This window comes from Leucopleurus acutus, assembly GCF_964270905.1.
Source record: "Leucopleurus acutus genome assembly, chromosome: 3".
Lineage (NCBI taxonomy): Eukaryota > Metazoa > Chordata > Mammalia > Artiodactyla > Delphinidae > Leucopleurus > Leucopleurus acutus.
The window spans coordinates 71,631,286-71,919,643 of record NC_139145.1 but is presented as its reverse complement, the minus strand read 5'-3'; the positions used below and the strand labels follow the sequence as shown (position 1 = coordinate 71,919,643).

General features: G+C 40.8%; 3 protein-coding genes, 1 long non-coding RNA gene and 1 pseudogene across 7 annotated transcripts; 3 read left to right on the top strand and 2 right to left on the bottom strand.

Moving 5' to 3' along the window:
• The first annotated feature begins 94,758 nt into the window (after positions 1 to 94,758).
• On the top strand, positions 94,759 to 95,169 carry LOC309959027 (large ribosomal subunit protein eL27-like; annotated as a pseudogene). Its single transcript has one exon. The product of its transcript is annotated as a large ribosomal subunit protein eL27-like (transcript).
• A 9,824-nt stretch (positions 95,170 to 104,993) lies between these two features.
• On the top strand, positions 104,994 to 209,519 carry GRAMD2B (GRAM domain containing 2B). Of its 3 annotated transcripts, none has more exons than XM_082836999.1 (14): positions 104,994 to 105,187; positions 185,403 to 185,522; positions 188,408 to 188,519; positions 190,580 to 190,646; positions 191,758 to 191,861; positions 196,134 to 196,229; positions 198,117 to 198,188; positions 198,303 to 198,383; positions 201,092 to 201,203; positions 201,855 to 201,977; positions 202,586 to 202,673; positions 203,577 to 203,681; positions 206,168 to 206,261; positions 209,286 to 209,519. In XM_082836999.1, the coding sequence occupies exons 1-14, from the start codon at positions 105,144 to 105,146 to the stop codon at positions 209,325 to 209,327; spliced, it is 1,260 nt and encodes a 419-aa protein (XP_082693125.1). In that variant the 5' UTR covers positions 104,994 to 105,143; the 3' UTR covers positions 209,328 to 209,519. The 3 variants fall into 3 exon arrangements, with proteins under 3 accessions (XP_082693125.1, XP_082693124.1, XP_082693126.1); XM_082836998.1 differs by having other exon boundaries at positions 104,994 to 105,243; XM_082837000.1 differs by lacking the exon at positions 104,994 to 105,187 and adding an exon at positions 141,839 to 142,535.
• On the bottom strand, positions 113,672 to 131,511 carry LOC309960314. The gene is made up of 3 exons (XR_014326127.1): positions 129,325 to 131,511; positions 119,488 to 129,245; positions 113,672 to 118,372 (listed from the first exon to the last, which is right to left on the bottom strand). It is a non-coding gene; the product is annotated as an uncharacterized lncRNA (long non-coding RNA).
• A 36,339-nt stretch (positions 209,520 to 245,858) lies between the features above and the next one.
• On the bottom strand, positions 245,859 to 285,314 carry ALDH7A1 (aldehyde dehydrogenase 7 family member A1). Its single transcript, XM_082836040.1, has 18 exons — positions 285,108 to 285,314; positions 283,783 to 283,836; positions 283,171 to 283,236; positions 276,620 to 276,700; positions 276,171 to 276,294; positions 273,392 to 273,524; positions 271,646 to 271,690; positions 267,927 to 268,004; positions 265,621 to 265,718; positions 262,436 to 262,477; positions 260,389 to 260,483; positions 258,334 to 258,418; positions 257,096 to 257,202; positions 254,728 to 254,844; positions 253,535 to 253,632; positions 252,839 to 252,912; positions 249,896 to 249,971; positions 245,859 to 248,266 (listed from the first exon to the last, which is right to left on the bottom strand). The coding sequence occupies exons 1-18, from the start codon at positions 285,297 to 285,299 to the stop codon at positions 248,212 to 248,214; spliced, it is 1,620 nt and encodes a 539-aa protein (XP_082692166.1). The 5' UTR covers positions 285,300 to 285,314; the 3' UTR covers positions 245,859 to 248,211.
• Positions 285,315 to 287,023: 1,709 nt separating this feature from the next.
• On the top strand, positions 287,024 to 288,091 carry LOC309958922 (large ribosomal subunit protein uL14-like; the record flags this gene model as incomplete). Its single annotated transcript, XM_082835048.1, has 2 exons — positions 287,024 to 287,036; positions 287,127 to 288,091. 2 exons carry the CDS (start codon positions 287,024 to 287,026, stop codon positions 287,534 to 287,536), a joined length of 423 nt encoding a protein of 140 aa, XP_082691174.1. The 3' UTR covers positions 287,537 to 288,091.
• Positions 288,092 to 288,358: the final 267 nt, after the last annotated feature.

Genomic DNA, 288,358 nt, shown 5'->3' with positions numbered 1-288,358 from the left:
ACACTCCGTGCCCCTCCCTCCTCCCGGGCCTGAGTGAGCCAGAGCCCCCGAGTCAGCGGCTCCTTTAACACCATCCTGTCTGAGCGAAGAACAGACGCCTTACGGCGACCTACACGCAGAGGCGGGGCCAAATCCAAAGCTGAGCCCCTGGGAGCTGTCAGAACAAAGAAGAGAAAGGGAAATCTCTCCCAGCAGCCTCAGAAGCAGGGGATTAAAGCTCCACAATCAACTTGATGTACCCTGCATCTGTGGAATACATGAATAGACAACGAATCATCCCAAATTAAGGAGGTGGACTTTGAGAGCAAGATCTATGATTTTTCCCCCTTTTCCTCTTTTTGTGAGTGCGTATGCTTCTGTGTGAGATTTTGTCTGTATAGCTTTGCTTCCACCATTTGTCCTAGGGTTCTATACTTCCGTTTTTTTCTTTTTTCTTTTTTCTTTTTTTCTCTTAATAATTATTTTATTTTAATAAATTTATTATATTTTATCTTACTTTATTTTATTTTACTTTTTCTCCTTTCTTTTTTTCCTTCCTTCCCTCCTTCCTTCCTTCCACCCTCCTTTCTTTCTTTCTTTCTTTCTTTCTCTCTTTCTACTTCTACTAATTCTTTCTTTCTACTTTTTCTCCCTTTTATTCTGAGCCGTGTGGATGAAAGGCTCTTGGTGCAGCAGCCAGGAGTCAGTGCTGTGCCTCTGAGGAGGGAGAGCCAACTTCAGGACACTGGTGCACAAGAGACCTCCCAGCTCCAAATAATATCAAATGGCAAAAATCTCGCAGAGATCTCCATCTCAACACCAGCACCCAGCTTCACTCAACGACCAGCAAGCTACAGTGCTGGACATTCTATGCCAAACAACTAGCAAGACAGGAACACAACCCCACCCATTAGCAGAGAGGCTGCCTAAAATCATAATAAGTCCACAGACACCCCAAAACACACCACCAGATGTGGACCTGCCCACCAGAAAGACAAGATCCAGCCTCATCCACCAGAACACAGGCACTAGTCCCCTCCACCAGGAAGCCTACACAACCCACTGAACCAACCTTAGCCACTGGGGACAGACACCAAAAATAACGGGAACTACGAACTTGCAGCCTGCAAAAAGGAGACCCCAAACACAGTAAGATAAGCAAAATGAGAAGACAGAAAAACACACCGCACATGAAGGAGCAAATAAAAACCCACCAGACCTAACAAATGAAGAGGAAATAGGCAGTCTACTTGAAAAAGAATTCAGAATAATGATAGTAAAGGTGATCCAAAATCTTGGAAATAGAATAGACAAAATGCAAGAAACATTTAACAAGGACCTAGAAGAACTAAAGATGAAACAAACAACGATGAACAACACAATAAATGAAATTAAAAATACTCTAGATGGGATCAATAGCAGAATAACTGAGGCAGAAGAATGGATAAGTGACCTGGAAGATAAAATAGTGGAAATAACTACTGCAGAGCAGAATAAAGAAAAAAAAAATGAAAAGAACTGAGGACAGTCTCAGAGACTTCTGGGACAACATCAAATGCACCAACATTCGAATTATAGGGGTTCCAGAAGAAGAAGAGAAAAAGAAGGGACTGAGAATATATTTGAAGAGATTATAGTTGAAAACTTCCCTAATATGGGAAAGGAAATAGTTAATCAAGTCCAGGAAGCACAGAGAGTCCCACACAGGATAAATCCAAGGAAAAATATGCCAAGACACATATTAATCAAACTGTCAAAAATTAAATACAAAGAAAACATATTAAAAGCAGCAAGGGAAAAACAACAAATAACACACAAGGGAATCCCCATAAGGTTAACCGCTAATCTTTCGGCAGAAACTCTGCAAGCCAGAAGGGAGTGGCAGGACATATTTAAAGTGATGAAGGAGAAAAACCTGCAACCAAGATTATTCTACCCAGCAAGGATCTCATTCAGATTTGATGGAGAAATTAAAACCTTTACAGACAAGCAAAAGCTGAGAGTTCAGCACCACCAAACCAGCTTTACAACAACTGCTAAAGGAACTTCTCTAGGAAAAAAACACAAGAGAAGGAAAAGACCTACAATAACGAACCAAAACAATTAAGAAAATGGGAATACGAACATACATATCGATAATTACCTTAAATATAAACAGAATAAATGCTCCCACCAAAAGACACAGATTGGCTGAATGGATACAAAAGCAAGACCCATATATTTGCTGTCTACAAGAGACCCACTTCAGACCTAGAGACACATATAGACTGAAAGTGAGGGGATGGAAAAAGATATTTCATGCAAATGGAAACCAAAAGAAAGCTGGAGTAGCAATTCTCATATCAGACAAAATAGACTTTAAAATAAAGACTATTAGAAGAGAAAAAGAAGGACACTACATAATGATCAAGGGATCGATCCAAGAAGAAGATATAACAATTGTAAATATTTATGCACCCAACATAGGAGCACCTCAATACATAAGGCAAATACTAGCAGCCATAAAAGGGGAAATCAACAGTAACACATTCACAGTAGGGGACTTTAACACCCCACTTTCACCAATGGACAGATCATCCAAAATGAAAATAAATAAGGAAACACAAGCTTTAAATGATACATTAAACAAGATGGACTTAATTGATATTTATACTACATGCCATCCAAAAACAACAGAATACACATTTGTCTCAAGTGCTCATGGAACATTCTCCAGGATAGATCATATCTTGGGTCACAAATCAAGCCTTGGTAAATTTAAGAAAATTGAAATTGTATCAAGTATCTTTTCTGACCACAACGCTATGAGACTAGATATCAATTACAGGAAAAGATCTGTAAAAAATACAAACACATGGAGGCTAAATAATACACTACTTGATAACAAAGTGATCACTGAAGAAATCAAAGAGGAAATCAAAAAATACCTAGAAGCAAATGATAATGGAGACACGACAACCCAAAATCTATGGGATGCAGCAGAAGCAGTTCTAAGAGGGAAGTTTATAGCAATACAATCCTACCTTAAGAAACAGGAAACATCTCGAAAAAAACACCGAACCTTGCACCTAAAGCAATTAGAGAAAGAAGAACAAAAAAACCCCAAAGTTAGCAGAAGGAAAGAAATCACAAAGATCAGATCAGAAATAAATGAAAAAGAAATGAAGGAAACGATAGCAAAGATCAATAAAACTAAAAGCTGGTTCTTTGAGAAGATAAACAAAATTGATAAACCATTAGCCAGACTCATCAAGAAAAACAGGGAGAAGACTCAAATCAATAGAATTAGAAATGAAAAAGGAGAAGTAACAACTGACACTGCAGAAATACAAAAGATCATGAGAGATTACTACAAGCAGCTCTATGCCAATAAAATGGACAATCTGGAAGAAATGGACAAATTCTTAGAAATGCACAACCTGCCAAGACTGAATCAGGAAGAAATAGAAAATATAAACAGACCAATCACAGCACTGAAATTGAAACTGTAATTAAAAATCTTCCAACAAACAAAAGCCCAGGACCAGATGGCTTCACAGGCGAATTCTATCAAACATTTAGAGAAGAACTAACACCTGTCTTTCTCAAACTCTTCCAAAATATAGCAGAGGGAGGAACACTCCCAAACTCATTCTACGAGGCCACCAACACCCTGATACCAAAACCAGACAAAGATGTCACAAAGAAAGAAAACTACAGGCCAATATCACTGATGAACATAGATGCAAAAATCCTCAACCTAATACTAGCAAACAGAATCCAACAGCACATTAAACGGATCATACACCATGATCAAGTGGGGTTTATTCCAGGAATGCATGGATTCTTCAATATACGCAAATCAATCAACGTGATACACCACATTAACAAACTGAAGGAGAAAAAAAACATGATCATCTCAATAGATGCAGAGAAAGCTTTCGACAAAATTCAACACCCATTTATGATAAAAACCCTGCAGAAAGTAGGCATAGAGGGAACTTTCCTCAACATAATAAAGGACATATATGACAAACCCACAGCCAACATCGTCCTCAATGGTGAAAAACTGAAAGCATTTCCACTAAGATCAGGAACAAGACAAGGTTGTCCACTCTCACCACTCTTATTCAACATAGTTTTGGAAGTTTTACCCACAGCAGTCAGAGAAGAAAAGTAAATAAAAGGAATCCAAATCGGAAAAGAAGAAGTAAAGCTGTCACTGTTTGCAGATGACATGATACTATACACAGATAATCCTAAAGATGCTACCAGAAAACTACTAGAGCTAATCAATGAATTTGGTAAAGTAGCAGGATACAAAATTAATGCACAGAAATCCCTGGCATTCCTATACACTAAGGATGAAAAATCTGAAAGTGAAATCAAGAAAACACTCCCATTTACGATTGCAACAAAAAGAATAAAATATCTAGGAATAAACCTACCAAAGCAGACAAAAGACCTGTATGCAGAAAATTATAAGACACTGATGAAAGAAATTAAAGGTGATACAAATACATGGAGAGATATACCATGCTCTTGGATTGGAAGAATCAACTTTATGAAAATGACTCTACTACCCAAAGCAATTTACAGATTCAATGCAATCTCTATCAAACTACCACTGGCATTTTTCACAGAACTAGAACAAAAAATTTCACAATTTGTATGGAAACACAAAAGACCCCGAATAGCCAAAGCAATCTTGAGAACGAAAAACGGAGCTGGAGGAATCAGGCTCCCTGACTTCAGACTACTACAAACTACAGTAATCAAGACAGTATGGTACTGGCACAAAAACAGAAAGATAGATCAATGGAACAGGATAGAAAGCCCAGAGATAAACCCACGCACATATGGTCACCTTATCTTTGATAAAGGAGGCAGGAACGTACAGTGGAGAAAGGACAGCCTCTTCAACAAGTGGTGCTGGGAAAACTGGACAGGTACGTGTAAAAGTATGAGATTAGATCACTCCCTAACACCATACACAAAAATAAGCTCAAAATGGATTAAAGACCTAAATGTAAGGCCAGAAACTATCAAACTCTTAGAGGAAAACATAGGCAGAACACTCTATGACATAAATCACAGCAAGATCCTTTCTGACCCACCTCCTAGAGTAATGGAAATAAAAACAAAAATAAACAAATGGGACCTAATGAAACTTCAAAGCTTTTGCACAGCAAAGGAAACCATAAAAAAGACCAAAAGACAACCCTCAGAATGGGAGAAAAGATTTGCAAATGAAGCAACTGACAAAGGATTAATCTCCAAAATTTATAAGCAGTTCATGCAGCTCAATAACAAAAAAACAAACAACCCAATCCAAAAATGGGCAGAAGACCTAAATAGACATTTCTCCAAAGAAGATATACAGACTGCCAACAAACACATGAAAGAATGCTCAACATCATTAATCATTAGAGAAATGGAAATCAAAGCTACAATGAGATATCATCTCACACCAGTCATAATGGCCATCATCAAAAAATCTAGAAACAATAAATGCTGGAGAGGGTGTGGAGAAAAGGGAACCCTCTTGCACTGCTGGTGGAAATGTAAATTGATACAGCCACTGTGGAGAACAGTATGGAGGTTCCTTAAATAGAACAAATAGAACTACCATATGACCCAGCAATCCCACTACTGGGCATATACCCTGAGAAAACCGTAATTCAAAAAGAGTCATGTACCAAAATGTTCATTGCAGCTCTATTTACAATAGCCCGGAGATGGAAACAAGTGTCCATCATCGGATGAATGGATAAAGAAGATGTGCCACATATATACAATGGAATCTTACTCAGCCATAAAAAGAAACGAAATTGAGCTATTTGTAATGAGGTGGATAGACCTAGAGTCTGTCATACAGAGTGAAGTAAGTCAGAGAGAGACAAATACTGTATGCTAACACATATATATGGAATTCAAGAAAAAAAATTTCATGAAGAACCTTGGGGTAAGACAGGAATAAAGACACAGACCTACTAGAGAATGGACTTGAGGATATGGGGAGGGGGAAGGGTAAGCTGTGACAAAGCGAGAGAGAGGCATGGACATATATACACTACCAAACGTAAGGTAGATAGCTAGTGGGAAGCAGCTGCATAGCACAGGGAGATCAGCTCGGTGCTTTGTGACCGCCTGGAGGGGTGGGATAGGGAGGGTGGGAGGGAGGGAGATGCAAGAGGGAAGAGATATGGGAACATATGTATATGTATAACTGATTCACTTTGTTATAAAGCAGAAACTAACACACCATTGTATAGCAATTATACTCCAATAAAGATGTAAATAAAAATAAAAGAAGCTAGTACTTAATGCTTTGGAAATGCTTCTTAGAATTTCAAAAGGAAAAGAAATTTTCTGAAGATTCAACTCTGTACTAAAAACTTTATTCTTTTCTAATGTCCCCAACTCAAAAAATTATAATAGAAAACTAAAGTCAACTTTCACTTAAAGTCAACATGAAAAGCTTACTACATATTTTTCAAACTCCTTTTAAATCTTTCAAAAATTATTGAATTCCATCCTCTCAATAAAAGTTGCTTTCATTGTCTTACCGTAGTTCTCCAAACATCCAAGTCTCATTGATTTGAAACTAAGATTAGACGTACTAGGAGAGAACAATTTTACAACAATTTTAAGATGAACCATCTTATGTGTCTTAATATACGGAAGCAAGACTAATTTATTTCATGAAATCAAATATCCTCAGAATTATTAATGTAGGCAGTGGCATATCTGAACACACAGTAAGGGGCCCTCACCTGGGGTGCCTTGGCTTTCACATGTGACTGCTTCCACAGCGAGAAAATATTCAATTAAATAAGTACCTAAAAGAGTGAGATTTACGTGTGTCAATTCACCAAAAATGTGTTTTTTAAATGAGATAAGTAGTTTGGGCTATTTCCTTTAGAAAACAAGAATGTGGTCCACTCTTTCTGTAAAATTTATTGAGGGGTAGTGTGTGTGTGTGTGTGTGTGTGTGTGTGTGTGTGTGTGTGTGTGTGTAATATGTAGTAAGGGGAGACTAAAACTAAGACTAGAAACAGACAGGAAGAAATAGCAATTCTACCAGAAAAGATAGCCCACTTTTACTGGGTAAGATTCACCCCAAATGAAAGGGATGAATTGTGGGAGTAGGTTGTGTGGTTGGTAGCATCCCACACTGTGCATGTGTATTCTGCAACATGACAATGTATTCATTCCCCACAGACATGGATTCAAATAATCAACCCCCTCTACCTACAGGCATGGATGCTTCTTTCCACAGTCACACCAGGGATCCAGGGCTCACCTGGGGTCCAACAGCTGTTCTCGTTGCATGGCTGGGAAGCGTCTTCATTGGGTGTCTAATGTCAGGTCCCTAAATTACTTCTAGACGGGCTGTAAATGAGATGGGCCGGATCAAGTAACGCAAAGTTCCTGCTCATGTGAAGACTGACCACCAACTAAAACGGGTCTTTTTAGACCCTGCTCAGCTCCTGGGCACTCAAGCAAGCCCACCCCTGACTGTGACCTCTGCCTCAGCCCACTCGGTACCATGTCGTTATCCCAGCCCTAGGTCCCAGGTGTTCAGCTTCCTTCTCCCTTCTTCTCCCGCATCGCCAGCTTCCCATCTGTATGCTCCTTATCCGGTCACGCCAACGTATTCTTCTCTCATTTCCTTTCATAATAGCGTAAATGACTATTCAGGAAGAGCTTCAAACATCCATAAAATAAGATTGTAATCATGGGGTCTTCCCTGGCGGTCCAGCAGTTAAAACTTTGCGCTTCCACTGCAGGGGTACCGGCTTGATCCCTGTTCGGGGGATCCCGCGTGCAGATCATTCATTCATTTATTGGCACGGTGCGGCCAAAAAATTAATAAATAAATAAACGCAACCTCTATATTAAAAAAAAGAGAGATTGCAATCATAGCAACCATGGATGGCGGGGGAGGGACACAGGGAGGGGAGGGGAGGTGATTTGCATGGGTCTGTGGTCAGAAAACATAACTGTGTGATTCTTTTCCTTTAAAGCCCCTCTCCAACTTATAGAAAGAATCGTTCAGAAAGAAAAAAATTACTACTGACATCAAACTACATCCAATATTCACATTCTGCTATAGAAACTAAGATTTTCCAAACATGCGGCCAATTCACAAGCAACAGTTGGATTCACATTTTGTGTGCACAGTGTCAGTACTTTTGCCCTTCACTACAGAGATACAATGACAGAAATTAGTGAGGTGGCAGGAAAATACAGAGAGAAAAATGAAACAAAAGAAAGAGAAAGTTGCCACTTTATTGAACTACAGATGGTGCATCCACACCAAAAGACTCCAAAGATTAAAAATCTACTGATTCGGGAAAGCATCAGAAGAGGACAGGGAGAGGAAGGGAGCAGAGCTCTGTGTGTTAGTGGAAGGAAGCAGCTTTTCTCTTTGAAAAGCAGATGAAGGTTAAGCCCTTGGGGAACTCTGACTGATGATTCTCTTTCATGAACCAGCACATCCTAAACACATTTCCCTTGAGAAGTGGCATCACTATTTCATTTCATGTTCAAGGTCACTAAAATGCTCCAAAAATAAGCTTGAAGCAGAAGCAAGAGGAAGAGAGCCGTAAAAAGCAGCTTTGACCACAAAATGATGATGCAAACAGGTACCTTGTGCAGTGGCTCAAGGCTCTTATCCTGACAGGTCATTTAGCCCCTGTGGATGTGGCCTTTGTGTCTCTTTCTTCTCCTAATGACTCAGCCTATTTTCACTGACTGCACATTCATGAGAAGAAAGATGACAGAGGACATACACAGTAATCAAAGCCATTAGTTTTGGAAGATCACATAATACTGATCCTAATACAAAAGGACACAGTTCGAAGAAAAACAAAGTCTGGTGTTTCTTCAGGGTCACTGTCAGAGGCCCTGGACAAGCAGAGTCACACTCATCCTGAACTGCTTTGGGGAGTGCAGCAGAAATGGCCCCAGTACGTTAAATGCAACAGATCATCCAAGCCAAACTTGGGGATACCTTGGATGTTATTTACCTCTCAGTATTTAATCCAATACTACGTCCTGTTCTTTCTTTTCCTGAGGCCTCATTGATAACTATCTTTACCCCTTTACTCCGTTTCTGTACAAGCCACAGTTCCCTGACATCCTCCCTGCTGCTACAACTCCCCAGACGGTCTGTTGCCCTCTGGTCACTTCCAAACTTCAGTCCAGTCTGCATTCCATTGCCAGATCCATCTCCCTAAACCATCTGTTATAAAACAACTTGTTCCACTGATTCTTCTCCTGGCTGTTTAATTAAACTGCCCCTTTCCTCCAGTTCTTTCCCACTAATAGAAAACATGCCTTTATTCAAATAACAACAATCATAATAACTGTCTATTCTCTTAAGCATATTGTCCTCTGCAGCTACCACTGTACTTACTTCCTTTCCTTCACCATCATATATTTGGAAAGCATGGTTTTCACTCAGCATCTTTAAGTCCTCGACTCCCTTTTACTCTTCAACTCATTGCATACTCACTTCTACTCCCTCACCCCTGCTCCACTGAGGCTCTGCCTACCAAAACCATCCACATCCTTCCACTTGTCCAAACCAGTAGCAGAGATCCTATCCTTCCTCTTTGGGATCTTAGTGCAACTTTTAACACTGATAACCAAGCTTTCCTGGAAACTCCCTCCTGTTAGCTTTTGAGATCATGCTCTTGACTCATCCTTTCCTTAAACCTCTATTTTCTGCTTTCTTTTCCAGCTTCTCTCCTCCTCTCTCTCAAACATTAGTGTTTGCCAGGTTCCATCCTGGGTAATACTTTCATGTTTCTGTCCCCAGTGCTCGACCCAATACCACCCCCTAGCACATAGCATTCCCTTAATAAATGCAAGTTATTGACTTACAGATTTTTCAGATTGATTGTGTCATTTATCTCTTCCAAAGCTACCACATCTTGCAGGGTAAAGTTCAACCTCCTCAGCCTACAATTAAAAGCTTTCCACTATCTGTTCCTTCCTTCCTGTCACACCTCCTCATTTCTCTAACAGAAACCTTTCCCCCAGGAATCCCACCACATCCCCTCACTGTCCAATTCTGGACTCTGAGACTTTGCTCAAGTAGTTTCTTTGTCCTGATGTACCCTTGCCCCTTACCCTGTTATGCCTACACAAATCATGGCCATTCTCTATGATCAGGTTCCAATTCTATCTATTCTCAGAGGCATGCCTGAACACCCAAAAGAACAATATCTTGCCCTCCTCAAAAATTCCATTTATGTCTTCTCTACAACTCACTTGAATGCATAGTTTCATGGTTACTCGTCTATTTGGGGAGGGAACAGGGAGGGGTAGAAGAGTGTACGTGTATACAGTGAGGATGGTGTAGGGGCTGGGAAGGAGTGTAAGTGTGTGCATGCATGTGGGCCTGGGTGAATTTCCCCAGAATGTAGACAGTGTACTCATTACCTGCTTATGGACAACATTTACGGTCAGATATCTACTTGGGGCTCAATAAATACTTGATAGAAACTGATTTTAAACTGCCCATTTTATATGCTCCACCCTAAAGGATCCCATTGTTATGGACTGAATGATTGTGCCTCCCCCTCCCAAATCCATATGTTGAATCCTAACCCCCAATGTTATGGTATTAGGGGGTGGGTCTTTGGGACATAACTAGGTCATGAAGGTGGAGCCACCATGAGTAGGATTAATGCCCTTATAATTCCCTAAAGACACAAGAGGGAATGTAAATTGACACAGCCACCATGGAGAACAGTAGGAGGATCCTCAAAAGACTAAAAATAGAATTACCATATGATCCAGCAATCCCACTCCTGGGCATATACTCAGAGAAAACCATAATTCAAAAAGACACACGCACCCCAATGTTCACTGCAGCACTATTTACAATAGCCAGGTCATGGAAGCAACCTAAATGCCCATTGACAGATGAATGGATAAAGAGGATGTGGTACATATATACAATGGAATATTACTCAGCCATAAAAAGGAATGAAATTGGGTCATTTGTAGAGACATGGGTGGATCTAGAGGCTGTCATACAGAGTGAAGTAAGTCAGAAAGAGAAAAACAAATATAGTATATTAACGCATATATGTGGAATCTAGAAAAATGGTACAGATGAACCAGTCTGCAAGGCAGAAATAGAGATACAGATGTAGAGAACAAACGTATGGACACCAAGAGGGAAAAGAGGGTGGTGGGATGAATTGGGAGATTGGGATTGACACATATACAGTATTATGTATAAAATAGATAACTAATGAGAACCTGCTGTATAGCACAGGGAACTCTACTTCACCTCTCTCTACAGTAGAAACTAACACAACATTGTAAAACAACTATACCCCAATTAAAAAAATAAAAAAAGAGAGACACACAAGAGAGTTGGCTTCCCTCTCTCCTCTCTTCACCAGACGAGGATACAAGAAGTAAGCAGTCTGCAATGCAGAGGAGGGCCCTCCCCAGAACCAGACCATGTGGACACCCTAATCTCAGACTTCTGGTTTCCAGAGCTGTGAGAAATACATTTCTGTTGTTTATACCACCCAGTCGATAGCATTTTCCTATAGCATCCTGAACTGACTAAGATACCAGAAACCACAATCTATTCTCTGAAACAAAACCCTGGTGTGGTTTGTGTGGTATGAGCTTCCCCGAGGCAGGGGGAAAGGAAATCATCCAATGACCTCCTCCCAAAAAATAGCCCAGGGTCCACCAGCAGATGAATGGATAAACAAAATGTGATAGATACATATAATAGAATGTTATTCAGTCATAAAAAAGAATTAAATTTTGATACATGCTAGAATATGGATGGACCTCAAAAACATTACACTTAGTAAGATGAGCCAGAAAGAGAAGGACAAATATTAGATGATTCCACTTATATGAGATACCTAGAATAGGCAAATTCATAGAGTCAGAAAGTAAAATACAAGTTACCAGGGGCTGGAGGGAGGGAGAAAGGGGGAGTTATTTTTTAATGCGTACACATTTTTTTATTGAGGATGATGAACAAGTTTGGGGTATCAGATGGTTACACGACATTGTGAATGTATGTAATGCCATAGAATTATATACTTACAAATGGTTAAAATAACTATTTTGTGTATTTTACAAGTTGAAAAAAAAAAGTAAGCCAGGCCCTCTGAGGAGCAGACTGTGGAGAAGGCGAGAAGTTCCATTGGCCTTGCCTGGCAGCTCACCTCACGTCTCTCCCCAGGACAGCATACTCACAGATGACCCAAGCCAGCTAAGTGACAGAAAGTCTCACCCTATCTCCCAGTGTGTCAGCACTGCCTTTGGCACCTTCATCAATAGGTACTTCCTCCCCAGAACAAAACATACCAACCATTCAAAACGCACTGCAGCATCTTAGCAGCTAAGCTTCTCTGCAGGGAGAAAAGAGGCTTTAGTTGCCAGAAGACTTTCCTTCTCTCTTTAGTGGTATGCAATATTGAGCAAGAATCTTCCCCTCTCTGAGCCTGCCTGTGGTAAAGTGGGAGGAATAACACCTACCTTACAGGGCTGTTGTGCTATTTTCTAGTTCAACAGATGCATGACACATAAAACGCTTGTAATGGTATCTGGCACAAAGCAGACCCTCAACAGTGGTGGCTGTTATTATTATCATTAGTATGATAGCTTTATTTTACTAGCATATCTTATCCTTTTAAACATCATTAAGAAAATTGACACTTGTTCTCACTGTGGAACCCCCAAGAATAAGAAATTATAAATTTATCAGGGATTTGATGGTTGTGTATCAAATAGATCATATTGCAAAGTCCTGACTGGCTTTGGCAGTCCTAGGGAGTGACAAAGGAAAGGACCTAGAGAGAAAAGACTCAGGACTGTTGAGTGATAAACTGACAAATCAGGAAATAACATTTGTTAGGCACTTGAGACTCAGCTGTCAAATGATGATATGAGTCCTTCCTGTAAGAGGGGACTGTCTCGGTCCTTCACACATGTTCCCTGGCCCAGGTGCATGTGTGACACAAATTCAAGCAGAGATAATGATGGAAATTAAAGGTAAGAGAACTATTACATCAACAGGCCCAATGCAATATTCAGGAAAAGGTATGTGGATTTTTTAATGAAAAAGGTAAAGCAGGAATAGCAGTGTCCATGCTGGGCACTCACAGAGGAAAGGAGAGTGAAACACAACAGTATCAAACAAGAAGAGTCAATTATAATGTTCTGGGGGGAAGCCCAGAACATTTTTCACCTTTGGGAGGAAAGGGCTCCTGGACTTTCCCGTACCCCTCTTTGTGCACTTCACCCACTTGGCTGTGTAACCACACCATCAAGACAACTGCTGACTAATAGGAAAATGAGAACCTTAGGGAAACTGTGGTAAACCGCTTGGCCTGTGAAGGAAGGGTGAAAAACAATCATTAATTGAAGTCTCCAAGGAACACTGAAGAAGCAAAAGTCATCAGGTGGAAGAAAAAACACTTTCCCCATAAAAGGAAGGAACAAAGATGTCCCCTTATTGTGTCTTTTGCTCACCCTGATGTCCATATGGAACTGCCACCTGGGAATGTTCACACATCATCAATTATATAAACACATGTGGAAGGTTCTGGATGGATCATTCCAGCAACTTAAATGCTCTCTACACTTACAACATATTTGAAGATATTTGAGGATAAAATGAGCCAGAGGGGGTAATCCAATTTTTTAAACCATTTGGCTACAAATATATTCATTAAATTTTATTACTATATATTTTCATTATGTTTTTCATTATCTTTGATAATATTTTATAAAATATTCAAAACATATTTGGTAATACAGCAACTTTTCATATCCTGTTCATATTAGGAACAGGAATAAGACATACAAAGGGATATTGAATATATTTTAGGTTTATCAATATTATTTCTACAATGTATTACTTATTCACAAATGCATACATATATACATACATGCACATATAATGTGTACATAGACACATACATATTCTATAAATATACATATAAACATATGTAATAGAAGCTAATGCTTACCAGAGATCCCCTATAAACCAAGCATTTCTAAATTCTTTAAATACATTAACTGATTTAATCTTCATAACTTTCGTCCATATTATTGTCCATATTTACACAGACAGGGAAACTGAAACAAAAGAAGTTTAGTAACTGTGCAACATCTCCTGCAGAACCTATTTGGAAGACAAGAAGCAGTTAGACTACAGAATCCATGTTCTTAACCAAAAGGAAAAAGGGATACATAGAAATGCACATTTATCCAACAGGTTTACCACTTCACCCTGAGCATTTTTCTGTCTAAATTAAGCACTGAGCAGGCCTTTTATAATTCACTGAACACATTGAACCAATTGCAATAATTGTTCAAACAACTGAAAAAAAATTGTTCCAAACTGAAACTAGTTTGGAAAATCTGGAGCAAAATAATCCACTGAGGTTTGAACATATTGTGTTAAAGATTTTTTTTCCTCTTGTCTTTAATGCTGTTTGGAGTTTTCATGAGCTGCGAAGACTCAAGGGAACAAGTCAAAGTATCCTAGCAGAAATTCTGAATACCAGTAAAACTAGCTGTCAAGCATATATCAGTGTCTAGCTATTTTCCAGCCTATTTATAAAAGTGTAGCTGTGAAATACATCTCAAATACAAATCTGAGCACATTTATCTGAAGATGGTACTTTTAACAATAACCTTTTCAAACAAACAAATGATGTCTGTCAAAAGCAAAATAATTGCATTGTGTCAAAATGTTGGGGGGTGGAGTATTTAAGCTACCCACATAGCTGATATGATAAATAGTGGAATTTCACCTGATGTCAGTTTCATTGCAGCTACCCTGGGGCTTAACACTAGCACCAGCCCAGATCTGGTTTTTATTGAAAGAAGGAACGTGTCAGGACCAGACACTGTTTCTGGATTTCCAGTGAATACGCTCAGAGGTTCTAACATTTCATGCTCAAGATGAATTCAGTCTCCAAGATTTACCCTAGCATGTGTTCCATGTCATATTGTGAATCAATTTTCTTTTCAGAGGCATTAGCCTATTGTCCTGAAAATTAGACAAATGACACATGTTTCCAATGCCCCTTTACATGTTCATTCTCAACAGCTGCACATTAGTTTTATTAAACAAAATCAACCAGGAAAAATCAATGCAAAAAGAATTTTCAGCCTCTTTGATACTCAAAATTTATAGAAAAGTATGTATATGCCAAAACCATATGAGGTTCTGAGCAAATGCAAATGTCACTTATTGGTATTGTTTCATTTGACAATTGTTTGATCGCCAATTCACTGTCATATATGTTCAGCTGGAAAACTCCAGGCATTTTGTTTAATTATAGCCAACAAAATAATGCATAGAGAAAAGTCTGATCTCTATTACAATTCATAGTTCTTAAATAGAAATTTGGGATAATCTAAAATAAAAATAGATCTCTGAACAGTTTTTAAGGAAAAAAATACCATACTGTATTCTAATTTCTACGTATAAAAAAATTCTGTGAATTCTCTACGAGAAAGAGACCATAGGGAATTCCTTGGCGGTCCAGCGGTTAGGACTCAGCGGCACTATCACTGCCAGAGGCCAGGGTTTGATCCCTGGTCAGGGAACCAACATCCTGCAAGCTGGGTGGCAGGGCCAGAAAAACAAAAGAAACCATAGCATTTAAGAACAGCAGTGTTGCATGTCCTGTTCAATCATGTAAGCTAAACAAATTCTTTCAAGCAATAAAAGATGACCTCATTTCACATATATATAGCATAAGAAATTAAGTGGACAATAGTCTTCTTTTAAAACAGCTATCCACATCAATTGGTAAAGATGACTACTAATTTTAGCATCAAGCTATAGTCCAAAGCTGGAAAAAATCCATGATTTTCTGTTATAAGCAAAACCAAAGAAAGGTCAACAGACTACTGTTGAACACCACTTTATACCATGAGTTATGGACTTATATTTCTGAAAATTTTCAAAACCCCCTTTGTAGAAAGGAGTTAAGTGCAATTCATAAGCTTTTGGGTACTTTGGCTTTATGCAAACTGTGTGCATAAAGTCTGGACAGTTCAGCACAAACCTGTCTGTAATTAGTATTGTCAACTACCAACTACTGAGTTATTCCATCTAGTATATTGGGTACTTTGCACATTGCTTCTAATCTGAACAACGTTTTCAGATTAAGAAACTACAGCAAAGAATTTTAAACACTTCCTCCAGAGCTACATGATGCTAAGGAATGTTGGCAGTCCCCAAACCTAGATCTTTATGGCCATGAATCCGACCTCTTCATTCTAAATCGTATTTCTCCCAAAGGTTCATCAACAGTGGCCATCCTCACACAAGTCACTCAATAGAGCTTACATCTCCACTTTCGAAAGCCACAAAAAGGTGTGATGAAATTATATTACAGCTAATCTAAAATTCCTGGCAAAGGTCATAAAGTCATTAAAACAAACAAATAACTTCAAAGAACTATGGAACAGAAAGCAAAGTATTATCCTAATGACTCTCCCATACCACTATAACTGAGTACCATGTTAAAATTACAACTATTCTTGTAAAAATTTCATTTATTTTAGATTCCTTTCTCTTAGTTTAATCAGGAATTTCCAGGAAGAGGAAAACTGTATGAAAGAGGTGATATATTTTTCTAAAAGTGATGGAAGTTCTCCTCTATTAATATAGTCAGCATACCAATCACTTGACTCAAATGATTTATCATTTAAAAATGCATATGCCTTGGAAGGCAGAAAAATACATTTAGTAGATCTATGCAGCAATGTGAGAGATGTTTTGAGAGATGAGGATAAATAGATATATTCATAAGGTACATGTTTAGAGAGATGAGGATATATAGATACATTCATAAGGTAATTTTATAAAATATATAATTTAAAATTTTAATAATGGAAAGTTTTTAATATTAATGTTCATTTTATTCAATATCTGCTTTCAGGAAAGTGAGTTATTGACCCTTTTTTGTAAAGTATATACATGGTTTATGTGGTGTTACTTTGCAATGTTATGAAATTTTCCCCTAATTATGACAATTTCATTATTTTTCATTGTATCTTCTTCCTGCATGATTTTATTTCAAATGGTTAATGGTTCATCCACAATGTCTTTTCAAGAAAATGTATCAGCAGACCTGAATGAATTACAAAGCTACCTTCTATCGCCTGTTCGTTTCAGAGTATTTTTTTTCAGGACATATAAAGCTCCCTCCTCATCAAAACAGCACACTTTGGATAAATTTAGGATTGTGCTTATAGATGCAGTTCATGAAATCATTCACCAAATGGAGAATGTTTTCAATGACTTGGAAAATGAAAATGAACAATGCATCCCTAAAGATGGTGCTTGTGCTAAAGTCTAGATATTTGAATTGGGTACTGTTCGCGTGAGATGTTTATAGTCTGCTTCTATGATGGACAGGTTATCAAACTTTAAAATAGCAGAAGGAATTTATAAACACCCTGTATGTAACTATAAAACCCCACCAAACACCTCAGAGGATCTCACTCATAGGATGGAAACTAGAGGTTTCAATTTCACAGCTGTGATATTGACCATGAAGCAGGACCTCCTCCAAGTGAGACACAGGGCAGCGGAGTATGACTGACAGGCTTACTATTTAAGAGTGAACAAAGTGCTTAGTAAGTAGAAACTAGTTTTATATTATTATGTTGTCATGGGTTTTATATCAACTTGAACAGTTTCTTATTACCTTTTAAAATAACAACATATTCTTGTTATTTGTGCTAGGGGTTGGCACTATCTGTGTGGACATTTGGGAGGCTATTATAATCTAAAGGGATTCAGAGTGAGAAAAGCTTAGATCTTCACTCTATATAGATCTAACTCTAAGCCTGTTGGGTAGGAAGTCACATAAATTATATAGGAAAATTATAAATATTTTATTAAGAAACATCCTATATAATTAAGTAAAGTTGGTTCAAATTTTCTTGATTATTTTTGTTTCTTTCCTAAATGCATTTAGGGAAATCTCATTTGAATATGGGTTTTGAATAGTGCATTTAGTCCACATAAAAGGGTTAAGATTAGGAAGAGAGAATTATAGCCAGTTATTCTAATTAAATGTATAGAGTTACTCAAAAAAAAAACCTCCAAGTATTATGGACTGTTCTCATCACTTTACACTTAATATTTCATTTAATACTGACATATCCCTGCAAGGTAACATTCTTTTTTTTAAATATCTTTTTATCTATTTCTTTTTTTAAATAAATTTATTATTTTTCGTTTATTTTTGGCTGCGTTGGGTCTTCGTTGCTGCACGCGGGCTTTCTCTAGTTACAGCGAGTAGGGGCTACTCTTTGTTGTGGTGCGCAGGCTTCTCATTGCAGTGGCTTCTCTTGTTGCAGAACATGGGCTCTAAGTGCACAGACTTCAGTAGTTGTGGCACGTGGGCTGAGTAGTTGTGGTTCGTGGACTCTAGAACGCAGGCTCAGTAGTTGGGGCACATGGGCTTAGTTGCTCCCCAGCATGTGGGATCTTCCCGGACCAGGGCTCAAACCCGTGTTCCCTGCATTGGCAGGCGGATTCTTAACCACTGCGCCACCAGGGAAGCCCAAAGTAACATTCTTATCTCCATTTTACTTTTGAAGAAACTGAGTCTTAATGCAATGAAATGACTTTCCTACAAGCAAAGCAGCTCCTTAAGAGCTTCAGAGCTTAATGGCAAAGCCAAAACTCAGACCCAGTTCTCTCTTATTGCAAAGCCTTTACTCTAGGCTCTAAATATCCTAAGATCTCAAAAACATCCTAAGGTATATCTCATCAAGTCCCTAGCCACTTTTTCACCTATATGAGAGGTTTAAATTTGAGAAATCCAGTAGAATTTTACCAAACCTCCAACATTAGCCAGCTTAGGGACTAGAATTTGACAATAGGCTATAAGGAAAAACTGCAATTTAATTTTAAACGATAAAACACCATACAGATATAAAAATCTGCTCATAGCCTAAACTGAAACCTAGATCTTGCTTTCTTGTTTTCCTCCACATTAGCCATGAGTCAACTAATCACATCTTATTTTGAAGTCACTCAGGCAGTCTTAGCCTCAGATACAGTACAGGTTTTGACTCTTGAGAATATGACATGCTGAGGTGAATATGCGAAGAGACACATAAGTCACCTGAAGCCAGCTACCTTTCGCTCAGAGACTTCTCCAGAAGAGGACCATTCCCTGGGCCTGCCGCTCAGGAGCAATTGGCTCCACTGATTATACTAGGAAAGTTGTACCCCAGCTGGAAAATTCAGACAGCGGGGAGCCACAGCATCGACCCAGAAACAGCCCTCTACTCTCCATGCTCCATGATAAAGTCTCTCTCCTCCTTAGAACCAGCTATAAAATATGTAGGGTCCAGTGCAAAGTGAAAATGCAAGGCTCTTTGTTCAAAAATGACTACAAATTTTGAGAGTGACAGCAGAGCATGAAGCTACGCATGGAGCCTTCTAAGAACACATGATGTCTGCTAGGCTTAGGTGATTTTATTCCCATGCAATGCTGCCTTTGAGGTTTCTTTAGTGTTTTTTTAACTGAGTAATACTGTTGGCAAGCATGGGCCTCCTAAGAGCTGGTTTGGTCCTCACTCAGCAGCAGCCCACTTGGGTCCATAGGCTCTCCTTCAATGACCAAGGCCAAGAGCTCATTCTGACAACCCAAGTAATGTGCTACACATTACTCAGAAGTTGATGATCCAATGAAACTCTCTGAACTAGGGGTTTTAAGCTGAGCCCTTCAAGACAACATGGTGTTTCTTAAGGCCCAATCCAACTTAAAACGTAGCTGGTTCACAAGTAACCAAACATGTTTACAACAAAAGGTATCAGTGCATTGTGTCCATTAATTCTCTTACATTCATAAGTTCAAAAAAAAAAAAAATGCCACAGCATGTACTTCAGCTTTTTGTGTTTCAAAACCTCCCCACCAGTAGAACCGCTTGATCATTTGTACCATCTGTGCATGGGAGAGAAATGCATTATTATCCAAGCTGATGCTAAGGGCATTCTCTCAAGAAAGGAACCAACCCATCAGGGAAAGGTTATGCAGAAAAGCTCCTGCCAGAAAAGTCACTGTTTCCTTCTTTTTCTCTCCCTCTCATTTGAAATTCATGAAGATGAAGTGCAGCTTTTATTTCCCATCAGTGAGATGAGGCTTAATACACTCTTGCCAAAAGCAAGCTAACACAGAGTAATTGTTTTTTCATCTAAATTGCAGGGCCAACCTGCTTAGTCTTCAAAGAACATAGATACTACAGCTTTGATATCCGACTGCAGAACGACAAAGAGAGGGCACAAGGCACATGGCCACAAGGAGAATTTTTAATCACCACCTATCCATCAGCAAGCCCTGGAACTCTAGGGCAGTAGGAGAGGAGAAAAGAGAGGAGATTATTCATAAGGTAGGTAAGGTTCCATATTTCTTTCATTTGAGACCAACTCTTTTTTTTTTTTTTTTTGAGGGGGGAAAAAGTGATTTAGAGGGAATTAAGATTCCCCAAGGTGTTTTAAATCTCTTTTCACTCCGGGGCCAGGTGCCTCATGTAGCACTTAAAAGCCTTTCAAAAATGAAAGTAAATGCCTAGAACACAGAAAAGAGATATCCATCTACACAAAGCATCTGCCTTTGTTTAAGAAAAAAGTAGTTTCAGCTTTATGAACTTCACATCCAGACGTTTTATAATTTTGATGCTTTAGGGCTTATAGACTTTTGCTCTGTGTATACATCAGCCAACACCTAAAAAGAGTCAAAGTCATCAATATCTAATATTTTTTTATATTTCAAACCTCCTTTACGTCAATGAGTGAGTTCATTTAATTGCACGTAACTCCAGAGTGTTTGCAAGGAGGTCTATGTGATGAAAATAAAAACCACCCAAAAAAATGGGATGATCACATCTGCTACCAATGCCACCTTTAGCAGGTAGAGATGCCACCAAAAAGCTGTGTGGGCTTTGTCATTGATCCCTGTGCTTCATTGTGTAACCAGGTGCTGAAACAAAAGATTTGATCCTCTTTATTGTGTTTGTTCCAGTTAATTTAATTCTTCTTGCCTGGTTTAAACTTCTATTTTCTAATTACATTCCCTCATCTCCACTGAGACTGGAGTGCTACTACACCTTTGCACTTAGAGAGTGTGGGCATAAACTAAATTACTTCTGAGGCTGTCTTTAAATAGTGCCACGGTCCTATATCATCTAAACATTAGAACTATTTGACCCCAGACAGCCCTGCAATAGAAAGTACCTCCCAGAATGCTGCCAAGTAAGAGAAGGAAGACTATTAAGTCCATTAGACTATGAAAGTCAGAGTGGGAAAAACTGCATGGCTGGAGAAGTGGGTACCAGTGTTACCTCCACAGCTGAATGAGCTCTCCACCTGAGGCCACATCACCTAACCCTCTGAGTCTCAGTGTTACCTGTAAATTGAGAGTCCTGCACCCATCTCTGAGGTTACTCTTTAGAATTATAGTTCTAAATGTCTATCATTTCAATCTCTGTGGTTTTCTTTCTTAATGGAGAATCAATTTCAGTTTGGGAATAAAACAGCCTTTTCTGAAGTGAAAGTTTGGGCAAAAAGCCAACTTTGTTAACTATGGCTTTTACATGAAGGAGATACCCTACAGTCATTAAGATGTTATTAAACACTAGAAAGCAGTGACATTATGTAAGAGCTTTGAAAATAAAATGTCAATCTACAATGCTTACACTGCAGATAAACTGTTTGTCTAGATGCAAACTGAAGAGAGAGAGAGAGAGATCTTGGATATAGATGTTTACTAGAGACTCATCCCCGGCCTTTTATTTTATAACACACTTAGAAATGCTATAAGAATTTACTGTGAAACCATCTTCTGACTTAGAAGCAAGCTTGCCACTACACTAATCAAGGTTCAAGTATTTTTCATATATCCACCTCAGCTTAGATATTTGCCAGGAATTCGAGACTCTTGACTGTGGTTTAAAAAAATCTTAAGCAAATTAATTGATTTATATAAGCTAAATTTTCAGGGATATCACTAGCTTCAGGCATGACTGGATCCAGACACTTCATGTTACCAGGGTTTGGTCTCTCTCTTTCCAACTCTTGACTCTGTTTCCTCAAAGGTTTGCTATATTCTTAGGCAAAGAATATATATGGAGGCAAACATGGCCCCTTGGAACCTCTAAACTTAAATGGAGCCTAGGGAGGAAAAGAACATACATCAACTACAGATTATGATCTCAATATCAAAGCTTTTCTTCTAGTTTTATGTTAAACTAGAATAAGTGAAGCCAGTTGGTACTGTCTAGCTGTTCGAGAGCCAAGCTAAAAATTTCCAAAGGAGGCAGTATCATTGTGTACCTCTTTAGGGATAGTGTCGTCATTTGGTCTGTGCCAAGATCTACTATTTCATTTGAATCCCAAGCTGTCTTTGGCCTGATTCGATGATATTTGTAATGAATATAATCACAAAATTCCTTTACTTTGCCTCACTTTGCAGAAAGACAAATGATATGGTCTAGAGGTCATTAACTACGATGAAGGAGAATATTTGAAAGTCCAGGATTCTAGTTCTGACCCCAGCAGTTTGAAAAGTCATTTAACCTCACGATTAAATCAATAAATAAAAGGAGAGTCCTGAGTAAAGTAATTCTAAAACCCTGAGAAACACTGACCGCTAAGTAGGTCAGAGACATTCTGCAAGAGATGAAAGCATTCAGAAGTTTTGCATGTTGTTGGCCGATAAGCAAATGGCCCATTATCCTGAACACTTTGGCTTCCACGGGAAAACAAGCGAGCACAGAAAGCAGTCAATCCAGCTTCAATACGAGCTGAGTGCCCACATATTGATCTTCTGTCCGACAGGGTCACAGGGGTGCTGATGTACATTAAGAAGGGAAAGGACTGAAAATTACATTAATTCAAATGGCTAAATCAATATTTAACAATGCAGTTAGTGGTAGTTGACCTTAAATGCACCTTTAATAAAACAAAGGTGATTCAGGCCAGCCTCCAGCCTATGCCACTCGGAAATATGAATTAATGCAGAAGAGATGTTAAAGATGGCTACTAAAGCAGACACCTTTGCAGATTCGGCAAAATGCAAGGAGAAGGTTGAAGTCGCTCTCTTAACAAGGGCAACCTGAATTTTTTTTCACGTGATGCTGTGTCTTCATTTATCACCTCTCCCATTTCAAGGATTGGCAAGCCTCGATCTCAGCATATTTAAAAGTAGGAAAAGGATCTCTACAGCTATTTCCCCAGCAAATTATAAATCTTTAGTGACAGCTTTGTAACCTTGAGCACTCTTTTCATGAGCAAACATGGATGTTACCAATTGTTACTCTAGGAACCCTGACTGTCTTACTGTAACACGATTTGCATATAATTGTTTATAAACATATCAGTTTGTACTCCACTTGCATTAAGGCTTACTGAAATAAGTTTGCATATATTAAAGAGGATGCAGAAAAGAAAAGAAATAAGAAAGAAACAGAGGCAATCTCTTCAAGATGTCAGAGAACCATTTCAGATATTATTAGCTATCAGGGTCACAGATGTGAGACTTTTTTAATTGCCTTGCTGCCCGTAAAATATCTTAAGCTATAGGGCATTATAGGTATCACTAATAAGGACTTGGTGATAACTCTAAGGAAAAGGTCAGTCTAAGAATCTATTTCTTTATACCTTAAGGCAGCAGCAGGCTACAGAGAATTCCTAAAGGAGCACAGGAAAGTTTCTGTGATTTTGTGACTTAAAGATGCCAGTGCCGATGGAGCCATTTCCCTTACTCTCTGGTTTGGCTGCAAGGACAAATGTGTGATAATTAGAAATCTCTCCTGAGACACTTCCCTTTGATTTGTTGTTTGGCAATCGCTACAGTTCCTCTGCAGCCTTGCTTCTCTCAGGTTTGTCTGCTGGTTACCATGGCAATGTGGCTCAATGCATCCTATGAGCTAAATCAGTATTCGCCTCTTGCAAGCTGCTGGCAGTGGAACTTCACGGAGAATTGGACAAGTTTTGAGGTTGAATGTAAAACCAATTGCTTGAAAATATGATCATACACTTAAAAGGAGAGAGGGACAGTCCACAGAACAAGATCGTGGTTTCTTTGTCATCAAGGACGTCTAAGAAACATCTGATCTCCCATAGGACCAGCCACAAGCCCTCTGAGAGAGTTGCAGGTGAGGGTGGGAGTGCTAGCAATAAATGTGAGGCTCTCCAGCTAATGCTGAGACAGGAACAGAAGCTGCTTATGACCCCAAGGTAGCGAAGCAGCAACTTAGCTCCTGGGAATTCCCTCAGCCCAGGGCATCCCACATACAAACCACAAGGAACACCCATATTTTCACACAGCCTCAATGTTCACATATTCACTGAATTTAAGAATAAGTGTAGGAAGTTCATAGTGATAAATGCCTACATCAAGAAACAAGAAAGATCTCAAATAAACAACATTACTTTGCACCTAGAACCAGAAAAAGAACAAACAAAGCCCAAAATTAGTAGAAGGAAGGAAATAACAAAGATCAGAGCAGAAATAAATGAAATAGAGACTAAAAAGACCACAGGAAAGATCAATGAAACTAAAGGCTGAGTCTTTGAAAAGATAAACAAAATCGACAAAGCTTTAGCTAGGCTCACCAAGAAAAAAAGGAGAGAGGACTCCAATAAATAAAACCAGAAATGAAAGAGGAGAAATTACAACTGACACCACAGAAATATGAAGGATCATAAGAGACCACTATGAACAATTATATGCCAACAAACTGAACAACCTAGGAAAAATGGATAAATTTCTAGAAACGTACAACCTACTGGGAATGAAGTATGAAGAAACAGAAAATTTGAACAGACTGATTACTAGCAAGGAGACTGAATCAGTAATCAGAAACCTCTCAACAAAGTCCAGGACTACATAGCTTCCCTGGTGACTTCCACCAAACATTTAGAAAAGAATTAATATCAATCTTCTCAAGTCTTCCAAAAAATCGAAGAGGAGGGAACACTTCCGAATTCATTTGACGAGGCCAGCATTACCCTAATACCAAAACCAGAGAAGGATGCTACCAGAAATGTACAAGCCGATATCCCTGACGACAATAGATTTAAAAATCCTCAACAAAATATTAGCAAAGTGAATTCAATAACATATTAAAAGGATAATACATCATGATCAAGTGGGATTTATTCCATGGATACAGGGATGGTTCAACATCTGCAAATCAATCAATGCGATACACCACATTAACAAAATGAAAGATGAAAATCATATGATCATCTCAATGGATGCAAAAAAACACATTTGACAAAATTCAATTAATTACATTCTTAAAAAGGACTAGATGAAAATAAACTGAGTGTTAAAACATGGCCATGATTATTTTTGTAATTTCCCCTGTAGATTAATTTCCAAATAAGCTTATAATTAGAAAAACTAAAACTCAAGAAAATATTGATGATTATATTTCTTATCTCCCTGGCAATGATACCTAAATAGTTACAAATTCATACTTATTAACAGACCTGACTAATACAGCCAGTTAAAGAAGTCCAGAGACAGCAGGGTCATATAAATGATTAACTGCATGTAAATTTTTTCCCTTTATCACACTTATCTCGATAATCCAATAACCTCTACCAGAGGCCTTATAAGGAAGTCCTTGGAACCTAGGAGGATAAGGATAAATGGATTAATACAAGCCATGCAACATCATTAGAAAAACAACTCAAAATTCAGTCCATAGTATCATTTTCATAAGCAAACATACATTTTTAAAAACAAGACCTAACATTTTCCAAACAAGTATCCAGATCTGAAAGTCTGGTTAATGCAACACAAGACATGTACACTGGTAAAAAATCAGCAATGTGGAACACAGAGAAAAATCATTCTCACTTCTAACCAAGAAACACAGTAAGTCTCCTTCAAAGTTTGGAATTTCCTTCCAGGATGCAACAAAATTTTAATAGTATCAAGGGGACTTCTGCTTCTGTTTAATATGTGGAACAAGGGTTGGCCAACTTTTTCTGTAAAAGGCTAGATAGTAAATAATTTTTGCTTTACAGACCATATGGTCTCTGCCACGACTACTCAATGTGTAGCCACAGAAAATATATAAGCAACGTGGTCATGGCTGTGTTCCAATAAAACTGTATTCACAGAAACAGGTGATGGGCAGGATTTGGCCCATGAATCAAAGTTTGTCCACACCTAACGGAGAAAGTCACAAGTGAAAGTTACTCTTACCCAAACAATGAGAACAAGCTGACTAATACACAAATAATAATTTTTTGAACCCATCAAAGAGCTAGGGTTGTTAGGTAAAACTAATAAGCTGAAACCCAAAGTGTAACAAACTCCTCCAAGTAGAGATAAGAACCACTAAATATTTCATTTCTGACAGGGAAGCAAGAAGAGAAGAAATGTACCATAGATAGGGGTAAGGAAAAAAACGCCAAAAATTTAATAAATTCCTGAAAGCAAAGTATGGGTTGGTACAGTTCAGGGTCCCTGGCAGCCCCAGGACACAGAGAGTCTACACCTACTCACCAACTTTTTCACAGGCCTAAACCAAGTGGTCATGAGAAAGACTGGAGTTAAAGGAGGAGAATGGACAGAGAGCTAGCTCCTCTGTGGCACAGATATATAGGGCTTGCCTGAGTCTGAAGGTGAAACAGATGGTCAAGAGAAACCTTCCAGCCCTTGGGATCCTGCCTGAGTACAAGACAGCTGCAGCCTACCACTGGGGGGAGGGACAGAAGTGCTGACAGAGACTCAGCACTGAGGCACAGGCACACTGGGCCTGTTGCGGTCTGAGGGCAGGAGAGTTAAAAGACACCCTCAGAGACTCCAGGCCTCACACTGAGTAGAAAGCAGCAATATTCCACCTCTGGGGGACTTGGAAGCGTGAGGTGCACAGATTGTAATGCAAGTAACAACCAAGCTGAAACCGAGCTCACCAGGGACTAGAGTGGCACAACCTACCACATTAATGGCCTCATAAAAGGTGTGCTCTTTCGAGAAAATGAACATTATTTACCTCAGTCTCTCCTGTTCTTATACACTCAAAATATTAAAATAAATAAAAAGAAAATATGACTCATCATCATGAGATAAAATAATCAATAAAACCAGATGCAGAGATGGCACAGGTGTCTGAATTATGAGTCAGGGACTTTAACACAATTGTCAAAATAATAGAAAATAGAACTTCTTACTTCTGCTTTATCTGAAAAACAAATCATCTTATTTAAAGAAGTAATATAATGGAATGGTATATAGTCTTAACACATTACCGATCACTACAAAGAGTAGATAAGATATGACTGGATGAGGAAGCTGTACTGGGAACAGTAAGCTTTTTAGGGAAAAGCTTAATTAAATGGACAACACCATACACTGTCAAGACTAGGACAATGTTGACTAAAAAGGGTACTAAAAATAATTATATAATTTTTGTAATAGTTCTTTACTGGTCAAAGAAATTGGCTTTATTGTGTTAATGGTCTTATAAAATATTGCTATCAAAAATTATTCTCGAAAATAATTTCTAAAAGTTTTTAATTTACGTATATCTACATACAGGCATACTTATTTTATTGCACTTCACTTTACTGCACTTTGCAGATATTACGATTTTTACAAATTGAAGGATTGTGGCAACCCGAGTCAAGCAAGTCTACTGGTGCCATTTTTCAACAGCATTTGCTCACTTCATGTCTCTGTGTCACATTTTGGTAATTCTAATGATATTTCAAACTTTTTCATTATTATAGTTGTTATGGTGATCTGTGACCAGTGATCTTTGATGTTACCACTATGACTCACTAAAGGCTCAGGTGCTGATTAGCACTTTTTTAACAATAAAGTATTTTTAATTAAGATATCTGCATTGTTTTTATAGCTATAGTGCTATTGGACACTTAATAGACTACAGTGTAGTGTAAGTATGATTTTTCATATGCAATGGGAAACCGAAAAACTTGTGTGACTTCTTTTATTGCGATATTCACTTTATTGCTGTGGTCTGGAACTGAACCCACGATATCTCCAAGCTATGCCTATAGATTTAAGCATTTAGTACATATTCACTTTGTTCAATTTCTTGGCCATATCTGTTTATGATATCATTTTACCTTTTTTCCTAAGCAATGTATTTTTAAAGTAAGCTTATTGTTTTTAATTTTTCATAAAATTGTCTGCAAATCTGTTAAATTTGCATTTATGGCTAATAAACTTGTTGACACCTTAAATTGACTCTTCCATATAGACCATAATATTTTTTAATTGAGACTGTATTCTCTCTAAGGAGGATGCAGGACCTGGTAAGCTCAGAGCAAACTCTGCTGAATGGAAGATAGTCTAAACTCTATTTTTTCCTATTGAAATGTATTGCATAAATATTTGAGCCCAAATATTTTCATAGGTACTGTCTTTTTACCTCCATACAATTATTTCTCTTCCTGTTTCTGATTCTTTTAAATGCAACAAAACCTTAGGCCTTCTCCTTTCATTGCAGTCCCGTATATGAATTTACCCTACTAAAAATAGAGTTCATTCAAAAGATTCTTCCAAGAAATTGAGATACTGCCAATCGCTTTTACAAAATTTCAAAACTAAAATTCAAAGCCACTAGCTTTGATTAAGTTGTTTAGTTACTCTGTTGCTTTTTAGGGACAACTTTCAAAGTCTTTCTGTTTGTAAGTGTTGTTTTCAGTTATTGAAATTTGCTTAAAAGCTGAAGTTTGGGTGTTAAGTTTGTTGAATTTTGGTTGAAGATTTCTAACTGACTTTGAATAATATACAACAAGATTTAGAGTATTTATCTATAAAAATGCCTAATGTCATTGTGAGACATCTAGGTTGATTTAAAAGTAAATGTTCAAAGGCAGTTCCACCATCTGACTGATGATGGGCAGCAAAAAGAGAAACAGCTTTTGACAGCCTGGTGTTCTGTTTTGTTTTGCGTATGTTAGTTTTGTTACAAAAATTTTTGTTATTTTCTAACTCTGTGATAACTACAGTTTTAAAAAATTCATTATTTTATTTAGGAAATTATTCTAGAAATTGTAAATTCAAAAAGATATCAGTTTTTCCCTGCAATTATAAAAATAATAACATTGCCAAATAATTTATTTTTTTAATATCTTTATTGGAGTATAATTGCTTTACAATGTTGTGTTACTTTCTGCTGTACAACAATGTAAATCAGCTATATGTATACATATATCCCTATATCCCCTCCCGCTTGAGCCTCCCTAGCCCATCCCTCCAGGGAGACACAAAGCATCAAGCTGATCTCCCCGTGCTATGCAGCAGCTTCCCACTAGCCATCCATTTTATATTTGATAGTGTATATATGTCAATGCTACTCCCTCACTTCAACCCAGCTTCCCCTTTCCCCACTGTGTCCTCAAGCCCATTCTCTATGTCGGCATCTTTATTCCTGCTCTGCCACTAGGTTCATCAGTACCGTTTTTTTTTTAGATTCCATATATGTACGTTAGCACATGGTATTTGTTTTTCTCTTTCTGACTTACTTCACTCTGTATAACAGACTCTAGGTCCATCCACCTCACTACAAATAATTCAATTTCATTCCTTTTTATGGCTGAGTAATATTCCATTGTATATATGTGCCACATCTTCTTTATCCATTCATCTGTCGATGGACATTTAGGGTGTTTCCATGTCCTGGCTATTGAAAATAGTGCTGCAATGAACATTGTGGTACATGTGTCTTTTTGAATTATGGTTTTCTCAGGGTATATGCCCAGTAGTGGAATTGCTGGGTCATATGGTAATTCTATTTTTAGTTTTTTAAGGAACCTCCATACTGTTCTCCATAGTAGCTGTTATCAATTTACATTCCCACAAACAGTGCAGGAGGGTTCCCTTTTCTCCACACCCTCTCCAGCATTTATTGTTTCTAGGTATTTTAATGATGGTCATTCTGACCGGTGTGAGGTGATACCACATTGTGGTTTTGATTTGCATTTCTCTAATGATTAGTGATGTTGAGCACATTTTCATGTGTTTGTTGAATACTGCCAAATAATTTAAAGCACATTGCCCCATCAGAAGCATTGCTCTAATCTTGAGAAGGGTATATTTTAAAAACTGGAGGTTGATGTCTTCATACACCTGCTAGTTAAGATCTTTTCCTTCATGACATTTGTTCATGGACTCTGTTTCGTGATCACTAAGGTTTTTAAAGTAAACTTTTGTTAAAATATAGCATACACACATAAAAGTGCACATATGGCAAATGCACAGCTCAGTGAATTTTCACAAACTAAACACACTTTTAACCAGCACCTGGATCTAAAAATAGAATGGTACCAGCACCCCAGAAGCTACCACATACACTTTTCCAGTAATTACATTCCTTCTTCCCCTCCCTCCACCCATGACCAGGGTAGCCACTATCCTAACTTTAACCTCTTAGACTAGCTTTACCTGTTTTTGAACTTTCAGTAAGTGGAATCAAACTATATGTACCCTTACACGTCAGTTATCCTTGTAAGACTCCTTATATTGACCTTGTAGTTGTCATTGGCTCATTCTCATTACTGTACAGAATTCCATTGGGTATATATACTAAAGTTTATTCATTCTACCATTGATGTGCATTTGGGTAGTTTCTAGTCTTTGGCTGGAGTAGTGCTGCTATGAACATCCTCCACCAGAGTGTTATATTTGCCAAAATCAATGAACCTCCATTGACACATCATTATCACTGAAAGACCATAGTTTTACATTAGGGTTCACTCTTGGTGTTGTGTATTCTACAGGTTTGGAAAAGTGTATAATGACATATCCACTATTACAGTTTCATACAGAGTACTTTCACTGCCCTAAAAATCCTCTGTGCCCCATTTTTTCATCCTCTCCTACACCCAGTCCTTGGCAACCATGGATCTTTTTACTGTCTTCATAGTTGTACCTTTTCCAGAATGTCATATAGTTAGAATCATACAGTATGTAGCTTTTTAAGATTGGCTTCTTTTACTTAGTAATATGAATTCAACTTTCCTCCACGTCTTTCCATGGCTTGGTAGCTCATTTCTTTTTAGTGCTGGATAATATTCCATTGTCTATACGTACCTCAGCTTATTTACCCCATTCACTTACTGAAGGACATATTGGTTGCTTCCAAGTTTAGGAAATTATGAATAAAGTTGCTGTAAACAGCTAAGTGCAGGGTTTTTTTTGGACATACATTTTCATCTCTTTTAGGTAAATACTAAGGAGTATGATTGTTGGATCACAGAGTGAGAGTATGTTAGTTTTATAAGAACCTGCCAAATTGCCTTCCAAAGTGGCTGTATCATGTTGCATTCCTACCAGCAATGAATGAGAGTTCCTGTTGCTCCACATCCATTCCAGCATTTGGTGTTGTTAATATTCTGGATTTCGGCCTTTCTAATAGGTGTGTAGTGGTATCCCATGGTTGTTTAAATTTGCATTTCCCTGCCTTCTGGTTTTTAGGTGGTCAGTGGTACCACCACAGCCTCCATGGTGGATGGTAAATGTTACCCATTATCAAATTTCTTAGGAAAAATTTTAGTACTTAATTTTTATTATGCATATACTTCCAGTCCTTTGCACTCATTGCTGACTAAAAGGTTTGCTGCAATTTTTCTTAAAGTATTGACAAATTAATAAAATAGTTCCTATAGCAGATATTGTCAGTACCCTGAGACTATCCCTCCAATCTTATCAGTGTCCTCTAACCACCTTCCTATGCGTATCTGCATCTCTGTGCCAAAGGGCTCCTTTCCTCTCCCTCACCCTCAGAATTGGGGACAGCTATGCTCCCTGTCTGTACAGAAATCCGGAAGTGCTGAGCAATTAGTAATCCCCCAGGAGAAATTCCAACTAACAACTCTCCAGGATAGATGCAGAAATACCCCCAACACGGTGCTCCTTCAATGAAATAATTCTGAAATGTGTGTTTTGTACCATTTTCCAGAGCTTCTCCACAGGATTAAGCATGCTGCAGTAAATGGCTTAATTGTGCACCTTTTATTGGCCTCCTTTCTGCCCTAATTTCCTTCCCCACTACCCTACAGATGTCACCTACACTCCACAAATAAAGTACATTTACCCTAGTCCTTGTCTAAGGTCTGCTTCTGAGAGAACCCAAACTAAGGCATTTGTAGATCTATACCATAAAATGAATGATAAAATCACTATGCAAGAACATTCAGACGATTCTCTCTGTGCACTTCTTCTATTTCTGGTACCTGTTTCAGGAAGATCCAACCCATAATTTCCCACTGGCTCCACGGAATGCAGACTAGCAGCTTCATGTGTTTCAGGCTGAAGCACTGGCCACTGCACAGCTGGCTAGTAAACTAAGGGGCTTGGAGGGGCAACAGCCCAAAATATTTCTCCTACCACTACTCAAGACTGGAAGGAGTTAGCCGTCCCTAGTCATTAGTGACCAAGGACACAATTTTTATCACTGAGTACCCTGCATAATGGTCTTGAAAGTGAGATATTGGTTATGTTGCCAACACACTGCTCATAGGTCTCACACACTTCCAGACAAGACCGTGGAAGAATCTAGAAACATAAAATGGACGTCTAGGGCTTCCCTGGTGGCACGGTGGTTGAGAGTCCGCCTGCTGATGCAGGGGATGCGGGTTCGTGCCCCGGTCCGGGAAGATCCCACATGCCGCAGAGTGGCTGGGCCCGTGAGCCATGGCCGCTGAGCCTGCGCGTCCGGAGCCTGTGCTCTGCAACGGGAGAGGCCACAACAGTGAGAGGCCCACATACCGAAAAAAAAAAAAAAAAAAAATGGAGGTCTACTTAACACTTCCCAGCTTATTTTAAGGCAAATAACAATAATAATATCTCCTCTTTTAAATGAAAAAAGTAAAACTGTATAAATGCTAAATTAGATGGGGCACCAAGATGTTAGGAATAAACCAGGTGTGTCTCAGGAAAACAAGTATACGTTCTCTCTAACTTAATGATATTAAAAAGTCAGGAGGGCAGAGATTGAGTGCTGCCTACACAAAAGCCATTCACAGCTCCCTTCTCAACTTCACAATTGGAAAGTTAGAACACCTTCTCTTGCTCCCTGCACCAATGGGTGGCTTGTGACCCAGTTCTCACCAGTGATCTGTAAGCAAATGCTACTGGGTGGGGCTTTGGAGAAAGCTTCTTAAAAGAGGCAAACTGGCATGCCTCTTCAGCCCTTGGCCCTTCAGCCTTCTCCTTTCTACTTTCTTGTATTCAAATATGATGGCTTGAGGTCCAGCGGCTGTCTTTCAACCATGAAGGATGAGAAAAGATGGCAATAAAGATGCCTGAGTGCTTGGTGATATTGTAGATATCATGGCCCTGTCTTCGGACCTCTTTTTATGTACACACACAAAACATGTTTCTCTGTTCATGTGGCTGTAGTAGAGTTTAGTTCTGTTTGCAGTGAAACACTTTCCTAATCGCAATGCATCCAAGTTCTTTCAATAAAAATTCCTAATATTCGTTATACCCATGGAAGGGCTTTGCTCTCTGCTAGTCTTCGTTAACTCTACCCAAAATGGAACTTTGATAACTTATGACTCATATATGTTAGATCTAAGGTGTCATTTGAATTCAATAATTTTAAAAGACACACACTAACAAGCTTTCTTAATACGTTTAACTTCTTTCCCAATCATTGACAACTTTCTGGAGGCTGCCTAATATTTAACTTTTATGCAAATAAGTCATCACAACTTTATTGAAAACTCCTTGAGGACAGATACAGGCTCATATACTTTGGCTGACCCTATGAAATTTATCAATAATTGACTGGAAGCACTTTGGACATTCTCTCACCTTCCTAATATCAGAAACTGCTAGAAATGTTTTCTTAAAGGTTTTTGTTTTAAATGTTTTTAAAAGCTCTAAAAACTTTCCCTGAATCAAATTATTTCAAAAATTAGGTTGAAAGGTAAATTCCCTCTTAGATTAGTTTTAGATATACTGAATTTTATATCCCTGTTTAAATTTTTTTAAGTTGACTGGCAAGAAGCCAGCTTTCAAAACTGTACAAATTAACCACCTGAGTTTGTGATTTTTAAAAAAGCAAATAACTCATTTCAATCCCTCCCGAAAAAGCTATTTTTTACTTAGAGTAGATCTGCCTTTAAATGAGATGATTGTAAATCACTCTGAATTGCTCACAGACTGTGTTATATTGTTTCTCAAGATGAACTTTAAGAGGCATCTTGTGATTTATGTATTTGTGATCAAAAATAAAAACAGCCTGATGTATTTACCCTGGGAGCAATTTGCATTCCGTTATATGTGCTTAGTCAAATGCTAGGTATACAACTGAGGTAGAGGAATGAAGAAAACAGAGTACTAGCAGGCCTTTGTACTGGAATTTACCTGGTTTTGTAAGATCTAAAAGTGAATCACTTGGTTGTTCACACACTGTTCTGCTGGGATCCACTTGATAATTTGTACATGTGGGTCAATCTTTCCTCCCCGACTGGACTAGGTTACTTGTGGGCAGGAAATGTGCCTTTTATACACTGTTCTCTATCTTCACTGCATGATGCGCTGCTGGGCAAATAGCTGAAATGGTGTGAAAACCACTTGAATGATTGACTGACATCTCACAAGTTGATAGCTATTTTAGGAGAGTAAGCCCTTCGAGTGATTACTAAAGAGAGAAGAATAGAGTGTCCTTGATTCCCATATTTGTAAGCACATATTTAACAAGACAGTTTCTCAAGGGCATTGATTTCTACTTTGAAAATCACTTGGAAAATATTTGTCAGCTATTCTTGGGATCAGTATTAACTTGAAGGAAAATGCTTATAAATTCTTTAGAGTTATTCCTTCTGTGTTCTTTTTTTTTCTTTTTCCTTATTGTAGTCTTTTGCCACTAAAACCAAAAACAACAACAACAAACCTTCAACAATTCTCAACTGTGTACTAAAGTAATCAATCCTGCATCCTGGCTTTAAATCTCTCGGTTTATCCTTCTAACCTTATCTGCTACTACCATTATGTGTTCCAGCCAAATCACCTGAATTCTACAGTCCCTTGACACAATTCATGCTCCCCTGCCTCTACCACGTCTCACTGTTCACTATGCCTGAAACACTTTCCTCCGTTCTTTCCCTGTCGTGATTCCACTCATCTCTGAAGACACCTCCCAAATGTTACATCATCCATAACCTTCTTAGAGTGATATCAGCTCCTCCACCCTTAAACCTCCCTTGTGTTTAGTAAGGTTTCCTAGGTCTCTTATTTGACTTTATTATATAAAATGATGAGCTTTGCTTTAAATCGTTTCAGCTGTCCGTTATATGGAACTAGAAAATGCCCTTCATTAAGCGGGAACTGTGCTGGGTTCTAATTGTGCTGTTAGCTCTCTGCATGTTGTCATTTAATCATGGCAGCAACTCATGTTACGACCTCCATTTTACAGTTGAAGAAGTGCTAAGGTGGGACTCATATTTAGGCTTCCCTATGGGGTGAGCAACAGTGCTAATTTGCCTGGCATGAGGGGTTTCATGAGGCATCGAACTTGCAGAGCTAAAACTGGGGCAGTCCTAAGCAGAAAGATGGCTGATCATTCTACCTACCGAACCTGGGCTCTCTCTTGGACACCTTCAGTGCATTCCTCATCCTCAAAGACTTGGAGGTGAGGTGGGGTAGCTGCCTTAGTCCAGCACTCAGGAGCTCCTTGCTCTAGTCACAGACAGAACCGGGTCCGAGTGCGCTGCTGAGAGACAGGGAAGGAAGTCCAGTCTGGGGTATGAGCTGGAGGAAATCTCCCCCACATCTAGCCCTGTTCTGAACTCCAGAATGGGGAGCATCCTCCCGCTAAGCTTAAGCTGGTCTCTCTTGGAGGCCCAGTCACCAAGTTTTGAGGACTTTGATGTGAAAGTGCATACCAGCTAAATACCTCCGCTCTCACTCCCAACAGAAACAAACAAACAGAACAAAATGCAGGTCTTTGCAGGGTTGCAATAAGAAGACGCTACTAGAGAAATATGACATTTTACCCAAGCCCTCGACTGACCAGGTCACCCAATCCCTTCAGACACATCAAGGGAAGGCCTAACCCCTATGGAAACTGACTACTCCAGAGAGACTGACAAACCCAATGCTGACAGTTCTGTACACCCAGACAAGTGCAAGTAACAGCCACCTGGTATAAACTGGTCATCCAAAACTATCTGCTCCAGAGAAACAGACTATCGCCCAGAAGCATCCTAGACAGCCAACTTGTGCAGAAGCAGACAAAGCTGAAATTACATAGAGCTTCAAGTCTAGTGAATAGGTTTCCCTGCATGGTACACTTGGGCCTGATTATGATGTGATCAGGCAGGCTCAGTGGTTCTCAATCTTGTCTACTCATTAAAATCACCTGTGGAGATTTTAAACCTGCTGTGGACCTGACCTTGCCCCAGACCAGTTAAATCAGAATGTCCGGAGCAAGGCACAGGTGAATCTAATGTGCAACCAGGATTAAAAAGCATAGTCCTAACCCAGTGACTCTCAAACTGCTGTCCCTGGGCCAGCATCATTGACAGTTTGTTTTTATGCTAAGGGGTAAAATTATGCTATAGGATAAAAATAATTCTGTGTTGCCTTTGACTTCCATTATACAACAGAGTTGTGTCTTATGCATGGGAGACTGACCCAAGAGGCACCGTTTGGGTAGGAAGTATTTAATATAGTGACTATGTATCTGGAAGACACTTAATTAAAATAGAAATACGACTGTGATATTTAAGCCACAGGATTTCCTCTCTACCTATCTCCATTTTCCTTCACTGAACCCAACTTGATCTTTCCTGGTTTGCTAGCATTTTCCTTAAATTTGGAGGTCTCTTGAATGAGTACTCCCAGGTCTCAAATTTAGCTTACCACCTTTATCTAGAGATAAATAAAGAGCTATACTGTTTCAACACTCTATCCTTAGATGTTTTTATCTCACAATCTAACAAGTGCTAGTTTGAAGATCATACTTACTTGCTGCCCATAGGAGAACCATCCAGTCTTCAGTTAAGTACTGGCCTCCTGCTTACACTTGTTATTTCGGTATAAATTTTAGAATATTGCCTTGTTAATTTCAAATACTTTATAGAAAAAAATTTTATTAGATTGATACTCTGAAAATGTTGTGGTCTGAAATTTCTAACATTTACTTTTTTAAATTCTCTTAATCACAGTAATTATTTTTCTAATGTTACATTAAAAGTAGCAGCATCTTTGGACAGGAAGATGTAATTTAATGAAGGGCATCTTTCTCCACAATGACATGGATGTTAAATCTTTTTTTTAAGATTCTAATGTGGTCTAATTACTTTAACTTAAAATTCTGTGTATGCATGTTTTATTCATGACTTTAGAGATGATTGAGAAAGTTTCTGCAGCTCCTTTGAAGCTCTAACTTTGGAAATGTAACAAATAATGAAGCCATTATATTTTCAAAATGCTCGGATAGAGGAGACTTTTGAAAGACAATGTAATTGTGAATCAAAGCTTAATCAGCTGCTGTGAAATGAGTTTTTAATTATTACATTGCCCCTGATACGCTGGAGTTCACCAAGGTTAAGACAATGACCTCACACACATTTCCTCTGGAAGGGTAGATTTTTTTTTCCCTTTGCAGCGTATCACCTTGAATATTCAGAAACTATGGTGTTCTGCCTCCCGTGAAAATCTCCTCAGAAACAATTTTTCACATACCTTTGGTTAATCTCGCACAAGAAACAGAAAGTGTCACTCATTTTTCTCTCACTAAAATGCATTATTTCTGCAGGGGGCATGATGGGTTCTGAATCAGAATACTCATCTACTCCCACTGAAAAATTCACATTTTACTAAGTTTTTTTTAAGTTTATTAAAGAGAATATCATAAAGAGTGCTCAAGGCATAAATCCTTAGATCTCAGAATTCTGGATCAAAATAACTGGTTTTATTTCAAGTGGCCAAAGATAATACAGATTTTCCATGCAGGGGAAGAGTGTGTTTGCACAAGGAAGCTCTCCGGGCAGTCAGTACCTGATGTCTCTTCATGTAAAGTTCAACTCAAATTTCCATTTTAAGGAGATGGTAATCTGCTTGAGTTGAGAGTAAAACAGACACAATGTAAATAACTTCTCAAACTTCCTGCCTCAAATGTAGACATTTACATCTATATATTCTAATTTCTGCTCATTAAATAAAACAAAGAGATCAGAACTTTTATGTTTTATGGGGGTAGGGATAAATTAGGAGGCTGGGATTAACATATACACACTACTATATATAGAATAGGCAACCAAAAAAGACCTACTGTATAGCACAGGGAACTATAATCAATATTATGTAATAATCTATAGGGGAAACAATCTGAAAAAGAATGCAAATGGAAATCAAAAGAAACCTGGAGTAGCAATTCTCATATCAGACAAAATAGACTTTAAAATAAAAACTATTGCAAGAGACAAAGAAGGACACTACATGATGATCAAGGGATTGATCCAAGAAGAAGATATAACAATTGAAAATATTTATGCATCCAACATAGGAGCACCTCAATACATAAGGTAAATACTAACAGCCATAAAAGGGGAAATCGACAGTAACACATTCATAGTAGGGGACTTTAACACCCCACTTTCACCCATGGACAGATCATCCAAAATGAAAATAAATAAGGAGACACAAGCTTTAAATGATACATTAAACAAGATGGACTTAATTGATATTTATAGTACATTCCATCCAAAAACAACAGAATACACATTTTTCTCAAGTGCTCATGGAACATTCTCCAGGATAGATCATATCTTGGGTCACAAATCAAGCCTTGGTAAATTTAAGAAAATTGAAATTGTATCATGTATCTTTTCCAACCACAATGCTATGAGACTAGATATCAATTACAGGAAAAGATCTGTAAAAAATACAAACACATGGAGGCTAAACAATACACTACTTAATAACGAAATGATCACTGAAGAAATCAAAGAGGAAATTAAAAAATACCTAGAAACAAATGACAATGGAGACATGATGACCCAAAACCTATGGGATGCAGCAAAAGCAGTTCTAAGAGGGAAGTTTATAGCAATACGATCCTACCTTAAGAAACAGGAAACATCTCGAAAAAAACACCGAACCTTGCACCTAAAGCAATTAGAGAAAGAAGAACAAAAAAACCCCAAAGTTAGCAGAAGGAAAGAAATCACAAAGATCAGATCAGAAATAAATGAAAAAGAAATGAAGGAAACGATAGCAAAGATCAATAAAACTAAAAGCTGGTTCTTTGAGAAGATAAACAAAATTGATAAACCATTAGCCAGACTCATCAAGAAAAACAGGGAGAAGACTCAAATCAATAGAATTAGAAATGAAAAAGGAGAAGTAACAACTGACACTGCAGAAATACAAAAGATCATGAGAGATTACTACAAGCAGCTCTATGCCAATAAAATGGACAATCTGGAAGAAATGGACAAATTCTTAGAAATGCACAACCTGCCAAGACTGAATCAGGAAGAAATAGAAAATATAAACAGACCAATCACAAGCACTGAAATTGAAACTGTAATTAAAAATCTTCCAACAAACAAAAGCCCAGGACCAGATGGCTTCACAGGCGAATTCTATCAAACATTTAGAGAAGAACTAACACCTGTCTTTCTCAAACTCTTCCAAAATATAGCAGAGGGAGGAACACTCCCAAACTCATTCTACGAGGCCACCAACACCCTGATACCAAAACCAGACAAAGATGTCACAAAGAAAGAAAACTACAGGCCAATATCACTGATGAACATAGATGCAAAAATCCTCAACAAAATACTAGAAAACAGAATCCAACAGCACATTAAACAGATCATACATCATGATCAAGTGGGGTTTATTCCAGGAATGCAAGGATTCTTCAATATACGAAAATCAATCAACATGATACACCATATTAACAGATTGAAGGAGAAAAACCATATGATCATCTCAATAGATGCAGAGAAATCTTTTGACAAAATTCAACACCCATTTATGATAAAAACCCTGCAGAAAGTAGGCATAGAGGGAACTTTCCTCAACATAATAATGGCCGTATATGACAAATCCACAGCCAACATCATCCTCAATGGTGAAAAACTGAAACCATTTCCACTAAGATCAGGAACAAGACAAGGTAGTCCACTCTCACCACTACTATTCAACATAGTTTTGGAAGTTTTACCCACAGCAGTCAGAGAAGAAAAGTAAATAAAAGGAATCCAAATTGGAAAAGAAGAAGTAAAGCTGTCACTGTTTGCAGATGACATGATACTATACACAGATAATCCTAAAGATGCTACCAGAAAACTACTGGAGCTAATGAATGAATCTGGTAAAGTAGCAGGATACAAAATTAATGCACAGAAACCTCTGGCATTCCTATACACTAATAATGAAAAATCTGAAAGTGAAATTAAGAAAACACTCCCATTTACCATTGCAACAAAAAGAATAAAATATCTAGTAATAAACCTACCTAAGGAGACAAAAGACCTGTATGCAGAAAATTATAAGACACTGATGAAAGAAATTAAAGATGATACAAATAGATGGAGAGATATACCATGTTCTTGGACTGGAAGTATCAACATTGTGAAAATGGCTCTAATACCCAAAGCAATCTACAGATTCAATGCAATCCCTATCAAACTACCACTAGCATTTTTCACAGAACTAGAACAAAAAATTTCACAATTTGTATGGAAACACAAAAGACCTCGAATAGCCAAAGCAATCTTGAGAACGAAAAACGGAGCTGGAGGAATCAGGCTCCCTGACTTCAGACTATACTACAAAGCTACAGTAATCAAGACAGTAGGGTACTGGCACAAAAACAGAAATATAGATCAATGGAACAGGATAGAAAGCCCAGAGATAAACCCACGCACGTATGGTCACCTTATCTTTGATAAAGGAGGCAGGAATGTACAGTGGAGAAAGGACAGCCTCTTCAATAAGTGGTGCTGAGAAACTGGACAGGTACGTGTAAAAGTATGAGATTAGAACACTCCCTAACACCATACACAAAAATAAGCTCGGGGCTTCCCTGGTGGCGCAGTGGTTGAGAGTCCGCCTGCCGATGCAGGGGACACAGGTTCGTGGCCTGGTCCGGGAAGATCCCACATGCCGCGGAGCAGCTAGGCCCGTGAGCCATGGCCGCTGAGCCTGCGCGTCCGGAGGCTGTGCTCCACAACGGGAGAGGCCACAACAGTGAGAGGCCTGCATACCGCAAAAAAAAAAAAAAGAAAAAAAAAGCTCAAAATGGATTAAAGACCTAAATGTAAGGCCAGAACCTATTAAAATCTTAGAGGAAAACACAGGCAGAACACTCTATGACATAAATCACAGCAAGATCCTTTTTGACCCACCTCCTAGAGAAATGGAAATAAAAATAAACAAATGGGACCTAATGAAACCTCAAAGCTTTTGCACAGCAAAGGAAACCACAAAGAAGACCAAAAGACAACCCTCAGAATGGGAGAAAATATTTGTAAATGAAGCAACTGACAAAGGATTAATCTCCAAAATTTATAAGCAGCTCATGCAGCTCAATAACAAAAAAACAAACAACCCAATCCAAAAATGGGCAGAAGACCTAAATAGACATTTCTCCATAAAAGATATACAGACTGCCAACGAACACATGAAAGAACTCTCAACATCATTAATCATTAGAGAAATGTAAATCAAAACTACAATGAGATATCATCTCACACCAGTCAGAATGGCCATCATCAAAAGATCTAGAAACAATAAATGCTGGAGAGGGTGTGGAGAAAAGGGAACACTCTTGCACTGCTGGTGGAAATGTAAATTGATACAGCCACTATGGAGAACAGTATGGAGGTTCCTTAAAAAACTACAAATAGAACTACCATATGACCCAGCAATCCCACTACTGGGCATATACCCTGAGAAAACCGTAATTCAAAAAGAGTCATGTACCAAAATGTTCATTGCAGCTCTATTTACAATAGCCCGGAGATGGAAACAACCTAAGTGTCCATCATCGGATGAATGGATAAAGAAGATGTGCCACATATATACAATGGAATCTTACTCAGCCATAAAAAGAAACGAAATTGAGCTATTTGTAATGAGGTGGATAGACCTAGAGTCTGTCATACAGAGTGAAGTAAGTCAGAGAGAGACAAATACTGTATGCTAACACATATATATGGAATTCAAGAAAAAAAATTTCATGAAGAACCTTGGGGTAAGACAGGAATAAAGACACAGACCTACTAGAGAATGGACTTGAGGATATGGGGAGGGGGAAGGGTAAGCTGTGACAAAGCGAGAGAGAGGCATGGACATATATACACTACCAAACGTAAGGTAGATAGCTAGTGGGAAGCAGCCGCATAGCACAGGGAGATCAGCTCGGTGCTTTGTGACCACCTGGAGGGGTGGGATAGGGAGGGTGGGAGGGAGGGAGACGCAAGAGGGAAGAGATATGGGAACATATGTATATGTATAACTGATTCACTTTGTTATAAAGCAGAAACTAACACACCATTGTAAAGCAATTATATCCCAATAAAGATGTTAAGAAAAAAAAAAGAGTCATGTACCAAAATGTTCATTGCAGCTCTGTTTACAACAGCCAGGAGATGGAAACAACCTAAGTGTCCATCATCGGATGAATGGATAAAGAAGATGTGGCACATATATACAATGGAATATTACTCAGCCATAAAAAGAAACCAAATTGAGTTATTTGTAGTGAGGTGGATGGACCTAGAGTCTGTCATACAGAGTGAAGTAAGTCAGAAAGAGAAAAACAAATACCGTATGCTAACACATATATATATGGAATCTAAGAAAAAAAAAAAAAAGGTCCTGAAGAACCTAGGGGTAAGACAGGAATAAAATAAAGAAACAGACCTAGTAGGGAATGGACTTAGGATATGGGGAGGGGGAAGGGTAAGCTGTGACAAAGTGAGAGAGTGGCATGGACATATATACACTACCAAACCTAAAATAGAAGCTAGTGGGAAGCAACCACATAGCACAGGGAGATCAGCTCAGTGCTTTGTGACCACCTAGAGGGGTGGGATAGGGAGGGTGGAGGGAGGGAGACGCAAGAGGGAAGAGATATGGGAACATATGTATATGTATAACTGTTCCACTTTGTTATAAAGCAGAAACTAACACAGCATTGTAACGCAATTATACTCCAATAATGATGTTAAAAAAAAAGAATATATGTGCATGTATGTATAACTGAATCGCTATGCTGTACACCTGAAACTTACATGATATTGTAAATCCACTATACTTCAATAAATAATTTTTTTAAAAAAAGAACTTTTATGTCTTAATGTTCTCCAAGAATCATAAGAAAATTATTACATCACCACATGTCCAAAGCAAAACCAAAATTTTGATTTCAACTCTCCTGCCATATTTTTCCTTTAGGTTGTAAAAAAGAAAAAAATCCCAAATGAAAATCTGGGTTCTGCATAGAAATCAGCACTAACATCTTGACCTTTTCTAAAGCTCTCTCTACATATGAGTTTGAACTGTGATTCCAATGTGATTTTTAAGGAGGGGCATTTAACTCCAGTATTTGAAAGTCAAAATCTCCTTGGTTCCTTAAATATATATATTCAATCAAATCAAAGAAACAGGTGTAGCTGTAGTATGAAGCCTGACAGAGTTCCTACTGACAGTTTTCCTTTTTGAGGAATGCAGACAACCTTGGACTTATTTAATGAGAACAAGTAGGATCCTGAAATGAGTGTTATTTACAGGAGAGTTGCCATTAGAATGCTACACCAGAGGTTTGATTTGCATAATATCTGATTACATTTAGTAGCGGTTCACGTATCTGTGCTGAATCAGTGTCACTTCATCCACACACAGGTTATCTTTTCTGCTCGCTTCAGAATGGCCTCAAATTCTAATTGAGAAATACAGCTTTGCACACCCCACGTGTTCCTCTGTCACCTCCTTTGTTTGCACTAGTTCTTGACTGAAAAGGGAGATCACTCAAGTCTTATAGAGCATTTCTAAGGTTGAGCGAACCCTGTGTAATTTATCTCTTGAAAATGCTATCTATGAAAGTATCTGACATCTCTGCCATTGGAGATAAATGACCTAAGAGCCAGTAGACTTACTAGAAATAATAATAATAGCTAGCATTTATTGAGCAATTACTAACTGCCAGATGCTAAGCTAAGACCTGCCCACGCATTTAATCTATCATTGGACCCTCGGGCATCTACTATTATTAACCCCATGTTTACAGGTGAGAAAAATCAAGGCTTAGAGAGGTTATTTAACTAGCTCAGTATCACAGACTCAATGATGGAGTCAAGATTTAAATTCTGAAGTCTATGTTCTCAGACATGCATTTCCCTGGAGCTGAAAAATCAATGCTCTAAAATTATGCAGACCCAAGCAAAGTTAAAGCAGAGCTCTGCTTTTAGTAACACTGTTGAAAATCAAAATTTCAGGAGCAAGTCCACCACTTTGGGACAAAAATCATTCAGAGGTGTTATCAAAGTGCACTGACCTCTCAATGACACCAAGCCCAGAACAGGACCTGAGTCCCCAGCCTCAGCCACCACCACCGCATCCTGATTGTTTACATCCCAGGCACTACCTGTTCCAGACCTTAACTGCAGACCACAAGGAAGGAAAATTGGCAGAAAGTCAAAATGGTGCTTTTTGTAATGCACTAAAACTCAGTTTGTGTTTAGAATTTCTACTGTAGACACTGAAAACACAGGAACTGGTGATAATATTGTAAACTAAGAACAATAATAGAACTAAAGAATTCCCAAAATTATTTTTAAGCCATGTTGACTACCTGTGCAAACACAAACATGTCTTACCATACACCCAGATATACATATGTACATTAACACTAAGCTAACGGAGAGCTTCACAGTTAGAAATTAATCAATATGCAAATGGAGGACTTCTGTTGCACGTGGCCATGATCCCAGTTCTGCCCACACTCTGTTGGAACACATGCAAGGCATTTGTGCATATTCTACTTCTCTAAGAAAGATTTTAAAACTCAAATACTGTGAGCCCCGGCCTTTGTCAGAATGCTGAGGCTTCCTTTGCCACAAATACTGAATATGGGAGTAATTTAAATTGCTAGAAACTGTGCCCTACTGAAACACACCTGTTAAGACAACAGGTTTAAAAAGAGCGCTGTTAAACCAACAACAAAAATCCAGATTAAAATGAAAGATTACTTTATGTAATTAAGAGACATTTGTGTGGCTGAATGGGAAACATATTAGCTCATAAATAGCATATTATATCCCACAATTGCTTCTGGATATATTTGCCAAATCCCATCAATCCAATCAATGAATGTTTATTGAGTACCTACTATGAGCAAGGTACAAGGATAGACGCTAGGGAATACAGAATGATTAACACATGTGCCATACCAGCCCCTGCGCTCTATGCCCACCGAAACCATCAGTGTAGATGAGTTGGAATACTGACGGTAGGCAGAGCCTGCAGGCTCCCCTAAGCCTGGACCTGTGCTGGCACCCTGGTCAGGACTCTGCTTTCTCATCTCAGGGTGGTTTAGGGAATTTTACTTTGGAGCCCTCTGTGCGAAGCTGTTTAGTGGTGAGGCGCCCAGGCACTGGTGTGTGCATCATGACGGAGGGATTTTAACCAGTAAGGTGGAAACTACATGGTCTGAACACAGGATGCACAGTGTTGTCAATCCTGGAAACAGTCCTTTTTTGTAAGATATGTGAATGAAGTACTGGTGTCTTCACCAAGAGGCAGCACCTAGAATTCCATGTATATTCAAAGCAAGAGCCTACTGAGCATCAGACGAACCAGGTGGGGTTGAAGTGAAGACCTTCTCCCTTTGCGCTGTTTCTCCTCTGCCCCAGTGCCTCACTCCTCCCCTCTTTCATGCCCCCAAAATACGGAACACATATGGAACACATCCCTTTTGTTCCCCTCACAAATGCTGTAAGATGGATTTGAAGATGTAACCAACCCTCTCTCTCTCCATTCCCATATTCTAATATAACTCCTGGCTTCTGCTTGTGTGAGTGTCTGTAAAACCTTTAACCTGGTGCCCGGCCTCCAGCCTCTATCCCTGAAAGTCACCCTAAAACACCACCTGGTTAATCTTTTCCCAACGATAATTTCAGCCTCCAATTACTCACCGTGGCTGGCACAGTAAAATACAAAACTCTAATATGGCATTTAAGTCCCTCCACTTCAAGGCCCTAGGGGAACTAAATGTCAGTAGTAGCCCCATCCAGGGCACTTCAACAGCTGAAAGCAGGCCCACATGCTTCCAAACACACCTAGGAACACAGTGTCTCCCCAGGGAGACACAGACAAGCCTTGTGCCACCCTGCAGATGCACATGAGGGAGTCTCTTGTTGTCAAAGCCTGGGTCTGTTTCTAACCTTGTCTGTACTTTTCTGGGATGTGTCTCACCTGATGAAAACGCTGAGACTCTAATTCTCAAATATATTTTTTTCCCAAGACACATAAATTAAAGGAAAAGACACGTAAGCATTAAAGAATCTGAAAAATGTCAGGGTGACAGAGGTTTCCCAAAATTTCTAAGAGTTGTGCAGAAAATGATTCTCCTGTGAAATGCGCATTACTAGTCCTATATCCCCTGAAGTCAAACTAGGCATTGTTACTCTATAAAAATGTAAGGAGAGAAAAATACTGGCTCTGCCTTTCCTGCACTTTCCAAATTTGATTAATATTCTTTTCTATTCTACTCATATCTTTACTTTCCAGATTCTACTAAAGCTTGAGGACATTTTAGCTTTTAGCATTTTTGAAAAATAACAACAGTACGTCCTAAGAAGCAACATAATATAATGTACTAAACGGGGAACTCCTTGAGAGTAAACACTATTTTAATGGTATTGGGAGCTTTGTTTTCCAGCCAATTGCCAGGTCATTCTTAGGGTAAGAACAGGACGGGGAAAGCATGCTGTGGAAGGCAGGGATTTCACCCCTAATCTGCCACCTACTGACAACATGATTGAGAGCAAAGTCCATAACCTATGTGAGTCTGAGTTTGCACAACTGCTACAGAGAGGTAATGACACCTACTTCACAGGATATTCATGTTGTGAGGACTAAATGAGATAATGGATTAGAATGTGATTTGTAACTGATAAGCACTGCATGACAGCGGTTATTGTCACTCTCAAGTATGGACTTAAACTCATAAAATGGGTAGAAGATAAGAAAAGAAAGTTGAACAACTGCAAAACAGACATCTTCTCAATCAGGAATGACAAGGCCAAAACCTGGAAAATATCTTATGCACCTGAAAATCTTCCCGTAGTATATGTCTACAACAGAGTGGGGAAAAAAGAAGAAAATTTCCTTTAAATATGGTAAATTGGATTTGGTTTATATTCCACTGATTGAATTGCCCAACTCCAATTTAAAAATTGAAACAAAAGGTTTTGAAACTGTATGGTTTATATGTCAAAGTAATTTGTATCAGACTAACCCTCCAACAGAAAACAAGTATAAAACATGGATAAAACACATAAAACAGGTATGTGGAGTCAGAAGAGATCAACTAAGTCAACAGAACTTGAAGGAATTAATCCCAGAGAGAAAAGGAAATGTGCATGTGCATTGGAAGTTTCTAGACATCAGCCTCCTCTTTTCCCCTCATACCATTTTCTGACTCATTGCACAAAAAAAGAGCCAAACTGAAAGCAGGGCCTGGAACTGGCAGTAGTCTCACTGAAGATGATTAATTGCTTTATTGATTGATAACTGAATTTAAGAACTCCATAGATGAATTTAATAGCATACTAAAATGAGCAAAAGAGATTATTGATAAATGATGTTGGATCACTGGGTAGCCATATGGAAAAAAAGGTCCTGTTGACCCCTACCTTATACCATATACATACACACAAAAATCAGTTCCAGTTAGATCACAGATCTGAATACGAAAGACAAATAATAAACTTTCTAGACGTTAACACAAGAGACTATATTTATGATCTTAGTATAAATAAAGATTTCTTATATAGGGCACATAAAGAGCTAACCTTAAAGGAAAACGTTGAAAAATCGGATTTCATTACACTTAAGAAAGTCTATACATGAAAAGATATCATTATAAGGAAGAGGTAAGTCACCAAATAGAAAAAGATATTTGAATATATATTTCCAACCAATGGCTCATTTCCAGAACATATAAAGAAATATTACAAATCCATAAGTAAAAAAACAAACCAATTTTCAAAAATTGGACAAAAAATCCTGAATATTTTAAAAAATCCAAATTGCCTAATAAGCATATGAAAAGATGTTTAGCATTATTCATCATAAGGAAAATGAGATACCACTACATAATCACATTTTTTAATGACAATACCTAGTGGTAGTAAAAATTTAAATCATCTGGAACACTATCAGTAGGAATACGCGCCAGTAAAATCACTTCAGAAAACATGTCGTTGATATCTGCCATAGCTGAACATACGCATCTTTTTTATCCAACAATTCCACAACAGAAAAAGCATTAAAATATGCACAAAAGACATATAAGGATATTCACAGTGGCCTTAGGCATCATTTCCCAAAGCCAAAAACAACCCAAACACCCATCAACAGTAGAATGGATAAATTGTGGTATAGTCTCTCAATAATACAGCAGGGGTCAGCAAACTACAGCCTGTGGGTCAAATCCAGCTAGGCCCATTTACAGAATAGTCTACAGCTGCATTTGCACTGCAATGGCCAAGTTCAGGAGTTGCAACATAGACCATATGGCGTACAAGGCTAAAAATGTTTACTCTCTGGACCTTTACGGAAAAAGTTTGTCAACCTCTGCTGTACAGCAATGAAAAAGAATGAGCTGCTACTACTACAACTATACAACAGGACGAACCTCAGACACATCATGCTGGTGGGAAAAAGCCAGATGCGAAAGAATGCATGTTATGATTCAAATTATATTGAATATATAAATATAAATCAAAATTAAATATATCTGTTTTGTGCTAGTACCATACTGTCTTGATTAGGGGTGGGATAGGGAGGGTGGGAGGGAGATGCAAGAGGGAGGAGATATGGGCATATATGTATATGTATAGCTGATTCACTTTGTTATAAAGCAGAAACTAACACAACAGTGTAAAGCAATTATACTCCAATAAAGCTGTTAAAAAAATTTATAAAGTTCAAACACAGATGAAATTAACAGAAGTCCAGTAGAAGTGGTGTTAGATGCCTGAATGGTGGTTACATTTGGGGAAACATAATAACTTGGAAGAGCAATGGTGCAGCTGATCCTTCTTCGTAAACTTGACTGTCTCATTTAAGTAAGGAGGAAGCAAGCAGAACTGGAGAGAAGTACCCACACCTGACCTGGTCCTCCCTACCACATCACAGAGGTCACTGGCAAATCTCTCAGAGCAACAGATCACACTATAGCCTGCCTCCTGAGTTGGGAAGACAAAAGGAGATAAAATCAATCGTTCTATAGCTGCTGGGCAGTTTAGATTAAAACCTATCACAAATCTCCTCTGATCCATATAGCTTTTAACATCTTTGTATTGATATTTGAACAGTAGGAAAAAAAAATGAACTACAACAATCTAAACTAGAGTGTTTTAATGTCAACTAAAAGAATATGTCCACCCCACATCCACCTCTTTATTCGGGTGAGTGAATGGAATTGCCTGAAGCTCGTATGAGTATTGATCTTGGAACAATAATTAAAATCTAATGGAGTTAATCAGTTTCACATAGAACTATAAATTTCATCCAAAGACATGATAAATTGCTGAATAAGAATATCTGACTGCTGATCTACTCAATTTTTTAAAATTCAGATCTCATTTTCTGACAATGTTATTCATTTTAACTGAGAGAAATATTCATACCATCTGAAGTGCTGGACATTTTATTCTAAGAAGCGGAGGGAAAAGAGAATCATTTGGTTCTTTATGCGGGTTAAATTATACATCAAATAAAGTATGAAGTTCCTTCACCAGATACATTTCATAAAGTTAAATGGTTCTTTCAAGATTATGCTGACAATAGAGTCTTCAGTCTTTGTTATAATATAGTCTACGACCTCACTAATAAGGATAATAATGTATCATCAAAAAATGCTGTTAATTGAAAACTGTAAGTCTAATTACCAGGGATGTGACCATGCATGACATATTATTAATAGAAAGAAAAGATTGCATTACACCAACTGCTACCCAGAAAAATAAAACTAGAAGGACAGTCGAGCAGTTCAGAGACTCTTCACATCCATTTCGGCAAAAGTTACTGATATATTCCTTTCATTAAACTGTAGCCTTCATAGCAAAATGACTTAAAACCAGAAGAAGACAGTAGAGGCAGATTTAAAAGATGGGTCACAGGGCAGCTGCCTGGGATCCAAACTCTAAAGAGCCCTCAAACACCACTGGAAGACATCAGGAATACAGAGCCAATTAGCTTGGGTTTCCACGTGAAACTCTTTACGTACTGGGTAAAACGTACATTGGTCCCACTCTCAATGAATTAATACCCTCTAATGAAAAATATAAATATTCTGTCCTAGTGCTCTCCCCTTCCCATTGAGTATTATGTGATACACACACACACGTCGGGAAGCTTGGGGGCCACTACAGTTCCTCAAACCAAACCCCAAAACAGCCAGCTAATAGTTACTGGAAGTCAGCAGTTATGGCCAAGTAAAATTTCAACACTAAAAGAACGTGATACAGGACTCTCTCTAGAGACAAATGGATTTATTGTCTAAATTTTAAATTCTATGCCTCCTAAGAAGTTCTCCTATATCAGGGAAAGCCTTTTTATAAATCTAACGAGTAAACTGCACTACAGGAAAATGGAACTCATTTTGCCAATATTAAGAGCAAATATCCAGATCAAGATGGCTTCCTGAGAGCATGTTAAAAATAAAGACAAAGATGTAGAGAATGGACCTGAGGACACAGGGAGGGGGAAGGGTAAGTGGGGACAAAGTGAGAGTGGCATGGACATATATACACTACCAAATGTAAAATAGATAGCTAGTGGGAAGCAGCCGCATAGCACAGGGAGATCAGCTCGGTGCTTTGTGACCACCTAGAGGGGTGGGATTGGGAGGGTGGGAGGGAGGGAGACGCAAGAAGGAAGAGATATGGGGACATATGTATATGTATAACTGATTCACTTTGTTATAAAGCAGAAGCTAACACACCATTGGAAAGCAATTATACTCTAATAAAGATGTTAAAGAAAAAAAAATAACACATCAGATTCAGAAGAGCTCAAAAAACTGGCAATTTACAGACCTTCAGTGGACAGTGCTACTACTGACAAGAAGAAACTTCCAATTAGAAGTGTGAAATAAGTACATGAACAAAGAAACTGATAAAACATTTTGGCAAATTTAAATGTGTTGATTTTAAAAATAACAACAGCAACAATATTGTGTGATTTTTTGAATGCTAGAACTTAAATTCTTTAGAACAATCATATAGCATTGCCATCCAGTGGCCTGTAGAGGGCAGCTAAAGCTTTTCATTTTGCTCAGAAGGGGCTGGAGATATTTACTACTTTTAGAGTTTGTTTAAAAAAATTAGTACTCAAATTTAAAATAATAGTAATTTTTAAAAAAGGAAAAAGTCATGCTGAAAAAAAAGGAATATTCCCACATGTAAGTCAGAAAAAAAGAACTTTCAAATATATATAGACAATCCACCTTAAGTGATTTCTACATGTCCTGAGCATACTATCCAGTTATGAGTAATTTCACAGTCATGATTGAAAAGTAATTCTGAATAAAGTAAAATATTACATTTAGTCCACATACCAAACCTCTTATTTTGAATAGTTGAAAATATTTTACACAATTTTTTGATAAAATATAATTTGTAACATCCATATTAAAGAATATCAAGGTATCCTAGGCCGGCAGTCCCCAACCCTTTTGGCACCAGGGACCGGTTTCGTGGAAAGCAGTTTTTCCACAGACCGGGGGGTTGGGGGGCGGGATGGTTCAGGCGGTAATGCGAGCGATGGGGAGCGATGGAGAGCAGCAGATGAAGCTACTCTAGCTCGCCTGTCGCTCACCTGCTGCTGTGCGGCCCGGTTCCTTGGGGACCCCTGCCCTAGGCACCAAGTGTACTTCTGCTGTCAACATGTTCCACTTAATTTCTTTCGATTGTTGTGATCCACTTAAATATCTCTACTAAGATGCATGAAAAGTACAGTTCTCCACTTTCAATCGTTAATTGAAATGATTCTCTTGATTAGCATCATGAGTCAGGATTGACTTTTGGTACACCCCCCTTTCAAAAACATGTATAATGAATTTCCTTTTAGAAAATACATATCATGAATTTGTATATCAGTTTAGAACCACAGAAAAGAAGAAAAAAAACTTAACTGATACAGTCCAAACTTTCTCAATTAGCAATACCAAGGCTCAATTAGCATTCCTGACTGACCAACTTAAAATGTTAAACCACTGTTTAATCTACCTTGACCAGTGTCCTCACATTCTAGCCTTCTTACTAAACTTACTTTTACTAAGCTTACTAAAGTTCTTAATTTCAAGGTCAGACTACCTGATGATGAAATGCAGAAAATGATAATTACTGTTCCCACATATGCACCATCATACATAAGAAGAATTCAAAGATCTTTCAAGCCATGAATATTACCCTTCTTCCCTGGGATGAATTTTCCCATTTTATAAAACAGATTTGACTGTAAGAGAAATAAAATGGATTTCCACTTCCTACATCACAGGTGCGGTAGCAGTAAGACAAATAGCAAAAGGAAGCTCAAGGCTTTTGCACATTAAGTGTCTTGATATGTTGGACACCATAATAGTACACAGAGATTTCAATGTCCTGTAGAATACACAGGACACATTTTAATTTAAACTAATTTTTTTCAAAAAACAGAAAAATGAAGAGCCCTTCCAATTTCTTGTATAAACCAATGTTAACAGAAGAGCTCAGTAGTTTTCTACCTTGAAGAGAAAGGTTGTACTTACAGTTCTTACTTTTGAAAAAGCTCTTCCACCTGTATTGTATCTGTTCTTCAGTCTAATTGAAAATGAAAAATCTCCAGGTTGAAGAAACTCAGTGACATTCAGAGCCTAAGGCTTGACTCACAAAGCAATTCTACCAGTAATATTTTTATGGTTGCAGAAAGCGGAAAAACACAGATATTTTGGCTTGTAGTATTAAATTTAATTCATAAAGTTTAGTAGCAATACTTCTGAGGACAGAGAAAAGTCAGCTTTCAATATAACTAGTCCAGGAAAAAAAAAAAAAGAAACATTGCTGTTGCAGAAATTGCTTACTCCAAATTTCAAATATAGGCTTCAGGGTTCTGAAACAGCGAAAGATATAAATGGTTTATTATATATCTCAGATTGCAAAAGTATCAAAAAGATTTCCTAGGGTGAATATAGCTACCTAAAAATCGTAGAACAAAATAACAGAACAAAGAACAAAAGGTATTGTTTTATTTTTATTAGTTCTCCTATCATTCATAATAAATTAATAGGAATCAATGTTTTCTAGTTTTCTGAATAGATATTATGAGGACCATAAAAACATCTCAGAAACTAGCCTATTTTCCCCCCAAAATTATATATTTTAAAGAAAATTTTAAAAAGGGAAGGAAAAGCCTTGGTTTGTAAGTATATGCACATTTATATCTCTTGAGGGACTCCCCAAGCGTAAAAGAAACCACTTACAAAGATCAAACCACATTCTTTCATTGTTTTCATTGGCCATATGTCAGGGTACTGACCCATCTGAGACTGTTATGCTCATTGAGTGAGTATAGAAATGAAGAAGATTTCTCCCAAAGAAAATAGTAAAGGCACCATTTTGTTCATTTTAGCATTTTATCCATATTAGGGGAAAAAGTTGGAAACAACCTCAAATGCCCAAGTAGGGACTTAAAGAGAGCTTGCTGTACACAACAGTGTACCACACTTGTAATAAAATAACACATTTTACAGATACATTAAGAGAGAAAATAATTACATTTATAATTTAAATATAATTCTGCAATTCTTAATTTTTAAAGTAGTATAATTTTTCCTGATTTACCTAATTCCAAATCCTATTTCACCTGGAAAAGAAAGAAAAAAAAGGAAGGAAGGAAGGGAGGAAGGGAGGAAGGAAGAAAGAAAGGCTCTTTTTCTTTTATTTAGCTCAAATATTGTTCTACATTTTCAGAAGCCCAGCAAATATTCTACTTTATTCATGGTGTCAAGTTTTCAGTCAATGGAAATACTATTTTTCATTTATCATCTGATAAAGGAGATATTTCCATTAAAAAATGCTAGACCAGAAAATGTGTTGGGGCAATTTATTAAACATTTAGAAGGGAAAAGAAAATTGTAAGCTAGACATGTACCTCACTATTTACTCCAAGTTAATTCCGAATGGATCACACATTGAAATACTTTTTAAAAAAATAGAAGTACCAGACAAATCCAGGGATTCAATACAGTACTGGAATGGAGAAGGCCTCTCCAAACATGTCACAGCTAGAGAAGCCATAAATAAAAGAATAAATAAGCTTGGTCACCTATTTGGTAAAAATAAGTTTATACAGAAAACTAGTTATCACACAGTAATACACACTTAGTTTAAACAAAACTTGAAAAAATGACTTGTAGCACTATAATAAAAAAGTAAATTTTCTGACAACAAAGAGCACTTACAAATCAACAATAAAAAGGATAAGAACCAGAATGATAAATGGGCAAAACATATGATCTACAAATGAGCAAATAATTATATAAATATTCAACTTGCCAATTAAAGAGATGAAAATTAAAACAAATATCAATTGGGCAAAAATTAAAAATACTTAATTCCCAGGTGTTAGCAATGTTGTGCACAAAAGGAGGCATAAATTTATTCACTTTGAGGGAGAAAATGTGTCAAAGTATATCAAAGTGTTTAGGATATAAGCCCCTTGACGCAATAATTCCATATCCAGAAATTTATCCCACAAATATATTCATACGAGAGTGCCAATATGTAAATACACACACACAGATTTCTTTATAGCAATATTTATAACAATAAAAACTAAGAAGCATATTAGGTATCTATTGCTACACAGCAAAGTACCTAAAAAGTTAGCTGGTTAAACCTACAGTAAACATTTATTATCTCACATGGCTTCAGTGGGTCAGGAATTTGAGGAAACTTCAACAGGATGGTTCAGCTCAAGCTTTTTTCATTAGGCTGTGGTTAAGTTATATGGGGGCTGCAGTTATCTGAGGGCTTCACTAGAGCTGAAGGATCCACATCCCAGATGGCTCCCTCACTTGACAGGCGCATTGGCGCTGGATTTTGATGAGAGATTCACTTCCTCACCAGGGCTGATTGTGTGTCCTTGCAACATGGTAGCTGATGTCCTGCACAGAAAGTAATCTGAGAGGGGTGAAGCCACAGTGTCTTGTATGACATAGTCTCAGAAGTCACACACTGCCATTTCCACCTTAGTCTGTTCTTTGGAGGTGAATCACCAAGTCTGGCCCACATTCAAGGGGACCTAAATTAAGCTTCACCTTTCGAAAAAATGAATGTCAAAAAAAAAAGAATTCGCATACATATTTTAAAATCATTACAGGAAAAAAAGTTAAACATCTATTAATGAAAGGCTGGTTCAGTGAACTGTGACTATTATCCCCAAACTTTTTTTTTGTAGCACACCCCCTTCAGTAAAAAAAAAAAAAAAAAAAAAAATTTAATACACACTTCTAATATAAAAATATGAATTACAGTCGACACTTGAACAACATGGGTTTGAAGTGCACAGGTCCACTTATATGCAAATCTTTTTCAATAACTATATTGGAAAATTCTGGGAGATTTGCAACAATTTGAAAAAACTCACAAACCACGTAGTTTAGAAATACTGAAAAAGTTAACAAAAAGGTATGTCATGAATGCATAAAATATACGTAGATAGTAGTCCATCCTCAAATAAGGGGTGATATTTAATATAAATTAATAATGTTAATTTTCTTACTGTTTTATAACTTTGCTTTCAAAGAATTACATTATCATGTAGTAGGACTCTCTTTCTCATAATTGGAGAAATTGTGTATCACCCTATCATCACAGATAAGTGGGGTTTTTTAATGTAACAATGTTTCCAATCCTGTATTAAGAATATTACTGTTGGAGTTCCCTGGTGGTGCAGTGGTTAAGCATATGCCTGCCAATGCAGGGGACACGGGTTCGATCCCCGGTCCGGGAAGATCCCACATGCCGCAGAGCAACTAAGCCCTGTGCCACAACTAAGCTCAGTGCCACAACTACTGAGCCTGCACTGTAGAGCCCACGAGCCACAACTACTGAGCCTGCGTGCCACAATACTGAAACCCGCACGTCTAGAGCCCATGCTCCACAACAAGAGAAGCCACCATAATAAGAAGCCCACCCACCACAACGAAGAGTAGCCCCCACTCAATGCAACTAGAGAAAGCCCATGTGCAGCAACAAAGACCCAATGCAGCCAAAAATAAATAAATTTTTTAAAAAAGCATATTAACGTAATACTGTATGCCGTAACAACTGTCTAACAATTCATTCATTAGTGTATAGGCTAGGCCACCATGAAGCAATTCTATCACACTGGGCTACCATAAAACAATCACATTGCTGCTTCTTCGTCATCAATGTACAAATCATTATACCTGTAAATAAATATGAATTTCTTTTTCATATTACCTTTTCATTTTTGATGCCTAGTGTTAGTAATACACATAACATCTACAGTGTTTTGTATCATATAAGACAATATTGATGTAGGTACAGATAGACGATTCATCTTGTAAACAGATGACATAAACTTATGGTATCAATAAACACAGTACAGTACTCTAAATGTATTTTCTCTTCCTTACAATTTTCTTAATAACATTTTCTTTTCTCTAGCTTACTTTATTGTAAGAATACAGTACATGATACATACAAAATATGTGTTTATTTTTTATGGTATTGGTAAGGCTTCTGGTCATCAGTAGGCTATTCGTAGTAAAGTTTGGGGGGAATCAAAAGTTATACATGGATTTTTGACTGTGCAGGGGTTTGGCATCCCTAACCTTCACATTATTCAAGGGTCAACTGTATATTTTCCAATTATATACATATATGCTTGACTAATATAGTGTTGGTTTTTTTTGGCGGCACCGTGCGGCATGAGGGATCTCAGTTCCCTGACAAGGGACTGAATCCACGACCCCTGCAGTGGAAGCACGGAGTCTTAACCACTGGACCACCAGGGAAGTCCTTACACTTGGTTAATATAGTATGTGCATTACAAACTATACACTAAAAATTTGTATTTTTTTATTTACTTGTTTTTCTTCCATATATATTTTTATACAATTTTTAAAGGTTACACTCCACTTTCGGTTATTACAAAATATTGGCTCTGTTCCCCATGTTGTACAATATATCCTTGATCCTATCTTACACCCAATAGTTTCTACTTCCCACTGCCAACCACTGTATTGCCCCTCCCCCCTTCCTAGTTTGTTCTCTGTATCTGTGAGTCTGCTTCTTTTTGGTTATATTCACTAGTTTGTTGTATTTTTTAGTGTTCCACATATAAGTGATATCATACAGTATTTGTATGTCTCTGTCTGACTTATTTCACTAAGCATAATACCCTCCAGGTCCATCCATGCTGCTACAAACGGCAAAATTTCATTCTTTTTATGGCCGTGTAATATTCCCCCACATCTTCTTTATCCATTTGTCTGTTGATGGACACTTAGGAGGCTTCTGTATCTTGGCCATGTGAATAATGCTGCTATGAACATTGGGGGTGCATCTTTTCAAACTAGTGTTTTTGTTTTCTTCAGATATATACCCCAAAGTGGAATTGCTGGATCATACAGTAGTTTTATTTTTAGTTTTCTGAGGAACCTCCATACTGCTTTCCACAGTGGCTGCACCAACTTATATTCTACCAACAGAGTACAAGTGTTCTCTTGTCTCCACATCCTCTCCAACATTTGCTATTTGTGTTCTTTCTGACGGTAGCCATTCTGACAGGTGTGAAGTGATATCTCATTGTGGTTTTGATTGGCACTTCTGTGATGATTAGTGATGTTGAGCATCTTTTCATATGCCTGTTGGCCATCTGCATTTCCCTTTGGAAGAATGTGTATTCAGTTCTTCTGCCCATTTTTTAATTGGGAAGTTTGCTTGTTTGATGCTGAGTTCTATGAGCTGTTCATGTATGTTGGATATTAATGCCTTATCGGTCATATCATTTGCAAATACATTTTGTAAATAGATATAACCCTTGTGGAGGGCCATTTGGCAAAATCTACCAAAATTTTAAATGCACATACCCTTCAACTCAGTAATTCCACTTCTAGAAATTTATCCTACAGATATATGCAGATAACATACATCCAAGGTTATTTGTTGCAATATAACTAAAAATAGCAAAAGATTGGTATTAACTTAAATGTGCATTAACAGGTGTCAAGTAAAATAAATTATGGTAAGTCCATCCTACATGATACAGCTATTGAAGTGAACAAGAACCTCTTTACATATATGTATATAAGCTCAAAGACATATTAAGTGAGAAAAATAAAAGCAAGGGCAGAACACTGTGTATAGTATGCTACCATTTGGATAAAGAAAGAGGGAAGATATATATTCACATCTGTTTAAGCATACATACAATTACTGGAAAGAGCTATATGAAAATAACTGCCAGTGGGGAGCAAAACTGAACGGCTGACAGAGCACGGGGAGATCAGCTCGGTGCTCTGTGACCGCCTAGAGGGGTGGGATAGGGTGGGAGGGAGGGAGACGCAAGAGGGAAGAGATATGGGGATATATGTATATGTATAGCTGATTCACTTTGTTATACAGCAGAAACTAACACACCACTGTAAAGCAATTATACTCCAATAAAGATGTTAAAAAAAAAAAACCTGGATGGCTGGTGGATAGAGGGGGAGGCAGACTTTTTACTCTTTATACTTTTATACCTTTGGATCTTTGATCCATGTTAATGTATTATTCATTAAAATAAAATAAGATAGTAAAGAATGATATTGGCTAACAATAGCCACTTGCCTTGTGCTTGACACTCTACTGTTTTACATATTACTTTATTTAATCCACGCATTTTTTAAAATGTTCAATCTCACTCATGATAAAAGAAATGTTAAGTCAAAAGAACACAGAGATAACACTTTTCACTTATCAGATAGGCAAATACCCTAGAGTTTGATAACACACTGTCTTGGCAGGGGGAAATGTCACTTTCAGAGGAGGTCACTGAGACCCAGGGAGGCTAAGACCTCTCTGTAGTCAGGGGTGGGGCTGGAGTATTATCCCAGAAGGTCTGGGCCAGATGCCATGCCACCTCTCACCACTAAAGGGTGATCATAGCAACATTGTTTTTTTTAAACAGTTTTTATTTTTTTAGTTTTTTGTTTGTTTGTTTGTTTTGTTTCGTTTTGCGGTACGTGGGCCTCTCACTGTTGTGGCCACTCCCGTTGCGGAGCACAGGCTCCGGATGCGCAGGCTCAGTGGCCATTGCTCACGGGCCCAGACGCTCCGCGGCACGTGGGATCTTCCCGGACCGGGGCACGAACCCGTGTCCCCTGCATCGGCAGGCGGACTCTCAACCACTGTGCCACCAGGGAAGCCCCATAGCAACATTTTTGTTAGAAGACACAGTTGTGATTATTCACTCTTTATAACAGTCAATAATTATCAACATAGATTGATGTTTTCAGTGATATTACTTAAGAGACTTTATAGATGATATTCAAAAGGAGTCACCAAAAATGCACTGGACCAGCCATCAGGAGATACTGTTTCCAGCCTGACTCGGCCATCACTTTAAATTCTCTTGGTCTTCATTTCTACATATAGAAGGTGAACAAGGAAATATCTAAGTTTCCTTTCAAACTCCAAACCCATTATGTGCCCCAAGTCAACTGGATTATCACAAGTCCTCCAGCATTTGGGGGTCACCCCTTTCTGCAAATCCAAGTCAGATGGTTTACGTGCCTGCCCCAAGTCGTAACATGGGCTAGCCTCCTCAACCCTTTCCCTTTCCAGAAGTTGTACTTCCAATGTATTGAAGACCACAAGATTCATTTCGCACCCACCCACATGGAAGTCTGCTTCTCTGCTGTTGCCGTACACCTAACAAGCTGTAGTCAGCTTCTGTCCCTTAGTGACCAGGAGCTCAGGAACTGACACCTCTTCCTGGATCCCACCCCAGCACCACTAACACAATAACAGACATTTTTAGGCATTACCAAAAGAATATAAAACAAGCAGAAACGGCTACAAATCAATAAAGAGGGAATGCCCTACTTCTATACAGTATTCAAATTACTTCGCTGCGTGAGTGGCTGGGGGCAATGCCTCTTCCTAATAAGGAAATAGGAAAATCCTACTGGCTTCCCCCTTCCAAGCCCACCGCTAAAAATAAAAGTCTTCTTATAAAAGGTACAGTAATTTGTAATTATAAGAGGGAGTTTTAAGGCGGAGAACTTTGGTTTTAGTCTAAGGGGTTGTTTTTCTCTAAGCTACAAATAGTGGAATGCCCAAGGAGGTGACTACGGGCAAGGTTCATGAGCTTCCTTATATTTACTCACCCATCCCCTGAAGGTCATAAACTCAAGAAAGAAGGAGAAAGCACAGAAAACAGCTCCCCTGTTTCCCCTAATTAAAACATCATCTCTGTAATAGGTGAAAGCAAAGCTTTCAAGTTTCCATGTGATTTAAAATCCCTTTTATCAATAGTGAGACAGAGAGCAAGAAAATTTACACACCCTTGGGGCAAGACAGTGAAAATATATTACTCTCCTGTGCAGGTAGATGTAAATTGCCACTGGTGATTTTTTTTTACATACAGATGTAGAAATAAATGCACAGGCCAAACCTGTTACTAATATTACAGGGCATACTGGATATCTTTCCCAGGATTGAAACAGTCTCAAGTCCTGTGTTAACAATGGTAGGAACAATTTCATTACATCAGCAGCAATTTAGAGTTAGTCTCTCCAAATCATTTAAAATGACCACAAGGAGAAGTTGAAAAGCAAAAGAGTTGCCTTCATGGCATCTTTCAGATCTTCAGTGATATTACGGGTCTCTCCAATTACCTCCAGTACTCTATATTATTTTGCATGTAGTCTCCAGATACCTGCCTAAATAATGGTGAGCAGTGTAAGTTCTAGTATTGCCACTCACAACTGTTTTAAATTACTTGGGTCCATTCTGACACAGTACCTGCCATTCTCCATGACTTGAACAGTTGAAAAGATAATTATATCAGGAAAACTAATGGCTCTGTTTTTCTCACTTGGGGGATTAAAAGTACCTATTTTCCTGGGCTCATCACCTTACCCTCCAACCTGCCAATAAAAATATTCTATATTTCCTTCAGAATTCGTCAGGCTTTCCTGGCCTTTCCAGGTGCTCCTAAACCTATGTTCAGTAATTTTTCCAAAGGAGAACGTGCTATATCGTCCCACGACCCGTGGATTCAAACATGGGTGTGAGGTCCAGTATTCTAGCAAAGATGGGCAAGGGCCAGATCACCTGGAGTGATCCTGGAGTCAAGCCTGGGGTTAAGGCACTCCCCTTCTCCCACCTCAGGGCCCTGGCAAGACAGCTGTCATCTTGAAGCCCCCGCTTCATCAGTGACAGGAAGCATTAGGCCTCTTGTCAGTTGGGGTCCAACACACAGTGACTGAGCCACCTCTCTGATGCAGACTGTGCAGCTGAGGCAATCAGAATGCTTTTAGCACAACAAGAGGTAGAATGGTGTCCGGGTCAGAAGCTCAGCTGCCTGCCAGCTGTGTAATCTTGATGGAGTCACCATTTTCTCAATTACAGTGGGGACAGGGGCTTCCCTGGTGGCGCAGTGGTTGAAGAGTCCGCCTGCCGATGCAGGGGACACGGGTTCGTGCCCCGGTCCGGGAAGATCCCACATGCCGCGGAGCGGCTGGGCCTGTGAGCTATGGCCGCTGAGCCTGCGCGTCCGGAGCCTGTGCTCCGCAACGGGAGAGGCCACAACAGTGAGAGGCCCGCGTACCACAAAAAAAAAAAAAAACAGGCAGCAGGTATGTAGGTTCAGGGAGTGTAATTATCCACCGTAATAAACTAGGCATGCTACAACAGCCATGGATCTCCTCCTCCGAAACTTCTCTAATTCCATCTGAAATGGTTTTTTAGGAATGGGGAAATTTAACCATTCCTTTAACTCTCTCTTTGTTCCTTATCGAGATCAGCGGTTTGAACGGCTGGGGTAGCTCATGATGTAAATGATGCAAATAGATGATCTCCTTCAGTGAACTCTGATCTTCACTTCCAGAGCCTGACTGGACAGCAGGGTCAAATCCCCTCCTTAATAAATATTAAAAGGGGTGTAGGTCTGATCATTCCCTGTCACCCACTATAGAAGATGAGGCCCCTTCATTGCCAATTGTCCTCAGCTTTGGGCTTTTAAACCAAAATTATGAGATAGTAGGAAATATCTCATTTGACATCCTGTTTTGCCCTGGTGACTTCTGTTTTTTTCATTTTTAATGACATTTATTGTTTTATTTCTAACTTTACAAGCAATACCTGTTCAATGCAGACAACTAGAAATACATAAAAGCATAAAGTAAAAAACAACATTACCGGGCTTCCCTGATGGCGCCGTGGTTGAGAGTCCGCCTGCCAATGCAGGGGACACAGGTTCGTGTCCCAGTCCGGGAAGATCCCACATGCCATGGAGCGGCTGCGCCCGTGAGCCATGGCCGCTGAGCCTGTGCGTCCGGAGCCTGTGCTCCGCAACGGGAGAGGCCACAGCAGTGAGAGGCCCACGTACTGCAAAAAAAAAAAAAAAAAAAAAACAACATTACCCATAATCCCCACCCTCTAGACATAACCATCACTAGCATTTTGATGCACTTCCTCCCAATGTCTACATATTTTTACATTGGAGTATACTTGACCTACAATACTATGTTTGTTCCAGGCACACAACATAGTGATTTGATATTTCTAAACATTACAAAGTGATCACCATGATATGTCTAGTCCTACTGACTTCTTTACCTTCCAATGCATTTGGAAATTCCAGGTCATCAGCAAAATGTCAGTAAAACTATACACAATGAAAGAAGGAACCTTGGAAAGTCCCTTTTGGGGTCAGCCAGCAGGGGAAACAGCATAGCATTGAACGTTAAGAACGGCCACTGATCTAATTTTACCAAAGGCAAGTTGTCTTAACTCAGAACATCCCAGAAAGGGTAAATGAGAAATAAAATTGACTTGATTCATTGTGGCAGCCAACAGATAGATTTTGGTTTATTTTCCTCCTGTCCTACAGGATAATCTTTTTTTAAGGCAAAGAAAAAAATGTAGATGAAAGGAGCAAGGTAAATCCCACGTCAATTTTTAAATAAATTCCCTACTTTGTCCAAAAGGAGTGCTGAGTTCACAACGGCATAAGAAAACTAGAATAAATACTGGACAGTTGAAAATGTAATCAATTAGCAATGCCCTTGGAGGCCACAGCATACTGAGTAACTAACTCTCAGCAGGACTTTGTGAAAAGCAAGTTCAGTCAGGAAGCAAACATCCCCTCATCCTCTCCTCCCATGGGGACAGACCAAGGAGAGATGATGAATTGGCTCTTGACTTGTGACAGGTTTTTTTCTTATTCTGTTATACACGAGGTAATAAGGTAGTGATCAAGGCTGCCTCCAGCCTTTGGGTTTAAAATATACCCACAGTGGGACTTCCCTGGTAGCGCAGTGGTTAAGAATCCACCTGCCAATGCAGGGGACACAGGTTCGAGCCCTGGTCTGGGAAGATCCCACATGCTGAGGAGCAAGTAAGCCCATGAGCCACAACTACTGAGCCCACGCACCTAGAGCCCGTGCTCTGCAACAAGAGAAGCCACCACAATGAGAAGCCCGTGCACCGCAACGCTGCTCACAACAACTACAGAAAGCCCACGCGCAGCAACAAAGACACAATACAGCCAAAAATAAATTTTAAAAACAAATAAATTTATAAAAAAATAAATAAAATATATCTATACCCAAGCTCACACAATACAGTAAGAAGTTGATTATTTGCCATTAGTTTAGAAAACACAATGTCATATGCCTTGGATTTGGGGTTTATACATTTATCATTTCCTACACAAGATATACTGACAACTCTCACTTCTGATAATTTTAAAAAATTATGAACGCCTTCTATGTGTAGCACAATGATCAATTTTACCTTACAAAATACAATTTGCTGCCCACACATTACCATTTTATCTGGCCATTTAACTACAGATAATGATCCTTTATGAATCAAGCCCACAACCTGGAGATTTTCTATCATATGTTCCTTTGGACCCTTGCAAAAACAATATAGAACGCCTGCAGTGTAAAATTAGGCCAAAACTTAATTATCTTGCAGCCTGTTTCCTGAGTTTAATTAACTTTTCTGAGTGGTTTCTACTGCAGTGAGGACTAGGCCCATTTTGTATTATTTAGTATCATAATTTCTCTTCTCTCTCAGTTCCAAGGACACCACAAGCTCCCTCCAGTCCTAATTGCCATGGCAAATGCAGATATGAGAACTGCAAAACAGCTATAACCAAAATTAAGAATGTGCTGCTGTGCATACTAACATAGGGACGGAAATCTATGTGTGTGTTATCTCGAATCCCTTCTAGCCTCTAAATGAACTGACTTTAAATATTTAATTACCTTGTTAAGTAAATTCACATTATGGATTCAAATCCTCGTCATCACGGATCATCAGGCTGTTTCAGAAGAATAAATTGAGGCCAGGCCAACAGCTTTTTATAAACTAGAATATCATGCACGTTTATAGTTTAAGCTGTCCTCCTTCTCCGTGCCTGTGAATACTGCTTCTCTGGACCTTGAGAGGGCTGGAAGTGGCAAGACATTCTGCATCTGGAAAGCATCTGAACCACGCCCCACGAGTAGTGGAGCGAATGTGGCCTTTGGAGCCCAACAGATTAAAATCAATCCAGGTGGTTTCATTATTTGCTCTGTAGCCACTGGCAAGTTACTAAGTCTCTCAGCCTAGACTGTCCTGCTGTTAAATGCAGGTAAAGGTCGGTAAATGCCTCATTGGGGGGTTTGATGATTAAGTGAGATAACCAGTGAGCTACCTCACCTTCCCCTTCCCACGTATAAAGCGTTTTAGGGAAGAAAACCGTTTCCCTCCAGGGAGAGTTGTCAGCTGACTTTTAACATGTCAATATGCTTTGTGAATGCCTGAAAGAAGATATGAACAGGAAGTCGGACTTGAAGGAGGACAGGGCCTCTGTTGAGACAGGTAAGAACAAAAAGACTAGAGGAAAGTTTGCAAAGACCTAAGCATTGTTCGTAACAAAAAATAAACAAACGGGGTTTCCCTGGTGGCGCAGTGGTTGAGAGTCCGCCTGCTGATGCAGGGGACACGGGTTCGTGCCCCGGTCCGGGAAGAGCCCACATGCCGCGGAGCGGTTAGGCCCGTGAGCCATGGCCGCTGAGCCTGCACGTCCGGAGCCTGTGCTCCGCAACGGGAGAGGCCACAACAGTGAGAGGCCCGCGTACCGCAAAAAAATTAAAAAATAAAAATAAACAAACGGAAAATCAGTAGAGGGAGAGAGGAAGAAAAAAAAGAACATAAAACAACCAGAATATTCTGACATAAAGTGCAAGAAAGAGGGAGAGTCTATGACAAAAACCGAGGAGAAACCAGAAAGAAAACAGGAGCACTCCTAGGTCACCTCATAACTGTGCTGCCAATCTGCTCAGAGCCTGTCTTCATTCCACAGGGCTAGGAAGCTACTGAAGGTCGGTACTGGGAGATGCTGTAACTTTTTGATGCCACCAGGCACTTTGTGCCTACCCACCTCTCCACTCATTCACTCATTCCCGCTGCTGGTCCAGTCAGACAGCTGAGATTTTTCCTTGTTTTAAGCGCATGTTACATCCTTAGTTCTGTAATGGGGAAGAGTGGCCTACCACTGTCCTGGGTCAGAGGGACACCTTGACCTGGCTCCATTCAGTCACTCCTTGGTCCCTCCTTAGCTAGACCCGGAGAACTCCCCTTCCACACCAACACCCATCTTTTAACAGTCCAGGACCCTACTCCCCCTCCAGGTAAAACGAGGCATGCTTAAGATTGTTCTGATCCATGGAAAGGGGCATATCCACTCAAGAAGGAGGGGACTCAGATTGATGACAACAGTGACAGGAAGCCACCGGCCAAGTGAGGTCCTCATGTGAGAGAAAACAAAAGGACAACCACTATAGATCTTAGGTTCCAGTGACCAGCGATGCTACAACTTTGGCTGACACAAAGGATAATGGCTGATACTTGCAATGTTCCTTCCTAAGCTTACAAGGACTGTTGTTCAGACTGCAAAATACTAAGTGTCTCGGGAAAGACACTGTTGCCCTGTGCTAAGTGTCCCAGACGTGAGGATGCTGGGGTTGATCTAGGCCAAGACATGACAATAACCAGGGCAATGACGTGCATTGAGGTCCTGGCATTTTTTTGTTACTGCTGCTGTTACTGTTCTCACATCATCTCATAGACCAGGAAGAATTCCTCTCCACGTATTCATCTTCTTGCTCTTTTCATTCAGAATTTTTAAATCTACCTTGTCCAGGGAAACAATCATCAATAATTAGTCTAATATCTGATTTCATTCTTCAAAAACACAAAAGACTCCTGGAAAACAGAGGGCCTATATTTTTCTCATATTTAGTCCATAACCTTGGCCCTCACAGGCCCTCACAATCCATGTACCAGTCCTTATTTTACATTGAAATGTAAAAACTTAGGCTCGAGGTTATTCTGAGCCACAGAGGACTTTGTACCTGAAGGCCTCCCGCCTGCGCCTCGTTCCCCAGCCTCCCACGCGCTCCACTGCACAGGCCTTAAATCATCCCGCACGCCCTGCTCTTGTACCTGCCAACATCATCCACTGTCTAAATGCAGCGAGCAGCTGTTTATTTACAATTAGATCTGCCAGCTGGAAAGCAAACATTCTACGTTACCGAATCAATCAGTGTTACGGGGAGAGAGAAAAAAATCAGGTAGGGCATGAAATGGAGGACAGGAACATTACATTATATTGCAGCTGTCCTTGTCCAATGCCATTAGACGTTCTCAGCACCAAAAATTCATATAACTACAGTCTGTGATCAGCCGTCTTCCAGTCACAGAGTTGACACATAAGAAATACAGCCTACCAGAAGGGAAGAGTTGGGCGTTGGAAGCCCATAGCCTTCATCTGATGACATGAACAACACTGTCCTAAGGGGTGGGTCTCTATCATGGAATCAAGGGCTTCTGCCCTCAATTATGTTTACCATTTTTGTTTCCTCTTTTATTCAAGTAGTGATTACAGCTGAATCACACATATTGATATTGGGCTTTCAGAATAACATATTACCATGTTGATTATTTGCGGGTACTCACTCTCTCATTTTGGAAATCTCAAATAATGATGAGTAATTCCTCCTCTTCTTAAGTGGTCCTGCATAAATAATCCTCCCATTTTTATTGGTTTACATTTTTACTGATGTTCATGACCTTGATTTGAGTTTGGCTGTTAATTCACAAAGCATAAGTTAAAACACATATGACTGGTTTAGACCTCAAAATTAGTAAAGCGTAAGAGAGTAACAATTTAATAGGAATACGGCAACAAAAGCATAGCAATATGGCTTGTTTAAACTGGTGTTCAAATGGTGAGCCTCTTTCTTTATCTGCAGGATTTTTGTTTGGTTTATGTTGTTCCAATTTTTTTTTTTTTTTGCTAGTAATTGATGGGGGGAAAAAAGGCTATGAATTATTAAAGTGGAGGGTCACTAAGCATGAGATTCTAGTACACAACCCAACATTTCTAACCCACAAAAATTCCTTAAGAATGCATTCATACGTGTCAGTGCCCTCTAAAACTCACTGCAGTTTGACTGCACAGCATTTCAAGTAAATGCTGTAAATGTCCTTCTCTGGCCCTGGTGTGCTATGAATTTAAAGGTTTCCCCTCTCTGTGTGCTACTGATAGGAAACTCTATTGCACTTGGTGTAAATGCAGAAACATCTGCTACAGCCACTAACCGCTTATTGGAAATGAACAACCAAGGCTGCTGCAGACCCCCTCTGCCCTCATTAGAAAATATGCTGGCAGTCAACAGAAATACAGTAAAACTTAGAGTGCATAAGGAATCAGGAAAAGACAGTGAAGACCTCCAGGAAGATAAATAAACCACTCTCAGCCACGTAGTAGGAGTGGCCATTAGTAGACCCAGAGCCTTCATTAAGAGCTCCCCATGTTGCATATACGCAGTCCCAGATGCCACACTTTTCATCCAACTACTTCAACCCTAAAGGTAGTAATCTATTTTGTTGCTGTCTGGTTCATTTAATGTTCCAAAGTACCTTCTAACACTGAGCTTCCCAGAGTACACAGAAAAGGACATAGTTTAAAATTATAACCACATGCTAGGAGAGTGACAGGTTGGAGATGTATGTAGATAAACTTACAGAAGGGACAGACTGAAGGGAGGGCAATCAGACCATCACAGGACCCCTCTGGGTATGAGGGTTTACGGTTCTGAACTAAAGTGAGATCCATAAAAATGAAGAGAGAACAGCCCCAGTGGTACGGAGACTATAATAGCCACAGAGTACAAACCATGGGGCAGTTTGTACTCCCCCTGTTTGCCTCCCTGCTCCTGAGACCAAATATGAATGGACTGAGATGAAGCCTCTTTCTCTCTCACAACAGCTCACTAAGCACAAATTCTGTATGACCTACTCAAAGTCATTGTGCTGTTCTGGTTCCCTTCATTCTTTTTTTTTTTGTTTTGCACCTGGAAGAATCCCTCTTTCCCTCCCATGTTACATACTCATTTCCTCCCCCATGACATCCAAGTAACAACATCCTATCGGTTTGGATTATTTGGTTGAATGCAACAAAATGTCTCTGGCTAACTTTAGGAAAGAAAATAATTTTTAACTGTTTTTGAAGGAAATGAGGTCGTACATCAAATGGAAGGGCAAGATGAGCAGCCAGATCTCAGGAAGGATGAAAACCAGGGTAAGGCTGGGAAAATAACGGACGGTCTCCTCAGAATCACCAGAAGGATGAGTCAAATCCAACTATTTTCGGTATTATGTCATTCTGCTCAGATTGAGATTCCCATGGAGACTGCGTGGAGTGGGGGAGGGCAAGGTCCCCAAAGCTGGTACCAAAGGAAGGTAGACTGGAGGCTGGGCAGGCATCCCCAGTGGCCATCCACCACAGCTGTACATAGACGCACTTGTACATGGATGCACTTGTACGTGCAGCAACGGCATGAAGCTTAGAGCAATGACATATCAGGGTCTGCTCCTAAAAGCACAAGGCTTCATTCTGTGGCAAAACACATCCTGCTTCAACACCTGCATTTGGTGCATTTTGCTCCTTCCTTTAACATAGAAATTTCTCACTTCCATATCTAACTTTCAGACTGAATATCCCCTGGCTTTAATTCTCCACTCTCGCCCATTAAGTAGTTCTGATTAATTCTATTTATCATGAACAAAAAGCAATATAAGGCTACAGGAAAGGTCTCAAAGTAGGCATTTTCAACTACATCAATGCTGCCCATAACAACTTTCTATGATGATGGAAGCATTCTATATCCGGGCTGTCCAATATGGAAGCCATTGGCCATATATGGCTATTGACCACTTAAAATGTAACTAGTAAGACTGAGAAACTGAATTGTATTTATTGATAATTTCAATTAATTTAAATCTAAATATCCAAATGTGGATAGTAGCTACAATATTAGACAGTACAGAATAGGTATATCATCTCCAAGAAATTCCTTGTTCTATTTATTTGTAATCTATGTGGCTTTTATGTCCTGCCACACTCATGTGTGCCATGCATGTAGGATGTTAAAAGCCAAATTAAATATTTTTCTGGGAAAGTTAAAAGGAACTCTGAACCCACTGTATAAATATGACAAGTAAGGCACCTGTGGCTAAATGACTTGCATCAGGTCACCCAAAATTGAAACCATTCCCAGGTAAATACACAAAGCTGCAGGAAGTCCTGAACTCTCGCTCTAGGTCTCCCTAAGCATGTGACCTTGGGCAAGCCAGCTTCCTCTTTCACTTGTTGGAAGGAAAGTGGGTAGACTAGATACTTTCACGGCCCTTTCTCAACACTAAAAGCCTTAATTTCAGTTTTTCTCCCATTAAAATCTAGAAGCTGTAGACACAGTCCAGGCTGGTGAGTAAAACTTGCCTGGTGAGACCTGGAGCAAACTGAACAACATACACTGTAGACAGTCATACAGCTGGGAATGTTAGCCCATCATCTGGAGATGCTGATTTCCAAAAAGACCTCAGACATCCTGTTTTATCGTTGGAGTCTAAAGCAATTTTTAACAAAATCTCTGTGAGCTAAACAAATCTCATCTGCGGGCAGGGTGTGGCATAGCTTGCTTCAGATAGGTTACAGCTAAAAACCTGGAGCTCTCAAACTGTCCCTTCAAGTGTCCCCCCCTTCAGAATTTCCTGACGTTCTCCACACCCCCATATTGTTCTCTGTTGAAAGCTCCTATTCTCTATTGCCAAGCTCTTCCTCTGGGTTCCAAACAGGATTTAAGTTAAACTACCGATTGTTAGATCAAGCCATGACACTGCTCTGATTGTGAAGGTGGCTTTGTTTCTAATAACCAGCACAGAGAGAAAAGTTATCATAATGTGTCAATGATAACTGGCAGATGCCCCATCTCTCCTTTATGATTTGTGATGCTATGAAGGGAATTCAAGTCTTTTTTGATTCATTAACTTTGTGTTTTATGGGAAATACATTCAACTCATTCTCAGATAAAATTGCAAATAATTACTGTCTCGAAAAGTTAACCTTTCCCTGAAGCAGTACTTAAGTGTCATCTCCACATATCTTACTGCAGTAAAAGAGCATAAACACCAGGTGGCAGCATTGTATCATTAAAGCTGCTCAGACCTTGAAATTGAGGTATGTTTATAAATCTTGCCTTCTAGATCTCTTCTTAGCTGATAAACTTCTTTAGAATTTATTTTTAATCAATTATTGTTATTTGAAATTTATTGTTATGATGGATTAGCCATTAACCTGAAATAGGCCTTAAATATTTGGAATGTTCAGTTACCAACAACTTTGGGTTTAAATGGTATAAAACTGCCTAAGGAAAATTTTTTTAATGAATTTGTTTTAAGCAGTGCCCTTGCTTATTTTTAACCTTATTTGAGTTATAGGCTCCTGGTAATGATGAATATTGCATTTTGGAAGAGAAATTCTGGATGGTTAAGATTCATGTCTGGAATCCCAGTACTGCATATTAGCTCAGGAAACAGCCTAGATAATAAGCAAAGAATCTCTCTTAAAATCCAGTAGTTGCACTTCCATGTATTCTGGAAATAAAGCCTAAATTCAGATCTCAACTGTAATGCTTAAAAACTGCTCTCCAGCCAACTGAGGATCAGTCTTTTCTTCCATCCCCGCGCCATCACGCACTCATCTTCAACTTTGATTTCAGTCTGCCACAGGAAACCACCTTCTCCTCGCAATTGAAAGAAAATATGTATTTTACCACAATAAAAAAATTGTGTATGTGTGTGTAAATAGAAAGATAGATATCCATTATGCCATTTTCTAGTTAACAAGTAACAATAATTCCTTAATATCATCAAATATCCAGAAGGTATTCTAATTTTCAATTGTTTCATAAATGTCCTCAATTCTTTAAAAAAACAAAACAATTTTGCACACATTTGATGCTTGCTGGCCCTCCCCTTACACAGTTACATCTGGCTGCAGTCTCACATTTCGACTAGGGAATCCCTTGTTAGGAGGAGCAGGGCCAAGGCCAGAAGAAGGTTTTGCCTTGGGCTGTCTGACCCTGAGGGCTAACTCCCAAAGTGACCTCTCCCAAAATGAAGGGCAAATCTCCCCCATCTCCATTCTTAGAGGAGGCGCAGAAGCAAATTCCTGGCAATTGTAGAGTAGCCATTTTTATCCCGGATTCCAACAATCATGAGTTCAAAGATAACTCTCAGAGCACCCTGATACAAATTAGCAATATTTTAATTATAAAGAGAAAACCATCTCTCTCTTTTCTTCTTTTACTCTCTTCTCATTTAATGAGTCAAGAAGCTAATACATTGACTCATTCATTCTTGCCAGTCCTACAAGCCCCTTAGAAAGTTAAGGAAATTATGAACTCTCTCTACACACACAAAAAAAGTTGACGTGCCCTAGAGCAAAGAGTACGTATTTTCAGAGGACTGAGGGATCAAGGACCCACCGCTGGCCCCAGGGTAAGACTCTTCAGCACTTTCAACCTCTGTGGCCCGTGACAGTTTTGCTTTGCACACAGGACAATGAAAGAATGCATTGAGCCAAGCAGACGGACAACCTCTCCTCAAACTAAACACCCTTTCCTAGCAGGTTTGTTTGTTGTTTGCTTGTCATTTTATTTTGTATTGTTCTGTTTTCTCCACACAAGGCCTGCGGGGGATCTGTATCGTGTCTGAGAGCCATACAGAAAACCATATCCAGGAAAGCAAGTCAGAAAGCCAAGGCAAAGTGCCAAGCTCTCAGATGTTGTCGGTGGGTGACAAAATTGGGCCACACATTCCACACGGCAGTTTGGAAATCTACCAAGAGACTTCAAATTCTGCACATGCCTTGACCTGGCAATCCCAATTCTAGAAATTTAGCCTAAGGAGATAATTGTGACTGTGCAGGTGCTGTAGCCAAAAGGGTAGTCCTTAGAAATAAACTGTCTGACCATGTTGAAAACATTAAACTAATTATGCTACATCCATTACACAAAATAATATTCAGCCTTTTATACTGGTTTGATAAAGGTTAGGGATAATATGGAAATGTGTTTGCTATATTAAGTAGGAAAAGCAGATTCTAAAATAGTTTATGCTGTATGGCTCTTTTTGATAACATATCCTGGAATGATATACACAAAATGGCTAATAAGTGATTGATGCCTCCAGATGATAGAATTATGGTTGGTTTTATATTTTCTCCCTGTTTTCCTTTGATTCTTATTTTTTCTCACCTGTAGTTTTCTATCATACATATTGCTGTATAATAAAGAAACGTTAATAAGTATGTTCCAGACATAAGTATAGTCTGAGGATCCTTGCTCATTAAGGTCAGTGGCCCAAAGAAACAGGAAATTTGGAAAGCAAGAGAGGTAGGCACTTGTTAAGCATAAGCAAGGAGATTGAAACCAAGGCAAACCCTATCCCAACACAGCAAGGTTTCAAGGTAGAGGCCAGAAAGGAGACATCCCAAGAGCTGCAGGTCATGTCAGAGACCAGAGATGCTGCAGGTAAACAGATGTGATAATATTGACACCTACCCACCCCCTTATTTTCTCCTTCTCCTGAAGTGATTCTTGATACATAAACTCTCTTTGTGTGAAGCTAATAAGGAAATAAATCTGAGTTTCTAGAGCTTTATAAAAAAGTGGCTCCCAAAGTCTTAGCCTGGGGAAAAGAAAATTTTTATTTTTGCATGCATATCCCTGCCCAAGTCCAGAGAAAATTGCCATGTATAGAGGAGAGAACTCAGCCCTTTCCCAGATAAAGAAGATTAATAGCAGGCTCCAGCTTTTCTGTCAATGGTACTTTTAAAAAGGTACTTTGTTTTATGTAGGAACATTTGAACCTATTCCTTTGTAAGTCTGAGCACTTTTAACTCAGACACGTATTAAATTCTCAGAATAGGTCCCTTAGATTTGTGGGCCTCGTTTGATTTTTCTCCTATAATCCATGTTTCTAGTCTTGTCTGCCTTTTCACAATGGGCTCAGGTGCTCGAAGACTCCATCTTCAAAGCATGGATCTCTGCAGAGACGATCCATAAACCCATCAATGACACTCTCTTTTTAAAAAAAAAAAAAAATCAAGAATTCCTCATTTCCATGAGTTAATGATTATCCCTTGTGAAAACATTAGCTAGGACCAAAAACTCAGCGTCAACATTATGGGTATAGTAATTTGACTTACATTTTGAGCTCCCATTTTGCTAAGATGGTAAAAATTCAGTTGTTATTAATTGGGAATTCCATCCTTTTCATTAGTTGTATCTACGTTTGGAAGAGATTATATAAAGCCAAGGCCTTGAGAGGCGTGCTCCTGGCTCTTGCATCATCCGCCATGAAGGTATCCCCCAGGCTGCTCCCAGCTGCCCCAGGGCTGGCAGGAAGGAACTTCCACAAACTTCGACTCACTTCGTCTGGGTTTCCAGAAAGCATCAACCTGGTGCCAATGGTTGTCCCCTCAAACCAAATATCCAATGGTCTAGCCACGTCTGATGAATTCCATGAAGGAGGGAATCTTTACCCTAGACAGAAAAAGAAAAATATATATATAATTCTGTGGATTCCACAGCGAGTATCTATTGTTTTCTTTACCCACGTGTTTTTCCTAGGTCTTTCTGTACCAGAACGCTAGTTTTAACTCGTCTTTATTCAACTCTCTGAAATCTTCCAATTTTTTTTACATTTTAATGATTCTAAATTACACACTCTGGAGTACGATTAATTTAGACTTAGCCTGTACTTATCTGGCTTTAAGTCACACGGGTATGTATGCCATCTTCCCAAATGGATATATTATCCCAAGCCTAGCACTAGGAACTTTATAGGACATTTTTGTGCCTCTGTTCCCCTGTCAATCCACACTGTAGTAGATGTTCAATAATCACAGGCCATGCTGTGATTCCCTTGTGGCTAAGGCAGCAGCAGAGAGCACCCGTCCAGAGTGTGGCCAGTGAACTATGAGGGTTGGGTTTGAACACCAGCTCTGCCACACTACCTGGGCAATCTTGAGCAAATTACTTGTGTTCTCCCTGCCTTCGTTTCCTCTTCCGAAGAACGAAGTAATAATAGTATCCGTCACGTAGAGTTGTTTAAAGGATTAAATAACATAATGTACATCAAGTACATACAAAAGTGTGCAGCCACAAATATAGGCCATTTTTAACATTTCCATGAAATCAGGTTATAAATCAGACCATTATAAAAGGAATCATGTTTTCTCACTCCACAGAAGTGCTATACACCTGTATACTTTTCTTGGTTTTGGGGGTTGTAAGGGATTGGGTGTGTTTTTTCATTTGTACAAAGACTAGCATCAAATGGACTAACAGCTAGACCAGAAAAATTCTACAGAAACAAAAATGTAAACCTTTGCAATTAATCAAAATAGTAATATGACTCAAATTCCATACTAATACACCAACCAAACCTCTATTTCTGGCGGTAAGTAAAACTTCATCTTAACAAATCTTGCCACCAACACCCCACTCTCACTAGATGGCAATGCCCATATATACCAGGAGTGTCTAAATATAAAAAGACCCATATAAAGGAAAAGGCAATAATTGTGCATGCCTTCACTTAACAGCACACATCCAGAGGGGAAAAACCCATATATCTTATATAGAGTGTACCAGACTGGTGAGGAGGGCTTACCCTTTTGACAAAGACCCTAAGGAATTATAATCTGCAAGATATATTCCTTTGACAATTTGGATACTGACTCTTTCAGGTTTGCAATATACAACGTTGGGGTTTTTGTCTTCTGAACTCTCCTATGAAAAAGTCACCACTCAGAGACAAGCAAGGGCTTCTTAGCCAGGTAACTATGTGTGTGTTGATTTAAAATCCTTCCAAAGATAACTCTCTCTGCTGTGAAGATGCCTTCTTAGCACAGCACAATTCATTCATCATCCTTAGCTTCTGCTGAAAAAAAGTTAGCTGTTCACCTCTCTCTAAAGATCAAATCCACTGTGTTCAGGACAAATTGCTTCCTTCTTAGAACTTCAGAAAAATATAGTTACTTCTAAGTCCTAATGAAGATATATTACTTCAAAAGCTACAAAACAGAACTCCCAGATACAGCTTTTGAGTGAATCCCAAGAAAGGTCAGTTAGGTTGTAGACATAAGAGGTTTCTGCTGCCGCAAATCAATCCCTTAAATTGTTCCTCCAAGATCTCTGCAGTCTGTGCTAACCAGCAGCCTTGGAGGGTCAAGGAAGGGCCATCCGTTGGAAACGACTTGCATCTCTGATATAGCAACAGAACAATGAGATGATTCTTTTCCTTAAAGGAGGACACTTCTACACTCCTTTCATTCAATATGTTCAGAGGGGAGGACCAAAATGGCAGCAGAGAATGCTTTCCACAAAAGATGCAATACCAATTCTCTTTACTCAAGCCCTTAGAGGGGAAGTAGCTAAGAGTTTTCTACCAAACAAGGAGACACTCAGAGACATCAAGGTCCAGAAGAGTTCAAATCTCCTCCACTCAATCAGGTACAAAGATACCACTTTGAAAGACATATACCAGCTCCCTCTTTTCTCCGAGAACTTCAAAGTGGTGTACATCCCAGTCGGAGGTCTTCATAGCACCTTTATGGAAAAGTGAGGGGGAAATAAAGGGCGATCCTGAGCAATTTTCAAAAGGCCATTCAGCAAGACAGTGGCAGATAAGGAAACAGTCTTCCTGATTCTGATAACTCTATTTCATTTTCTCTAACACAAAAACTGACCCTGGGGGCCCAACCACTGGATGACCACAGTAACACAAATTGTTCTTTTTAAGAAACCCAGCTGAAAATGTTATGGGAAAAGCAAAATATCATCTCAACAGGGTCTTTACTGTCCTTAAGATACTCCAGGCCCCAGTAATCTCTCCTGACTCTGGGAAGTACAGAGTCAGGTCAGTGGTTTTCAAACTGGGTTCTGTGGAGCCCCTTTAGAGAGCGCTGGGAGAGTAAGAAGAGCCAGATGGAGCTCTGCCTTTCCACCCCAACTTCAGCCAGAAAATCTCTAAGTTTACCTGCTCAAAGGGTTCCATGATTTTTAAATATCTTTAAACAATCTAGGATTACTCTATTCCTTTAAAAATGAAGGAACAGGGCTCCCCTGGTGGCGCAGTCCCCCCGCCTGCCGATGCAGGGGACGCAGGTTCGTGCCCCGGCCCGGGAAGATCCCACATGCCGTGGAGCGGCTGGTCCCGTGAGCCATGGCCGCTGAGCCTGTGCGTCCGGAGCCTGTGATCTGCAACGGGAGAGGCCACAGCAGTGAGAGGCCCACATATCGCCAAAAAAAAAAAAAAAAAAAAAAAAAAATGAAGGAACAGAAGCAAAAAGAAGTTAAATAACCAGAGAGAAGCACTGTTGAAAGAATGAGTGGTGAAAATCAATATGTAAATCAAGCAACCAATGCCTGGGTGTAAAGAAGAAAAGAAGGTGAGCTTGGATGGTCCTAAGACCCAGGAGGATGAGCACTTTCAAGAGGTGATCCTCACAAGGGCATAGTACAAACCCAAGAGGGACTTTGCTGATTGGCTTAACATTGGTGCCTCTTCCTTTGAACCTCATTTTCTTATAACACTGAAATAGCAAATGGTACCATGACTATTGACCTCTTTCATCATAAATATATTTATCCTCCTGCAAATTAACCTCAATGATTCTTTTCCTTTTCTTCTGTTTCAATTCTAAACTCCTCCTTTTCTTGGCTACCTCTTCAAACCCCAACCTTTCTATGAGGTTTTATTCTGAATTAGTAATGCCAGTTTGGTCCCAAACAATTGCATGTAAATCATATTATCCAAAAGCATCGATTCAATCTTGCATCTGTGGCAAATTCTGTCTTGTGAAAAAGTCAGGAAAGAATACTTACAATCATACTGTTAGTTCCCTTCATACACTGGTACAGTGGAACCAGATGATACAAGGAATCATAGAGCTGGAAGTGTCCCTAAGAAACCATTCAAACCACCACCACCATCTTCAAAGAGCAACATCCTAGACCCTTGACAATAAGAAACAATTTGAAACACATCCAGAGATAAACTTTAACACACACTTTAGATAAAATTGTTCCCATGCCTTCTCTTCTCAGTTCCCATTTCTATATTGTGTCCTCATATTTTTTTTTTTTTTTTTTTTTTGCGGTACGCGGGCCTCTCACTGTTGTGGCCTCTCCCGTTGCGGAGCACAGGCTCCGGATGCGCAGGCTCAGCGGCCATGGCTCACGGGCCCAGCCGCTCCGCGGCACGTGGGATCCTCCCGGACCGGGGCACGAACCCGCGTCCCCTGCATCGGCAGGCGTGCTCTCAACCACTGCGCCACCAGGGAAGCCCAGTCCTCATATTTTTATTTTTTATTTCTGTTTGTTATCTTTTGACCCCTCTTTATACTCCTCTTGGTTCTGCATATCCCCCCCTCCTCTTGAAATGCCAGACCATCCACCAGGTTTCAGTAAATAAGAACATTCTTCTAAGCTTCTACACACTAAATTCTTAACTGGGCATCTGAGTTGCTTTTTCCCAAATTACTTGAAAGCCTACTAGCAACATGGTAACATTTTAGTATATTCTATATAATCTTTCATTTTGTTTTTATGTAGAAGGATGGATGGATACATACATAGATTCAGAATCTTATTGCTCATGTTTTTGTAAACTTTTTTATTCAACAATATCTTTTGGACATCTTTCTATATTAATAAGTCAACACTGTTGTTTTCATGCTTTTATAGTATTCCATCAACTGTGTGCAATGACATTTAAATAGAGGATGAATTCTGCCTCCCAAGAAGTTGCTTCCTTAGTCTAGTTCAGAGTTTTGATTATTCCAACAGTTCCTAACTGACCTCCTTGTCTGCTTTCCCCTCTATAACCCACCACCTGTATCATTGCTGACCTTATCTTCCTAAAACACAGGGAGGATCATGCTTCTCCTCTTCTTACAATCCTGCTGCTGCTCTTTAGGTGAAATCCAAACTCCTTCCCAGGGCATCCAAGCCCCCAAACCTGTCTCTAGCCTAGGTTTCCTGCTCCATTCCCAGCCTCCCATTTCCCCCAGCCCCTAACATAACAGACTTTTCATCATTTACTGCTCACTGCATGGAAATTCAAGCCTCTGTGCTTTTCCTACTACTTATAAAGTCCTCCCCACCTTGTCTACCTGTTAAATTCCCGGTGCTCTTAAGATCTTCCTCTATAGCATCTGTGGCACCAGGATAGTCACTTTTTTCTGTGTGAATGAAGCCATTCCTAAATTTCTATATAATGGCACTTATATTGTGTTATAATTTTTTATGTATATATTTATCTCTCCCACAATTCTGGCTTTATCCCTAATGTTTTATACAGTAACTGCCACTCAATAAAAGTTTATTGAACTAAATTCAATCCCTCAACCTGTGGACCAGGCTCACAAGATAGGATAAAGCATTCGTTTTACCTTAAATTCTGGACCCCAGGGATGAATTATATTTCCACCCATCACTGTTGTATCCCTGATACAACAGCGGCAATTGAAATTGCTAATTTATTTTTCATCCTCCAATTTCCAGCTTGAAAGTAACACCCCAGATATGCAGGGGATAGAGTCTTAAGGACAGTGTCATTGATATTATTTCCACTCTTTCTACTAGTAGGAGGGAACGGTGAATTCAGGCATTATGTCCAACATTCTATTACAATCCACAAATGTCCTGGAAGAGGCAGCAACTGTGGGAGCAGTCAGTACTGTTCTAGAAAACAATAAAAGTCTGACAACAACGTATAAATAATATTTAAATGTGAATTTTGGCAAGTATGAAGTATTTCATTAGTTTTATCAGTATATATGACTTCCTTTTCCCTTTCCCTTTCAACAGAAATCAACCAAGAAATATCAAATGGCATCGTCTTAGATTGTTTTCAGGGGGGGAACAAAAAGAGAAGTTGTCTAGATAACATTGGCTTCCGTGATATCAATGTTTAGTTTTCAGTTTCCTCTTAGGGCTTCTTGGCTTAGTGGAGCGTAGCGATTCTTCTTTCAATAAAATACAGTCCTACGGCACTGCAATACTAATCATGCTGTATTTTGCTTTGCTTTGTATTGTTTTCATTGTTTCTGATTGCCACTGATTTACTGGATGTTTGACCTCCGAAGTGTGGTTTAGATGGAGACCGAAACCCAATAAAATCAAAATCAACACTGCAATAAAGTGGGTCTGAAAAAATAAAGAAATGTTGCCAACTTAACGATTCTTTCCTTGACAAACCACTAGAGATACCCAATCTCAGACTTCCCTTGAGAGTCAATGAGAACCATTTTTCCTTTATTGTTCTATTTTTTAAAGAACGGTAACAAAGAAATAGCAAAGTGCAAAAATCATAAATGCACAGCTCAACAAATTTTCACAAAGCAAGCCCACCAATGTAACCAGTACCTAGCGAGGCACCCCAAAAGCCCCACTCTGTAACCCCTATTCTGCTCAGACTATAGATGAACTTTGCCTGTATTCTCATTTTACGTAAATGGATTCATACAGTGTATACTCTTTTGTGTCCGGTTCCTTTCGCTCCAAGTTACACTGGTGAGATTCGTCTTTGTTTTCACTTGTGGCAACAGTGTGTTCACTGTCACTGCCATAGAAAACTACCCCTTTTTTGTTGTTTCAGGAGCATCTAAACAAACAAGTGCTCTGAGGAAAACACATGGATCCCAGGGTTAGAATACAAGAGCTTTAGTCCAAAGAGGAAACAGTGACTAAGATGACCTTCTGAAACAGCTTGAAGTCAATTGTCAAGAAGCAGCTGTCTGAGCAGAGAAGCAGAATAGTAAAAAAGCACCCCGTGAGATAAGCCAGAAGAGCAGGTTTGGAAAGAAATGCCCAGAACCGAGCCAGGGATCCTGGTTCAAAAGAAAATAAACGTTGGCCTTCTGAAAAGGTTTTGATCTAGGCTGGTTCTGCCTCGTGTCTTCAGCACAGTCTTTCTTTCTCCGCCTGTGGGGTTCTCCCTCCAGAGCCCCGTGGTTGTGAAGGCAGCACCTCTGTAAGGGGTCAGATTTTACCACACCTTTTCACACACTGTTTGATATTTAACCAAAATGTCCTTGCATAAAAAGACATCTGCATGCTATTTCTGCCTCTTTTAAACACAGGTGATCAAAAATTCTCTTTGCAAGTTTTAGATGTTGCCATTACGGTGAACTCTCGCTTTATGAAAGCTTATAAGTTACTAAACCATTGTTACCAGCTAATTCCGATATTTAAGATACTGAAATTTGGGCTTCCCTGGTGGCGCAGTGGTTGAGAGTCCGCCTGCCGCTGCAGGAGTCACGGGTTCGTGCCCCGTTCCGGTACTCCCACATGCCGCGGAGCGGCTGAGCCTGTGTGTCTGGAGCCTGTGCTCCACAACGGGAGAGGCCACAACAGTGGGAGGCCCACGTACCGCAAAAAACAAAAAACAACAACAACAACGAAAAAAAGATACTGAAATTTTTACTAGTGCTTTTTTTAAAAACTTTTTTCTTTTGCATTTTCTTGATATGATAATCTTCCAATTCTCTTATTACTTCTGACAGCTCTTTTTTTAGGCCTCAACAGCTAGTTCCTCCTCGACTTCTTTTTTTTTTTAACATCTTTATTGGAGTATTACTAGTGCTTCTTAAAACTCCCTGCATTTAAAACATTTTCATTCTGTTATGAAGATGTTTATTAGAGCAATTATCAAAACATTCCCATAAATATTGATGCCATATTCTGAAAACAAAATATCCTTTTCTTCCTCCTTAAAAAAAAAACAAACCCAATTCACACACACACACACAAATAGTCTAAAAAACAACTCATTTGAAGTACATTTGCTCTAGTTTTTAAAAGACAGTAATTGATTCCAGTGAATCTGGAAAATATTTATTCTGAGAATCTAAGAATTTTCCCTACATCTTTCACGTTACACAAGTTTACCTAAACCTATGAGAGATTTCAAGGGTCCTGGCTTAAAATATTTATCAGGAACACGAATAGAGGCATTGAGGGCTTCCCTGCTGGTGCAGTGGTTGAGAGTCCGCCTGCCGATTCAGGTGACACAGGTTCGTGCCCCGGTCCGGGAAGATCCCACATGCCACGCGCGGTGCGGCTAGGCCCGTGAGCCATGGCCACTGAGCCTGCGCGTCCGGAGCCTGTGCTCCGTAATGGGAGAGGCCACAACAGTGAGAGGCCCGCGTACCGCCAAAAAAAAAAAAAAAAAAACAATAGAGGCGTTGGAATATTTGCCAAGGTATTAGTAAAAAAGAGTAGAAATGATTTGTGCCAGAACATGACTAATATGAATTCTAGTTTTAAAACCAAATCCACATATAAGAGGATATGACACCCAAAATTCATTTCAATGGCTACTAAAATATGCTAGATTAAATTAAAAGTGGTTTTAAGTTATTTTAGCTGCTTCAGGTGGGAGTCTCGGGCTTCCCTGGTGGCGCAGTGGTTGAGAGTCCGCCTGCCGATGCAGGGGACACGGGTTCGTGGCCCGGTCCGGGAAGATCCCACATGCCGCGGGGCGGCTGGACCCGTGAGCCATGGCCGCTGGGCCTGCGCGTCCGGAGCCTGTGCTCCGCAACGGGAGAGGCCACAGCGGTGAGAGGCCCGCGTATCACCAGAAAAAAAGAAAAAGATGGGGGTCTCTTTCCTCACAATGAGAGACTGAGTCAGCTTGTGACTGCTTTGACCAATAGAAGTAGGCAGAAGTGACACTGTGACTCTGAGCTCAGGCTTCTAGAGGCCTTGTAACATTGCTCTCATTCTCCTGTACCTGCTGATTCCACGGGAGATTCCATTTGAGCCCACCTGCTGGAGGAGGATGTCGTGTGGAGCAAAGACAAGCCCTCTCGTCTGAAGTCCCTGACTGTGATGGGGAAATCCTGGTTGAATGAAATCCATTTCTCCTGTCTTCACTACTCAAGGTCATTTTAAAACTTGCATGTCCTTTAAGTAGCACATAACCTAAGCAGTAAGACGTTTGCTTGCCTCACGCTCCAGGAACGTGCAGCCAGCTGTGTCTAATTCGAGCTGAGCTGGTTAAAACTGGATAGGACCTCCTAACCTCCAACTGAGCCTGCGCCGGTGTCTGCTCCGTGCCCGTTTGAACGTGCAGAAGGGTGGAGCTGACTTAAGGCCTGCGCAGAATGGCAATTACGGCACGTTTTTCCAATCAGCGCTCCCCGCGCCTCAGATCCAGCCCATGAATACCCCGTTACTTTATCACATAAATACCCTCGGGGTGGCATATTTAAGATTTGTTTGGTCTCCTTACTTGGCTGCCTTTTGAATAAACCCAGTCCCTGCTGCAAACCTCACTGTCTCAGCATTTTGGCGTGCTGTGCATCGGGCAAAACAAACCTGCTTCGGTAAGAATGATTAATGTACATGTCAACTCAACTGGCCTAAGAGATGCCCAGAGAGCTGGTAAAACATTATTTCTGGCTGTGTCTATGAGGGCAGTTCTGGAAGAGATTAGCATTTGATTCAGTAGACTGAAGAGATCTGAGCTCACCAACGCGGGCGGGCATCCTCCAACCCGTTGGAACTTAAAGGCAAAGGAAGGGCAAATTCTTTCTCTGTTTGAACTAGGACACCCATCTTCTCCTGCCCTCAGCCTTCAGACTCAGATTGAATTATACCACTGGCTTGCCAGGTTCTTCAGCCTGCGGGTAGCAGATTGTGGGACTTCTCGGCCTCCATGGCTGTAAGCCAATTCCTATGTTAAATCTCCTCCAGTATGTTTATATATATCCTGTTGGTTCTGTTTATCTGGAGAATCCTGACTAACGTACAGTTGATCCTTGAATGATGCGAGGGTTAGGGGTACCGAGGCTCCACGCACTTGAAAATCCACGTATAATTTAAAATCAGTGCTCCACATACACTGTTCCTCTGCAGCCGAGGTTCCTTCACATCCTAGGTTTAACCAACCTCGGACACGTAGTACCATAGAATTTACTACAGAAAATATCCACGTGTTAGTGGACCCCCGTACTTCAAATCCATGTTGTTCATGAGTCATCTGTACTAACAAGCCCTCAGAAGACTTCTTGAGTATACCCCAGGTAAGAGCAGCAAAAGAATTGACTAGCTGAGCCCAGCCCAACTTTTTGAACAAATAAGTTTTTGATTTAAGCCACTAAATTTGAGGAAGTGTTGTTTTGCAGCAAGAGATAACTGAGACTAGTACCCACAGCCCATCTCAGTTACCTCTTGTTTTGTTACGTAACATAACAAATGAGTAAGGAAACTGGCTGGTGTATTTTAGGTTACTATCATGTCTCCAACTTTAAATTTCTACAGCACTTTGCTGCCAAATTTAGGCCCAATTTATTTCTAATCAGGACAACTCTAACTGACTCCTGGTATCTGTGTCTGCCCGCATTTACTTCCTGTACCAATCTAATCTCCGTGTTGCCACCAAAGTATCGAGGATCCAAATTAAAATTCTCCCTGCTATCACGCTTCGTTTAAACACTTCTGTCTGGGGGATAAAATTCTGAGCCTGCCTTTCAAAACCCTTTATAATGAAGCCACTATCCCACCAGCTAGGGTTGCTCCCAAAGGTGTTAGCCTCCCTGTGCTTCCATGCTGGGCACATACCATGGCCTAGAAAGTTCCTCACAACATGTGTAACACCAAAGAAAACCCCGAGGCATTAGGTGAAGCACTTAATGGGAGACAATGTCACCTTAAAATTAGTGGAAGCCTGCATGGAATTGTCCAGTACAGCCACAGGTGAAATCACAGGGCAGCCAACCAAATGTGAATCAATGTGCCACTGTTGCTGCTGTTCCATGTCTAAGGTCATATCTGAAGGTCCATTTCCTTGGGAAGTCTTAGGAAGCCTTATATCAAAGGTCTCCTGGGAAATTCCAGGAGCTCCCAAGGTGGTTGTGCAAATCCCAGATTCTCATGAATCAGTAATGGGATAAATTGACATCATGTATTTCATGATTCAGTGCAGAGAAGAACTCAAACATCACTTCTTGCCAAAAATGGATAACCTGAACTTAGTCAAGAGGAAACAAAAGCAAAAATAAATAAATGGGACCTAATTAAACTTAAAAGCTTTTGCACAGCAAGGGAAACTATTGACAAAATGAAAAGACAACCTACTGAATAGGAGAAAATATCTGCAAATAATAGGATCAATAAGGGGTTAATATCCAAAATATATAAGCAGGTACTTCCCTGGCGGTGCAGTGGTTAATAATCCGCCTGCCAATACAGGGGACACAGGTTCAATCCCTGGTCCGGGAAGACCGCACATGCTGCTGAGCAACTAAGCCTGTGCAACACAACTACTGAGCATGCACTCTAGAGCCCACGAGCCACAACTACTGAAGCCCGTGTGCCTAGAGCCCATGCTCCACAACAAGAGAAGCCACCGCAATGAGAAGCCCACGCACTGCAAGGAAGAGTAGCCCCCACTTGCCACAACTAGAGAAAGCCGGCGCACAGCAACAAAGACACAACGCAGCCATAAATAAAATAAATAAATTTATTTAAAATACATATAAGCAGCTGATACAATTCAATATCAAAAAATGACCCAATTTAAAAATGGGTAGAACACCTGAATAGACATAATTCCAAAAAAGACATGCAGATGACCAACAGGCACGTAAAAAGATGCTCAACATTGTTCATCATCAGAGAAATGCAAATCAAAACCACAATGAGACTTTGCCTCACACTTGTCAGAATGGCTGTCATCAAAGAGACCATAAATAATAATGTTAGAGACAATGTGGAGAAGAGGGAACCCTTCTACACTGTTGGTGGGAATGTAAATTGGTGCAGCCAATGGAGTTTCCTCAAAAAACTAAAAATAGAACTACCATGTGGTCAAGCAATTTCACTCCTGGGCGTATATCTGAAGAAAACAAAAACACTCGAAAAGATGAACCCCAATGTTCATAGCAGCATTATTTATATTTGCCAAGATACGGACGCAACCTAAATGTCCATCAGCACAAATGGATAAAGAAGATGTGGTATATCTTCAAGACCTAGGGGTAGGGGATTAAGAGGTACAAACTGCTATGTATAAATAAGCTACAAGGATATATTGCACAGCACAGGGGATATAGCCAATATTTTATAATAACTAAAAATGGAGTATAATCTATAAAATTTTTGAATCACTATGTTGTACACCTGAAACTAATATTGTAAATCAACTATACCTCAATAAGATAAAATTTTTTAAAAACACAAATTGATATTCTAAAAATAACTGTTCAGTAGTTTTCAAAGGGTCAAATCAAGTTTAATGAAAGACTAAGGGGCATCACAGATTGTAGACTAAGGAGACATTAATTAAATACAACATGAGAATCTGGATTGAATTGCAGACCAAGAAAAGAGCATTAGTGGAACAACTGAAAAATTCAAATGAAGTCTATGTGCCAGGTAATAGTATTGTATCAATGTTAGTTTGCTGATTTTGATCATTGTGGTGTGCTTTTGTAAGGTATTATCACTTGGGGAAACTGGATGAAAGATTATGAAAATTTTTGGTATGTTTGCAAATGTTTTGTAAATCTAAGATGATTTAAACCTTCAAAATGAGAGGGTAAAAAGTTTTAATTATGAAAATCAATAGGACAGAAGATGATGGACAATTGAAGAGGACCCTTGAAAATAGGTTACAAATGACATCTGTCCCATTTAGTTGGCTCTTGGCTGACAAGAGCAATTATTAGCCACGCTGGTTTGGGGCCACCCTACCCCAACCCCTATACACACACAACTTCTCAACTCTGGTTTGATTTGAATATGTCACAAAATCCTCAAAATTTCACAACAGTATTGCTCAAAATTCACTTTGATCTTACCGTGTAAAATATCCTGTATAAATACTTCTTACAAGAGAGAAAGGAAAGGAGAGGGAAAGTCATACAAACAAGCGGCTATTTCCAAAAAGGTAGTTTTAAAACCATCAGCTAAAGTAGAATCACCTGGGTAACTTGTTTTTACAAACTCTCATGCCCAAGACCCACATCGAACCTAGAGAATCAACATCTATAGGAGTGGAGTATTTGCGTGAGTTCACTGTATGATTCTGAGACATACCAGGGAAGTCTGAGAACTACCGTTTAAGGAAATGACTGGTCTCTAAAACGGGATTCATTAACCACTAGATGGTGCCAGGATTCTGAAGATGGAACTTTCCGTGTATATTTCCCTTTGAGTAAACAGTATATTCATTTTCCCTTTTACCTCTCTCCTCCTCATCGCCCCAACTTTTAGAAGAAGGGTATAACACACCAAAATCAATACTCAGCATCAGTGTGACACTTTCTCCTTGAATTTATTTTAGCTGTAATAGTCTTGCTCTGAGTAGATCTTGGGGAAGGCAGATCTAGGGCTTGTTTTTCCCTTAGCATCTTCCTTTCTGAGTGCAAATGTTTTGAAGAAGGAAATCCACTGTGAGTAGTGGCTTCACCAGCAATGAGTGATGGACTAATAAAGAATTATGTGACAAATTCCTGAAAGCTGTATTTAACCATTTGTAGCTCTTATCTCTGCCCTTTCCCAAAAAACCATGACTTCAACAATATACCAGAATCATCAGTTTATTCTGTCCTAACTCCCACTGCCTCTATGCAAAAGTATTTAACTTCTTTAACAGTTTATCCTTTTTTATTTCCAGAGTTTCTTCCCATTAAAAAATCCTGTGTGACGATAATCTCATTTCAGAATTTTTCTGAAGAGTACATTTGTTTGAAATCTGCTCGAGGACATGTACGTAGCCTTACACGTGTTTAAGTATTTTTAAATGTGTACTGAACAGAAAAAAAGCTGGAAAGCTGACCAAGACAACGTATTTCTTCTATTAATCCTGCAAATACCTACTGAGTAATGATATATAGCAGGCACTGTGATACCTACTAACATAGATATACAGGGTTGACCAAAACAGACAAGATAGAAATCTCATGGACTTGCATTCTGCTTGAGAGAAACATGTAAATCAACAAAATAATGAGAGAGTGGCAACTCTTTGAAAAAATAAAGCAGAGTGATGTGACAGTTTCTACACAAGGTAGGATTATTTTTGACAGGGTGGTCAGGGGAGGCATCCCTGAAGAGGTGCCATTTGGACCAGGAGTGAATGATGACAAGAAGAGCTGGAGATCCAGCTGTCTAGGCAGAGGGTAGAGCAAGTGCCAAAGTCCTGGGGTAGGAACATCTGCAGATCAAGAAGAAAGACAGCTGAGGGAAGCGTCAGCCAAATGAGGTCGAAGACGTGAGCAAAGACCCGATCGGGACCATACACTGCAATTTAAAGTTGTTTTGTTTTGTTGGATGTGGACCATTTTTAAAGTCTTTATTGAATTTGTTACAATATTGCTTCTGTTTTATGTTCTGGTGTTTTGGTCACAAGGCATGTGGGATCTTAGCTGACCAGGGGTCAAACCTGCACCTCCTGCATTGGAAGGTGAAGTCTTAACCACTGGACCACCAGGAAAGTCCCTAGATTGCAATATAGATTGCTTTTCTCACATAAAATGGGAAATCATCAGAACATTTTAAGGAGGAAATCAATACTGTTTCTTTTTCTTTCTTTTTTAAGATCATCTTGGTTCCTGTTGGTAGAGGAGCACAGTGGAAGAAGAGAGAACAATTGCAATACTGCTGCAGTCATCTAGATAAGGGATGATGATAGCTGGATTAGAGATAAGAGTGGAATGGAGAGAAGTGGTCAAATTCTAGATGTGCTCTGAAAGTATGGCCAATCAGACTTGCTGGTGGAGTGCTTGTGGGGAGTGAAGGGGTGAGAGAAATCAACAACACCTAAATTGCTGTCTGATCAACCAGATGGGTGCGGAAGCAACTTACTTAGGGTAAAATGGGACAAGCAAGGTTTGGAGGAGAGCTGTGACTTTAAGATTCTGGTTTGCTAACAGTAAGTCTGAGATCATTATTTAATATGGGAAAAGTTAGGAGGAGATTATAAGATTTGATAGTCATCAGCATACAAACAGAATTTAGAGCCATAAGGCTGAATATCACTTAGAGAACAATATTGATAAGCTGAGAATAATAATACTCCTTATGGTTATTGCAAGGAATAAATTGAGGAATATTTAAAATATCTAAGTGCCCAACAGAGTAGACAATCAACAAAATATGATTTTTCTTCCCTATTTCATTCCTTGGTAAAAGTGGACTCTGCAGTAAATTACAACAGAACTAAAATCTTTCCATTAGCTCAGATGTCTTTACAGTCAAAGGAAATCTTAATAATCATCTGTCTCCACATTTCCAAAATGAGGTTCTTCTAAGGTGTTCACAGGTTTCCGGGATCTCTGTGAAGCCTGAGTTAATAAAGTTTAACAAATTTCTTACAACAAGGACCTATTGTATAGCATAGGGAACTATAATCAATATCTTGTAACCTATAATGGAAAATAATCTGAAAAAAGATATAGATATTTATGTATGTATAAATGAATCACTTTGATGCACACCTGAAACACTAAATTGACTATACTTCAATCTTAAAAAATAATAAATAAGGGCTTCCCTGGTGGTGCAGTGGTTGAGAGTCCGCCTGCTGATGCAGGGGACACGGGTTCATGCCCTGGTCCAGGAAGATCCCACGTGCTGCGGAGCGGCTGGGCCTGTGAGCCGTGGCCGCTGAGCCTGTGCGTCCAGAGCCTGTGCTCTGCAACGGGAGAGGCCACAACAGTGAGAGTCCCGCGTACCGCAAAAATAATAATAATAAATAAAATTTAAAAAAATAAAGTTTAACAGATTTCTTAAATGTAGGTCCTCACAAAGCTCTCTAAGGAATGGAACTTGTACCCAGCTTTCCCAACTTTCATACAGGCTGGAGAAAGTGTAACAGGGAAGAACAAAATCTGACACCATGTTGGATCTGTTTCTTTTACTTTAATCTTTGCTCTCAGTTACTTTTGCTACTATAATCACTAAAATGATGTTGTCTATAGCTATTGGCATACATAATGGCCTCCCTTGGGGAACCCTGCCCCTCTACCTAAATGTTAAACTAAAGTGCCTTTGTTCAACTCACAGGGAAATATTTTGACCCTGCCCACCTGTGAATGGCTTCAAGAAAGAAGAAATTAACGTATCCCCTCCCTGAGGCTGGCCAAACCATGAGTTGTTTTGCAAGACTTATGGCCTTTTTACTTTACTTCCTCCCCTCCTCCCCCTCTCTGTTCTATAAAAGAAACTAGCATCCAGACCCTGATAAGATGGTACTCTAGGATATTAGTCCAGCATCTTCATGGATGCCCGGCTTTCTGAATAAAGTCGTATTCCTTGCCTCAACACCTCGTCTCCCGATTTATTGGCCTGTTGTGTGGTGAGCAGAGTGAGCTTGGACTCGGTAAAAAAAGTGTCCATAGGAAAGCACTGATTTACTCCAAGCCCACATTTTACAGATGAGACATCTGAAGATAAGGGGGATAAAGTCTCCTAGCTTGGAACTCGTTATAACAGAATATACCATTGCTAAGATACTGCTATTGTTACTAACATCACCCCAACTTTCCCACCAGCCTTCCCCTCTGCGTAGTCTGTTCCTACCCTTTTCCTAAAAGCTGAGTTTCTGAGGTGTCTATAGTAAGCATTCAGGTTGATGAGATGCCTATAGAAGGCCTCAAGTTCCTTTATATGTCTGAATAGTACCCATGTGGTTTATGAGAAGTTGCCTAAGAATGACTGTGTTTCATATCCATAATACAGAGTGGGAGGTAGATTTTTTTTTTTTAAGTACCAAGTAGATGATCAAATTGTTACTATATTTTATGGCTTCACCTGCAGTCACGTGTGTGACTTTGGATCCTTCACATCATGTAAAATTCCTGAACTTTCATTTATCTGGCTGTTAATAATAAGGGCAGTAAAATGAGGGTTAATATTTGCTAAAGCTTTGGCTCATAACTCAAAGTTTCTAAATCAGTAGAAAGTATCTTTTACCAGTGGCCAAAAGTACATTGAACTAACTTTTTAAAAAGCAAGAGCTTCTGTTTTTCCCTAATTTCTTTCCCTAACTGTAAGGTTAAGCCTCGGAGACAAAGAACAGAGCTTTGACGAGGGCCCTTTCTCATTACAGTTTTGCAGAGAAGAAAACTGGAGCACACAGACATCAAACCTTAGCGTGTCTGAGGGCCCATAACACGGCAGGCATGAGCTGGCTTGGAAGCCAGCTTCGTCTTACACTGAAGAAGGCGTGTTAGACTCAATGCAAGAACCTGGAGAGCGGTCGAGGGAGAGGTGAGAAGCACGTCTGGAACAGACCTGACAAAAGTGAGTAGCCGGCTGGTGCTGCTGTAGGCTTTCCGTGGAGGACTTTCCATAGGAGGACTGAAGGGGAGGCTGGGGAAGAGGGGCACGTGGTGGCAACAGTGTGCAGGTCTACCAAGTACGATTTTAAGATCTTTAAAAGATGTCCTCTACCCACCTTTCCTTGTTTCTGATGACAAGAGGCTTCTGAAACATATTCAGCTGTTATCCCAGGAAGGTTCCACTGCACTACCTAAGTTCCCCCTGCTCACTTACTGAAACCGAAACCTCTCAGAGTGACTTTCGTGTAGCTCAAGCAGTTGACAACAGTTAAAATAAAATTGCTCCTAGGAGGCGCTGTTATCATCTTACCGCGTTAATAATATGAATGTAGAATCTGAAGCGGTTAGCTATTGCTCTATAACAAACCATCTCAAAACATATGGGTTCAAAACAACTACTTATTATTTATGGATCCACAGCTTAGCGGGTAGTTCTAGTGATCTAATCTAACTAATCACTAATCTCGTGATTAGTTCTACTGATCTAGACCAATTAGATTTTGGCTGGGCTCAGTCATGTGTCAGATGGCAAGTCAACTGGGAGCTGAGTGGTCTATGAAAGCTGGAATGACTCATCTCTGCTGTACGTGGTCTCACCTGGAGCATGCCCCTAATTCAGGCATGTTGTCATGGTGACCATAGAGAAGCCAAAGGGGAAGCAGAAACACGCACGGCTTCTTGACTCAGACCTGTCACAATATCACAGTGTACTGGCCAAAGCAAGCCACAAAGGCAGCCCATGTTAGAGGGGCAGGTACTCCAAAGTTATCAGACAAACAGTATGGATACAGAGAAGCCATTAATTTAATTGAGATCATCAATGCCTTCAATCTAACACAGGACAGAAGAGCACATTCTGCTTGAAAGAGTAGGAAAAGGAGGATAGAGAATAAAAGTTATGTGCATTTTTAATAATCTCATGCATAGAAGTCTCTAGTTCTAGTATCTAGTCTTGAACTCAAGCAAATTGCAGTCTTTCTTCTCTATGTAAACCTTCATCTTAGTATTTCCTATACAAATAAATCTTCTCCCCATATACAGTTTGTTTTGCAATGGTCTTAGATTAAAATGAATTAAATATTTAAAAATATTTACATTTGAGTTCAGCCAATTAGACTTTTGTTTGAAATAGAGTAAAAAAAAATGTTCATGTCATTTTATTATTCTCCTGGTTAATGAGCAACTTCAGTGTTTGCATTAGTGTCATGGTGGAACAGCTAAAAAGAAGGAAGAATAAAAAAGATCAACTCCTATGATGAATACAGTATAAAACATGTTCTTTAAAAAAAGTATATTCTGATTATAGAAAGCACAGATGAGACATGGGCGATAAAATATTGATATTTTATCAATATTTTGATAATATCCAATTTGTTATGTTGGGTATGTTTAATCCAAATGAATATGAAAGTTGTTATATTTGGCATGTTTAATTTAAATAATGTACAGTCGTGAACTTTTGGACGTAAACTGAGGACCATTTAGGGAGAATTAGGGTGGAACCTCTGAGGTAGCAGATACTCACTGTCTTCTAAAGTGAGGAAGGACATCAGGATTGTAGTAAGACATAGATCACCGTGAATAAGGGGTCAATGAAAGTAACCCCACAGCAGCCTCAAGATAAGATGAAGCTCCTGAGGTGAGAAGTTATTATCTTAGCAGTCCTATAGAATGTCTCTGTGGTCAATTGCTCACCTTCACATACAGGTTTCAGGTGTGGCTGACCCGTCCCTCTGACCGTACTCTGAAAGCGAAACCTTCTGATACAGCACTTGTGAGGGAAGAACAGGCCACTTGGCTGAAAGGGTTGTTATTGACCAGATCAGGAGTAAACTCAAAGTTCCTTCCTGGCACTCCTCAGAGCTTCTTGAAGATCAGCTGGCCTCTGGAAGATGTGGAAAAGACAACAGGGCCTGCCAGCAAAGAGGAGCACCCAGCAGACATTCCGAGCACAACTCATGCCCTAGGAGAGTAGGCTCCAGGGGAAAGCAGTGAAGCCCATGGATCCAGACGTAGAACTGTAAGTGACAGGTCCCAGACCTGGAAAAGGTAGTTGAGAGTAGAGTGTTGCCTCTTTGCTATGTAAAATGTCTTTTGGGTATGTCAAGGACAGAAAGGCTCCACATGGAGATCTGTGGTTGCCCACTGGGGGCAGTTGTTTTTTTTTTTTTTTTTTTTTTTTGCGGTACGCGCGCCTCTCACTGTTGTGGCCTCTCCCGTTGTGGAGCACAGGCTCCAGACACGCAGGCTCAGTGGCCATGCTCACGGGCCCAGCCTCTCCGCGGCAATGTGGGATCTTCCCGGATCGGAGCACGAACCCGTGTCCCCTGCATCGGCAGGAGAACTCTCAACCACTGCGCCACCAGGGAAGCCCCAAATTTTGGTTTTAAGTTCCTTTTAATCTAGAAAGATAGGTTAGGTTTTAGGTTACCTTCTTTGACTTCCTTGTAAACAGACACTGTAGATTAGGCTTTTGGTTTTTTGGCTTTTACTGTTTTCTAGTTTAAAGTTTGTAAAGCTACTAGCAGCGCACCATGTTTATGGAGAGGTATTGAATTTTTTGAAAATTCCTTTACAATTCCAACTACAATTGCTTAAACATCCCTCAAAGAATCCTATCTGCAAAAGATTCTTTTATGGGAAGGTGCTCCGGCTCAGCTCAGACGTGGGGCAATAAATAAAAGGTCTCCAGAATGACTTTTGAAGGCATCGCGGTAGGTACACACAGATACCGTGAAAGCAAACACTGTATGAGTCATGCAGAAAACATAATATAATATGTAAGTAGGTTGAAGAGACTAGGAACCATGTGTTCTATTTTCCTTTAGCAGAGAATGTGTATAATAGTGAAAAGACATATGGCTTTGGATTCTATACGCTTGCATTTAAATTTCAGCTCTGCTGCTGTTTAACTGGAGGTGTAAGCTAGGAAAAGAAACTGTTTCTCTTCAGGTTGGTTTCCTTATCTCCAAAATGGTGAGAAATTACCTGTTTTCCAGCATTAGAGGAAGATTAAATAAGTTTCTATATATAAAGTGCTTGGCATATAGAAATTACACAACAAATAAGTTCGCTTCCACTCTTTACCCTCCCTCCCTGAAAACCTAGTAATAACCACTGGAACACAGTTTCTCAGTAAAACAGTCTGTTTCTTCAGCCCCCATTATGGCCCAGCCCAATCACCAAACCACACCTTACTCTGCAGAGTTTTCACAGGTGCATAAGGCAGAATGCAAACTCTGGTTTACCAGAAATCTCACAATGACTTCTAACCAGTCTGGGCTAAACTCTCCCTGTGGCTATGGAGGGGTTGGTCAGTAGCTGTACCTAGGTTTGAGTCTCAGCTTGGTGACGTACAAGCTGTGAGACATGAGATGGCTTCATGAAACTTGCTGAGCCTCAGCGTCCTCCTCTGCAAAATGAGGGTGAGAACTCCTTTATGGAATCATTTCCAGCATTGCACACATGCATGTTAAGAAGCCTACCACCGGCTGTAGTCCCAAGTGGTGCTGCTGAAATGGGCAAGTTCATGAAACCCAAGAATGTGGTTCTGATCCTGGCTGGATGCTACTCCAGACGCAAAGAAGTCATTGTGAAGAGCACTGATGATGGTACCTCAGACCGACCCTAGAGCCATGCTCTGGTGGCTGGAATCGACTGCTATCCCTGCAAAGTGACAGCGGCCATGAACAAGATGAAAATCACCAAGGGGTCAAAGATCTAGTCTTTTATGAAAGTTTATAGTTATAATCACCTCGTGCCCACAAGGTAGTCTGTGGATATCCCCTTGGACAAAATTGTTGTCAACAAGGATGTCTTCAGAGACCCTGCTCTCAAACACAAGGCCCAGTGAGAAGCCAAGGTCAAGTTCAAGGAGAGATACGAGACCGGCAAGAACAAATGGTTCTTCCAGAAGCTGCAGTTTTAGGTCTGTCTTGTTTCAGTTATTAAAAATACCAAAACAAAACAAAACAAAAAGCCTACCAACCATCATCACAAATGTGGTGATCTTTATAAAAAACTCTGCCAATTTGTTACCCAATTGGGTCATCGTCTGCATTTTTTTATAACTAGTAGAGAATATTTTCACTTGTTTATTAGCCATGAACATTTCTTCTTCCATAAATTGCATGCTTATATCCTGACTCACATCTTAAAAGATACTATGAAATAAATTTTTAATACTAAACTATCACAGACAGTACCATCACAGTCAGCTGTTGTAAATTCGGCCCAGCCTCACTATTCGTCACTGTTTTTAAAAAAATTACAAGATGAATGCTAAATTGAAGAGAAGTAATCAACAGTAAATAGAAACATTTAGTAAATGAATCTCTTTCTCTTTGCCGGTATTTAAGAGATAGTAGTTCATGCTCTTCTAAATGCCTGAAAATTTTGTAGAGAATCATCATTATTAATATTCTTTGTTATACCACTGTTACAAACAGGTGAAATAAACAACCACCTAAAAAACATGATTTAAGGATTACCAAGAAGGATAAAGGGAAAATACCAAATATCCTGGCCCTGGACTTATGTAGACTATGTGAAAAATATAAAAACACATGTCTTCAAAAGAAACAGTGGTGATCAAATTAACCAATTGTGAATAAGTTTCTAATAATATTGTTAAATAGTTAGCCAGAAATAAACCCTAACATTTATGGTCAATTCATTTTCAACAATAGTGTTAGGGAAACTGGCAAAAGAGTTAAGTGCTAGGACAACATGCAAAAGAATGAAGTTGGACCACTACCTCATAATACACTCAAGAATTAACTCAGGGACTTCCCTGGTGGTCCAGTGGTTAAGAATCTGCCTTCCAATGCATGGGATGCAGTTTTGATCCCTGGTCGGGGAACGAAGATCCCACGTGCCGCAGGGCAACTAAGCCCGCGCACCACAACTACGGAGCCCGAGTGCTCTGGAGCCCACGTGCCACAACTATAGTGAAGCCCACGTGCCACCACGAAGAGCCCACATGCCACAACAAAGATCCCGCATGCCGCAACTAAGACCCAATGCAGACTAATTAATTAATTAACTTAAAAAAATGAATTAACTCAAGGTGGATCAAAGACCTTACACTAATGTAAATGCTAAAACTCTTAGAAGAAACTCTTAGAAGACCTTGGGTTAGGCAATTATTTCTTAAGTATGACACCAAAAGCACAAATGATAAAAGAAGATTGATAAATTGGATGTTATCAAAATTAAAAACTTTTGTGCTTCAAAGGACACCATCAAGAAAGTGAAGAGACAACTACAGAATGGGAGAAAGTATTGCAAATCATATTTTGGAAAAAGAACTCATATCTGGAATATATGAAGCATACAACTCAATAATAAAAAAGACGACCCAACTTGAAAATGGGCAAAGGATTAAATAGATTCTTCTCCAAATAAGAGATATAAATGCACAGAAAAAATGCTCAAAATCATTTGTCATTAGGAACATGCAAATCAAAAGGATAATGATACACCCTTTCAAATCCACTAGAATGTTTATAATCAAAAAAAAAAAATAGTAAGTGTTGTCAGGCATATGGAGGGATTGGAACCCCCATCCATTGCTGGTTGGACTGTTAAAATGGTGCAGCCACTTTGGAAAACAGTTTGGTAGTTATTCAAACAGTCAAACATAGCAATTTTACTCCTGGGTGTACAACCAAGGTAATTGAAAATATATGGCCACACGAAACTTGTACACAAGTTTCCATAGCAGCATTATTCATAAAGCCAAAAAGTGGAAACAACCCAAATACCCTCCACCTGAAGAATAGATAAATACAATGTGGTATATCCATACAATGAAATACCGTTTGGTCATAAAAGGGAATGAATTACTGACGCACGCTACAAGGTGGACAAAACCTGTCAGCATGCTACGTGAAAGAAGCCAGCCACAAAAGATCACATACAGAATGATCCCATTTATATAAAATACCCAGAAGAGGTACTTTCCCTCTCTATAGCTGAGATATGAAATGTCTCATATAGAGCAATTACATTAATAGATTAGCTGTTGCTGAGGGCAGAGGAAGGAGGCGGTGGGGGGATGGAGAGTAACTGCTAATGGGTACAAGGTATCTTTTTGGAGCGTGGACAATGTTCTAAAATTAGATGATGGTGGTGGTTGTGTAACTCGGTAAATAAACTAAAAACCACTAAATTATACACTTTAAACAGGTGGACTTTATATTCCGTACATGGTATCTGAGGCTGTTTTTAAAACCTTCACAAACAGATAATTAGTTACTTTTTATAAGGCCCTATGATTTTATTATAAATGTTGGTAAAAATAATTATAAACGTTGGTAATAATTATAGCAACTTACTGAGTGCTTATTATGTGCCAGACAATATTCAAAGTCTTTGCAAGTATTAACTAATTTACTTTCCCAACAAACCTATTAGGCAAATACTATTATTCCCATTTTACAGATTAGAAAACCGAAGCTACTAAGTTGCATCATAAGAATTCAAACACGGAGAGTCTGTGTTTTAAAATAAAATATTTACTAGCCCTGGAATCCAATAGCAAAATATGGGGAGAAAATCCCTAAAATTCAGAGAATTGGGGACATTTTTAAATATTATGATTAATGACAAAGCCTTAAAAAGTTAATACCTAAGAGTAAAAGAAAAATTGTTACTTCACACAATAGCAGTGGAAATGAAATGCTGTAGATTATGTAATCGTGCTCCTCTCTTGTCCTGTATAAAGACAATAGTAGACACAGATGGGCTGTTGCTGAGACTCCCTCATATGTTTTCATTCTCCCGTGAGTGACAGGAGGAGGAATTCTACAGAGCCACACGGTGGGAACAGGAGCCAGATTACCAGGCCAGGAGTGAAGAGAGAGCCAGGAGGGCAGCCCCAGCTCTGCCACTAATTATTCACGTGACCTTGGGTGGGTCATCTGACCCTTCTGAACACAAATGATACATCTATAACATGAAATATCTTTAGGTCCCTATTTCTTTCAGAATCTCATTATCTACCATTTAGTTTCTAGACTAATCTCAGAAACATTTTGGCCAGTGTTATGTTTACTCCCAAACAAATCTTGCTCAAATCTGTTTCATGGACTTCTCCAAACATGTCTTTTCTGGCCCTATGTCAACTCCTCTGGCCCCTGGTGCTCCAGCTGTGGGGAGGGAACTGAGAAGATTGTCTGTTCCTCACTTTGAATGCAAGGCCCCTTAAAAATAATAAAAATCCATTTAGTAAATGTTGGATGTATTTCCAGGATTACCAAACAATTTGACATTCCTTTAGAGTAAAACATAATTTTGATGATGATGAAATAGTCATTGTGATTATCTCTGGGAACTGAGGATTACTGATGATTTTTAAATTTTCTTCCTTATATTTTGTGTATTTTGTCTTATAAACCAAAACAGTATGTTTTTAAAACCTTATGGTACAACATTATGAACCACATCAACGACATTATTTAACCACACTAAAAATAATACCAAAAAATCCCTTATGGGGGCATTAAAAAATCGTATGATGTTCATAAATATTTCTCTGGAAATTATTACCAATTTGTGTAAAATCAAACAAGACAGAATATACTATAACTCCTATGCAATTTGTCAGATGATAATGCTATTTAAATCAAAGGACACAGTTTTTTAAATATGGTAACTCTAGGGCCATATTCATACATTTACCATGCCCTGAAGTTGAAACATTTAAATGTTTACTGCGGAGTGAGGGAGTCAGCTTGTACTGGCTCACAAGAGCTAGTGGTCAGCACCTCTTCCTAAAGCCATGTTCAGTGGCATCACATTGGTAGCTTAAAATCAGCCATGGTGGGAGTGTTTACACTCTGGAAGTTGGCAGATGCTCCAAGTCAGAGAACTTGGGTTTTCAAATTTCTTTCCCTAATATGACAGAGACCAAATGCATGAAAAGAAAGATTGCCTTAAGTCTGATATGGCCATGTTTCCTGGAACAGCAAGATCACCTTTCTGGAACAGCAAAATCAACTTTCTAATCTTTCTGGGAGCAAAACTTTCTTTAAAATGACCAAACTATTACTATTACTTTCTTTAAAATGACCAAACTATTACTGCAGACAGTAATAGTTTTCCATCATGGGCAACACAGTCAGTCTCTCTATATCCTCTCAGAGAAGGGCTCACAACTTTAGGGGAGGAACTAACCCCTCTCCAATCTTAGAAACCACAGAATAAGGGAGCTTGAAGCAAGAGGAAGGGACTTTAGATATGACATCATCCATTAGTTTGACTGGAGTGTTCTAGGCTGCTTGGTGGGGCCATTAGCACCAATGTCAACACTCCATGGACCCGAATTGTTAACCCTTGCTCTCCTGCTGGGGTTAAGTCTTCCACAAGCCACGTGCAGACACATAGCTGATGTGACATTCTGAAAAGGAAATCATATCTTTCAATTATAATAATCCACTCAGCTTTAGAGAAAATATGACCAGCTCAAATCATAATCTTCCCTCCTCATCATCAGTAGCATTTTCTGAATGCTTGCTATGCACAGGCTTCATGCTCGAAGTTTACATTATCATCAAGTTCTCACAATAGTCTTTTAATGATGCTATTTTCATTACCATTTTTACGGAGGCTTGGAAAGGTTAAGTACGTTTCCAAAGTAACACAGCAAGGAAATAATGGAGCCACCCTTCTGATCCAGGCAACCTGACCCCCAAACCCACACCCTAAACCACAACATTGCACAGCCCACTCCAGGAATGTGAGTAAATTCACATTACACCCAACACTGGTTTGCCATATACGGCTATTCCACGATGAAGTCTGAATCTCCATGTAACTTCGCCAGGCCATATGTTCCTTTGCTCAAATGGCAGCAGTATGTGTGTAGAGTATACAAACTAATTTTTTTAATACTAGCCTGAACAAAGCATAATCCATCAGATAAATCTTAAAGCACAAATATTTATGTTACTTAATTGTAAAGGAAATCTAGTTTATTTATAAATGGAAATTTATATTCCATTCCTTGGAAAGCTGGTTTTCAAGCTCTGTTTATCTGGTAGTTTCAGTTTGGTCTTGTGCCTCAAAATCCAATTCCCACAGCTCTAGGAGGAGGAGAATATACAGGCATGAATCCCCATCTCCTATCTAGCCTGACACCAGTAGGCATATTTGTTCCTTATTTGCAGACTTCAGAATGGTTGGATGTAATAACTGTCGACTGAAAAAAAAAACCACGCGCAACGTAAAAGTCGAGAGTTAAGTTTTATTCAGCAGCAATTTTTAGGACTTCAAGCCCGGAAGGCAGCACCTCAAGTAACCCTGAGAGAACTGTTCCAAGGAGGCAAAGGGAGGAGCTAGGTTATATAGAAGTTTTGCAATAAAAGGCAGGTAGTCTGAACATCAGAAGATTATTGTAAATTAAAGAAAACCAGACATCCCAAGTTAAGGAATTTAGCACTTTTCTGTGTATGGGAAGGTGCTAGAGTCTGGGCACACTGAAATCATTCCTTTGATATGCACCGCAGCTATCTGGGGCCAGTATCCAGTGTTTTCACATCCTGAGTTTCCTCAGGGCTCACCAGCTCACCATCGGTGGTGGCTGCAATCGCTGATGACTGTGACATCCTTTGTTTACTGATATGGCGGGAAATATTCCATTTCTCATAACCAAAGGTTATCATCATTGCACAAGATGAAATCCTTGGAACTATGGGCCTTGTTTCATTGAAGAAAGAAAAAAATCTTACAGGAAAACTTTAATGAGCCAGGTTTAAGGAGAGAAAACTAGAACTAGAGAAGACTTTCAACGTCATCTAGGCTGGGGCTTTCAAACTCAAATGCAGGTTATGAGAGTAAGTGAAGCAAAGCAAGCAGAGTGAGGCCCTGAGGAAGGCTGGAGACTGAGGCGAGCTACAGAGGTCAGCCCCATCACAAGGGGCCTCTACAGCTTAGTACCAGCCAACTATTGCCATACTCTTGTCAGGTCTGATTTTCCAGGCAAGGCCAGAAAACCATGTTTTCTATGAAATGCATAGGAAATTTCTACTTACAAAACATGGTAGAGGCCAAACAGAACATGTCAGCAGGCCAGATCTAGCCTACTATCTCTTCACGTAGTAGAAGAGAAAAAAGTCCAGAGATGTTAACTGAACTCACCACGTGGGAGAGCCCACATTGCTTGTTCTCTTTTCTATGTCAGACTCTTCTACAGTCTCTGTTTATAAAGACATAGCACTGTGACTTATTGGAGAGCATCAGAAACATGAGGTGTTGGGCTTCCCTGGTGGCGCAGTGGTTGAGAGTCCGCCTGCCGATGCAGGGGACACGGGTTAGTGTCCCGGTCCGGGAGGATCCCACATGCCGCAGAGCGGCTGGGCCCGTGAGCCATGGCCGCTGAGCCTGCACGTCCAGAGCCTGTGCTCCGCAACGGGAGAGGCCACAACAGTGAGAGGCCCGTGTACCGCAAAAAAAAAAAGAAAACTGAGGTGTTTCCATCATTGCTGGTCTTACTTAAAACTGCCTGCTAGTTGTCAGTTTTTGTCTTGTTTGGTCTTGCTTATTAATCTCCCTTTCCATGGAAGGCTATAAAAGGTCTCTGCTACCTTTGTTTTCATTCTGGTTGTTATCATAGATTATTCATTCTTTTGCCAGTGTCTCTGCTCCTTTTATAGCTATATTGACAAAAATGTCCTACTCCAGTTATTTCTCTTTGATCACCTGGTCTTTGTTTTAATTTTCACACATAAAACTGAAAGCTGTGGCAAAGGCTCGAAGTGCTTTGATCGGAGGCCACATCTAAATGGTCAAAGGGGTCAAATAATGGCAGCTCTGTGCCTGCAAGTGTAGACTGATGCACAGCAGTCAACTGCCGTCCATTTAAATAAAGCAATCAGTCAGTCACATTTTCTTTTAGTGGCCATGTGCCATCAGAACCTCATTCCTGTTTGAACATAAAGTCCAGATGTTAACTACTAGCAAATTTTTAAAGATTGCTCATGGGCATCTCATATCACGAAGTGAAATTCAGTGGAAAAGCCACACCTGCCTTCAGACCCTCCCATCAGTATCTGTAGTTTAACACTGACAAGCTCTAGGGAAGGCACGAGCGCTCCTCTTTTTCTAGCACTTTCTGCTGACTTCTATGCCTCCCTCCCGCCTCACGGTTTTCCTTACCTTCTGGCTCTTGAAGACATTTGAGTTTGTGACCCATGCTCTAGAGTTTCAGCAAATCTCATCTCTGGCACAATTTCTTATGATAAGGAATGAACTCAACATCTTACATAAGAGCTCAGTCAATACTGTTTCCACTACTTCGAAGCTACCTCCCCTAGACTGCCTTCTTCCCTCTTTTTTTTTTTTGCGGTATGCAGGCCTCTCACTGTTGTGGCCTCTCCCGTTGCGGAGCACAGGCTCCAGACGTGCAGGCTCAGCGGCCATGGATCACGGGCCCAGCCGCTCCGCGGCATGCGGGATCCTCCCAGACCAGGGCACGAACCCATCTCCCCTGCATTGGCAGGTGACCTCTCAACCACTGCGCCACCAGGGAAGCCCTTCCCTCTTTTACTGTTAATTAACTTTTCAATTCCATATATTTTCTCTTCCTAGCTACATTATTGGAGCAAGGACCCATTTCTTTAAATATTTTTGTATCACTCACTGCAGCTAGCATGGAGCCTTACTGGTAAAATATTGTTGAAAAGAAAGCTCCTCTATTGAAAAGTATGTCCAAAGATTGGCTGCTGACCCTGGGATTTCCTCCTTCAGAGACATTTTTTCCTGAGCTAAGCATTGCCCCCAGTTAAAATCCAAACCTGCCTGGGAAACAATAACATGTTTCATTAGTTATAATATCTGTACTGATTAGACTTTTTTGTTTATAAGGAGCAGAAACTACCTTATAGGTTGTTGCTATTATATGAGGTATGGTGATGGGTCTGATTTTTTTTTTGATTGAAGTATAGCTGATTTACAAAGTTGTGTTAGTTTTGAGCATACAGCAAAGTGATTCAGTTTTGTAGATAGATAGATGATAGATAGATAGATAGATATACTCTTCCATTATAGGTTATTACAAGATATTGAATATAGTTCCCTGTGCTATACAGTAGGTCCTGGTTGCTTACCTATTTTATATACAGTAATGTATATCTGTTAATCTCAAATTCTAAATTTATCCTTCCCCCACCTTTTCCCATTGGTAACCATAAGCTTGTCTTCTATGTCTGTCTCTTTGTTTTGTAAATAAATTCATTTGTATCATTTTTTTAGATTCCACATATAAGTGATATCATGTGATATTTGTCTTCTGTCTGACTTCACTTGGTATGATAATCTCTAGGTTGTAATGGGTTCGATTAATACACTTTAGTATAATTTAGCTTATCTAATATCTTTCCAACATAATTACAACACAAAAGGGGAACATAAGGGGAAATATAAGGGGAAAAAGAAAAATACATATACTGCACCATCAGAAAAGGATAAGGAGGGAGGCTGGGTGCAATGCACCATCACAACTGCAGCAAGACAACACCTGGAACCAGGGTGACCACCTGCCTTGATTGGCCCAACCCTAAGAGGTTCCTAGAATGTGGGGCATTCAGGGCTAAAATTAAGAATATCCTGGACAAACTGGGATAAACTGGTCACCTTATTAGGCATCAGTAAAATCCCACTGAAACATACACTTTATCTAATTTCAAAAGTGTGTTAGAGTCAGTACTACACACGGAGCAACACAAACCTGCCCCTGGCTGGTTATCAGCTGCTTAGAGCAAAGTGCTAACAAGAGCAAGGCTAAAGGTTTGATTTCCCAGGAAACTTTGCTCTCTTCCACTATCAGAATCTGTGTACTTCACTTAAGCCCGTCGTTCTCCAATGTCACTGACTCATCACAAAAGGAGGAGAAGAGAGAACACAGCTACATCAGACCAAATCCTTCCCTGCCACCAGTAACACTGGTGAAAAACCGATGTTTTTCTTGTGAATAAACATTAAGTGATTGAAGAAGCTGAAGATCATCACATAGGAAATTTATTTTCCTTCCTGCTTTTAGTAGGGTTATAAATAACAATAATGATAATACATAGACTATTCTGCTATATGATTTCATTCTAATCTAGTGAGAGACACATGGCTGATACCATGCTCAGCAGGGCTGGGATCACCTGTGGTTAGACAGCCAGAAGCAATGGATGGAGCCTGAGCCCTTGCCTCCTAGTGATTTTTTTATTTGTTTGTCTTTGTTGTCATCACCATTTTGGTAGAGGGCTCAGCCTCCTATAACCAGCAAAATACACAACCTGAATGTTGAGACTCCCCGAACTTTGTACATATCACTTCCATAAGAACTCCAGAACTCTTCTGGTCCCAAAGACCAAGCAGCACAGCCTTAAGGCTCCTACGTGTCTTACCAAATGTGGGCTCATTATTTCCTGTATGGTAAAGGCATAAAGCACATCCACATTCCTTGCCCTGTTGATCAGGCTCAGGGGGTTAAAGAAAGCACCCCTACTTTTAATGTTTAGATCCTGCCTGGCTCTGCATCTCGTTGTCTTAAGTTTTTCCTTTTCCATAGACTTTTCTGCCTAAATCCAGAGTTATATGGTGTTCCTATTAGTAAACTGAAAGCTGAGTTTGCCAAACATGTTTATTTCTCCTTCGGAGCAAATGGGTAGGATGAAAACCACTCTTGTCATACTTACATGTTACTCATTAACTGACTGCAAAAAAAAAAATTGCCTCAGCTAGATTAGGAGTCATGTGAAGAAGTAGCTTCCTGCAATGCAGGAACTGAGAGAGGCTGAAACGCAGAGATTTTCACATTATTGGGGAGGTTGAAAAACGAGCCCTTGAGTTTATTTCTTGACTTGGCGATTGACAAGTCCACAATGGTGAAGAAAAGGCTGTCATCATCCGATGACACAGTGTTCCGGTCTGAGATTCCAGGCAGCCCAAGCAAGGTGGGTGCGGAGGCCTGGAACAGCATCCCTGACAGCCCCGGCTCAGTGTTTCTCAGGTGGGTACATCCCGTCTGCCCCCGTGATGGCCTCAGCCACCCGACAGGTGTTGCTTGGAGAGCCCCTTCCTCATCCCCGGAGGGAGGATTCTACCAGGTAGAAAGAGAAGGCACAGCCCAGGCCCCTGTGCTGGTGGATTTTAAGGGGGTACATAGCAAAGGACATGATCTGCTGAGCAAATAGAACTCTTACCACCATTAAGGGACAATAATTGTTAGTGCCTTCTTCAGTACTTTTCAGTACGTACTAGAAAACTGGTCAGCTATGCAGTTACTCAATTCCTGACCCACTCTCAGGGTCATAGGAAGTGAAGCCAAATGGTTAAACCAAAAACCTTACTTTGGTGTCAAAATTACTGTATTATTGTCAAAACAGTAATTATTAAAATATTAAAATAATTTTCTTCTTTGGACCTTTCTAAATTAAATATTAAAATAGTACTGGCTATGCTCTGATCCAACAACTTACTGTACAGTGATTTAAAGCAGCTTTGACTAGGTTCAGAACATATCTTCTTTAGCTGTAAGTATTAATATCTACATGCACACCACTCTGATAATTATATATTTTTAATGAAAATTCATTTATCTACTCTTTTTCATTTTATCTCATAATAATTCTCTAGCAACTTATAAAATGTAGAAATCAAGTGCAAGTGGAATCAATTACAAGAAAAAGTTCCTTATACAACTCTTTTAAAATTGAGGTTTAGTTGATTTACAACATTATATTAGTTTCAGATATACAACATAATGATTCAAATTTTTATAGATTATACCTCATCCAACTTTGGTGTAAACTTTTTTTAATGGAGGTGACATTGGTCTATATCATTACATCGGTTTCATGTTTACAACATTATATTTCTACTTCTATGTACCTTATAGCATGCTTACCACCTAAAATTTACTTTCCGTCTGATGTAAACTTTAATGTAACTTCCATGTAAATTAAGTCAAGGCAGAGGAATAGCCTCCACACCTGAACTTCACTTTTCCATATTATATCCAGAAAGTCAATCATTTGATTTATTTTTTAATCATTTTAAATCATTTACACAAAAAAGCTCAAAATTATAGCCTTTAAAAATTAAATACAAAATAACAAAATCACACTTCATTTAATAGCATTCGCACATCAGACTGGCAAGTGAGGAAAACAAATTCATGAATTTTTAAAAAGAAGTTTTAGAGATCAAGAGTCTGAATTTATGCAAAATATTGCTTAATACATCTATTTAGGTTGGCTTAATTTTTCCATCCATCATTAAAATAAATCTACATAACTTGCATTATGGTCATTTGAGCAAGAGCACAATTCCAGTGATTGAAAATGTAAAACTTTGCATTATTTCCGTGTTTTGCTGAACTTCGAGTGCTTCTTTAATTGCTTCGGCTGCCTAATCCTCCTCTTACATTGACCGTAATGCAAACTCTTCTTGGAACTCAAGCACTAACGAGGAAAAATAAAATCAAATTAAAATGCATAGGACTTTCCTGGGGGCGCAGTGGTTAAGAATCTGCCTGCCAATGCAGGGGACACAGGTTCGAGCCCTGGTCTGGGAAGATCCCACATGCCGCGGAGCAACAAAGCCCATGTGCCACAACTGCCGAGCCTGCTCTCTGGAGCCTGCGACCCAGAACTACGGAAGCCCGCACACCTAGAGCCCATGAAAAAAAAAAAAGAAAGGGAAAAAAAAAAAGACAGAAACCAACAAGGGCCTACTATATAAGCACAGGGAACTACACTCGGTGTCTTGTAATAACCTATAAGGAAAAAGAATCTGAAAAAGAATATATATATACATATGTATACATACACATATAACTGATTCACTTTGCTGTACACCTGAAACTAACACAACATTATAAATCAGCTATACTTCAATTTAAAAAAAACAACAAAAATGATGAACACTTCCCTTTACCTTAACATTAAGAATTTATGTGGCTGTTGTGGCATCCCATTATCCTTCCCATGAACTACAGCAAATCATATGTACCCTCAGATCAGCAAACCACTCAGATAAGCACGGATACAATTTATGCAGTCTTTTTATTCAACCATTCAATTCAACATAGATTTGTTGAATAACTATTATATGCCAGGCTATGTGGAAGGCACAGCAAATATAATCATAAGTGAGATAGATGTAGTCCCTGTGCTTATGGAGGTTATTAGTTCAATGTCAAAGACAGGCAAAAAAATTATGAATGAATGCATATATACATACATAATTCAAAATATTAATGTATATTTTTATAGGAAAAAATTACAGGGCAGATATGGAGAATAAGGTGGGAAAAACTAATTTAGATTGAGTGGCAAGTCAGGGACTCTCCAAGGACGTGATATTTAGGCTGACTTCAAGGATGAAAAAAGAGCCACAAGCATGACATGATTGGGAAGCAGCAAGTCGCCCTGAAGAGGGGAGTGAGCTGAGTCCTGAGGAACCTCAGCGGGGTGGCACCTGATGAAATCAGAGAGACAAGTAGAGGATGAAGGGGTGTAGGATTCTGTTCTAATCTTGGTGGGAAATCACTGGAGGGTTTAGAGTAGGGGAGTATCATGATGTGACGTTCCCTTTAGAAGGGTATTCTGGCCTCTCTGTAGGTTATTCCTAGTTTGTTGCTCATTCAAGCAATGCGCAGTCTTGCCCATGTCTCCAGTGTGCTTGTACAAGAGTGTCTCTAAGATATATATACCTAGGAGAGGAACTGCGGGGCTAGAATATGGACATGATTAACTTTACTCATTATGTCAAACTCTATTCCAAAGTTCTGTGTCATTTATGCTATTACCAGCATTATTCCGCTTCCTCAACATTGCCATTGTTTGACTTTTTAATTCTTTCTAAACTGGAATGTATGAAATGGCATCTCAGTGTAAATGGTTTCAATGTGCATGTCCCTTATTAAGACAAAAGGAGCATCTTTTCAACATGTTTATTAGTCATTCTCATTTCCTCTTCTGTTAAATTCCTGCTCGTGGATTCATGAACCTTTGGGAAAGCAAAGGGGGGGAGAGAGGGTACTATCTTTTCCTTATTTGTAGATAGTTTTTGAAATACTCCAGATACTGATCTTCTGTTAGCTAAGTGTGTTGCAAATGTTTTATTCCAGCATATGACTTGTCTGTTCATGCTCTCCATTATATCTGAGTTCTTACTTTCAATTTATCAGTTTGTTTACTTTTATTTTTCATTGAAGTATAGTTGACTTACAGCATTATATTATTTTCAGGTGTACAACATAGTAATTTGATATTTTTATAGATTGTACTCCATACAAAGTTACTATAAAATATTGACTATATTCCCTGTGCTATACATTATATCCTTGTAACTTATTTTACACCTAGTAATTTGTACTTTTTAATTCCCTTCACCTATTTTTCCCCTGCCCCTACCACTCTCCCCTCTGGTAATCACTAGTTTGTTCTCTGTATCTGTGCATCTGTATCTGTTTTGTTATATTTGTTCATTTGTTTATTTTTTAGATTCTACATATAGGTGAAATCACACAGTGTTTGTCTTTCTCTGATTTATTCGACTTATTTCACTAAGCATAATATCCTCCAGGTCCATCCATGTTGTCAAAAATGACAAAATTTCAATATTTTTATGGTATATGAATAATATTCCATTTTGTGTGTGTATATGTATGTGTGTGTATATATATAGGGTTGGCCAAAAGCTTCATTTATGTTTTTCTGTAAATCTTATGTTAATGTTGTGTATATATATATAAAAAACACCTTCTTTATCCATTTATCTGTTGATGGACATTTAGGTTGCCTCCATATCTTGACTATTGTAAATAATGCTGCTATTGTGGTGCATACATCTTTTCAAATTAGTGTTTTTGTTTTCTTTGTATAAATACCCAAAAGTGGAAATACTGAATCATATGGTAGTTCTATTCTTAAGTTATTTAAGTAACTCCATAGTGTTCTCCATAGTGGCTGTACCAATTTACATTCCCACTAAGAGTGCAAGAGGGTTCCCTTTTCTCCACACCCTCACCAACACTAGTTCTTTGTTGTCTTTTTGATAATAGTCATTCTGACTGGTGTGATGTGATATCTTGTTTTCTTAATGATTTGCGCTTCCTGTGACTTAAGAATTCCTTCCCCACTCTGAGGTTATAAGAATGTTCTTATGTATTTTCTTCTAAAAGTATGTTTTCTTTTAAAACTAGGGTCCGTTGTGTATTTGGAATTTATTTTTGTTTCTGGTGTGAATTAGGTCCTCATCTAATCTTTTATATGGATAAAGAATTCTCCCACATTATTTATTGAATAGTCTTTCCTTTCCCCATTAATCTGCAATGCCAGCTCTGTCATATATCACTGTCTTCATTACTATCACCTTATAATAAAAGTTTTGTTATCTGATGAGACAAGACTTCTTACTCACTTCAGAAGTGATTGTCTACTTTTTTTTTTAATTTTTAAATTTATTTATTTATTTTTGGCTGCATTGGGTCTTCGTTGCTGCACGTGGGCTTGGGCTTTCTCTAGTTGCCGAGAGTAGGGGCTACTCTTTGTTGTGGTGCACAGGATTCTCACTGCGGTGGTTTATCTTGTTGCTGAGCACAGGCTCTAGGCGTGCAGGCTTCAGTAGCTGCAGCTCGCGGGCTGTAGAGCACGGGCTCAGTAGTTGTGGCACACGGGCTTAGTTGCTCCGCGGCATGTGGGATCTTCCTGGACCAGGGCTCGAACCTGTGTCCCCTGCATTGGCAGGCAGATTCTTAACCAGTGCGCCACCTGGGAAGCCCTGATTGTCTACTTTTGACCCTTTGCTCTACCATTTAAATTTTAGAATTTGGCTTGTCACATAAAAACTTTTTTTAAAAGTTGAAATTGCATCAAATCTATTGCTCAATTTGAGGAAATTTGACATTTTATGGTGTTAAATATACCTATTCATACACATGGTGTGGCCTCCATTTATTTAGGTCTTCTTTAATATCCTTTGATAAAGCTTAGATTATTCTACACAAAGATCTTACACATCATTTGTTAGATTTATTCCGAGATACTTTACAACTTTGTTGCTTTTGGAAATATATTTTTAATTTGATTTTGTTGATGTTGTGCAGAAATGTAATTAAATTTCTAAATTGATCTTATATTCCACATTCTTACTAAATCTTCTTATTAATTTTAATAATCTGTAGACTGAGTTTTTTGTAGACAATAATATTATTTGAAATTTAAAACTTTTTTTACCTTTCTGAACTTTGCCCTTTTAAATCTTTTTTATTTTATAATACAAGCAAGGAACTCCATTATAATGTTGACTATAAATAGTAATTCCAGGCATTCTCATCTTGTTCCTAATTTAAAAGGGAATGCTTTTAACATTTCAGGTTTTATCAGCCTTTCTCAGATTAAAAAAGTTTCCTGGGCTTCCCTGGTGGCGCAGTGGTTGGGGGTCCACCTGCTATGCAGGGGACACGGGTTCGTGCCCCGGTCTGGGAGGATCCCGCATGCCACGGAGCGGCTGGGCCCGTGGGCCGTGGCCGCTGGGCCTGCGTGTCCAGAGCCTGTGCTCCGCGGCAGGTGAGGCCGCGGCGGTGGGGGCCCGCGTACCGCAAAAAAAAAAAAAAAAGTTTCCTTCTTATTGAGGTTTTCTAAGAAGTTGTAGAAACTATTAAGTACTTTCCTGGCCTCCACTAAGATGATCCTCATTTGAAAATCTCTGGCACTCATAAAGCGCACGGTACCTCAACATTCAAAGTTTACAACAAGTCATCATTTCCCAAAATACAGAACACTGGACAGCCTTGAAAAACATGAATTGCTTTAAGCTTTATAAACAGACTGGAAAAGGCTCTGGAGAATTAACAGTTCCATAAATTAGTCATTCGGCAAATAAAAATCAGGTATTTTTTAAAATTAGTTTTTGGAGATTTACTATGCAAATTACCATTAGAGCTATTGCTTTTAATAAATTTGTTTCTCCAAAATATTTCTTTTTAGAGTATCAGTCTATTTCAGTTTTTGGTAAAGATGAAAGTTGCCCGGTGGAGCTAATGTGTTGAATGGAGTGCCCTGGGCTTTGGGAGGCACAAACAAGGTCCAAGATGACAACCAAAGAGGGCAAATATGGGGCAGTACCAAGCTGGAATGTGAAACCAGGGTGGGACCAGCCCAGGCCTACTCATACTACCCGTGCTATGGTTTGGGGACCACTCCAGGCTGCTGCAGTGGACAGTGACCTTGGCAGGTCCAAGACAGCCTTGAATCACATTCACTCTGCCTCCTCTTAGTGGCTCCAAAGATTCTGCTTCTACTCCTCTACTCATCCAGTTGTCACCAGTGAGTAGAAGAGGAGATGCTGGCCCTTCCTCCCCTCCACTCTACCCTCCCAAGAGCCTTGCTTTTTCTTAGCCAATTCCACTTCTGATTTTAGGGAAAGGATAGAAGCACTATTTGGTACCTGAAGAACAGGAACACAGTAGACATCATATCTTGACCCATTTTTACTAGGTGAGCCCATGGCCTCAGCTGGTGTTCATCATAGGAATTGTAGGGTTAAGAGTGATATTTAGAAACTGAAGGAAGGCTGAGTTCTAGGAAATGGGCTTCCTCTCCAGGAGCAGGGATGAGGGGGTAGCAATCAAAGAAAGTAAGAGTGTGTTAAGGGGAAAGATAATAGTGTCCTGAGCACAAGGCAGGTATTTCAGTGAATGGACTAAATCTGTTCTTAGTGGGTGAGGTCAGGGTAGCAGGACCGGTGAACTCTGCCAAGCCTTGAGGCTACCAGGGTGTAGTGAAGCAGGGCTGTGGAGGTTAGAATAGGAGGTGACATACAGAGGAATAGGCCTCTTTGATAGGAGAGTTAGAATTTTCCAAGAAGGAGAGCATAGCACACCCCAGTGCTAACACTGCCAGGAGAGAAGGGACCTACAGTCTCCTTCCCAAACTGTGCCAGGCTTTTCTCCACAGTCTACTAATACAGAGCACTCAGTATTCTCTCAATACACATGTTTGATCGTGTCACCGGGCTTTAGTACATGCAGGACGTCTGAAAATTCCTATTCATCTTTCCAGATGCACCTCCTGAAAGGTCTAGTATAACATCAAAGGAGACTCCCCTTTGCCCCCTTACTTCCACCCTCAGAACTAGCAGCCTTTTCTTATTTGTCGGTACCATATTCCATATTAACCACTTACCAGAATGTATTGCCATCAGGGGAATGTTTATTATAAAACCAAAGAAGCTTCAGCTTCTACCCTCATTTATTTGGGCCCCTTCCAAGGCCCTGGGAATGTCCCTAGCAAGATGTTCATGTAGTCGTACATTTCCGTCAACTTTTCAGATAATATTCTAACTACAATTATAATTGCTCTCTCTCTCCATTCCAATTCTCCCTCTGTCACATTCCTCTCCAGTCAGGTAGCCAGGGGCATTTTTGGCACTGTGAGCTAAGGGGAAGTCGTTTAGAGATACATTTAATTTGAGATTAGTGGAATGTATTTATGTGATTTACCATCATTTCTATGTGCATATAAGTTATTGCTGGTTGTCCTGGCTTCCAGGAATACTCCAATAAGCAAATTCACCTTGCTTGGTGACACAGAAGTACAGGGCCGGAGATGGTACCATCGTCTAAACATGTCTGACAAGTGCCATGCATCAGAAGTATGAAGGGAATGGAAGAGAAACAAAGGTGGAAATGTGCAGAGCCAGAAGGTGATCTCTGGCAAATTCTTCCCATCACCACACGTGTAAATTATATGCATTCTGTTCTCACTAATGCCAAGTCACAGCAGAAATTCTCTCCTATTAGGACTTGATACTTGATGATGCAGCTGATAGAAGTATACCAAACTTTATGCTTATTGCACAATTGATCAGAATCCCTTGTTTATGGGGCACAAACCCAAGGTAATACTAAAAGCAGCCATTGTCTCTGTATGCATCACATAGTACATCTTAGCATGACATTATCAAGAATAGGCTTGACTCTGAAAGAAAATGTCTAACCTATCGATAAAACTTAAGCTTTTTCTAGAGAAAAGACTAAATTATCTCTTTATTGAAAATATTACAAAATTCTTGCCATATGAAGAGATCAACAAGTATCAGTTAAAAATAAGAAAATAGCATAGAGTATGGAAGGCAGTTGATTTATGAGTGTTACATTAGTTTTCTGGATTTGGAGGTATTGATGGAATTTGTCAGCTATTTCCAAACTAATAATTTGGTATCTTTTCTCTTTCTAAATAAATACTCCCTTTCATGCCTAATTTTTTATTCATGATTTTTCTTAAAGAAGACCCTAAATTTGCATAAGCTTTAGGCCCACAAAACATTGATCTGGGGCTTCCCTAGTGGTGCAGTGGTTGGGAGTCTGCCTGCCGATGCAGGGGACACAGGTTCGTGCCCCGGTCCGGGAAGATCCCACGTGCCGTGGAGCAGCTGGGCCCGTGAGCCATGGCCACTGAGCCTGCGCATCCAGAGCCTGTGCTCCGCAACGGGAGAGGCCACAACAGTGAGAGGCCCGCGTACCACAAAAAAAAGTCATTGATCTGCTGCTGATTCTGATTGCTTCTATATCTGTGTTCTCCAGCAGATCTGAGTCTTTTGGTTTTAAAACCTCGTGGAAATCTATTGTGGATAAGTTCAGCTTAAAGTCCCATTTTCATTAAAAGCTTTTTATTGTAACAGATTTTTAAAAATCAGCTTCATTTACATGCCTTCCTCTCTCTCTTTCTCCCTCTCTCTCCCTCTCTCTCTCTCTCTCTTGCTCTCTCCTTCTCTTGCTCTCTCCCTCTCTCGCCTCCATGTTTAACAAAACAAAACCAGCCAAGGGTCATTGAAGTGGAAGTTCTAGGCTTTGGCTTCCATGTGTATCTGTATGGGCCTAGATGAGGGCAAATGGAAAGATCTGCCAACAAGTCCACAAGTGATGAATGAGTGTTTCTGTATCAACCAGCAGTAATAGTAATGGTAATAATAGTCTCCGCTATTTGCACAGTGGCTTACTCGTGGGAACTTTTTACAGATGTGACCTTATAAACTTTGGTGGCTTTTCACTGTGGTAGATGGATTATGGCTACTCTCTATGTTGCTTAGGTGAGGAAAGCAAGTAACAGAAAAGGAAGAGAAGTTTTCTGTTGTTGCCATACGGCATAATTGAACCGATGACATTAGTTCAGATAGTGAATGCGCAGCCAGTTACATGACTGAAGTAGCATTAACCAACCTCGTTAACCAATTTCTGCACCTGGCTTGGCTCAAATTATTTGGGCTATTTCCGAAAATCAAATCCATCTTCAAGGGTCATTTCGTTCAGTTTCTTCATTGCACCCAAGGTGATTTTTACAACCCCAGAGGGGACACTTTGTTTCAGAAGTAGGCATAATTCTCTGAAAGACTGAAGACTTTTCTGGGATTCTGATTTCTACACTGAGTCATTATATGATCCTGTGAGTTTCAGTTAAATTTATCTGTAAAAAGACAATGGTATTTGCTCTATGTACTTTTGAGTGGTGATAAAAGAATGACTATGGTGGGTAATTTCTTTTAACAGAAAGTTATGGAATACTTTCTATAATCTCTGTGTGGGGATGCTCTGTCTAGGAAGGACTGCCTGGTGTACATCTGGTTTCATCACTTTCTGAACTGTGCAATCTCTCTGTGCCTCACTTTCCTCAACGGCAAAATGGGGATAATCATAGGACTGTGGAGAGTATTAAGTGAGATGATACAGAAAGCGCTTGGCACACAGCAAATGTTCTGACACTAGCTGTGATTATTATAAGGCAGTGGGGGAGATCCACAGAGGAATAATGGTAATATTCACTTATCACCTAGCGCTCTTAGAGGCTAGGAATACATCCTTGCCTCTGTAGCCCCAGCACCTGGCACAAAGAAGAAACTCTACAATGAGGAGAGACTCTTGTGGAGTAAAGAAATGGCTAAAGACCCAGCTTCTGCTTCCAGGGGCTCCAGTCTCTGTTGGTGACAGACACACACTCGGGCAAACATAGAGGGTAGACAAGGCACATGTACCCTGAAGATTAAATTATTAACCTAACTCTCCACATTATAATTTCCCACAGCATGTTTCCTCTTAATCCCCATGTTGCAATACTTAGATCTGGAAATAAACTGCACATTTCAAATGTTTAGTGGGACAAAATAAACTTTGCCAAATGTGAAAGACTCACAGCTGCCAGGATGATCCTGGAGAAAAAGAAACTTCTAGTTTATTCCATCCAATAAACCCATAGGGGCAGAACAGTGTGCCGTGAACAAGCCTCACTCCAAGCATGCTCCTGCGATAAAGAAAAGAAACCTGACAGCAGGAGTGGTCAGGTCATACAAGTGTGTTCATTTATCTCGGAGCATTGTCCTTTGGACTGTGAGGGAACACTGTGATCTTGTCGGCTTCCCGTCACATCTCTTGCCCTCTTCATGCCCCAGGGAGATCACCCTCCAGCCACAAGTGCTAGTTCTGGACCTTTGAACCTTCTTTTCTGCCTACAACACATGGGCAGAGTCAATTCTGAGCTGTCCTTCAAAGCTGGACCAGGTATCACTGCCTCCAGAAAGCCAACCCCACCCTATCTCCCTTTCTCTGGGCTCACATTGTACCTTTTGTTTATTTCCATTACAGCATTTATCACACACTGAACCTCGCTTGTTTTTATGTCTGTCTTTCTTCCTTACTCTCTGCCTCTTATTCCTAACCAATCACTCAGCACAGTTCCAGGCACAAACTAAACAATGTTAAGTGTTAGATGGATGAATAAATGGTGCTGGATGGGGCTTCCCTGGTGGCGCAGTGGTTGGGGGTCCGCCTGCCGATGCGGGGGGCGCGGGTTCGTGCCCCGGTCCGGGAGGATCCCGCGTGCCGCGGAGCGGCTGGGCCCGTGGGCCATGGCCGCTGAGCCTGCGCGTCCGGAGCCTGTGCTCCGTGGCGGGAGAGGCCGCAGCAGTGAGAGGCCCGCGTACAGTAAAAAAAAAAAAAAAAAAAAAAAATGGTGCTGGGTGATGGATGAATAAAGAGCTTCCCTGAGCTGGCAAGCACGGCTGACCCTTGCTGGGGCGCTGCTGACCTCACCCCAGGAAGGCTGAGGGGCAGCAGACCAGTCAGGGCCATAAGTCGGTAATCTGCTCAGTGCAGGGAGAGCAGCTAATGGCAAAGTCGGGTGACCTCTCAGATCTTGTGACTCCGAGTCCAGGGCCTTTTCACTCTCCCACAGTGATTCATTATCAGACCGCAACTGGTATTTGCCTCACTGTGGTCCCAAGTGTTTCATCCTCGCCATTGGGAAAAGAGAGGGAAAAATTACACAACTGAAAGGCTACAAGGAGCAATATAGGCTGAAACTCCTGTTTCCATAAATTTAAATATAAGTTTAATTTTAGCTTAATTCTACGCTGAATTAAAGTTTAAAAATAAACCTAATTACTATAAAATTGAATTAAATTAGATATAAAAGAAATAATTCCATAAAACATTGGTTTTTAATTTAATAAATAATCCCTCACACATGCCTCACATTTTCATATCTTCATGCCTCTGTGCCTGTTTTCTCTCTGCCTCGGATAACATTTCCCTCAAGCAATACTTAACCAACAAGTATTTTGCATTTTTGCAATATCCCCTCGGTTACACAGGTCAGCCCTGTGTATTCAGTGGGGATGGAGATCATAAAAGGGGGAGAAAATCAAGAGGAGGGGATCACATGGGCCATCTTGGAGGCTGACCACCACAAGAGCTGTGGGTGACAGCAAAACTACCACATATTTCTAATCTGAAAGGTGATACATGATGAAAGGGCAGTAGCCTTGGAGTTACTCAGACCTGTATTTGAATCACAATTCCAGCACTTACTGCGTCACCTTGGTCTAGTTATCTAACCTTTCCAAACCTCAGTTTTCTCATTTGTAAGATGGGGCAAATAACACCTACCTCTTAAGACTGTTGTGAGGATTAGGTATGCGTAATATACAGTGGCTGGCAAGTAGGACACTAAAGAATTGCTGTTATTATTGTTACAAGGTAGGCAAAGTGTTACTATAGAAACACAGTCGGAAGTCATAATCCACTGAGCCCTGTGTCAAACCTTAAGGGTTTTTTTTTTCCTATTTGTTTTATTATCCCCATACATTCCTTTATAACTTACAAACGACTTAGTGAGTGTTAAAACACGGGGCGGGGCGGGGATGAAGCTAAAAAAATACTTTGTTATATATTTGAAACATGGAGAAACTTGAGGACTTTAAGGTCCAAACTTGAAGAGCGAACCAGCAGTCGAGTGATTTCACTTCTCCTGTATGACTGACGTCTGTGTTATGATGATCTCAAAGAAATATGAAAATAAGGTAGGGGGAAAACACCCACCAGTAGCTTCCTCAAAGTAGTTTCCTCAAAATTACAGTTCTTCTAGGAAAAAAAAAAAAATTAATTATCTCTAGAAAGAAAAGACAAGTTCAAACGGTCAAGTTCTGTCTCACATCAAAATGAAACATTTTCCCAACAGTGCTACCGGATTATAAGGTGAAACAATGTTCTATACTCAAGAATTCGAGAATTTGGGCTTTGGCTTTGTCGTAAATTTGTCCGACCTTAGCTTCTTCTCCAGTAAAATAACGATAAAGACACTAAGAGAAGAGGCTTCTTCATTTCTGATGAAAAATATTATCTCTCCAAATTCATCTGCTGAAAGAATAATGGAAAGAGTCCAGGCCTAGCCCTGACAGACTTCCGTGACCAGGAACAAATCACTGAGCCTCTCTTTTTCCTCATCTTACAAAATGGAGAGATCAGGATTTTTCCAGACAACTGAGAAATTAAAAGGAGAAAAAAAATAATAAAATGAGGTGATATATATAAGTTTAAAATTACAAGCTCCTTCTGGGGGAAAAAAGTGAAGAATTCTTTTCAGGTATTATTTTATTTTTGTGGTATTTTTTTAAATTTTATTTTAGTTACTATCTGAAGTGGTGTTTTACCATGAAGCTAATAAATCTGAAACTTTAGGGCCTATCATTTGAACAAAGCTCTCCTAATTCAATACTCACTCTTTGCACCTCATTATGTATTTTTTCTTCTGAAAGAATTCCGCCATATTGTATAGGCTTTAGGCCGTACAAAACTGAGTCTGCCCCAGTTGCTGTTGTTAACATAATGCTTCATTTTTCAACCAACACTAATTTGCTAAATGTTATCATCAATATTTCATACCAGGAAATGGGAAAGTACTTACTAACAGCTTAACAAATCTATGCAAGAAGCTATTGTGATGGTACGAAAAGGTATTTCCAAAATGATTGATTTCTGAAAAATATGGGAATGAAACTTATCCCCTACATAGACATAATTTGGGGGGAACGTTCATATTGTCATTATACAAGCTGACCACATTATATAATCCATACATACTACAGTATGTGACATATTTAATGTAGAATTTAATTTTAGAATAAAACATAAAGGTGGTAGCATCTTTAAAAGAGAGAAAAAAGTTATCAGATCTTTTATTTATATGCATTATTATATATCACATTTGGCGGGGGTTGAAGAAGTAGAGATTCCAGAAATCCAAAAACTACTCTACTACTAATAATTCCTCTTTGAGTTGAGAAGTAGCATAGAAGGGGAGTTAAGAACACCAGCGCCTCAGCCAGATTGCCTAGAGGCCCATCTCCTCTGAGTGGCTTGGCATGTCTGTGCTTCAGTTACCCCTCCTGTTAAAGGTGGGGAGGGTGATAGCTCCTACCTCACAGAGCTGTTGTAAGGATTAAATGAGTAACTGGACTTGAGAAGTGCTTAGAACACTGCCTAGCATATATAAGCACTACATAAATGTTATTTAATACACCTTTGGCTGATTTCTAACTTGGTCTGTCATCCCACAAACTGTTTTATCAACTTTGGTAATGATTGAAAATTTTTCATTGTATCCTACTGTCATTCTCCCATTAATGACAGCATGTTGCTTCTAGATCACCTACTGAATTGCCAAATTTTTAGTAAAAAAGACTATGTATCCCACTAAGGTTATTGGTTAGTCTTCTGTCCTTAGTAAGGACAGAGTAATCCCTAAATGTTTTTTTTTTTTGGATTGCAAGTTAAGATAGGAACAAGTAAAAAAGCAAACTGTGTAGCATAACTTAAATATTTCATGGCATTGGCTTATTATGGGTTTTCTCAAAAGAGTTTTTAATATTTGCTAAATTGTCCCCATTAGGAAATATAATTATGCCAATTACTGACCACGAGTTGAACTTTTGATGATGAATAAAGTAACACAATTTGAGGTTGACCGTTTTCTGTGTTTATCATAATAAAACAGAGTATGTTTTATTGTGGCCCTAAACCACTCTGTTCATGTCAATACCAAATGATTGGGCTATTAATATGAAAGTTCTAAGGTAATGCTGTAAAGTATGATAAATATTTAATGAAGTTATCAAGTGACCTTTCTTAAAGTCCTCTACCTACGTGACAGGGAAGGAATATATAACATGTAGTTATATAAACGGCCCTTAGTTAATGATAAATAATGAGAAACACATATCGTGATGAAACATTCAATTATGCTGACACCACAGTTTTTTGGTCTAGGGCTCTTCCTTGGATCCCAAAGAACAATTGCTTTGTTTATTACTGAATTCAAAAGAAATAAAATTCTCCTACTGTGTGCCTATCGGGCTCTTCCGTAGTGCCAGAAAACCATACAACCACAAGCAAATCTGCAGTTCTATATAATTTTAGCAGCCTTTCCAAAATGCGCAATTAGGAACAGAGTGATAGCTTTACTTCTGTTGGGTAATTCTTGATTAGGTCCAGGCTCGGTTCCACCTTCTCTTAATAAAAATAATAACCTAACATTTATTAGATGCCTCCTGCGTGCCAGGTACAGTGCTAAGCTCTTTTTGCAAATTAGCTCATTCAAATTTTACAATAGCCTTATGAAATAGTAATTACCCCATTTTCCAGATAGAAAACTGAAGTTTGAAAAATCAAGTACTTAAATCCCATGACAGATGAGTTGGACTCAATCTTAAGACTCTAAACCCCATGCTCTTTTCTACCTCACTGTACTGCAAGCCCTCCCACCTTTAATCTCTTTCCATCAGGGAGTAAAGGAATTGGGCTAATGGATGTAGACATCCTAAAATAAGTGGGGTGATTAAAATCCCTACCAAAAGTGGGGAGTGAGATATGACACCAAAAGCCTAAGTTACAAAAAAAATAATAAATTGGACCTCATCAAAAGTAAATACCAAAGACACCATCAAGAAAGTGGAAAACAATCCACAGAATGAAAGAAAATATTTGCAAATCATGTATCTGGTAAAAGTCTAGTATTGGAATATATAAAGAATTTCTTACAACTCAATAATAAAAAGACAACTCATTTTTAAATGGGCAAAAGATTTGACTAGCTTTTTCTCCAAAGAAGATATATAAATGGCCAACAAGATGCAACATGGTGATCAACATTATTAGTCACTAGGAAAATACAAATTAAAACCACAACATGATACCACTTCACATCTAGTAGAACGACTATACTCAAAAAAGAAAATAACAAGTGTTGGTGAGCATGTTTGAGGCATTGGAGCCCTCATACGTTATTGGGAGTGTAAAATGGTACAACCACTTTGGAAAACCGTTTGGCAGTTCCTCTAAAAGTTAAACATAAAATTCATATGATCCAGCAATTCCACTCCTAAGTATATACCCAAGATAACTGAAAACATGTGTCCAGGCCAAAACTTGTACATGGATATTCATAATAGCTAAAAAGGGGAAATAACCCAAATGTCCATCTATTGATGAATAAAATGTGGTATATCCACAGAATGGAATATTATTTGGTCATAAAAAGGGATGAAGTACTGTTACATGCCATGACATGGATGAAAGAAGCTAGTCGCAAAAGGCCACATCATTCCATTTATACAAAATGTCCAGAAGAGGCAAATCTGTGGAGATAGAAAGTAGGTTAGTGGTTCCCAAGGGCTAGGGAGAAGGGAGAATGGGGATTGACTCCTAATGGTTACAGGGTTTCATTTTGTACTGATGAAAATGTTCTGGAATTAGTGGTGACAGTTGCACAACTCTGTTTAGTGATACTAAAACCACTGAATTATATAGACTTCAAAAGAGTGAACTTTATGGTGTATGAATTATATGTCAATTAAGCTGTTATTTTGTAAAATGCTAGTGAGAGATCATAAGAAATCATTTCTTTTTTTGAAAGTTCATATTCTGTAAGTACAAAGTATGTAAATAAGTTTTCCATGACTGATAAATATGGCTTCCTGACTTTCAAAAGGATTGGCATGTTTTTATTGAACCAGATCTTCTAGATCAATATTTTCTTTATTTGCCACTTAACTTTTAAAAAATGCTTCCCTTTTACCCTTTCACTGGAACTGTGTAGGGTTAGGATAGGGATGTAGGAGTACTGTAGGAAAGGGAGTTGCGTCAGAGGTCCCCAAGACCACCCCACACTCGGAGATTCACAGAAAGACTCACGGAACTCAGCGTATGGTTGTACACATGGCTAAGATTTATTACAGTGACATAGTAAGTTGGGCCAAAAGGGAAAAAGATGCAGGTGGAGTCAGGAATCCATGTACAGGCTTCCTCGTGCTCTCTCCCTCACATGGAGGGTCACAGGGAATGCACTTCTCGCCCCAGCAACCAAAATGTAGCAACATGTGTACGATGTGCCCAGAGAAGCCCATTAGAGACTCAGGACCTAAGGTTTTTATTGGCAGCTGGTCATGTAGGCACCCTCTGCCTAGTATCAGTACATACTCCAAATTTAAACTCCCAGAAAAAAAGCAGATGATGGGCATAAATCATATTATTTCCATAGTCTAGGCTCATGGAGCCACTTTTATCAGTTGGGGAACAGTGGGAACACCCCAGAATCCAAATTCCAAAATGCCAGCTAAAAGCCAACCTTGCCAACAGGTCTTTCTTAGAAGACCAGTCTCAGGCCTGCTGTGTTACCTCTTCTGTGCACAGGGGTGGAAAATGAAGATCTCAAAGTCACCATCCAATGAGAACAGATCCTCGAGGGAAAGAGGAAGAGGACTAAGAGACTCTGGAATAGACTCAGCAGGGTTTCAGAGCCAGGGGGACACTGTAAGGTTTGGTTCTCAAGTCAGAAATCTGCTGACACCCACAAACCTGGCAAGAGGACTGATTCAATAGTCTTAGGGCCAATTAGGCCTACTCACTTTGCAGTGGTCCCAAGAGTTTCTATTTCTAGCTTAAGTCCGTCTATTACCACCATTACGGCCTTCCACTCTCCAGCCCTCCAAGTAAACCCTTGTTCCTTTCCTGCCATCAGCATATCTTCTGGAGGAGCAGTAGAAAGAAGGATAGATGAATCACAAATTCTTTGACTCTTACCTTTTGGCCCTGGTATTCAAGGAAGAATCCTCCCAGATGAACAGATGATGAAATTGTTATCACCAAGAACAGAGTTCATGACACACCCTTGAAATATTTATTAGCCCAGCTGTTTCTTTTTTTTTTTTTTTTCTGGAGTGTAGTGGCTTTACACTGCTGTGTCAGTTTCTACTGTACAGCAAAGTGAATCAGCCATACATATATATAACCCCTCTTTTTTGGATTTCCTTCTATTTCGGTCACCACAGAGCACCGAGTAGAGTTCCCTGTGCTATATAGTAGGTTCTCATTAGTTATCTGTTTTATACATAGTAGTGTATATATGTCAATCCCAATCTCCCAATTCATCCCACCACCCCTTTTCCCCCTTGGTATCCATACATTTGTTCTCTATGTCTGTGTCTCTATTTCTGCTTTGCAAATAAGATCATCTATACTATTTTTCTAGATTCCACATATATGCGTTAATATACGATAGTTCTTTTTCTCTTTCTGACTTACTTCACTCTGTATGACACTCTCCAGGTCCATCCACATCTCTTCAAATGATATAATTCATTCCTTTTTATGGCTGAGTAATATTCCACTATGTACACGTGCCACATCTTCTTTATCCATTACTCTGTTGATGAATATTTAGGTTGCTTCTGTGTCCTGTCAGCCCAGCTGTTCTCATTAGCCCAGATGTGATGGCCAAAGATGTAACCTTGAGAAGTAAACCCTCAGCAGGAGGACTCTAATTTAGTCTTTTTCTTTCCTGCAAATACTGAGTAAGAATTATCTTCTATCTCATGGAAGCATGAAAGGATCTGTTGGCTGTCCCAGCTCTTTTTGGAACCAATAACCACCATAAATCAACTAGAATACATTCAAAACAGGAAGTGGAAGGGATTTTTTTCCCCAGAACAATACATTTCTATTACATAAGAATTATTTAACTTTGACCAGTGAGTTACCAAATATATCATAGTGCAAGACTCAAAGTGCACACAAGGAAACAGGTAACGATTCTGTGCCCACTTGGAAATTCTTAAACATTCTGCCTTCTCTGTCCCCTTTCCCTTTTACACCCCCCACTCCTTTCCCCTTCCCTGCCTTCGCCCATCAGCTTCCCCCTCTTTCTTCTCCCACTTTCCATCATCCCTACCTCCCCCCAAATTATAAACTGACTATAATTTCAGAGGATTCAAATAACTTCAAAAAATTTTGTTTTCTTTTACAATTTTCTCTACCCAAATGTAAACATATTATCTCACCAACCAATTATTTCTAGTAAAAATGCTTACATATTTGCATATACATGTACCTGCATCTTCCACATTAATAGTTTGATTTAAAAATTATCTTCAGGCAATACTAAAGTTCATGAAAATCAATAAATTCTTTTTGCTAAATTGTACCTTTAGCCCTATGAGAAAATATATAGTAAATTCTTTTTTAGCAGCAGCCTTTCAAAATCTTCACAGTTCTGCCTTAACTATCAGGCAACCACATGGGGAGACCTTAGTTTCCCAGAATTAGACTTGGCAGTCCCGATGATTGGCTTGGCTGCCATGGAGGGAACATTCCTGGCAGAGATCACCCAGGGAGAGATGCTCCATCTAACTCTCTACGTCTAATCTTCACAAAGAGCCAAATTATCTTGAATCCAAATAAGTCACCTTGGAAACAAGACACAACAGATGAACCATTTAGCAGGCTAAACCTGCCTCCAAGATAATAATTATCTCCCATTTAATTTGCTTGCCTTTTAGGTAGGGTTTGCTAAGACTGAATTAGAAGTTCTCTCTGAAAAGCTGAAAAAATTGATTCCTCCAAAAAATTAAAAGGTTAATTTGATATCAAAAATCATCAATAGACTCTAGAATGCAGAAGGTAACCATCCTATGCAGGTCAGGCCTTCTCTGACCATCCTGCCTACTTCAAGGCGATAATCTAGAGCATGCTCAGAGGGGAGTATCTGAGAACACATGGGGACACTCAGATCTATGTGGCTTGTGAAAGAACTAGGCATATTAGCCTGCAGAAGCAAAGCTCAGAGGCCAGGTGGAGAGAGTGGGGCATGAGGGTCAATTCAGATATAAAGTTTTGGCACGTGGTAGAGCAAGTTTGTGCAGCCTGAAGGGCTAAAATGGAACAAATGTGTGGGAAGAGATGACAGTCCAGTCATTACAAAAGAGAACTCTGAGCAACCAGAATTGCCCAGGCATGAACTGGGCTGCTTTGAACAGTAATGAGTTCCTTGTTCCCAGAGGTTTTCAAGTCTTTGATAGTTTCATTCAACATTCTGCAATTCCTTTTATCAAACAATTACTCTGAAAGCTCAACATAAGCTACACACAGGTGAATGAAATAGCCATGGTTCCTGCTCTCATCCCACTTAGAGTCTGGTGGGGTGACTGGGTCAGACGTATAGAGGGGACTCAAACATACATCTAGACAAGACCTGTGAAGTTTTTCCTAGTCTCAAGAAACTGATTCTATGAAGTAAAACCCATGGGTTTTTTTCTACATTTGAAGAGCCCCAAATATGTTTTTATTCTTACCAAGAATGAGCCAGCCAGATTAATAACCCTTAGCTATGAAACAGCTTAAGGCTAGCATAAAGAATATTTGGGATACTGTTGGGATAAAGCCATTAGAGTTAAAACTGTGGGTCTCCAAAGTACATTAATGAAGGAGCCTCAAGTCCATTTTCCTAAAGTGAGCTATTTGGAATCATCCTTTTGCTCTTGGTTACAGTTCTCATAATAGAGTTATATATCTTTCATGGTTAGAAAATAGTTTTCCTTTGGAAAAATGGAATAACAGTATTTTGTAATTAGGAAAGAAACACAGGCTGGTATATATTGAAGAGAAGGATTTTTTTTTAATGGTTAACATTTAGTCTCAGAATTAAATTCTGTAATAAACAAAGGTGGTTAAGTACAACCTCTTCTTGCCTATTAATTTTAATTATTGAAGTTCATTTCTAATTACTTACCTAATCAGCACATTTCAAGATATGATTACTTTATCTTGATCTGAATTTAACAACTATGATCTTAGAGTTGGATCACATGATGTTCTGGAAAAATGACCTGTGGTAGCTAAAAGGCCCCTTAGAGTTTGCCTAGCTTGACAGGATGCAGAGGAGAGAAGCTCTGGGGAAATTCCAGGTTAGACTCACTGAACCTCCCAGCAAGGCTCCAGGCAACAGAGAACTCACAAACATGCCTTCATGGAAAATACACTGGCATTAACAAAAGCTCAGTTCATTTCATTTCTTTTTTTTTTTTAAGCTTTTTTTTTTGTTGCTAAGACTAATCCCCCAAAAATCTATTAGCAAACCATATATTAATCAATGCTAGAATGCCAGAAGTTTAAAAGAGAAGAAAAAAAAACAAAACAATGTCAGGGACTGAAAAGTCAAAAGCAGCAGGACAGAGCCTGCTATTCAGTTTCTAGAATGAGAGGGAATGTTTTATGGAAACTTCCAGATTCAGACCTTGTTTACTGGTACTTAAACAGGAAAGTTTACTATCAAATAGAGCTATGATACTTTACTATACAGTTTTCTAAGGGCATGTCTTGGGTAGACCATATCTACTCGAAATAGTCCAGATATCTCTGCTGCTGGTTAAGCTCAGAAAACTAAATACTGAGGTAACCCATATGACCCCACTGTCATCTGCCGAGGTCAGACACTCTAATCCCAGCAGATGGCACAAATATGTAAATCGTGGAAGTAAGATAATAAGGACCATTGGGCCAACAGCAAATTGGAAAGTTCCCTGTTCGCTGTTAGGCTTTCAGAATTCTGACAAAACACACTGGTTGGTCATATTTAGCTGAGAGTCACTATTTTGTGACTGCTGAACCAGCCATAGGGACAACCAGAGCTAGGTGGGGATCCCAGGGGAGTCAGGTTTCAGGCCCCACCCTGCCGCAGTATTGGCCCTCCCTCCCAGCACCTTCAGTAGTATCCTCCCCCCCTCCTTTACATGTATCTGTGGGGCTTCTGCCACCATCCCCACTGGGGGCCAGGGCCATCCCTGTGCCTTCCTGTCGCCCTTCCCCAAGTGGAAAGAAGTCTTCTCTCTAAGAGTGACAGTTCTTTCAGCCAACTCAGAAAGCCTGGCTTCATAAGCAATGGGCCTACTAGCAATAAACTATGGTTAATGAGTCCAAGGGTTGGCTGAGCTAGGAGGCATTGGTAAATACCATCCCAGGGGCTATGCCAGCCTTCTCAAAGGAGGTAATTCTCCCAATCTTCCCAGAGTAGGAGCCCTGCTTCTTGAGAACCCAGTCCAGGATTCTGGGATGGGGACAACCTCTTTTTTGAGACATAATTTCTCTGGTATTATAGCTCCACAATCCCCTACCAGCAGTTCTGAGTTAGAAAGAGCTCTGAAAACCAAAAAAACATTTATGACTTTGCTTGCAGAATCTGAATTGAAGTGATGTAAGGCTATAAGCAATATCTATTTATCTCACTTAGTGGGAATATTCACACATTTAGCTGAAGAACTATTATTGTGTTGAATTCCAAGCTGGGGATATTATATAACCTGCAGCTTATGTGTCATATTGCCTTCCTAAAATTCAAAAATCTCTCTGAATTACAAAGTACACCTGTCTTCATGGGTTTTGGATAAAGGCCTGTAGATCTGTAGTGGCTTCAAAATTAGTTCCAGAGTTTTTTATACTATTTTCCTCAGGGGGCTGAAGTAATTATACAGGATGTGTGGCTAAAAGGAGAAGGTCACGTATAGAAATTAGAAGTCCTCATAATTGAGTGGGGAATTTAATGGAAAGAGAGTACCTCTGTAGGGCCAGGGGTTAGGGTAGCGTCTCCCCCAAAGCCCTGGAGAAGACAATGTTTACCCCTTAACAGCCAATTCCTCATCTCTCCAGACACCTTTGACTAATATTCACCCAGGAAGGAAATTACATAGAGGGAAACCTATTCTTGAATTCAGTGCAGAGTTCACTGTAGGATAAGAAGTTCCATCACCACATAAACAAGTTTTAAAATGATGATTTGATTCCTGAGCTAACCCCCAAAAAGTTTGTTCCTAGCATAGCTAAAACAATAGAATTTACAATATGGGATAAGCTCAACTTTAGGAGTGAATCTAGGGACCTAAGTTCTTCCAAATTACTGTTTAATATGAGAAAATATATTCTGCATCCCAAGTAATAAAATGCCATTTAGAACACAATGCATTTCTACATCGGATGTTCCCTGTAATATGTAGTGTTTTTCTAGTTGTCATCATTTATTGTTCAAGAAATAGTTACTGAGCACTAATCATAGGTACTAGGAATACCTAAAGGGCTCAACAAGAGACAGCGAACAAGTCTTCACACAGTTTAGACCCTAGGGGGAGAGACAGCAGGAAAAAATATACAATACGGACTAAAGTAAACTCATCTTTTTTTTTTTTAAATTGAAGTATAGTTGATTTACAATATTGTGCCAATCTCTGCTGTACAGCAAAGTGACTCAGCTATACACATGCATACATTCTTTTTTTTTATATTCTTTTCCATTATGGTTTATCCCAGGAGATTGGATATAGTTCCCTGTGCTATATAGTAGGACCTTGTTGTTTATCCATTCTAAATGTAATAGTTTTCATCTACCAACCCCAGACTCCCAGTCCATCCCTCTCCCTCCCCCCATCCCCCTCTGGCAACCAGAAGTCTGATCTCTATGTCTGTGATTCTGTTTCTGTTTTGTAGATAGGTTCATTTGTGCCATATTTTAAATGCTATATATAAGTAATATCATATGATGTTTGTCTTTCTCTTTTTGACTTACTTCAGTTAGTATGATCATCTCTAGTTGCATCCATGTTGCTGCAAATGGCATTATTTCATTCTTTTTTATGGCTGAGTAGTATTCCATTGTATACATGTACCAAATCTACTTTATCCATTCATCTTTTGATGGACATTTAGGTTTTTTCCATGTTTTGGCTATTGCAAACAGTGCTGCTATGAACAGAGGGGGTGCATGTATCTTTTTGAATTACAGTTTTGTCCGGGTATATGACCAGGAGTGAGATTGCTGGAGCATGTGGTAATTCTATTTTTAGTTTTCTGAGGAACCTCCATACTCTTTTCCACAGTGGCTGCACCAATTTACATTCCTATCAGCAGTGCAAGAGGGTTCCCTTTTCTCCACACCCTCTCCTGCATTTATTGTTTGTAGACTTTTTGAGGATGGCCATCCTGTCTGGTGCGAGGTGGTACCTCACTGTAGTTTTGATTTGCATTTCTCTAATGATTAGTGATGTTGAGCATCTCTTCATGTGCCTACTGACCATCTGTAAGCCTTCTTTGGAGAAATGTCTATTAAGGTCTTCTGCCCATTTTTTGATGGGGTTGTTTTTGTTGTTGTTAAGTTGTATGAGCTGTTGTATATTTTAGAGATTAAGCTCTTGTCAGTTGCATCATTTGCAAATATTTTCTCCCATTCCGTAAGTTGTCTTTTCATTTTTTTTTTTTAAGGTTTCCTTTGCAGTGCAAAAACTTGTAAGTCTGATCAGGTCCCATTTGTTTATTTTTGTTTTTATTTCTATTGCCTTGGGAGACTGACCTAAGAAAACCTTGGTACAATTTACATCAGAGAATGTTTTGCCTATTCTCTCTTCTAGAAGTAAACTCATCTTACTGACCTAAGAAAACCTTGGTACAATTTACATCAGAGAATGTTTTGCCTATTCTCTCTTCTAGAAGTAAACTCATCTTAATGTAAAATTAGTATTCAATAAAGTTACATTTCTCTTGTAATTTTATACATCAGAACATTTGCATGATGAGTTTTATCTTATTTAAAAGCAGCTTCATATTTCCTGATATCGAGTTTGACACACCAAAAGATTCACATTGAATAACTCAAAAGTCTCCAAACCTTCGCAAAGGTCAGGGAGGCTTTCTAAATATATTCATCCCCCTGGTTCTGCTAATAAGGAAGTGGCTATCTGGAAGGGAACAACTTATGAAATTCACAGTGGAATAACAGCATTATTTTTCCAAAACTCAGAGATGCTGAACAATATTTGAATCTTAAAACAATAGCGCTGAATTTGTCATTTAAAAAAAAAAATCCACTACTCTGCCAGAAGAGGATGGAATGCTAATGTCCGATTGTGGCAGTCCACATTTTTAGAAAGCTTGTCACGACGTTCCACATATCATACTTTGGAAAACAATAGTCTCGTGCTACTGAAACGCAGAGGTAAAATTTTCTGACTGTAAATCAAAAAACAATAGTGACCTTCCCTGAAATCGGGACATTTCAGGATTCCACAGTCTCGATACAACTCAAGGAAAGGAAGCCTTGGACTTCTCTGTGGTGGGAATATTTGATAGAGAGCAGAATGTGAAGGGAAGCAAAAAGAGAAAAAGGCCTTACTTTTCCTCCTGGCAGCTCGAAGGGGGAGTTGAAGAAACAGTGCGATGGAAATGGGAAGCTGCCGGTAGAAAGCACGTTAGGATTTACTTGCTTGTTACATTAGCCCAGTTTGCATTAACCACATAATAGCAAGGCTAGAAAGGCAGTCCATGCTTGATGTTAATCCCCTAAAGGAATAATAAAGAAATAACTAATTCCTGAATTGAATCATGGGCATATGCAACTACCCCTGTACTTTTAGATTTCCAAAAGCAATGAAGAATCCCGGGGATAAATGCCAGCTGGGAAATCAATAATCAGGATTGTCAAGTGTAGCAGAATAATGTTTGGGAGGCTTGGATTCTGCACTTGACGGAGTCGCTAACTGGTGAAATTTGGAAAATGTGGAAAATTTGCAAAGTCATCAGCTAGGTAAATGAAATCAATCCAAGGGGCATTTGTTCCATGTCTAGAATTGTTAAACACTGATCTTGGCGCTGAGGGGAGAATTACCAAGATGTGCCAGACACCATCTCAATCCCACTGGAAAGACGAGCCTGTATACATGTAACAATAAATCAAGATAGAAGTATTATGCAGCATAATAACAAAAACTAATCGCTAACATTCATGAGACACTTATTACATGCCACACCCCATTCTAAAGGGCTATCCATGGCTTTTTTGTTTGTTAGTTTGTTTTTCTGATAGAGACTGATTCTGTATCTCCAGGGCCCTTAAATTTCTATAATGTCTATCACTAGTAGTCTTCTAAAGGGAAAGAGAAAGGGAAAGTATGATCTAATGCAATGAATCTTTTAATCACATGTCAATAAATTGTTCCACTTGTAAATCAAGCAGATGAAACATATCATAAATATCAATCTACCTGTTTTTTCCACTGTTAGTGAATGTATGCATGGTCTTGAAGAAAGGTCTTGTATATAGAGCCTGACCAGAGGTATCCTGAAGCATGTGAGCTAGGTTGTACTGTGGCAATGAATAACAACAAAATTTCAATGTCTTATAATAAAATTGCTTGCTCACTGCACATGTCCAACATGGGTTGATAGGGGGAAGGGCTATTCATGTTTTAATTCCTTTAATTATCACACCCACTCTATGAGACAGGCACTATTATTCTCTTCTTTTTCACTATGAGGAAACTGAAGCTCAGAGAGGTTGAGTAACTTACTCAAGGTCACACAGCTCATAAATAGTAGATCAGGGATTTAAATCCAGGCTCCAGAAGCCACTCACCCTTGCATACCACAAAATATATACAAAGGATTTTAATTCTGACTATGGTAGGTTAGTGGGGCAGGATGAGGTGGGGAGGTGAGGAGAGAAGTAAAGGGAGCTTCCAGGAGGAAATTGAGCTGTGTGTTGCCCAGAGGGACACAATATAACCTCCCTAGACCCAGTTTCTTACCTCCCAACAAGTGGGACTGATGAGATTATCTCAAAGGCCCTTGGAATCTTTTAATCACTTCAGAATTCGCCTCTTGTGGCATCACCAGAAATAGCACAAAAAGAGCAATCTTCAGAAATCAACACACCTGAATTATTAGCTGTGCGATCTTTGTAGAGTTGTTTACTTTTTCTGAACCTTAGTTTCTTCATTGATGCAATAAGAAAATCCTCATGGGGTTGTTGTAAAGATTAACTAGTCTATGCTAGGCACAGTGTATGGCACATAGGAGGCACTCGATTAATTGTAGCCTCTCCTTCCCCCTTACTTTTTCTTTAACTGAATATAATCTCAGTCCTTGAACTGACCTAAATCTTAGATCATTGTATGCTGGCTACACATTAGTAGAGTACCATTTGGGGGTAGATAGCAAAACAAAAGAGGATATTTGAGGGTAGCAAATATTTTCTAAAATATCTGTTCTAATTTGCAGAGCATTTATTTTATAGTAAATGCCATTTGCTTCTCTTGATCCTTTTGATTATATAACTCAACTAACTTATTAAACAATCACATGATAAACTGGAAATCAAGAGGTGAAGCTACATACTATTCCTAAGCTGCAACTGGTATTGCTCAGGAAGCTTTTGGTAGCTATTTCATGGTTTATGCAAAAAGTGCATAGTTAAGAGTTTAAAACTTCGTAATGTCACATACTGAAATAAACATGTGACTGGAAGTAGGAAGAAAAAGTCTTATTCAAAAACTCTTTTGCCATAATTTGCAGTTTAATTATCAAAGACAGAGACAATAAGATATATATCCATAGAAAGAAGTAAAGAGACAAAGATCATATTGATATACAAGAGAAAAAAAAGAGATAAAATCTTTAGGTAAGTAGGTGTTTCGTTTCTTCTTTCTGTTATTTTATTAACCAGAATACTTTTTTTTTTTTTAACCAGCTCTGGCTAAAAAGATTTGAGGCTTTTCTTTTTACTTCTTTTAATTGAGGTTTAACTCAAATACATTAAAATGCGTACACTCAAGAACTTTTACGTATGCATACGCCCACATAACCACTACCCAGATCAACATATAGAACATTTCTAGCGCCCTTGAAAGTCGTCTACCCCCTTCTTAGTCCATACCCGCAAGGTAACCACTATCCACATTTTAAATAAAGCAGGTAACAAAAATAGAAAATGATACATGAAAAAGTAAAAGAATCCTAAACCTGATTTTTTTTTTGTTTTCTGGTATGTGCTAGGGTTTTTCTTTACAAAGTTTACTTTGGCGGTTTACTAACCATTAGGTACCCAAGGATCTAAGGAATTACCTCACTAGGTGGTAAACTGAAAACCATAGCCTGCAGCTTAAGAGAAGCAGCAGCCTTCATATTCTTACTGTAGAAGAGTCCTATGACCCATTTCTTTCTTCTAGAGCAAAATGATTAAAGAAAGCATCTGGAGAATTAAATCAGACTGTTTACCATCTCAGTATCAACATAAGTGTTGACTCAGTTAGGTCTAAGCAAAAATTCTGCCTTGTGGTTAGCGAAGCCAAGATAAGTAATAACAGGGAGTCACTTAGACCTAAACTCTTGGTTGGGTCATGAAGCTATCAACTCTGCGCAGGCCCCTGATTTGACACCAATGGAGCATGAGCTTTGAGTTATTTTTCAAGTAACTGTGGTCATTTGACATTCTCGCATACATTGATTTTCACCCCAGCATTCTGTAACTTTCAGGTCATTTAATAAATTTGGGAGTACAGTGAGTGACAGAGGGTACTGTACTGAGCAGCCAATCAGATCCAAGAGTCTGGTTCATTAGATGCCTAGCCCAACAACTGAACTAACATGATATTTCACTTTGGCCAGTACTGTGCACTGGCTATCAATAAATTATCCAAACAGGGACACCTTTGGAGAGTGAAAGGGGCACTATCATAATTATGCCAGAACCGCAGGACTAAATCAGGACTGACCCAAGCGAACCAGGACATACAGTCAGTCACCTTAGCTATCACAAGCCTCCTGTCCATAAGAGTTCATATTGATTAACTCTCAATTCCATTGTCTCCTTTAATGGTTAAGCTAAAGCTTTTACAGTGGCAAAGACATCTGAGAGAGAAAAAAAACCCCAAGGACACATGAGAGACTGTAGCTGAGCTCCAGTAAGTTAAACATATCAGTGCCGCTGATATAAGGTAGTAGCCTCAGCTTCTGACATAAGGAAATCAACCTGAAGAGGGCTGAGGACTCAGAGGAAGAGAAGGTACATCTCTAGCTTTTGTAAATCTGTCTAGCATGTAATATACTACACACACTGTCTTTACATCCTGAGGGCTGATGAACTAAGGGAGGGCAATACCCTCAATTTGTTAAAATATTATCCTGGTCAGTAATAAAGTAATAATGATAATTAGTAGTTTATACGACTTGAGCGCTTACGATGTACCTGCATAGTATACTAATTCCTTTATATATATTTTCTGTTTAAACTCCCCAGGGGTCCTATAAGATAGATACTACTGCTATTCCCATTCTTTTCCCACAGATGGGGAAATTGAGGCTTAGAGGAGATTAAGTCATTCTTCCGAGGTAGTATGATGCATATTAGGACTCCAAGATCAGTCTGAAACCGGACTCCTCTACTCCTCCCAGAGCTCTTTAATTGCCAGATAAACTCACTCAGCTAGCTCAAACAAGGGGATTTGTTTACTGACAGGATACCACGGGAAAGCCCTTGGATGCCAATAGCAGAAAAGCAAATACTGTAGGACCACCTGGTGCAGGGGATGGGGTGGTGGACAACTGAGAAGCTAGGAACCAAGACCATTCCCACCAGCTCTCATCTCCTGTTTCTTTGCAGTGTCTACTACAAATTTATACAATCTTTTTTTGAAATCTGGGAGATTGGGACTCTATAGCACCAAGCATTTCCAATGTCTGAATCTCCCTCTATTATGTGTCTTATTAAAGAACTTATATATTTTTTGATATGGAGGAAGGATGAACTTTTCATTTTGCTGACTACTACTAAAAATAAAAATTAGATTCTGATTTTAATTCGCCTGTGATCCTAACACACAGGGAAACATTCTGTTTTCATCTGGCATGCTTTTAAAAGTAGAAATGAATGCAAAGAAGCACAAAGCCCTACAGGAAGGAGGTCAAGGCCTTAGGTTCCCAAAGGAATAGATTTGCATAATTACTCTCTCCTCATGAAATTTATTTAAAATTGTCGTTTTGCAATTGGTAAATGCAACATTTCTGTGTAAAAGATGTTTTGTTTTGTTTCCCCCCTAGTTCTTACCGTTAGTCTATGTAAGGCAGAAAGTGATGTAGCTATAACCGTGAGGTTTAGGGTCCTTCCCTTGAGGCCAGCGTTCTGTTACTTCAATGCCGTGTTTCATGAATAGATTCATATTCTGGCACCAAGCAAAGTGCTTGGACTGGAGCCCAGTCCTCCTGACTTCCAGTCTAGGGCCTTTTCAATAAGTTGTGCAGATGTCTGGGGGGAGGGGCGGGGGAGGGGGCGGCTCATGTGTGACCCAAAACAGTAGAACCTGAAGAATCAAAGGGCCATCTCCCGCCCCTCCCACCATTTTACAGAATGATGTCACTTGGTCCAAGTGTCTGGTTGTGACATATGAAGGTAGCAGTTTTTGACTAAGGTTCTGTGTATGTATGTTTTGTAAATATCTGTATATTGAACTCTCCCATTGGACTGCAGACTCACTTATAGCAAGCAGGTGCTTATTTATTTTTATATCTCCACCACCCAGAATATAGCCTAGCACATAAAAGGCATCAAAAAAGTGCTGATTGGAGGAAAGGAAGGAAGGGAGGGAAGGAGGGAGGACAGACTGCACAATTTGCCTCAAATGTAGGGTCTATTTATAAGGTTCAGCCACAAAATAAAAGCAAAGTGAATATGTAGCTATTTGAGAGAAATAGAAAAACTTTCTTATTTGCCTGAGGTATGTGTTGGTTCCTTCTCTCATGTTCCTTCTTTGCCAGGTTATTTGTTGGATAAATTTTTGAAATGAATGGTGCTACATCGAGAACAGATTGGAAGATAACAAAATGCTAATAGGAATTGTCAGAAAATATGAAAGTATGTGCAAAAAGAATGAAAAGCAATTAAAAGTGTGCAATATTGGTGACATAAAGAAAAATGTAACTTGCAGAAACTACTCTAACAATAATTAAATATTACCTGCTTCAAAACAATGTGCTGATTGCCCCGCATGGACTGCCTTGTCAAAACATTTCACAGGGAGGAAAACAGAACATGCCAAACCAGGGTGCAAGGAAAGAGGAAGGCCAGTCCTCATATCGACAGCATGGCCATTAGTTCCCAAAACAGGGAAAGGAAGTAGCTGTATGGATGTTTCTCTAAGAAAATATGAGCGATTCCATAACTTTAAAGTGTTGCCTGTGGGTTATAAACAGTAATTCTTGGACTTGCTCCGGAGCTAGACCATCCGGGAGTCATGGGACCTCTCTGACCTGTTTGAAGCACTTGCACTCAACTAGCAGACAAGTGAGAAGTAGCACAGGCCAGAGGTTTTCCTTTCTAAACGGGGAGGGAGGGCTCAGGAGAGATTTAAGTTATATTTCTTTTTCATGCACTCTTTTTTTCCCCGTGATAATTGAAAAAAAAAAAAAAAAGACCAATATTATTCAAATCAACATCTCAGGTCAGCTAGAGTTCCAGATGAGTATGGTTGAGAACCTCTGGTTGGAAACAATCACCCAACGATTCATTCATTCATTCAACACATATTTATTGAGCATCTAACGTGAACCAGGCGCTGTGGATACAGTGGCTAACACAACAGACAAGTCCTTTATTTTTGAGAAGATTCCATTCTTGTAGGAGAGGACAGATAATAAACAAATGGTCAGAGGAGATAGTGTCTCTGAGACCATTCCCCGCAACCTTCTCTTCCCTCCTTATACACCAGGCACGGTGTAGAACAGTGGCCTTCTTGCTGTTCCCTAGCATACGCCAAGCTCAGCCCTGCCTGGAGGTCTTTCACCATGCCCTTCGCTCTGGCTGGCAAGCTTTGCTCCCAGACTTCACATGGCTTCCTCCTTCCCCTCCTTCAAGTCTCAGCTGAGATGTCACCTGTCAAAGAGGCTCCCCTGATCATCCTATGTAAAACAGACCTCCCTCACTCTCCCTGATGTTCTATTTTATTTTCTTTATATCTCTTATCTGTTGAAACTGTGTTATTTATGTGTTACTTTTTTATTTTTGATTAAAAAGTAGCATGTAAGAGCCACCGCAGTATGGGATTTTGCTTGTTTTGTCCATTTCTATATCTCACATGTTTAGAACAATGCTATTAGAAATGCCCATTTACTCACATGCCCAGTGACGAAGTGTCTGGAGTCAGAGGACCTAATCTCTTATCTGCACTGTGGTAGCTGGTCTCCAAAAATGGCCCACGGTGAGCTGCACTCCTGGTATTCACACCTTGGGTAGTTCTTTTGCCTTGAACCTGAGCTGGCCCTGTGGCTCGCCTGTGACCAACAGAATGCAGCAGAGGTGAAGACGCCTGATGTCCTAGGCTATCTCATAGGAAGCCTTGCAGATTCCATCTTGATATCATGGAACATATGCTCTGGAGGAAGCCAATCACCAAGTTAAAAAGTCCAACTATACTGGGACTGCCATGCTGTAAGGAAGCCCAAGCTAGCCATGTGGGGGGCCATGCAGAGAGACTAAAATGCTCAGATAGTCCCCAGCTGTTCCAGCCATCTCAGCTGAAGCATCAGATATGAAGGCGCACATCCAGCTCAGAAGAGCATTCAAATAATTGCCCTTGGGGAAATTGCCCCCCCCCAACCTTGGGGGGCCCTCTGACTGCATCTGCATGAGAGCCCCCAAATGAGAACTATCCAGCTGAGCCCCATCCATCCACTGTACCGTAAGAGAAAATAATACATCATTGTTTTAAGCCACGAAGATTTGAGGTGGTTAGTTTCGCAGCAATAGATAACTGCAAAATGCAGCGGCCAAAAGTAGTTCTAGATTCAAACATTTCTTTCCCACAAATACTACATATGTCTAAGGATCCTTGGGCTTTGCCCCCCTCACACACACTCTCCTCTAAGGCACATGTCTCTGCCATTAATAAGCTTTGTTTTCACTGTTCACTTTCCTACTACCCTTTATAAGCACCCACTGGGAGTCAGAAAAGCTGGGTCTTCATCCTCATGGGACCACTGTAATTTTGGCCAAGTCGCTAAACTCTCTGAAGCTTGGGCTCAGAAAAATGATGGCAGGGATTTGATATTTTAATTCTGTTGGATGTGTGGCAGACAACCCCTTCCCTCAAACTGAAACTAATACAGAACAGAAATAAATGAGAGAGATACAAGGGGAAGAGTTCTGACTGAAGCAGGACAGGCTGTATATTGGAGTAGTGGTTAGAGGTGGGGACTGCAGTCAGAAGACCTAAGCTCAAATGCTGGCCCATCCCCTCACCAGTCACCCCAGAATCTGGTGTGAAAACCACTATCCTGGCTGGTCTCAGAGGCCTCCCCACTTCCCATTGTTGTGATCTGTAACATTTACCACACAGAAAATAGACATCTATTTTAAAACTTCAGTGTAGATTTTAATTTATTGTTTATATGGTGTCATTTATTTTAATTTAAAAACAGAGTATTGACCTGGAAGAGTTTTTTATTGCTTCTGCTTTCTCACAAAATCAGATTTATACTAGTTTTTCCCAACTACCATCTGCCCCTAGAGCAGTAAGCCCTTACGATCTTGCCTCTTCCTCTCAACACAGGTGCTAAACTTAGTTCTTGCTTCATCCCTAGAGAGAGAAATAGAGTATTTCAAATTTCCCCATCTGCAGTATAACTTGGCTTGGGAAACACTGGTTTAAAACCATTCTATTTGATTTTTTAAGATTTTATTTTCAAAGGCCTCTATAGTAGGAGATATAGTAGGAGATAGCCTACTAGAGTTTCCCATTTCAATGTTTAATGGCTGTATTCATTTGGAAATTTTCCCTCATATTTGACAGAAATCACTCAATAAAGTTCCCCTGCATATAATGCTTCTCAACTTTCATTTCTACAACTTTTAAAAAATGTCTTATAATTAAGTTCTTCAGTGTCACTGTACAGCTCTCTTCTTTTTTCAAAATTTTTTATTTTTTAAAATTTATTGATTTATTTATTTATTTTTGGCTGTACTGCATCATCGTCGTTAGGTATTCGTTGCTGCGTGCGGGCTTTCTCTAGTTGCAGCGAGCAGGGACTACTCTTCGTTGCAGTGTGCGGGCTTCTCATTGCAGTGGCTTCTCTTGTTGCTGAGCTTGGGCTCTAGGTGTGTGGGCTTCAGTAGTTGTGGCTTGCAGGCTCTAGAGCTCAGGCTCAGTAGTTGTGGCACATGGGCTTAGTTGCTCTGCAGCATGCAGGATCTTCCTGGACCAGGGCTCGAACCCGTGTCCCCTACACTGGCAGGTGGATTCTTAACCACTGGGTCACCAGGGAAGTTCCATGTATAGCTCTCTTCTGAACTCTCTCACTTTTTCCCCATTTTCTCCTCTGCATAGTAACCCTAAATTGAAAACAGGAATGGTCTGAAGAGTGTTCCTGGATTCTATGACTTATGATGTATATTAAATATTTTGTGTAGTTAACTTATTACAGCACTTCCAGGTTTCATCTTGCTAAGAGCATCAACATTTTCTAAAACATATGTCATCAGACAATATACATAAAATTACAGGCATGTAATGACACTTTACATGTACTTATATTGGCTAATAAACACATACCCCGCCCTGTGTTATAAATTAGGTAACTTCTTGACCATACATTGCAACCAAATAGCCACTCAAATCTCCAAACTCATATTTGAACTCTGCCCCAAAACTATGGACAGATGCACAGTGTTTCTGATCAATGTTAAAAAGAGATCGCAATCTGATCAATATTGTTGACCGAAGAAAAACTACACAACCTAAAAGTTTCAAGTTGAGTTTTATTCGAGGATCTTACTGAGGACTATGGTCCAGGAGACAGTCTCTCAGATAACAATGAGGAACTGCTCCAAAGAGATAACAGAGGAGCCAGGATATATACAAGTTTTTTTGCTGGGAAAAAACCCCCCAAAACAACATGTTGTCGAACATCAAAAGATTACTGCTAATCACAAACATATATCTCAAGTTAATGATTTTAGTGTTTTTCTATGTATGGGGAGTTACAAGATTCGGGGTTTACTGAAATTATTCCTTAGATACACATCTTAACTATCTAGTATCTAGGGCCAGTATCCAAAGCACAGATAGCTTCCTGGTTTTCTCCATCCTGAATTCCCCATAGGGCACACCGTAAGTGGGTACCTGCAGTGGCTAATGGCTTGATCCTTACAGAACAGGGATGGCAGGCAACATACTTTGTTTACTGGAATGTCAGGCAACATTCTCTGTTCACAGTACTCTAAGCTGTTGGATAGAAGCCCCTACCTCCTGAAAGGTTGTGGGTTAGGCATTTTCTACTAGAACTGCTTCGATAACTGGAAGAAGCATTGGCTAGAACTTTGATGTCAGAAACAAGAAATTATGTTCCCAGAGGCTTGGAGGAAGAAAAATAGAGGGTAGGATTTTTTATTGGTGCCAAATCAAAGAGTCCCCCAAAATGTATTTTAGACATAATCTTATGTCTCTATTTTATCACATGACAATGAAGTTTCCCTATCATTTTACTGCTGCTGCATTCCATTTTACTGTAGAATAGCCCAAAGAATAAACAAATTAGGAAGCTGTTTGACAATGTCTTTTAAACTCAAGCAAATGCCACTAAGAAAAACAACGTTGTGTACTAGCTCCTTTCTAGTTCCTCCCCACTAGGAAAGGGCTATTGACTACTTCACAGGCTCCGGACGCGCAGGCCCAGCGGCCATGCTCACGGGCCCAGCCGCTCCACGGCACGCGGGATCCGCCCAGATCGGGGCACGAACCCGTGTCCCCCGCATCGGCAGGCGGACTCTCAACCACTGCGCCACCAGGGAAGCCCTGTAATTATTCTTAAATCTAAAATTAATTTTAGAAGAAAATCCGAAGGCAGCCCTGGAGCGTAATGTTAGTAATTTTATCCCAGCCATAAAGTTAGGCCTCCAACAATAAGGTTTTATATTAGTTATTCTTTAGTCTCAACTACTCTGTAGCAAATTACAAATCTACCAACACATACGTTATTTGCTATTGCAGGGGAGCAAAGCTGGCCACCCCAAAATGCATCCCTTTGGCATGCAGATTATTTCAAGCTAAAAGGAAGCAAGCCCCAAAAGATTGGGGAAGAATCTTTGAACTTTCTCCTAACTGCCTAAAAAAATTTAGATAGAAGACCTGTTCCAGGAAGGGAGCTGTCACCGTAGATTACTACAGTATAATATGAACTAGGTGTGTAGACAGGGAGGAACCTAGCAAAGTCTGCTTGTTGAAATTCCTCTCTGTGTTCCATTGTTTCTGTATGACACAGCAAACAGTTTTTGCCATCCATTTGCTCATTTTCATCTTCCTGTGAATTGCCTTCTTTCCCTCAAACAATGGAGCCATCCACAACTGTGCACCCTGAGGGGATTCAGGATGGAAAAAAGCAGGACACTGGCCCCAGACAGTTAAGGTGCATATCAAAGGAATGATTTCAATAAGCCCAGACTCTTGCATCTCCCCATACATAGAAGAGTGCTAAATTCATTAACTTGAGATGTCTGGTTTTTCTTTAATTAACAGTAATCTTTTGACTACCCGGTTTTTGTTGCCAAAACTCGTATATATCCTGGCTCCTCTCTTACCTCTTCCAGGCAATCCCTCAGAGCTCTCCAAAAGGCTGTCTTCTGGACTTAAGTACTCAGCAAGTCCGCCAAATAAAACATAATTCTCAACTTTTAGGTTGTGCAATTTTGGTTTTTTTTTCAGTCAACGCTATGAAGTGCCAAACCCCTGCCCCATTCTCTTCTCTCAGGTGGCACATACGCCTCGATTGCCTAACTTGTCCTTGGGCCTCATTTTCTTAGGGAGCCCCCTGGACGCAGGTAATTAAATTTGATTTTCTCCTATTAATCTATCTCACGTCAAGTTAACCCTTAGACCAGCCAGAAGAATCTAGAAGGGCAGAGGGAAGTTTCTTCTCCTTCCCCACTCTACTAAATGGGTGTTTAGAATAATGGCTAGAACATGGCAGGTCTCAAAGTTCCTTAAATGAGTCCGTGGATGCTTCAAACACAAAACGTGACAGAACCAGCAAGGCGGGAAGAAGTGGCTTCATTTTATTGGTTGGGCGCGTAGTAAGCAAGTTGCTGGTGAGGTTTTGATGGCTGCTTCTCCACGCTCCCCTCCTCTCCTACCAACCAGGAACTACCTCTTATTGCCTCAGTCACTGAACCGACGTATTGTTTAAGCTCTGACAGGCAGTCCTCAAAGAGACTACACCCTGCTTGAATAATTTAGGCTGGGGCACAGGCCAGACCACAAAGCGCATCTGTGCGAGAGAGAGCCTCACTCAGTCCTGTCGTTTCCAGCATCTACAGCCGGCCGCCCATTTTTCATACCCCATATTTACAGTCGGGGTAGAAAAAAAGCCCAGTTTACCAGGAGGCTACTTATACGGCGCCGGGTTAGGCATATGTTTCACCTGCTTGGCCAATTAGCTTCCTCTGCCCGCAAGACTAGTTCAACAGGTTTCCTTTTTCTCTTCCTCCGCCTCCTGGGTTGGAGAAAGAGGTTGTCACTTCGCTTCGACCCTCCCCTTCCCTCCCTCCCAGCTCTGCCCCGCCAGCTCGGACCAATCGCGCCGGCTCGAACGTGTCCAGGTTGGCGGCCCCCGGCAGGGCCGGCCCGGATGCGCCGAGCGGCCCAGGGCGCAAGGGAGGGCGCGGCGGGTTCGCTGGGCCTGCGCCCCGGACGGTGGGAGTCGGGGAAGCGGGAGGAGGAGACTGTCTGAAGGTGCCCTCCAGACGCGGCCCTGATGACTGAACTACAGCAAGATGTGGACGACACAAAGCCTGCCAAAGTGCTCGGGAAGAGAGAGAGCAAAACTGGCTCAGCCCAGTAAGTACCCTCCGCTGGATCCCAGCCGCGGCGGTAGAACGCGCGCTGCCCGAACTTCTCTGCCAGGGAAGAGTTGGGAATGGGAACGGTTTTCTGGAACTTTTAACGTGGACAGAATTGTGGCTTGAACTCTTCCTGTGGCGCCCGGTCTCTTTTTTGCCCCCGATTCTGTAGTAGAGAAAAGGCACGGCAGCGTTTCAGAAACGCACTGCAGCTTGCCGTCCGGTGGGCATGGGAATTATTTGAGCCGAGAGCACGACCGGTGTTTTATAAATCCCAAGGGAGGTCTGGGGCGACTCTTCAGAGCTCCAAGCCACATTAAGAAGCAGCGCTTAACATTTATTCTAACTGCCTTACATCTTAATGACTTGTGTGAAGATGCAGCTGTCCCGTAGATGTCGTCTGGTCACTAGCTTCACAAAGATGCGTATTTTGTCGTTCGATTCGGAGCGTGAGGGTGTTTTTTTCCCTCCATCCCCTTCACTGTTTCCCCTCACGAGAGAGGAAAAGTAGTGGAAAATATGAAATACGCTTTATCTTTCTCCCTCAAAGACTGCCTGCCTTTGTTGAGTACTTAACACAAACTTGTTATACGCTTTTTTTTTTTTGAGGGAGGGTGTGGGAGTGGGGTGAGGGAGCATAGTGAACATAAAACATCAGATATTGGGTTGTGACTATCCTCCCAAAAGATTCACGTGCGTAATAGGATTTGCACATTGTTTGACCTATAAACTCTTCTGGTTTAAGAAGCTGAAAACTCAAATATTTGATCACAAGGATTAGCTTCCTGTAATGAAATTTATTTATCTTACGTACTTTTTAAAATCCAGAAGCATGGTTATTTATGTGATTGTTATTCCCAAACTTTTCTTTTAAAAAAGAAAAGAATCTTTAAGTGTTTGGTCATTTTCTATATCACTATAACATTAAGTGAGACTAAGGTAAATATCTAAATAAGCCCAATTTTAATTTTTATGGTACCAAGCTGTTGGGTATCTAAAATGCTTTATTGCTACTAGTATAAAAAAGATGACAGACTTTTTTAATAGTAAAGATTCAATCCCCAAAAAAGATTTAAAAAATTCAATCCTCATCATTCATTATTTCAGCATTTACTCATTTTTTTTTTTTTTTTTTTGCGGTACGCGGGCCTCTCACTGCTGTGGCCTCTCCCGTTGCGGAGCCTGTGCTCCGGACGCGCAGGCCCAGCGGCCATGGCCCACGGGCCCAGCCGCTCCGCGGCATGCGGGATCTTCCCAGACCGGGACACGAACCCACGTCCCCTGCATCAGCAGGCGGACTCTCAACCACTGCGCCACCAGGGAAGCCCAGCATTTACTCATTTTTAGGAACACAGCCTGGTTCCACATAAAGACTTGTGTTGGTAAAAGCATATTCCACCCATTTATTGAAGTCTGGGCCGACCTTTTAGAAAAAGAATAGCTTTTATTAGCTGCTTTGAATTGTGGTTTCAAAGGCTTTGGTCATATTCTCTTCAAGTGTCTGCTTTCCTTGGCTACTTCAGCTCATGTTCTTTGCACTTTACTGACTGAAAAGAGATGATTGAGGAAAAATTGCTCTAGGTATAACTCTCACAAAATGTTCTTGTTTCCTTACCCAGAAATAACATCCTTACTTTATACTAATAATTCAAGAAAAAGATGAACCAGCAAATGACATGTATTTCCTTAACCATTCTTTTATAAACTTTACCTCCCTGAAGAAGAGGTGTTGTGGCTAGTCTGGTCACCATTTCATAGATGTTTGAGGTGACAGGAGTGGTAAGTGGCACTGGCAGGACTGGAACCCAGGACTCTAAACTCCTGGATCAGAACTCATCCAGAGGCACTATTTATTATTTTCAGCTACACAAAGCAGAATGATTCAAGCCCACCCAACAGCTGTTAAGTTTTAAATCTTCACATTCCCTCCCAGTCCTCAAGATATTCCGTCAAGGAGAGCATTCTGATTGATTGAAAACATCTGCCATACATTAGACTAATTTTGTTAAATTAAAATTCTTTAGATGTTGAGAACATAATTATGTAGAAGATACACAACCACCTTGAAGCTCAAGGCCCCGAACAGCCAGCCCTTCATTTCGAACGTTCAGTTTCACAAATTCATTTCAGTTCTACAAATGGGAATACATACTATTTGTTCAATAATGGTGGGCAATACAAGAATGAATGTGATTTGGTATCCGTCTTTCTGTAACTCCAAGAGCACTGTTGAGGGGAGCCATGTATGTATATTACAGTACTTCAAGGGACGATGGTGGCCACTGCCACATTAAATACACAAACAAGATATTATAAAAAGTTTGGCCTATAACTGAATCTTCTCCACAGTTAGGATATGTACCCATTTGGCAGTCTTTGGTTTATTGAGTCTTTGGTTTTTTCCCCCGCAAAGTGTTAATTCCCAGGCCTACTAAAGTCACTTCTGATTCAATCTAAGATTTTAGACCCTCTTTTTTTCTGAGCTCTTAAACTCCTGCTCTGGTAACAGAATAAAAGTAATTTAAAGACACAGGTAGATACATTTTCACAGTGATATATTGGTGTGATAATTCCATATTTGAAATCATGTTGAGTAGCAAAATTTTTATGCTTGGAAACCCAGTCTAACTTGTCTGTTTTGATCATGTTGAGTAGCAAAATTTTTATGCTTGGAAACCCAGTCTAACTTGTCTGTTTTGAATTTCATCTTAGATTAATCATCACTAAGCTCAAAGTTGTTGAAGGCTAAGTGTCCCAAGGGACATTTTCTTCACGAGTGTTAGAACGGCTTGCTCCTCCCCATTCTCTGCATCTGTAACTTCACCCACATGGGCCTCATCACCTAGGACCTTAGCCTCTTAATTAATAATGGCTGCCAATTATGGAGAATGCTTGCTATGTGACAGGCTGTATGCTCAACACTTACTCATTGTCATACAGAATCCGGTCGATACTATCGTTATCTCCATTTTACAAGTAAGAACACTGAAATTCTGAGAGGTTAAGTAACTAGCCAGGCAGAGACACAGTTAATAAGAGAACAGCTCAAATTCAAGTCCAGGACTCCTAACTCTAGAGCTTGACCTTGAATCTTTATCCCTCCTCCTATGCTCTAGAATCTATGATGGCCCTCCATGACCTACTCTTAAAAAACAGCCTCCTCTGCCAAGAATCTAAGACCCGTAATGAGCTGGGCACACATAGACCATTTCAACCTCATTTCCTAATCCTGGTCAGCTTGCACAGCCTCTGTAGCCAGCCACGCTAGCAGCACTGTAATTCAGAGGCGATAATGCAGAAGAATAAGGAACATGTGTGCCAAACGTAGTACTGAATCAGGTTCCCTCATTCTTCCCTCCTCAGCTCTCTATTACTTTGCCCAAGCAGTGCCCTCTCGTCTCTCTTAAGATACTTCTGTAAATCAACTCGAGCTTTCCTTCATTTAAAGCCTCTCCTGATCACTGGCCATACTCTCCTCTTTCTTACCAGTGCTCACCCTGTATGTATGTGGTCAGCCCAGAGACGTTCACCGCTACTACTATTACTATATATTAACAGTTAATGTTTATGTAACGTTTAGTGTGTACGAAATACTGCTCTAAGTTATGAACATATACTCACACAGTAGTCCAGTGTACATTAGTTAACTGTCCCCAAATAGATTGCAAACTCCAATCACGTTTTTTCTTATTGAATTTCTCAAAGGACTCAGCAAATAATCACTTTCAATAACTATCTGTTGGTGAGCTGTGGAGGCTGGGATCCCATCCCCCGCTGATTAAGGTATATAATATGCTTACAGCTGACTTTCAGTTTGATGACCTCAGGGGAAGTTATACTCTCAAATCAAATTATCTGTCAGTAGCAGTAGAATTTTTTTTTTATTGTATCACAAGAATCTTTGATGTTTACTTTAAAGTTTACTCATGGTGGTATAAGTAGCAAGCATTTACTTGCCCAAGAACTGTGACTTATTTATTCATCTTTGTGCTGGAAGTGAGACTGCACATTTACTCACCACCAAAATACATATTCATTTAAAAATAACAGCCCCCCCTTTTTTTTAACCAGGAATTGGTAGTTCTAGCTGCATATTTCCTTTCGAGATCCTAGTTTTTCCCTACTTTATCTTTTTCATTCTTAATTTTGTGTTCACGTTGCATAGATATTTCTAACATAGCCTAACTTTTTTGACACACATTTTGTTAGATACACTTTTATTTCTTAAAGTCTCTGGCGGATCTCATTTAGTAATGGCCTCGTTACTTTTAATGAATTTCAAAAAGTATCTAAAACTAATACTGATAATACTTCTGGGCAGTTGATTCATATTTCAAATAATGAATTATATCACATGCCACATACACTTGTAATGCAGTTTGAATTTTAAAAATTTAATAATTTGGGATGTAAGAATTCTAGAAATTTGTTCAATTTCATATGTGTGGAGAAAGAGAGGGTGGATGTATGCAATATAAGCAGTTTACCTTAAAAGGAAGTTCTCTGGGATTATCAAGAAATAATAATGATTTGGGGCACATATTTTGACTTTAAAGAGTGAATTCAAGCAAAAATAAATTACCTTAGTCTTGTGCATATTGTGGGTACTTGACAAACAGAATAAGAGTTGCAGTTGGGGACTGATCTTGCATTGGAAGCAAGAGGAGCAAAGATGAATAATTATTGAGTATAGCTCGACTTCTTAGTGCTTGCTGAAGTCCAAACATTGAAAGTGACTATTTAGCAAGAAAAATCTCTGTAAATTATCTATATATTATATATCTTTCCATATGTGTGTTTGTATATTATTTTTCTTCTTTAATTCTAAATCCAGCTCACCAACTCTGACAGATTACCCAGCATATTTTTTTTTTTTGGCGGTACGCGGGCCTCTCACTGTTGTGGCCTCTCCCGTTGCGGAGCACAGGCTCCGGACGCGCAGGCTCAGCGGCCATGGCTCACGCGCCCAGCCACTCCGCGGCATGTGGGATCTTCCTGGACCGGGGCATGAACCTGTGTCCCCTGCATCGGCAGGCGGACTCTCAACCACTGCGCCACCAGGGAAGCCCCCAACCAGCATACTTTTTAATATAAACTTTGGGATAAGAAGAAAAAATTACAGCATTAGAAAATATTAAAATTATATTAAGGTAAAACAATCGAGGAGTTTGAAAAGGTGGAGAAAAATAGTGTTCTGGTTTTAAATGTTTTGAAAAGAAATTTAATGAACCAAATCAGCTCCATGGCTCAATGTTAATATCATTGGAAATTGCTGATTTGTCAAGGCAGTACAGAAAGAGGTTAAGAATGCAGGCTCTAGGAAACTAGGATCTGAAGTCTGACTTTCCTATCTCCTAGAAGTTTGACCCTGGTGAGTTGCTTAGCACCTCCAAGCTTCATTATCTGTAAAGAAGAATAAAGTCAGCTGTGGGAACTCCCTGGCCATCCAGTGGTTGGGACTCCACGCTTTCTCTACCGAGGGCGCAGGTTCAGTCCCTGGTCGTGGAACTAACATCCTGCAAGCTGTGCAGCGCAGCCAAGAAATAAATAAATAACTAAATTTAATTAAGCCAGATGTTCTGATTAGGCTTGCCTTGAAGTTTCAATGCGAAATGTCAGAAATTCACTTCACCTAGTGCCTGACATGGTCAGCGCTCCATAAGCCATAGCTGTGGCGGTCCTCACTGTTGAAGGTCTGGGACTGTGGTAACCTAAATGGGAGGCAAGTCCAGAAGGGAGGGGATATCTGTATGTGTATGGCTGATTCATTTTGTTGTGCAGTGGAGGCTAACGCAACATTGTAAAGCAACCATACTCGAATAAAAATTAATTTAAAAAACAAAAGAAAGAAAGTATAATTAAACAAAATAGTCAAAATTCAAAAGGCCTAGTAACTCTTAACAGTCACAGGCACCAGTGTCCTATTAAGTGAGCCTCTGTTGCATCAGCTACACCTACAGGGCACTTTGACAGCCACTGAGCATTTCCATGAATTCAACGTGGCATCTTGGTTTCTAGTTTATGCTGAAAGGATCTCATGCCATAACTCTTTAGTGACCTACCAGCTTATTTAAATGTTGCTTACTGATTTGGTGTTCCCACATCTGTTGTCCAGTGCTTTTATCTCTGATCCATTGATTTCTACATCCTACATCCTGGTGCTGAGCTTTTCTTTCATGGCTCCTCAACTTTAAACTGCTGAGTTGTTTCCATTTGCTGAACTTCAGTAGACCTCCCCTTGAACATCTTTCTAGTTCTTTAAGTGCCCAGCTTTAGGCATTTCACACATTTCCAAGTGGCATAAAGCACAGGTCCTGGAGACAGACTCCTCCACAGCCACCTGAATGACTGTTCTTCCTTCTTAAAGAAAAGAGCGTGTTTTTATCCATGCTCTTAAACTTGATCATATACCCTTAGGAGAGAAGCAGAACCAACTTAAACTCCATTCCCTAAGGTAAACTAGTTGATATGTTCTCGTTGGTCATTCCACGTGTGTCAGAGGTTCCCACATTCATGATGGGACATGATGTCCCAAGAGGCAGATTATTTTTAACAGGCTTATTGAGACATATTTTACATATCATAAAATTTACGCATTTCAAGTGTACAATTCAATGACTTTGAGTAACATTACTGAGTGGTGCAGCGTCACCATACCCAGTTTTAGAACATTTTCACATCCTCTCTCCATTACGATCCCTTGGGCCCGTTTATACTAATTCCCATTAGTATGACATAAAATGTACTTAAACAAAAGAGTCAAAATTCACCCCCTACCCCAGCCCCAGGTAGTCACTAATCTGTTTTCTATCTCTGTAAATTTCTCTTTTCTGGGCATGTCATATAAATGGAATCATATATAATATGCAGTCTCTTGTATCTGTCTTCTTTCACTTACCATCATGTTTTCGAGGTGCATCCATGAAGTAGCATATACCAGTGGTTCATTCCTTTTCATTGCTGAATAGTATTCCACTATATGGATAGACCACTTTTTTTATTCCCATAGGTTTATTTTTTATTTATTTTTTTAACATCTTTATTGGCATATAATTCCTTTACGATGGTGTGTTAGTTTCTGCTTTATAACAAAGTGAATCAGTTATACATATACATATATCCCCATATCTCTTCCCTCTTGCGTTTCCCTCCCTCCCACCCTCCCTATCCCACCCCTCTAGGTGCTCACAAAGCACCGAGCTGATCTCCCTATGCTATGCAGCTGCTTCCCACTAGCTAGCTATTTTATGTTTGGTAGTGTATATATGTCCATGCCACTGTCTCACTTTGTCACAGCTTACCCTTCCCCCTCCCCGTGTCCTCAAGTCCATTCTCTAGTAGGTCTGTGTCTTTATTCCCGTCTTGCCCGTAGGTTCTTCATGACCTTTTTTTTTTTTTTTTGAGATTTCGTATATATGTGTTAGCATACGGTATTGGTTTTTCTCTTTCTGACTTACTTCACTCTGTATGACAGACTCTAGGTCCATCCACATCTCTACAAATAACTGAATTTCATTCCTTTTTATGGCTGAGTAATATTCCATTGTATATATGTGCCACATCTTCTTTATCCATTCATCTGTTGATGGACACTTAGGTTGCTTCCATGTCCTGGCTATTGTAAATAGAGCTGCAATGAACATTTTGGTACATGACTCTTTGAATTATGGTTTTCTCAGGGTATATGCCCAGTAGTGGGATTGCTGCGTCGTATGGTAGTTCTATTTGTAGTTTTTTAAGGAACCTGCATACTGTTCTCCATAGTGGCTGTACCAATTCACATTCCCACCAACAGTGCAAGAGGGTTCCCTTTTCTCCACACCCTCTCCAGCATTTATTGTTTGTAGATTTTTTGATGATGGCCATTCTGACCAGTGTGAGATGATATCTCATTGTAGTTTTTTTTTTTTAACATCTTTATTGGGGTACAATTGCTTTACAATGGTGTGTTAGCTTCTGCTTCACAACAAAGTGAATCAGTCATACATAAACATATGTTCCCATATGTCTTCCCTCTTGCGTCTCCCTCCCTCCCACCCCTCATTGTAGTTTTGATTTGCATTTCTCTAATGATTAGTGATGTTGAGCATCCTTTTATGTGTTTGTTGGCAATCTGAATATCTTCTTTGGAGAAATGTCTATTTAGGTCTTCTGCCCATTATTGGATTGGGTTGTTTGTTGTTTTGATATGAAGCTGCATGAGCTGCTTGTAAATTTTGGAGATTAATCCTTTGTCAGTTGCTTCATTTGCAAATATTTTCTCCTATTCTGAGGGTTGTCTTTTTGCGGATAGACCACATTTTGTCTGTCTGTTCACTTGTTCATGAACATTTAGGTTGTCTCCACTTGTTGATTATGATGAATAATGCTGCTATGAATATTTGTGTGCAAGTCTTTGTATGGGCAGATGTTTTCATTTCTCTTGAGCATATACCTAGAAATGGGATTGCTGGGTCATATGGTAATTCTATGTTTAACTTTTTGAGGAACTGGCAAACTTTTCCAAAGCAGCTACACCATTTTACATGCTCACCAGCAATGCATGAGGGCCCGTGGTGTAGATTTAAGAGAAAGTTCTTTCACATAGCAGGGAAATAAGATTGTAAACACCTTAAAGATAGGTCAGTACCTTACACCTTAGAACATAACAGATATCTGTTGAATTGTTGACTGAGTGAAATTCATACTTAGGGTTTTGAAAACTCCCTCAAACTGCAGTGTTAAAGATAACTCAGACTGTCATACTTGGGTACTGTTTTTACAAGCTCTTAAAATTTTGCATGTAACATTTGTTGCTGTTTTTTTTTTTTAATGACAATAATACAAAGAAGAAAATTTTTTTTTTTTTTTAGAAAATTTTAAATGAGACGGTAATCTTCCCCTATCTGTGCTGACATATTTTAAAGGCTAGAAAATTAAAACAACATAGATAGGTACAAAATGAAAAAGGAAGGTCTTCTTCTCATCTCCCACCTGACAGTTCCTTGTCTCAGGGGTAACCACTTGCCAAGGGTTTGGGTTTTGTTCTTACGGTCTTGTCATTTAAGGCCAGAATCAAGTTTTTTGTTGTTTTATTTTTCCTTAGAACCTCCACCTTCCAATATGCCTCTAAGTGTGTTGGACTTGGCACAATGAAGCACCTTGTGAGATCAGGAAGATTAAGTGTGAGCCTACAGTATCTGGACTGCACACTGTAGGAGAGCTCGATAAAGGGCGGACTTTATTCCCATAAACCACTGTTTTCCCAGACTTCTTTGCAGAAGAATTATCTACCAATAAGTTGACCTACACAGTTTTAATATTGATGAATAAATAAATCCATCGGAACAGAGGTTTCTTAAGTGACCTTAGCCAGGTGGACTCAGAGTGTTAGAAAGAAGGGTTGCTGTCTGACTGGCCCATCCTCAAGTTACCCGTTCATCTTCTGATCTCTTCTGTGCCCCTGTCCAACCGGATGATCCTAGACAGGCCCCCAGTCAGATGAGGCAGCAATAAATCTGGGCCACCCTGTGAACAACTAGATAGAAGTCACAGTAGTGATGAGACCTGTTTAAGAAGAGCAGAGACCAAAATGGAGAAAGGGAAATGTGACGTTGGAGACAAGGAGTAAGGAGATGGGGGGAGAATAGAAGAAAGTTAGAAAGAGAGGGGGGAAGATTGAGTCATATTGAAAAGATGAAGAAAAAAATGCTACTTCACCATTAACCTATGTGATCTCCCCCTTCTCTCCTGGCGGATGGTCCTCCTCACCTCTCCCTGTGCTCTTCTGTGTCCTATCACTGAAATCTCAGGCACTGAGCTGGGTGGCTGACGTGCCTCTTCTTCCCCAGTGGAGATGCTGCTGTATATAAACGTTGGTGTTTTCTTTAAGTCCATATATGTCAGGCTTATGATTATATCCATAGTTGTCATCTTCTAGACTTTTCAAATTATGTCTTCCATCCTGTGCAATGAGTTTAAAACTGGGAAGAACCTCAAAAATACTCTAATTTTTGTGTCTTTTACTGTTAAGGATTCTTATCTGAAAACAGTTATCTTGTGATCCTACAAATTATTTTGAAACCCCTAGCGTGTAGTGCTGTAAAAGCTGTATTGTGAGTTGAGTTGCCATATGTCAACGGTGAAGAAAAACTCTTCATCATGACAACTTTTATTATCGCTGTACTGTTTCTATAATTCATTAGAAAATAGTTCCTCATTGGATCCTAACAATGTAAATGTTGTGCTGGATGCTGTGTATAACAAATAATGTAGTCCTCTGAGAGCCCGTACAAACTGTCAAGAATATTTTTTCCCTCCCTCTTTCCCTTCCTCTCTTCTAAAGTTGGACTAGTTTTGATGTAAAGTTGGTAGATTTCTTATACTTGTTCTTGATTTGATCAGAATCTTTTCTGAAATTTTTACAAAGAATCACAACACATTTTCTAAACTCAAATTCTGAAATCACAAAATGTCACACCGTCATCGGAACCTGCGATGAGAGAATAATAAATGGCTTATGAGCTGGGAGAAAGGCAATATTTAACAGTTGATAAGGACCAGAGAGATTGGCTCGTGTGTCAGCTGACACTTACTAAGTAGTTCTCTGTACTGGGCACCATGCTGAGTGTCATGGCAGTCACCAAGGTGAAGAGGAGGCCTTTGCCCGTAAGAAAAACAGAGTAGAGGAAAGGAATATTTTATTTAGAGATTTGATCTTCTTCCAAAGAAGAAACTAGGTAGCTCCAGAAAATATATCAAACCAGGTAGCTTCGGAAAACATATCAAATATAGCAGTTGATATATTTAGATGAGATGAGGTAATATCATTGTTACATGCTCAACCATTGTTCAAAGTTTTAAATATATACATGGAATGAGGTGGTTACAGTTATCGTCACGTTTTGTGCATAACAGACACAGCGACTTGCCCAAGTTTATAACAGCTGTTGAAGTGTTAGAGCCAGAATTCAAATGCAGGCAGTCTAATCTGAACCAGCCTCCTAAAATGATTAATTGTATAACCTCACTTGGGAAGAGCAAAGATGAAGAAGGCAGAGTGGCTCCCATTAGGTGTCTATGCATCCCTGCATAGGTCTCTTAACTTTTATAGGTCTGCTTTCTCAACTATAAAACCGAGACTCGTTTCATTTCTTTCTACAGTTCTTACATTGAAAGGATTTCTAATGATCTATAGAGGACAGAGTAGAGAGAGCACCTTTAGCTACCAGTTGGGCACTGGTGCTTTCTCTGTGTACTGTCAGACACAGGTGCCTTTCTGGATACTTTTGTCTTCATCTGTGCTCAGACCTGACCATAGGGAACTTTGTTTCAATTGCAGCGTTACGTGGTGATTTGCACAGCAGTCACTCATGGATTCCAATTTTTAAAAACCGTGGCTGGGTTCTTCTTTGCACAAGTACAGAGTGTTTCTGTAAAGTAATGTGACCGATTTTGTTTCTAAAAACGAATGTTGTTTTTGTTGTTGTTTTTTAAAGTAGTCACCTAAGGGACCCAAGAACTTTTCCAAAAGTGCTGCAGTTGCACGAAATCTTCTTGAAATTCTTCTTGTGGGGTACTTTCAGAGCCTGGAGCTCATTCTTTTTTTTTTTTTTAAGTCTGGCCAGGATTCATTAGGAAGCTTATTAGTCACAGTGAATAAAAAGCCATGAACAGAAGAACTGAGATCTGCACAAATTCTGCCATTGGGCTTACAACACTAGTTAGAAGCTAATAAACATTAAGGATGTCCCAAGAGGAATCTTATGTAAGTCCCAATCTTACCCCGACCAGGATACCCACAAACACAGAAACGATGCCCATGCTCTCCTCAGACTGCTTACCTGGTTAGCAGGAAAAAAGACCTTCTCCTCAAGCTATTAAGCATCAGCAGGAGATTCCTGCTCTTCTAACTATAACCATGGGACACTAGGGCACGACAGACAACTCCAAGCTGCGCAACTTTTTTTTTTAAAGATGTTGGGGGTAGGAGTTTATTAATTAATTAATTTATTTTGGCTGTGTTGGGTCTTCGTTGCTGCGCGTGGGCTTTCTCCAGTTGCAGCGAGCAGGGGCTACACTTCGTTGCGATGCGTGGGCTTCTCATTGCAGTGGCTTCTCTTGTTGCAGAGCACGGGCTCTAGGTGCACAGGCTTCAGTAGCTGTGGTACTGTTGGCTCAGTAGTTGTGACACACGGGCTTAGTTGCTCCGCGGCATGTGGGATCTTCCCGGATCAGGGCTCAAGCCCGTGTCTCCTGCATTGGCAGATGGATTCTTAACCACTGCACCATCAGGGAAGTCCCAGAAAACAATTTTTGAAAAAAATTTCCATGAGTTTAAGCAGTGAAGTAACTGAAGGTTCAGTTATCACAATCATCTTGTTCTTTGTTCCATTTCATTACACACTATGGGAGTTTGTATACAAATTACATTTCTCTCAGGTCCCCTCCCCATATCCTAGTTTTATACCAGATGGACTTTTCCACGGGTATATGCAAGGCACTACTCCTGACTTTCCCATATGATAGCAATCAATTAGCTATGAAGCTAATGAAGCTTTCCTTTTTTTTTTTTCCCCTATTCTAAGTGTTATCTGATAGTTAATATCTGTGAGCTGATTGGTCTACTACCTGATCAGTCCTGGAGCCTACTTAAAGACAAGCATAGGGCTTCCCTGGTGGCGCAGTGGTTGAGAGTCCGCCTGCCGATGCAGGGGACACGGGTTCGTGCCCCGGTCTGGGAAGATCCCACATGCCGCGGAGCGGCTGGGCCCGTGAGCCATGGCCGCTGAGCCTGCGCATCCGGAGCCTGTGCTCCACAACAGGAGAGGCCACAACAGTGAGAGGCCCGCATACCACACAAAAAAAAAAAAAAAAAAAAAAGACAAGCATATTTTCCTGTTCCCTTTTCTTGACTTTTTGGTCGGAATGCATTCATTAGCATAGCATATCTCATTTCTGATTTTAATCCTGTATTGTTTGGTAACTTCTCTGTGACATATCTCCACTCTTCTCTAATCCAGTGTAATTCAGCAAACGTTTCTTAACCGCTTACTCTATGCTGAGAACACATGGCTGAGTGAGGTGTGGGCGACGCCCTTTAGGAGCTCCCCAACTGGGGAGAGTAGAGTGGGACACACACACACACACACACACACACACACACACACACAAATACTGTGTGATAAAAAATTCCACAATAATTATCAAATGCTAATAGAAATGGTGTAGGGCATGACCTCCAGACAGCTCCCTGGGAGATACTGACGGTCATGTTCCAGATGCAGATTAGTCACTGAATTGGGGGCACCATGGTAAGGAGAGTTCCGGCTCACTTCTTCTCCTGCCTTCTAGGCAGTCTGCGTTTTTTGAGGTGAACTGAGCTAAGTGGTGATATCTGAAGTGAGGTTGATGGGTAAGAAAGAATTTGGCCTCAACTGGAGGGAAAAATTATTCCAGGCGAGGGAGGAACAAGGATAGGGTACTTGAAAGTCCAAATTCGTGTTTTTGGTGAATCCTTAGGGGTCTGTGGCTAAACTGTTGACCGGTTGGGACAGGAGAGCAGAACACAGGAGGACCTGGATCCCCCATTCAGAATTCTCCTTGCTTGGTTCTCTTTGCTTCACTTCCGGCTTTGACTCTACTACTGATTCTTTGAAACTTTAGGGAAGTCGTTCTCTCTGGTCTTCGGTTTCCTCCTCTGTAAAGAGAGAGGGCTGAATGACCTGATTTGTTAGATCCCTTCCAACCTGAAGCGTATGAGTCTTTGAAGAAACTGCCCTATTTCTCTGTGCTCTTCTATAGCCTTTGTGTAAAGAATTCTTTCAGGCTGAACAAACTGAGGAAAGTGTTTTGAATATGAATAGAATCCTTGCTTTCTGACTTGGTTTGGCCTGTTTGATTATTATTATTATTTTTTGCTTTTATTTCTTCCCCTTGGTAAACTTTTACCTGGTTAAGGTGGGACTGCTGCTGGAACATACCTCAACTCTCCTCTTATGTATTTTTAGATACATATCAGCATTGACGTTGCATTTGGACAACTCTGCTTTGCCCTTTGGCTGCAGGTGACAGGGCCACAATGCCTTCTGGACAACTCATAGTAGAAAGGTCTAAGCAAGTAACAATTTTAAACCTATAACACAAATGGGGAGCAAATTCATTACCAATGGAATTGCAGGTTTCTCTGGTATACTTCAGGTATGAAAATAAACATATTCCATTTGAATACAGAATACAGTTTAAAGTTAAAAAGAAAAAAAAAGCATACATGTAACTGATTCACTTTGCTGTACAGCAGAAACTAACACAACATTGTAAAGCAACTATACTCCAATAAAAATTAATTAAAAAAGATAAAAAGCCCTTTTCTTCAAATTTGAAGTTGGGGATACTAGCTTACCACTTCAACTTAATAATTATTATAGCATTTATAAAGCACTTTATATTCTTTAAAATAATTTTATTTATATCAAAGGTTGGAATTTAACACATTTTTTGAGGACCTACTATTAAGCACTATAGTATGTTACAGGGATATTAGGATGTATTAGACGTGGATCTTGCCCTCAAGAACATTACAGCATATTTCACTATAACTTGAGCCATATCTTACCGTGACATTAAATATGAATTTCAGTCTATTGTGATAAATAAGAATATGTACAAGCATTTTAAGAGAATAGTGGAGAAGCATCCAGCCCAGGGTGGGGATTGAGTAAAAGGCTTCTTAGAAGAAATGATGATACCTAAATTTTGAAGGAGGAATAGGAATTAGCCAAAAAAAAAAAGATGTCATTTTATCCAGAAAGAATAGCCTAAATGAAGACACAGTGATGTGAAACAACCTGGTGATGATGGAGAACTAATATTACTAGAACATAAGTTATATATTGAGTAGCAGTACCTGAGCAGGTGCAATGCATTGGAGGAAGGTTACAGAGGACGACCTTTTATGCCATGAGAAGGAGCTTGGTCTTAGCTATAAGACATAGGGAGTCACTGAAGGGATGTGATAAAGTCAAGTTTGAGTTTTTTCAGAAATGAGTCCAGTAGCAAGGTTTAAGATAGATTGGATGGAGAACAAAATAGGAAGCAGGGATTCGCTGTCTGTGAAATAATCCAAATGAGATTGTTTTAGTAGGAAAAATGGGAGAATAGGTTTGAGAAATGTCAAAGGGATAAAATTGGAAGAACCAGGTGATTGATTATCATTGACAGAGAAGAAGGTAGAATGACTCTTAGTTCCTCTCTCCAGGTGAAAGCTGCATGGATTGTGATGCCATTAATTAAGCCGTGGAACATAGGAGGAAAAGGAGACTTAGGGTCTAAAATGATGGGTTCCCTTTTATAAAAATTGAGATTGGGGGCTTCCCTGGTGTCGCAGTGGTTGAGAGTCCGCCTGCCGATGCAGGGGACACGGGTTCGTGCCCCGGTCCGGGAGGATCCCACATGCCGCAGAGCGGCTGGGCCCGTGAGCCATGGCCGCTGAGCCTGCGCGTCCGGAGCCTGTGCTCCACAACGGGAGAGGCCACGGCAGTGAGAGGCCCGTGTACCGCAAAAAAAAAAAAAAAAAAAAATTGAGATTGGGATGGAGGTGTGTACTATAATAAGAAATATATTTGGTCTTTGTCCCCAATTCCTGGCACAGAGTTCCTAGAATTGGAATTTCCTGAGTGCTAAGAAGGACTGTCTCTTGTTATTCATAATGACCCCTTTTGATCACACATGAGTTTATACTAATGAGATGGTTTAGGGCAGAACCCTTAGACAGCCTCAGGATGGGGCTGGTCACCAAAAAGGCCAAGTGATTAGAGCTTGGGAGCTTTTGGCCCCATCCCTAACCACCTGGGAGGGGAGGGCACCAAGAAATTAAGTACTATAAAAACTCTTGAACAGTAAGATTTGATGAGCTTCCAGATTGGTGAACACACCAAGGTGCTAGGAAGGCAGTGCACCCAGAGAGGACATGGAAGCCCTACATGCCTGCATACCCTGCCTATGCAACTCTTCCATCTGCCTGTTCTTGACTTGTCTTTTATAATAAAGAAGTAAATGTAGGTTAAGCATTTCCCTGAGTTCTGTGAGCCTTTCAACAAATTATCGAACCTGATGGGGGATGGGGGGGAGTCATGGGAACCCCTGATTTATAGCCACTTGGCCTGGGACTTACAGCTGACATCTGAAGTGGGGGCAGTCTTGTGGAACTAAGCCCTTAACCTATGAGGTTGGCTCTAACTTTGGGTAGTTAGTGCCAGAATTGAATTGAATTGTTGGATACCCAGTTGGTATCTGGAGAATCAAAGAATTGGTTGTTGGTGTCAGAAAACACCCCAAGGACTTCCCTGGCGGTCCAGTGGTTAAGACTCCACGCTCCCGACGCAGGGGGCCTCGGTTCGATCCCTGGTCAGGGAACTAGATCCCGCATGCCGCAACTAAAAAAAAAAAAAGATCCTGCATGCCACAACGAAGATCCTGTGTGCTGCAACTGAGACCCGGTGCAACCAACCAAATAAATATTTTAATAAAAGAAAAGAAAAGACCTCAGAAGGTCAGAGTTGGGAGACAGATTTGGGAAATGTCAGCATATAGGTGATAGTTAAAATCATGAGACTGGATCGAATTTTCCAGTGGAGAGAAAAGTAGAGGACCAAAGAGAGAACCTAGGAGCGATGCTATGTTGAGATGAAGGTCAAAGAAGATGCTACAAGGTTGATGGAGAATAAATAGCACAGCAAAAAATAAAACAAAAGCAAAATCAAACAAACAAAATGGTATAGAAACAAAAAAAAAAGGGAAGAAAAATCTCAAGAGATAGTCAACAATATGGACTACCAATAGCGGCATTAAGAGAACTCCTGAAATGCCCTTGCCATTTAGCAACATAGAGATCATTGGTGAACTTTGCCAGAGAAATATTAGTGGAGCAGTGGGAATGGAGGCCAGACTATAGTGGACTGGGTTGATGCGAAATGCGGAATCAGAGACATCACGGGTAGACTATGGCTCCGAGAGCCTTGGCTGAGAAGTGAAGGAAACACAGGAAGGTAACTCTAGGAAGTGAAGTCTAAGAAAGGTTTTTGTTTTTGTTTTTGTGGTACGCGGGCCTCTCACTGTTGTGGCCTCTCCCGTTACAGAGCACAGGCTCCGGACGCGCAGGCTCAGCGGCCATGGCTCACGGGCCTAGCGCTCCGCGGCATGTGGGATCTTCCCGGACCGGGGCACGAACCCGCGTCCCCTGCATCGGCAGGCGGACTCTCAACCACTGTGCCACCAGGGAAGCCCAAAGGTTTTGGTTTTTTGATCAGAGAGCTTTGTGAGCCTGTAGATAAACTAGGAGAAAGAACCAGCAAAGAAGGAAAAGATGAAGATGTGGCCCAAAATGGAATAACTGATAGAACAAGCCCAGAGGTATCAGAAAGTGGGCTTGAACATCAATAAGAGAGAGACCTTGTCTTCTGAAACTGGAGGAATGTATGATGCAGTAGATGCAAGGTGATTGTAGGTCAGGTGAAGACGTGCTTGTCTGAATACTTCATTTTTCAGTTGTCTCAGCAAGATAGTGACGTGACCCCTTTCATCAAAAGGGATGAGTAGTGTTTGGTTAGGGGCTTGAGAGCATGGAGTGTGTGTGGCATGCAAGTTGAAGGAATAGGAGAGGATGATGTCCAAAGACTGCTGAAGGCCCTGCTGACAGCAAAGAACCAATCCACCATAGGGCTAATTTTTCCCCCTTTGACGTCACTCAGAATCCAGGGCTTAGAAGTTTAAAAGGCTAATTTTGAGCTGGTCTTGGGGTGTTTATGCTGAATGGCTATGCAGAAGAACAGGCATGTCTGAAAACTGAAGGTGATCAGTCACATACATATATATATATAAGTCCAGGAAATAAGTCCAGAAGGGATTGATTCAACTAGAAGAACGTGGAAATATCAAGGACTGTGGTCTGTGTCTGAGGGCAAAAAGCACATGGTGGGAAACGGAAGGAGAGGTTACAGGCTGACAGTGGGAGATTAAAGATGTCTCACTGACAGAGGATTTCTGGTTGGAGCAGTCTGAGCAATGATGAAAGCCAGGCATTGGCAGTGATTTATGTGAAGTGAAAATAAAGATCCCTGGACTTAATGCCAAGTTGTTGGATGCCATCCTCCTGGACACTGAAGGATCTCGGTGTCAACGTTCTCAAGAAAGGGAACATGATCAGTATGTTAGAGGATGAAGACAACACGGAACATTAAATGCAGCTAGGTCAGTGTAACCCACAGGAGGTTGGACTTTCTGTACGCTGAGTGTAGGTGAAATTTTATTTTTTAAACTTAAGTGAACTATCAAAGTTAGAGACAAGAGTATTCAATAAGTTGACTGATTATCTGAAATACTTTAAAAATTAACAACGGAAACTAATACAACATTTTAAGTCAACTATACTCGAATAAAAAAATTTTAAAAAATCAATTACCGGGACTTCCCTAGTGGTGCAGTGGTTAAGAATTTGCCTGCCAATGCAGGGGACATGGGTTGAGCCCTGGTCTGGGAAGATCCCACATGCCGCGGAGCAACTAAGCCTGTGCACCACAACTACTGAGCCTGCGCTCTAGAGCCCATAAGCCACAACTACTGAAGCCCACACGCCCTAAAGCCCGTGCTCTGCAACAAGAGAAGCCACCGCAGTGAGAAGCCTGCGCACCACAACAGAGTAGTCCCCGCTCGCCGCAACTAGAGAAAGCCTGCATGCAACAACGAAGACCCAACACAGCCAAGAATAAATAAATAAATATTTAAAAATCAATTACCTTTCTTACTAATACTAATTTAAAAAATAAACTGTAGGAAAAGACACTGAAAAGCAACAAAAAATAAAAATTCCCAGAAATAGATTTAAAAGAACTTAAAGTAAAACAATACAACTACTAAAGGAGACAACTTAAATGCAGAGGCTTACCTTCTTTAAAAGGAAAACTTCACATTATAAACATAGCTTCATTCCTTGAATGTATAAGTTCAGTGCAACCAAACAAAATCTCAATGACTCTCTTAAGAAAACATTACAGAATGATTCTAAAATTCCTCTGAAAGAATAAGCCTGTAAGAATATCCAGCCTAAATCTGAATGATAGAAGGTAGACTCATAGCTTGTCATGATGTATTGTCAAGCTATAGGATTTAAATTTAGCATAGTAACCCATTAACTCCTGATCTCATGTTCAACAGCTTTCTTTACCTGAATATTTACATCAGTCATAATTTTGAAACAAGCTCATTCAAAAGCCTATTTAAGATGCATTCCCAAGGTGTATTCAAATGTATGTTATGTCTTCTAGATTTTCTTGTATGCCTACGGCTTAAAAATCCCCGCTAAACGTTTACATGAAATCTACTCTAGTTTAAGATATTGTGCATAAGTAGTGTCTCAGAATCTGATGTCATCCCTTTTCCTTTTTCTCTTTTTAAAAGAACTTTTAAACAAATTAACATCTATGATTATAAGAAGCTCGCTGTGGTAACCTTGAAAGCTGTAGATCGAAGCATAAAAACATGTACTGCATCTTCTTTATCCATTCATCTGTTGATGGACATTTAGGTTGCTTCCATGTCCTGGCTATTGTAAATAGTGCTTCAGTGAACATTGGGGTACATGTGTCCTTTTGAATTATGGTTTATCAGGGTATTTGCCCAGTAGTGGGATTGCTGGGTCGTATGGTAGTTCTATTTTTAGTTTTTTAAGGAACCTCCATACTGTTCTCCATAGTGCCTGTATCAATTTACATTCCCACCAACAGTACAGGAGGGTTCCCTTTTCTCCACAACCTCTCCTCCAGCATTTATTGTTTGTAGATTTTTAAAAATTTTTTAAAATTATTTACTTTTGGCCCCATTGGGTCTTCATTGCTGAGTGTGGGCTTTCTCTAGTTGCAGTGAGCGGGGGCTACTCTTCATTGAAGTGCGCAGGCTTCTCATTGCGGTGGCTTCTCTTGTTGCGGAGCACGGGCACTAGGCGCACAGGCTTCAGTAGTTGTGGCACAGCGGCTCAGTAGTTGTGGCTCAAGGGCTCTAGAGTGCAAGCTCAGTAGTTGTAGCACAAGGGCTTAGTTGCTCCGCGGCATGTGGGATCTTCCCGTACCAGGGCTCGAACCCGTGTCCCCTGCATTGGCAGGCAGATTATTAACCACTGCGCCACCAGGAAGCCCGTTTGTAGATTTTTTGATGATGGCCATTCTGACTGGCCATTGTAGTTTTGATTTGCATTCCTCTAATAATTAGCGTTGTTGAGCATCTTTTCGTGTGACTCTTGGCCATCTGTATGCCTTCTTTGGTGAAGTATCTGTTTAGGTCTTCTGCACATTTTTTAATTGGGTCGTTTGTTTTTTGATATTGAGCTTCAGTAGATAGCTAGTGGGAACCTGCTATATAGCACAGGGAGCTCAGCTCAGTGCTCCGTGATGACCTAGATGGGGGTGGTGGGAGCGGGGGTGTGGAAGGAGGGGAGGGAGGTCCAAGAGGGAGGGGATCTAGGTATACATATAGCTGATTCACTTCATTGTACAGCAGAAACTAACACAACACTGTAAAGCAATTTTACTCCCAATTAAAAAAAAAAAAAGAGGAAAACCACCAGTAATTGTGTCTCCCAAGAAAACTTAACATGGTTTGTATTTTGATTTTGGAGAGTGCATTTAACTAATATAGAAACCTCATTCCTGAAGTAGCATATTGCATATTCGTCATTAAGGGGCAGTATTTTTCCAGAAGTACTGGTTTCTGCTGATAAATTTACCACACTCAGTACTCCTCATACAACGGCTGGGTGAAAGAAACAAAAGTTAATGGACTTGCTTTCCACTTGGCTCAGTAATCTTGGCGTGGTTGACACCCGGTTCAGTGGTTCCAAGACTGTAATGGGTATAAGACTTAAAGTGGTCTGGAGTTGGGCTAATAATGTGCATTTTTACAAGGCCCCTCCCCCAACCCCAGGTGGTTCTGAAATAGAAGGTCCTTAGGTCCCACTTTGAGAACCACTAACTTGTGGGGTTCACAGACTGATCTTACCAGAAACTGTATGGCTCAAACTGTACGCCTAAAAGGACACGTCCTGGAGGTGAGAAAAGTTCTTCAGCCTGATTTGTATTCTCAGTCCTGGTTTCGGTACGTGTTGTTTCAGCCTGTGTATTTGTGTCCTGAGCCAGGGTGCTGTCAGTTAAAAGAAAACAGGGTCCAGGCAAAACCTTGAGGGCACAGAGTTCTCCCACAGCCTCTTTCACATTTCTCTTCCCTTCAGTCTCCAAAGACATCCTTTACCCAGTCACCTACTGCTGTCCCAGTGGTGGTATTGACACAGTGATGACTTTCCTGCACAGTAACCTTGCTCTCTCCCTTCCGTAAAACCGGCTTTCTCTCGGCTGTGATGGAAAGATGCCATTAGTTACTGCATGTATCGGTGTGGTTACATGCATAAAAGTAAAAGCTAGGGCTTCCCTGGTGGCGCAGTGGTTGAGAGTCCGCCTGCCGATGCAGGGGACACAGGTTCGTGCCCTGGTCCGGGAAGATCCCACATGCCGCAGAGCGGCTGGGCCCGTGAGCCATGGCCACTGGCAATGCGCGTCCGGAGCCTGTGCTCCGCAACGGGAGAGGCCACAACAGTGAGAGGCCCGCGTACCGCAAAAAAAAAAAGTAAAAGCTAGAGATGCCTTCCAACATCTTCCCCCTCCTCAGTCCTCGCTTATGTGGGGCACGCGGGGTGGTGGTAAGGGGATTCAGGGACACTACAAAAGGGGAACCCTGCCCGTGATCTCGCACCATTGAGCAAACCATACTACGCAGATAGCTGCCTTAAAGACAAACAGTCTTTCCAGCTTTGAAAAGATGTTTCCTCAGTGTGTTTTCTAAGGTAACCTGCCTGTTTGGTACCTGAAGCCATTCAAGGGAGAGGGTAGGAATCATTGTTCCATAAGAGCTGTTTTTCCTGAACAAAATGCTATAGGTTTTTGTTCTAAGAATTGGCAAGAACCTCTTGGAAAGATATGGAGGCAGGTACCATTTGTGGTGTATATTTATGATTGACAAATTCTGAGAATCTAATACTTTTGAGAGCACTGAGCTTTGCACCTAGAACTCCAGATTTTGTTTCAAACCCACATGCTGCTTGCTTTTTAGATGGGTACAGAATTGACACTCTTCTGTGCTCAGGAGATGTGACCTAACCCTGGAGATTCTCAAAGGCAAACGAGCATGTCTGTGGGAAAGCCCAGACAGTCTCGGATGCCGGCACAGCCTGAGGCTTTGCTGACACCTAGTATTGATGGGCCAGAGGAAATGGGCAGTTTCCCTATCACATCACCACCTGTGTCTGCTCTGCTCAGGTTTCTCTCAAGATTGTTCTTTGGATGTGAGCCGGGAGAGGTTGCAGAGGAGCAGTTGCTGCATGAGACAGGCAGGATACAGGTGTGGCTCCATCATCCCACCTAGAGTTATGGTAGCTCATCCAGTTGGATATGCTCTGCTCATAATTACAACTAGCTTCATGTTGACCCACGTAATTACGAATCTGTTTTCCTTCACCCCCAAGAAAACCTAATCTGGCCCAGGTATCGAGATTAGGGAGTGTCATGTCTGTTTCTGCCTCTCCCCAGAGTAACCAGGGCAGCTAGGCTCCCAAGAGAAAAGGCACCCCCAGCAATTGGAGATACCAAGGTGGGTATCTTCTATTGCCAAGCTGGCAACAGCCATGTGGACTCATACAGGGAGTATGAACTCTCCCAAATCCCATGTTGGATGCTCAAATATTCAGCTCTGTTTCAGAGATGATTTAGTCCGCTGCAGTCCTAAATACTGAACAGCAAGAAAAATAATTTCCCCTCTACCCTTCTGAGTTCTTAGCTGAGGCCCCTGTAATTAATACAAGACAGATTAACAAGAGAAAAGCAAACAGAAGTTTATTAACATGTATATCTCATGTATACATGGGAGATTCCCCGGGGGAAAATGCGTAACTCCAGGTGGCTGTAGAATTTAGGACTAAATACCATCTTAATAAAGAAAGAGGAGAGAAGATACAGGCCTCTCAGGGGAGAGTAAATGATTTTTAGGAAAGGTGAAGGGCACGTAGAATAAAGGGGAGGTATGATAGTTTTGACAGTTTGTGTCTAGGTATGGTTTGAGCTCCTAGTCTCCTCTCTGTGATAAGAGTCCACCCTCCCTGGTTGATGAAACTTGGGGAGGGGATTTATGACAACTGAGTTCCTTCAGGAGGATCTGTCTTTAGGCAGATACGTGACATTGAGAGAAAGCCTCTCCCTGCATTTGCTGTTCTTCAAGTGCCTACAGCTCAAAATCAGTATACCAAGTTGGCATCTCTTAGAATTGCCCCGCTATTCTTCAATAATAATTTGTAATGCTAAAACCTTCCCCAAAGAACAGCTAGATTTCACATGTTTTTTAGTTAATTATAATTGCTAATCCTTTTTGAGTTTGTTACTGGTATTGTGCTTATCTTTTTTTAAAAAGTCCTCATCTTTTAGAGCTATATATTGCAATAATTACAGACGTGAAGGTAATGGGATTTGTTTTAAAGTAATTATGGGGTGGGAGGAGTGTGCAGAGATACAGGTGAAACAGGATGGGCCGTGAGTAGATAATCATTCTTCCTACTCTGTGTCATAATATTTTCATAGTAGGTGGTTGGAAATTTTTGTAATCATTTATGAAAGTAAGTGGGTACCTTTGATTACTCATCTATGATGTGAATTAAGTATTAATCACAAGACATAGACAGTCTGAGTTTTTCTGATGAAATATATGCCTGATCGTCAAACATTGCCACTGTTCCTCTTGTCAACGCCACCTAGCTTCATTGGTCAAATAGAAAATGCATACATGTTTCTAAGTTCCTTTAACCCCAGTTTTTTTAATGAAAAAAAAATGTGTTTTCTAAAATCAAGTTTGATGTGACAGAGAGCAGCTCTGTGCGGTACAGCTCTGTAACACATGCTGTGAGAGCGAGGACCTGGTGTGGAGGAGAGAAAGCCAGGCTCTTACTAAGACACTGAAATATGATAAATATCCCTGATGAAGACGCCACTCCCAGAAACTGTGCATTGGGCTACTCTTAGAAAGCCACAGGTCATGGAATGGATTCTTCTCCCGGAGGCTTATCCAGTTCAGAGGCATAAAATGAAGAAAAGCAATCCTGTTTTCTTCCTGTTTCTCGGAATCTGCAATAACCAAGTGTTGCCCTTTAAACTCTTACAGTAAAGCCAGCTAAGGTGTAATGGCCCCTCCCAGCAATAATGTCAGCTCTTTTGGCCTTCCTAAGGCAGACTCCATTACCTTTCATCCGTTTAGTGAGTGAAATGGTGACGCTTCCTCAGTGGAAGTGTTTCTTCTTTGCCCCCAACATTTGCAGGATCAGTTTGTCAGATCTTTGTCTGGCAGGATTGGAAGGGCAGGCTATTGCCTCACTGAAACTGCCCCTGACTAGTTTAAATTTGCCAAAACATGACCCAACCCCCAGCAGAAAACTTCTCTGGCCTTTCCCATGCCAGTCTTCCTGAGTCCAGGAATTCACAGTGAAGTACATCCCTTCCTGTCGCTATTTATAAGGTCTGGTGCAGTCAGAAAGGACTCTGGGCTAGAAATCAGAATGCCTGGCCTCTGATTCTGGTAGAAGGAACATGAAATACTTAAGGGAAATGAGTAGAGCACCTCCCCCTCCCCCCAACACCCCATACAGAGATAAGACCCGGACCCTGCCCTCCGGGGCTTATGCTCTAAGGAGAGTAAAGATGAGCAAATTGTAGCCCATTCATAATTCTTAAACAAACCCCATATTAAAGCATACAGTTTCCATGGCAATCATACCTTTGAGAGTACTGGGGAGAAACAGTAGATAAAGGAGGGTCAGTCCTCAGGGCACAAAGAGGGTTGGAAAAGGCTTCCTATAGGAGAAGGCCCCAGCCAGAGCTAAATCCTGGAAGATGACCAGTGCTTACCAAGGCCACAAGAGAGGGCTCGGGCAGCCCAAGCACAGGGCTGGGCGAAACATGGCAAGAGGTTAAATGCCACTGAGGAGGTTCCAGACTGCAGAAAGAATCAAATTCAGCTTTATCCTGTAGGTAATGGAGAACCAAAAGGGTTTTAAATGGGGTGGGGTTGGGGAGATGATGTGAATATCATATCATATTTGGGCTTTTCAAAGATCACAGGGCAAAGTGATCTTCCATATAGATGGAAGGAGGTGTGAGATGGACAGAGGAAATGTTGCATATCATTCAGATGAGGTGGGGAGGTTTAGGGGTCCAGGCGGGAGACACTGAGGACCCTAGCTAACGCGACAGAACTGCAAAAGAGCAGGAAGGGGCATAACTGGAAAAATGTTAAGGAGGTAGAAATCCACAGGTCTCGGTGTCTGACTAGGTTTGGTAGGAGACAGATAGTCAAAGTATGAGAGCAGTTAGCTTATTATTCTTTGGTCGCTCAAAGCTCTCAACTTAGTTTCCTTATTTATGAAATATGGATAACACCTGTCTTACATACCTGCCTCATAAGGTTGGCATGAGGGCTAGTATGGTATCGTGGTATGGGTGTGAATGCTCTTTGAGAACAGCAATGCAAGTGTAAAGTCATCTAGAAAATCCAGTAGGAAGGAGTGGCAAGGAAGAGGGAAGGGGCCAAGAATAGATGTCTTCCAAAGATCTATATATATATATTTTAGGACAGGTAGAGAAAATGCATATTTGTAGTGGGAGAAATAAAGGACAGGAAATAAGGATATCAGATGTAAGATTTATTAGACTTACTGCTTACTTCCTTGAAAGAGGTACTAATTATCATGTATAAATTACATTAATTATAATTCTTCTATCCTGTGAAAGTTAGCTGTCATTAAAATACTAGGATAAACATTTCTTTTCAGTAGAGTTCTTCGTTCTACAATTATTCCATATTTTGATATATATAATATCAATTATATATAATGATATATCAATGTATGATTTTATGATATTTTATGATATAAATAATATTATGATATATTATTTATATCATATATGATATGATATAATTATGGAATTAATTCCATATTGAAATAACTAAAAATGTACTGTTTTATTTTCTGCCATAGGGTAGCATGAACTGTTCTTTCCTTAAGTGTATCTAGTTTGGAAGTGTTTTGGTTAAACCAAAGCCTTTTACAGAAAATTGTTTTCTCTAACGTAGAGTTATCCCATTTTAAAAAAGTGATAGTATCTCTCTTCTTTAGAAATTAAGTCCCATTAATTTTTCATTAGAAAGGAAATCCTGAGTTTCAATAATATTACTCTTAGCGTTCAAGCAAAGAGAATTGTCACGTGTGCTAATAACATCCATGAGATTCCATGTCCATTTTGATCACTGGAGATGATGTGGCATAAGGTGTGAAACTGACCTCTGGGAAATTCCTACACAGCACATCCTGAGCTGTCCTCATACACATGCAATGAGATCAGAGTACAGGAGTCAGGAAATGGTACTGCCAAGTTTGTGTGGGGAAAACAAAGGAGACACGGGTTTCTGGATGGCTCCCTGGTGCTATTCTGGACTCTTGTGGAAACTTTTAACTCTGCTGCAGTGCCTACATACCTCGGTCTTTCGGCTCTCTGGCATTTGATCTTTTTGTTTCCCCCCACATGGAACACAAAGACAGAGTTCCAGGACATGAAGGGTATAGAGGAAAGAAAGCACTTAAGTCATCACAGATGGCAGCCAGGGTGGTGGGAGACAGCTCATATCTCCAGTGCGTCAAGTCCAAACGCCTCCTGCAACAGCTAAGGGCCAAAGTAGCGCAGCTCGTCTCCACGGGGACCAGGGCTCCTCAAAACAGAAGCAAACATTTCTCTCTTCCCAAGTCGGCTTTGATGGCCTTGGGTATTTTTACTGTTTTCTTTAACCTTAAACATTACTGTTCTATTAATAGGTAAAATATTCCCTTCTGGCTAAATACATGTATTTCTGACATACATTCTCTCTCTGTCTCCAAGTAATAGTTATTATCATAGGTATGGTAACAAGAGAAAGGAAGTCTAACTCAAGAGGAATTTCTATGAAGACAAACGACTGTTCTGTCCATGAAGTTTACTAGGACTGTCTCCCTTTGGGGTGTCTCTCCCTCGTCCCTTTTCCTTTTGCTGGAAAAGGAAAAGGAAAAGAGTCCTCATTCCTTCTTTTTCCGGGAAGAGTACCTCTAATTTGGGTCCCCCTGACATGACTCTCTTCTAGTACCCCTCCATCAGAAAATACACAACAGACTTCCCTGGTGGCGGAGTGGTTAAGAATCCGCCTGCCAATACAGGGGATACGGGTTCGAGTCCTGGTCTGGGAAGATCCCACCTGCCATGGAGCAACTAAGCCCATGCGCCACAACTACTGAGCCTGCGCTCTAGAACCCGCGAGCCACAACTACTGAAGCCTTCGTGCCACAACTGCTGAAGTCCACGCGCCTATAGCCCATGTTCTGCAACAAGAAGCCACCACAGTGAGAAGCCCATGCACTGCAGCAAAGAGTAGCTCCCGCTCGCCACAGCTAGAGAAAGCCTGCAAGCAGCAAAGACAACCCAATGCAGCCAAAAATTTAAATATCTAAATAAATAAATTTATAAAGAAAAAAAGAAAATACCCAACAGTTTTCTCAGGAGTAGCATTTTCATAAAGCTGAGCCTCATTTCAGGACTCAGTTTCTCTGCTCAGCCTCACCCTCATCCCTCCAGCTGTAAGGACAGCACCTCAGACACTCAGTTCCTTGTATTCCTACTCACTTCCCAGGTTCTTATACTACAAATACCTTCTTATTGGCAATCCTGATATACAAGTGACTTGTTCTTTTTTTTCTCCTTCTTTGCATACTGTAAAGTTTTTGTGAATTTTGCCTGAAATCTTCATCCTCCCAATTTTGTGCTATTCTTGATCCTCCGTTCCTTTAAAAGGGGGCTCCCAATGGATCATTTCTGTGATGGATTCCACTTACTTCTGAAAAACCCAAAATTAGAGATCCTAACATTTTTTTATTCTGGGTTTTAATGGGGTTGTTTTGACAGTGGGTTTTGTTTTTTATGTATGTGCTTAATCTACAGTACCTGAGGTACCTTTCAGTCTTATTTGATGTTTATGATATTTTTGAATATTTGCCATAATAGCTGACGATCTGTTAATATTGTACTTCCTCTTAAAAAACTTTGTTCCTGGATTTCACGCCCCAGCCTTTTGCATTCTTATCTTTCTGTTTTGGTAAGTTTCTCATTACACTTTTTTTATTTTTATTATTTTTTAAATATTTATTTATTTAGGCTGCACCAGCTCTTAGTTGTGGCATGCGGGCGTCTTAGTTGCGGCGTGCACGTGGGATCTAGTTCCCCAATCAGGGATCGAACCCAGGCCCCCTGCATCAGGAGTGCAGAGTCTTACCCACTGGACCACCAGGGAAGTCCTTCATTACACTTTTAAAATCTAGGTCTTTCCCAAACACTTCCTTTTGGCCAAAAGCCTTAATTAGATGGCCTCTAATGTATCTTAGGTACATGAAAGGCGGCTTATTCTGACATTCAGCAGTTGCTGGTGGAAGAACACCTTCAAAAAAGGTGTAGAGATAGAAATACAAAAAATATTTAAAGGCCTTGCCCCTGAGAAAATTACTGACTTGAAGGAGATATATATTTTTAGAAACTTTGTTCGTACTGAGCAATGCATTATACAAAATCCTATTTACATGCTGAGGGTGCAAATAACAAAGCGGAACTATCAGCAGCGTCAATCTACCTTTCCTGGAAATTGGAAAAGTCAGTTGCTGTCTCCTTGATGCATTTTCTTGTCATTTTCCTTTGTTGTTTTCCAATTGTGCTTGGCCTCAAAATACCACCACTGAGAAGTTATTTAGTTTGATTATGATTTTGCTTACGACTATTGTTTCTTCCAGCAATGAAGACAGTCTATGCAAGTTTCCATTTAGTTTCAAATTATTACTCACCTAATTAATGGTCAGTTTGAAAGATAAGTATGCACACAATGCTGATTCAGTGAAAGGGAAAGTGGAAAGACGACCTTTATCCCCCTCTTCTACCTTCAGCATGGCCCTCTTCCAATAGGACTTGTAAATCACACTTGGGAAGGAGTTTACTACATAGGTCTTGAGATAAAATTTTAGCCCAAGCCCTTTTTCAAATGCTGATTGTTGTTCCGAACCCCATATATACTCAAAGTTGTCCAGTCAACAAGTATTAATTGCATAATTTCTTATATCCAGACATTGGAAGTAAAGAGATGGGGGCTGGTATCAGGAGGGTGTATAACTGGACATGTCCTGGGCATGGAACAATGGATAGTTGTGGGTAGTTAAGAAGGCACAGGGGCTTCCCTGGTGGCGCAGTGGTTGAGAATCTGCCTGCCAATGCAGGGGACACGGCTTCGAGCCCTGGTCTGGGAATATCCCACATGCCACGCAGCAACTTGGCCCGTGAGCCACAACTACTGAGCCTGCGCCTCTGGAGCTTGTGCTCCGCAACAAGAGAGGCCGCGACAGTGAGAGAGGCCCACACACCACGGTGAAGAGAGGCCCCCACTTGCTGCAACTAGAGAAAGCCCACGAACAGAAACGAAGACCCAACACAGCCAAAAATAAATGAATGAATAAATAAATAAATTAATTTAAAAGGCGGCACAGAGAGGATAGTCCAGGCTAGAGGAGCCAAGAGCCACGCACAGAGGGAGGATGAAACACGATGTAAGTGAGGCTATGGTGAGAAGATCAACATGGCTGGAATGGAGAACTCTTTTTAGAAAGTAGAGGGACACTGCAAAACTCTGGAGGGTCTTGACTCATAACCAGATACCTCACTGTGATGCTCAATAGAAAGCCATTGTTGGTTCTGGAGCAGGGGCATGATATAATGGAGGCAGTGTCTTAAGAGGATGAATGGGGGCATTGATTGTCCCAGAAGACTTGGAGAGGGAGACCCTGGAGACCACTGCTGAATGTTCCCGATGTTGAGGGGACACGTCTGCAGCTGCAGCTGTTCTCTGCTGTTGACTTCATCTTAAAGTAGTGACAGAAGCCCTTGTGGGTGGTTTTTATTAAAAACAAAAAAAACCAAAAAAAACCCAAAAAACATAAACCGGTTTGAGTTGGGTTTCTGTCCCTTCAGAATCAGAATCCTGATATTTGAATACTCTTCGGGGTTACGTGAGTTGCCTTAGGCTTTGAAGGAAAAGCAATAATTTAGGAAAACAGAATTGGGAGTAGATATAAAGAAGGTAGAAATGAATCCCATGATTGTTCATGGGACCAGGTTAAAGGGGCATGTTGGGGCCACTGATGGCTGTGCTAAGCCATTCCTCCAGCCCTGGTATTGCAGCTGAGATTTAGGCACCGCTCTCTGCTATTGCAATGTGCTTGGGACTCAACAGAAGTCGTTTCCAACTGGCAGAGCCCTTCCTCTGCAAGGACAGTATCTTTCTGTTGTTCTTTGGGCTCTTCTGGTTTTCAAATACAGTTTTTTACCTGCTAAGAATATGTGTCTATTATATCTCAAACTAGATTTGCAAAGTCCCTCCCACCAAACACAACTTTCCTCTTGTGTTCCCTGTAACTATGCACGGTGGTGCTAATCTCCATTCCCCAGATAACCTTTGGGTTATCTTGAATGTTGCTCTCCAGTGCTTGCTCTCCCACCCATCCTGGTGTTATCTCTGGATTCTCTCTCCAGTGCCGTGTCTACTTCTTGCCTTCAAACTCCTCCCCACATCTGCCTCTGCATTTTCTGTCTCTACTCTCCATCCCAGCACATCCCCATTCTTATACACTGATGCGAGTGTAACCCTCCAGGAGCACATATCTCATCAGGCCTCTCGTGATGTAGGTACAGGAAGAGGTGGACACTGAATAATATCTTATCCTCATCATTTCATTCCTTCTGTCTAAAAATCTTCAATTAATTCCTGCTGCCAACCAAATGAAGTCTCAAAGCAGCGCTTTCTCATTGGGAATCAAACTTCACAACAATTTAATTTGCTTCTTTCTGCTGCCTTACTCCAGAAAAAAAATGCTAGGTTTTTCATCTGCCCCCCTCTCCACCATTGGTTTTAACTATGCCTGGTTTTAGTGGTAGTGGTACTTCATTATCTATAAAAATGTATTCATTCCTGCTCTTTTTTGCTTACATATTCTAAACTTTCTGTCTCAACTTCCTGTTTTAATGGAACATACGAGTCAACTCACTTATACTAACGCCCTGCTTCCCTCTCTTCCTCCTCCCTATTTTAAATAGGCATATCACTCTTTCTCCTTCCTACTTTCATACATTTGCCTCTTTAAATAACACGTTGACCTAAATCTCTTGTTAAATTAATTTGACTCCCAACTTTTGAGAATAAGAAATTAGTAACCTCTGCCCTTTCTTCACCTTTTTACCACTCCTGTTTTTTCTTTAATATAACTTCTCCTTTTTTTCCTGTTTAGAATCCCTACTCATTTGATATAAAAGTGCCTGGCTTACGGTGGTTTGTGACCACCTAGAGGGGTGGGATAGGGAAGGTGGGAGGGAGGGAGATGCAAGAGGGAAGAGATATGGGAACATATGTATAACTGAATCACTTTGTTACACAGCAGAAACTAACACACCATTGTAAAGCAATTATACTCCAATAAAGATGTTAAAAAAAAAAAGTGCCTGGCTTAAACATGTCTTGTGTTTCCCTCTTACTTTTTCTCTCTTTTGAATTTCTGTATCTTGATGCTATTTTCCAGCCCTTTGATTAAATAAATAGGTCTCGTTGAGAAGGTAATATTTGAGTAAAGACTCGAAGGAAAAGAGGGAGAGAGCCACATGGCTTTATGGGGGCAACAGCGTTCCAGGCAGAGGGAATAGCCAGTGCACAGATTTTCTTGTGGGAGCGTGGAGTGAGAAAAGGGGGTCAGAGAGATGAGGTGGGGCAGACAGGGCAGGTCATGAAGTGCCCTGTAGGCTATTAGGGATTCGGACTCTGAGAGAACTGAGGAGTCAAGGAAAGTTTCCTTTTCCATAATATTGTGATCTGTTTTAGGAGTTCTGTCTTCTTTCTGAAGATATTAATTAGAAGGTTTGGGGGTTTTGTTTTTCTTGTTTGCTTGTTTGTTTTCTTCTGTTTTCTGAAGTCAGTTTTCTAAGGGTTTTACTTTCTTGTTAGTTTATCTTGGTCTTTTCTTTAAGACTTCAGATTTTCTTCAAGGGTCTGGCAATCCTTTGCTGTCATTTCATATTTAAGAATGAGGGACTAGAGGGAAAAAATAAGGGATTAGAGTAGTTTTGGAAGAATATGAATAGGGAGTTGGTACTTAGCTTGGGACCACTTTATTCAAAATGGAAGGAAGAGAAGGGATTTACTCTGGAGTTCCAGCCCCCTTCTTAGGTACCCTGATTTTCTGCAGCTAAGTTATTCAGTTTTTTAATTGACAACCCTTCTGATATGTTTTCCTCACAAGCTAAGTAGCTGACTGTCTGCCATTTGTGTCTTGAGGATGGGGGTGTGGGCAAGGTGAGTGGTGGGCAGAAATTTCTCTCACACACACCTTTAATTTAGTCTAACGTTTTCGGCAACTTCTTACATCGTCCTCCTATAGCACCTTATTGGACTCTGTCAAACAGATCAGTATTCTCTTATCTTCCACTTATACCCAAATTCTGAAATACAGCTTCCTCTGCTTTGCTGCATGAGTTAATATTTACTTTCTACTTTCCATTTTTCAGAAATTTGGGAAAATTACTCTTCTGCTGATGGTTTCCCACCATAATTGTAAGCAGGATTACTACTTCTTTTATAAATCCTCATCTTAACAGGCCTCGGAAAGGAGAGGCAAACATCTGTGCTCCTGTTCTCCATCCTGGACTGGGAAGCCTGTTGGGTTTTCATCACAGGTTTTGACAAAACCAAAGAATACTGTGTTTTCGGCATTCCTTTTTTAAAAAATCTGCCAGTAGGCCTATCAAGAGAAACTTAATTTGTCATTAACATTTTTATTTTAACGTTATGCTGGGCCCTAATATCCATTTAACTTTTCTAAATGTTTATTTATTTAAAAAGTCAATTCTAGGATATTGCCAAGAATTGGTGATGCAGTTATAAGAATTGTTTTCCCTGAATGTTTCAATCAGCAACGCATTAGAAAAATTGGCAAAATGTACATACGAACAGCTAATTTACAAAACAGGAAATAAAAAACACTCTTAAATATAAGAAAATACACTCAACCTTACTCATCAGGAGAGAGATGTAAATCAAAACTATAATGGGACTTTTTTTTTTACCTCTTAGATACGTAGAGATCAAAAAGTTTAACACTAATCATTGGTAAAATTGTAATTCTATGTGCTAGGTACTCTGCTAAGCACTCTGAATTGTTTTTTGGGTTTTTTAAAAATATTTATTTCATTTATTTTTTCCTTTTATTTATTTACTTATTTTTTGCTGCGTCAGGACTTAGTCGCCGCACACAGGATCTTTTTCATTACGGCTCGCGGTCTGCTCGGGTTTCTCTCTAGTTGCAGCACGTGGGCTTCTCTCTAGTTGTGGCGTGCGGGTTTTCTCTTTCTAGTTGTGGCGCACAGGCTCCAGAGTGCGTGGGCTCTCTAGTTGAGGTGCACGAGCTCAGTAGTTGTGGCGCACTGGCTTAGTTGCCCCGCAGGATGTGGGATCTTAGTTCCCCGACCAGGGATCGAATCCACGTCCCCTGCATTGGAAGGTGGATTCTTTACCACTGGACCACAGGGGAGTCCCTGAATTGTTTTTTAAGTGTAACACTTTAGTAAGAATGTGTAAACACTGCTACATATTATGGGTGTGGGTCACAAAACCTTTTACTACAGGCAATTTGGCAGTAACTATAAATTTTTCTTTAATTTGTGTACATTTTAACACAGCAGTTCCATTTCCAGGAAGTTATCCTAGGGAAATATTCACACATAATAAAACATAAGGACATATGTCACATAAGGACATTCTTTGCAGTGTTGTCTGTATTAGTGATAAGACTGAAATCACCTAAATGCCCATCAATAAGGAACTGGTTAAATTTTGTAAGCCATTACAGTGGAACTCTATGCAGTCATTAAAAAGAACAAGGAAGCTCTATGGTACTAATAGGGAAAGAACACCAAGTTAGTTTCAAAAAAGGGGGCGGGGGGGTGTCTAGAATAACATGCTATCACTTGTGCTTAAAAGTACACTCATATGCATTCAGACTCCCTGGAAGTACACACAGGAGCTGGGAACAGTAGGTGCCTCTGGAGAGAAACAGGGCCAGCATAAGACAGGGGTGGGTAGAAGGGAGATTTGTTTTTCCGTTTGTAACTTTTGAATTGTGTCGTTGTGCTTCTAGTACCTATTCAGAAATAAATATGCAGATCAATAAATACAATGTAAAATTTCCAAAGATATCCTTATATCAGAATTGTAAATGAAAGACTGTTCTTCCTGATTTAGAAAAATCTAGCTGGGAGACTGAGCCGACTTTGCAGTTGGAGAGGCTTAGGGGTCTTGGAGAGGTCCTGGTCTCTATCACCAGTTCCTGCACCTTCTGCACCCCATTCTGCTTCCTGCTTTTGGTAACTGTGTTGTCTCTGTTTCTACTATGGCTGCTGTGCAGCAGCCCCCAGAGTCCTCCTCTGTCCCTATAGCCCATCTCTCAGCTTCCCAAGTATTGCCACCCTTGCCTGCCAGCCAGGGAGCCACCAAGTGGGCAGCACACCAAAAACAAGAGTCTTTCAGGCTACAGATCTTGGCGAGTCCAGGTGCAGCCTAGTTTTCAGTACAGGGTTTCCATCCCATTTCCAGGATTTTATCTTCTGGGGATCCTCTGGTGAAACATATCCTATCTTCAAGTCACTTCTTAACCTTTGTTGGTCAAGACTGTGGTTTTGAGTAATGATAATCAGGGAGTTTTTTAAATGATAGTGGGTGTAAAACTATCTCACTGGTACTACCGTAAAGGAGTTTAGTGACCTTTTTTATGCCTAAGCTTAGACTAATTTAACTTGAAGGTAGACAAGCACAGGTTTATCACTGTAACTAGGAAGGAGCACAGCTTCCTGGACTGAACCACAGTGAGGCACTTGTTTGCATTTACCTGAAATACAGCTTATTCACTCACCTGAGATAGAACCTAATTATCACTTACACGTGATGATGCCTGAGTACAACACATCTTCAACAGGAGAGGCAAAGGGCCTGGGAGATGGATACGACAGAACAGAGGAGTGTTGAGTTTACTCTAACTCAGAGAGACTCTTTTCAGGAGGAATGATAGTTGACCCCATGTAAGAATTCTAATTCTGAAAAATTGTGAAATCTGAATCAAGTCATCACCAGACTAATCACGTCTAGGAAGTGAGGAATATTGGACTGTTGATAGGGATCGTCCAACCTGTTTTTTATTTATAGATTGTGGTGCAACAGTGTGTGGCAGTGTCTTGTTGAAACCAGCACTTCCTAGCTGGTAATAAAAATGCTGTGGCCTAGTTGGTAAAGTCAGGCTTGGTTGGTATAAGTGTGTCTATCTCCCTGCTCTGAAATTCCTACTTAGGAGCTTTCAGGGCCCATAACTGGTGCTTACATCGGGTTGGAGATAGGAGAAGAAATAACCTGCCAAAGCCAAGTGAAGGTGGATCCCGTGTTCCCAGCATCTTCTGCTGCTTCTATGCTTCCTTAAAACTGTCACTCATTTTTTTAAATAAATTTATTTATTTTACTTATTTATTTTTGGCTGCGTTGGGTCTTCGTTGCTGTGAGCGGGCTGTCTCTAGCTGCGGCGAGCGGGGTTACTCTTCGTTGCAGTGCACGGACTTCTCATTGCGTTGGCTTCTCTTGTTGTAGAGCACGGGCTCTAGGCGTGTGGGCTCAGTAGTTGTGGTTCACGGGTTCTAGAGCGCAGGCTCAGTAGTTGTGGCTCATGGGCTTAGTTGCTCCGTGGCATGTGGGATCTTCCCGGACCAAGGCTCGAACCCGTGTCCCCTACATTGGCAGGCGGATTCTTAACCACTGCACCACCAGGGAAGCCCCCAAGCTGATTTATTTTCATGACATAAGTGAGATCTGTTATTTCATCTCCCTTGTCAATGAGAGTTCAGCTTCACTGCCAGTAACTTTAAAGTTACTGAGAGGCCTTGCAAAAGTGGTCTGTTCCTTCTCCTATGCCCTCCTCACTCAAACACAGGTGAGCCTCTGCTCTTCGGATCCTAGCAGTTTCAGTTTGCTGCCAACAAGACCTCTGTGATAGGGGTGCTCCAGGAATCATCTCGCCTGTGTTGGTAATTAACTTTCTTGAGTTCCGTAGCATCTTTGAGTAAACAAAAACCTAAAGTTGAATCGGCCCATTGATGAATTTCACTTCTGTTTTGGATGCCGCACAATTAATCCCACATCAGTCAACACTAATAAATGACCACACTGAGCAAAATGCTGAGCTGAGTGCTGTGGAAAAAAAAACAGAAGTTCCCTGCTTCTCGTAGTTGGATCATTAATTGATGAGGGGTCTAGTGAGTTATAGAGCCAGCAGCAGCAGAGCTGAGGTGATGGGATGGGAGGCTCTGTGGAGCTTGTGCCCGCTGGGGAGGGCTTTCCAGGGCAGAACCAGTGCTAGAGACCAGGAGCCAGTCTAGGGAAGAGAAAGGTGGAGACTCTGTACATCATCGGATGAATGGATAAAGAAGATGTGGCACATATATACAACGGAATATTACTCAACCATAAAAAGAAATGAAATTGAGTTATTTGTAGTGAGGTGGATGGACCTAGAGTCTGTCATACAGAGTGAAGTAAGTCAGAAAGAGAAAGACAAATACCGTATGCTAACACATACATATGGAATCTAAGGCGAAAAAAAGTGTCATGAAGAACCTAGGGGTAAGACGGGAATAAAGACACAGACCTACTAGAGAATGGACTTGAGGATATGGGGAGGGAGAAGGGTAAGCTGTGACAAAGAGAGTGGCATGGACATATATACACTACCAAACGTAAAATAGATAGCTAGTGGGAAGCAGCCGCATAGCACAGGGAGATCAGCTCGGTGCTTTGTGACTGCCTGGAGGGGTGGGATAGGGAGGGTGGGAGGGAGGGAGACGCAAGAGGGAATAGATATGGGAACATATGTATATGTATAACTGATTCACTTTGTTATAAAGCAGAAACTAACACACCATTGTAAAGCAATTACACTCCAATAAAGATGTTAAAAAAAAAAGTCATTTTAATGTGCACATACCTGAATGCTCTGTCATTGAAAGACATTGTGTGGGTGGGTTGACCTAGAGTCAGTGCTAAGCTAGGGGCGCTGCATCAGGACCACCCACTTGGTGAGGGCTGAGTGCCCAGCACTGCACACAAGTGCCTGGCCAGGAAGGGCGGGGCAAGGAGGGGCTGAAATCCAGCCACTTCGCTTCCTCTGCTCCTTGGTGCTGGGCTCTTTCTGCCCAGAGCAAGAGGCACCATTTCTCTGCCAAGTCCTGTGTCAGTAGGGCTACATCCAGACAGCACCTTTTCATGAGTGCTTCTGGCCGGGCATGGCTCTTCCTGAGTCTTCAAGGGTGCTGTGCAGGACAGCTACCGTGCTGCCTCTAAGTCTGAATCTGACCCTGCATAGCATAGAATTGCGTAAATATTTGAATGAATGCTGAGGTGGATTATTGAAGTTACACACGCACTTCATCTCCCCACTTAAAGAGGGACTCGAGTGGATTTCTTTTTCTTTTTTTTTGTGGTTTATTGTATTTCAATTTACTTGACTAGTTTGTGGAAACTTGTTGAAGAGATTTTCTGATTTACTTTTTTTTAACCTTTTTTTCCCTTGAAGTATAATTTACAATGTTGTATTAGTTTCAGGTGTACAGCAAAGTGATTCAGATATATATATATGTACGTTTTCAGATTCTTTTCTGTTATAGGTTGTTATAAGATATTGTGCTATACAGTAGGTCCGTGTTGTATACTGTATACTGTGCTATACAGTAGGTCCGTGTTGTTTATCTATATTATATATAGTAGTGTGAATCTGTTAATCCCAAACTCCTAATTTATCTCCACCACCCACCCCTCTGCTCCTACTGCTATCCCCTTTGGTAACCATAAGTTTATTTTCTGTCTGTGAGTCTGTTTCTGTTTTGTAAATAAGTTCATTTGAGTGGATTTCTTTTTCTTTTTTTTGGGGTTTATTGTTTTCAATTTACTTGACTGGTTTGTGGAAACTTTTTTTTTTGTTTTGAAAAACCTATTTACTTTTCCAAATATTATTCCAAATACATGCTTTACAGGCTACTATGGGTCAGAAACATTCTGTAGAAGAAATTATTTTGATAGACATTGGAAATAATTTTACTAGAAGCTCATATTTATCTAGATGTGGCTATGTTCCACAGGAAGATTTTGACGTCTAAGGTGCAAAGACAAAATGACTGTGGCTTTTCTTGCCACTCAGAATATTGACAATCTTCCCTTAGAGCCTACTCTTTTTTTTTTAATATCAAAATCTAATAAGCCAAATTTATTCAAGAAAAGTTATATCCATTTTCCTTTAACCTTCTTAATCTACCAAGGACAGTAACTTATGTAAAAGCATGCCTGTTTTTTCCTTTAGAGCTTCTTTTTTCTTTTTTTAATTGGAGTATAATTTCTTTACAATGTTGTGTTAGTTTCTGCTGTACAATGAAGTGAATCAACCACATGCATACCTATATCCCCTCCCTCTTGCCCCCTCCCCCACACACCACGTCCCACCCATCCAGGTCATCACAGAGCACCGAGCTGAGCTTCCTGTGCTTTATAGCATGTTCCCACTAGCTATCTATTTTATGCATGGTAGTGTATATATGTCAATCCTAATCTCCCAATTCGGCCCACCCTCACCTTCCCACCCTGTGTCCACATGTCCATTCTCTACATCTGCATCTCTATTCCTGCCCTGCAAATAGGTTCATCTGTACCATTTTTCTAGATTCCACATATACATGTTAATATACGATATTTATTTTTCTCTTTCTGGCTTAGTTCACTCTGTATGACAGACTCTAGGTCCATCCACATCTCTACAAATGACCCAATTTTGTTCCTTTTTATGGCTAATATTCCATTGTATGTATGTGCCACATCTTCTCTATCCATTCATCTGTCTGTGGACATTTAGGTTATTTCCATGTCTTGGCTATTGTAAATAGTGCTGCAGTGAACATTGGGGTACATGTGTCCTTCTGAGTTATGGTTTTCTCAGGGTATATGCCCAGTAGGGGCATTGCTGTGTCATATGGTAGTTGTATTTTTAGTTTTTTAAGGAACCTCCATACTGTTCTCCGTAGTGCCTGTATCAGTTTACATTCCCACCAATAGTGTAAGACGGTTCCCTTTTCTCCACACCCTCTCCAGCATTTGTTGTTTGTAGATTTTTGATGATGGCCATTCTGACTGGTGTGAGGTGATAACTCACTATAGTTTTGATATGCATTCCTCTAATAATTAGTGATATTGAGCATCCTTTCATGTGCCCCTTGGCCATCTGTATGTCCTCCTTGGAGAGATGTCTATTTAGGTCTTCTGCCCATTTTTTGATTGGGTTGTTTGTTTTTTTGATACTGAGCTCCATGAGCTGTTTGTATATTTTGGAGATTAATCCTTTGTTGCTTCCTTTGCAATTATTTTCTCCCATTCTGAGGGTTGTCTTTTTGTCTTTTTTATGGTTTCCTTTGCTGTGCAAAAGCTTTTAAGTTTAATTAGGTCCCATTTGTTTATTTTGCTTTTATTTTCATTACTCTAGGAGGGGGGTAAAAAAAGATCTTGCTGTGGTTTATGTCAAAGACTGTTTTTCCTATGTTTTCCTCTAAGAGTTTTATAGTGTCTGGTCTTCGATTTAGGTCTTTAATCCATTTTGAGTTGTTTTTGTTTTTGTTTTTTGTGGTAAGCGGCCCTCTCACTGCTGTGGCCTCTCCCGTTGCGGAGCACAGGCTCCGGACACGCAGGCTCAGCGGCCATGGCTCACGGGCCCAGCCGCTCTGCGGCATGTGGGATCCTCCCGGACCGGGGCACGAACCCGTGTCCCCTGCTTCGGCAGGCGGACTCTCAACCACTGCGCCACCAGGGAATCCCCGAGTTTATTTTTGTGTATGGTGTTAGGTAGGTGTTAGGTGTTAGTTGGGTGTCAAGTAGACAGTATACTGACCTTTAGAAGTAGGGCTCCAATGGACAAGGGGGTGGAGGATTGTCAAGCATCAGAATGAATTCAACTTAAGAACAAACTGGCTCTGATCCCAGCCAACCCCAAAGTCTAGCCAGAGGCCCATTAGAAATAAATGCAAATTGTAGTATCACTTATACAAGGTTGTGCCACTCTACACTGTTAAATCTAATCAATCCACGTTAAAGCTAAGCACACTCCCATTATTAGCTCAGTCCTCACCGTATCCCATTTCTATGAAGGCTCCTGTGGAAACTTTTTAAAGAGATTTTCTGATTTACTTTTTTTTATAACATTTTTTTTTCTTGAAGTATAGTTAATTTACAGTGTTGTGTTAGATTCAGGTGTACAGCAAAGTGATTCAGAGATATAGCTATATATATACACACACATATATGTGTACTTTTTCAGATTCTTTTCCATTATGGGTTATTACAAGATACCGAACATAGTTTCCTGTGCTGTACAGTAGGTGCGTGTTGTTTATTTTATGTATAGTAGTGTGAATCTGTTAATCCCAAACTCCTAATTTATCTCCACCACCCACCCCTCTGCCCCCACTGCCCCCACTGCCATCCCCTTTGGTAACTGTAAGTTTATTTTCTATGTCTGTGAGTCTGTTTCTGTTTTGTAAATAAGTTCACTTGAGTGGATTTCTTATGCTTTTGAAGAATAGGAGTAATGTGTGTGTCTTGGGGGATAGAGGGAAAAGGCAGGGATGTGCTCAAAGGGCCCTTAACAGTTCTATAATTCTTGGAGTCCATAAATTAAATTAAATTCTTGGAGTCCATAAAGTTGATATTAAAATAAATCTTCTAGGGCTTCCCTGGTGGCACAGTGGTTGAGAGTCCGCCTGCCGATGCAGAGGACACGGGTTCGTGCCTGGTCTGGGAAGATCCCACATGCCGCAGAGCGGCTGGGCCCGTGAGCCATGGCCACTGAGCCTGCGCGTCCAGAGCCTGTGCGCCACAACGAGAGAGGCCACAACAGTGAGAGGCCCGCGTACCACAAAAAAATATAAATAAATAAATAAACAAAATAAATCTTCTATTTTAAACCAAAGCAATGTTTTCATTTTAATGTTTCAAGGCTTTCCATGTACCTTTTATCACATAATGCAATTCAGTTATGTACTGAGTCCTTTTAATGTACATAAGTGCTTTAAGTACTTTGAAAAGAACTGAAGAAATAGAAGGTTGGGCCTATGTCCTCAGATGTTAACCTACCTAGAAAAGGAGAAATGCAGAATGAGAGTATCAACCACTCGTAGGGATTATTACTTGGATAACTTGTCAGACATACCTGGTTTTGATTTTGACACGACAGTAGGACTCCCAATGTGGGCTGGAATTTCCATGCGCTGTGAAAAGTGGTAAGCAAGCAACCACAAAGGTTCAAGTAACCAATAACATTTCCTGCCTGCGAGGTTTTTTGCAGGTGAAGATACCAAATGGGTGGTAAGTTAGGATTAAAATTAGCTAAAGTGTCACAGCAATGCTGTCTTCCTTTACACTCAGCCACCATGGAGTTCTCATGGTCTAGAAGTATGTTTTGTGAGTCCTCTGCTGTGCAGGCTGACACCAAAGAAGGTCTGATCCATGCTACCACCTTGTGTTCTCCCTGGCCACATTCCTTCCTCTCCTTCCGTGTTGAAATGGTTTCCCCTGATCCCGAGACTGAGGGAGCTCACCTGTGTCCACTGCACTGGCCGTCCTCCATCTGTTAATGGTTCAGCGTGCTGACCCTCTGACTTACTGTCTCCTCTACTCCCTTTTTCACCAAGGTCAGACCTAGTTTTCCAAAAGCCTACTGAGTGCGATTATATACCCGCACTATCCTAGACCTCGTGGTCAGTATAAAAAAATCAATGAGATTCTTCTCCCCAGCCTGGGGCTCCCACACTGAAGAGCTAGTAAGAGGGCTCGGAGGATAGATGCGTGGCTGGGGGGTGGATGGATGCGAAGAAAGAAAATATGAGAATGGGCATGTACACAAAGGCCTCTCGGATGGGCAGACCTGAGTTTGAATCCCAACTCAGACAGGTACTAGTTCTGCAAACTCGGGCAAGAAATTCGCTATGTGAGAGCCTCAGATTCCTAGTCTGTGAAATGGGAGTAATAATTCCCACCTAGCCTGGGTGGTGGTGCGGATTAGAGAGTGTAATTGCTGAGAGAAGCGCTTGGTGAAATTAGCAAGCACCCAAACCAGGACCTATATAGCTAAAACAAAAGATGATAAGTGACGTAAGTGCAAACAAACGGGGTGGGAGCGCCCAGCAGAAAGGCTCACAGCTGGCAGGAGGCCGCACGTGAGCTCGTGCACAGGTCAGGGGCCCTCCCAGCTTCTGGGTGATCTTCCACCTCCATGCTGGGCTGGGCAGAGCCAGGCAGCGCAGGGCCCACGGGCCGCATACCTGGGAGCCGGAAAGTCCCTGCAAAGTTGGACGTTTACCTGCACATAAACCTGCACGTGTATCTGAAGCAGGCATGACCCAGAGCTCCACCCCCTGGGGCACCAGCTGAGGGGGTAGAATGGAGGGATGGAAAGGGCACCGCTGTCCTTGTTGACTTCAGCCAGTCCCGGGCATTGAAAGTCATTCCACTCTCCAGAAAGCGAGGTCACGTCATCGTTTTTCCCTCCTCCCCACTCTGGATATCTAAGGTGAAGTGTTTTCTCCAGCTCAGAGGCTGAGAATGGTGTGGAGGAGAAAAAGAAGGTCTGCAGGTCGCCAGCAGCCCTGTCCCCTGCTCTGTCCAGCGAGACCGAGTCCGCAGACCCGAAGAGAATCATTTCCCTGCGGTGAGTCCTCACCTTGACTCTGTTCTTTTGGCCTTTCGGGGAGGAGGGGTTGCTGGGAGGAGCTGGTGTTTCTAGTTTTATGGTGATGGTTAACAGTGAAGATCTCCTACAAGCAGATGACACCCCTGAGAAAGAAGTGGGGTGTTTTTCCTTGACATCCAGGCACTGGCACCTGCCTTCCTTTCTCAGCTCTTCCCGCCAGCCTCTCTTCTCCTTCCCACTGCAGCCTTCTGCAGAATTTCTGCCCCTTTCTGAAAGCACTGATTTTGCTACCTGATAAAGCCGGGGTGGGCCCCTCTCTGGCATGGAGTTAGAAGCACCTGGAAAGGCTGCCAGGGTTGCTGCTGAGGCCACCCAGGTTGGATTGTCTGCTCGGCCTGTGGGTGTGCACACCTGCTGTCTCACTTTCCTGGCAGCCACGGAAAAGAGCGGAGGGAATCCCTGCCTGGGATCCCCGGGCGGGGTGTGCACATCTCCCTGGGCTGCCCATTTCCTGGGGCCGGTGCTGGAAGCCGGGCTCAGTTTGGTCGTGGGGCTGTGAGGGGACAGGCGGTTTGAGATGTGGAGCTCTGGTCCCCGTCACTCTCAGGGGCACCAATTATGTGCTTGCTTTCACTTGGAAGGAAGAAGGAGGAACTTCAAGTTGCTTTTGTTCCCTTAAAAGAGAATGGTTAATTAAGCCAGTGATCAGTTACAGGTAACTGTGGCCATTTATCCACACCAAATGGAGGAGTAATAGCTCTCCTCCCCATATTAGAACTGTCAGAACTCCTACCTTCTACGTCTTCTGTCCTCTGCTAAAGGATGATTAAATAACTCCTGCTTTTCCCTTCCTTCCTGGCTACCCGGCCCACGGCTTCTCTGCAAATCTATACGTCACTCAGGACCAAGCATAAGTCTTCACGCTGCCCCCAGATTTTTCTATTCTGACTATCACTCCCAATTCTGTCTCCATCTTTTCTGCATGACTGTTTTGATGCATCTCACTTTTTTTTTTTTTTTTTTTTTTGCGGTACGCGGGCCCCCCACTGTTGTGGTCTCTCCCGTTGCTGAGCATAGGCTCCGGACGCACAGGCCCAGCGGCCATGGCTCACGGGCCCAGCCGCTCCGCGGCATGTGGGATCTTCCCAGACCGGGGCACGAACCCGTGTCCCCTGCATCGGCAGGCGGACTCTCAACCACTGCGCCACCAGGGAAGCCCCAATTCTGAATTTCTGAATAAAAATGTTTTGCACTAGGTTTCAGGTCCTGCTCATAGTCATCTGTATGAAGTGAGACTAACACAGTTGAAAAGATACAAAGAAAGAATGCATGTAAATAAGCATGCCTCCCACCCCTACCTCAGAGCCAATGCTGTGCAGACAAGCCCTTCTACTTGTGTCTCTTGAAATCATCAAGGGTACAGCTGCCCTTTTGTCACATTTGCTTACAGTCCATTGTTCTTCAGAAGGTCTGATCATTGCCTTGACAGTACCATTAACATACATTAATTTGAATCAGTAGAGGTGATAAATTCAAATTAGTGGCTAGTATAAATAATAGGTAATTTGACATTTGTAAAAACAATTTTATTTTCAAGTAGAGTACAAATGTCTACTCCTAGTTTTTTTTAAAAAGTAATTCCTAGAATTCTAAAGAAATTTATATCTGTGAATTGGTTCAGTGGCCAGTAACTGAATCCAAATCTCTGTGCCTTGAATTGATGAGAGATATTTTGCCTCTGGTTTGAGCACTGTGGACTCAAAACTGTTGCGGGCAGCAGAGGCCTGGGACATCACATAGTCAGTCTCTTCACAGCTGAGAAAGCCAGAGTCCAAAGTCTCTCTAACTTCATTTCTGTCCCTCTGTCACACCCGTATGCCACCCAAATTGCTTAAGAGTCTTCTTAAATTCACTTTGAACCAAACATTATTTTAACTGAGCCTCATTCTATAGAATCCTATCGTGGAATCATGAATTTCATGTGCCATTTTTTCCCCCCAATAAACAGAAAAAAATCTACATAATTGTATCACAAAATTTTTCCATGTGTATACCTCTAAAAATCATGCATGCATTCCACTTTGAAATGGCTGGGTTTCGCTGTACGGTTAAAGATGCAAATTCTACTCAAAGGAAGAGTCAGGACTAGAATCACCTTGGAAAGAAATCCGGGAGCTCTGACCTCTGCCCTTATGAGAACAAAGGAAGGACTTCCAGACATGTTCTTTTTTTATCCTGATTTTACTTCTATTTTCCCACTCTGGGATGTTCTGTCTCTCTTTCCCCCATACCCAATTCCTGCTCATCCTGTTAGGCCCAGTGTATTAAGCCCTCACTGACCTGCTGGTCTCTTCTCTTACCTCCTGTTGGACTTAACTGTCTCTATACCACCTCCTAACGCCTATGATATGTATTGTTTTGATGCTACATCGTGTACTGCCTTTTTAGAAAGATGCTTGATATGCGCACAGGTTCCTTAAGGATAAGGACTGTCTTGTGCGCCCCGAGGCATTTAACATTACGCCTCTCTCAATTGACACTTGTTAAGTATTCACAGAATTCTGGATTGAACTATAGCTGCAGTTTCAATAATCAGCCTCCAGGACTCCTCTTTATACTGCTTAAAATACTTTTGAGATGATATAATTACTTTCACAGCTCAATCGATACTTCTCCGTTCCAAAAGGTACGGTTTCTTCAGTTTGGGATCCCGCCTGCTGGAATCACCCCGTCTCCCACACCGTGTCCTTAGAGTCTTGAGGGATTATCGATGTCTAGAAGAGAAAAATCAATGTCAGGCTTTCTTGTGAGCTGGTATAATAATCAAGATGTATTACACTGTATACAATTAATGGTAGCGTAAAAAATTCATCTTACGGACTTCTTGGATTTTCTTTCCTCAGGTCGAAATCCAGTTTTGATGGTGCCTCTTTAGCAAGTGAGAAGAATGACTGTAAAACAGAAAGCAAGAATGACTCTAAGATTGAAAGGAAAAAGGCCTCATCTTCCAGCCAGGTAATTTGGGAATGAAATGTGTATTGTCTCAGAGGGTGACAGAAGCATTGAAGCCAATGGGAAGAGGGAACGCAAGGGTCAGGACTAAGGTAGGCACAGATTTTAGAGAATCAGGAAGAAAGGACCGGCTGCAGTTCCCTCGGGCGAGCTTTCATCAACATTATATTTCACAGCTGACCATGCGGCACATGCAGAGGGGCAGTGAGTACTGAGAGTCATGTGCTTGTCTAATAATTAGCGGAGACCAGGAGAGGTGTGACATCCTTGCACTACAATTAAAGAGTGTGATAAGGCACCTGTGTGAATAGAAGGCTTCCCAACTGCACACAGAGGAGGAAAACCTGGGAACAGGGTCATGATTCTTCTTTGGAAGCAGTTTGGGGTCTGCTTCAAAATACACCCAGATGGGTAACAAAGCCCAGTTCTGTGTCATAGAGTATGACATACTTACTGGGGCCAACAGTTTGGGGCTTTTTGACACTTCACTCCTAAAATACTTGAATATGTATCTCCTAAGAACTAGAACAAGAAACTGTTGGCTCACCCAAGAAATTTAACTAAATAGTAAATATACAAAAATATTACTAATATAAAATCCATTTTCGATTTCCACAATTGTCCCAGTAGTGAATGTCCTTTATAAAGACTTTTTGCTCCCCCTCTCTAGAATCCAGTTGAACCATGCATTGCATTTATTTGTCATGTCACCTTTAATTTAGATCAGTCCCTACCTTTTTTAAAATTTTATTTTTATTAATTTCACATTTTTGAAGACTCCATGGCCCAGGATATTTTTAAATCAAGCATGCAACCAATGCTCACTGTAGCCATTAAAAAGAAGATCTCGGCAAAGCCCTGATAGAACACCTAGCTTTAATCAAGGAAACTTTCTGGATGCAAGATGTACTCCAAGGAAGCAGCATGAGCTAACCTACTTTATGTGAGGTGTTCGTCTATAAACGAGTTGACTTGAGGGGACCATCTGTCATACGCGTGACCTGTCTGAAGCTCTTCTTTATGGCAATAGTAGGGCCATTTCTGCCACTGAGACTACTCCTACTTTGGGTAATGCATCATCAAGGGCCAACTTGTGGTATCTCTCTGTTCCGCTCATAAGACTCTGCCTGCTAGGATGCTTTTGAAGAAAAGTGGTCCTGTGGATGGAGGACCCAGCTCTACCTCTTAGTAGCTGTGTGGAGCCAGTTAAGTCGCTCATAATCCCTGAGGCACAGGGTCCTGAACTGACATCAGTTCCCAGGTTACTGTGGGGCTGGGGGTGGTGTTTTATGAAAGCATTTTACAAACTGTAAATTGCCGTCTATACATTGTTGTCACAAGTGGAAACAGATGAAAATGAAGTGATTTGCAGCATTTCAGACTCTTGGGCCTTCTACCTCCCTGGAGAGTTACGTCTTTCGTGTGAAATCCTACTTGTCACCTCCCCCTGACACTGGTTAAGGGAACACCTTCACAACAGTAACAGTCACAGTGACAAACCGGAGACGTATTACCCCATTTAAGCCTTACGGCATCCCTCTGAGGCAGCTACTGGCACAGAAGAGAAAACTGGCCCAGAGAGGTTAAGTAACTAGGCCAGGATCACGTGCCACAGAAGAGGTGCAGCTAAAACTTAAACTCAGGGTAATCTGATACAGGGCTTTTAACCACTACCCTCTTCTGAGAGTACTCACTGGGACCTTTAGTGCCCTGGGATCCACTACGTGGTGAGATTTTATCTCATTTCTTATCAGGGACATCCTTGTCCAGCCACTTCTGCAGAAGGCTGACCACCAGCTACTTCACGATTATAGATATATATATGTCCAGTCAGCAAGTCACTAATCTTGTTGGAAAATGAAACCTTTGTGCCCTGCCTTCCACTGTTTTTCACTGAAGGGTTGGGTTGGGGACTATGAGATCAGGGAGAATGAACTCCTAAGATTCTCTGTTAAGATTCCCCTGTTAAGGGGAGATTTGTTACATAATTTAGATTGAAGTTAAAATTCGTGATGTTTGAGAAGAACAAGAGCGGTGATGCCTGTGTTTTGTCGTCCTTGTAGGACAAGGCAAACATGCACTTCCACAAGCTGTTTCTGGATGTCCCCACTGAGGAACCCCTGAGGCAAAGTAAGTTCTGACTTGGTTGACTTTGAAAAGATGCTAATTGGTTTGGGGGAAGAAAGAGTCTGGGGACTGAATCACCAAGGGGAATAGGTTTCTGAAAGTCATGATGTAACAATAACACCGACCTCACTCAGCTTTCACCCAGCACCTTGAAAGGTAAGGGAGTAGAATGGGAAAGTGACCTCCTCCATGTGATATCGAACCATCCAAGGGGATTCCAGAATGTCCTCGCCTTGCATACTCACTGCTGAAATGTGTTGTGATTGGATCGTGCTGAGATTTAAGATAGTAAGACCAGAGCAAGAGAGGCCACTAGAAGAAGACAACACAGGCCTAGGTGGACAAACATGTCAACCCCTGTGCTGCGCAGGGCTCAGTGGTCACACCTAAACACCTGGCCCAGCACGATGTTCAGCACCTGCTCCACTCCGCTGAGCGCATCTGGGGCCCAGGGTTCCATTCCAGCTTCCCTCAGTACACAAATGCTAAGGCAGCATGCTGGCTTCCTCCCACCATCTCCAAACAGGAAGGTGTGGGTCATGTGCTCTCCCCACAGTGAAACCATCTATTTCAAAAGGAGTCATTAGTGACCATACCAGGGTAGAAAGGGCAGCAGTGCCAACATTAGCACAAGGATGACACACCTTCCCCACACCTTCCCAAAGAGAGGAGTTTTTTTTTTTTTTCCCCCCGGTACGCGGGCCTCTCACTGTTGTGGCCTCTCCCGTTGCGGAGCACAGGCTCCAGATGCGCAGGCTCAGCGGCCATGGCTCACGGGCCCAGCCACTCCGTGGCATGTGGGATCTTCCTGGACCGGGGCACGAACCCGTGTCCCCTGCATTGGCAGGCGGACTCTCAACCACTGCGCCACCAGGGAAGCCCCTTGCCTTTCCATTTTGATGTTTATACTGAAGTTTGTAAGACTTGGAATTAAAAAACAAACTCTCATCTCCATAGCTTTATTCCACTAAAGATGACTGAAAAAGAGGTGAGAGATCTTTTGAGCGTGTGAGTGTGTTATCTCTGCGCATCTCTGAGTCACCAACATATATACACAATTTTCATTTTAAATGGAAATTCTAACATGATGTTATACCTGTATATATTTTCCCAGGTTTTACCTGTGCTCTACAGAAAGAAATATTATACCAGGGGAAGCTCTTTGTATCAGAAAACTGGATTTGTTTTCATTCCAAGGTCTTTGGAAAAGACACTAAGGTTGGTATAATTTTTCAGAAAGAAAGCTAATCCTGCATTTCCTTATATATTGTGACTATTAATTGTTTTAAATGTAGCAAGTCTATAAATATTTGTGTCATTATTATTCCTTTAGACCAAGTTTCCTTTACTATAGTTCCAAATACTACAGGTTCTAAATGCCTCTAGATAACCCAAACTTCCCTTTTTCCCTAAACAGCACTCTCTCATTCATTTCCTTATATATATATATATATATCTCCCACAATCCTACCTTAAATCCTTTTTACCAAGATGTCACAGGTACACTCTTAAAGTTTTTCATATGGAGAATGTGTCATAATTTGTTTCAAAGACATACGTTAAACCCAAAACAATTCTTTAAAGAAATCTGAATTTTACACCATATTCACAGTTACCATCAGAGATACCTAGGCAAACAGGCCTATACATAAGATACTTACTAGAGCTCACTTTGTCACCAGCACAAAATGAGCAGGATTTGGAGCATTTTAGGCCTGGTCTGGGGGAGTCACATACCCTCAGTCCCCGGTGAACACGGACATCTTTTCCTTCTCACTAAACACAGATTTGGGGGAGCAGAGGCCCACGATACCTGAGCCTTTAAGGAGGATAGCCTGAAGAAGTTGGCAGTTTTCCCAGGGCACCGCCTTCTAAAACGAGGCCCTTGGGACTTTGGCATGAGAAGGGAAAAACTAATTCCACCCCACTGACATTCTTTCCCTTTGAGCTGTGATGTCACATCACACAGTTCAGTCAGGCCACCAGAACAAAGTGGCAGAGAAACACCTGGGGTTTGCGTGACCTCAGTGAGTTTTTGTTTGTTTGTTTGCGGTACGCGGGCCTCTCACTGTTGCGGCCTCCCCCGTCACGGAGCACAGGCTCTGGACGCGCAGGCTCAGCGGCCATGGCTCACGGGCCCAGCCGCTGCGCGGCATGTGGGATCTTCCTATACCGGGGCATGAACCTGCATCCCCTGCATCGGCAGGCGGACTCTCAACCACTGCGCCACCAGGGAAGCCCTCAGTAAGATTTTAATCATTCTGACTCGTGATTATGAATAAGCAGCTTTTATACTCTTGAAGTTGCTGATTAAAAACTCCTTTTGTTTTGACTGGTAGATATATTTTATTTAAATATTCTCCCTAAAGCCACTGGCAGTCTTATAAATAAAGACCACTTAACAAATATAATGGAAATTCTTTATTTTGGTTTTGAGTCAGCAGACTAACATCAAACATGTAATTTTTATTGTACAGAGTTATGTTTAGATAAACATAGTTTAGATTCACAGTATTATTTGAATCAGTATAATGCAAAGCAATATTGAATAGTATTGCACCATATTTCTAGATTTCTGGATTATAAGCAGTTGTTCATGAAGTGGGGAAGGGAACTGGGTATTACTGATCTCCAGTTCCATGGGATAAAGACAATTCTCAGGACTAGAGAGAGCCAACACCTCTGACCAAAGCAGCAGGGGTTGAAAACAGTAGTGAACAAAGAATTAGCCTTGGGCTTCCCTGGTGGCGCAGTGGTTAAGAACCCGCCTGCCAATGCAGGGGACATGGGTTCGAGCCCTGGACCAGGAAGATCCCACATGCCGTGGAGCAACTAAGCCCGTGCGCCACAACTACTGAGCCTGAGCTCTAGAGCCCGCAAGCCACATCTACTGAGCCCGTGTGCTGCAACTACTGAAGCCCGCATGCCTACAGCCCATGCTCTGCAACAAGAGAAGCCACGACAATGAGAAGCCCGCGCACCGCAACGAAGAGTAGCCTACACTCACCGCAACTAGAGAAAGCCCACACGCAGCAACGAAGACCCAACACAGCCAAAAAATAAATAAATTAAATAATTTTTTTAAAAAATTAGCCTTTGTTAAAGGATGGGGAATTCACAGAGCCAGTAAGTGATTTCAAGCTAATATGATTCTAGCAATGGTTTCAAAATCCTATCTCTACCTAAGAAAGAACTGACCAAAAAAAGCTAAAAGGAGTGACCTGGTTTTTTAAAGACAAGGACATGTGGGATTGCTTTTGCATGTGCTGTCTCTAATCTAAGAGACAAGAGGGGGTGGGAAGATAAGAACCATGATAGTGACTTGCACATTCCTTACCCACTGAGGATGGTGTCAAGGAGATGTGGGCTTCAGCTCTGCGGCAGAATTTGCTCACTGCCAACAGACCTTGGTCCAACATGATCCAATGTGAACTAAAAACAAGCAAGCAATCTGCTCTAGGAAGGGGAATTCTCTAAGCACCCTAAAGTGTAACTTTAATCAGAACCTTTTCCTCAGCCTGTTTGTATCTTTATTTATTTTATTTTTTTATTTTATTATTTTTTTTGCGGTATGCGGGCCTCCCACTGCTGTGGCCTCTCCCGTTGTAGGGCACAGGCTCCGGACGTGCAGGCTCAGCAGCCATGGCTCATGGGCCCAGCCGCTCCACGGCATGTGGGATCTTCCCAGACTGGGGCACGAACCCGTGTTTCTGCGTCGGCAGGCGGACTCCCAACCACTGCGCCATCAGGGAAGCCCTGTTTGTATTTTTAGATGCTAGTAAAATTAAAGGCATGTATCACATTGCATCTAGGCTCAAACAGAGAAGTGATTCATGCTTTATTTCTCAAATGTTATCTAGTTGTCACTTATACTTATGAAGCAATTGAGAGAAACTCCTTCTTAAGGGTGTTCCATGCCTTACATTCTGCAAAAATCCGAATTTATAGCCCCTTATCACTGTGTGTGTGTGTTGCTGCTGAGAAACGAAATTAGGCTTATTTTTATATCATCATCTGTCTTGGAAGATCTTAAATTCTTTTCCCCAAAGTAATCCCAATTTATCACTTCTGAATTATCTCCCCAACTTCAAAAGTTTCGTGGGTAGAGTTCTTTGGCAAAATAGTTTTTTTTCTTTAGTGTTTAATTTAGATTAGACCCTCATTCTTTTTTCTTTTTTTTTTTTTAATTTATTTATTTTTGCTGTGTTGTAGCCCCTCATTCTTCATAGTCTTCCCATCAGGAACCTGGAGGGGCAGCAGAACAACTCCATCTCATAAACCTAAATATGAACGCAAACGTTCTAAATTAAAATGTAAGAAAATTGAAAGCTTAGTTTTGGTCCTTCAAGCTGGCAGTACTAACATAAACACCTCCTCTTCCCCACTGACCTTGTTGATCTCTTTCAGAATATGTGAAGCATTTTTACAAAATGTATGTCCATGTGAGTGTGTGCAGCTGTGGAGGGATTCAGGCGCTTTTCTTTTTACCAGGAGTGGGGGTGACTCTCTTTTCAGGGATCAAAGTGATGTGATCCATTTTCCTTTGAGATCAAACCTGGTTGAAGGGCTGTAACATAAAAATATCAGGAACATCTACTATTCTTCGCAGCATCTGGTACATTCTTGCAGTACCTTGGATGAAAAAGAACCCCTATTTTGGATCAGATTGGTTCAAATTCTATCTTTGTAACTTATTTATGACCTTGAGAAAGTTATATACCTCTCTAAACAAACATCCTTATCTCTTAGAATGTCTACATTATAGGACTGTCATATTTAAATGAAATATCATCTGGTAAATAGGTATTGATAATGGTAGCTGCTGTAATTGTCACTGTTGTTATTCTTTATTGTTTGAGCCAGAAAAGAACTTAAGGGTGCTTGTATTTCACCCATCCTCTTTTTTATGAGACAGATGAGGAAATGAATGACATTTTTATTGAGTGCGAGGCATTTTCCATCTATTATCTCATTTAATCCACAGAAAATCCTGGTAATCCTAGGTGAGACTGTCTCTATTTTATAAGTCAGGAAACCAAGGCCAAGAAAGGATACCTTACAAGGTTGAATAAGTCATGTGGATAGTAATAGAACTGAGAATTCAGGCCCCAGACTCCCTGTTCAAAAATGGGTCTACTATACCAGTGCTTTTCAGCCTTTTTCCCTAAGGACAGAAAAGAGGAGGGTGTGTGGAGATGAGCTCAAAGTAGATGACCACAAGCATGTAACTTCTTAAGAGCCTGGGGATTACCTTTAAAATGGCTGTACATTTTGCATTCTATTCGCATGTCCCAGGTCTCCCACCAAACCCTTCTGTAGACTTCATGATCCAGACGACCTCGGTGACACTCTTCTAAGATTCACTTTTCTTCATGGAGGCTGGAGAGCTTGCTGCTGGTTTTATCTTTTTTTATTTTTCCTTTAACATGAAGATTTGGAGTGCTGCTCTGTGAAGCCTGAACCCATGTTAACTCAGTGATTCTGTTTCAGATCTCTATTCCGGCTTTCTCGGTAACCCTGATAAAGAAAACCAAAACTGCCCTTCTGGTGCCAAATGCCCTGATTATAGCGACAGTCACAGACAGGGTGAGTACGCAGCAGGTGCGGGCACCCTGCTTTGTCCTACTCTGGGTTTCATTGCCTTAGGGGCTTCTTGCGGAGGACCAAGACCCTGAACCATGATACCATGAATCAGGAGTTACTCTGTAAGACTAATTTTTGAAATCACAGCCTTTAGACATTTGTGTAGTGTTGTTTCCCCTGACAAGGTGATTTATTCTAATGTAATAGTTGCCAATTTTGAATTTCCTGCTGACTTCATTATACTTACTTGACCAAAGTCAAAAAAGTAAAATTCTTTCCCAACTTCCTTTTCCCTAACATCTATGAGGTCAGGTCAGGCTACAGGGACATATTTCATTTCTTTATTATTATTTAAAACGCCACCATCACCACCACCTTATTCACAGGGTGCGGCAGGGCAATATGAGGAGTCCCTGGGGCGGGGTTGACCAGCCTCCCCATAACCTCCATTGGGTGCCTCCCCAGAGCCAACCTAAAGACGTAAAACTTGGGCTTGCTATTCAAGTTCAGCTTGAGGACCAGTTCCTAGGCCCTCTTTGCCTCCAGGTTGCCTTAACTACCCCTCTTCAGTACAGAAGTTCCGGAGCTGTCATTGACTGTTGGGCTACCCCAGACATGGGCAACCTGAAATATTTGCATGGAGAGCGATGTGTGTTTCACCTTGGCAAGAGAGAGAGAGTAGAATGGTTTGGTTACTCATGTTTCACTTGAAATTCTTTTTTAATATTTTACCTACTATTTTTATGAAAGCATAAAAGCTACAATTCATTTCTAATCATACTGAATAACTTAAAGGGGGAAGGAGAAAGAAGGAAAGATTAAAAGAGGCTATTCTGATGAGCTAGGAAATATGTTAATATGTTTCTAGATTATTATTATTTTTTAATACGAATGGCTAACAAGCATCAGGTACTTCTTGCCAGGCGTACACAAAATGCTTTCCTTATATTTACACGTTTATTCCACACTACCATACTGTAAGGGGTGGGGATTGTTAAGAAAACTGAAACTAAGAGTTTGCCCAGTGTCACCCACTTGGTAGGTAACAGAGCCAAAATTTGCAACCCGGTCTGTCTGATGCCAGAACCCGTAATGTTAACTACTTTGGAATACTGTATTTGCTCGGGTAGTGTATCAGTTTCTCTCATGGGAATGCAGGAGAGGGTAAATCACAAACTTTGGAAAGGGGGTGTGAAAAGATGCTGTGGCTCAAGTAGATGGAAAAAGTGTGAACTTTTTTATTTCTCTACGTGGGGTTTATGGTGAAATCATTTTTCCTTGTGTTATTTGTCTCCAACTTACTTGTCTAGCTCTGACTTGACTTCTTTCCCATAACTTATTTATAAGCATTCACCAGAAAATCTCCATATTTGTACAAGAAGGAATCTGGAAGTGGCTTGAAAAAGAATGAGCCTTTTAGAGTGGCTGGGACATTTTCAATGGAAATCTAGGTCAGAGCAGAGAAAGCAGACCCTTGGGAATTGTTAAATACCTTCTAAAAGGGGGGCGGGGAAGGGAGGGAGAGGCTTAAAAGAGGACCTGGCGAATACAACTGGCCTTTCTTCACTATCCAGGTCTTTTCCATCCATGCTTGTTTGGGGCACCTATGTCAGAGCACCGGAGATTTCATTTTGCTCTACATTTCTGTATTATTTAAGTTGGGTTTGAGAGTTTTGTTGCTATTGTGGGAGAATATATTCACTTTATTCCAGGAATGGAATAAAAACGGAATGTGTGGCTGGGTGGAATGAGAATACAGACTTGGTATAGAATATAGTCTATGGTGTTTGAAAATGAAAAAATATACAGACAAATTTTTTAACTCTGAACACTCACTTCTAGTCGAGCAGTATCTGTTAATAATTAAATAATTATTATTTTGTTTTTCAGTACATATTTGTCTCCTTACTCTCCAGAGATTCAACTTACAAACTACTGAAGTCTGTGTGTGGACACTTAGAAGTGAGTACAACCTCTCTGAGCCTCAATTGCTGTCTCTCTTCTGTATTTCTTATGGTTTTGTAGTTGATCTGGTTTTTTCATTTTGTAAAACTAATTTTGTTTCGATAATTTCAGAATACAAGTACTGGCAACAGTCCCAATCCGTCTTCTCTTGAAAACAGTTTCCAGGCAGACCGCCCTTCATCTCTGCCTCTGGTGAGTTGCCTACATAACTATCTAAATGCAAAAGAAAGTGAGTAGGTCCCACAATCACACTTCTCCTTACACCATGACCAGGGTGCGGGAGGAACTTAGGACCACAGTATTGGAGGCAAAGTTGAAGAAACAGGGCATTTCTGTCCTGAAGAAGAGGGGACCGTAGGAGGTCATCAACTTTTTCAGGTAATTAAAGAGTCATCCTGCAAAAGAAACATGATAGTGCGCTGTTTTAGCCAGTTACTGGTCCATGGAGGTATTCAGCAAATCTTGCTCTGTTTGTCTGTCAGCGTTGTTTTAGAGGGATTCACCAGTCTATTTAGGTAGGGCATGATTCATCCCACAAGTCGTTGAATGCCTTCTATGTTCAAGGCACCATGCTAGTGTACCCATAAGGACACCAGGAAAAATCAAAACTAGTTCTTGCCTTCAAAGTCTTTACAGCTTAGTAGAGAAGATGAGGGATACCCAGAAATAACTGTAAAAGAAGAAAGCTGTAATGCCCAAGAGGTAGAGATTCTTTGATTCCCTTAGACTTTCTGACTACAGAGTAAATCTCGAACGGGAAGTAGCTCCCCCGATTTGTACAAGATTTATACCTGTGATGGTATCATGCAAGCCCAAGAGAGTCCTAGCCGTGTTGTTCAAATGGTTGTTCCCAAATTGATAATCGTTAAACGTTTTAATACCTTTGGTGAAGCAGTATGAGCCCAGAATTTCAACATCTACAATTTTTTTTTTTAACTTTATTTATTTTTGGCCGCGTTGGGTCTTCGTCGCTGCGCACAGGCCTTGTCTAGTTGCGGTGAGCGGGGGCTACTCTTTGTTGCGGTGCGTGGGCTCCTCATTGTGGTGGCTTCTCTTGTTGCGGAGCACGGGCTCTAGGTGCGCAGGCTTCAGTAGTTGTGGCGCACGGGCTCTAGAGCACAGGCTCAGTAGTTGTGGTGCACGGGCTTAGTTGCTCCGTGGCATGTGGGATCTTCCCGGCAGGGCTCGAACCTGTGTCCCCCGCATTGGCAGGTGGATTCCTAACCACTGCGCCACCAGGGAAGCCCTACAAATCTTTTTTTTTTTTGAGAGCTGTTAAAAAGTATAGGGATTGAAAACGTGTTCACACAAAAACTTAAACCAGAATGTTCATAGCTGCATTACACATCGTAGCCAAAAAGTGGAAGCAACCCTGATAGCCATCAGCTGATAAATGGATAAATAAAATGTAATATATCCATACAGGGAAATATTATTTGACCATAAAAATGAAGAACTACTGATACATAATACAACACGGACGAACCTTGAACACATTATGCTTAGTGGAAGAAGGCAGACGCAAAAGGCCACATGTTGCATGATTCCATGTATATGAAATGTCCAGAACAGACAAATCCATATGGGCAGAAAATGCATTCGTGGTTGCCAAGGGACGGGATTGGGAGTGAATGCTAACGGGTAAAGGGCTTCTTTCTGGGGGGAGATGGAGGTATTGTGAAGTAAGACAGTGGTGACGGTTGTACGACAATGTAATTATTCTAAAAACCACTACATTTGTATACTTAAACTGGTGAGTTTTATCTCAATTTTTTGAAAAAAAAAACCTACCTTAAAAAATAGTGAGAAACAGTACAAAATAGAATGAAACACTTATGATTTGGAATCCCTCAAACATGGTTTCGAATCTGGGTTCTACCCAGCTGAGCTATGCCATGGGGCAAGCTCTTTAACTGCTCTGACTCAGCTTCCTCACCCAGTAAAATGCCAGGCTCCTGACGTGGCTGTGGAGATCAGGCGCAGTCATGTGTGTTTGGAGCTTTGCATACTGCCTGATCTGTAGTAGGTGTTCAATTAATTATTAAATTGAGGAGACTTGAATTTTAAAATTTTCCTTCCCCTATAACTTCTTGCATGACATTGAAATGACTATTGAAATGATCAAGAGACAGCTAGTTGAAGGTGAAAGGTTGGTAATTTGCTTACAAGATATGTCTCCTCTTCTTCACTTGGCAGCTAAATAAATTGTGAAAAGCTCGCCGAATTGTGCCTTCACCGCGACATTTTAGTGACGCGTCTTGTCTCTTCATTTCCTAAGCACTTTGGGGACCAAGTGGGATACACAGTAAAAACATCCTGCTTTTTCCCCGACTCCTCACTCCTCTCTCACCCTTTTGTCATTTAGAAGTAATGTTACTGACCCTGTTTTGATTTGTTCGAGGGAAGAAAAAAGCTAAAACTTTCCTTTCGGTGTCTAATTTGCTAAAGCCATTTTCCCTTTTCTATTTCCAATACCTTTTTAAAACTATAATTTGAGAAAACCTTTCTCTGCATTTAGAACATGCATCTAGAACTTTCTAGCTACTTATTTGCCTTGTGTATGTCTGTTTTGGTCATGTTTTCTCATTACAAAATGCTAATGAGACTTCTCTAGCTTTACCCTAGAAGCTTTTCAAACAACAGCATCCCAGTTTTTTTCCTAGACATTTGTTACTTCAAACGAGTTGGCCACTGTTTGTTAACAGAATTCTAACTGCCCCAAAAAATCAGTAACCAGATACTCCGTGATCTGTTGAGGAAACCCAGTAGTATGGGGTAATCCTTCCTTCTTTTCCATTTTTTATAGGTCAGGCCTAAGTGAAAGGCCTGGAGGTTACAAAGTTCTGTCTGTTGAATAAAGGAAAATGGGCCTCTCTCTTCATTTCATTATTTCCCCTCAGGATTTCAACGACGAATTCTCAGATCTGGATGGAGTGGTACGGCAAAGAAGGCAAGACATGGAAGGATACAGCAGTTCTGGATCCCAGACTCCTGAATCTGAGAACTCTCGAGGTCTGGGAGATTTCTGTATCTTTACTGAAATTTAATTCTCCACAAAACATCCTTAGCTCAACCAAAAGCCAAAAACAACCAAAAAACAACACACCTTCTGAGCTAACAATTAGGAAGGGACTCTAAACAGAGGGTAGTTTGAAAGTTCAAGGAAAAGGAGTTGCCTATGTGGTAGTACGCATTTAACAAATGTCTCTTTGGGAATTCCCTGGTGGTCCAGTGGTTAGGGCTCCACGCTCTCACTGCCGAGGACCCAGGTTCAGTCCCTGGTCGGTGAACTAAAATCCCACAAGCCACATGGTGTGACAAAAAAGAAAAAAAAAGTCTCTTAAATAGACATAATATTGGAGTGGTTGAAAGGCAGAAACATGCAGTATTTTCTTACCTCTTCTTTAGTAATATTATTAATTATTATAGCTGAATCGTCCCCATGAGTCAGTGGGATAAGGACAGACTGCCCTTATATCATTTTATTTTTTATTTGCTTGAACATTGGATTTCATCCCCAAACCACTCAACCAGCTTGTAAGAAGATCCATTTATATTCTTTGGCGATTATGCATATTAAGGGATTGATTTGCTTTGTGGTTGATCCTATGTGTTTAAACGCACTGGGGAGAAAGCTTACCCAGCCCCGTTTCATCTTGGTAGATTTCCATGTGACAGAATCCCAGACAGTTCTGAATGTCTCCAAGGGAGAAGCAAAACCAACTCGGGCAGATGCCCTTGTGAACAGAGTGCCTGAAGGAAAAGCCAAGAGTCTCCCTGGGCATGGTAAGGAATGGATTATTTGGGGGGCAGGGGTGGGCATCTGCCTGTAATTTTTAAAGGGCCCTCATGTTTCACTTTATGACTGCCTTTGCTATTCCCTCCCCCTCCCTTCCTGCTGTAGGTCTTGGCATGTTAATTCATTTATTCACTCAACAAACTGTACCCAGTTCCATGCTTTACTGTGGGGCATACAAAGGTGAACAGCCTTCGTGGAAGACCTTTCATTATTCTAAATACTTTGAGGTTGTGATTCAAAAATTACCAGTAAAACTCACGTTATTTTATTATTATTTACTGATTATTATAATAACTGCTTCCCAGTTGTACTGGTAGGAGATCAAGGATGGGGTCTGTATTGTTCACCAGTCACTCCATCGCAATGCTTGGCACAGAGAAGGCTCTCAATAGATATGTATTGAATGCAACATGTGGGAAGGAATTGTAACTACTGGTTAAAATGAGAAGCAAAGGCTTTGGTTAGTATTTCCTCTGATTTTTATTACCTGGAAATAATTCTGTCTCTCAAGTACTTCTTCCCTATAGGGATACTGCTGCGCGAAGGAGATGTGTTATCATTTTTAAACAGAAGCTTTTTGTTTTCCACCCAACAGGTCAGTCAGAAACCATTGGAATCATACCCAGAGTAAAGTCTCAGAAATGTCCGACTCTCCACCATATTCTTATATTCTATGCAATTGTGTAAGTAAGTGTATTTATTATGAATGACTTAATGATTCATTTCACTACAGGAATAATGTCATCACGTTACCAAGAGCCATTGTGAATCTCAGTTGCCTCTAATATGACCCAAATCTTTTAGGGGGAAATTTTTGTCTCCTACTTCAATACCTTTTTTCTTAAACTTAGGTCACCTTTTCATATTCATCCCCTTCTTATTTAAATAAATAGTGGGAAGGAAGGAAGGAAAAGCAAAATATGCCAAATCCAGCAGAAGACTAAGTTCTAAGTAGATACTCTTAGTTAGGAAATGGTTTCCTGGATTATGCAGCATCTTTGTTCGTGTTTATTTTTCCATCTATCCCGTGTCCTCTGGATAGAGACCAAAACAACTTGAAAATGTCATCCCCTTTATTGAAAACTTAGGCATTGACTTTTTTAAGTTCCCTCTCAGCTTCTAGCCTGTAACTAGCCTGTAGCTTCTAGCCAGTTGTTCTGAAAATAACCTGACCCAGTTCTAGGCTGTTGCTCAGAACCAAGGAGGATCTGCAGTTTGGTTTCCAGATAAAGCAGAGAATGTGAGTCACAAGACTGGACACTCGCTGGCCAGGGCCTTTGACAGTACCTGGTGGGAGGAATGAGCACCAGCTTGGGAATCTACATTGGCTGGCCTTGAGCGAGACTACTGAAATGCCATTGTTTGTAAATTGAGGAAATAGAGAATTTTTAATATCCTTCTAGTTCTAAAGTTTAGTGCAAGCATCAGTCTGTTGAAAAAAGACTTTTGAAGTCTCTGTAGCCAAGTTATTTTGGAAAATACCTTGCCTCAAATGTACAGTGTTGCCTCTGAGGTTACTGTTTTATGAACATCAATCAGGTCCTGGCCACTAACCTATTGGGAATTTCTCTTTTATCCCTTTCCAGTGTCTGTGCACTAATCATCTCGACCTTCTACATGAGATACAGAATTAATTCTCTGGAGGAGCGGCTGGGGTCACTAACCTCCATTGTGGACACCCATCAGACTGAGTAAGACACTTCCCTCCAGTGCGGTCTTCTGCTTGCTGTTCACATTAGTATAATGTTTGACCTGAGCTTGGCATCCTTCTTAGCAAGCATTAATTGAGGATACATTCTGTATGAGACATTTTGTTAAGTGTATATATGGAAAGAAATGACCTGACTCTTCATGTTCTTGAGTTGCTACAGTGTCGCCAGTGATAAGGCAAGAAACAAGCCTAATTTTACATTATCTTGTTCTCTTATCCTAAGACTCAGTTGTGACCTTGGCCCATTTATTAAGATAGTCGAGTTTATCTTCGTACAATGGCAATGAGTCAAAAGACATTCATAGAAAAGAAGCAATTCAAGTAACTCAGCACATTTCATCATATATAACTCTTTGTATGAACTCACTTATTTACAAAACTCTTGACCACTATAAAGATCCACGTGACTAGTAATTAGTTGAATGTGTCTGTGAAGATTTTCTACCACGTATTTTCTACCATGTATTTTTAACATGCCTAACCTAATTAAATCTATTGCCATAGTGGTCTTTCCTTTAAACCCATTTACATGAGGATTTTGACACATTCTCTAAAAAGTAAAATAAAGTATTCCATGTTTAGAGCATACTTTTACCTGAAGTTTTAAAAGTAGAGATATTTCTTTACAGAGTAAGTACTGTGTGCTAGAGATCTATTACAGTAGATCTTTTACACAGATACAGTTTCCTCTCATAGCTTCACCATAACCTTATAAGATAGCTATTATTCCCATTTTACAGATGAAGAAACTGAGACTCAGAGAAATAATTTTAACAGAATCAGGTTTCAGGTCTATATGACTACAAAAACCTAGTCACCAGTGGTTGCTTACAAGGAACAGCGGAGAAGTGAGTCAGGATATTTTCAGTGTGTATCAGAATCATCTGGAGGGCTTATTAAAACAGATTGCAGGGCCCGTTCTCCAAATTTCTGGTGCTGGCCTGGGGTCTACACTTTGAGAACTATTATGCTATACAATTCTAGGGCCTTTCTTTACAGTCTTAACAGTCACCTAAAAGTCTTGTTCTATGGCTTATGCAATGCTGGTACACAGATGATTTCTGAACCATAAATATACATTTGAAACAGTAATAAGTCTAATGAATGGTTTGGGATAAATTCATACCCTGCCCTTACTCTCTCACGTGTTGTTCAAAATGTTAATAATACACTTAAAGCTAGGAGGTAGCTCTACATTATTGCAAACTATTAGTTCACTACCATATAAGGGGTTGATTTTATTAGGAAAATGTACCTCATGTCCTGTTATCATTTAATTAACGACGATGATGAGGGGGAAATTCCACTAATGGAAAGCAAATGGAATACTTATTCTACTATTTAAATAATCAATCCAGGAGGAGATACAATTTGAAAAACAACCATTTAAAGGGAAAATCACAAAGATCACATATTATATGAGGTCAGGGAATACCCATGACGGGAAGGTCTGGATTGTCAGAATTCCGTGTGGATAAATCAGTACTCTGGGTCTCAGATACCTCATTTAGAAATCAGAAGGTTTAGATTCAGTTTCCTTTTTGGGAGCTAAGATTTTGATACCATGGATCAAGGACAAAGAAAAAACTGTTTCAGAACTACTCAGTGAAAAACATCTGATTGCTTTCTTAATATTTAGATAATCATCGATAAGTTACCAAGTACCTATGTCTCAAAAATGGATCCTATGTAAAATAAAGTAGACCAGTCAATGCCATCTAAAAACTTCACATCTAAAATTAAATTACAACCAAGAAATAGAAAGGAGATACAGACCATGGTTCTTAACCTTAACATGACAATCTAATCAATGGTTTTAGAGCAGCTCTCTGGGAAAATGTACACACATCTCTAAATTTCCTACAGTTTTAGCTGGTATAGGACCCCAGTGGACCTCAGAGTAAGAGCCCATGCCTTTAACAGTCAAGTGGTAAATAGTGAATACATCGGTTATATTACTAGACAAGGGCAATTATGTTTGTACCGCAGGTCTCAAAGAAGCCACTGCAAAAGTCACACATCAACAGAAGTTTGATTAAAGACATTCCTAAACATTATGAAAGTTCTAGTGTAAATGGTTGCTTCTCCTATAAACAGTACATACATGACTGAGAAGAGCAGTAAGCCTTGCAAATGCGTGCAGTTGTGGGCAGAGAGAGGGTATCGGGAGTCAGTAAAAGTAGTCTAAGAATAATTGTCTGATTTGTGTTTGGAAGCTGAGGCGCAATGTAGCCACTTAAACAAAAATAGCTTAAGAGATTTCCAGCTAAGCTTTGAAGACTTAGTCGCCTAAACATCTAGTCTGAAGTTGAGGATTACTGCAGGGCCTTTCTGATGTGAACAAGGTAAATGCACACTGTCTTCTATTATAACCTAGTTTTCTGGTCAGATAAATTTAAAATATGTTCATTCCACTTCTTTCTTTGCCATCCCTGCCCACAGTAATTCTTCTCTGTGTTCTTACAGACAGACAGCACCATCCAGCCCGGGGTCACACGTACAGTTAAATGTGGAGGTCCTGTGCCGAGAGCTTACAGCCAACATAATGAGACTAGAAAAGGTGACAGGTCTCTTTCCTGGGTTGGGGGCGTCGCAGTAGTGCCTGTCCACTGCCACAGGGCAGGGGTTACACACGCATGGCCGTGCAACAGGCCACCTAAATGACCATACGCAGCCAGGGGGTTTTCCACTGAGAAATAGGTTCCAACCCCATCTTCCTTGTTGGTTGACCTTGTGGTTTTCCCACTTGGTTAGAAATCATTCTCTGTGCCATAGGGCCCAATGGTAAGTGTCGGCTGACACAGGGCTTGGGGAGGGGCACGGTCAGGAGTGCCTGCAACCAGAGAGGGCAGCCCCCAGCTCCACCCAGGTTAGTTGTCGCCATACAGAAAATATTTGCATTCAGTCTCTCTATGATACATGCCATTGTTCCCATCTGACAAAAGAAGCCACGTTTCAAGTGAACTTGCTCCGGGAGACACACCCAGAGAGCTGGCAGGACTGGAATTTGAACCAGGTCTGACTTCAAAGTTGTGCTTCGAAGCCCTCTGCTTTTACTGCTCCTCAGAATCCAACCTTAGGCCTGGGGGATAAGCCCACTGAGTAGGGAGGTGAACAGGAGAAGGTAGGCACCCAGAAATATCCCCAGAGTTAAACCTAGTTAACACTTCTTATTTCTCCTTTCAGCATGTCTGTCCCTGTCTCATGCTTTATTTTGACCCTTATCCTTAAAGGAAAGGTTTAGAGTGAGTTGTTCAATTCGAATTGCTGCCACAAATGCCAAGTATTTGGTGGCTTTCCACAATGGTGCAGTTATGCTCACTTGGGAAGAAACATGAAATACAAATGAGTCAAATTATGCTTGTCTTGCAATACTAAATGGTATCTAGCATTTAACCACTGAAGTATGGAGAGCAAAGGAGTCTGCATACTTCTGTTCTAAACCAAGGCATGACAGATAATTCCCACTGAATCACTGTATCGGTGGGCAAGCTTGGAAGTTTTCTTTTAAATCCACAATTAAGCTAGAGAAGGTATGGGATAGCAAAGAGAACTGTTTTCCCTTCTAAAATGTCAGTTGCTAAGAATTGAAGATAAAATTTTTTTGATGAAATGCTTAGAAATGTTTGGCTTCCGTGCTGACCTAGAGAACGGGATGGTAATTTTCTCTCTCGTTCACTCTGGCACACATTGGTGTTCTTTGGACTGGAAGCACACGGAACCCTGCTGCCCTCCCGTGCATTTCTTCCCACTCCCCTGCCGGGCCCAGCTGGGACACCACTTTCTGTAATGAGGGACAGGAAAACAGGAGAGCTCCTCCACAACAGGCAGACAGCTGGCCATGTCTTGTGCAGAGCCCAGCTACTTGGCTAGGAGGCCTATACTACCAACAGAAACCTGTGTCCCAAAGCAGAAGAAGGGAAGAGGGGATTTAGGGTCAAAAGGAACGTGTTGAAGTTGTAAAAAGTCATAAGTTGCACACATTGCTCATAGGAATCTTAGTATAAAAATAGCCACCAGGCCACACCTATGTGCTGTTGCTCGGTCTGCACCCCCAAGCCTAAGGGAAGCTGGTAGTAACGCAGCAGCGCATGGTCGGGGGACAGCAGCTGTGTGCTGCGGGAAAGTCAGAGCCAGGTCTCAGCTCTTTCTACTCAGTACCAGCAACTTCCTTCTACTCTCCTGCAGGGACTGGTCATGTCTCAGCCTCCTGATCTGCCCTCTTGTAACTTCCCCATTTCTGTTCATGGCATCACTGCCCTTTCAGTCATCCTTTTCACTTGACACTGACAGATTATGCAGGACTTTGTCAACTAATTAGCTTCAAATGTCTCCTCAGTTTCTCTAAGATGGGCACCATTAGGCCATTCTGACCCCCTACTACCTCCTAGTCTAAGAGTATGAAGTCCAATCTCATTATGGTTTGTATTTGCATTTTCCTAACTACTACTGCGGTTGAGCATCTTTTCATATATATACTGGCCATATGGATTTCTTTCTGTAATATTCCTTCTGTAAATTGCCCATTTATCTCCTTTGTTTTACTTTTGGGGTTTTTGTCTTTGCAGGTGTTTTAAATATTTTGGATATCAATCTTTTATTTCATTTCTTTCTCTACCTCCCCACTCCTGCTTTTCCATTCATCTTTGGTCCTGTGGGAAGCTAGGGAAGATATGAAGTAGGAATTTGGGGGATGAAGGCAATGCCTCTTACAGGTAAAGAAGTAAATACTTATTTTCTTAGTACTGGGAATGGCATTAATGGTGGAGCAGTGCAGAAGAAAGAGCATGAACTTTGGAGTCAGATGTCTGTTCTTTTCCCTACTCTGCCACTTACTGTGTGACTGGTCTTGTTACGTAGCATCTCTGGCCCTTAGCTTGGTGTATAAAACCTCCCTGTGTGTGGTGGGTGGTATGTGGTCAAGGTGAGCACACAAGATGTTCCTGGCACATACTGATTAGATCTCTAGGACATCACAGAATGTTCTTCCAAAAGAAGACCGTTCTCTTTCTTTTGTTCCACAGGGTTCCCTACTCCCTCACAGTATTGGCTCTTGAAAATCCCTTGCTCTGAATTCTTTAAAGTTCATTTACCCAACAAACATTTACCAAGCACATTTTCAATGCCCAACACTATACTGTGGTCTTAAGATCCACAGATAGGCAGGGTCCGTGGGAAAGGTCATATCTAATAGGAGTGTTAAACATTATTTGTGGTGTTTGTCCGATTCAGACCATCACATGGGCTTTGTCAAACCCGGTTTCTCATTGTCTCTGAATGCATATGGGTCACACCTGGTGTTGCCAGGTCTTCCGTTTCTCTTAGTCTCTACCGACATTTTCATCTTTGTGCCACTCTTTCAAAAAATTTTTAGCCTATCTATCTTTTTTCATTTTAAAGTGGTTTGTCAAACGGAATTCTATGCCACAATCATGCATTTATTTGCCTGATCTAAATTGAACCCATGTGTAGCTTTTTATTCAGGATAGAAGAGGTTAAGCTCAAGCATTATATAGACCATAGCAAATATGCCCTTAATATACTCCATTCTATGTAATAACAGGAGCTTTTCTCTTATTTCAAGATACAAAACAACTTACAAAAGCTACTTGAGAATGGTGACTGACCAGCCGGAAGCTTGGACCAATGCAAAACCTCGCACTTCCCTTGAAGTAGGTGCTCCCCAGGCATTCTGGTGGAGTGCTCCCTGCTGGCCAGAGGAGCAAGCAGATGGGCAGCCCCAGCCGTGCTTGCCCTTGGAGGTCTCCAGCTCAGGAAATGGGGGACGGGGAATAATTTTGGTTCCTGTGCAATAAAATTTGACCTTGACTCTCTGAGGAAGTTTTCAGGGCTGCTGCCTGAAAAAAACAGACCCATCTCTGGAGGTCTCAGGAAGGGCCTGGCAGACTTGGACGACTGTGGTTCAGTGGGTTATCATGACTGTGTCAGCGGTACTGACATACTCCTCCACTCCATGCCTTTTCAGTCCTACCCACCTGCCTTTTCTCTCCTGTACACCCCTCTTAACCAACCTTCAAATTAAGGGATATATCGTGTGCCAACAAACTCGATAGGATCCTTTAAAGAATTTGCCATGACTCTCCCAAAAGATAAAAAGAAACAAAAAAGCCCTAATGGACAGACTTGCTTCAAACAAATAACATTTTAGTTTTTGGTTTTCTCCCTTCTGCTGTTATGTTCTGGTTTAAGTCACCTGTATGTCATCTTAACTTCTCAGTTGAGTATTGGCAAGAGTACTGGACAAAGTGGATTAAACTATCTCATTTTATGTTTTGTTCCTCTAATAACTAATAGAACTGATTCTCACCCACCCCAGGTCAGGAATTTGTGAGACATGAGACTAAAGTACTAAATTAACTTATGTTGAAACCAAAACTAATCTTTAAACCAAAAAGTACGACAGTGATTTGATGCAGGATGAAAAACACTGCATTTTTAAGATTGTAGGTGGACTGTGTGTGTTTTGAAATAGGATGTCTGTAATTAATGCTGAAACCCATCTCAGCATGATGATAGCATGCTTTTCTCTTGCTGACTAAAATATTTAACTAGTGGTTTTGCTAACTTCTATTTACCATATGGGTTGGCTGGTTTTTATTCATAATTATTTAGGTACCCTAATATCTGTAATATAAAAGATATTCTGTTTATCTATGATGCATTTTATAATCATTTCTATGAAATGTATTTTGTTTAATCAGATAAGCTAATAAGTGAATTGGTTACATCATTTGTATTTGTTGGCCTACTGGACAAGAATTGTGCCTGGTGCACCCCTAGCTTTTAATAAATACTCATTGGTTAAAATGCCCTGCCAACGCTGTATTTTGTCAGTTTGTAAATTGTTTTAACAGAGACAATATGCTTTTTAATTGCTTCTCACCTCCTCTCTACTACTTCCAACTCACCCATACTTCTTTCCTCCCAAGTATTCACTTCCGAAAAACTGATTCAAGTTCTTGGGTTACAATGATATAGGGGAAAGAAAAATTAACTGTGAAATCAGAAAACCAATGCTTGATTCCTGGGTCCTCATTTTATGAGTTATGTGACCGTAAGCAAAATATTTGGTCATTTTCCCCCATTTTATTGATGAGGATAAAAGTACCAGGGGAAAGTGTCATTGTGAGAATTAAATGTTACAAATGTTACAAAGTTTCTAAAGCACATCTGCCATGTGAGGCAAATTGTATACTCTCCTCTTAATAGGAACCATATTCATTATTTCTTAAAATGTTTGCATGTCTGACAGTCCAGTTTTATAAAAGTTCTATGTCAATGCTCTATAGTTAAAACCCATTAGAGATTCAAGAGTGGGTCAGCTACCTCTGGAGAGAAATTCTACAACTGTGTGAAGAGCCTTTAAATGGTTCAAATTTCACTGAATTAGTAATCTTCTATCCAGGAATTTATACCAGAGCAATAAGCAGAGATCTAGTCAAGGATTTATATACAAGAATATTCTCTGAAGCCTTAACAGCAAAATATTAGAGACTATTCAATAGCAGAGCACTTAAATTATGACACTATTTAGAATGGTATTGTCAAAAAATGGCATAGAAAATAGCATTAAAAAGGTAAGCATATGGAGAGGATGTGGAAAAGGGAACCCTCCTACACTGTTGATGGGAATGTAAGTTGGTATAGCCACTATGCAAAACAGTATGAAGGTTCCTCAGAAAACTAAAGATAGAATTATGATATGATCCAGCAATCCCGCTCCTGGGCATATATCCAGACAAAACTATAATCCAAAAAGATACATGCACCCCAATGTTCATAGCAGCACTATTCACAATAGCCAAGACATGGAAACAACCTAAATGTCCATCGACAGATGAATGGATAGAGAAGACGTGGTACATATATACAATGGACTACTACTCAGCCTTAAAAAAAAAAAGAATGAAATAATGCCATTTGCAGCAACATGGATGCAACTAGAGATTATCATACCAAGTGAAGTAAGTCATAAAGAGAAAGACAAATACCATATGATATCACTTATACGTAGAATCTAAATTATGACACAAATGAACCTATCTATGAAACAGACTCAGGCTTAGAGAACAGACTTGTGGTTGCCATGGGGGAGGGGGCTGGGGGAGGGATGGAGTGGGAGGTTAGGGTTAGTAGATAATAAGCTATTATATATGGAATGGATGGATAACAAGGCCCTACTGTATAGCACAGAGAACTATATTCAGTATCCTGTGATAAGCCATAATGGAAAAGAACATAAAAATTATATATATGTATAACAATCTCTTTGCTGTACAGCAGAAATTAACACAACATTGTAAATCAGCTATACTCCAATTACAAAGAAAACTGTTAACTTGGTGTTGTAACTGAACAGGGCCCTATGGAGCCTTCCCATAAAAGAACCCCCATGTCCTCTGCCTGCCTCCTGCCTGTAGAAAAACCTTAGCCTCCTAGGCCTTCCCCGAGTTCCAAAGAGTAACTTTAATCAGAGAAGTGAGAAAATGCAGAAATAAGGGAAAACAGTCAAGCAAGACAATAATAGTTCAGCCATTAAACAAAGTCAAGGACCTTAGTTCCCCCTCAAGGGCTATAGACAATATTCTGAGCCATGTCCTTGGAGCTGTTTTGCAGATACTGAAACACCCACCAGGTGGAAGAAGTTAACTGTGTGCTGCCCACGAGCACTTAGACCCCAGACCTGTTGGAACAGAAGGCTGATTGATAGTGACCCCCAATTAACCTCACCACCAGCCAATCAGAAGAATGTCCAGGAGCTGATCACACACCCCATGACCCCCTCACTCACCCTGTCTTTAAAAACCTTTCCCTGAAAGCCTTCAAGGAGTTTGGGCCTTTTAAGCACTAGGTGCCTGGACTCCTTGCTTGGCCTGCAATAAACACTGCACTTTCCTTCACCACGATCCAGTGTGGTGTGTCAGTAGATTGGCTTTACTGCACGTGGGCAAGCAGACCCAAGTTTGGTTCGGTAACAGTGACAGTAAAGGGAATCAGAACACAAAGATAGCAGGGAAGTAGCAAACTCAGGTTTGGAGGGAACAAGAGCCAGGTGGCTGAAACTACCCAAGCTTAAAAGCTGGGGAGGGGCTGGGTGGAGCTGAAACTCTGCCCTCTGCAGCAGGGGCACGTCAGGTGGTGCTAATGTCTCAGAGGGGGCGTAATGAGCCTGGTTCTGCAAATGCTGGGTAAACTGCAAACTGGATCCAGCTGCTGCTCCAGAAAGAAACTGCCAGTGCCAAGCCGAAGAAGTGAGCATAAGGCGACACTCACTGTAACAGGAAGAAGTTTAGCAGCTCTGAGGGAGTAAACAGAAAGGAGCAATCCCTTCTCCCCGTTCAGCGCAGTCTCTCTCTAGGGCCCCTTGTTAGCGGAATCTAACAGGGAACAGCTGGCAAAACATCAACACGGTTTGAAGTGTTGCAACCTTAGCATCACAAGGGAGGGTTTCAAGCTAAGAGGGAATCCCTTAATAATGGCTACTAGCCACCCCGTGGGCTACGCAGCATCCATTCAAACCCTTTCTTGTCCTTTTTTTTTTTTTTTTTTTTTTTTTTTTTTGCGGTACGCGGGCCCCTCACTGTTGTGGCCTCTCCCGTTGCGGAGCACAGGCTCCGGACGCGCAGGCTCAGCGGCCATGGCTCACGGGCCCAGCCGCTCCGCGGCATGTGGTTTCTTCCTGGACCAGGGCACGAACCCGCGTCCCCTGCATCAGCAGGCGGACTCTCAACCACTGCGCCACCAGGGAAGCCCCATACACACCCTTTCTATACATATTTGAACTCTCACGCAACAAGAAACACAACTCTGTTTCTAACGAGACACCACTCTACTTCATAGAAAGGAAGACAGTCTCATCCTTACCTGAAAATGATGAGATGCAAAGTCCCAACATTGGCTGTATCCATCTCTGCGATTCAGCAACTTCCACAAGCTGCTTGGAGACCCGGCCTACAACCTCCACCCAACCTCTTCCGCTTCCTCCACGACTTCCCTGCTTCCCCCGGGTCCCGCCCCTCCCTGCGCACAGGTGTTTGGCGGTTCAAAGCTTCGGTGATTAAGAAGCCTCGAAAGGGGACTGAGGATTTGGTTCGCTTCACGGTGCACATCTCCGCGCTCGACAGCCCCCAACTCAAGGAGTTCTTCGGCGGTGGGGAGGTGACACGGTCCTCCGAAGTGTCCAGGGACCTGCACATCCTGCCAGCCTCTCTGATACCCATACCGCCCCCTCGATGAGCCCCGGCCCTGGGGCCATGATGTGTCCTGGTTGCACCAGCGGCTCCCCCGCAGAAAGGAGGGGCGTGGAGAGGAGGGGCCTCGACGTGTTGGAGGTGCCAACGGACCATCCCCCACGCCACGCCCTCACCATCCAGACCTGCCATCTTTAACTGTGGGAGCACCAAGGAGGCGTCCCGTGCCCCTGCCGAGCCCCGCACACCAAGGCTGAACTTGCCCTCTTGGACCCCTTTTCCAAGGAAGAAGTCTCAGGCCTCAGTCCTACCTGCATAAGTGAGTTGGTATTGATGCAGAGTCCTAAAGGCTGCACCAGGGACCCTGGGAAACAGGAAGGCAGGGAGAGGAAAAGGAAGGAGGGCCCACCACCACCTTTCTGAGCCAAGCTACAGAGCTCATCACCCAGGGCTGCGGGAGGAGAAGGCAAGCACCTACCCTGCAGCTCTGCAGGGTTACCGGGATGGGGTGCACATCCTGCTTCAGGGAGATCCCAGTGACCCATCCCCTGCCCTCAGGGAGGGTGTGAGGAAGGCAGCCAACTAGCTGAAGCGTCAGAGGCAATCCTGCACCTGTACCTGTCCTAACGCCTGCCTGAAGAAGGAGTGGCCCCTTCCCCAGGACTCCAGCACTGGCAGCTGCCTCCTTCTCCTCTCCCTGGTGCCTGGCCCTGTCTCCTGGTCTTATAATCTAGGGGCCATTTCTAGACGTAATTGGACCAAGAATGGGAAAAATAATGAATTCAAAGTTACCCAAAGAGTTTTAATTAAAAATAAAAAATTAAAATAAATTAATAAAATTATTTTAAATTATTCCTCAAATTTGGTCACAGTGCCATCTGAATATTCTATCCTCTAGTGACTAAATTGTAAAGTTAGCCTCAAACAAAACTTGAGTAGAATATTAAAGGGAAGGAGGGACTTCCCTGGTGGCACAGTGGTTAAGAATCCGCCTGCTAATGCAGGGGACACGGGTTCGAGCCCTGGTCCGGGAAGGTCCCACATTCCGCAGAGCAACTAAGCCCGAGTACCACAACTACTGAGCCTGCGGTCTAGAGTCCACAAGCCATAACTAATGAGCACACGTGCCACAACTACTGAAGCCTGTGCGCCTAGAGACCGTGCTCCACAACAAGAGAAGCCACCACAGTGAGAAGCCCGCGCACCTCAATGAAGAGTAGCCCCTTGGGCTTCCCTGGTGGCGCAGTGGTTGAGAGTCCGCCTGCCAATGCAGGGGACACGGGTTCGTGCCCCGGTCCGGGAAGATCCCACATGCCGCGGAGCGGCTGGGCCTGTGAGCCATGGCCGCTGAGCCTGTGCATCCGGAGCCTGTGCTCTGCAACGGGAGAGGCCACAACAGTGAGAGGCCCGCGTAAGACACACACACACAAAAAAGAGTACCCCCCGTTCGCCACAACTAGAGAAAGCCCGCACGCAGCAATGAAGACCCAACGTAGCCATAAATAAATAAATAAAATTTTAAAAAATAATAAAAAAGGGAAGGAAAAGAGAAAATGTTACTATAAACAAATTTATAATACATATCATACAAATGCATACATATATATACACAAAGAAAGGAAGAAAATATGCATAGCTGCTCTAGTCTTCATTCCTGTAACTAATCGCAAAGATATATTTATAATCTTCTTCCATCTTCCACTACCCATTTCATCTTTTCTTTGCCCTCAGAAAGAACCTCAGCTGGTCACAATTCTTTACCTGGTGAGGTGACCCAAATCTTTATTCCTGAAGGGTCTGAATTCCCAGAGCCTTTCTCTCTCTCTCTTCTTCCTCCCCACTCCCCTTTGTTGTTATTTGTGGTGGTGGTAGTGGTGGTGGTTGCATGTTGGTTCAATGGCTTTAATAAACCAAAAGAAATAGTTGGCAGTCTTAGCTTCCAATTCAATCGAAACATTTGTCCATTAGGAACCAACACCTCCAAACCAGCAGAGCTCAAAATGGCAGAGATGGGAAGCAAGACTCCCATAAGTAGATTATTAGCCATAATAGTGTAAGGAGCTACTCTTAACTCCAACCTCAACTCTTGGACCCATGCCTATAGGAGAGGCACACATATGTTGGTTTCTTCATCCTGTAAAATAAAACCCCATGCTTTCAGGGTGTCTCTCCTAACTGGTAGCCTAACAGGGCCTTCATGAGGCCATGTCACTGTCTTATTAAGCCAGCAGCTGCTAAGCAATGGAGTATGTGGTAAAAACCAGTGGATTCTGTGGGCACTAGCCCTCTACTGAAATTCTTGTGCTGTGAAATGAGCTTCTTGATCAGAAGCAATGTGGTGCATAGCGAAGTCACCACAACGGTAAGGCAGAAACATTACGGACAAGGAAGGCAGATCAATATCTAGGACACAAATCTATTCCAAAGAGAAATCTTTCCCCTCCATGCTACAAGAGGTCCCAAGCAATAGTCTTGCCACCAAGTGGATGGCCACAGAGGAATGACACTCTATGGAAGGCTGTTGCCAGGTTATGCACTCAGCTGGGGCATCCTTGGTGAGGGGAAATTTGTGAGGTTGAACCCAGAACAAAACTTCATGATAATATTTATTCTCTACTTAAAGATTAAAATCTGAATGGGCTCTTTTAGATTGAACAAGGACTCTAGTTCTTAGAGTTGCCCTTTGAAAAAATAGAGATATTCACAGTTTCTGGTCTGCCTCCCCATCAGCACTGGACTTGTTAAAACGCTGTTTATTAAGTGGATGCCCAGTTAGGAAGTCAGTCCAAGCCAGTCAGCTGTCAGGGGGGTGTGAAGAAATTTCCTAGATTGCTTGGCATTGAATGGTTCTGCTGACCACTTTAGGGGGGAACAGTGGTGAGTGAGCAATGTGCATCCTTCCACTGCACATTCTCTCCTTTTTAAGGCTGTGGCAATTTCCATTCAAGGGTTAAAGCCGCCCATGGGGAAATTAAGCCATTTCTTGGTAAACAAAGAAATAAGAACAGCAGTCACATGGTGATGCTGGGGCTCTGACACGGTTGATCTCTGTAACGTTGCGTGAAGGATGTGACATGCTGTCAGCTTTACAGATAAGCATTTGTGACCCAGTTTTTTTGCTCCAGAGGTAGTTTACTGACAGAAGAAAAATGAAGGCAGAGTACTGATTGCACAATCAAATCCGAGTGGCTGCTGAACAGAATAAAATGCTGTGTAAATCCAGAAGCCACCCTGGAGTAAAGAAAACTAAATAACAAGGAGGAAGAGGGATTCACTAGAAATGAAATACTGGGTGATTTCTACTTACATCTCCCCATACATTTTTTTAAACTTTGGTAACTAAAATAGGTATGGGCTCTATCCTGTTAGTACTACTTAAGGTATATATTTAATTATCTTAAATGCTCTTTAATTTTATGGTTTTGATTTTAGGTTGCAAACATTTAAAACCTGCAGCAGTAAGTTCTGAGTTTTACCAGTTCTTTCACTGTCATGTAATCATATAATCATGCCAATTGTATGACTGGTAGTCATATGAAGCAACTGTAAACCTTTCTGAGCAATTGATTCATTTCTACATTTGAGAGGCAGAGTATTAAATTGGGTGGTAATCCAACTATGTCAAGTTGTAGTCTCCAGAAGAAGAATCTCTATATCAAATTGTACACTCCAGAAGAAGGATTTATCCAGGGAAGGAAAGAACATGACTGGCTCCAATCAGAACTAGATCTTCCATTTCTGCATGGAGCCTAAATGAAGGTTAAAAGTTTGCTAGCTTCAGATGAAATGGCAGAGTAGGAAGACCCTGAGCTCACCTCCTCCCATGGGTGCACCAAAATTACAACTATTTACAGAGCAACTATTGATGAAAGCAACCTGAAGACTAGCAGAAAAGATCTTCTACAACCAAAGATATAAAGAAGGAACCACAATGATATTGGTAGGAGGGGTGGAGATGCAGTATAGTCAAGGTCCACATCCCTAGATAGGCAATCCACAAACAGAAGGACAATCACAATTGCAGAGGTTTTCCCAAAGGAGTAAGGGTCTTGAGCTCCTGCATTGGGCTCCCCAACCCAGGGTCCTGCGCCAGGAAGACAAGTCCCCAGAACCACTGGCTCTGAAGGTCAGATGGGCTTACTTTTGGGAGAGCCAGAGGGCTATAGGAAACAAACTCCACTTTTAAAGGGCTCATGCAAAATCTCACATGCTCAGAGGCCCAACACAGAGGCGGTAATCTGAAAGGAGCCTGATCAGACCCACTTGCTCATCTTGGAGAGCTTCCTAGAGCAGCGGGAGGCAAATGGGACTCCCCTTAGGGACGTAAATACTGACAGCAGCCATTTTGACAAGCCTGTTCTATGACAAGGACACTGGTCCTGGAAAGTGCCATTTTGGAGTCCTCTCCAGCCTATTAGGATCAGGGCTTATCTGCCCACCAGCTGGTCAGCACCTGTCCTGGAAACCCACTTGCCCCTGGACCCAGCCCTGTCCACCAATAGGCCAGCACCAACCCCAGGGCTCCCTGAGATGTGCAGCCAGCAATGCCATGACCCTGCCCCACCAGCAGGCCAGCAGCTTTTGTATGAGGCAGGACCTGGCAGCCAACCAGACCAGGCGCCAGCCCTGCCTACCAGGGCACTAACAGTAGTCAGCCACACCATAACAGATGGGCCCGTGCAGCCAACATAGGGGGCAACCCTAGAGCATATTAATCTGGTGACCTGAAGGGAGTGTGCTGCTGGGCCCCATAGGATGTCTCCTACATAAGGACATTGGCCTAGGATCAGGAAATGTAACTGATCCACCGAACACATAGAAATAAAAACAGAGAAATAGGCAACATGTGGTGACAGGGGCTTCCCTGGTGGCATGGTGGTTAAGAATCCACCTGCCAATGCAGGGGACGTGGGTTAGAGCCCTGGTCTGGGAACTAGATCCCACATGCTGCGGAGCAACTAAACCCGTGCACCACAACTACTGAGCCTGCGCTCTAGAGCCCACAAGCCACAACTACTGAAGCCCACACACCTTAAAGCCTGTGCTCCGCAACAAGAGAAGCCACCGCAGTGAGAAACCCGCACACCGCAACAAAGAGTAGCCCCTGCTCGCCACAACTAGAGAAAGCCCATGCACAGCAACAACGACCCAAGGCAGCCATAAATAAATAAATGAATGACTAAATGAATGAATGAATGAATGGTGATAGAGGAGTGTGTTCCCAAAAAAAAGGAACAAGAAAAAGCCCCAGAAAAAGAACTAAGCAAAGTAATCTACCCAATAAAGAGATCAAGGTAATGATCATAAAGATGTTCAACAAACTCAGGAAAAGAAAGAATGAATACAGTGAGAAGTTTAACTAAGAGTTTGAAACTAAAAAGAAAAACTAAACAGAGCTTAAGAATACAGTAACTAAAATTAAAAATATACCAGAAAGAAAAACAGATTCAGTAGATTGGATGATTCAGAGGAACAGATCAGTGAACTGGAAGACAGAGTAGTGGAATCACTCAAGGTGAACAGAAAAAAGAAAAAATAATTTTTAAAAATGAGGATAGGGCTTCCCTGGTGGCACAGTAGTTAACAATCCACCTGCCAATGCATGGGACATGGGTTCAAGCCCTGGTCTGGGAAGATCCCACATGCTGCAGAGCAACTAAGTCCATGCGCCACAACTACAGAGCCTGTGCTCTAGAGCCCGCGAGCCACAGCTACTGAAGCCTGGGTGCTTAGACCCCATGCTCTGCAACTAGAGAAGTCACCACAGTGAGAAGCCCGCACACAGCAACAAAGAATGGCCCCCTCTCACTGCAACTAGAGAAAAGCCTGCGCACAGCAACGAAGACCCAATGCAGCCAGAAATAAATTAATTAATTAAAAAAAAAATGAGGATAGTTGAAGAGACCTCTGGGACAACATCAAGTGTACTGACATTTGCATTATAGGGATCCCAGAAGGAAAAAAGAGAGAGAGAGGGGCAGAAAAGTTATTTAAACAAATAACAGGTCAAAACTTCCCTAATCTGGGAAAGGAAACAGAAGTCCAGATCCAGGAAGCACAGACAGTCCCAAATAAGCTGAACTCAAAGATATCCACACCAAGATACATTGCAATTAAAATGGCAAAAATTAAAGGTAAAGAATCTTAAAAGCAGCAAGGGAAAAGCAACTAGTTACATATAAAGGAACTCCCATAAGACTACCAGGTGACTTTTCAGCAGAAACTTAGCAGGCGCGAAGGGAGTGGCACAATACATTTAAAGTGATGAGAAGAAAAAACGTAAAACCAAGAATGCTCTACCTGGCAATCTACTCAGATTGTAAGGAGTGATAGAGTTTTATAGACAAGCAAAAGCTAAAAGAGTTCAGCACCACTAAATCAGCTTTACAAAAAAAGTTCAAGGGAGTTCTCTAACTGGAAAAGAAAAGACCACAACTAGAAATATGAAAATTATGAAAAGAAAAATCTCATTGATAAAGGTTAACATGCAGTAAAGGTAGTAGGTCAACCACTTATAAAGCTGGTAGGAAGGTTAAAAGACAAAAGTAGTAAAATCACCTCTATCCACAATAAGTAGTTAAGAGATATGCAGAACAAAAGGATGTAAAGAATGATGTCAAAAATATTAAGCATGGGAGACAGATAAAATTGCAATGTTGTTAGAATGTGTTTGAACTTAAGAGATCATCAACTCAGTTTCCATTTCATTACTTGTGATTGGTCTGTTCATATTTTCTATTTCTTCCTGGTTCAGTCTTGGAAGGTTATACCTTTCTAAGAATTTGTCCATTTCTTCCAGGTTGTCCATTTAATTGGCATAGAGTTGCTTGTAGTAGTCTCTTAGGATGCTTTGTATTTCTGCAGTGTCTGTTGTAACTTCTCCTTTTTCATATCTAATTTTATTGATTTGAGTCCTCTCCCTCTTTTTCATGATGAATCTGGCTAAAGGTTTATTAATTTTGTTTATCTTCTCAAAAAACCAGCTTTTAGTTTTATTGATCTTTGCTATTGCTTTCTTTGTTTCTATTTCATTTATTTCTGCTCTGATCTTTATGATTTCTTTCCTTCTTCTAACTTTGGGTTTTGTTTTTTCTTCTTTCTCTAGTTCCTTTAGGTGTAAGTTTAGATTGCTTATTTGAGATTTTTCTTGTTTCTTGAGGTAGGATTGTACTGCTATAAACTTCCCACTTAGAACAGCTCTTGCTGCATCCCATAGGTTTTGGATGATCATGTTTTCATTGTCATTTGTCTCTAGGTATTTTTTATTTTTATTTACAGTTGCACTGGGTCTTCATTGCTATGCGCTGGCTATCTCTAGTTGTGGCGAGCAGGGGCTGCTCTTCATTGCGGTGCATGGACATCTCACTGCAGTGGCTTCTGCTGTTGCGGAGCAAGGGCTCTAGGCATGCGGGCTTCAGTAGTTGTGGCTTGCGGGCTCTAGAGCACAGGCTCAGTAGCTGTGGTGCACGGGCTTAGTTGCTCCGTGGCATGTGGGATCTTCCCAGACCAGGGCTTGAACCCATGTCCCCTGCATTGGAAGGCAGATTCTTAACCACTGAGCCACCAGGGAAGTCCCTCTAGGTATTTTTTGATTTCCTCTTTGATTTCTTCAGTGATCTCTTGGTTATTTAGTAACGTATCGTTTAGTCTCCATGTATTTGTGTTTTTTATGTTTTTTTCCCTGTAATTTATTTCTAATCTCATAGCACTGTGGTCAGAAAAGATTAAAAAAATTCCAACAACAAAAGTCCAGGACCAGATGGCTTCACAGGTGAATTCTATCAAACATTTAGAGAATAGCTAACACTAATCCTTCTCAAACTCTTCCAAAAAATTGCAGAGGAAGGAACACTCCCAAACTCATTCTACGAGGCCACCATCACCCCGATACCAAAACCAGACAAAGATACTACAAAGAAAGAAAATTACAGACCAATATCACTGATGAATGTAGATGCAAAAATCCTCAACAAAATACTGGCAAACAGAATCCAACAATACATTAAAAGGATCATACACCATGATCAAGTGGGATTTATCCCAGGGATGCAAGGATCCTTCAATATATGCAAATCAATCAATGTGATACAAAATACTAACAAACTGAAGAATAAAAACCATATGATCATCTTAATAGATACAGAAAAAGCTTTTGACAAAATTCAACACCCATTTAAGACAAAAATTCTCCAGAAAGTAGGCATAGAGGGAACCTACCTCAACATAATAAAGGCCATATGCAACAAACCCACAGCAAACATCATTCTCAATGGCGAAAAACTGAAAGCATTTCCTCTAAGATCAGGAACAAGACAAGGATGTCCACTCTCACCACTATTATTCAACATAGTTTTGGAAGTCCGAGCCACAGCAATCAGAGAAGAAAAAGAAATAAAAGGAATACAAATTGGAAAAGAAGAAGTAAAACTGTCACTGTTTGCAGATGACATGATACTATACATAGAAAATCCTAAAGATGCCACCAGAAAATTACTAGAGCTAATCAGTGAATTTGGTATAAAGTTGCAGGATACAAAATTAATGCACAGAAATCTCTCGCATTCCTATACACTAACAACGAATGATCAGAAAGAGAAATTAGGGAAACAATCCCATTCACCACTGCAAAATAAAAACCTAGGAATAAACCTACCTAAGGAGGTAAAAGACCTGTACTCAGAAAACGATAAGACACTGATGGAAGAAATCAAAGGTGACACAAACAGATGGAGAGATATACCATGTTCTTGGATTGGAAGAATCAATATTGTCAAAATGACTATACCACCCAAAGCAATCTACAGATTCAATGCAATCCCTATCAAATTACCAATGGCATTTTTTACAGAACTAGAACAAAAAATCTTAAAATTTGTATGGAGACCCAAAAGACCCCAAATAGCCAAAGCAATCTTGAGGGAAAAAAGTGGAGCCGGAAGAATCAGACTCCCAGACTTAAGACTGCAATACAAAGCTACAGTAATCAAGACAATGTGGTACTGGCACAACAAAAGAAATATAGATCAATGAAACAGGATAGAAAGTCCAGAGATACACCCACGCACCTATGATCAACTAATCTATGACAAAGGAGGCAACAGTATACAATGGAGAAAAGACAGCCTCTTCAATAAGTGGTGCTGGGAAAACTGGACAGCTACATATAAAAGAATGAAATTAGAACACTCCCTGACACCATACACAAAAATAAACTCAAACTGGATTAGAGACCTAAATGTAAAACTGGACACTATAAAACTCTTAGAGGAAAACACAGGAAGAACACTCTTTGACATAAATCACAACAAGATCTTTTTTAACCCACCTCCTAGAGTAATGGAAATAAAAACAAAAATAAACAAATGGGACCTAACGAAACTTAATAGCTTTTGCACAGCAAAGGAAACTATAAACAAGATGAAAAGAAAACCCTCAGAATGGGAGAAAATATTTGCAAATGTATCAACAGACAAAAGATTAATCTCCAAAAACAGCTCATACAGCTCAATATTAAAAAAAACAAACAATCCAATCAAAAAATGGGCAGAAGACCTAAATAGACATTTCTCCAAAGAAGACATACAGATGGCCAAGAGGCACATGAATGTCACTAATCATATCACTAATTATCAGAGAAAGGTAAATCAAAACTACAGTGAGGTATCACCTCACACCAGGCAGAATGGCCATCATCAGAAAATCTACAAACAACAAATGCTGGAGAGGGTGTGGAGAAAAGGGTACCCTCTTGCACTGTTGGTGGGAATGTAAATTGATACAGCCATTATGGAGAACAGTATGGAGGTTCCTTAAAAAACTAAAAATAGACTTACCATATGACCCAGCAATCCCACTACTGGGAATATACCCAGAGAAAACCATAATTCAAAAAGACACATGCACCCCGGTGTTTATTGCAGCACTATTTACAATAGCCAGGTCATGGAAGCAACCTAAATGCCCATTAATAGATGAATGGATAAAGAAGATGTGGCACATATATACAGTGGAATATTAGCCATGAAAAGGCACGAAATTGGGTCATTTGTAGAGACATTGGTGGACCTAGAGACTGTCATACAGAGTGAAGTAAGTCAGAAAAATAAATATATATTAATGCATATATGTGAAATCTAGAAAAATAGTACAGATGAACCAGTTTGCAAGGCAGAAATAGAGACAGAGATGTAGAGAACAAACGTATGGACACCAAGGGGGGACAGTCAGGGGGTGGGTGGGAAGAATTGGGAGATTGGGATTGACATATATACACTAATATGTATAAAATAGATAACTAATAAGAACCTGCTATATAAAAAATAAATTAAATTTAAAAAAAGAAAAAAAAAGCTTCACTATTCACCTTTTTTTCTTTTTACAATTGATAAGCCAGTATTGATACATTATTTTTAACTAAAGTTCGTAGTTTACATTAGAGTTCATTCTTTGTGTTGTACAGTCTATTCGCTTTGAAAAATGCATAATGTTGTATATTCACCAATATAATATCATAAAAAATAATTTCACTGCCCTGAAAAATCCCCGTGCTTCATCTATTTGTCCTTTTCTCCCTCCCTCCCTCCCCAGCCCTTGGCTACCAATGATCTTTTTACTGTCTCCAGTTTTGCCTTTTCCAGAATGTCATATGGTTGGAATCATATAGTATTGTAGCTTTTTCAGACTGGTTTCTTTCACATAACAATATGTATTTAAGATTCCCTCAAGTCTTTTCATGGCTTGAAGACTCATTACATTTTATTGCTGAATAGTATTTCATTGTATATATGTACCACAATGTGTTTATCCATTCACTTATTGAAGGATGTCTTAGTTGTTTCCAATTTTTTTGTAATGATGAATAAAGCTGCTATAAACAACAAAAAAGAGATCATCAACTTAAAATAATCACGTATATATGTGTATATTGCTATACATAAGCCTCACGGTAACCAAAACCAAACATCTGTAATAGAAACACACACAAAAAAGAGAAAGGAATCCAAACATAACACTAAAGATAGTCATCAAATTACTAGGGAAGAGAACAAAAGAAGAAGAAGGAAAAATAACTACAAAAACAATCAGAAAACAATTAACGAAATGGCAATAAATACATACCTACCAATAATTACTTTAAATGTAAATGGACTAAATTCTCCAATCAAAAGACACAGAGTGGCTGAATGGCTACAAAAACAAGACCCATATGTATGCTGCCTACAGGCGGCTCACTTCAGATCTAAAGACACACACAGACTGAAAGTGAGGGGATGGAAAAAGGGATTCCATGCAAATGAAAACAAAAAGAAAGCTGGGTAGCAATACTTATATCAGACAAAATAGACTTTAAAACAAAGACTGTAACAAGAGACAAAGAAGGACATTATATAATGACAAAAGGATCAATCCAACAAGAAGATATAATAATTGTACGTATATAGGCAACAACATAAGAGCACCTAAATATATAAAGCAAATATTATCCAACATAAAGGGAGAAAGTGACAGTAACACAATAATCTTAGGGGACTTTACTATCCCACCTACACCAGTGGACAAATCATCCAGAAAGAAAATCAGTAAGGAAACACTGGTCTTAAATGATACATTAGACCAAAAGACTTAATAGCTATATATAGAATATTCCATCCAAAAGTAGCAGAATACATTCTTTCCAAGTGCACACGTAACATTCTCCAGGATAGGTTGCATGCTAAGCAACAAAACAAGTCTCAATAAATTTAAAAATACTAAAATCATATCAAATATAGTTTCCACCAGCAACAGTATGAGACCAGAAATGAACTACAAGGAAAAAAACTGCAAAAAACACAAACACGTGGAAGCTAAACAATATGCTACTAAACAACCAATGTGTCACTGAAGAAAACAAAGAGGAAATCAAAAAAATATCTGGAAACAAATGAAAACGGAAACACACAATCCAAAAATATATGGGATGCAGCAAAAGCAATTCTAAGAGGGAGGTTTATTGTGATACAAGCCTACCTCAGGAAACAAGAAAAATCTCAAGTAAAAAATCTAACCTTGGGCTTCCCTGGTGGCGCAGTGGTTGAGAGTCCGCCTGCTGATGCAGGGGACACGGGTTCGTGCCTCAGTCCGGGAGGATCCCACATGCCACGGAGCGGCTGGGCCCGTGAGCCATGGCCACTGAGCCTGCGCGTCCGGAGCTTGTGCTCCGCAACGGGAGAGGCCACAACAGTGAGAGGTCCACGTACTGCAAAAAAAAAAAAAAAAAAAAAAAATCTAACCTTACACCTAAAAGAACTAGAAAAAGGAGGATAAACAAAACCCAAAGTTAGTAGAAGAAATCATAAAGATCAGAGCAGAAATAAATGAAATAGAGACTAAAGAACAATAGAAAAGATTAATGAAATGCAGAGCTGATTCTTTGAAAAGATAAACAAAATTGATAAACCTTTATCCAGACTCATTAAAAAAAAGAGAGAGAGAGAGAGGGCCCAGGTAATAAAATCAGAAATGAAAGAGAAGTAACAACCAACACCACAGAAATACAAAGGATTATAAGACATTACTATGAACAATTACACACCATTAAAATGGACAATCTACAAGAAATGGATAAATTCCTAGAAATCTACAACGTCCCATGACTAAATCAGAAAGAAAGAGAAAATATGAACAAACTGATTATCAGTAACAAAATTAAATCAGTACTAAAACTCCCAAGGAACAAAGTCCAGAATCAGACAGCTTCACAGTTGAATTCTACCAAATGTTTAAAGAAGAGTTAACACCTATCCTTCTCAAACTATCCCAAACAAATGAAGAAGAATAAATGCTTCTGAACTCATTGTACAAGGCCAGCATCACCCTGATACCAAAACCAGACAAAGACACCACAAAAAAAGAAAATCACAGGCCAATATCGCTGATGAACATAAATGCAAAAATCTTAAGCAAAATATTAAAAACCAAATTCAACAGTACATTAAAAGAATCATACACCATGATCAAGTGGGATTCATCCCAGGGATGCAAGGATGGATCAATACCCACAAATCAATCAATGGGATACACCACATTTACAAACTGAAGAATAATATTCATATGACTATCCCAATAGATGCAGGAAAAGCTTTTTTTTTATTTTTTAACATTTTATTTATTTATTTTTGGCTGTGTTGGGTCTTTGTTTCTACACTCAGGTTTTCTCTAGTTGTGGTGAGCGGGATCTACTCTTCATTGTGGTGTGTGGGTTTCTCATTGCGATGGCTTCTCTTGCTGCGGAGCACGAGCTCTAGGCATGTGGGCTTCAGCAGTTGCAGCAAACGGGCTCGATAGTTGTGGCTCGCAGGCTCTAGGGCACAGGCTCAGTAGTTGTGGCACATGGGCTTAGTTGCTCCATGGCATGTGGGATCTTCCCGGACCAGGGCTCAAACCCATGTCCCCTGCATTGGCAGGCGGATTCTAAATCACTGTGCCACCAGGGAAGTCCAGGAAAAGCTTCTGACAAAACTCAACATACATTTTAAAAAAATTTTTATTCGAGTATAGTTGATTTACAATGTTGTGTTAGTTTCATGTGTACAGCAAAGTGAATAGGTTATACATATACATATATCCACTTTTTTTTAAGATTCTTTTCCCATACAGGCCATTACAGAGTCAACATCCATTTAAAATAAAAATTCTCCACAAAGTGGTCATAGAGGGAACATACCTCAACATAGTAAAAGCCATATGGGATAAGCTCACAGCTAACATCATATTCAATAGTGAAAAACTGAAAGCATTTCCTCTAAGATCAGGAGCAAGACAAGAATGCCCACTCTTGCCACTTTTACTCAACATAATATTGAAAGTCCTAGCCACAGAAATCAGACAAGAAAAATAAATAAAAGGAATCCAAATGGGAAAGGAAGATGTAAAACTGTCACTGTTTGCAGATGACATGATACTATGTATAGAAAATCCTAAAGATACCACAAAAAAATTTGCGGAATTTTCTAACAGCAGGCTGATTCTAGTGTCCAGACAACTATGACAATTCTGGCCTTCCTGCACCTCAGAAGTTTAGGTCAACCTGACTTCAGCCATGAGGGTTCCCATCTGTAACTGCCTCACCTCTCATGTCACTCAGTTCCAAATATTTCTTAATTTGGGCTTCTTTTTAAATTTATGCGTTTTTTTAAAGCTAAGATTTCTTTAATAATATTTGGTTTCCAACATATGAGATGTTTAAGCTATTCTTCTGTTACTGGTTTCTAAGTTATTGACAATTATGGTCAGATAACATAGTCTGGATGATACTGTTCCTTTTGTAATCTATTAAGGTATATTATATGGCCTACTGCATTTTATTAGTCAGAGTTTTCCAGAGAAACAGAACCAATAGGATATATGCAGATATAAGAGATTTACTTTGTGGTCCTAGAGGTTAAGAAATCCCATCATATGCTGTCTGCAAATAGGAGAACCAGAAAAGCCAGTGATATAATTCAGTCTAAGTCCAAAGGCCTGAGAACCAAGAGCTCCAATGTCCAAGGGCAGGAGAGGAAGGATGTCACAGCTCAAAAACAGAGAGCAAATTTGCCTTTCCTCTGCCTTGTTATTCTATTGGACCCCAAGGATTGGCTGCCCACCCACACTGGTGAGGGTGATCTACTTCACTCAGTCTACTGATTCAAATGCTCATCTCTTCCCAAGACTACCTCACAGACACACCCAGAAATAACGTTTTAGCAAGTATCAGGGTATCCCTTAGTCCAGTCAACCTGACACACAAAATGAACCATCACATGGGTGGTTTATTATTTTTTTTTAATATTTAGTTTTTGCTCAAAAGGATGTATTTTTCTGTTTGACATGTTTACTGCCCCCATTTTTTACTTCCTCTTGGTACCTGTATTGCCAATTCTCTGATTGTGGGTGCTGGTGACCTGGATACCACTGTCTTCACTGGTTTCCTCAAAAGATCCAGTACAAGTTTCTGGGCATATAAATGTACTGATATAAACGTGATAATTTGAGGGGTCCCAGGGAAAGCATTCATCATGCACTGTCCAGACTTGTGGTATTGCACAGGTTTTCCTCCTCTCCCCTGATCTCTCAGAGTCTGCCCTTTGCAGAGGTCCTTGCTCACACCATGTGACCTTCCCAAGCACACACCACAGGCAGCAGGGCCTCCAGCCAGCCAGCCTCTCCAGCCTGGAGGCCAACCTTCTGTCCCCAAGGGTGCTTCATGCATTGCCTCCACAAAGATGAAGTCCTCCCTACAAGGAATTTGCTTACCAGCTACAAAGTGAATAAGATCGTCTTCATAGATTGCACCAAATGATAATAACTCTAAATATCACTTTATTAGGTAACTTAAGAACTTCATTCTCAGTCAAACATACTAAAAGGGATCACAATATACCATCCCATTTGGGCATAAAAATTATTTTGCACTGAAGGCTTTTGAGTCCCTGAAATCCCTTATCTACCAAAAAGCAGAGCCTCCCAAAAGAACTCAATTGTCATAAATCCCCTCTCTGAGAAGAACTCTAATCTAATCACACCCAAACAGACATTGTTGCAAGACTAGCATACCTCCATCTAGTCTCCTAAGGGTCCCTTTATCTTTCCAAAACTTCATTTGTTTTCCCCTGAATGCCTTTTCTCTCCTTCCCTTTCTCCTACTAAGCTAGGTATATAAGACTCCAAGTCTAACTGCTTCTTTGGGGTTTTCACTTTTTTTCTGTGAAGTTCCTCATACAGGTAAAATTATTTACATCAGTAAAATCTGTATAGCTTTTCTCCTGTGAAGCTGCTGTTTATCAATTTAATTCGCAGGTCTCATAGACTAAACCTAAGAGGGTAGAGGAAAAGTTTTTCCCTCCTCTACAATGTCAAGTAAAGTCCGCAGAAATTCATGCCATTCACCCAGTAGAACAACAGCAAGAAGAATTTTGCATTTTTAGAGCAGAACTGGCCCAGCCAAAGGGCACTGACCTTCTTGATATTCCCAGGAGTTCTTGGAAAAGAGAGATACCCATGATGACAATATTCCTAAACCCAGTGACTTGTGATCTCAAAGGCAGTTATAAGTGTTAAGAGCATAGATTCTGGAACTCAAATCTCTACATTCAAATTTTTCTTCTGTGACTTACTAATAATGAGGTACGGCAAAGTTCCCTATCTTTTTGGCATTAGTTACATTGCCTGCAATTGAGATAATGACTCACAACTCTGCAGGTTTGTTGGCAGCAGTCAGTGAGATAACGAGCACAATGTTTCAGTAACAGGGTCACCGAGTGCTTGGCATTGCTGCTGTTGATGGCATCATGGGAAGAGAGGCTGAGCCTCACCTACCAGGAATATAATATGCATAAGTCCCCCTTTATGATTTTTTTTTCCTTGATTAAGGATCACTTGTAAGAGCAGAATGACTGATGTGCCCTACCCTCCCCAAAAAAGATCAACTTCTGTTGGAATTGAGCACCTCATAATTGAATGTAATTAAAAACAAACCCGAGGTTTCTCCTTGTGAGTGACAAATTATATGAACATTGTCTTCCTCACGCAAATAGTAACAGGAACTTGTTACAAAGCTCTTTTTTATATAATATGCCTTCAAGCCACAGAAAAATCTGGCCAAAAAAATTCATTCCCATATAGTATTAAAATTTTACAGATGAGGAATTTAAATTCTGAGAAGCTAGATGACTTTCCCAAGGGACTAAATGGCAGGGAAACACACTTGAATCCAGGTGTTCTGATTCAAAATCCCAGCCTCTGCCTCTACCATATGCCATGCCTCATGAGTTTATCCTAAATCCAGACTGTAAAGCCTTTTTTTAAAAATAAATGTATTTATATTTTTGGCTGCATTGGGTCTTCGTTGTTGAGCGTCGGCTTTCCTCTAGTTGCGGCGAGCGGGGACTACTCTTCCTTGCAGTGCACGGGCTTGTCATTGCAGCGGCTTCTCGTTGCAGAGCACGGGCTCCAGCACATGGGCTTCAGTAGTTGTGGCTCGTGGGCTCTAGAGCACATGCTCAGTAGTTGTAGTGCACGGGCTTAGTTGCTCCATGGCATGTGGGATCTTCCCGGTCTGGGGATCGAACCCGTGTCCCCTGCATTGGCAGGCGGATTCTTAACCACTGCGCCACCAGGGAACCCCCAGACTGCAAAGCTTTGAAAAATCTCATAACCACTAGGGAAAAAAAAACTAATTCCAAAAGACTCTCAAAATTAAAATTACTGTAGACTTCATGTTATATCATATCTCATTAAGCATCAAATATGTCACAAACCAACCATTATATGGACAAGATTAATACGACCACTCTTTAAATAACTCAGTTTGCATTTTTTGTTAAATAAGAATTTACATTTTGCGTCAAGTTATGCAAACATCTTCCAGAAATTTTGAAATAAGTTTGATTTTGATCTTGTTGGGACAACTTGCCTTTGCAAAGTGTTGGGTCCAATAATCTTTCAAAATTCATTTAGTGCAATGATCCTATGATTTTACTGAGACCTGAAGTTTAAGCTCAATTGTATAAGCAGTATTTGTGATTATAGTGTTGCCACTGGTAACTTGCATCAGTATTATGAAGTTTAATGCACATAGAAGGCTGCTATTTTAAGGGGGGACCAAATTCATTACAAAGTTATCTTTCATAAGAACTAACTGATGTCCACATAGTATTTTGAAATTATTATTTTCTGGATTTTAGGGAAATGTAAATCAATTCATGTATTACTGGTATCAAAAATCTCATATGAATCTGGTCCTAACACATAAGATTTAAATATCCAGATTCTATTCCAAGCATCCAGGACATTTTGTTTTGAGCTTAAAAGATTCTCTGCATCTCCCAGATAACAATGAAATTGTTCATTTGCTCCATTAGTTTCTACTCTTACATAATTCACTCATATCACCTCAGTTATCCGGATTTCAACCCTCCAAAATTCAAGCAACAAGACTATCGCAGACCCTGATAGTTCAAAGAAGGCAAGCAGTAGTGATAAAGAGGCAAAAATAAACCAAACAATTAAAAAGAGAAACAGCCCAAGGTGGGGGGACGGGAAAGGGAGGAGGGATAAATTAGGATTTGGGGATTAAAATACACACACTACTATATATAAAATAGATAGCCAACAAGGATCTACTGTATAGCAGAGGGAACTATGTGCAATATCCAGTAATACCTGATAATGCAAGAGAATGTAAAAAAAAGAATATATATAGGGCTTCCCTGGTGGCGCAGTGGTTGAGAGTCCACCTGCCGATGCAGGGGACACGGGTTCATGCCCCGGTCCAGGAAGATCCCACATGCCGCAGAGCGGCTGGGCCCGTGAGCCATGGCCGCTGAGCCTGCGCGTCTGGAACCTGTGCTCCGCAACGGGAGAGGCCACAACAGTGAGAGGCCCCAACAGTGAGAGGCCCACGTACCACACACACACACACACACAAATATATATATATATATATATATATGTATAACTGAATCACTTTGCTGTACACCTGAAACACAACACTGTAAATCAACTATATTTCAATAAAAATTTTAAAAAATATATATAGATCAAAATCCAAAAAAAAAAAAAGAGAGAGAGAGAAACAGCCTGAAGAATAACTAGAAATACAACTTTTGGAGGTTTATCAGAAGAGAAAGAGCATTCTGGTTTTCTGATGACCAGGCCTGGCTCTCTGTATAAAGGCCATAAAGCAGTGGGGAAACAGAAGATGATTAGACAAAAAGAGCAAAGGAAGTGAGAAACGGTGTTGCTGGAGAGGAAACAGTGAGGGCTGGGGAGCCAGGCAGTGTCCACTCAGCAGAAAAGAGAGCAGAGGCGCCCCACTGAGAGGGTCCCCCTCTCTGAGTGGATCACCCAGGCTTCTACCAGCCCTGTGGGTGCCAACACCAGAGCAGGGAGGTGCCCTGAACTTGGCACATAGCTTGGAGGCCAACCAGGCCCCACCTCACTTTGGGAGGAAGGCTGGGAGCCAGACCAGGCCAGGAGAGACCTCAGACCACAATGTAAGTCTGAGCCCAGAGAGGAAACACAGAGAACGTTGGCTGGAACCATCACAAAGGGTGGGTTAGGCAAAGCCATCAAAGAGACCTTAGTTCAAAGTGGCAAACAAAGGAGCTCCATGTGGCCCAGGATTGGGTCTGCCCCATATCCCTGCCACGCTCAGTAGGCCAGGAGCAGCCGTGGGCCCCTGGCCTCGGGAACCTCGGTGACGGATGTCAGAGCACAGTGGCTGGGGCCCTTGGTCCGTTATGCTTTCTGCAGCTGGAGGTTTGCAAAGCACTTCCTAGTGGCTACCACGTCCCCCACCCCATTTGATAGGTAGTGAAACTGAGTCACAGAGAAATTAAGTAACTTCTCAAAGGTCAGGGCTAGTTAGTTAGAGGAGCCAGGGATTTGACGCTCTGGTTCCAGAAGCCATGCTGCTGACCACTATGCTAGGCTGTCTCCTGTCTAAACTCACATTTTCTGCACCTTCAGAAACTCTCCAAAGTTCACAACATTGTCTTTAACAGACAACTACACATGCTTCACTGGGAAAACAGCATTCAAGGAAAAGAAGTTATAATAGTTTAAACAGATGCCCAGCAAAGCACAGTTAATAAGTTTACAAATGAACAAATTAGGAGATTATTTCCCAAGCCTAGATAGAGCAATCTAAAAAATTACACATCCAGAATGACTCCTGGGCCCATAATATGGGATAATTGAAATTACCACTCTCTTTTTTTTTTTTCCATCCCACCCTCTCTCCCCTGGCAACCACAAGTCTGTTCTCTGTCTGGTCACTATTCCTTTTTAAGAGCACAAAAACATTAGTAAACTCTACTATTTCACTAGGTTCCTCAAATCTTAGAATATCTGAAATACGTTTTCATTATCTAGGACCAAATGAGACCAAACTCTGAATGACAAACCAGGTAAATAGTCCTGTATCACTGGACGAGGCTTTTCTTTGTAGGCTTGGAAACATGTCTCGCCACCCTAAGTTTACTTCCTAAAAGTAAACCTTTCTAGAAAAGGTTTCTTTTTCAGAGAAGGGACTACAGAATTGAAAGCCCTGGCAACAAATGGTGCACAAGGGCTGCCCGGGGCCTTCCATCTCATCTCAGGCTGAACTGTGTCCGCCTGCCACTTGCTGTCCGGCCCCAGCTCTGGAGGTCAGTGCGGGCACCCTTGGCTCCTGCTGCAGCAGCACAGGGACCCTCATCTAATTCCCTGAGGCCGGGATTGCACAGCCAGCACCCAGTGCCCTGGAACCAAAGACATAAGGAGCCAAAGCTGCTCCTCATTTCAGCCTCACACACAGGAATTCCAGGGGCCCAAACTTCCCATTTCTTTAGAGTCTCCTGGGAGTATAAATCCATTAAATTGTTCAAGAATCCATTAGAGTGTTCAAGTGAAAACTCCCTGGATTTTTCTAGTGGTGAGTTTCCTGTTATTGGGCGTTGCTTCTAAGTTATCCCAGCTAAGTAGAGCCTCCTGCATTTTTGGAAGCCATTCAGTGGAGAAAATCCACACTCTGGCTTCCAGCCATCCATTCAGATTCTGCACCCAAGAGCGCCCACTTGGGAATTACCGCTTCCTGAGATTCTGAATCTTACAAATGGCAGGTTTCTTGTCCTCTTTCTGGGCCTCAGATTGCTTTAATAAAATATATTTCAAATGTCTTACTCCTTCCACATGGGACAGACAACCAGGAAGCTTAGGTTTTCTATAAAGAAAATGCACTAAAAGCAAAAACCTCTTTGTATTGATTTGATGGGTTTTTTTCCTTATGATAATTCAGGAAAATACCTGCCAAGAATACTGCTCCCAAATCCTCTAAATCGCAACCTGGGCTGAATCTGCAGTGCATGTGGCCACGCCCCGCCTGCCCCAACAAATCCACACCAATCACGGAACGTACTGGGCTCCTGAGACTACAGCTGGAAACAGCTGTCCCATCTCAGATCTCAGGTTTCACCAAAAAGTGGATCAAGTGGGGAATTCCAGCTGGGTGGGGATTGTGAGTGGTTTTTCCCCTCAGACTGTGTGTGTGAGAATGTGGAGGTGTCTTTTTCTCACTATCAACCAAGCAAAGCTTTCCAACGCACAAACAAACCTGAAAAGAATTTCTCTTCTCTGACACCTGTGAAAACCCTGGGAAATCACCCACCTATTAAAAAACATCCCTGGCTTATTTTGTTTGTTTGCTTTGTCTTGGGTAAACCTGCCATCAAGTACCACCCAAACTACGCCAGTCATTTTTGCTGCACTTGCCTCTCAAAACATTGTCTTTTTCACTTGAGCCTATGAAGTTTGACTAGTCAGGACTGGATATTGAGATTCTCAGTGCTGAAACTCTGAAAGCAACTCATGTCCCAGGCTGGCACATGCCATAATCCCTGTGTCCCTTTTGGTGATTATCAACTGACAATAGTGACAATGACAAAAAAAGAGCCTAGTGATGCAAGGCAAACAGACTATCTCCCCAAATGCCCCACTGATATACCAGCTGAAGGGCAGAGGGGCATATTAATTTCTCAGAGAAATCAGAGTATCACTCTGACTAAATACCGAGTTATGTGTGATTCTGAAGAAAATAAGAGCAGATAGATAATGTTATTTTAAGGTGTTACAATTTAACTAACGGTATTAATACTGTGTACAGGACTTCCCTGGTGGTGCAGTGGTTAAGAATCCGCCTGCCAATTCAGGGGACATGGGTTCGAGCCCTGGTCCGGGAAGATCCCACATGCACAGAGCAACTAAGCCCGTGCGTCACACTACTGAGCCTGTGCTCTAGAGCCCGCAAGCCACAACTACTGAGCCTGCGAGCCACAACTACTGAAGAGTAGCCCCCGCTCGCCACAACTAGAGAAAGCCAGCGCGCAGCAACGAAGACCCAACGTAGCCAAAAGTAAAAATTAAAAAAAATATACTGTGTACAAATTCAGTTTTATCCTCTGTCTGGGCTTCAAAGAAGGCAGGAGACAGGCCAGTAACAAAAAAGAATCTTTTCCTATCAGGAAAATGCCCATTTGTGGGTTTTTACTCAGTTCCAGGGGAACTACTTTCATAGATGCATACACAGGAAAGTGGCAGCTTTTCTTTTTCCTAATTTGTTTTATATTGGTAGGAAAAGCTAGACTAGTTCTCTCTCTTACAAAGGCAGTAAGGGAGCAGGAAACAGGCTAGGGCTACCTAGGTAAGGACACTCGTGCATCAGAAAGACTATGGACCCAAAACACAGGTATAGATAATTTCAAAGAATAAGTCACAAATGATTATGGGTACAGAATTATTCCATTTTTGCTTTTAAAACTACATATATAATTAAAGTCCCATGGGACAGAATTCCAGCTCTCTTCCAAGTCCATGAAAGTGTGCACCACGGGTCTCAGTCCACACCCCCTGCCTCACTCCAGACCAACCACACTGGCCTCACCTCCCTCCTCCTGGAAAGTCTGTCACATGTGCCAACCTCCTTCCTGCTGGAAGGGAGGAGGGCCTGGCTCCTCCACCGTCTCAGCTTCTGTAGCTGGGGTGTATGAACTGAACAGACAAAAGAGAGATTAACAATAACAATTCCCCAAACGGCCAACCTGATGACCCAATCTGCTTTTGCGGCAGGGGCATGCAGAGGTAAAAGTTCTTATTTTAATGTTTCATGACTCCAATTAGATTGAGAAAGTTCCTAACTTCATGATTGTCTGAGCTTAATGGGGGGAAAAAACATATTACTCACTTAAAACTGAAGGGAAAGCATTTTCTCGTAGAGCCATGGCTCACAAACCTGTTCATCTAGAGGTATAGCTCACAGACTGCCCCCTCCACACTGTCTGCACGTCACCATAGCCACCACTCCTTGAAAAACAACAGAATTTCCTTGTTCCTTTATGGTTAAGGTAAGTGAAACATAGTTTAGACAACCAGTCTATATAGGAAACAACTAGTTCACAAAATAAGGAAACCTACCATTGTCAAGAAATTCTTATTCATATGAGCTAAATTAGACTAGGCAGTAAAGAAATTCAAATCCTTTTAAGGACACCAGGAAACAGAAAATGCTTCCGATGACATAAATATAAAAGGGGAAAACCTTAAAAAAAAAAAAAAAAGGAATTGCTTGCTCTTCTCTTATGCCTAAGAGTGAAAAATACTAAGATGGGTATATCAGACTTCTTTGTTGCCAGTTGTCAGTGCACAGCTATTTTCAGCCTAATAGGACACATCAATATGTCAACATTTAATATACTAATTTGTTATTAATATTTCTAATCCAAAGGCTAAGAAGGAAAGAGGGGACATGATCCACATTGGTAAGTGGATAAATATGAAATAAATTACCAAAGAAAATAACCTCAGCTGAGGCTGTCATAAGATTCAGAACACCTCTAACTGGCATGGTTTTCTGTGATCATCCCAGCTAGATTTAGGTTTCTACTCCCAATCTTTCCCTCGGAAATGCAAATGTTAAACCAACATACCTGTTACAATTAGGTGTGGCTGCAAGTAATAAAATGCCAAAAATACAACAGCATAAACAAGATAGAAGATTATCTCTCTGTTTCAGAAGAGCCTAGGGGTTGGCAGTCCAGAGCTGCACCTAAAAGTCCTCAGGAACCCAAACTATTTTCACACATGGCCACACCTTTTTGCAAGAGACTAGAAGATGCTGTCTGTCTTTATTCTAGGCAATCGTGCCACCACAAGAGGGAGAGGATGGATGTTGGATTAGGAAATGAGCCATCTCTACTACATCCAAATTCTACCAAAAACATGAAAGGGATCACAATATGCCACCCCAGAATATGCCACTTTGGCACAAGGATTCTTTTGAGCTGAAGGCAGTTGAGAAAAAGCAGACACAGGAAAAGCTCTCTGTCCATCCCCCATCTGCCTAAAAGCTTAACTTGACTTGTGAAGGTGTCCTCCTCTCTCATACCCGGAAGGAAAGAACAACCTTTATCGCCAGAGGTAGAGACAGCAGCCAGATGAGTCTGCATAAACTAAACCTTACTAGATAACCCTTGTCTCCCATGTTTCCCCCGTATACTTAGCATCCCACAATTTACTATGCCTAGAAGCCCAAACCCTTTTCCTTCATCTTGTCACTTCTCCACAATTTATTGCCCTTGGTTAAAATGGAATGTAGGGACTTCCCTGGTGGCACAGTGGTTGAGAATCCGCCCGCCACTGCAGGGGACACGAGTTCGAGCGCTGGTCCGGGAAGATCCCACATGCCACGGAGCAACTAAGCCCTCGAGCCACAACCACTGAGCCCACGTGCCACAGCTACTGAAGCCCGTGTGCCTAGAGACCATGCTCCACAATGAAGAGTAGCCCCCACTCGCCACAACTAGAGAAAGACCACGTGCAGCAACGAAGACCCAATGCAGCCAAAAGAATAAACAAACAAATAAAAATTACAGGTACATCATGACCATGGGGGTGCAAAAAGAGGGAGCAGTCAATTTCACATTGGGGTGAGGATGATCATATAAAGTTTTCTGTAACCTTCCTTATGGTTGTTAAGGAATACAGAAGGAAAAGAAATAACAAACCAGAAGTAGACCTTGGAAGTCCAATAATAACCCGGAAGCGAATTTCCTGTAGTGATTCTCTGACTATGAGCCACAGAGCGGCAGCCCTATGTTGCTTAATAGTAAACAAACGCCAGCCAGTGAGATTTCGCTGGAGGAAATGATCTGTCCAGTTAAAAAGCCCTTTTTGTTTCTGGAAGCTACTAAAAATCCAAGCCCTTCAAGTCATTTAGGCAACTTAGAGGGAACAATTGGGCTTTTCCCTTCTTCAGAGGATGTACTTTACAGAGATGAATCCTGCTGGGGGAGAAAGAGGACAACACACTGACTAGGTTCTTTATAAAGACCCAGGACTGAGGGGATGTCGCGACTCCAGTCACTCAGCCTGAGCAGCACATAGGCTGTGACATCTTGATGGGGGTGGGGACCCTCTGTGGTGGGGAAGCCCTGGGAGGCCAGGCGGAGAGTGCTGCCGGGAAGGCCATAGCAGCTGCAGCCAGCGTGGCTCTGAGCTTTTGTGAGAAAGAATAAAATGAAATCCCTCAAGGAGGAAGGGAGGCAGTGTGGTCACGAGAAAGTCCTTGGTAAATGTGTAGAGGTCAAACAATACAAATGGGGAATGCGGGCTCAGCTTACCGGTATTCACAGGAGATACTGGAATGAGTTGCCACTTACTTGGCAACTAAGGCCGACGGCAGAGGTAGGCAGAGGTGAGAAGATGTCTTCTCTTTGACTCCTTGCCCAGGGCAAACTGCGGGAATAAAAATTCACTGGGTCGTTCCCACAGGGTCTACAGCCCAGAAGCTGTAGAAAGCCTGGTACTTTTTCCTTAGAGGTTCTTTTCCATTTCAAGAGGTTAAAATCATTTGATCACTCTGTTTTGGGTAGACAGAGTCTGGATTTAAAACACCACGAAATATTGCAATGATTATGCATGATTTTTTTTAAGTTGGGGCAGATCATTACTTCAAGGCAAGGAAGAAAAACCTTCAATGAATTGTCTTGGTTATTCTTAACACAGTTTGTTATATTTTTTTAATGAAAGCTGTTAATTCTGAGGGAAGTAGTATAAAACTAACATCTGATTCTCCAAGTTGCAATTTGAAATAAGACAAGATGTATCCCTAAGACACTGGCCCCTCATGTTATCCCCAGAAAAGATAAGGCAATGTGTCATCTCCTCCCCAAAAAAGGACACCGGCAAAGCCTCTCACAGAACATGAGGCTCACAGGCTCTATCTGAGATCATGAGTGAAGCGCATTTCCTGGCTCACAGCTGAATGTCCTCATGTTAATTGCATACTTAAATGATCCCTAAACTGGAGAAAATGTCTCCTCTTTCCACTCAGAAGATTTTCGCAGCTGAAAGCGGAACAATTTGAATATGAGTTCACCAGCTCAAATCAGGTCAAAAGGAGAGAAATTCAGTGGTATGGGATTTGGCTCACTGCAATCCAAGATCAAACCAGTTCCAGTCATGGTTCTTGGGTTTCTCTCAAACGTCCTGGGCTAAGACTTCCTTAAAGAGACTCTGAGCTCATCAGAGAAAGCACTGGAGATCCCACCACAGCTACAGGAGCCCAGCCTAACATGCTTCTCTCTGACCATACACCTGAGACATGCCCATCTCCCCCTCCTCCTTTCCAGATAGGTGTCTACTCTAATAGCCCAGGTCCCGGACCTGCCAAATAGGGGCTAACCCCCCAGACTATGTCATCTCCCCCAGACCCTATTTGCCAAAGGAATGACCTCTGAATCAGGGCTGCCCCCATCAGGCCCCCATCGGTCCAGACCACTAAGCCTCTCTTAATTAAATCAGAGCCCTTGGGCTGGCCCAGGCCTAGAACAGCTCCACACAGAACACAGGGAGCTCCATCATTTCAACCAATAATACCAGGTGTCTATTACACTTTACCCAGAAAGTTCTTGTATCCGATATTGCATTTGTATTTTACAATAGTTCTGGGAAAAGAAGTATGGTAGGAAGATTATGCCCATTTTACAGAGGAAGATGGGGGCCTTAGAAGAGATGTGGTTTTCCCAGTGTTACACGGTCCAGAGTTGGGAATCGAATCCAGCTCTTCTGACAGCCCCAATGTGGTAGATTAAGAATCCACTGAGTCAGAGTAGAAAAATGGAGCAAAGAGGTAACGCAGAGGAAGCTCACATCTGGTTCCCACCCAGCCCCTCTCCCATTTCCCACTTCTCTTTTACCAGCACTGACTTTTCTAGGTCCCACTCTTTCCATTTGGCCTCTTGGCTCCCTACAGGATTGCCAATCTTTGCCAACCCTTCCTCCAACTGTCTCATTTGTCCAAACGTATCTCTTCCACCTCCCACTCTGTCCTAATTTTGAAATTTCCCTGACTGGTTGCTTCTGGAAGCTGATTACTTCTATTTTTTTTTACCAAAGGGATGAATAACGGATAGCCCTGGGAAATGGTAGCAGAATCTAAATGAATTCTTAACTGGCTGATCATCAGATAGCATAAGGAAGTAAAATGACATGTGACAGAGGATATTCCACACAGTGGGAGGAGGAGAATATTTTTAACAAATACTGTGGTGGAAGCTGCTAATTTTCCCCCAGTATCCATTCTGTCCTCTCTCCCTCTCTCAATATAATAGAACACCCCAGTTTTGTCTGAGTACACGGCTCCCAAAAACAAAGGTTTGTTTCTCAACCTCCCATTTGGCTATATAGTATGTGCTATGTGACTAAGTTCTGCCAATGTGATGTGAGTGGAAATGAGGTATGCAACTCCTGGGTCACACCTGTAAGTGGAAGAGGGCCCTCCCCTAATTATGTAGGTGGTAGCAATGAGCCATCTTCACCAAGCAGAACAGCAACCAGCAGAAGCTTAAGGCCCAGACACCATGGGGTCACCAGTCCACCCTGGACTACCTACACCTGGACTGTTAAATAGGAGACAAACTACCTTGTTGAGCCTTCATTCTCTGTAGTCTGTTAGAGGAGATAAAATCATATCCTAAATAATAGCAGGGCCCTTATTGGAAGTCTATAGGCTGTTTCGCTCTTCGTGGTAGAAACACTGTCATTAGCCAAGAAGGGTTAGAGTTGGGCAAGCCTGATTCATCAGAGCCTAAAGAATAAAGCCATAGCATCCTTGGGCTGGAAGGAGATGTGTGAAACTGGAAATCATCCAAGCTGTGGCCCACCTGTAGCTAACTGGCGTGCACAGCCTCCATCTGAAGAAATTTAAATTTGATTTTTTTCTGAAAGCTAACTCCCAAGGATGACTCAACCACTTAACCGATTGTGGCCCATGGACACCAATTTTTTTACTTCAGATTTGGTCCAGACTATTCATTTTGCAGACAAGAGAGCTAGGGCACGGAGAGGTCAGATTACTCCTCTAAGAGCATCCAGCCCCTCAGAAGCAGAGCTGTGCCTAGAACGCAGGTGTTCCACCTCCCAGACCCGTGCCACCCATTTATCCGGCTGAACCCCCGGGCAGCTCAGCTCCCGGACAAACAAGCGAGGTGGGGGAGAGTCAAGTAACATTTTAATTCTGACTAAAAAATCTACATTTAAGTAAAGGCCAGTTCCTCTTTCTCTACCTCATTTCTTCCAGAACAGTTCAGGCCTAAAGCCATTAGGTGGGTGAGGAGGACATCCATGCGGGAGATGAGACCAGCACCCTCAGAACCAGGAGGTGAGGGAGGTGTCCTCAGAAGGGTGGGAAACAGGTTATTCCAATGAGAAAGTACATCAAGGGTAATGAGAGGCAGTTTCTTACTATCAGAGATAAGAGTTGCAAATACTGAAAGGGAAAAAACCAAAATGAACCCTGTAATGTTGGGCTGGATGTGGAAGTTTTGATGTGAATTCCTGGCTCTCAGCATAAGCAGACAGATTCAGAAGTAAATATAGACATACTTGTGTGTACAGTTGACCCTTGAACAACACGGGCATTAGGGGTGCTGACCTTCTGCAGAGTGGAAAATCCATGCATAAACTTATAGTTGGCCCTCTGTAAACGAGGTTCCAATTCTGCAAGTTCAACCAACCATGGATTTTGCAGTACTGTAGTAATGACATTGAAAACAATCCCAGTGTAAGTGGCCCAGTGCAGTTCAAACCTCTGTTGTTCAAGAGTCAACTGTAGGGGGGCTTCCCTGGTAGCAAAGGGGTTAAGAATCTGCCTGCCAATGCAGGGAACACGGGTTAGAGCCCTGGTCCAGGAAGATCCCACATGCCGTGGAGCAACTAAGCCCATGTGCCACAACTACTGAGCCTGCGTTCTAGAGCCCGCAAGCCACAACTACTGAGCCCATGTGCCACAACTACTGAAGCCCGAGTGCCTAGAGCCCGTGCTCCACAACAAGAGAAGCCACCGCAATGAGAAGCCCGCGCACAACAAAGAGTAGCCCCCAGTCGCCGCAACTAGAGAAAGCCCACAGGCAGCAACAAAGACCCAACACAGCCAAAAATAAATAAAATAAAAAATAAATTTATTTAAAAAAAAAAAGTCAACTGTACATGTACTTCCCAGCTCTGTCCTCTGTGAGGCCATGGGAGCAGTGACATCTTCACGTCAATAGGCATACGTACACCAGATCTTGGCTCCTAAATACGGTTCTTGACTAAATGGAATCAGGGCTCCTGGGAGAAATGGCTGATTCCAGGGCTGGAGAAGGAAAAGTACAAGAACCACCTGAGACATCTTGTTTCAAATAGCAAAGAAGCACCCAAAGAATGGGGACACATCCAAAGAACACAGAAGCCAGCTTGAAGGGAGTCCTGCTGGCCAAATCAGGGACATCGAAGTACATTCTGAGCATCCAGATAAGGAATGAAATAAATGGATTATCACTTACTGGATAAAATAGGAAAAGAGAGACAAATAAGTGGATAAATGGAAAGTTTGAGGGAGAACTGAACATATAGTTTCAAAGTGCCTCCTTACAAGACATATTAACTTACAAAGGAGAAACACTTTACAATGAAAAAAGCTGGTGGACACCACTCTAGTCAAGATATCAATGGTAACATGAATAATAGACAAAACGGAATCATGCACCACCTGATGGGACTCAGTTAGGGGAATACGGCACCATTTCTGCAATCGTACTGCTAAAGGTGCGCAACCTGAACCTAATCATGAGGAAACACCAAGTTGAGGGTCATCCTACCAAGTCAGTGGTCTGTAACTTCCAAAGTATCAAGGCCATAAAAGTTAAGGAGAGACTAAAGGAAACTAAGGAGATATGACAGCATGGCTCCTTTTGCTATAAAGGACTCTACTGGCTCAAACGGCAGGTGAATGGATCTAAGAATTAGAATGTTAGTAACATCAATTTCCTGCTTTTGATGCTTGTACATGGTTATGTAGGAAAATGTAGTTTGTGGGGAGTATACACTAAACTATTTGGAGTTGTTGCGGAATCAGGTCAACAACATATTCTCAGTTTAGGGAGGAAAAGTTCCATTTTTAAGTTCGTGATTATGTCAAAAATAAAGAACAATACAAAAGGAAAAAGGAAATATCAGCGATTGAGAAACAGGCAGGCAGGGAAGGAGGGCACTGTAAGAGCTCCACAGTTTCAGGGACTGCAGTTCCTATCACCAGAGCACGAACCTGGAGCCAGACTGCTTGGGTGCCAATTTCAGCACCCATCGTTTATCAGCGGTAAGACCTGGGCAACGTTGCTTACCCTCTCTGTACCTGTCTCATTAGTAAAACGAGGATCATAATACCTACTTTGTAGAACTGTTATGAGAATTAAATGGGTTTATATTTAAGTGCTTTGAAAAGTGCCTGGACCATGGTTAAGTAAAACACAATGTCCCCTGGAGTTGTTAAAAAACGGAGTAACCTCACATACATGCTTACTGTGGGGAGGGGCGGAGTGGATGGAAAATAAAGCTTATTTAATATTTTAAATTTAAAAGACACTACTCTGATTACAGCCATCGTTTTTTCTCTGGTATTTCGGGGCTCATGGTTTACTTGAGCATAGTAATCAACTGCAGCAGAAATGATCCGCGTAATCAGACGGGAGAAGGGAAGGCAGGTAACCAGTGGTGCTGGAATGGAAAGCAGCTCAGAAGAGTGGGACACTAGGGCTTCCCTGATGGTGCAGTGGTTAAGAATCCGCCTGCCAATGCAGGGGACACGGATTTGAGCCCTGGTCTGGGAAGATCCCACATGCCGCAGAGCAGCTAAGTCTGTGAACGACTACTGAGCCTGAGCTCTAGAGCCCTCGAGCCACAACTACTGAGCCTGCACGCCACAACTACTGAAGCCCGCACACCTAGAGCCCGAGCTCCGCAACAAGAGAAGCTACCGCAATGAGAAACCTGCGCACCACAAGGAAGAGTAGTCCCAGCTCGCCACAACTAGAGAAAGCCCGCACACAGCAACGAAGACCCAACACAGTCAAAAATAAATAAATTTTTTTTTTTTAAAAAAAGGAGACTCAGTTTAAAAAAAAAAAAAGAATGGGGCACTGAGTTTAGCACATCTGCCTGCTGAACGCAAAACCTTTTCCACGATGACTTCCTGGAGAGCAGAGTCCACACAACTCTCGGCCCTGCCCAACTGAGGCGCTTGCTCTGACCAACAGCACCACCTACAGGTCAACACCATGAAGACAATTTGATAGTATCTGATTCCTGGCCCGATTTCTAGAACCCTGGAATTGCCAGTGAAAAAGCCTTCAAACAGCAAACACTGATAAATTATTGGATCTGTGTTCCTATTTTCATAGCTAATCTACCTTGGAAAATAAATGGCCTCTGCGATAATTTACACATGAGAGAAATCCAATTAACAATGACTAAAATTATAAACCATATAGGAATAAACTTAAAATAATTTTGCTAAGCATCTTAAGTATTTGAATTCAACGTACATACCATATACCTAGATTTTAAAAAACATGAGTATTGTAAATTGATTCTTTCCAATTTATAAATCTGTGATCCCGATAAAAATCTCAAAGAACTTCGCTTTTCAGAAACCTGAAAAACGCTTCTGAATTTCACTTAGGAAAATAGACAATATTTAAAAGTGCAAAATACCCCAATAACAACATTTATTGAGCTCTTACCACTGCCAGGCACTATATTACTTTTGTAATTTTTTCCTTTAATCTTTACAGTTGTTTGGGATGGGCGTTATTACCATCCCATACAGTGGGAACGCTAATCACAGCCACTCAGGTCCACTGTGGAAGCTGGGAACTCTGGCAGTATGGCTATAACACCGGATGCAGGCAGGGAGGGGCAGACAGTCACAAGGGGCTCAGTGTAACCAGTAACCAGCAGTACAGGACTCCCAGCACCTTAAATCACATGGCCAGCAATAACACACACAAATGTAAATTTTAACTTCTGTGGTTAAAAATACTTATAAGTAACTTTCATTAAGTCAGTAAAAAACAGAGGGACATGTAAGGCCAAAATTTTTTAATAAACATCATGACAAAAAATGTCCTTGTTGCTAGAAACATTTGTAGAAAACTTGTGAATTAGTTTCAATGAAAGCTTTCAGAATCAGTTTAACTTGACTTCCATACCTAAGATTAGAGTTGCCGGTCCCCCTCTCACCAGTGTACTAGAGATTATTCCATATTGGCCACCATGGCATGGCTTTAGCAAATACACAGGAGGATGGAGAGCCTCCTCATTGGAGAGAATACATACCTGATTGGAGAGAAATTATAAATGTAAAAATTGAAAAAACACCAACACAGCTCGTGTTTCGAAATACTTGTTAAAAAATACTATGCTTGGAAAAAACAGGATATAAAAAAATATTTCAATCGAAATTAATCTCAATTTCACAAAATGAAAATAGCCAATTACTACATGGTTTCTAAAAATGTTTTAAATAGTGCTTTGCTATTTTCTTCAGACATTATTATAGACACTAAAGACAGGGCTACAATACCTAATGTTGTGACTTACAAAGAAAAACCACAGCAAGGTTTTTTTTAAACAAATGCCCAAACTGCGTAATTTTCTTAGGCAACTGCTTGTATTAACCTTGTATTGATACACATATACTTTTAATCTATTTTGTACTTCAACACATGGAAGGAAACTTGGCTTTCAGCACAATCCTTTCATGAGATATTTAAAGAGTCCCTAGTTGAATAAGGGGAAGCTCACAAGTGTGCAGTTTGTGTGTGCTGGGGAGAGGGGTGGTGGAAAGGGGGTTAGGAAGCCTAGGATTCCAAGCACCTGATTCTCCGACATCATTTTTTTGTTGGTTTGAATTTTTAATCAAAGTTATACATTCTCTTGATTTAAAGAGTCAAATAGCTCTATAAGACTTGTTATGGAAGATAATCCCTCCTGTCTCCATGCCCCACCCCCCATTTGCCCTCTCCTGAAGCAATGATATTTTCAGAATTTAGCTCCCTATCTTTTATAAGCCTATGTTTCTATTTCCTGCTTTTGTGATTTTAGGCATTATTGATTTTCCACTACAGAACATAAACTGCCTGCCTCTCTGACCTACCTCAAACCCTGAACTTTTCCTGCCAACATGCTCTCAGAAGGCCTATCGTCCACGTTTGGCTTAATATTCAAGGTTGACAACAGCATACCTGGGTGAACACTAGTCACAGCTGGGCCATGGAACATGTTATACCTTTCCTTCCCTGATAAATTTATAATTGCTTGGTTTTTTCATTTGCTTGCTTCTCTGCCATAACTCAACCCCAAATTCTTTGCCAGGTGTCTACATCTCTCCATATATCTTGACACATCAGGTCATCTACAGATGTCATCTTCTTGCAAGTCTTCTGTCCCAGTCCAGTCTGGCAGGAGTCGACGGGGTGGTGGCTGCTACCCATCAGGGGAGTGAAGGCTGACAGGAAGACAGAACTGCAGGAGCCAGCGTGAGCTCGACAGGGCCCTGGGGTGAATCACTCCAGTAGCTCCCGGGCAGCTTCTGAAGAGAAGGAAGTGGACTCCCAGGAAAGAAAAAGTGAACTATGCTGAGTCCACTGCGAACACATGCTGCTACACACTTGGTTATTCTGACAACAAACCTAAGGGCAACTAAGAAAGCCTAACAGCTAAAGAAGACGGTCCGAGGTTGCATAAGAAATCCAGATGTGCTCTGCATAGAATTCCACACAGTCGTCCGCAGGTGCAGGTTCTAGGTAGGGCAGGAGCAAAATCTCCATCCACCCCCCAAATTTCTTCTGTGGTGACACAAGCCATCCTGAGCGAGAGAAGCTGTGATAATGATGAATGCCCTCAGACATCTTAAACAGCAAGTCATTCCACAGGGATACTGTGCTATGCTCCTCCATAAACAAGGGACACTCCCTTCAACCACACCCTTTCCAACACCTGCTGAGGAGGGTGACATGAATCAATACTTGCTACCGATTTCTTTACTTGCTGAGGAGACGTTCCTGCACCTCCTGACAAGGCTTCTATTTTTTCCCCTATTATGTTCTGTACTTTTCAAATTCCTACCATGGCATGCATTATATTTTTCTAAATTATAAAAATAATGCTAAAGTTTAAAAAAATCAGTAACTACTAGTAACATAAAAATCCATCGAATCTATCTTTTATTACTTAAGGCTATGTCATGAAAATTTTTATTTTTTAAAAGTCTCTTGATTTAGGCTTCAGAAGCATAAGGGATTAACCACTGTCAAATTCAAAATGATCCATTGATTCAAGGCAAATAGTAATTTTCTTCGTCTTCTTCAGAAGAAAGAGATGCAACAATGCCTGAAACACTTGAAATGTCAATTGAAAGCAACTTTACTGAAACTTGATTCCTTGGGCCAAAGGCAGGTCCTTACTGTAGTTGATGGTACTAAGGGGGGGGAAAAATGAACAAAATTAAATGGATAGTATACACGTAATAGAGGAAATTTTATGCCATTAAAAAAATGTGTCTGATCTGCATATATTAACAAGGTCAAATATTCAAGTTATAAGTTAATGAAGAAAAAATTAGGATACAAAAAAACATTAGTATAGATCCAGTTTTATAAAAGAAAAAATACGAGAAATACAAAATTCTGGAAAGACACACAGCATATGTGTTAGTAATGGTTTTCAGGGCACAAGAATATGGGGATTATAACTTCATCTTCTTTATGTTTCTCAATAACTTGTACTGAATTAGGAGGAAAAATACAGATATTCCCATTCTGATAGAAATAAAATAAAACTATAATAATTTGGAAAATAAAAGATTCCCTCTTAGTCAGTCATCTGGCTTTTCTCCTGAGAGGAAGTGTCTCCGTCAGATGGATACCAAAAAGGCTGCAGCTACATGCTTGGTCCCCTAGATCTCAAGTACACAAGAAAAGTAAAAGGAACATAACTGACTTCAACAAATGGGAATCAGACAAAGAGCGTGCATGTGTCTGAGAGTCAACAAGCCACAGCCAAAGCAACTCAGAAACTCCTGATATATGCTTGAAATTTGCTAAGAGTAGATCTTAAGCTCGCTCGCTCTCTCTCGCTCTCTCTCTCTCAGTCTCTCTCACTCTGACTCACACACACACACACACACACACACACACACACACACACTGTTGTGAGGTAAAGGATGTGCTAACTTGACTGTGGGAATCTTTTCACAATGTATGTGTATGTCAAATCATCATGCTGCACACTTTAAATATATTACGATTTAATTTGTCAATTATACCTCAATAAAGCTGGAGGGGGAAAAAAAATTCCTAACAGACATGAAGTTGCTGAGGAGACAATGAGCGAAGGTGTAGGAAACCCCCCTCCCCGAGAGGTTCCAGAGCCAGTGAGAAGCAGTAAATGAGACAGACGGTGTCCTGGGTTCCTCACCCTGTGCTCTTTCTACAACCTAACACGACATGGGCCTGACCCCACACACCATTTTACTGCTCTTGGATAAAGTGATTTCTACCCAAGAGGGAGGGAAAACAGAAAACAAATAAAAAGCAGCTCCTAGCCAGAACGTCCCAGCAACAGGTTCCCTTGCCAGCTACCCTTGGGCTGGGTGAACGTGCTAATCCACTTTCAAAGCTTGTGCTCACTATTCCCAGAGCTGTATCCCCCAGCTCGCTAGCCAGGCCCGCAGCCCACCTGCCCACCTCCATGTCCTACTGCCCTGGCAGCCTGCAAGGGTGGTAACTGTACTCAAGGAAAAAAACTGAAAGGACAGCCTCTTCCACTTTCTCCTGCTGGTTGACCCCAATTGTCCTGCTCCTGTGCTGTCTCTAGACAGGAACCACTACTGAGACGGTTTCACAGTCAGGCGCTGGGCACTAGCTGAAGCTGGAAAGATGGGTAGGAAAATAATAGCACCAAATAGATGCTCTGGGAGGGGAGAGCTGTGGAATGTTAGAAACATAAAATCAAGAGAAATTGCACGAACAGAACAGACAGTAGGAGAGTGTAGAAGCACATTCCAGAGGCTGTAAAGCCAAACCATCTTCCCAAAGCCTTTCCTTACCAAGTAGATCTTCTCATGTACTGTTTCCAGGCATCACTACCAGACTCCCTGCCACCGCCAGTGTGCTTCTCTCCTCCTAGAGAAATACACAAGCAGCTCATGAATCTTGCGCAGTGCCTCTGTGTGGGCTCCTACTCAGGATCACAGAAATGAAGACACCAGGAGACCAGAGCCACCTGACCAACAGGTAGCCAGAGTATCCCCTCTGCAAACAAATAGATAAAAGACAGAGACCAAACCAAATGGGAAAAAGGGAACTAGGTTGGAAAATAAAGTAAAAGGAATTAACCAAAAAAACAGAAATGTCAGGAAGCACCTTAAAAAAAAACTTACCATTAGACCAAGGTGTTAAGAGTGGAAATCTCTGAATAGTGGAAATGTAATTTTATTTTCCCATTTATGTTTATCTGTATATTATTTTCTACGTTATACATAAACTGATTTTATAATAAAAATGTTTAAATGTCATATTATTTTTAAAGGTTACAAAAAGGATAATGATTCCATAAAACAAGAAAAGGGTACTGTTTAAAAGCGTGCCTTCAAAGCACACTTAGTATCATTTTTAGTAAGAGCAGAGAAGAAAAAAACAAAGAAGTGTTTTGAAGAAAAATTTGAGGAAATCTCCCCAAAAGACTAACGAGATGGAAAATAAGAGGGGAAAAAATAACACAATTAGATAATTCTTCAACAGATAACATTCAAATACTAGTTCTATAAATTAAAATACAGAAAAATCAAAGGGAAAAAATTGTCAAAGAAACACTATCAAAACAAAATAAAACTATCAAAAACTTCCCAGAACTAAAAACTGTGAGTCCCAATGTTAAGGCCAATTACTGGCCCATTGACTGTCCAACAAAAATGTTTACCAAGATCTCCATTGAGGCATATTACTGAAGAATTTCAGAACATCAGACATAAATAACAGACCCCAAATTTTTTGAAATGGGGGAAAAAAAGACCAGAAATCAAAGTGGATTGGGCTTTTCAACCACAGTAATGGAAACCAGAAGACAAGTAAGTTATAGCTTCCAAAGGCTGAGAAAAACTTACAATCTGTGCAGAAAAGACATAGCAGGTCTGCTTACAATGTTGCTAGCATCTGGAAACTTGTAGGCTTAACAGTCCCCTACACTGTCTCATTGAGCAAACAATGTGGTTTATGTTAAATACCTGCTTTCCTTCAGGGAGTCTGGAATTTGGGTGCTTAGGCAGAGGTTGCCTGTGTGACCGACCCCCAATAAAAGCCTTGGGTACTGAGTCTCTATGCTTTGCTGGTAGACAATGTTTCACATATGTTGTCACAATCCGATGCAGGAAGAATTAAGCACATCTTCTGTGACTACACTGGGAGAAGACTTAGGAGCCAGACACTTAGTATCTCGTCTTCTCTAGACCTCACCCTGTGCAATAACGGCTCACAGGAAAAGAGAGAGAGGGTTTAAGAAAGTTAATCTATGATAACAAAGGGTCAGTACATAATGTCTAAAGTTGTGAAAGAGCAGTTAAAGCACATTACTTAGAAAAACTGAAGTAAATTCAAAGGTCAATTTCCTTTTTCCTTCAGTAAGAATCTCAAAGTAGCTGCCTCCGGGAAAGGAGGAGGAAAAGCAAAGTATGGGGCAGAACTGCTTTTTCCATTAATGAGACTTTTTAAAAACTTTAGAAATGAACTGTAAAGGCTGAAATAAAAGAGTCAATTGGAGAGAGAAGGCATGGGCGGAAAACAGGGATTGAGGGCCTACAGAAGGAGCAGACACTCACTTAATAGTGGAGCACAGAGATAAACGGCTAAGCTGAAATCAGGAACGTTTATCAATGTCTGTACGCTGAATAGTAATTGCCCTCTGCTTTAAAATGTATAAAAGAATGCTTCAAAAAAAAATGCTTCTAATTATTTAAATTTTACAGGTATTAATGTATGTTTGTTTTACTTCTCTGTGTATGTATATATATATATATAAATAATGCAATCTGTTTTTACTATATTTTGGATAATTTTTAATAAGTTAATATATGATTGTTGGGAAGGCCTCTTTTAAAAAAAAAAAACAAAAAAACTTCTACTATTAGTACTAAGTTTAAGCATCAAGAGCCCCAGGCTCATTAAGAGAAAAGAGGAGCTGGGCCTAATGAAAAGAAACAACTCAATATTTTATCTAAGATAAAAGATAGTGTATAATATTTACTATGTCCACTTTGCAAATAAAAACCAGAAATTTTCATGTGAAATTTTCTGGCTTTGAAGCAGAGGTTCTTAATCTTTTTGGGGTCTTCAAGCGTCTCCCAAGAAAACAGATGCCATTTCAGGAGTTCACATAATTCAGGTGAAGGGCCCCTGTTCTAACATGATGCTGCATCTGAGAATAAAATGTAGGACCTTGGACAATAACTCTGAATATAGAGCATAAGCTCTCTCGAGCATGTCAGACCAGATAAGATTATTATTTCAGTGTCTTGGTCAAACTTTTCTAAAAGACTAGTGCTTTTTCTTTGCCACCTGTTATGGACTAAATTGTGTTCCCCTGCCCCAATTTCATAGGTCGAAGCCCCAACCTCCAATTCCTTAGAACGTGGCTGGCTGTATTTGGCAACAGGGCCCTTAAGGAGGTAATTAAGGTTAAATGAAGTCATAAAGGTGGGGTTTTAAGCCAATAGGACTAATGTCCTTATAAGAAGATAAAGAGACACCAGGGATGTACGTGCACAGAGAACAGGCCATGCAAGGACACAGGAGGAAGACGGCCATCTACAAGCCAGAAGAGAGGCCTCAGGAAAAACCAAACCTGCCAACACCTTGATTTTGGACTTCCAGCCTCCAAGAATGTGAGAAAACACATTCCTATTGTTTGAGCCACCCAGTCTGGTATTTTGTTATGGCAGCCCCGGCAGACTAATAAACTGGCCAACATGAAAAAGGAGAAAGGATTCTCTACGTACCAAATGCACCTCCAATCTCAGCCCCACTCGTTGGAATGTTGACATTTACAATGCCACAGTCTGATCCTTTTGGGCTGTGTGTAAAAAGGGAGGCAAAGTGAAAGCAAAATATGTGAAAGTTAAAAATAAATAAATAAATAAAAAGGAAAAACACACACACAAAACAAATATACAGAAATGAATAAATAATCCAAACAAAACCTCTAAGACTCTCAATGCTAAACAATAAATAAATAAATAAATAAATACAATAGGGGACTTCCCTGGTGGCGCAGTGGTTAAGAATCCGCCTGCCAATGCAGAGGACATGGGTTAGATCCTTGGTCCAGGAAGGTCCCACATGCCACGGAGCAACTAAGCCCGTGCACCACAACTACTGAGGCTATGCTCTAGAGTCCACGAGCCACAACTACTGAGCCCACGTGCACCCAGAGCCCATGCTCCGCAACAAGAGAAGCCACCGCAATGAAAAGCCCATGCACCACAACCGCTATGAAGGGTAGCCCCCGCGCGCTGCAACCAGAGAAAGCCCTCGTGCAGCAACAAAGACCCAACGCAGCCAAAATTTAAAAATATAAATAAATAAATTTATTTTAAAATAGATTTTCACCTATGATGGTTTCATTTTCTTTTTTTATAGTCCATTCACCACATAAATCAGACTTACGTAAGTTTTCAAAATAGACAAAGTTATACCCAAGCCAGCGAAAGATTCTGCCCAAATCCTTGGTAAAGATGCTACTTGAAAGTCCCTGTTTTACTTCATTATTCCATGCAAAGACCTCGTCTTCATTCTAAAAGGACAGGCATTGGAAGCTGTTAGATGATACACACTGTTCTGGTCCAAACTGACTAATAGTAAACTCATTTCTGGTAAATTTCACTCATTTCGTGAAATTTACCAGTATAATTTTAGTGCACAAAAGGAAACTAAGGAGTCAACGTCTTCCTAATTCTGTTTATCTTGTACAGTGCTTTGTGGGATTTTCCCCTTACCTGAACTTTGAGAAAAACATGAGTACATTCTTCCATTCAAGCCACTACGTATAAGAGCTGTTATTTACTGAGCTCTTACTATGTGCAACACACTGACGTAGGCACTGAGCATGCATTTATACATTTAATCCTCACCCAATGACACAGGCTCTGTATTATCCCTAATGTACAGATTAGGCAAGAGAGGCTAAATGATTTGCTCAGGAACTCACAGTCAAACACACAGACACAAGACAAAACATGAAATTACACTCTGTAGTCACATTATGTGAAACAATAATAGACAACTTAAAGCAAGATTTTAATTAGTGCAATCATATAATTGCAACAAGGTATAAATCTCATCATCCTTCAACTGTTAATCATGGCACAGCCAAGCCTTGATTCAATATCTAGACATCTGCTGGCATGGTAGGGCCTGTCACGGGCTGGGAAGGAGACCCTCTAGTTACCTTTATCTGTTAAAACCTCCACAGCCTGTCCTCTGATACAAGTTGTAATTGTATGTCTACAAATTGCCCTTGTATCTTCTCATTTTGTCCACTGATATTTAGCACTCAGACTATCAAACTACCTCGTCCCTTTTGTGCAGAAGCTGACTTCATAGTCTATCAACACAGCTGATACAGGTGATGAGGGCAATGTTCTCCATAAATTTCAATGTTGGCCCTCTACTTGTCTTAATTCCCCTGGCAGCTAGCTTATGCTCTATTGTTGAAAGTGTTCATCTCATCATAGTTTGTCCTTAACCTTCAAATCTTTACTAATCGGAGTGACTTTCTAAAACCTCCCTAAAGGCCGACTGAAATTTAATACACCTTTATTTTCTCCTAGTCTTCTCACTTGTTTCAATGTTGAACTAGAGAAAAGAGAGAAGGAATCCAGTTTTTTACCTTGAATTTAAAGACATAAAGAATTGGGGCAAAAGTCTCTGTGTGTACAATGGACGCGTTGTGGTCAAGGCCTGTCACAATTGTCGGTTCTACATAATTTCCAGGGCGATCCATAACCTGCAGTAGAGAAAGGAAATAAAAACAAGAGCATTTTGTTTTCTGGTTCCTGAAGTCAGAGGATACCATCTTTGTTTATAATTTTGAGAAAAAAAAAATAAACACCATTTATAAGTGAATTATTTCTCCAAAATAACCTCCCATCATGAATGAAAATTTTCTCTGCCTCTTATTGGTTCTAACTTAGTTGGTTAGGAAAAAAATAGAATAAAGGAGTCAAGGATAGAGAGTTGTGCCGTGCATCATGACCAAGTTACAGGGAAAAAACGCTGGTGGTTATTTTTAACTTCACATAATTTTAAAAGAGGTAATCTATACCTGTTCTGTTACAAAATGTATTGTGCCCATACCCACACCCCCAAATTCTTATGCTGAAGTCTTAAACCCACTCCACTCCCATTACGACTAAATTTGGAGACAGGACCTTTAAGGAGGTAAAGTTAAATGAGGTCATGTGGGTGAGGCCCTAATCAGATAGAAATAATTCCTCATAAGAAGAGGAAGAGGCACCAGGGACCTCCTCTCTCCAGGCAGGGAGGAAAGGCCATGTGAGGACATGGAGAGAAGGTGGCCGTCTGCAAGCCAGGGACAGAGGCCTCACCAGGAAGGATCAACCCGGCCAGCACCGTGATTTGGGACTCAGCTTCCAGAATTGTGAGACAAATTTGTTGTTTAAGCCACCCAGTCTGTGATATTTTGCTATGGCAGCCCTAGCAAACTAACATATTAATACAGAAATCAAAAGCTCTAAAAGAGTATACTATAGACACTCTCCTAACTAACCTCCACATAACCAAATTACTAGTTCATCTCCACTTAACTTCTATAAAATATTCTGATGCCTGCAGCAAGCTGCTTGGCTGGTGGTCAGCTCTCCAGGGTGACTGTGTAATTCTGCTCTCACCCTCTGAGCTGTACGTTTACCAAGAGTCATCTGTATTTACTCCCAACCCTGTATGTGGCAGCTGTATTTGTTATTACAATACCATATTGCATTATGTAACTTAAGAAAATATTACACAAAGGGGAAAAAAGAGCTACTTCTAAAGATTAAGTTAAAATGCTTAAAAAAACTCAAGGTAAGTAACAAAAAGTACACATACACATCTCTATCCAATGAGATGTGGGTATGTCAACGTTGAGAGACTAGGGAGAAGGATTCTGCTTCTCAGAGAGCTTTGCCAAGAGACTCAGTTTTCAGTGATTTTTAAAGAAGTGAAAATAAATTGTAGATAATAAATTATATGTATAGCTTATTCAAGGATGAAGACAAATTCCTATCATACACGAAGAAAACGCCTTGAATCTACATCTCAAGAATCAAACAAATATAGTGTGAAATGAAATTCATATTTTATGGGAAGACAAGAAAAATTTAAACATCAAAAACTTTCTCTGCCCTATGGCCTCCTCTCTCCCCTCAACTGTGCACTGTGTTATCTGTATCATGCATCAACCAAACCTCCCCATTGGCAGAAATACCTGCTCAACCATAAACAGCAACATTCTCCTAGCACCACCAAGACAACTCCTTAAAAGACAACATTCCTTATATTGTAAGGGGCCATGATGACGCTTAGATGCTTAGATCTAGATTGTGTAAACTGTCAAAGATACGTCATTCAATGTACAGCCCTCTGTCTAAAAAACCTATTTAACTGCCTTGACTTCTAACAGGTAGAACGGTTCTCGGAGCTTTCTGAGGTGCTGTTCCCAGGTTATAATCCTCGATTTGGCTCAAATAAAAATTTCCATTTCTTTCTTAAATCAACTAATTTTTCATCGACAATAGTAATATGTGTTAAAAATGCTTTTGGTATGTTTTTTTTTTTTGATTCTCTGCCTTAAATGACTTAATAATCACTACTAAATGTGGATTTTTTTTTTTTTTTTTGCAGTACGCGGGCCTCTCACCGCTGCAGCACGAACCCATGTCCCATGCATCGGCAGGCAGACCCTCAACCACTGCACCACCAGGGAAGCCCTAAATGCGGATTTTAAATTGCACTAAATACAGTCTTCCATACCATGAAAAAGAGGTCTCCCTTCCATACAAATTCCCAGGGACTCAATTCATAGGCAACCCTGGCTCTGAGTTGTGTCTTTCCAGAAATTTTCCATTCATGTTACATTGTCATTCTTTAAAATATGTATTTCCCCGTTATAAAAGGGATGGAGAAAAGAGCCAGAGCCCTGCTTGTGCGAAAGGAAAAGAAAGAACCTGTCACTCCTGATCTCAAGTAGTCATTACCTTGCCACCATAGACCACAGTGCCACCTTCTTTCTTTGCTTCCTCCACTGCTCCAAGAAACATGCTCACTGCCTGTTTGGTGTGGAGTGGCCCATAGAGAACATTAGCTGGAAAGAAAAAGGAATGCTCTTCATTTCACCCTAACTGGCATCATTTTATAATTAAACAGCTTTCCCAATGAACAGACCAATCCCTTCATATATCCCCTCAGTTGAGAGCAGGAGTCAGCAACCTTTCTCTGCAAAGAGCCAGACAGTAACTATTTAATACTTTGCATGTCATGTGGTCTCTGCCACGACTACTCAATTCCGCCAATGTAGTGCAAAAGCAGCCACAGAAGATATGCACAAAAGAAGGTATGGCTGGGTCCTCATAAGCTTTCTATACAGAAGCACGGAGGGCCAAATCTAGGGAAAGAGCTATCAATTCATCAGAGTCCTACAGTAAAAATATAGGCTCTGCTTATTACAGGGTGATCATTCTCTAAGAACTTCACAGAACCAGCAGTCGGTGAACAATTTAAGGGGAAGAGGCTGATGCTCCCTCTGTATGGCTGTCAGAAACCAGAGCATTAAAGGTGACCGTGAGACAGAGTAAGAAGGAAGATATAGGTAGGCCTCAGTGAGGAGGTGGGAAGGACTGGGCAAAGAGCAGTTCCAGCAGGGCAGAGCCTGGAATGTCCAGAGCACTGAAAGAAGGTTGGAGAAGCTGGAGCTCCGGGAGCAACGGGGCAAATGGCGCACAGCGGGTCCAGAAGGGGACGCAGCCGGGGTCAGATCACAAAAGACTGTGAGCTTGCAAAAAGGGTCTCAAAAGGCATCCAAGTTTTAGTCAAACAGTGATGAGTGTTTTTAGCAAGAGAGTGAATTATTTAATTACATGTTTAAAAATTACTTTGGTTATGGTGGAAGACAGAAGTGGAAGCAGAAAAGTCAGGCAGGTGACTCTTGCAACCTTGCATGAGGGAGGATGGTGGTATCTGGGAGGAGGGAAGTGAAGAGGGAAAAGCTTCTCCAACTCATCCCATCTCAATACCATCTCCCAAGCTCACCCACCGGCCCACGTCAAGCACTGAGATCCTAAACTAGGAGCAGACGTGTCACCCCAAATGCAAAATACACTGCTTTGTATTCCCTCGGGCCTCTCAGGAAAGGGAAAAAAATAAAAGTAGAAAATCAGAAACTCTTATAACACCATCTGTCAAAAAGGAACATCTTTGGAATCAACCAGATACTCACAGTCCCATGGGTTCCCAACACGGATCTGTGCATAGGCCTTTTTAAGTCTATTAACAACTTCATCATGAATGCTTTCATGTAAAAACTAAAAGAAAAAAGAAACATTCAAGGGATTAGTACATATAAATGAACTATTAAATAGCACAAATAAATGTACGAAATTGTTAAAAATGCACAAATTTTTTCCCCCCAGCTTTTTTTTTTTTTTTTTTGGCTGTGGTACACAGCTTGTAGGTCTTAGTTCCCCAACCAGGAATTGAACCTGCACCCTCAGCAGTGAAAGCACGGAGTCCTAACTACTGGACAAGCAGGGAATTCCCTCAATTTTTCTTAACAGTACTGATTTATACAGTTGACCCTTGAACAACATGGGTTTGAACTGCACGGGTCCACCTGTATAAAAATATTTTTTGACAGTAAATGTTACAGGACTACATGGGTCCCAATTGGTTGGATCTGCAGATTTGGAAGAACCATGGATACAGAGGGCCAACGATAAATCACAGAGAGGTCCATAGTACTGGAATGGATTTTCCTGTACAGCACTACAGTCCCTACAAAAATTGATTTGGGTTATGACTAACAGGATCCTCCAATATTTGATACTAAATATAAAGCACGGCTATGTATATTTGCTCCAGAACACGAAGGAAAAATAAAGGTTGACCAAATAAAGAAATGCTTGACTTTAATGTCATTTCATAGTTTACCATGTAATTAAGATTATAATCTTTTGGAGTACCCGTTTCCTTCTTAGCCTTAAGGTAATAAATGTTTAAGGTGAACAAATTCAATAAATTGTAAATACTTTACAAACATCGTAGCTTAGATATTCTATCGTAGTCGGCAGACAAGGTACTTTATTAACTGGTATAAGATGATGCCTTTAGAAAGTGCAGGCTCTGGGTCTCTGCCGGTTAAATCCGCAGAGCAACATTTAAATAAACAAATAAATAGAAAAAAGAAAAAAGTGCAGTAAGAGAACGTTAGAACTATCCCTGTAAAACAAGCAAGTTCATACCGCAATTCATACCACGTCAACTGAGTAATATAAAAACAAAGGAAAGATACTCATTCATTGTAAAATACAGGAAAAAGTGAATATGAAAAGTTATGGCAAAGGTAAAGGCTTAATTTCCCTATATTTTTTATCTATTCTAATTAATTTAGATTATGTCAACCTTATAAAGAATTTGTTCATACTCATTGTGGGTAAGAGGAAAAACCCAAAGCCAATTCCTCCATAATTCAATTGTAAACTGTTTATTTTTTTTTTAATTACAGGAGGAAAACTCAACAATAATAATTTAAAAAGGCAATTGTAGCCAAATTTTCTACCTAATCAAAACTGGTTTGGCCCAGTTTTTCAATAGTATGAGTCATGAAAATCAAGGTTGTACCTCATACAAAAACATTTTAAAATCCAGCTCAAATCTAAGTGTGGAGATTAAACTTCCCAAACCCCGAACACTGAAGCGAAACCACTCTCCTCACATGCACTTAATATTAATGTGTCCTATATATATGCATGCAGACTTATACACTTATATAGAGAACACACATATATTTACTTTCCAATAAACTACGTCACATCAAGTCAAATCTAAGACTTGACCTATAAGCCAAAATTTTTTAATTTTTTTAAATATTTTACTACTTAAAATGTTTTTACATGACAGCTAAGACTGTCTACCTTTTAGCAAATAGTTGTGAATTTTTCAAATGTTTATCTTGTTTTATTCTCTAAGTGACAAGGGACTTTGTCCACATTGTTCTAGGTGTAGGACTGAAAGCAGGTCTCATCACCCACGTCCAACTCCAGTCAATGAGGACTGGACCACGTTCAGCTTGGGGAGGTAAGGCAGAGTCCCTCGCTGACCAGCAGCATCTGCCAGGAGCACAGAACAGAGCAGCAGGGCCACGTGCTTGCCAACCACATCCAGGGAATACACGTTTCTAGCAGTGTTTCTACTACACCTCCTTAACAGTACAATGTGTTGAAAAGCAGCACTGGAAGAGGAGGACACTGTCATGTGCCCACGCGGAAACACTCACCAGGCGCCTCGCAGTGGTACACCTCTGGCCGGCTGTCCCCACGGCTGCAAAGAGAGCTGAGGGAACGACTAAGCTGAGGTCCGAATCCTCAAAAGCTTAGGGAAGCAGAAACACATCCATCAGAGTTGTGAGGTAGGCAGACAAGGTACTTTACTAACTGGTATAAGATGATGCCTTTAGAAAGTGCAGTGAGAGAACGCCAGAACTATCCTTGTAAAATAAGCAAGTTCATACCGCAGAGGCAACTTTTCTCCCAAAGAAAATGATATGAGAAGAGAGCAATGAGCTCCCCCTCCTCTGACCTCTTCATCTTTCACCTCTCTGAAGTTGCTGGTGCTGACTGAGCCTTCTCTGCACCTTCATGTGGTGTCTTCTCTAAAAGCACCACTGTCTTTGTCAGTCTTACTTGCCTCCAGTCTCAACCCCCCACCCATTTAGATGGCAGCTTCCCTGGGCCCATAGAGAAGTCAGTGGGATCCTTCTGATTTATTACCGCCATCAAACCAAGCTCTCCAACAACCTCTGCACCCTCATCTGCATCAGTTCATTCCCTAAAATGCCTCTTGTTCTCCCCGCTACAGAAGCTTTTTCAAATGTCTCAAACCCCTCCAGCCCTTTAGTCCTGCTCCAGACGACTTCACCTTTACTTCAAGGAAAATCTCAAAGTGATCACACACAAGGCCCTTTCCTGCTTCCTCTGCATCTCTGAAGAGATCAGTGCAAAATCACTTTCAGACTGCTCTCTACTTTTGTCTATTCCTTCCTGCTCCTCTTCTGCCCTCCGAAGAAAAAACTAGCATAGTCTTTACAAGGTTACCCGTCCATCGATCCATTGTATTACTTATAATTCCTTCCTTTCTATCCCTTCCAGAAACTTACAGTCCCAATTCCCTCTTACATCTTCAATTTTCCCCTGCCCAGTCTAAGAGCATTCTCAGACTAGCATGATGGTTAAGAAGGTGGATTACACAACCAAACAGACCGAAGCTCTTATCCATCACCACCACTTTTTCATCGTGTTATTTTAACTTTTTAAGCCTCAGTTTCCTCATCCATAAAATGGGATAACATTATCTGGGGTACTAACGGACGATAGTAAGGAGTTTTAGGAAGAGAGCTATGCTCTGGGGTCTGATTGCGAGGATACAAATGCTGGCTCTGTCACTTCAGGCACATAATCATTTTAAGCCTCAAGGTGTAACCTTCAAATGAGATTAATAAAGGCATCTGCCTCATGGGATTACTGTGGGGATTAAATGACATATTGCACATGAAAAAACTGAGCACAGTGCCTGACACATACCCACTGATCAATAAACGCTAACTATATTTTCTAATCAACTCTCTTTTACGAAATCAAAAGTTCATCCAAAACAAACCCCTCACCATATAATTTTTATATTTCTGGTGTACCCCACAAACACATAAGCACTTAAACATGATGATAATGATGGCAATATACAATTAGCAAGTTTTTAGCATAAAATTCATGATTCTACGAAGTCTCAACCAACTGATGTTCATTATATTATCCAGAAGTTAGGCTGGTAGACTATTTCCTTTTGTGTCAAACCAGTGAAAGAGAATTAAATAATCTCCAAGACTATAGGTAAATGATAAAAATGCCTTAAGGAAGTGTTCCTTCCCAATGTAAAAGCAGTCAATACCCCACTGAAGACGAACTAATGTTTTTGGAAACAGCAGGTCACATAGAGTTACTTACTTATTTATTCTAGAGAAACATGTGGCCAGTTTTCAAAAAACAGAAGGAAAACAAGAAACAATGACACATTAGAAACTCTCATACACAGATTCTAAGCCCCAGCTAACATTTTCCAAACATGAACGCCTTTCCCTCCTAGTTATCTCTGCCTGCAAACCATGTGTCCTGTCTCACAAGGAAAGTTCCTAAGCATGGGAATTAGATCTTAGACACACACACAACATAAAAGGGATGAGTTCTTACACAAGTTCTATACATTCAGGATGGCTACTGAAGATATTCTAAACAGAAATCACGCAAACAAAGAAGAAAAGACAGCCTTACCTATAATTGCATTGTTTCCTCCAAGTTCTAATAAACTTCTCCCTTTAAAATATATAAACACAAATTAATTCCTATTTCATTGTTTAATGCACACAGCTACACGGCCTCAAATCATAGCCTATCCCAATTGTTTTAATTTATTTTCTGATTTAAAACATAGCATGAGGGGCTTCCCTGGTGGCGCAGTGGTTGAGAGTCCGCCTGCCAATGCAGGGGACACGGGTTCGTGCCCCGGTCCGGGAAGATCCCACATGCCGCGGAGCGGCTGGGCCCGTGAGCCATGGCCACTGAGCCTGCACGTCCGGAGCCTGTGCTCCACAGCAGGAGAGGCCACAACAGTGAGAGGCCCGTGTACCGCAAAATTAAAAAAAAAAATTAAAAAAAAAAAAAAAAAAAACATAGCATGACAATAAATAAACTGTAATTCTTAAAAAAATTTTCAAGGGAAAAAAAAAGCATGAGCATCGCATCAATGTGTAGATTCCTGATTTTAATAATTGTATCATGGTTATATGATCGAATGTCCTTGTTCTTAGGAAATACACAAAACACATTTAGTGGTAAAGGAATACAATGTCTTCAATTTTCTCAAAAGGTTCAAAAATATGCTCTCACAATATATATGTTTGTGTGTGTGTGTGTGTGTGTTGGTAGAGAGAAAGTGATTTTAAAAATGGTACAATTGGTAAAACTCATTAAAGGGAATATGGGAATTCCTTGAGTTAGTCTTGGAATTTCTCTAAGTTTAAAATTATATCCCCCAAAACTCCAGTTAGTATAAAATGGTGCAGTCACTTTGGAAAATTGTATGACAATTTCCCAATACAGTATTACCATAAGATCTGACAATTCCATCTGTACCTTCCATATCCTTCCAATTCTCTATGTGCTCCCTAATCATGTTCAAAACCACCAACCCCCTCCAGGAAAAGCACCTACAACTTAAGACAGGCAGATGCATCATTTAAAAATTGTAATCCTACTAATGGTACTACTTATAAGAGAACTACAAACTACCGCTTTGAGTTAAAAGGAGGCATAGGGAGGAGGACAGTATCTTCTAGTGGGAGAAGCAGGATTAACGATCTTAAGCACCACTGCACATACTTACTGGACATTTGTTTATCTTTGAAGAAATCATCTAATCAAATGCTTGCCCATTTTTTAATTGGGTTGTCTTTTATATTACTGAATTGTAAGAATTCTTTATATATTCTAGACATAAATCCCTTATCAGATAAAGGATTTCTAAATATTTTCTCCCATTCTATAGGTTCTTCTTTTCACTTTTTTTTTTTTTTTTGGGGGGGGTGCGCGGGCCTCTCACCACTGCGGCCCCTCCCGCCGCGGAGCACAGGCTCCCGACGCGCAGGCCCAGCGGCCATGGCTCATGGGCCCAGCCGCTCTGTGGCATGTGGGATCCTCCCAGACCAGGGCACAAACCTGCGTCCCCTGCATCGGCAGGTGGACTCTCAACCACTGCGCCACCAGGGAAGCCCTCTTTTCACTTTTTTGATGGTGTGCCCTTTTTAAGTTTTTTTTTTTTTAACGTGGACCATTTTTAAAGTCTTTATTGAATTTGTTACAATATTGCTTCTGTTTTATGTTTTGGTTTTTTGGCTGCGACGCATGTGGGATCTCAGCTCCCCGACCAGGGATCAAACCCGTGCCCCCTGCATTGGAAGGCGAAGTCTCAACCGCTGGACCACCAGCGAAGTCCTGATCTTTTGAAACAGAAAAGTTTTTAATTTTGATGAAGTCTAATTTATCTATTCTTTCTTTTGTTTCTTCTGCTTTAGGTGTCATATCTAAGAAACCACTGCCTAACCCAAGGTCACAAAGACCTATTCCTATGTCTCCTTCAAGCATTTTATAGTTCTAGCTCTCACCTTTAGGTCTTTGATAGATTTTAAATTAATTTTTGTGTATAGGGGTAGGTTGGGGTCCAACTTCATACATACGTTATGGTTATCTAGTTGTCCCAGCACTATTTGTTGAAGACTGTTTTCCTCATTGAAATGTCTTGGCATCCTTGACCGTAAGTGTAAGCATGCATTTCTGGGCTCTCAATCTATTCCGTTGATTTTTCTATCTTTATGCCAGTACACAGTCTGGATTACTATACTGCTGTAATAAATTCTGAAATTGGGAAGTGTGAGTCCTCTGACTTTGTTCTTTCCAAGATTGTTTTGGCTATTTGGGGTCCCCTGCATTTCATATGAACTTTAGAATCAGCTTGTCATTTCTACAAAGAAGCCAAGTGACATTTGGAAAGGGATTGCATTCAATCTGCAAATCACTTGGACAGTACTGATCTTGGGCAGTAATAATATTAAATTGTTTCCAAACAGTGAAAATGGGAGGTATTTACATTTATTTAGGTCTTTTAAAATTTCTTTCAATGATGCTTTGTGGTACTCTGTGTGAAAGACTTATACTTCTTTTGTTAAATTTATTCCTAAGAATTTTATTCTTTCTGATGCTACTGGAAATGAAAGTTTTATGAATTTCATTTTCAGATTGCTCGTTGTTAATGTATAGAAATACAACTGATTTTTGTATCCTGCAACCTTGCCAACCATGTTTATTAGCTCTAATAGTTTGTAAACTTCCTTTATAAAAGCAATGCCCATATAGCAAAATAGCTGACAGATTAACTATTCGAATCTCACCTTATGCTAGGGTTAGTCTAAATCAGCAAAATAGGCAAAAATTGACCATAAATATTATCCTAGAAAACCTCTTTAATGAGCCATAAAGTAGAGCATACAAAGCTATGTCTTACAGCCCTTTTCAGTCATATATGCATGAAACAGAAATGAGAGAAAAACAGATGTAAGTCTTCTACACAACATTCATTCTAGGTCCTGTACTCTCACTGGTCCTGTTTAAATGTCAGTTTTCTTTTTTATTTGCCAAACCAGTCTGATAGAAATTGATAAGTACATTTGATATGATTCTACTATGGTCATTTAGGGAGGGAATGACATCCTTTTCCAAATTATGCTATTAAATCTGCTATCTCCCTAATATTAAGCCACTATTAACTGTACCCTTCCTTTCACTTGGACATTCAAATAAACACAGCTGGTGTCTCCATGGAAAGAGACAAGGAGAAAAACCCAACCTTTATTTCATAGCCATACCTGAGGGAATTAAAAGCTCGATATAAAGCCAACACTTACCAAACCTCTCCTGCACCATAAGAGCCACTTGTTTTCCCACCCGAGTGCTCCCAGTGAAGGACAGCAGGTTCATTCGCTCATCTTTGGCCATGGCTGTGCTGCAAGAGGAAGAGACACGGTCACCCAAGCAGAGAAACCCAGCAATGGTGGCACTCGACGGTGCCAAGCCAGAAAACTCTGAAACCCCTGTCATGGAAAGACGTCAGTGAAAGACACAAAGATCGAAGCAGAAACTAACACACCATTGTAAAGCAATTATACTCCAATAAAGATGTTAAAAAAAAAAAAAAAAAGACACAAGGATCTATCCCAAGGGAGCAAGGGAAGGTCTTCATGAAAATGATTTTCACAAGGAGAACCATACAGCAGAACAGACTAACCCGTTCTGGGAGCTCTCCGTAAACAGAAATCACCACAAGGATGTTGTTAAGGAAGGTATTCCTTCTTGTACTGATGGGTGACTGGACAATACAACCGTAGCAGTTCCTTGACGAGCATCCCAGTTATTTTGCAGTCTCTTAAAACTGATTCCTTTAAGAACTAAAAGTTTAGGGACTTCCCCGGTGGTCCAGTAGTAAAGAAGCCGCCTTCCAATGCAGGGGATGTATGTGGGTTCAATCCTTGGTTGGGGAACTAAGATCCCACATGCCACGGGGCGACTAAGCCCACGTGCCACAACTACTAAGCTCGTGTGCCTCAACGAGAGAGCCCATGTGCCACAACTACAGAGCCCACACGCTACAACTAGAGAGAGAACACTGCACGCCACAACTAGAGAGAATCCATGTGCCACGATGAACAGCCTGCATGCCGTGACGAAGACCCAATGCGGCCAAAGATAAAAAATAAATTTTTAAAAAATATGCAAAAAAAGGAGACAATTTTAAAGACTGTAGGGAAATATCCTAAGTATCCTTCTTGGAAGCTGACTCAGAAAGGCTGTGCTATTTCCAGTTTCTAAGGAATGCAGACCAGACACTACTGATCTGAACCTTCTTGCTCATAGTGCAGGGCTTCAAAGGGCTTGGTGTGGGCCAAGCAAGGCAGCCACAGCAACAGACCAATGCAGGGCTGGAACTGTGTGATCAGACAGTGCATGTGGGCTTCCCAGGTCAGCCCAGCACATGTGAGCACCGACACTCAAGGGGGTTGCTGTGTAAAGCCCTTCTGCACACATTATTGTTATTATCTGAGCTATTCCAAGGCCAACGTGAAGGACTGCATGCCCAAAGTACAAGAAAAGAGCGGGTCAAAGGATAGACTATTTGTTTTAAATGACAATTTAGATAACACTTCACTATGCACTCTTTATGTGGGAGTTGTATTTTCTAAATAAAATTTCTAAAATTTTCTCACTTATCTAAAAAAAAGGAGTCATGTATTACATCTTTTTGAGACTGCCCAAGAAGTACAATAGTGTAGTCAAAGTGCTAGAGGGGGACTAACACGTTCATCACACCTGTAAGGGTTCTAAGACCTGACTCCTATGAAACGCCATCTAATCAAAGTCAAGGCTACTAGAACCAGCTTCACCATGGTTCAGAGACAGTACAGTCCGTTCCAGCTGAAAAGATGCTATGACATTCTGCCAAGTGAAAGCAGCCGGATATAAAGGCCGCATGATTCCATTTACCTGAAACACCCCGAAGAGGCAAACCAACAGGCGTGAAGTCGATGAGGGGCTGCCAGGGGAAGGGGAGGGGGAAATGACTGCTAACGGGTACCAGGTCCCTTTGGGGGTAACAAAAATGTCTGGAATAAGGTAATGGGGATGGTTGCACAACACTGTGACTTACTATTCTAAAAACCACTGAATTGTACATTTTTAAGGAGAGAACTTTATGGTATGTGAATTACATGATGATTTTTAAAAAACAATAAATTAGAAGCTGTGTCTCCAGGGTTCCCTTTTTTGGTCAGCTGAAGAACCCAGAGAAGAGGCTAGGTCCTTGGTGGGGAGTGAGAAACCAGAGCACAATTCCACAGCTTTGCTTTTTAAGTGAGCACGTCGATAAATCAAGCGTTAGGAAGCCATGGGCTGCACAGTGGTACGGCAGGGTGTTATTTTAGGATATAAACACCTTACAATAGTAGCTCTGGGCAATGAAAAAGACAGTTCTCACTCATCCTCCAACAGACGCTACACATTAATGAAGTAAAGCCCAATGAGATCCGTAACAATAATGATTCCAAAACCCACTCACCTCCTGAGCTATACCGAGTTTCGAAATTCTAGTAAAGATGATTCTAGTTGATCAACCCAAGCCCTTCAGCAGAAAGACACTCTGGGCCTACTATTGACCTACCCAATATCCGCTCCACCACAAGTCAAGGAACAAATCGCACCAGGCAGCTTGTTGTCCTCCAGAACCTTGGCTATTATCCTAGGGGAAAAAAGCAATTACTCAGAAAGGGAGTGATTTAATTTCTTACCATTTTTTGAAAAATGACAATAAATTCCAACTACGTGACTACTTTCTTTTTTCAACTTTCTCTCCCATCCCTCAAATATCCAGGCCTAGATTTCTCCTCACATACTACAAATGAGGTTTTCAAACACTTAAAAAGCAGGACTCTTTTTTTTTTTTTCCTAAAAGAAACTTAAGAAGAAGACATGTGGGCTTCCCTGGTGGCGCAGTGGTTGAGAGTCCGCCTGCCGATGCAGGGGACACGGGTTCGTGCCCCGGTCCAGGAAGATCCCACATGCCGCGGAGCGGCTGTGCCCGTGAGTCATGGCCGCTGAGCCTGCGCGTCCGGAGCCTGTGCTCCGCAACGGGAGAGGCCACAACAGTAAGAGGCCCGCGTACCGCAAAAAAAAAAAAAAAGAAGAAGAAGACATGCGAAATAAACAAAACACCTAAAGCACTGGTCAGGAAGTTCAAGTGATCACTGTTCTCAAGTATTTTCTGCCAAACTATGAAGACATATCTGGTTCAAGATGGTAGCCTGACTGCAGGGCTTTTTTTGGCTTCTCACCACAAATCCACTAAAATGATGTTAAAGAAATAAAAAGGGAAATATGGAATAAAACCCACAAAGATGAAGAAAATGAAAGATAGCTCCCATTAGCAAATGAGAGGTTTTGACGCATCTCTCCCAAGCAGAGCCAGCCAGAGAAGTGGTAAAGGGTGAAAAGGGAAAGAGGTTCGCCAAATCTAGACAGTATGCTGAGAAGACAGAGCAGAAGGCACTGGACCTGCCTGCAGAACCCCAGAGAAGTTCAGGACTAGTTTCCACTGGCTTCGCGCCAACCTCTTAGTCAGGAAATTGTGCCCTCCAGGCTAAAGTAAGGTGGACAAGCACAGCTTTTTCTCAATTAGTCTGCTTACAACTTAGGCTGTTAGAGTCAAAATGAGAAACACAGTTCAATGCTACTTAAATCTGATTTTAAGTTGTAAAAAATGGCTCCAGTAATTCTGATTTCTCTGGAACAGGGTTCTTTCATTGATTTTGAGCTTCCTGAGGAGCATGGGCCTAAATAGAGCAAAAGTTCTTTCGATCAATCATCCCAAGCTACTGGCTACTTTCTAATTTGCTTAACTTAAATTTCAAAAGGATCCAAATTCTGTACCCACTTCCATAAAAAAGATACCATTGTCATACCTAAGTAAATTCTCCAATTGTCCCCCAAAATGTCCTTTACAGCAGTTTTCTTTCCTCCACCCAATCAAGGACCACATACTGCAGTTGTCATGTCTGAGAGCAGGTGTCAGGCTGTACAAGTCTCTCCAGGGACTCAGGGTGTATCTACTATCTGTACAAGTAGCTGACTGCTCCTGAAGGGCAGGTATTTTGCTTTGGTCTGTGGGTAAAGGTTAACCAAAACCTCTTCCCCTAATGCATGAGAATCTGACCTTGGGTTAACTCTTTAGTTTTGCTCCTCAAGTTACCTGATAAATGCCAGAGTATCAACAATGCTACCTAGACAATATGGCTCATGGTAAAGATGACCCCTGACTGGTCAACTCAATCTAAACTGGAATAACGACCTGAGAACTACAACTGGAAACCTCACGCTTTTGCCCTTCTCTGAGCGCAGTGACTCCTATAACTGTATGTCCCTAGTGGGTGGTTGAAAGCCACGTGGATAGAATTGTTACAAGACATTTTAGCTCATGTGGGGCATTAGGCTTTTAAGCCAGGGCAACCTCCACACCTGTCCAGTATAGATCTCATCTCCTTTGCCCTGAATAAACTGCTACAAAGACATCAAGAGGAATACCTGATGCTATCCTCCTAGCAAACTATGTTCCTGTCCTATATCCTTCTGAACATACAGAGGTACAATATGTGGTCATTTTATGAGTCTGAATGTTAGCTGAATTTTAAAAACTCCCAGTGGACGTTGCAGCACCCTTGGTTAATTCCAGCACAATTTAGCATCATTTTACTTATTGTCTTACATTACAAAATCAGAGAATATTCTCAATTACCTAAAAAAAATCATCCATGTTCCTATGAACACCTCAAACCCTTCAAAGGTTTAATAAAGCAAATATTTAAAAGCACAAGGCAAAAATAACTTAGAACGAATATCAAAATTAATAATAATTTAACCAGCTACTAACAACAATTGGCAAGTCAGTTCACTATGTCCACATTAATTTTTTTTTTTTAAGGATTTTTTTTTTTTTTTTTTTTTTACGGTACGCGGGCCTCTCACTGTTGTGGCCTCTCCCATTGCAGAGCACAGGCTCTGGACGTGCAGGCTCAGTGGCCATGGCTCACGGGCCCAGCCGCTCCGTGGCATGTGGGATCTTCCCGGACCGGGCACGAACCCGTGTCCCCTGCACTGGCAGGCGGACTCTCAACCACTGCGCCACCAGGGAAGCCCAAGGATTATTTTTAAAAATTGCCTGGGGAAAAAAAAAAAAAAAAAAAATTGCCTGGAGAATCTCATCATTTTTATGTGCTTTGTATGTCAGTGTTCTTAATATTTAATTTGAACAACATTACCTTGAAAGATATTGTTTTCTCAATATCACATATTCCTTTCAAGTAAACACTTAATACACGCTACTCGTTTTTTAGCCGACTTTTCACTTCCTAAGCCAGTGTTCCTAAAATGACCTTCCAACATTAAGGACCCTCTAATGTATAGAATCCATCACAAACTCTCTACCAGCAATTCTTTAAATCAGAGAATGTAGACCACACAAACGATGGAACATCAAGGGCCCACCGTAACCTTACATGGGAAGGCACTCTCTTCTATACATTCTCTAAATTCTGGAATGATAAATTAGTAACACTGATTTTATGACCTAATCAGAGTTGTCATGTTTCCAAATAGGAATAAATAAAACAGTAATTTTTTTAACCAAAAGATGAAATATATTTTACATAGTGTCAGAAGAATCAGTGGAATAATATAATAACCCTTTCTTTCCGCTTTGCTAACTGTCTATTAAACAAAAGCAGTAAAAGTATCAGGTGAGTAGAAATCAAGACCATTAACATGCTGAAGAGTTGTAGCATAAAGCCCCTAAATTGCAAGACTATTTCCTCTCTACTGGATTTGTTTTTATTTTGCAAGTGACAAAAAAAAAATGTTTTAAGAGTTCAAGTTCAGGCTTCCCTGGTGGCGCAGTGGTTGAGAGTCCGCCTGCCGATGCAGGGGACACGGGTTCGTGCCCCGGTCCGGGAAGATCCCACATGCCGCGGAGCGGCTGGGCCCGTGAGCCATGGACGCTGGGCCTGCGCATCCGGAGCCTGTGCTCCGCAACGGGAGAGGCCACAACAGTGAGAGGCCCGCGTACCGCAAAAAAAAAAAAAAAAGAGTTCAAGTTCAACATTTATATCAGTATCTGGCATGTTTCCCAAGACTTAAATGTATGGCTCTGAAAAAGCTCTGTAAACGGCCTAACGATACAAAAATGTTATTACAACCAAAGAAGAAAGAGTTTATCCAAACTCCATGCTAAAATAAATATGACACTTTCATGTCATATTAAAAATTCAGTGCCTATCAATCACCCTTTTAAGATTCTTCCATACCCAGAAAGAATAAAGTCATAATACTTACTTTGTGACAGCTACACTAATGAGGGAAGTTGTTGGAGCGCCTTTCCTTATAAAGGTAAAAAATAAAACAAAAAAAAGGCAGTTTAATTTGGTGGAAATCATAAATATCTTTTATTTTCAAGCAGAAGTTTTTGTGAGAAAAAGTTCTCTCCAATTAAGCAACTAAGCCTAGTAACTAAAAGAGAAATCTATCCTTCAGCTTGGTGCCTCTGGGACCTAAGGAACTAGAAAACTTTTATAAATAGAAAAATGGCACCAAGCAATTCTGAGCCTGCCTGCTGCACTGATCACAGGAACTGTTACATTAACCTCTGCCAATTAAGGAAACTGAGTAAAACAGAAAAGCAATCAACATGAACTTTCATTGGAAGGCTCAGAGGGCTGAGGAAGACTATACAACTAGCCTTTGGTAACATGGTGCCAGATCATTAATCCTCCCAACTATGCCCTTGCTTTCATACAGTCTTTGAATACCTTCAGCTGAAAACAACACTAAGATCAGTACGTATTAGCGGGACAGACAGAAAAGGAGCAAAGACAATTCTCCTGGTTTTCCCATCTAAGTTCCTCCATTGAACAGGAAAGCTAAAAACAAGCAACCGTTTTGTCATCTATAAATACTGACATTGTCCCAGCTAATTTTTACTATCACATATTTTATAGCGATGTAACATTTAATGCATCAATGGGAATATGGCCAAGTGCCTCAGAATCACTTGGGAATTCACTATCAAATTTTATTGAGTTAAAGAAAAGAATTGAATTTTTAAAAGAAGGTTGTGACGTATCACAAGTTATTTTTTTCCCTCCTATTCACTTAGTTTTCTGTTTGTTAGTATAGTATAATAAAGACTATCTGGTTTTCACTCCCAGTTTTCTGGCATACCCTGTTATCAACACCCCTTGGAATTTCCCGAGTGAGAGAAGTGTCTTTGTTATGCTAATTAGGTGACTAGTGGGCCCGCCCCCAAGATAGCGTCAGGATGGGTGCTGGTCATTGTTCACCAGAAAGATCAACCATGGGGAGGGGAGGAGGGATGAAGACTAAAGTCCAATCACTTGTACAATGATTTACTCAGTCATGCCAACGTACTAAAACCCCCATAAAAATTCTGGACTCCAAAGCTCAGTGGAGCCTCCTGGTTGGGAAGGCGACGTGTCCTCCCCTCACAGGGAGAGAGCAGGGAAGCTCTGAGTCTGGGACCCTTCTAGACCATGCCCTATATGTATCCTTTAAAATAAAACTGCAATCATTAAATATTGCACTCTCTTGAGTTTTGTAGGCCATTCTAATGAATTACTGAAACCAATGGTTCACAGGAACCTCCAGATTTGTAGATGGCTGGTCAGAACTACAGATGTCCCGGGGACTGGGAACATCTGCAGCTTGCATCTTAAGTAGGGGCAGTATTGTGGAAGACTGAGTCCTTAAACAGGTGGAGCCTGACACTGAGTACAGATAGTGTCAGAATTGAATTACAGTACACCTGCTTGGGGTGGAAATAACTGGAAGGAACAGGGGACAAGGCTGTGTCAAAAAAAAGGAGGTCAAAAAAAATAAATTTTACCAATGGTAAAATTTGTAATAATTAAAAATCAGCATTTCACAACTACCAGGTGTGACTTAGCTATGTTACTTGAAAGAGTAGTAGAAAACATTTCAATACATTTGCAATACTTTCAGTAGTACTTGAAAATAGCTAATTTTACTATCTAACTACTGGATAAGAAAATGAGCCGTTCTTACCAAAGGCAGGCATTCCCACAGATCATGGCGATGGCGTTGTTCCAGCCATACACCGCCACAGGGAAGTTGAACGCAGTTATGATTCCAACCAGGCCTACAGGATTCCACTGTTCAATGAGCGCATGGCCAGGTCCTGAGGAGAGGGAAAGCATGCAACATGCTTAAGCATGTTAATTTCATGCCTGTCAAGGTAACAAGAACAAAGTCTGCAATCTTTCATTTTCAGAACAAAGGTGCACCACACCAGGTGGCGACTCCAGATGCCTTGCAGCGGATCACTTTACACAGCTGTGGGATGTTGGTACATTTATGAGCACACAACAAAAGCTGTTATTACTACCACATTATCTTATAAACCATGAGGATATCCATTACGCCTCTGCTCATAGGAACTCGGTGTAGATCAGGGCAGTTTCAGTCCCATCTGGGAGACAAGGAAACTTCAGAGAGTAGATGAGACGTGTCCTAGGTGATGTGATTGCCAAGGGCAGGGCATGACCACAACACAGGAGTCATGACTCTCAGGGTCGTGTTCTTGATGTTCTGATGAAGCCCTCAGCTAACCTCTCTAAATTCAAAACAAAGTGGCTCATGTACAGGGAAAAAAGTTATACTAATTATAAAAATGCTGAACGAATGAAGTGCACAAATAAAGCTTTACATACATACAGGAAAACTGAAAATACAAATTGAACCATTTGCATTTTATAGACAAACTTATAGACAAACTTTATAGACAAACTTTAAAGACACCATAATCCCACAAGGGCCTTATTTTAATCAAAGGCAGCTGGAGCAGTGAAGAAGCAGAGCAAGGAGTGTGAAGGTTCACAAAACCTGGTTAAAAGCACTAGGAAGGTCACGTTCCCAGCCATCCACCTTTCTGGCCACGCTCACGCTGCTAGCAAAAACAGGGAACCCACCACTTGCTGCACCTCATTCCCAGGCCCTTCCTTAGTCTAGGAACCCTAATCTCCCTGGAGATGATGTGCTGGTACAGCCTCACAGGGCCTCTTCCTGCAGGGCCTGCCTCCTCTTCTCTGCCCCTCCCGTCTTTATCCTCGCCTCAAGTAGGCCGGGGGAGCTCTTATAACATCCCTCCGTAGCTTGCCACACTTTGGTGTCTGGATCAGTACTGCAGCTGCCCTCAGGGTAAAGTCCAAACTCCATGAAAAGCCCCTACCCAAGGTTCCCTCTCCACCCATCTCTCCCCCTCACACTGTGCCCTCCAGCCGTGCTGAAGTTAACACAGTTACTAATGGCTAAAGGCAATCGCTATTATGTATCTAATTAAAGACAGTAACTGTACATTTGAAAAGAATCCCCTAACTTCCTACAAGCAGGGAATTTCCCCGATATTCTAAGAAAATATAGGAAAATACGATTTTTTTTTTTTCCCCGGTACGCAGGCCTCTCACCGTTGTGGCCTCTCCCATTGCGGAGCACAGGCTCCGGACACACAGGCTCAGCGGCCGTGGCTCACGGGCCCAGTCACTCCCCAGCATGTGGGATCTTCCCGGACCGGGGCACGATCCCGTGTCCCCTGCATCGGCAGGCAAACTCTCAACCACTACACCACCAGGGAAGCCCAGGAAAATACGATTTTTTAAAAAATTTCTTTTCCTGATTATAAATGTAACACAATTCCCATTGTGGAAACTTTGGAAAATATAGAAAAATATAAAGAAGACAATAACAACCATCAATAATTCTGCCGTGACTACTTTGGCAGACTTCCACCCTGGTACTTTTCCTTGTTCTCATCATTAAGTACAAGGCTGGTCCCCGCAGCACAGTTTAACAACCAAAGACTGAAAATACCCTAAATATCCATCTTTTAGGAACTGGCCATCCTTACAACAGACAGACAACCATAAAAAAAAGATGAAGGAAGTACCTTATTGGAATAATATGAAACAATTTCTAAGACACATTAAGTAGTAAAAAAATAGAGAACAGAACATACAGTTTGCTAACGTTTATGTTCCTAAAAGACATGTATTTGCCTGCACATGAATAAAAGCTCTAAAAAGATACACAAGAAACCAGAAACATTCGATACTTCCATGGAAATACTATGGAGTATCCTGTGGGGAGGACAAAAACTTTTCATCCTTTACCCTTTTATTCCTTTTTAATTTTGTGATATGAGTATATTACCTCTTCAAAAAAATAAAAATAATTCAAAAATAAGTAAATACAACTTTCCTTTAAAATTTGGGGTTGGGGAAAGCAAACTTCATGATTTTTTTAATGCCTGCTAATAGACTACCAAAATTATTTACTCAACTTTTGTCATATGATTTGACATGTAGGCCATTTCTAATGTTTCCTATGAATAGGACAATGAACATCTTCACACATGAACCTCAGTCACATTTCAGATTATTTACTTCAATTAGATTCTGGAAACTGGTATTAAGTATTTAAGGCTCTTTGGATAGATATTTTTCCAAATTGTTCCCCAGACAGACTGGTGATCCACATTGCCAAAAGTCCCCATAAAAGAGTGTCTGTCTCACCCATGGACTTGCCAATTTAAAAAAATTTTTTTTAAAGTTTAAGCATTTTAATCTGATGTCTTCATCTGTTTTAATTTGCCTTTCTTAGTAAAGAGATTAAAGTTATTATCATATCTATGTATTACCTGAAATTCCTTTTTTGCAAACTGTTCACAGCCAGAGAAATTTTTGGAGCTCTCTGTATTAGAGTATGAAACTCTTAAAAATAAATAAAATAAAATAAAAAATCTCTTAGCTGAACTGACTTCATTGCTTACTTTCAGAAGGCAGGATGGGTCCCCCAATCATCCGAGATAAGCCAACAGCATAATCACAAATATCCACGTACTCTTGAACTTCTCCCACACCTTCCACTAAGATCTTCCCCATCTCCAAAGACACCTAAAAATACAAAAGACCAAGCCGTATTTTTCCAAGAGAATTCATACTTTAAAGATTAAATTTATGGTGGGGAAATCAAAACATATTTTGTTTGTTTTGTGATGCTCATAAACTTCATCAAGTGTGTTCTTATTTTTCTGAAGAATTTTAAAACCCAAGAATTGTCTTCACTTTTTCCTGTCCATCTTGTTAATCTTCCCTCTAAAGAAAAGATTTTTGAAATATATAAATTACTCTTCTTAAAAATCACAATCTTATACACAGGAGGACAAATAGCCTTATTCCTCACTCGAAGGATTGTATATTTACTACAAAAATACTTTACCAAGCTTCCTAGTACTTGGATCTTCTCCCGCAAGGCATCACCAATCTGTCTCACTACTTCTCCTCGCTTTGGAGCAGGAACCTAAGAAAACAGTGGAATTTTAGTGTCTGATTCAAAGTGTAAGCTTGTGTCTATAACACAGTAAGTATTAGATAAATGTGCAATACGAGAACAAAGTACAAGCACATCAAAGACAACTGTTTCGATCCCATCAAGACTGTGACATGGCAGGCCCCCAAACCCATACCACAGACCAAAAACATATCCAGATGATACGTTCTTGGTGAGGCAAGGACTGTGCTAAGTACATAGAGAAATTCAGATTGAACACAACTTTTGGGGATGGCTCCAGAAAGCTCAGAATGCCTTACATACCTGTAACCCTTTATGATTCCCAGAGGTATTTTCATATGGGTCAAACTGACTGCATGCCCAGACCCTAAATTCAGCTTACTTACAAAGCTGGTATTCCATAATCCATTCAAATAGTACCACTCACTCACCAAATACTTCTAAGCACCTACATACTATGTGACAACAGCAGTACTAGGCACCGGGGCTAAAATAAGTGAGGCACTCATGGAGCTAATAATTATTATCTAGCAGCAGTCATGGTACTAACAACAGGCGGGGGGAGGCAACAAATAATTACGAAGTGCCACAAGGGCTATAAAGACCAAGGAAATAAAGAGGGTTCTAAGACAGAGAAAACAGCAGGCTTGGAGGATAAACGGGTACATTACTTTACCAAAAAGGCTGTCAACCCAAATCTCCAAGGTGAGACTTAAGCTGAAACCTAAGGTTGGGAAAAGTCAACCATAGGAATATTCTTCCCAAGGAAAAGAAAAACGTGTAAGAGACCCATGGAAAATAAAAGCCTATCATATATGAGGGCCTGACTGAGGAGGACACTACGCCTACAGCTAGAAGGAGCTTTAAGGAGTCTGAATTTTACTCCAGGTGCAATGGGAAGTCTTTAATGGTTTTTAAGAGGCAGAATAAGATGATTCGCTTGAACTTTTCTAAGATCAGTGCCTTGATGGGTGTAGAATAAGTTGGAGGGGAAAAGAGTAGAAGCAGGGTGGCCAACTAAGAACATGTTCTACTAGCCTAGGCAAAAAATACTGGTGACTGAGCCTTAAGATAGAAGCAAGGGAGACAAAAAGTGGATTCAGAATCTATTTTGGAAGTAGAATGGACAGAACACACTAATGGAACAGGTATGGGAAATGAAAGCACTAAGGATGACTCCCAGGTCTCTGGCTTGAATAGCTGGGTAGATGCAAGTAGAATTACAGGGATGAAGATAACTCAGAAGAAGCATCAGGATTTTCTTTTGGAGGTGGAGTACAGGTTGGGCCATATTAAGTTTGAGATGTGATGCATGAATGGAGACATACTTTCGCCATCTACGATGCCACCCCTTCTCTCCCTTCCAGCTCTTCCTGATTTATTCCACCTCTCCCTTGAAAGGCAACTAACAGGACCATTCCCATCCCCCCAGGCTGCTGTCAGTCCCCCCATGCCCTCCTCACAGAGAGGCCTCCCAGAGCTTGACCGTGAGCTCAGGGCTCTTCTTCGCTCTCTCTCCTTCCCAGATGTACCCCAAATGTCTTAGTATAGCTTTTCTCAAGGGTAGCTTGGTATTCTATTAACATTTAAAATGTCCCCTGCTTTGAATAGGCAGTTCTACTTCTGGAAATTGAGTATATACATAAGTGTGCAAAAGTAGAGGTACAACAGCATTTACTGCAGTGCTGTTTCCAGTAGAGAAAACAGAAACCATCTAAATGTCCATCGGCATATGATTGGTTTATTATGGAATAGCCATAAAATGGAATGCTTGACACTCTCTAAGAATAGATTTATAAGGAAAAACTTTTAAAAGCCATAAAAATAGCAAGATAAGCAAAAGTTTACTTACCATATGCATTAAGTTTGAAGGAATATAAAAGATATTAACAGTTGTAATTTCTGGGAGATGGAATCATAAGAGACTTTCATTCTCCACATTTTGTATGTGGATATTTGCCATTTTTACGATACCTGCACACTTTCAGAAACAGTAAACAAAAATTATAACATTAAATGAAGTAGCACAGATCCTTTGTATTTTCTAAGGCATGGAATGGGTTTAATAATGTTTTGATCGAATTTAGCCTACACATTTATAAACTTAGCAAATTGGTTAATTTCAACTCAGAATGGCCAACTCAGTACACATAGCTATTCTAAGCACATTTATTCTATCAGTCTTTCGACCACCACTTACTGCACATGTTCTATGTGCCAGATATTGTGCTAACCCCCGGGATACTAGGGAAACAAGTCAGCTACGATTCATGCCCCCTAGAGCCAATGGTCGAGTGAGGGTGGTAGAAACAAAACAGGAGATTACAATTTCATGTGGTAAGCACCGTGATGGAGCTAGACTGCACAACTGGACCACCTATGAGTGTTAACCTAGCATTACTTGCGGGCAAGGAGGTGGGGAGGAAGGAGGCTTTTTAAAGAAGTTTAGAGGGCTTCCCTGGGGGCGCAGTGGTTGAGAGTCTGCCTGCCGATGCAGGGGACGTGGGTTCGTGCCCCAGTCCGGGAAGATCCCACATGCCGCGGAGCGGCTGGGCCCGTGAGCCATGGCCGCTGGACCTGCGCATCCAGAGCCTGTGCTCCGCAACAGGAGAGGCCCCAACAGTGAGAGGCCCGTGTACCGCAAAAAAAAAAAAAGAATAAGTTTAGAGTTGAGACCTAAGACCTAAAGCATGACTGGTGTTCACCAGCTGAAGAGGTAGAGAAAGTATGGGGGACAGGGAGCATAACATACGCAAAGGCTAAAAGACAAGAGAACACGGTGATTCTGGAAAACTATAAAGACTTCAGAGAGGTAGGAGAGGAATGTAGGGGCCACACTGCCAAGGACTATGTAAAGGATCCAAAGAGCAGTGGGGAAACCACTAGAGGGTTTTATATGGTGGGGAGAAAAATCACAGTGCTTTTTAAAATACCACTCTAAATGTGGTATAGAAAATGGATTGGAGGGAGAAAAGACTCAGGTAGGAAATGAGGCCAGACAAGAGATGGTGGCTGTCTAGACCACAAAAATAGCAATAGAGAGAAATATAATTCAAAGTGTTTAAGGCTTGGTAATTGATCAAGTCTCAACCCTGGCTACATATTAGAACCACCACCCACACTTTAAACTACATTCCATTCCAGACCACTCAAACCTGGCTTTTTTTTTTTTTTTTTCTTTTTCCTCCAGCTTCCAAGATGATTAGTAGGAGCAGCAAGAGATGAGAAGAAAGGCAGGATTAGGTATGAGGTGAGGGATGTGAGGCGGGAGCGGGAAACCAGGAATACAGCCATATACCCCGTGTGGGCTTGATCAGTCCCAGCGTGACGGGGCATCAATAACCTCAGACCCTCCTGAGATGGCAAACGAGAGCCCTTGTCCCTACACACCTCACCGTGAAGTTAGATTTAGAATGAGCGTCAAAGGCAGCCATAGGAGACAACTATGACCACTGAGGAAGTACCAGCTGAGCCCTTGGGGAAGTACTACAAAGATACCCGCCCATGTTAAAGAGTTACCAAGTATCTGGTATCCTTTTATTCAGCTAGAGGAGCCCCATTCACAGTTCCTGTCATCTCTGGCACTTCCTCACCAGAAATGGAGAAAATGATGACACACACAGCGGATGGAGAGAGGCAGAAACAGGTGGCATTCAGACTCAACAGCTCATGAAAGAAAGCAAGAGTGAGAAGTCCCAACCAGGTTCCCTGTGGTTAGTTTTAGTTAAGAGAAAGAAATGTTTTTATAACTACTTTTTCATATTTTCATACTTTTTTTTTTTTTAAGGAAAAAGGAGACAAAGTTCCCTTTGAAAAATTCCAGGTTTAACACAAATGAACTAAACGAAACCGTGGTTTGTCCTCACAGGCAAGGCCATCCAGAAAGGTCAGGACCAAGCAGAAGTAGCCCCACATGAGCGAGCATCCAAGAGGAAAAGTGTATATACCAGGAGGGGATCAAGCTTTGGTCTGTTCTTGTTTGAGAACCAGCAGCCCTGCTGGCAGGAGTCCAGAGGCACAGTTAGGAAAGGCTCTGCTTCTTCCCTAAACTTTGGACTCAATTGCTTAACTCAGATCCTAACAAGTGGGATTCCCAACTGATTTTACCATCACCCAGGAAAGCCACCCGTTCCCACTTAGCACCCTGACTCTACTGAGAGGTCTAACAAGCAAAAGCAGAAATAGTAAGAATGTTAGGTGCAGAGGCTGGCCCAGTTGAGTAAAGGGCAGGCACCAAGTAAGAACCTGAATTCAAAAAGTAGCAACAACAACAAAGCACAGCACGATTTTAAAGAAAGAATCACAATGCCAGCTGCCACCCCCTCGGGCAAAGCCAAGACTAACCTAAAAGCCAGTTCAGGGAAAGAAAAGACCCTGAATTCACACAAATCTTTTTTCAAACAAGATTGTATTTACTGTGGGTAAAGACACACATATAATGGAAGTTTCTGGTCAAAAGTTTCACTAGCATTCAAAATAGCACATGCAAAGAGTGAATCCTAATGTGAATTATGGACTTGTTAATACTAATGTGTCCATATTGGCTCACCAATTAACACGTACCGCACTAATGCAGGGTATTAATACAGGAAACTTGCAGAAGTGATGGAGAGTAAGGAACTCTACACTTACTGATCATCCTTCCGTTGAAGGGGTTCAAGCCACCCCACAATGGGCCCGTCTGGCATGTTCTTTGGCATTATTTTGAGCTAAAGGCAGTCAAAGCACAGTAGACTCGGAAAAGATTTCCAACACCTCCTTAACCGCCTACAAGAACTTAGAAAGCAGACCTATACCAGGAGCCATCGCCAGAAGTAACTTTTTATATCTGACTTATCTGCATGAGGGAAAACATTTGTTACCAAACACTTGCTCTTCTCACGTTCCTGAGATTTGTCCTCCTCTTCTTTGAAGCCCCAGGGCCCCCACCCCTTTCCTTAGATCAGGATGGTATATAAGCCTCAACTGCCTGACTGCCTTTGGGTCTCATATCGTTGTGTCTCCCCCTCACACAAAATTAAAATTTGTTTTTCTCCTGTCAATCTGCTGTATGCTGATTTAATTATTAGAACAGCCAAAGAACCTAGCAGAAAATAAAAAATTTTCCTCCCCTATAGTTTCACCCTAAAACTGCTCTAAAATATAAAGTCTATTAAAAAAAAAAAGTACAATTGTCCTTCAGTATCCACAGGAGATTGGTTCCAGGACCCCCACGGATTCCAAAACTTGTGGATGCTCAGATCCCTTACACAGAGTGGCTGAGAACAGTCAGCACCCCGTATCTGCAGATGTGAGGCCCGCAGAGGTGGAACCGGCTGACTTACAATAATTTGACACAGCTTTGGTCACAATTCTCTAACCTGCTAAGGCGAACTTTACTCAGCACACTGCTTACTTTTGGAAGTGGTATTTTCTTTGTCGAAGGCTATTTTTGATTGTATATAATGGAACCCTGAGCATAACTTAGCCAGAATTAAAGAGATGTTCTTCCTGCTTTGCACAGAGGTGGTCTCTTGGCTGACAATAACCCTGCATCCAACCCAGGGCTCTCCTGGAGAGTCTGCCCTTCCCCGACTCCCCACAGCAATCACGGATTCAGGAGAAAAACAAAAAACCACTGAGGCTCAGCAGTCACAAACCCAGCAGCACATGGTTCTAGAAATCAAGCTCACGGGTACGGAGGTTTGCCCCTATCTGCAAGCACTTTAAATGATTAATTCATTTAACCCTCACAATAACTCAAGAGGTAAGCACACCCGGTCTCCCCTTTTTACAAGACAAAACACACTAAGGTGAAGTAACATACCCAGGGGCAGAGCTGGGTTAACCGACCGGATATTCCTGCTGCTTCGGGCCTTCAGCTGAAGACCCAAAGGGATATTCAGGGTGGGGGAGGTGAGGGAGGCCTGAGAGATCCTGATTAGGCCAGTTCTTTACTCTCCCCTCCTCCAGACCTAGGCCCTTATCTAGTGATAGCTCACTGTGGCCCAGCCCAGCTCCAGTCAAAATCCCTACACCAGCTCACAGAACTCCTGGTGGAGACAGACAAAGAAGGCAGAACCGGCCTCAAAGCCTCATCAGACTGTTGAGGAACTGGAGCCTAGGCCCGGTAAGAGGGGCCACTGCCACCACTGCCATTTGAGCCAGGAATGTCGACCTATTGCTAAGATACCCTCACTCCCGAAAAAACTGGCAGGGAGAAGGAGCATACAGGTATTTTTAGGATAGATATTCCTTTCTCTTTGCTTAATTATAAATTCAAGTAACTTCAGTTGGAGAGTAAAGTGTTCATAGATCAAATTTATGCTACATTAGTAGAGTTCTATTCCCTTTAAAATCACCAAATTACTGAAGGCAGAGGAGATAGTTGCAGTCCCCAGGAGCTCCTGTTTCAGCAAGGGGGCACTGGCCTGCTCATCAGATGTCTCTTATCTCACCGTCATTACAGTAGGTAATCATGCCATGGCCTCCATACTTACATCTGCCCAGATTCTCCATGCTTCTCTTGCTTTCTTTACAGTTTCTTCATAGTCAGCCATGCTGGCCTAAATAAAGATTTGGAGGGAGACAAAGAGTAAAGGAAAGGGCAGTGATGATCTTCTAAGAACACAGATTTTTGGAAAAGAATTGTAAAATCTCTGGTTGACCCTAAGATTTGTGGTTTAAAATGATTTTCACAGCCTACACTTCCAAAAACTTGCTGGAATTCAGTAAGTTAGAATCTGTGCTTTTTAAAACCTTGCTTCTCAAAGCGAGGTCCAGGAGCCTCATCTGTGAGCAACACCTGACGTGTATTAGAAGTTCAGAACCTCAGGCTCCAACCCAGATTTAAGAGGTCGAAACATTCACTCTAACAAAAATACCCAGGTGATCCAGAAGCATGGCCTTCAATGGACCCCCTCCCGAGTCCTCTCTAGGGTTCACCTTTTCTGGGGCACACACACCCCCATCGACAGTCTCCCTCAGATATTCTTAAATGTTACATTAAAAAGAAACATTATTCTTTGACTTTGAAAAGCTGTATTGCTCGTCATCACTGGCACAAACTCCCAGTGGGCATTCTGCATTTAAAAAAAAACAAACCCACTTACCTGTCGGACTCTCGCTATCGGCTCATTGTTAGCAGGACAATAGGTGGTGATAACCTTAAAACAAAAAGACGACCACCATAAATAGAAAATGTAATCCCAAACTGGGGAAGCAGATCAAATGGGGGAAGAAAAAAAGGGGAAAAGAGAGACTAAGACACAATACTCAAACTCAGAACCTTTACAAATAAGCGACTCTACAGAGCTTTCATTTCTGACCTGAACATTCAGAACAACCTTTTCTGCAAAACCCACCTTCACCATTCTAAATACTAGGTATTTAAACAAAAGCCTAAATGTAATCCATTATTTTGCCTCTATTTCCATTAACAACAGAGGAAAGTTACAAGTTTAACTTATTCCCTCTCTCCCTTACTCTGCCCACCCTCTGGTAAGGGGTGAAATGGCCAAAGCTAGACAACCATGGGAAAGGCCTGTGTCCACACAAACTGGAGAGGTCAATTATAAAGAAAGAACCCAGGTGTAGCTTTAAAAAAGGCTTTCAGGAGAGGGTATTTATCCATGAATCTAATGATTGGATACCACAGGAAAAACAGGCTGAAACCACCAATGGGAAAGGGGGGATTTGGGGAACAATTAAAACCACCTGCATCTCCTACAGTCACAGATAACTAAAAGATGTGTTTCCCCTAACAAAGCAGGTTCATTCAACAAACTATCAGAATGTTACATAACATTTTCTTATAAAAGCCTTCTTTTGTATGCAGCTCTCAAAAAAATCTAGGTGATAATAACCTAACCTTTCCATACTACTCTATAAAACATTTTATTGAACATTAACTGGGTGTCAAGCACGGTGTCAGGCTCTGGAAATAGAGAAACGCTGAAAACCCAGCCCTCAAGGAAGCTCAGAGCCCAATGAAAACATCATAGGATTTCAGCAAGTCCGAGCTTGCATTCCAAAGGATTTCAGAAAAGACAAGATAAAACTATACTGTAAAACATTACCTGTGGCGCACCTCACCTGTGAGGAGCCACAGTCAAGCACAAAATTCCGATAATTTCCACCGCTAAGCGTGTGGCAGTTCTCACTAGAGTGCCGAACTCTGCCGGCACGGTTTCAAGTATGCCTGGGAACTTCAACCCCAACCAGCTCCAAAGTGAACTCGATTCTCCAAAACACACGGGACCTAAAATCTAACGGTATTTTTAAGACATTCTACGTGAGGAAACTTTTACTGTGGACTTCAAAACTTCCCACCCAGTACAACCGCCGACAGCGTCCGTGGGGACTCGAGCTGGGCAGTGCGTGTCCGGCCTCCCGGGGCGAAGTGAGGCCGCAGAGATTGCCCGGGACACCCGCATACCTCTCCCCGGCCTCCCCAGCTTCCATTATACACGCCCTCGTTGTCCTCGCGGAGCCCCAGCTCCTTCAGCCAAGCATACTGGGGCTGATTGATGAGCAGAGTGGACATGAAGGCGGCAGGCCTGCTCAAAGGTCCCGTGAGCTTGCTCTTCCTTGCAACGTACACGCAGAGCAGACGGGGAACGCGCCACATACTGAACCAGGGAGGCGCACTGCGCCTGCGTTCCAAGGAGCAGCTGAAATAGGGCCCCGCCCCCCACCCGGAGGAACCCATTGGGCAGGTCCGGTCCCGCCCACAGGGTCCACCCCCTCCCTCGGCGTCTCCCTGCCCATTTGGATCTTCCGCAAGAGCCCGGAGCTGTAACCCGGAGCTTAACACCGGCCTGAAACAGTGGGGCTGGGAGGAAGTGAACGGGCTACTGCCATCTGGTGAAAGAGACTGGGAACAGCGGCAGCAGCTAGAATTTTTTTTCAGCAAAATATTGGCTCTACAATACAGTAGGTTAGAGCAGGCCTTGTCAGACTGAAATGTGCGAGTAATCACCTGGCCATCGTGTTAAATGAACATTTTGATCTGGTGGGTCCAGACTGGGGTCTGAGAGTCGGTATTTCTTTTTTTTTTCCTGCTGTATTTTTTTTATCTTTATTGGAGTATAATTGCTTTACAATAGTATGTTTCTGCTTTATAACAAACTGAATCAGCTATACATATACATATATCCCCATGCACCGAGCTGATCTCCCTGTGCTATGCGGCTGCATCCCACTAGCTATCTGTTTTACATTTGGTAGTGTATACATGTCCATGCCACTCTCTCACTTCGTCCCAGCATACCCTTCCCCCTCCCCATGTCCTCAAGTCCATTCTCTAGTCTGTGTCTTTATTCCTGTCCTGCCCCTAGGTTCTTCAGAACCTTTTTTTTTTTTTTTAGATTCCATATATATGTGTTAGCATACGGTATTTTTCTCTTTCTGACTTACTTCACTCTGTATGACAGACCCTAGGTCCATCCACCTCACTACAAATAACTCGATTTCATTTCTTTTTATGGATGAGTAATATTCCATTGTATATATGTGCCACATCTTCTTTTTTTTGTGGTATGCGGGCTTCCCACTGTTGTGGCCGCTCCCGTTGCGGAGCACAGGCTCCAGACGCGCAGGCTCAGTGGCCATGGCTTACAGGCCCAGCTGCTCCGCGGCATGTGGGATCTTCCCGGACCGGGGCACGAACCCGTGTCTCCTACATCGGCAGGCGGACTCTCAACCACTGCGCCACAAGGGAAGCCCCACATCTTCTTTATCCATTCACCTGTCCATGGACATTTAGGTTGTTTCCATTGTCCTGGCTATTGTAAATAGAGCTACAATGAACATTGTGGTACATGACTCTTTTTGAATTATGGTTTTCTCAGGGTATATGCCCAGTAGTGGGATTGCTGAGTCGTATGATAGTTCTATTTTTAGTGTTTGAAGGAACCTCCATACTGTTCTCCATAGTGGCTGTATCAGTTTACATTCGCACCAACAGTGCAAGACGGTTCCCTTTTCTCCACACCCTCTCCAGCATTTATTGTTTGTAAATTTTTGATGATGGCCGTTCTGACTGGTGTGAGGTGATACCTCATTGTAGTTTTGACTTGCATTGCTCTAATGATTAGTGATGTTGAGCATTCTTTCATGTGATTGTTGGCAATCTGTATATCTTCTTTGGAGAAATGTCTATTTAGGTCTTCTGCCCATGTTTGGATTGGGTTGTTTATTTTTTTGATATTGAGCTGCATGAGCTGCTTATATATTTGGGAGGTTAATCCTTTGTCAGTTGCTTCATTTGCAAATATTTTCTCCCATTCTGAGGGTTGTCTTTTCGTCTTGTTCATGGTTTCCTTTGCTGTGCAAAAGCTTTTAAGTTTCGACATGACCAGATTGGGCGGGGCGTTGGCGTTGGCGTTGAGATCTCAGTGTCCTTTATACCTACTTCCTTTTTGTCCCTTTCCAGCGTTCAAGATGTCGAAGTGAGGACGTGGTGGATCCTCTGGTGTGAAATTCCGGATTTCCTTGGGTCTTCCAGTTGGAGCCATGATCAACTGTGCTGACAACACAGGAGCCAAAAATCTGTATATCATCTCTGTGAAGGGGATCAAGGAACGACTGAATAGACTTCCTGCTGTTGGTGTGGGTGACATGGTGATGGCCACAGTCAAGAAGGGCAAACCAGAGCTCAGAAAGAAGGTACATCCAGCAGTGGTAATTCGACAACGAAAGTCATACCAGAGAATAGATGGTGTGTTTCTTTATTTTGAAGATAACGCAGGGGTCATAGTAAACAATAAAGGCGAGATGAAAGGTTCTGCCATCACAGGACCAGTTGCAAAGGAATGTGCAGACTTGTGGCCCAGGATTGCATCCAATGCTGACAGCATTGCATGACTCTTCGGTGTATTTGTAAAAGAAAAAAATGATAATAAAAATTATTTTCTCCAAAAAAAAAAAGCTTTTAAGTTTCATTAGGTCCCATTTGTTTATTTTTATTTCAATTTCTCTAGGAGGTGGGTCAGGAAGGATTCTGCTGTGAATCTCAACCACCGCAGTGCTCTCAACAACTGCGCCACCAGGGAAGCCCCCTCCCTGCTGTGATTTATGTCATAGAGTGTTCTGCCTATGTTTTCCTCTAAGAGTTTAATAGTGTCTGGCCTTACATTTAGGTCTTTAATCCATTTGGAGTTTATTTTTGTGTATGGTGTTAGGAAGTGTTCTAATTTCATTCTTTTTTTTTTTCAAGGGAATTCCTTTTATTTTTATTATTTATTTTTGGCTGTGTTAGGTCTTCGTTTCTGTGCAAGGGCTTTCTCTAGTTGCAGCAAGTGGGGGCCACTCTTCATCACGGTGCGCGGGCCTCTCACTATCGCGGCCTCTCTTGTTGCGGAGCACAGGCGCCAGACGCGCAGGCTCAGTAGTTGTGGCTCACGGGCCTAGTTGCTCCGTGGCATGTGGGATCTTCCCAGACCAGGGCTCGAACCCGTGTCCCCTGCATTGGCAGGCAGATTCTCAACCACTGCACCACCAGGGTAGCCCCTAATTTCATTCTTTTACATGTAGCTTTCCAGTTTTCCTAGCACCACTTATTGAAGAGGATGTCTTTTCTCCACTGTATATTCTTGCCTCCTTTATAAAAAAATAAGGTGACCATATGTGTGTGGGTTTATCTCTGGGCTTTCTATCCTGTTCCATTGATCTACATTTCTGTTTGCG

Bases quoted from the DNA above. Each gene is read 5' to 3' on its own strand.
- ALDH7A1 (XM_082836040.1), bottom strand. From the start codon at position 285,299: ATGTGGCGCGTTCCCCGTCTGCTCTGCGTGTACGTTGCAAGGAAGAGC. The intron at 283,237-283,782 runs GTAAGTGGGTTT...ATCTTTATTTAG, and splicing joins CGATAGCGAGAGTCCGACAG to GCCAGCATGGCTGACTATGA. The intron at 276,701-283,170 runs GTAAGTATGGAG...CTGTTTTCTTAG, and splicing joins CATGGAGAATCTGGGCAGAT to GTTCCTGCTCCAAAGCGAGG.
- GRAMD2B (XM_082836998.1), top strand. From the start codon at position 105,116: ATGGTGAAGAAAAGGCTGTCATCATCCGATGACACAGTGTTCCGGTCT. The intron at 190,647-191,757 runs GTAAGTTCTGAC...ATATTTTCCCAG, and splicing joins TGAGGAACCCCTGAGGCAAA to GTTTTACCTGTGCTCTACAG. The intron at 198,189-198,302 runs GTGAGTACAACC...CGATAATTTCAG, and splicing joins CTGTGTGTGGACACTTAGAA to AATACAAGTACTGGCAACAG.